The sequence below is a fragment of the Centropristis striata genome, chromosome 21 (genome assembly GCF_030273125.1).
Source record: "Centropristis striata isolate RG_2023a ecotype Rhode Island chromosome 21, C.striata_1.0, whole genome shotgun sequence".
Lineage (NCBI taxonomy): Eukaryota > Metazoa > Chordata > Actinopteri > Perciformes > Serranidae > Centropristis > Centropristis striata.
The window spans coordinates 20267130-20554086 of record NC_081537.1 but is presented as its reverse complement, the minus strand read 5'-3'; the positions used below and the strand labels follow the sequence as shown (position 1 = coordinate 20554086).

Sequence of the window (286957 nt, the reverse complement as noted above, 5' to 3'; positions counted from 1 at the left end):
GACCAGATGGGACAAAGAATGGAGAAGTTATAACAATCTCGTGTTTTATGGCGAGACGCCATATTTTGCCGCCATGCCACGCCCACATAGTGTGACAGGCGGTAAAGATTTATACAACTTTTGATCCCAAAGGCCTTGTAATGCTACTGACCAAGTTTGAAGTCAATGGGGTTAAATCTGTAGGAGGAGTTTGTTAAAGTATGCGGCGTGGAAATGGGGAAAATTCCATATTCGATCCAAGATGGCCGACTTCCTGTACGTTTTAGGATATGGCTTCCACTGACTTTTTGGTGCGTGTTGCCATGATACACGTTTGTACCAAATTTCGTGTGTCTACGACAAACCAGTGTGAGGATATGAAATTTAGGGGGCGCTAGTGAGTCATTTTGCCACGCCCATTCTCGCAAATACTAGAATACGTAAATTTCACGGGAGATCAAGTTATATTCCAAAAATGGTGAGTTTTGGGATATGTTAAAGGCCCCAAAAAGGCGATTCATTTGGACTAAAAATAATAATAATTCCTTCAATTTCAATAGGGTCCTCGCACCGTTAGTGCTCGGTCCCTAATAATAAAAAACGGACCAATTACAATAGGGTCCTTGCACCGTTAGTGCTCGGTCCCTAACTAGGACTGCAAGCAGTACTGAACGGGCCCTCGCAGAGTGGAGCCGTCGGGGGAGGAGCCGTCAGGGGAGGACACGTCAGGCGCGGCGCTGTGGGCCCAGTTCCTATGCGTACCAAATCGTGTGTCTCCTACTACTCAGCTCAAAGTAGGTGTAAAACATGTTACTTGCTGTAGCCAGCAGGGGGCGCTATGACTGTGTGTGACTATTGACCCGTGGGTGTGTCCCGGGCTGGACCCTAATCACGTGTGTTAAATTTGGGACAAATTGGACAATGCATGGTCAAGTTATACAGTCTCGTGTTAGATGGCGAGACGCCATAATTTGCCGCCATGCCACGCCCACATAGAGTGACTATCGGTAAAGATTTATACAACTTTTGATCCCAAAGGCCTTGTGATGGTACTGACCAAGTTTGAAGTCAATTGGATAAAATCTGTAGGAGGAGTTCGTTAAAGTATGCGACCTGGAAATGGCCAAAAACGATGACAAGTGCGATAGTCAATCCAAGATGGCGGACTTCCTGTTGGGTTTGAGGTATGGGTCCAAGAGGCTTTTTGGTGCGTCTCCACATGAAGCACGTGTGTACCAAATTTCGTGTCTCTACGTGAAACCTACTGCTGGGGCTAGGCATAAAAGTTGTTACTTCCTGTTGCCAGCGGGGGGCGCTATGACTGTGTGTCAATATTGACACGTGGATGTGTTTATGGCTGGACCCTTATCACGTGTGTGAAATTTGGGATGGATTGGACAATGTATGGTCAAGTTATGCAGTCTGGTGTTAGATGGCGAGACGCCATATTTTGCCGCCATGCCACGCCCACATTGTGTGACAGGCGGTAAAGATTTATACAACTTTTGATCCCAAAGCCCTTGTGATGGTACTGACCAAGTTTGGAGTAAATCGGATGAAATCTGTCGGAGGAGTTCGTTAAAGTATGCAACGTGGTCATTTTATGAAAGGGGGCGTGGATTAAGCATAAGGGGCGGGGCTTTATGAAATATTGTTATGTAGAAGTGTTAAGGGCTGGACTCTGATGACGCATGACAAGTTTGGACCAGATGGGACAAAGAATGGAGAAGTTATAACAATCTCGTGTTTTATGGCGCGACGCCATATTTTGCCGCCATGCCACGCCCACATTTTTGATCCCAAAGGCCTTTTGATGGTACTGACCAAGTTTGAAGTCAATTGGATAAAATCTGTAGGAGGAGTTCGTTAAAGTATGCGACCTGGAAATGGCGAAAAACGATGACTAGTGCAATATTCAATCCAAGATGGCCGACTTCCTGTACGCTTTCGAGTATGGGTTCTTGAGGCTTTTAGGTGCGTCTTCCCATGATACACGTATGTACCAAATTTTGTGTGTCTACGTGAAAAAAACCTATATTGTGAGGATGTTTTGAAAATTTCAAGGGGGCGCTAGTGAGTCATTTTGCAAGGTCCATTCCCGCGAATACCAGAATACGTAAATTTCAAATCTGATTTATGTATATTCCAAATTTGGTGACTTTTTGAATATGATAAAGTCCCCAAAAAGGCAATTCATTTGGGAGAAGAATAATAATAACTAGGACTGCGCGCAGTACTGAACGGGCCCTCGCAGAGTGGAGCCGTCGGGGGAGGGCACGTCGGGGGAGGGCACGTCGGACGCAGCGCTGTGGGCTCAGTCTCTATGCGTCCCAAATGGCATGTCTCCTACCACTGTGCTTGTGGTAGGTGTAAAACATGCTACTTGCTGTTGCCAGCAGGGGGCGCTATGACTGTGTCAATATTGACATGTGGGTGTGTTCCTGGCTGGACCCTAATCACGTGTGTGAAATTTGGGACAGATTGGACAATGTATGGAGAAGTTATACAGTCCCGTGTTTCATGGCGAGACGTCATAATTTGCCGCCATGCCACGCCCACATAGTGTGACCGTCGGTAAAGATTTATACAACATTTGATCCCCAAGGCCTTGTGATGGTACTGACCAAGTTTGAAGTCAATGGGATAAAATCTGTTGGGGGAGTTATGTAAAGTATGCAAGGTGGTCATGTGATGAAAAGGGGCGTGGATATAGCATAAGGGGCGGGGCTTTATGAAAAATTGTTATTTAGAAGTGTTAAGGGCTGGACTCTGATGAAGCATGACAAGTTTGGAGCAGATGGGACAAAGAATGGGAAAGTTATAACAATCTCGTGTTTTATGGCGAGACGCCATATTTTGCCGCCATGCCACGCCCACATAGTGTGACCGTCGGTAAAGCTTTATACAACTTTTGATCCCAAAGGCCTTGTGATGGTACTGACCAAGTTTGAAGTCAATTGGATACAATCTGTAGGAGGAGTTCGTTAAAGTATGCGACCTGGAAATGGCGAAAAACGATGACAAGTGCAATATTCAATCCAAAATGGCCGACTTCCTGTACGTTTGAGGGTATGGGTCCAAGAGGCTTTTTGGTGCGTCTCCACATGATTCATGTGTGTACCAAATTTCGTGTCTCTATGTGAAACCTACTGCAAGGGCTAAGTATAAAACAAGTTACTTGCTGTTGCCAGCAGGGGGCGCTATGACTGTGTGTCAATATTGACACATGGGTGTGTTCAGGGCTGGCCCCGCATCACGTGTGTTAAATTTGGGACAGATTGGACATTGTATGGTCAAGTTATACAATCTCGTGTGTTATGGCGAGACGCCATATTTTGCCGCCATGCCACGCCCACATAGTGTGACAGGCGGTAAAGATTAATACAACTTTTGATCCCAAAGGCCTTGTGATGGTACTGACCAAGTTTGAAGTCAATGGGATGAAATCTGTTGGAGGAGTTATGTAAAGTATGCAAGGTGGTCATGTGATGAAAGGGGGCGTGGATAAAAAATAAGGGGCGGGGCTTTATGAATTATTGTTATATAGAAGTGTTAAGGGCTGGACTCTGATGAAGCATGAGAAGTTTGAAACAGATGGGACAAAGAATGGGAAAGTTATAACAATCTCTTGTTTTATGGCGAGTCACCATATTTTGCCGCCATGCCACGCCCACATAGTGTGACCGTCTGTAAAGATTTATACAACTTTTGATCCCAAAGGCCTTGTGATGGTACTGACCAAGTTTGAAGTCAATTGGATAAAATCTGTAGGAGGAGTTCGTAAAAGTATGCGACCTGGAAATGGCGAAAAACGATGACAAGTGCAATATTCAATCCAAGATGGCCGACTTCCTGTACGTTTTCGGGTATGGGTTCTTGAGGCTTTTTGGTGCGTCTTCCCATGATACACATATGTACCAACTTTTGTGTGTCTACGTGAAAAAAACCTATATTGTGAGGATGTTTAGAAAATTTTGAGGGGGCGCTAGTGAGTCATTTTGCAAGGTCCATTCCCGCGAATACCAGAATACGTAAATTTCAAATCTTATTAATGTATATTCCAAATATGGCGAGTTTTTGAATATGATAAAGGCCTCAAATAAGCGATTTATTCCCCCTAAAAATAATAATAATAAACGGACCAATTTCAATAGGGTCCTCGCACCGTTAGTGCTCGGTCCCTAATAACTAGGACTGCACGCAGTACTGAACGGGCCCTCGCAGAGTGGAGCCGTCGGGGGAGGCGCCGTCAGGGGAGGGCACATTGGACGCGGCACTGTGTGCTCAGTCCTTATGCGTCCCAAATTGCGTGTCTCCTACCACTGTGCTTGTGGTAGGTGTAAAACATGTTACTTCCTGTAGCCAGCAGGGGGCGCTATGACTGTGTGTCACTATTGACCCGTGGGTATGTCCCGGGCTGGACCCTAATCACGTATGTGAAATTTGGGAAAGATTGGACAATGTATGGTCAAGTTATACAGTCTTGTGTGTTATGGCGAGACGCCATATTTTGCCGCCATGCCACGCCCACATAGTGTGACAGGCGATAAAGCTTTATACAACTTTTGATCCCAAAGGCCTTATGATGCTACTGACAAAGTTTGAAGTCAATCGGGTGAAATCTGTAGGAGGAGTTCGTTAAAGTATGCGGCATGGAAATGGGCAAAAACAACAGGAACCGCCATTTTCGATCCAAGATGGCCGACTTCCTGTACGTTTTAAGGTATGGGTTCTTGAGACTTTTTGGTGCGTCTTGCCATGATACATGTATGTACCAAATTTTGTGTCTCTACGACATTCCTGTGCGAGGGGCTGAATTTTCTTGACTTTCAAGGGGGCGCTGTTGAGTCATTTTGCCACGCCCATTCCCGCGACCACTAGAATATGTAAATTTCAGGTGAGATTTATGTATATTCCAAAAATGGGGAGTTTTTGAATATGATAAAGCCCCCAAAAAGGCGATTTACTTTTGTGAAAAAAAAGAATAATAATAAGAATAGACGGACCAATTACAATAGGGTCCTCGCACCTCGGTGCTCGGTCCCTAATAAAAAACGGACCAATTTCAATAGGGTCCTCGCACCGTTAGTGCTCGGTCCCTAATAATAAGAATAGACGGACCAATTACAATAGGGTCCTCGCACCTCGGTGCTCGGTCCCTAATAATAAAAAACGGACCAATTACAATAGGGTCCTTGCACCGTTAGTGCTCGGTCCCTAACTAGGACTGCAAGCAGTACTGAACGGGCCCTCGCAGAGTGGAGCCGTCGGGGGAGGACACAGGCCCAGTCCCTATGCGTACCAAATCGCGTGTCTCCTTCTACTCAGTAGAATATGTAAATTTCAGGTGAGATTTATGTATATTCCAAATATGATGAGTTTTTGAATATAATAAAGCCCCCAAAAAGCCGATTTTAATTCCAGAAAAATAATAATAATAGACGGACCAATTACAATAGGGTCCTTGCACCGTTAGTGCTCGGTCCCTAACTAGGACTGCAAGCAGTACTGAACGGGCCCTCGCAGAGTGGAGCCGTCGGGGGAGGAGCCGTCGGGGGAGGACACGTCAGGCGCGGCGCTGTGGGCCCAGTCCCTATGCGTACCAAATCGTGTGTCTCCTACTACTCAGCTCAAAGTAGGTGTAAAACATGTTACTTGCTGTAACCAGCAGGGGGTGCTATGACTGTGTGTCAATATAGACACGTGGGTGTGTTCCGGGCTGGACCCTAATCACGTGTGTGAAATTTGGGACAGATTGGACAATGTATGGTCAAGTTATAACAATCTCGTGTTTTATGGCGAGATGCCATATTTTGGCGGCATGCCACGCCCACATAGTGTGACCGTCGGTAAAGATTTATACAACTTTTGATCCCAAAGGCTTTGTGATGGTGCTGACCAAGTTTGAAGAGAATTGGATGAAATCTGTAGGAGGAGTTCGTTAAAGTATGTTACCTGGAAATGGCCAAAATCGATGACAAGTGCAATATTCAAACCAAGATGGCGGACTTCCTGTTGGGTTTGAGGTATGGGTCCAAGAGGCTTTTTGGTGCGTCTCCACATGAAACACGTGTGTACCAAATTTCGTGTCTCTACGTGAAACCTACTGCTGGGGCTAGGCGTAAAAGATGTTACTTGCTGTTGCCAGCAGGGGGCGCTATGACTGTGTGTCAATATTGACACGTGGGTGTGTTCCGGGCTGGACCCTAATCACGTGTGTGAAATTTGGGACAGATTGGACAATGTATGGTCAAGTTACCCAGTCTCGTGTGTTATGGCGAGATGCCATATTTTGCCGCCATGCCACGCCCACATAGTGTGACAAGTGATAAAGATTTATACAACTTTTGATCCCAAAGGCCTTGTGATGGTACTGACCACGTTTGAAGTCCATGGGGTGAAATCTGTCCGAGGAGTTATGTAAAGTATGCAACGTGGTCATTTTATGAAAGGGGGCGTGGATAAAGCATAAGGGGCGGGGCTTTATGAAATATTCTGATTTAGAAGTGTTAAGGGCTGGACTCTGATGAAGCATGAGAAGTTTGGACCAGATTGGACAAAGAATGGAAAAGTTATAACAATCTCGTGTTTTATGGCGAGACGCCATATTTTGCCGCCATGCCACGCCCACATAGTATGACCGTCGGGTAAGATTTATACAACTTTTGATCCCAAAGGCCTTGTGATGGTACTGAGCAAGTTTGAAGTAGATCGGGTAAAATCTGTAGGAGGAGTTCGTTAAAGTATGCGGCATGGAAATGGGCAAAAACAGCAGGAGACGCCATTTTCGATCCAAGATGGCCGACTTCCTGTACATTTTAGGGTATGGGTTCTTGAGACTTTTTGGTGCGTCTTGCCATGATACATGTATGTACCAAATTTCATGCCGATACGACATTCCTGTGCGAGGGGCTGAATTTTCTTGACTTTCAAGGGGGCGCTGTTGAGTCATTTTGCCACGCCCATTCCCGCGAATACCAGAATACGTAAATTTCTCGTGAGATTTATGTATATTCCAAATTTGGCGAGTTTTTGAATATGATAAAGCCCCCAAAAAGGCAATTCATTTGGGAGAAGGAGAAAAATAATAATAGACGGACCAATTACAATAGGGTCCTCGCACCGTTAGTGCTCGGTCCCTAATAATAAAAAACGGACCAATTTCAATAGGGTCCTCGCACCGTTAGTGCTCGGTCCCTAATTAGACTGGCTCTATTCAAAGGTGGAAAATGTGTTTAGCAAATTTTCATCTTGTCTGTTCTTGACAGATGCTACTTGTAACCTGTGTGCACCCGGCTATTAAGTTTGTTAGAAAACCTGAAAAAAACACCAAATAATTCCACATTTCTATGATCAGACTAAACAAACAAAATACAATATATTAATTAGCCAGGTTAGCTGTTTCCCTCTGCTTCCAGTGTTTGTGCTAAGCTAACTGTGTCTGTGAACTAGCTCCATCATTAACACTGAATGGTATCAATCTTCTCATCTAAAGTATTTCCCAAAATGTTTAACTTCCTTGAATGAACATTACTGAAACCTTTTTTTAGGATCTAAGCAGATAATTAGGTCACGGAATCTGATCTTTTTTTTAATGTTTTGGCTGCAATATCCTGCTTAAAATGCTGATTTATTTACTTTCCTACTTTGCATATGCAGTCCAATAATTCCAGCCATTAGTAACTTGGAAATCAAAGAGTCGAAGGCAGACAAACACTGATATGTGTAGAAATCAAACTGATGCTGGTGACAGAAACACACATAAAAACAACATTAAAGCCATGACAAGTGCGTGTGTGTGTGTGTGTGTGTGTGTGTATCTTTGAAACACTCATTCAGGTGTAAGACCAAGCACCAAGGGCTTCATTAAAAGATCCTTCCACACAAATGTATTTTAATATATGCACACCTCAGATGAATGTTAAATGTGTTGCATAAATTTCCCCCGCCTTGGTGAGCTAATGTATGAATGGACTGTGTGTGGACGTCCCTGTGTGGGTATTGTGAGATAGCGATCGGACGGCTCTGCTCAGACACACCAAAAACACACACACAGATCAAAGCTGTGCTCCGGCTGCAGTTCAGTAACCTCAGTGATGACAGAAATGATGTCGACTACAAGCACACACGCTTGTTTTTATACCCTACAGTAATATCTGTCGGGACATCACAGCAGTATGAGCAAAAATGTGACCTTGGTTCAGTTTAATGTGGAAATCTGGCGCCAGGGGAGCTGGGTAAATTCACTCAGAACTGTTTCTGTTTTCACTTAATAGCCTCTGTTTAATAATATTTTACATAATCTAAATAATAATGAGGAAAAGCTGCATAAAAATGTTGTGATAAATGCTAAATGCAGGTTGTTTCTGTTAATATTTCAGATTACAGTGATGAGTTTGCAAATGGATCTTTGATTTTTTTCCACCAGTTTGTTTCATTATGTAAATGGCACATTGGTCTCATTACTATTGCTCTATCGCCACCTAGTGGTGGATCACTGTCATCACCACATGGAGAGGCTTGTCTTTTGTACATTAGAAAAACTATTTCAGTTGAACTGGAACTCATTTAAACTGTCAGTCTGTATGGTTTGCATAACATGGATATCAATTATTCAGTCAATTTGTGATCAGTTTAACAGACTGATATAAACCGTATTTTGAGTGCATTCACAAAATAAAAGTGACTTAATTAAGTACACTCAATAAGATCATACTAAAATTGCTTAATTTCAATGTGCTGTTGAATAAAAGAATATAATCAAATTGTGGAAGGTGGCAAAATTATGTATTAAAATGTTCAGAAAACGTTTTGTGTAATTTTATTGTATAAACACTATACATACTACTGTTTCTGTAGTTGGTATAAAGCTAAAAATATTCCAAAAGTGTATTTTCTAAAATGCTTAACTCTTCATTTTCAAACCTAAAGCATCTATTTAAAACATACTTTATTATACATTAACATACGGAAGTCATACAAGTTTTCCGTGCATAGCTATGATGATGATTTTACGGACAGTCAATTTTTCTCTGACTCTTTGATGCAACAATGGATAAATATTGAATAGTTCAATATTATAAAGGTTTATATTACAATATTACCATGAAGTTACATAATTATTTACTGTATATTTAAATGATGAAGCTTAAAAAATGTTTGTATCACCTGAACCAAATTTTGCAGCCTATCATTCATTAGAAGGGCAAATTATGCTGAAGTTATGAAGCCTCACCTCTCTGTTAAAGCTTACAAATCAAACATAAACTGTTTTGCAACAATAAGTTACAAATGCCTCGAGCTAAGTCCTTAAAACAGCGACATCATGACAGTTGAATGCAGCACTTCACATCAACCAGCCGGACTATGAAAGCTTCCAACTTAGGGAACATTTTATTAAACTTTTTCACATATCTTTTACTGGATATTGGCAGACCTACACTGACACAGACTTTTAAATATATGTTCAACCACCTAAAATGTGGAAGACAATTCAGGACATCAACTTGATAAGTTTCATGTTCTGTTTATAGACACTTCACCTGTTGTTAAATCACTACACTGGCTTCCCGTGTCAAAGAACAGCTTTTAAAACCCTGTTACTAGTTTCTCTCTCTGACTCAGGTCATCTGGGACAAGTTTACCAAGGGGTCTGCATTCTTCATAATGAACAAGAAACTCTGAGATATATCTAAGTGTCCCGAAGGATTAAAACCAAGCAAGGTGAAGCTGCATTTAGTTTCTCTGCTCCTCACCTGTGGAACAACCTGTCGGCTCATTTAAATCAGGGCTGAAATCATTACTGTTTACTTCAGTTTTCTCATAAGTACAATAGTAATATTTTTAATAGCTTGTTTAGATTGTTTTTATCATCTTCTAGGGACACTTTTACTGTCTTAATATTATATTTGAATCCAGCTTTTCATGCTATTAGTGTCTGTATTTTTCATGTATTTGATGTCTTTAAGAGTTCTCGGTGCTATACAAATGAATTTGCCTTCCTTCCATTTACTATTTGTTGCTGTGCTTTCATAACAGGATTTTGAATTGTTGTTGTGGAGGAAAAAGGTCTGCAAAATGTTTTGTAGCCCGAGGGCCTAAAGAAATGTTTGGGTGCCTGGGGTCAGACAGCATTATTTTTTTATTTTAGAATATTTTATTTTTCAGTTTTCAATTCAACAAGATACACATGAAAACACAAACACACAACTCCAAACCCCTTCCCCAACCCACCCACAAACTGGAGAGAGAGAGAGGAGGATAAAAAATAAATAGATAAAAATTAATAAATAATGAAAACAATATCAATAATGATATAAAATTAATTAATTTAAAAAAAAAATAATTTTTAAAAACACAGTCGAGAGGCAAAGAAGTCAACAGTAAGCAATGACACAAAGGGCTTGCAAAAACTACAACCCGTCCACCATAGAAGCTGGCAATGTGTCCATAGATGCTAAATAGGGCTGCCACATCTCTGTAAAAGTATCATAGTCATTCCTGAGTGTGTATGTAATTTTTTCAAATGGAACACAGCTATTCATTTCTGAAACCCATCTTCCTATAGAAAGTTGGGAGTCAGATTTCCACGTGATGGCGATGCACTTCCTGGCAACGCACAAGGCAAGTAAGAGGAACCTCTTTTGAGCTTTTCTTAATCGTGCATCTATATTTTTGTAGTATCTCCTAATAAGCAGGTTTGAGGATCTTATTGGAGATGTAGTCCTAGGAGTTTTGTCATGATGTCAGAGAAATCATGCCAGAATGTGTTAAGTTTTGTGCATAACCAAGTGCAGTGTAGAAATGAACCCTCTTCTATACTAAATCTAAGGGTCAGACAGCATTGAAAATAGACGTTAGAATACCTTTTTGTCAAAAAATTAAATGGGTAAACTGCTGGATTATGCAGTTTAAGAAGGACACTGTTACCAGAAGGAGCCACATACATACACTACCGCTCAAAAGTTTGGGGTCACTTAGAAAATGTCTGTGTTGTTTTCCATGAAAAACAAACATGAGATGAATTACAAAATTAATCAAAAATATAGTAAAGATATTGATAAGGGTAGAAATTATGATTTTAACCTGATTAAATCTCCAACTTTACCTCGAGATACTCAACCAGCCTGAGGAAGGATCATTTTATTGCTTCTCAAATCAGCACAAAACAGTTTCAGCTGTGCTAACATAATACTCAGGTGTGTTAATGATCAATAAGCCTTTCAACACTATAAATATTGATTGAAACAAAGTGCCACTGGAACAAACAACAATATATAATAGATATTCCATAAGAAAATCAGCCGTTTCCAGCTTTAATAGTCATTTACCAAATTATCAATGTCTACACTGTAGGTCTGTTATTTTAAATTTAAAAAAATGTGCTTTTCTTTAAATAATAAGGACATTTCTAAATGACCCTAAACTTTTGAGCGGTAGTGTATATTTCATTTCCTTCTATTGTTTGGTGAAAATAACACCAGATAAATGAGAAAATGTGCTTTTTGTAATGTGGGTGAACGGATCCTTAAAGGCAGCATTTCAACAAGAAGACGACCCTTTTTTTGTTAAGACAGTAATTTATTTATTTATTGAGGCACTTGACACAAGCCATGGAATGTACAAATAAAATACAACAAATTTAAGGTATTTTTCACATTCTTGCATCTGTAAACATGGTAGAGATAATACATTCTGACAGTTAATTCACATTGTACCACTTCCCCCCCTCCCCCCTCACGACGGAGAGACGTGTGAGAAAAATATCAACACCTCGCTCAGAGTAGTGCACAGTATACGACAGCTACAAAACAGCAGTGGAGCTAAATACAAAACTATCACCGACTCTCCCAATAACAATGTATTTCAGAAACTCTTCATTCATGAAGTCTGTCGGGAGCAGATCAGCTGAAAAAGCAACATGCAGACAAGCATGTGCTCTCTTTTCACCTGAACTGCATCTATTCTTTTCACTTAATGTGTCAGAGGTAAGTCAACTGCGGATGAGGCATCTAAGTCTATTGAGCAGCACAAGAACACTTCTCTACTTCAGAAAACTGATCAGTAAATATACAAACACATTATATATTTTTAGCAGGCATGTGCACAGGCTGAATATGTCCATCTGCTCTGGCCTGTTATCTCTCTCTTGTGTAAACATTAATTTGTGTAATAACTTATTGACTCTCATTTGCAATCATAAAAATCATTTAGTTTATCTTGAACGTCTGTGTACATGCCTGCTTTGCAGAAACGTCTGAGGCCAAAACAAACACAAAATCTTTCAGGTGTGTGAAGGTGGATAAGGCTGCTGTCAGGCTACTGTTGGTTCATAAATACAGAATGAGGTTCCAATGTGAAAAAGCTACAGCTCAAGTTTCAAAAGCTTGTGGATGTGCGTGCACCCTGTTGTCCTCTTGTGGAGCTGCGCCTCAAAATAACTAAACATCCAACCTAAACAGCTGGCTCAGCTGGTGCTCACATCAGTAAGGGTTTAGTGTCAGTAAGGCCGTTAGTTAGAGGAAATGCATGTTTGGAGTGACACTAAACTGCCTGCTGGCCTGTTAGATGAAGGTTTGTGCCAAAATATGGTTGAATGCAACTTCATGACACACCACAATCAAGTCCTCAGTATTTTGCCTGGGGAATTTAGGGTTTTCAAAACCTGAAGAGGAGTTTATAATTATTTAATTCAAAATTAGAGACTGCCCTCCCTCCAAAAACAACCCCATATGTCCCCAATTGTACAGAAGCTTATATGTTTGTTGTTAGGTGGCGCCCTCTCGTGGTCATATTAATTATTACAGAAGCAGAGACGCAAGTGAGGTTATGGAGACTAAAACAAAACAGAACTACAAATTTGGGGTATAAAGAACAACAAAGTCCACTTAGAGTGGGCGGGACAGGTGATAGTTGGGTCAAACAGACAAAAGATGGTTGTTCATGTCCCCTAAACTCAACGTTTAAGTAAATTTACACATGCAGTTAAACTTCCATGCATAGCTACGTCAAGTTCTACGTCACATTTTTATATCATCTACGTAACTACTGTAACTAGCTTAAATACCTCATGTCTGGCAGCAGTTTTTTAGTGCCAAACTAGGTTTTTCCTTAGCTTAACTATGTAATATTTTTTCTAAACTTAACCAAGTAGTTTTGTCGCCAACGACTTAACCAAGTGATGAAAGTATTACAGCGTAAACCAAGTGGTAAAAAATGCATTTGAGGACGTGGGGCTGTCCTGCTAACACTCCTGTGGGTGATAATTTGTTGAAAATTACATACATACTCAGTTTTTCTCTACCAAAGTTATCTATGTCTCGCTGTTTGAAGAAGGCTTTGAAACCACCAAACGGCTGTAAACAAATACAATTTGAAGAAAATATAATTTAGACCAGTTTAATCATTAAACAATTTAGTACAAAAAACCTATATGAGGGCCTTTTTTGGTGGCTGGTCCAACATCACTACAGCAGGGATACTCATCTTGCTTTGTGGCTCAATAACTCATCTTTCATTGAAATTCTTCATTTTAAATAAACATAACTTCTTAACTAAATTAGCACAAGGCCTACATTGCAGATAAATCAAATTTTACTGCATTTAATAGCTGCAAATGCATTTTAGTTGTAAATGCTTTGGTTAATTAAACATGGCGGTTTAGGACTGTTATGAGGTTGCAAAATAAAGGCAAATTCATCTGATCATTTTCAATTAAATTGCCTGCTTTTATATGTTTGCTGTCCTTAATCATCGTCGCCAAAAGCAAATCCCGTGGCAGGTGCTGGGTGTTTCTAGGATTCGAGGACATTCAAGGCTCCTTCTCGTCTGGCACGGTTTCTTTTAATTAACAAGCTCTATTTTTATGCTTTTTATGCTCACTTGTTAGGCACATTATTTACATTCAAAGTGCAGGGAAAAAATCCCATTGTGAAAAAAAAATGCTTTCTATGTGAATAAGAAAATGAGTCACGTGGCACCGAGCCGTAAGTTGAGTATCACTGAGGAATGACTCTGTGTTGAAGAATATTTTGGAGAAACTGATTTGTTTTGAAACATACTGAGCATGGGCGGTGGAGAAGAGGATTATACTGCTGCAGACATAAAACTGGGTCCTTTCAGGCCTGCAGGCAGTTCTAGTTTGATGCTCCAAACATACAGTAAGTTTCCTTAAAGGAATTAAAACTTGGGCACAGTAAGTTGATGCTCAGTCTAAACCGTCATCTCCAGGGTGTCCCAGATTGACCGTTTTGTGTCATGTTGTTTGGTATTAATGTTGTGGCCTGGAGGTGAGAAAGTGGCCACATTTACGGAGGAATTTTACCCCTTCATGCTCCATATGAGATCTCTTATCTCTGTGAGAACATCGCAACAATCTGCCTGCTCAGAGACACTTGCAACACAGATTTTTTTTAAAACTTCTCTTCTTGTTTTTTAATACCTGTGTAAATGCGGCCGATTAGCCCGTCCCGTTGTGTGGAGTGAGGCTCTCCCAGGGGCAGATGATCTCTTTGGTTCCCACTCCTCCCCGAGAGGCAGCTCTGTTCTCTTCCTCCTCGTCCTCAGACTCTATGGGGTAAATCCGGCACTCTGGGGGAATATCCACTTTAATCTGGAAAAAACTGTGAAAAGGTTCAGGAAAGACTTGATGAGACATACGTCTGATTTCCATATTCTGTTCAAATACAGCACAGGCAGACAGTATTAGCTTTACTCCAGAGCTTTGGATTTGAAATGTAAAAAGGAGTGTGACGGTGGACTGATTTTCTCAACAGGATAACATCACAACCGTGCAAGACGCAGTTACAAAATTTTAAAGGTGTGCAGTTGAGATCAAAATAAAGGCTGAGGTCAAGGATGGCTGTGGTTCGAGCAGGGACACCGGCAGTAGGGGTAGAAAGTAAACTAGGGTAAACGTGTTTCTGACATGTAACTCCAATTTTCACTACTTTTTAGCTCCGTTTTTGGTCTCCTCCAACTTGTGAGACAAATATCTGGCTGTTTAGCTTCTAAAAGCTCCACTATGACCAGCAGCTAAATGCTAACTGTGCCTGTTTGTTGCTGAACATGTGGAGTTGTCAGAGCTTTTGCTCCAAAAGCAAGTTATTTCGGGCTGAAAAACCAAAACAACAAGCTGAAAGATGCTGAAAACTCCCGAATAATTATTGGACTGCAGTGAGGTTATAATTCTCTCTCAGAATTCTAAAATTCTGATGCAAGATGCAGCTATGAAACTTTAAAGGTGTGAAGTTAAGATCAAAATAAAGGCCAAGGTTGAGGATGGCTGTGTGTCAGTGGAGTTTTTCCTTCAAAAACAAAGTTTCAGGCTGTTAAACCAAAACAACGAGCTGAAAGATGCTAAAAAGATAACCGCATCTAATCCTAAAATTTTGTGGACTGCAGTGAGTTTATAATTCTCTATGAAACTTTAAATGTGTGAAGTTGAGATCAAATTAAAGGCCGAGGTTGAGGATGGCTGTGGTTCAAGCAGGGACACCAGAAGCAGAGGGTAGAAAGTAAAGAAATGTACTCCCCTGGCCCAATTTGGCGTCACAGCTGGTGTGATCTCATTACAAGATGCTCTCTAGCTCGAGGGTGTTTGCATTGATATTAAAAACAGACAGTGTCAAATATTTAGCCATTTTTAGTGGGCGGAAATTAATCAGATGAGTAGTTAAACCACACTATGCAGGATTTGTCGCTTACTGTTTGTAAACAGAACAGCAACACATTTTTTATTTTATTTTTACTTTTTCTGTAATGTAAAGCGTCTTTGAATGTTCAGAAAAGCGCTATATAAAACCAATGTGTTATTATTATTGTTATTATCATTCAAATGTTGCCCCTCCTCCCCAGTTCAACGGCGGTGAAAGTAAACCCCAGATTCAGTCTCGTTTTGGCTTTGTCTGCTTGGTGTTTCAGCTCGCTCTCTGTGTTTTTTGTGTTTTGTGTCTGCTTGTTGCCCAAAGGATGAGGCCCAGAAACATCCAAAACATCCGGCCCTCTGCCAGTATTTTCTATTTTCTGTTCAGACACCGCCACACACTTCTACTGGCTCATAAGGGCTGTGACTTCGGAGTCTATTCATTGTTTTTTGGGAAGATCCTGCGTATTATACCTTTTTAAAGAGTAGAATAAATGGTTTAATAAAGATTATCTGATTGCACAGTAGATGAAATTGCTGCTTTGGTCTGCATTGTGCCTCACACTCACTTGCCAATCCGTCTCGGTGGCGCCTGACTGGGTTGATCCGGGCTGATCGGCTGAATGCGGCTACTCGTCCCGGCAGCTGAGTGGCATTTGGGCGACAGGCTGGCGAACATGGTGGTGGGGGTGCAGCCGCGCTTCAGCAGGCGACGCAGCGACAGAGCCATGCGAGATTTGGACACATTTCCAGCTGCCGGAGTTCGAGCCGCCAGGTTCCCCTTGGCGTCTCCGTCAGCGGCCTCCGCTCGCCGCTCAGAGGCCGAGGTGCTGTCCAAGGCCACACTGATTGGGGAGGGACAAGGGGTGTGTGCCAGGAAGGGGAGAGAGGGCGAGGTGTTGGCAGTGGGGAAGTCACTGATGCCAGAGTAGACGGCGAGGTGGGGGACGGGAGTGGTGAAACGGCACAGCTGTGAAGGTCAAAGGGCAACAGACACAAGTCAGAGAGAAAAATGTGCATTTATGGAAAACTTTCAGCAGACGGCTCATTTTTAATTTTATACTTACTTGATATTAGAATAATCCTTTTAACCCTCCTGTTATGTTGTGGGTCAAATTTACCTTTTTCAAAGTCTAAAAATCTAATATATATATATATATATATATATATATATATATAGTTAAAAGTATTTTTTCATTAAAAGAAAAAAAAATTAAATGTAAAATTACATTATTTTTAAAATCAATGTCATGTAAAACCATTGTATTTTATATGTAGGTATTCCCAATTTACATAAAAAAAGGTTTTAACCTGCATTTATTATGAAAACGAGTGAATTATCCTCATTGAACCTTGATCTGTGAGAGATAGAGGACACCATTGCACTAAATATTGTTTGAAATGGTCAGTAATGGAATTATTAATGAAATATAAACATTGTTTATTGGGATTTTTAGTTACTGACACTTAGATAATTAAACACACCCCGGGTCAAACTGACCCATGAACATTATTGCTGTACCTGAGAAACGAACATAACAGGAGGGTTAATAAATGTAACTATTTGGGCTACATGATGATCAAACTACATGAAAACGGTGAATGAAATGACAACTCAAGACAGAAAACAGATAAACATGAGATGGTTTGTGGGTGTTTTATTAGAACACATACAGTACAACGCAGAACACTGTATGAGTGAAGATGGTCAGAACAACATGACAGACAACAATTACAGCTTGGATGGACAGAAATGTAACAGATGGTAACAAATGCCTCTTGTTATTGATCTCAAACTTGGGCGAAAAATAAATTAAAACCAAAGCTGTATGGGTTAAAAACCATGAGAGAAAAGTGGGAGAATGGTGGGTGAGAATACCCTTAAAAATAGTCTCATATTACATATATACAGATATACAGGTGTTGGTTCACAAGGTTAGAAGATAACTATGCAAAATAGCTTTAAATACACTGACCCTTGTGACTTAGAATAATATACAAAAGGAACTAAAGTTGCAAATGTGTTTCTGAACACCTGGTAAATGTAATAGTCTCTCTCTTTTGGTCTCCTCCAACTCCAGATTGAAATATCTGGCTCTTAAGCTTCTAAATGCTCCATAATGATCAGCAGTTAAATGCTGACAATTCCTGTTTGGTGCTGACATGTAGATTACAGTGGAGTTGTCAGAGCTTTTCTTTCGGGCTGTAAAACCAAAACAAAGAGCTGAAAGATGCTAAAAACTTCCTAAAATGTTCTCCATGGGTTCATCAGGACAAGAAGTGGTGGAAAAAGTATTCAGATTCCTTACTTAAGAAAAAGTATTAATACCACACTGTGCAATTACTCCACTACAAAAAGTCCTGCATTCAACTTAATGAAGTAAAAGTAACAAAGTATCAGCATCAAATGTACTTAAAGTATCAAAAGTAAAAGTACTTGTTATGCTGAATGACCCCACTCAGATTGTTTTTATATATTCCAAATATATTATTGGATTAATATTATGATGCATTTATGTAATCAGCATTTAATTTGATCAAGATATTTCTCATTTTAACTACTTAATATACTGTTATGAGGTTTGTTTGTTTTTTTAAATTAGTCAAAACGCTTTTTTCGCTTTTTTATGTTAAATCTCGATGTGAAAAGTAACTAAAGCTGTCAGCTAAATGTAGAGGAGTAAAAAGTCCAATATTTGCCTCTAAATGTAGTGGAGTAGAAGTATAAAGTTACATAAAATGAAAATACTCAAGTAAAGTACAAGTACCTCAAAATTGTACTTCAGTACAGTACTTGAGTAAATGTACTTAGTTACTTTCCACCACCGAGTACAAGCGACCCCTTTAACATTCAACGTTTGATCCATTGTAATTATTAACAAAATACTGATTATTGCAGCTTTATACTCATATTAAAATGTAAACATTATCATTAGGAAATAAACTACAAATAATTTTAATAAATATTCAAATAAAGTCACTAAACATGACGTGTTTATGTTCATTTTTTAGGCGGGGGAGGAGGGGGCGCCTCCTTGCCCTGCTTGCTGAGTTTGCTCATGACCTGTGTTATGTCAACATTGGCGGCCATCTTGGCCCTCTGCTCCCGCTCCATCTGCCGCAGGATGATGGGGCTGACGCTGGGCCGCCTCTTCCTCGCATTCTGCTCCAGCTGGGCGTCACTGCGAGGGAGAGGATGGAGAAACAGGAGGGAGATTGGAATTAAGGAAGGAAAGATGAGCAAAGAAGAGAAGAGGAGGGGAAGACAAGGTGGTAATTAAGTTTTGGAGAGTGATGGATGTGGCAGTTTCAGGGGCACTAATATAAGCGAGACAGATGAGACATAAACTTTGTTTCTCAGACCAATGTCACTCCTAAGTCATCGTTTGCAGTTTCTTTTCCTCATTAGACGAACTTGTTCTTTATCACTCTGGTGGCTGAGATACCAAATCAAAAGACTGACTTCTTCAAGGTTTTTCCCCCAATTAAAGCATAATAGATTAAAGCATTAAATCATCTGAAAAAGTGCCATTAATCAAATAAAAAGCTGTTAATTAAAAGCTGTCTTTACGTGAAGCGGTGCTCGTCAGGACAGATGGCCTTCTTCACCGTATCCTTGAACACTGGAGATTTCTGGTACCGGCCGTACGAGTCCTGCAACATTCACACAAATTCGTCATGAATGGAAGTGGTTTGTTGTGAGTACAAGCTTGTGGGAACAACTACTGCTGTGTTTACTGACCTTCTTCATGAGCATGTAGATGTGAGTCTGGGCTGCGTCCAGGACGTATCTGTGTGGGTGTTTCAAGCCTTTCACTGTGATTTCCATCGTCTTTCCGTCAATGTTGATCCAACGCGGTGCGCCACGAGCCAGGAATGTCCTGCAAAAAGTGGGAGAAACACACAAATTGTTAACATCAGTGGAAAGGACATTTACTCAAGGACTGCACCTAAGTTAAAGTACCTTTATTTTACTTAATCATGCCACTCCAATTAATTTCAGAGAGAATAAAAAACCATAAAAATCCTAAACACCGGGTCAGTAGTTTTTCAGTAATCCTGTTGACAAACAGACAAATTGCACCAATTAACAATCTCCTTATTGGAGGCATAAAAAGATTTCTAATAAGTATATCTGACTCATATTTCTGATGCAGACTAGCAAGGAGCACAACTAATCCACTAATCCTGCACCTCATCATCATCATCATCATCAATGAATGTTAAAAAATAGTAGAAACACTTCCAAAGTATCTCTTTGTCTCTGTGTTTTAAACTGTTGTTAAGATACATTCAGTTCATATTAAACAGAACAGTTTAATGTGAGGATTTGCTGATTTTCTATAAGAAAGCAGAAAATGGTTTGCTTAAAAATCACTGAAATGATTCAGCAAAATTTTCTTATTTTGGCTCTTCCGTTGGAAAAAATAACTTGCATTCTTTCTAATGGCCAGCAGGGGGCGACTTCTCTGGATTCAAAAAGAAGTCCATAATTTTTAACTTTGTTTGAGACTTTTCTCTGTCTTAGCAAATAATTTGAACAAGATCTGGCCTGCCCAATTAACTTCAGAGAGAATAGAAATCATAAAAATCGGGTCAGTAGTTTTTCGGTAATCCTGCTGACAAACAGACAAATTGCACCAAAAAACAACCTCCTTATTGGAGGTATAAAAATATTTTTAATAAGAAGTTTATCCAACTCATATTCCTGATGCAGACTAGCAAGGAGCACAACTAATCCGCTAATCCTGCACCTCACCATCATCAATGAATGTTAAGAAATAGTGAAACACTTCCAAACTATCTCTTTGTATCTGAACAACAATTCAAAACAAAGAGATATTCAGTTCTAACAGAGAAAACCGGCAAATCGTCACATTAAACTAAGGAAGCAGAAAATGTGTTTGCTTAAAAATCACTGAAATGGTTCAACACTTTCAAAAATAGTTTGTTTGACTAATAAACTAATTGTTTCTGCTTAAATTAGAATTCATCAGAGAAGAAAAGTCAATTCTACACAGAGAATAAATGAAGACATTACTTGTAGATATTCTCAGCTTTCTCTCTCATCGTGGCAGCTTCGCCCCACTTCAGATCTTCACATCCCTCCCAGAACGCCAAGTTCTCACCTAGGATGGTTCAGAAAAGAAAACATAGTTGCATCACTTTTCTCAGCCCATTATAAGGGTTGAAAAATGGACATTTTGTAACAAAAAATGAATCTAAAGTGCAGCAAGTTTGCAAAAATAAACCTTCCTGTTCCACTTATTTTTTATCATTAAATATAACTAAAATAATAAGCCTCTTACCGCTGAATTCTTTCTTCAGAAAGAGCCTGAAATCATCTCGTCCTCGAGGGTCTGACAGCAGCTCTGCGAAGCTGAACGTCCATCTCTCCACACGCATTTTAGTTGGTATTTCCACACTGTTTCCACAGACAAATATTAGTGCTGGTATTTAAAATCACACTCTAAAAACTATAGATTGCATATCATCCTCAGCTGACTCACTAGGGCATGTTCAAGGTCCAGTACGTGACGTCGTCAGTGAGCCAGGGGTTGCTGGGGAGACACTTGGAGAGGAAAGGGTCGTGGTTGTGATAGGTGGCACAGTACTTCACCAACCTGCCAGAACAGAGAGAAAAGGTTTACATTCTGTAAGGTTTGAAGGAAAGAGTGAGTCAAAGAGACTTTCATATCATAACGTACAAACAAATGTTCTCTATTTTTGTTCGTATCAACAATTTCTTCTTATTTTGTTAGTACCCATAATTCATTGATTCAACAAAGTTTTCTTGTTTTTGCTCTTCACTTGGGTAAAAGAACATTTTATGAGTGGTTGAGACCAATCTTACCCAAGAGGCAAACTCCTTGCCTTTAACAGTAAAGACAGTGGGGAAGTGCCTTAAACATGCACTCTTTTTATTGGCCAGCAGGGGGCGACTCCTCTGGTTGCAAAAAGAAGTCCAAAAATAGCATTTTTCAGAAGGACAAATCAGGAGAAAATTAACTTTGTTTGAGACTTGTCTCTAGCCGTGTTTCCATTAAAGTCAAAGCAAATTTTAAGTGAAATTTTGAAATGTTGCATTGAAGAAAATGCGAATAAGGGACGTTTTCATCAGCTGGTTTAGAGCGAATAAATAAAGCTGCATGGACATACTTTGATCAGAAGATGGCAGTGTAATTTTTTGCTGTAGGCTAATCAGTCAGTAAACGAAAGAAGGAGAAGTAGAGAAAAAATGACATCAAAAAGAGGTTGATATTAGGACAACTTGAGTCACACAAGAGAAAATGTCTTCAGGAATTAGATTCAACTGGGCAACTTATAATTGTTCTTTCATGTCAGAGAGAAAACAGCTCACGTCAGAACTTATTTGGAAAAATCGTTTCCATCTCCCATTTAGCGCATAAACTTTATTTTGAAAAAGCCAAAAATCACCTCAAGTGAGAATAAAAACTTTTATGCATTTTCTAAAGTTCTATCAAGTTTTTCCATCAAGCTTTTCTCATGCAAATCTTCAAGATGTGCAGAGAAATTTGTTGATGGAAACACGACTTCTGCCTCAGCAACTCACTCGACGACTCACAACATCTGACAACAAAAAACAAAAATCACGTGAGGCCAGGTAATGTTTGTAAAACTGTCAAAACCATCAAAACCATTGGTAGATGTATCTCATGTGAGCAAAAGAAAATAGAAATCACTGTGTATTTTCATGCTAACCATTTTCAAACGGATTTTAAGGATTTAATGGAGGGATGCACTAAATAAGTACTTATGAATCCAAATTAAACTTGCTCCTCACATGCCGATAACATAACAAGCTACTAAACCTGCAGTTACTGAATGTATATCATGACTTTCAGCTGCAGGTCCATCAGTGCAGATGCTATTTGGAGACGTGACGCAGTCAATCTAAAGTGAGTGGTTTGGTCAGAGACAGAAGTAGACTGGGAATATGATGGACTGTCTTACGCGCCAATGGACACCGATGACTTCACTCTGGGCCTCATGATGGACTGCTGGGTAAAGATCATCTACAGGGAGGCAGAAGAGAGATGACAGCTATAAAAATGTCAGGAAAACAGATCTGTCTCTGTGGATCAGTAACGGTTAACACAACTGTTGGTTTAGATGAAGCAGCATGATGGAAAAGTCAGAGAGAAGGGATATAAATGTGTAAAAATCTCACTCACAATTCTCTCGTAGTAGTCGGGTGTTGTGGCCTGGGGGAAGAGAATATATTAAATGTTGCATTACATGTCATATTACAGATAATCTACATAGACAAAGAGGGATATTGTGCTGCAGATGTTTGTGTGTTTGTACATGTGCAGCATTGTGAGGTTTAGACCTTTGAGAGTGGGAACATTTTGATAATTCTTACTTCATCAAAAGGCTTTTTTTTGATGGTTGAGGTAGATATATCGATATAAAAAATGTAGTTAAAGATATAGTTCAATTTTTATATATGTATGTATGTATGTATGTATATATATATATATATATATATATATATATATATATGTAGACAAAATCTAAGATTTTTTTGTTTGTTTAAATGTGCACTTTATGGAGCTTTGATTTTTTTTGTTAAAAGATACTCCTATTGTTATACAGTATTTATGTTCACTTAAATAAACGGTTTCAATGAAACTACTTGTGACATGTCATATCTGGCTTTGACTTTGACTGAACATTTGCTCTCACTTTGCAATAAAAATATCGGGATATATATCGTATATCGATATTCAGCCTAAATATATCAGGATATGACTTTTGGTCCATATTGCCCAGCCCGAGGTTGAGGCCTAGAGAGTGTACTCCACTTATTTAGCATAATCAAGGTTAGTGATAGGACACAGGGAATACACTGTGTATAGTATAAACATGGGGGATGTGCGTGTTCACAACCAGTTTAAAAGGCTGAATGCAATAAGAGAGCCATGGAAAAAGCCTGCAGGGGAGAAAGGAAGAAAAGAAAAGACAAGAAGATTAGCAAAAGATAAGTTAAGTGATTGAAACAGCAGACAGAGAAAGGAAAGACAAGCATCCATTTCTGAACCTGGATCCATGCATTAAAGCCTCTTATTGAATATAAGCTGATTGACAGGAATTATGTCCGTACAGGTCACACAGAGACTCACCTGTTACCTCGTCTGCATGAGGATCTACGAGTCGATCCAGCCCATAGTCCATGGCGCTCACTGTGCCGGGCTACACACACACACACACACACACACACACACAAACAAAAGAAAAACGATTCCTCAGTGTGTGTTTACCAAAGGACTCATTAATTAAAGCAGATGGCTGTTCTATAATGCTAATCACAGGCTGCTAATGTGTCACACTTCTCCCGACCATCTGAGACGACAAGAGGCCGGTCACGTGTTGTGAATTCACTGTTCGACATCACAAATAAAGCTTTAAGTAATTTGTTTGTTTCCCCGCAGACGATTCAAAAATGAATTAACTTGAAACCAAATTTAGCAGCAGGATGCGTCTGTCTCTGGGTTATGATATTATCTGAGATGGAAAGCTGACTGCTAAAGGATGAGCCAGAGTCTGCGTTGTTTTCTGTCCGTCAATTCGTTTTATAAAATATATATGCTTTTTAGAAATATGAAACATATTAACACGCTCTGAGCTAAAATAATAAACCTTAAGATGATGTAAAAAAGCAGGACCTGCATTACCCCCACTTGATATTTGCTTTAAGGGGCAGTTAAACGAGCTCAAACCCAGTGACACGAGGTGAACCCGAGTCTCTCAGAGAGCCTGGAGGTCCAGGGTTAGCCTCCCCGTCTGGTCACTTATTCAGCCTCATGAAACGGCTTACGGTGCCGCAACAGCGAGGTGCAAACCGCTGCACCACATTCTCCTACGCAGTGTGAAATATGAAATATTAATCATCCGTGCCCTTTTCCTCTGACTGGACATGTAATGGTAATGAGGCATCATGGGTGGAGATAATGAGATACCCTGGGAAGTAAGAGGTGGAGTGCAATTTATTTTCAGACGTCTCTGTCTGCTGGCAATCCACTGATATCTACATGAAGCTGCATCCTGTGTGTGTGGTACATGTCTGATAGCATCTGTGTGTGTGTGTGTGTGTGTGTGTGTGTGTGTGTGTGTGTGTGTTGGTGTGTGTGTGTGTTCACCGGAGGTCTGTGAACCACCCAGTAGGCTCTCTCCTGGCAGTCAAACACCACACGGTCCGGCTTCTTCCTCTCCTTGGCAGCCCTAAAAATTACACACAGAGACAGTTTAAGACTGAGTTTAAGTTTAAGATGACGGAGGTGTTACGATGCTCTGTGTTTAAGACTCACACACACCTACCTGTACTGTTCTTTAGCTTGCATCACTATGAAATCCCATTTATGATTCATCCACTTGTGGAGACGGTTATAGTGCTCCTGAGGATTTGAAATAGCATGTTGGTAAATGACGGCAGCTAAAAATGAATCACTCTCGTTAAGTCTCGTTCTCACCTGCTCATGCAGCTCCAGGATCCCTTTCTTACGGATGTTTCTTTTCGCCAGGTAGATTGCTACATTAATGACACAGGATGTGAGATAAAATGTGTCACACTGCAATGTATTGGGACAGATTTGTCTCAAAAATATTTGTGTGAACAGATTGACAGTCTGTGTGTAAATGTGCCATCTGTAAATATTAAACAACTTAAAAAAAAATGGAAACATTTGTGAATATAAAAAGGATCTGCAAATACACAATCAAATAAATAATAACAATAATAAAAACCACATATAAGTGAAATTAATTTTGCTCCAATTTCAACATAAATGCTCAGTTGGGAATTATTATTATTATTTTTTATTATTATTATTATTTTTTTTTATACATATCATTTTATAGATGTTTACCATTACAAAGAGTATGTAACAACAAAGTGCCCTTACAATCTCAGCAATACAAAAAAAAACCTAATCAATAAAAGGGATTAAAAAACACAAATAAAAAAACAAAACAATAATAGTAAAAAAACAACAACAGGGAACTCATTTTTCGTATTATTCTGACACCACGTGAATGCAGCATGAATGCTTTACATCACAACATTAACAAAAGTTAAAAAATAATTTGTGTATTTATTTTCTGTATTTGTGGAAGGTGTTGTAAATTGAAAAGTTTCACATATACTAACAAAATCTCAATCTGTTCACACAAATATATATATAATACAAATCAGTCTCTGTATCAGTCATGCTCACCATAATCTGTATCTTCAACAGGCCACTGCTGTGTGGGCCAGAAGTACGGTGTCTTGAAAGGACAAAAGTCAAAACATGTTAATGTGATTCCTTTGTTGGAGAAACTGTAAGAAATAATTCATCTTTGCAGATGAAACCAAAAGCAGACTAATGTGAGGTTTTACATCATAAAAAGAATAGCTACACTCTTCTCTCTGTGTTTGCTTTGTGTCTATCCTCTAAGTCTAAATCTTTTACCAGCAGAGCTTTTATATGCAGAAATTTGCAAACAGTGAAGCTTCATTTATCCTTCTTTTGTGTCATTTATGAAGAAAAACTGTCAAACATTGTGTTCCACCTTCTGAAATGTTCAAATTGTACAGCTTTTCTCTGTTTTACATCATCATAACAAAGATTAAACATCTTTGGTTTTTTTGGGAAGTTGGTTTGACTTTTTATATACTTAAGATCAAAATATTAATTCAATATAAAAGAGTCATTCATAATGAACATAATCATCAGTTGCAATCATAATTATCTCCTTAGAAGCTACTGTGTGCTAAAGGCAAGAAATGCAGCAGTTAGAAGAGCAAAGAGTCTCATTATAACGGCACTGGGGTCTTTAGATGGCGAGCTGCCTAATTATGAAGCCGGAGTGATACAGAGAATATCTGAAGCCAACTAATGTCGACTAATGTGGATTTTCATCAGCATTCAGCTTTGATTGACTCAGATCAAAATGCACATTGCATCAAAAATTCAGTCCTTGTGTCGAGTAAAAATTGCCCATTGATCAATCAAGCAATCAAACATGCAAAAATAAAATAATGGCCAAGGCAATGAAGCCCCCCCCAAAAAAAGATGGACTCCGTTTAACCCTCCCTGGCTGCACACAACACTAATTTATTCATTTATTTCCTATTATTTTCCTTATTATTTATTTATTTTTATTTGTATAATTATTTATTTATTTTTATTTTCCTATGTTTTCCTTCTTTATTATTATTATTATTATTATCAATAATAATAATAAGAAGAAGAAGAATTGTATTTTTATTTAAATTAATTTTATTTATCTTAATTGTGAGTTGTTCACTTTTAGCCTTCTTCTTTGCTGCCTTTGTTGGCACAAATCTACATTTTTTGCACATTATACCGCCACAAACTGTTGTTTAACTGTCGTGCATCCTCTTGTGATCACATGATACAAACAAAAAATGGGGACCCACTCAGAAAAGCATTACTCAGTAGCGATATAGCGGTCAAAAACTCTATGAGTCAACTTAAAGAATCAGATAAAAAGTGTCTGAGGATGATATCTTTGTTGTGTGTTTACCTGGAAGCGGTAGAGAGATGCATCTGGTTTGATCACTAAGCGTTTGTGGTCTTGTAGAGGGTAGATGTATCCTAACGCCACCAGCATAGAGCCAAAACTCCTCGCCTCTAAAGACAGCAGAAACATATATGTATATATATATATATATATATATATACTTTAATCTGACTCACTCTGTATTTCATTTCATGTGTATATGAACATCAGCTGCTTCATCTCTCACCTTGTGCGTCTATGTGGAATTTGTCCGCTAACCACGCAATGATGTCTTCACCTGAAGAGGACAGATGGAAACAAAGAGTTAAAAACATCCAGCAGCTCTGACATCAAGACACAGTGTGTGTGTGTGTGTGTGTGTGTGTGTGTGTGTGTGTGTGTGTGTGTGTGTGTGTGTGTGTGAACAGGAAGTAGGTGGGTTTCTAAATGCCAGACCCCTTATATACAACTAGTGAGTGAGTGGACCGGTGAGCCTCTTCAGCCTCTGCGGAGGAGGACGCACAGCAAGAAACAAGCAGAGGAAAGAAGAGGAGTAAAGAAAATAAGATGAGAAGATGTGAGGAGAGGCAAAAGAAAACGAGCAAAGGAAGGGAATGAGAAAAGGTGGAAAGAAAAGGAGCCAGGAGAAGAGAGGAGAGGAGGGAGGATAGAATATATAGAAAAGGAAAGGGAAGGAGAGACATGAGAAAAAGTAAGAAAGGGAGACTTAATGAGAAAAGGGGGAGAAAGGAAAAAGAACGGAAAGGAAAGGAAACGAATGAGGAAAGGAGGAAAGAAAACAAGAGGAAGGGGAAGGAAGGAAAGGAGGTAAGAGGAGAGGAGAGGAGGAAAGGAAAAAAGAAAGAAAGGAAGGAAGGAAGAAAGAAAGAAAGAAAGGAAGGAAGGAAGAAAGAAAGAAAGAAAGAAAGAAAGAAAGAAAGAAAGAAAGAAAGAAAGAAAGAAAGAAAGAAAGAAAGAAAGAAAGAAAGGAAGGAAGAGGAAAGGAGACAAGAGTAAGGGGAGAGGATGTTAGGAGAGGAGGAAAGTAAAAGAGGGGAGATAAGAGGATAGAAGATACAGAAAAAAAAGGAGATGCGAAAAAAGAAAGGGGAAGAGAGGAAAGAGGATGGGAGGAAGGCAAAGGAAAGGAAACAAGAGGAAAGGAGAGGGAAGGGAAGGAGACAAGGGGACAGAGGAGAGGAGAAGTTGTAAAGAGAGGAGGAAATGAATGGAGGGGAGATAAAAGAAAAGAAAAGAAAAGAAAAGGAAATGCGAAAAATGGGAGAAAAGGAGGACAAAGGAAAGTTATAATAATGAGGGGAGAGGAAAGTAATGGAAAGAGGACAGGAGGAGGGAGGAAACAAAAGAAGAGGAAAGAAATGTGAGGAGAGGAATGGAGAAACAATGGGAGACCGATCAGATCAGAAAGGAGAGGGAAAGAGGGAAAGAAAGATGAGATTACAAGAGAAGAAGATGAGATTTAGGATTCAAGATTTCTGCATTTTAACATCTGTAAGATGTTTTGGTTTTGGCTCCTCCACACTGCAGCTATAGAAGCTAAAACTAACAACAGAAAGGCATTAAAAACTGCTTATGCAATTGGAGACAGGAGAGGAAAAGAAAAAAGAAGAGGAGGTAAAGGAGAATCTGTTTGTGTTTCATTCAGCTGTTTTCAGCTGCCTGGATTCAAATGACGTAAAACTCGAGGTTTCCTTTCTCTTCCTCCTCCTCCTCCTCCTCCTCCTCACCAGCTCTCTGTTCTCTTGTTGCTTGCTCTTTTCCTCTCGCCCGCTCTACCATCATCATCATCATCCTCCTCCTCCTTCACCTCCTACTTTTCTCCCTCTCTCCCTGACTCGGAGAGACCGTGGGGGTTGTCATGGAGATTAAATCTGTAGCTCTCAAGTCTGAGCCCGGAGCCGCGGTATCCTCTAGTGAGGCTATGCAGGAGCAATCACTCAACAGCTGCTGAACAACAGCCAGAGTGTGTATGTGTGTGTGTGTGTGTGTGTGTGCGTACCAGTAATGGCGTGTGGTATCGTTGTGATAACCAGTCTCTGAGGCTGTGACTTCACTCCTGTTTTGGGGTCCTGCATCTCCAGCAGCACCTTCTCCGCCTGCAAAAAACAACAAAACATCATCAGTTTAACTTAATATATTTTTTTTTAAAAGGCAGGTGGAATGGGTTAAATATGATTATTTCATTATCAATTAATCTGTGTTTTTGTGTGTGTGTGTGTGTGTGTGTGTGTGTTTTTAATGAAGTAATCTATAAAATATCAGAATAATATCAATAATAATATCATTATTACAATTATTACATCACATTACCTCATATTTGTTCATTATTCTTGATTTTGTTTTGATATTTTAGAATAGCGAAATGGGAGAAAAATGGTGGACACATTTGTGTATTTATTTATCCAATCAGAGTTATGATTCCTTTGTTTACTAGGTGCAATATATTTTATTTTTTATTTTCAATTTGGCTATTATTCTTTTTATTTATTTTTACCGTTTTATTTATTTATTTATTTTTTAAGTCAGAATAGTGCATTGGGAGAAAAACAGTGAGGGGAAATTGTCTAAATGGATAAATAAATACACAGATTATTATGATTACTTTATTTACTGGGTGCATATTTTAACTTATTTTCAACCATCACATGACTTCATTTTTGTTCATTATTCTTATTTTTGTGTGTGTTTATTGCTTTTTTTTCTTTCCATACTCTTTTTTTTTTTTTTAATAATGAACTGGGAAAAAATGGTGGCGAAAAGTGTGTGTTTATTTATCCAATCAGAGTTATCATGATTACCTCGTTCACTGGGTGCAGTATATATATATATATTTTTTTTTTTTTTCAATTTGGCAAATTTGCCTGATTTATTGACCATCCCATGACCTCATTTTTTTTTGTTAGAAAAAATAAATAAATAAATAAAAAGAAATTAAGTCAGAATAGTGAATTGGGAGAAAAATGGTGGCCTTATATTTGCTCATTATTTGTGTTTCACATTTTACAAACAAGAATAATGAAGAAAAATGATTTTGCCATGTTATAAAACAGAGAAAAGCAGAAAAAACCCATATTTGAGAGGTTAAAACAGCATTTCCTGCCATTTTTGCATGTAAAATGACCTGATGATGAATTATTTACCAAAATGGTTGTCTAATTGATTATTATTCCATCAACAGAATAATAATTGCCGACTAATTGCTGCAGCTCTATCGAGGACATGATGGTTAGGATGATAATTATCATCATCTTCATTATGCACAACCGTGCTTTGCTTTTTTCCTGTTTAATAAAAGATTTTGGGGGAAAAGTGCATCTAATTGCATCTCGTAGATTGAAACCTCTGAGGCAGATTGTCCCACTGAGTTATCGAACCTCGATGTCAACACTTGTAATGAATTCTTCCCATCAGACACATGCTGCTAAATCATGCTGATTTAGTGACGCTTTCAACACAAATATTCCACAAACTACATCAGAATTAAGTCTGAATCTTAACGCTGCAGCTAAACCAGGGGAAAGGTGAGACGAGAGCTCTGTTTCATGGCCTGATCTTGTGGCTTTTGTTTGGCTTGTGTGGGAGGTTTTATGGTGAGTCACTGCCCTGTAAACAGTTTTTTTAGTTATCATATCATCAGTTGCCCCAGCTCAGGTGTAAACCGGAAAGCAAGAAATAATGCAGTACATTAATTCTGTTTGTGTGAAAGTGTGTGTGTGTGTGTGTGTGTGTGTGTGTGTGTGTGTGTGAGAGAGAGAGAGAGAGAGAGAGAGAGAGAGAGATTGTATGAATGATATATTGATTGTAATTCAATGATTGTAAATATTGCTTTCTTTTATTGTTATTAGTTTTTCTTTTCTTTTAAAATGAATAATAGAATTATAATAATTTATTGTAAATATTGCTTTCAATATTCCTTACTGTTATCTTTTTTTCTGATGCTTGCTTTGGCAATATATACAATGTTACGTCATGCCAATAAAGCCAATTGAATTGAATTGAATTAAATTGAATTGAATTGAATTGAGAAAGAGAGAGAGAGAGAGAGAGAGAGAGAGAGAGAGAGAGAGAGAGAGAGAGAGAGAGAGAGAGAGAGAGAGCGAGTATGCAGCTGACTCCAGGGCCTGTTTGAAGTGGCTTTGTGCTTTGAAGTCATCCTGGAGAGGCTCTGTGCCTCAGGCTGAGCTGGACCAAAGTGGGCTTTTATGGACCAACACAAAGTTCTCCAGGAAATGAGTTAGCATTCCCCTGGAGAGCAGGACACTGTGGGATCAATAGACTAGTAGGATATTTTTTTGCAAATGAAAAATGTTTTGCCTCAAATATTTCCAGCACAATTTCTCTAATACCAAATGCCATTTAACTGTGATCAGAAATATCCATCTGCAAATCTGAAATGTTGCCTTGAGCTCCACTCTCCCCACAGGACCAGGCTGTTGCTGACCAGTGCACAGTACCTGGATTAACTTGTCTTCCAGCGGCTGCTTGGTGTAGATGGAATCCCTGATACTGATCCAGGCTTAATGCTTATTAAACTGAATGACCTTATCACTGCGAAAAAGGTTGCAACAAAACACGCTCTAACATTTATTGTGACAGACAGAGAGCCCATTGAAACCAAGATGACATTTGTTTGTTGTTTTGATGTCTTTTCATTTTGTTGCATGTATTTCTGAGCGCTTGGTTCTTGCAAAATGTTGTTTTTTCACTAATTATGATCATTTGGGGAGCTAAAATTCAGATTTGCATGCATTATTGAAACATGGCATTTGTGTAATTTGTTTTTCTCTAGTAAAAATGGTACCTGTGAGCTTTTCTGCTTCAAAAAAAACATCTAACCTAAATAAATATACAGTAAAAACATCAGGAAACCAGGATTCCTCTGAGGACCTGTAGAGAATACAGATAGTTTTAGGGGCTAACGCAGTTTAGAAGCAGTCAGGGTTTATGAGGATACAGACCACAGTAGTCCAAGCATTGCGTTGGAGGATTCATCTAAGTGACCTATCTATAGGTGCGTCTGCAGGTATATTCTACAAGCCTGAGCAGTGTTGTGATGTAAAAAAAAAAGGGATACCCTACCTTCTTGAGACAAGCCATCCGTGGTCGATACCTCTGTCCATGATCCCGGAGAGTGTTTCTAATAGTCATTGTGTCTGATGATCACACACACACACACACACACACACGCACACACATATATTTACAGTGCCACTTTCGCCTGTGAGCCCTGTATCGTGTGGGGATGCTGCTGGAGGGGAAGTGCAATGATAGGCTGATGCTGCCTTCAAGTGTTCCCCATGAGCTCTTGCTTGGATGTTTGGAAATGGTAAAGATGCTGCTATTTTTCGCGTGAAAGTGGATCTTATGATTAAATTATCTTTAGTCACATCGAGTATGTTATAAAAACAAACCAAGATATATATAATATGAACATCATAATAACAGTGATGTAAAATTACGAAGAAAAGCCCAAAGTAATTCATATTTAACACTTTATTCAACAAATGTTGACAACTATTCTCTTAAAGTCACCTCATAAATGCCCCCAGACTCCACCCACTCTTTACTGATAAAAAAATTGAGGCTTTCCTGTCTATATTTCTAATATTATTGATAATTAGATGTGCGTTCAAGAACTAATAGTAATATTTCCAACAGCCTTTGAAGGCAGCATACCTAAAGAGAGAGGGGCATCAGCCAATCAGAGCGCGACATTTTTCTGGCAGTTACGCAATTGCAAACGTGACCCAACAGAGGGCGACATACCACCACTAGAGCCGTTAACAGTTAAGTCTAACTTTTTTTTTTTTTTTTTTATAAAGTTTAGTCAGAAAATGTTTTTTTATATTGTTAGTAAACACTTTTTTAACGCGTTTAAAAACAAATATGCGGGTTAGAAGCTGGGCATTTTGGTTGTAAACGGTGTAATTGCGCCGTTACGACCGTTAAGACTGATATTCCAACTTCCAACTGACATTTATGTATCAACCTCTTATAGCGTAAGGTAATTGTTTGTGTTTGTGACGACAAACGTGGCTGAGCGAAGGGTAAAATGGATGTTTAAGGCTAACTGTTAAGCATAAAGTGGCTGAATTCAAATTGTACTTAAAATCTCTAAAAAAAATTCTAACAGTAACAAAGGCACAAAAATTATATGATATCTTGAAAAATTTCCCCACTGAAACGAACAGTTAAAACTAATTCAAATCCCCCTTATTGAAAACAACATTTAGACTGTTTTATATGTATTTCATTTCTGTCTATTTATTTTTGTATTTATTTTATTTTATTTCAACTGCTCTGAATTTACAATATTGATGTTATTATTATATGTTACTTCAAAGTGTCATTAATGTTCATGACACATCCCATGTCATGTTTATGACACGCTCATGTCACTCTTATGTAGACACCTCCAAAATAAAGCGTTACCATATCTTGCTTAAGTCACAAAGGCATGTTAAAAAATAGTCTAAGTCACATTTTATTTTGACTTAGGCATAATAAATCCTCTTAAGTCACACACTTGACATAGGCCATTATATTAAAGTGGTTAAATCACATGATCTGATCAACTGAGGATGTAGGTGATTTTACCATAGGTGGCAATGAGGAGATGATTTAGATGATTTAAAAAAAAAAAAAAAAAAAATTGACAAAAAATGACTTAGAGGATTATTTTAACAGTGTGACGTTATGCAAGGTGTGTACTGTGAAAAACGTACCATAAATGTTTATTTTTGTCATTTTTAATAAAGCTTTGGGGAAAAAAGAAAGAAGAAAAAACAGTCAGCAGCACTACTTCCTGAGTTTAGGGAAGGGGCTTGGTCCCGTGCCCGCGCCCCGCGAACGCGCATCAAATTAGCATCGATGAAGTTTGTGCGAACATGGCGGATTTCCTGCCGACCAGGTCCGTGTTAAAAGTTTGTCTACCCGTCTGCCTGCTAAATAGCGGCGAGGTCGAACAGCTTCGAAAGTCCAAAGAGATCGACAGATGCATCTCCAGGGAGAAAACGTACGTGAAAAAGCTGGTAAAGATCCTGCTGCTGGGCGCTGGCGAGAGCGGCAAGTCGACTTTCCTCAAACAAATGCGGATCATCCACGGCCAGGACTTCGACCAGCAAGCCCGAGAGGACTTCAGAGCCACAATTTACAGCAATGTTATCAAAGGTAACCTCGCTGCAGACGGCAAGTACATTATGGGAAAGAGATAAGGCTTGTAGGCGCGTCAGAAAAGCGCTGCAAATGGATGGGAAAGTTTCCACATCTGGTCTGGGCTGGGTGAGAGGACATACATATAAACATCTACATCTGCTGTCGGCACACCCATACCAACCGTGTTACTACTGAGATCTGCCTCTTTTATCAGTTCATGACCGTGTATCCATAACATGTTTAGCGTTTTAAGTTTGGATCGCAGCCATAAACATGTCGCCAGTTTCAAATAGCCATCGGCAAGTTTTGTTGCTCAACAACTAACACAGGGATGTAGCTAATGGAGGGTAAACCCACCACCACCAGTGCGTTGTAAGGTGTTCCTGTTTGTCCACTCTTTGTATGTACATGGAGTACTCTAAATAACATGGATAACTTAGCCCTTTTTTAGGCAAAGAACCATATTTGGTAATTTGAGTGGACATCTATAAGTCAAGTCAATTTTATTTATATAGCACAAAATCACAGATTTGCCTCAAAGGGCTTTACAGACAGTACATGGAAGGACACCCTCTGTCCTAAGACCCTCGCAGCGGCCAGGGAAAAACTCCTCAAAAAACCCTTTTAACAGGGGAAAAAGAAGAAGAAACCTCAGGGAGAGACAGAGGAGAGATCCATCTCCCAGGACGGAAAGACTTGCAATAGATGTCGTTGTACAGGGCAGATGAACAGAGTAGATAGAGGTTGAGGGGGGAGAGGGAGGGAGGATAGAGAGATGGCTGAGAGGGAGACAGAGAGGAGCTAAAACAGGTCTCCTAGCTCTCCGTGAGCTCATAGAACCACATGGATTTTACGTCACAGATAGTGACACTGTGGCATCTGACCAATCAGTAAATCACACAAGATTCAAGCTTTACTTTATTGTCATTGTAGTAAAAAAGTATACAACTAAATGTAAGTGTGCTTCTCATATATAAGGTGCTTTAAAAAGACATTCAGACATTACACATATGTAATAAGTAGTCTTAATAGATAATAAATAGTTTAAAAGTTAAAGTGGTGATGGATGCAAATGATGTGTTATTGTCTATAAATATAATAATAATAATAATGACTCAGTTGACATCGATTTGCAATATAAAAATGAAACATTTTGCAAAAGGTCTTGTAATATCCTCCAATAACACTTCAAGGTTGACTTTTTTAATTTCCAGGAGTGACTATAAATAGTTAAAATACTATGCTATTTTGTGTAAACACAACAACTTAAAATGCAGTCAGATAATACCTTTTTGAACTCCAAAATGTAGAAATATGACATGTAATCTAAAATATTATAAGCTTCACTATATTTATTTGAACCATTTGCCAAATCTGGAGTGACTGTAACTGTGTCCACCTCCTTTACATATTCATTAGGGGTGCCACAATTCTCAAAATCAATTATTTGATTAGACTTTGAATTGAATCATAACCTTAAAACCCATTTTCGATTAAAATATCCTTTTCAGCACTTGCCATTGTTTGACCATTAAGTCTCGATTCATAAGGATCAAGAGATCATATGTTTTATGTTCTGTCAACTGTCATTAGGCCTCAGCAATATGGCCAGAAGTTCTATCTTTGTATAAGTAATTTCATTTTTCAATAACAGTATCTATCGCGCATGTTTTGTGGTAGTTCAATCAAAAAATAGTTTTTATGAAATAACTGCATGGAAAACCTAATATGATATACTCCATGTTGAAACAGCGCCCCTATGGCAACCATGTGCAAGGATCAGAACATAAAGTGTCGTCCAAATGCGTAAATATCACTGTAAAGCAGTTTGGCTGCTGGCTTCAGATATAAAATAATATATACGATAGATGAATTTGTATAATTTTAAAGATGTATCACAACGTCGATATTGGTACCCAGCCCCAATTGTCATTGTCATTAACATTTACAAGTGTGATATGAATACAATATTTTTTGGGGTATGTACCACACTAAAGCCATATGTTCAAGTTTAAGTAGTCTCCAGCCCTGCTTTTGATTTTAATAATTGAGATTTGTCATTTCAATCAAGTAGTTGCATTACAGAAGCAGTTTGAAGTGAATCACTGGAAACACTGCACGCTTTTTTGTGATCTAGGTTTTTGTTTATCTTGTGGTCAAAACCGCCTCAAAACCTTTTTTTACATCCTGCTTCATCACACTTGTCACACAAAACAGGTTTTTAGGATACCTGCTCATTTTGGTTAGCATGCAGTTCACGTGCTCCTCTAGTCTCTCTTCCACGTTTATTTACATGTGGCCTGTTAGTGTTTTAACCCACTACCGCTCCTTTCAAGGTGTTCGTGTGTTGGTGGATGCCCGGGAGAAGCTGCACATCCCATGGGGTGACCCAGACAACCAGAAGCATGGAGACAGCCTGATGGCGTTCGACACACGGTCGGCTAAGATGGCGAGCGGGCAGCTGGAGACGCCCGTCTTCCTGCGGTACCTGTCTGCAATCAAAGCTCTGTGGGCCGACTCGGGTATACAGAACGCCTATGATCGTCGCAGGGAGTTTCAGCTGGTAGGAGGATGTTCACACACTGACACAGCTTTACAGAAAGATAGTGGAGGCCCAGCTTTTGTACTTCATGTGGCTCTTGTACACAAGTCTTTTTCACCAAATCTCGTAAGAGTTTCTGGGTTTTTTACAAAAAGTCCAACTGCGAGAGTTGAAAGGCGGGGGAAATGGTGGTGGAAATAGAAAGTGAAACTGGTTTTCTTCTTAATTCATCCTCCCTTTCCTCTCTCTCCCTGTAATTCTAACTCTGGTTCTCTCTCTCTCTGTTGAGCGGTCAGACATGTGATTGACTCAGCTTCCTGTTTACACCTCTCCCCGCTCCTTATGTCTTGGCTGTCAGCATGCATGTTTTAACATACTTGACGTTTTTACCCCCAGAATAACATCTGTGGTCGCCAGTACGTCATTCATGTCTCCTCACTGGGACCTTCCTGTGGCTCGTTTTACTTTCACAACCTGCTGCGATTTAAGAGAAAACAAAAATCTGTTCAGTCGTATGTGAGCTTTCAGGTCATGTGAGAGAATAGGGGACACACTTCTCCATGTTGCTTTCAGTAATGAGACACAAGTAGAAAATTTACATTTTCCTCTCAGTTGCATAAGGCTGAACTTTTCTAAATGGCGTTTTGTTAACGGTCTCACACAGCTTGTTGGTGTGAGCTGGTTGTTTCAGACAGAAAAGGGGAATAAGAGTGATCAGAGCTGGAATGTTGATCTGTAGTTAAACTGCTTTATGCTTACAAACAGAGCTCTGGCTCTCACTCAGCATTATTGGTGCACAAACACTAAGACTGTCACACCTCACGTTACACAAGTACCAGAACACACACACACACACACACACACACACACACATCCATTCTGTTTGCATATAGGGCTGCAACTCAACATTTCTTCCTTTATTTTGGTGTATTAAATGTCAGATAAATGGCCCACAATTTCCCACAGAAGTTGACATTTTCAAATGAGATATACTATACTACTATATAACCGAATACAAAAATCTTCTCATAAAGATAATATTTATTAACATAACATTTTAGAAGCTTAAATTAGTTTGTTTTGTTATTTTTTTACTTTAAAAAAGACAAATGATTAATCGCTGTAATAGTTGCTTAAACTTTTCAGCAGTTGTTGCTCATTAAACACATACTGCTTCTAAATCTGTCATCAGGGATGATACTGACAATTTATATTAGTGTAGAAAACAAGTAACCAATTGCTCCAGTTACAGAAAAGTAAGAAAGATAATGGTAATCCATAATTTAGTATTTTATGAAGCACTAAAAGAAAGCGATTTTACCACATCACCTTAAGCTCTGGAAAATATTGTGATATTTTATAGATGAAGATTTTTTAGCTGATAAGAAAAATATGGCAGCCTTTTTTCTTAAACTCACAAATTTGCATAATTTGTTTGTTTTTTATCAATTCATTGAATAATTTTCATTTAATTGGGAATACACAACTATATAGATATACATATTATACAAAGCTGAAACAATTTGTCAGTTAATTTGTCAGTCAATAGAAGAGGCATCTCAACAGATAACTACAAAAATGTCAAACATTTCAAGGTTCTTGCTCCTCAAAAATAAGGATTTGCTGCTTTCCCTCTTCTTAAATTATAATACATTTAATAATTTGGTGGTTTTGAACAAAACGAGTCATTTGAAGACATCAGTTTGGTCTTTGGAAATATGGTTTGGACATTTTAAGCAATTTCGACTTTTTCCAGATCAAACAATTGAATGTTTACCAAAAAAAATGACCATCAGATAAATTGCTAATTAAAAATGATCATAAGCTGTAGCCCTTCCTCGCGTATGAAACTGTTATTGTGAATAAATCTAGAACCTGAGGGTATCTCTCTCATTCGCACAGTAACACATTAAAGCCTGCAGCAGCAGCTGAACAGTTGTTCTGTTGGGAGCCATTTAGATTTTCCCAGCTCGTTTGCAGCGAGTAATTTGTTTTCTGCCGGCAGATACTACCCATTGTGTTTTGACCATGCCCTTTTTAAGTATTTGCATCACAAATCACACGTGCCCTCGGGCTCGCTTGTTAATTATCATTAAAAACACATGTACAGACCGAAACCACACATGGATCCTCTCACTTTGTGTAGTACAAAGTTCACAGAGCTGGTCTTTAAAATCACCCATTAACATTTTACTCTCTTCTTACTTTAAATCACTGTAGCAACATATCTCTGAATATGAACTGTCATTTTGAAAATGTCATTTTGCTACAAATCAAATGACACACTGGCATTATTATGTAATCTTACGTTTCAGTTTTGCTTTTACAGCAGGTTCGTATAAACTGCAGGCGTTATCATGCTGTATAATGAACAGAAAGAGCTCGGGAGTGATTGCTCTTCTTGTTTCTCTTCTCCTTTTTATTATCACACTGATTTTCGACGATTTCAAAACAGCCACTCGTCCTCAGATTTGAGCACAGGCGAAGCTACAAATGTGGCCAGAATAAAAAAATAAGCTTCACAGAAAAGCTAACTCTTCTTTCTTTAGGTTTTAGTGCAGCACCACGCCATTCTACTCCTCCCTTGTGTAATCTTAGCCTTGCACACAATTCACACATGCGCACACACATGCGCACACACACACACACGAACACACACACACTGGTTTTTCAGGTCAGGTTACTTTTTTAAAAGATCAAAAGGTTAGTACAGAAGCTTACAGTGGGGGAAATATATCGGTGTGGAACTAACCCAGAAATACAACCTGAATATTCACTACTACTGATAAAATGTAAATTTTATAGCACAGGCGTTGGTGTCATTAATGGAAAATACATGCAAAACAATCCCCTGCAAAGGTGTGGCGTGTTAGAGTAGAGCCACTGTGGGTCACAGGAAGGTTGGTTAAGAATATCTGCTTTGCTTTTTGCAGGCAGTTTCTGGTTATGTTGAGCACAGGAGACTCACACACACACACACACACGCACAGATAAAGGAATGCATCTGAGTCCGGGCAGCCTCATGTCTGGGCTTGCACTAATTGCGCAGGAACAGCGTCAGATCGGTCTAGAAAAAACACCCCTACACACACACACACAGGCAGAGCGAGCCACACTTCTGTATACATCAAAGACACACTTACTAACACGTGTCTACTGCAATACAAAATGCTTTGCATCCTGCTTCAGCTACTCAGAGCAGACTCTCTGGCTGACACACTTTTTTGAAGGGAAAACAAACAGATTACCTGCATGTGTGTTTGTGTGTTTGTGTGTGCTTATAACTCATGTTCTGAGGGCTTTACACAGTTGCATTGTGTGGACTCAACTATCTTTTGGAGGTAAAATACAAGTTCCCATAAATCATTACATTTTTTTATTTGGTTTAAGAATGTTCCTGGTGAATTATTTCCCTGACATTTAAATGGAAATTTCAACTTGGACTTGTCTAAAAGTCTAAAAACACTCTACATCGAGCACAATGTATTGTATAAAGTTAAACTTTGTCTGAAATAATATTGTGTATATTATAAGGCCCAATTGAAATAGTTAATCACATTATTCAATAATTAATTGCTGCCAAAATCAATATCTTTATGTCACCACTGTCCGCTCCAGTCACCCGGATAGATCAGAGTGGAAAGCTGACACAACTGCAGGGAGCATGTGGGGCTACACAGCAGACAGCATGTGTCAATATTCAATTTAAATGCATACATTAATAGAATAATCATGTTTTCAAAAGACTCAAATAAGGATATCTGGTGCTGACTTGTGAGGGTAGCAATGTTTGAACGACCCGTCCACCAGTAACGCACGTCCCTACTTAGCTAGTTATGATCATTGTTAAGGTCAATCTCCAAGGAATTAATGAAAATCAATGTAATGTCCTCTAAACTGGTGAAAACATGACTGTGTGTGTGCTTTGCAGCTAAAGTGAGACTTAGCCCTGCCTCTACAACCGCAACATGTTATTGAATGCAATATAAGTAGTCAGTAAACGTGTATTTCATGCCCAGTTGTGCTGTTTATGATCAAAATGACAGAATCTAATAAATTGCGTCGAATTAACAGAAATTCCTCCTCTGTCCTGTCGCAGGGTGAGTCAGTGAAGTATTTCTTGGATAATCTGGATAAGCTTGGAGAGCCGGTAAGTTGTTTCTGCTTGCACTGATTGTTATAATCAGACCTGTACATGTTATAGTTAATATTGCAACATGTCTAGACAATTTAAGGTTCACTGATGAGCAACTATGGTGGCATTTTGACAAAGATGATGCTGACATTTTGGCAGAGAAACTTGTTATAGCTTGACAACTTTGCCACGAGGAAACCGGGAAATTTGGCAGTTCCTCAGTAGATGTTGCACCAGGGTGTCTCTAGGGTCTGAAAAGTGCTTAAAAAGCATTTAATTCAGTTTCCTCAAAAGGCTACACAAGCCTAACATTTAATTTACAAAAGTCTTCAACATTTCCTCTTTTCATTTCAGTTGTAAAAAGGTTGTGTATCCGATTGCAATCTGTAGGGAGTGATATTCACATATGTTTTTAAAAAATGCATTATTGCAACACCTGATTGAACATGTAGGAGATTATTTAATCCTTTTTTAGTCGGTCAGAACCATCTGACCTACAGCAAATACTGTTCTTGCTGCATCTATAGCAGCAGGAAGCTCATCAGCTCATGAGCAAGTTGTTTTTCACACTAAATTAAATTAAATAATATATTGGATAATCCATCTGCTTATCCGGTTCAAGGCCACATTTATTTAACTAATTATGCACTCAGAAATTATTGTCATGTACTGCTGAGAAATACTGACAAAATGGGAAATGATACACATACAGATAACTCTAATGATGCTGTACATTTACAGGTTTTATGATCTATTGAGGGGCCTTTCCATTGATTTTTGTTCTTCATAGAATGAAAAAAAAAAACTTTAAAACAAAAAGAAAGCATTTCCTTAAACCTTTTATTCTCTGCTGTGATTTCCTAAAAGCTCATAAATGTGTCATCAGATCATAAACCTATTGAAGTTGTTTCCTTACATCAAGCCTACATCAAATCTCCCTGGTGGGATGAAATATTGCCCCATATTGGGTCACAACAAGAAGATATGTAACCTGTATTAATGTAATTGTTTTCACAACTATCAACCTTTTATATTATTAAAAAAAAAAGTTTGCTCAAAAGTTAACCTATAAGCTTGCAAATTAAGTGCAAAACAGACTAACAAACTAAAATTTCAGCTGAAATGTGTGTTTCTTTACCTGGAAGCTCAGATTTTGGTTTCATCTTGCTGACAAATTCTATACATGATGTTCATTCATTCATTGAGTTTTCCCGTCGCTCCTCCAGGACTACCTTCCCACTCAACAGGACATCCTGCTGGCTCGTAAACCCACCAAGGGCATCCATGAGTATGACTTTGAGATCAAGAACGTTCCCTTCAAGATGGTGGACGTGGGCGGGCAGCGGTCAGAGCGGAGGCGCTGGTTCGAGTGTTTCGATTCCGTCACCTCCATCCTCTTTCTCGTCTCCTCCTCTGAATACGACCAGGTGAGAACACGCATCTCATTTCCCTTCAAACACAAGAAAAGCACACACACACACACACACACACACACACACACACACACTGTGGTAGCCTGATAAGTGGCTCATTAATCAGTTTGTTCTAGCAGATAATGTTGGTGACTTTTTGATAAGTCGTCATTGCTCTGTCTATATACAGACTCTTATTGTGTGGAGTTGTTGTGATTGATCTCATAGCATGTGTAAACTACCTCACTTTAAAAAAAAAATAAATTTAATTATTCTGTGCACATGTGCAGGTTGTGTTCTCATAGCAACTTTTTATTACAGAAATAAATCTGAAAAAGGCTCAGTGGCCATACGTTCAATTTAGTGTAGTATGTATCGTCATTACGGTAGAAGAGTATGACTGTATATTAAAAGTGGACGTAGTGCTTTCACCTGAACCTGGGCCCGATCCGAGTACACTTCAAAGTCCAGTTCGTTTCACCACTATAGCCCCTTTCAAACTGCCGTTTCAAGCCGCGATATTTCTGCCTCTGTGATGTTTCGCCTGCAATCTGAGCGTGCCAGAGGCGTGATGGTGGGACCAAGGGATCCCAGCGCCATACCACCTTCAGAGGTAGTAACAGAGGCGTTAAATTGGCGAGACTGTTGCGGGATCAGTGGGAGCCAGCAGGACAGAAAATATGTGACACACGTTATTTGTGCAACCAACACTGGGTAATAAGAAAGGAAGTGGACCTTTTCCTCAGAAACACACCTCTCACTTGAGTCCAACAGTAATAGAATCATGTTGAGCAACATGCAGAACAATTTTGCTGCATTTGTAGAATCTCTTCAGCGAGAAACAGCACGACATACAGCCGCAGCAGCAGTATGTGCACGTATAGAGAGCAGCAGGTTACACGGCACTACCGTCTACTCCCACTTCGTTCTGCAATGTGAATGGACGCCAATATTACGCCTTTTCGGAATCAGTATGAATGATTCTGGGCACAGTTGATGGATCTTTGGTCGTCCACATGACAAGGTGGTTGTGAGTGCAGTTCACATGGCGAGTTGAGCTTCAAAGGCATTTCTCAACACCTTTCTCGGATAGTTTGGACAGATACACATAAAGAAGGATCCATGTTTTAAAAAAGGCCAACAAGATCAGAAAAGATGTGCCATGTAGAATAAAAGGCTACTGAGCCAAAGGTGACACTATTTGCTCAGGTGCCATTATTTTCTGTCTGTAGTTGTTTATTTTTATTACTACTTTTCAAGATGTCTACTACAATGACAACAGTACTAGTAGAAGTAGTGGTAATTGTGCCTAATCCCACTATGTCTTTAACAGGTGCTGATGGAGGACAGGCTGACCAATCGGCTACGTGAATCACTCAACATCTTCGAGACCATCGTCAACAACCGCGTCTTCGTCAACGTTTCGATCATCCTCTTCCTCAACAAGACGGACCTGCTGGAGGAGAAGGTGAAGAGCGTTCCGCTCAAAGACTACTTTCCAGAGTACACCGGGCAGGAGCACAACCTGCCCGAAGTCCAGGCGTTCATGGTGGAGTGCTTCCGGGCCAAGAGACGCGACGCCACCCAGAAGCCCCTGTACAACCACTTCACCACGGCCATCAACACGGAGAACATCAGGCTGGTGTTCCGGGACGTCAAGGACACCATCCTCCACGACAACCTCAAACAGCTCATGCTCCAATGACCCCTGTCAACCTGTGAAAGTAGAGGACCTGAATGGGGACAAACCACCCCCTCGCACCAGACGAGGACTTGACGAGACCTTGAAGAAAAGACATCAGCGTTCTTCTTCAGCCGTTTTTATATTAGTTTTTACTCTCCTCTTTGAAGAGATGGCCTTCTTGTTAGTTCAGGGTTTGGTAGGGGAACGAGTCAGTAGGGCAGACTGTCTGGTAATAAAGAAAGACGAGCAGGCAGTTCGGATGTTTGATAACATCCGATCTTTGCTGCTTCGTCTTGAGACTCTCCTCTGGCCCGAGCGCTGCCTTACAACAAGACTCACAGCAGCTTTTCAACTCATAAGGTGCTGGTGCCTGGTGGTGGAAACCAACAGAACTTTTTACAAACCGGGCACACAGTCTCTACACCAGATACATAACTCTCCAAGCAACAAATACAGGAAGAACTTTGTTTAAACAACTCGTAAGCAAATTAGTTTGACGGTCAAAATGCACGAAGATCAGCCGTGCCAACATTGATTTGCCAGTCTGTGACCAAGCACTGAATTCATCCAATCCAAAATCACTCCATTATTCCTGTTGCACGCTCCAGTGCTGCTTTGTGAACGTGGTTTCAAAGCCCCTGTAGTTTTAAAGAAGGGTTTGCCAACTTGCCGATGATCTGGAGACTGCACAATTGTCCTTTTTTCTGATATTGCAGCACCGTTCTTCCCTCTTTTTTCGTCCCAGTCATCACTTTTTCTTGGACTTTTTCTTGGAAGATCCGCAGGTTAAAGGGCCGGCACAGAGCCGTTTCTAGCCGGGACAAGGACCAGATTAGTGATGGCGAAGGGCTCAGAACGTTTCAATATTTAATGGGGAAAATGGCTCCAGCACTGGCACCTTGTCTGTGGAAAAAAAATGCTAGAAAAGGCACAAGAGTAAGACTGAACCTACAATGGCTTTCTATATATTATGTAGACCTAATCACTGTTTTAATTCCTGCGTTTGTGCCTGTGCCTCTATAGAATTAAAGCCAATCTTAGCTGCCTTTCAACAGATAATTAGGCGTTTCCATGCAAGTTGTCCTTTCGTTTTTGGTGGTTTTAGAGGACAAAATTACGTTAATTGGCACATTAGGGCAGGTGTGCCAGCAAGTGAACATGCAGTCCACTGTTTTCTCAGGGTTGAATCAAAACCAGCGTCGATGCTGATGTCATTGTTGGTGAATAAATTAATCTCTATCTGGGTGGCAGACTCAAGTCGGGTCTCAGTACAGTTAGCGGGGTGGTGTTTGGGACTGTATCCGGGCTTTGACCCCTGAACTTTGACCCAGAATCCCCCTTCTTTCTCTGCCTTTGTTTAATCTCTGATTAGTTGCCTTGTAAAGGGACAGACCTCCCCTGTTTGCCTGAATAATGAATGTCTGTTAATAGATGTACAGAGATTTACTCTAGATTTAACTGAAAATACTGTAACCAACATTGTAATAGCAACTTGTAATTTCTTCAAAGTTCTCACCATCATGACCCGTTTAGAGTTCCCTTTTAAAAAAAATATTTTGAATTTGTTGAGAAAAATGTAGACAAAAAAAAGCTACTGGAGTTGAATACTTTTGTCAGCGGCTGTATTCTGTAGGGGGCCAATCTTTGTTAGAGGACAACTTCCAGGCACTGTTAAAATCTGTGTTTCTCTGCCAAATCAGCCCGTGCTTTCTTGGGACTGTTCACATCGACAGTCTAGTTTTTCTCCCAAAATAAAGCTCCCGTGAGCTTCAGTTTGCTTCCAGTTCTGGCTTTGTACATACTGTAATCTGTTGCCATGTAAATAATATTCAGGTTTATCTCCGTATATGTAAATGGTTGTAGAAATGGAGTTATTTTTTCCATTCCGAATGTGTTTCAAATCACTGCTTTTCCAATGAAGATTACTTTTTTTGATTTAGATGTATGTTTGTGTATTTTTTTCTTCTTGAAATTCATTCCTGTGCCAAGTCTCATGCCACTCTAACCCTATCAATAAAATACACTTTTCTAATGAGAGAAGGCTCCTTTTTCCCTTAATTTTACATATCATGGTTATTTAGCTTCCTCTTGATTAGCATTGACCCAAAAGGTAATGCTAATCAAAGTAATTAGCTTTTGTCTTTCCATGTCAAAAGTACATTTAAACTAAGCATTGTTTGGATACATTTAAAAAAAAAAAAAAATCCTCTTTGACTGTTTTGAACCCGATCTCTCTGTAATCTGTTCCTTTCAATAAAATACAAATCCATTTATTGTAAATGTAACTTGTTCTTTTCATCTTGGAGAGAACTATAAAAACATTTTATATATATATATATAACTTTGGGGGACACCTGAACAACTTGAGGAAGGCCATGAGATTTTTATTTTTGTCATAAAATATGCTTGTTTTAGCTTATATGCAGAAATAACGTTTTTTTTTTCCAGTCAGGGCAATGTATTTTATAGTTGTAATGTATTTTTCAACCTTCATCAATTGTTTGATTTAACAATAATTCCAATCACAATATTTTATTTTGCAACAATATATAGACGATAAATAAATTCACTAACTTTAAGGGGGATAATCAATATATAATGCAGAGTTTGGAGAATTTTAAGATTTCTTTCATTAATTTCTAAGGACCCTATAACTTGGAGCAACTAGTTATTTAATTTTTATTTCAGACATAACATGAATAAAAAATAAAAACACAAAATGAAAAAAAAAGTTAAAATGAAATGTCAAAACGAGTAGGATGAAATTTAACTTAATATTATTATACACAAATTAAACGTCCTTTATTTTTTTTAAACAGGTATTTCATTCTACAGCACTGCCAAGAATGTATTATTATTAGTAGTAGTAGTCGTAGTAGTGGTATTAATATTATTATTATGAATTAAATGCCTCAATCTGCCAAGTCATACAACTAAAACTACGTGGACAACTTAAGTACATATTTGACTGAAAAATAAAAGGTTTAATGGGGATTTTGTCTGACTAAACAAAAAAAAAAGCGGTTTGTTTGGGGATTTACGCGAAGCCGGAAGTAGTCAGGAGTGAATCATCTCAATTTAGCACGTAGCGAGTTGACGCACCACACCCACTGAACAGATCAGACAAGATCATACAGGTACCACACAGTCCCGTTATAACCCATCCCTTATGGTTGTATATATATTTATGTCCCTCACTAAATAAATAAATCATACAGTAATATTTTAAAGCTAATTTAACGATTTATTTTGTATGTTTTAGCAGTTTACACTCAGGCTCCTGACGCGCCACCTAAAGGGTCCTTCCCCCGAAACAGCAAGAGTTACGAACATGCTCACGACCATGAATGTAAAAATGTGTTTTCTAACTTTAAAGTGCTTAACAGTTGACACCACAGTATATTAATATGATAACTGACTTCACTTTACGTTTATTATTTTGACGCTGTTACGACTTTCCTGTTCTTACTTTGCGGGAAATTGTTCAACCTGATGCAAAATGAGCTCTGGTAAGTGTCAACAAAATTGTTTTGTCATTCAAAAAAGCAAACACCACGTGGTCCAATCACAACCAATGTAATATGCGTTTGTATTATTATTTATATTGGGATTTACTGCACCGCTGAGTGCTGAAATCGAGTAAAATGCAGTAGAATAAACTCTACTGTCAGTCTTCTCCTTCAGGGACAAGGTCAGCACAAACAGTACAGAAAACTTGCGTCATGCAATAAATAAACAATACTGTAAGTGTCTTTTTATCATACGTTTATACACATTTATACTTGACATGACTCTTTAAACTTGTACTCCACAACATTTTAGAGTGAAATATTATACTTTGTTTTTTTGGTCTAAATAAAAGCTATTTATTTAACTTTCCACAACTTCTAGAATCTATTTTTAAAGCTGCTATTACTTTTATTTGCCTTTTCCTGCTTATGTATTTTGTCCCCCTGTATTTTTATACATTGTGTTCGTATATTGTCTTTTTTTTCTACATGCATGGAGAGAAGCCATCCACAATGTCATTGTACTAAGATATTACAGATCCTCGTTATTGTTATAGATCAGTACCAAACAATACAACATATAATTAACAAATATATTCTATAGTATTTAGGGCTTAATTCAATTAATTAAATTGGCCTGTAAAATTCATATTGCAGGGTTCCTACAGGTGCTGAAAATCCTTGAAAACACTCTAAGTTGTTTATGTTATTAAATTGTTTGATTTAACAAATAAGGAAACAAATAAACCAAAAAATATTGGCATTATACATCAGCCATAGGCCAAATATCCACATCAGCCTTTGAAATATCGACTAATAGACAATATCAGACAATAAAGGCAATATAATATATATCTTTCTGATGTTTTTTGGACCAAACAGTTAGTTAATCAAGACACGGATTAGCAGCTTAATCAATAATGTAAGAAATTGGATTTATTTCTTTTCCAATATGAGGGTCAAAGGAAATAAGAGTGTTGTATTCTGTTCAGACTGTAAAGCCAGGGCTTCATATAAATAAAATGAAATAGAAATGAAAATGAAATGTATGAGTGCCACGCTGTCCTTGTTTTAACATACACTCTGTCGCTGTTTCTCCCTGCAGAGGTGTGCCCGTTCTGCGGGAAAACTTACAAAAGGTTAAAGAGTCACCTGCCACATTGTAAGGCAGCGGCGAGCTCCAAAACGCCTCCGACCAAACATGATGTCACGGTGAATCAGACAGCATCGTCTACTCAGCTGGACTCAACAGCAGAGTCCACAGACATGCTGACAAGTCTGCAATCAAATAAGAGTAAAAAGAAGTCAGCAGCATCACAGTCATTGTCCCCGAGTTCTGCATCACCTCCATCAACAGCGAAGAAGAACAAGAAGAAACTGTCAGAGCAAATCAAGACAGCCAGCATACCTACGGCCACCTCTAAGCCCAAAAAACAAAGTCTCCGCGCTTTGATAGAAGCTGCGAGGTCCGAACCGGTTTCTACGGGGTCACTGGAGGGAACAGGAACCGCCTCAGAGGAGCGGCTTTCAAGTTCAACTCCACTTGTAGCCGATCCTCTAACCTCCAGAACCACAGCCGAGACCAAAACGAATCCTGACAAAGACTCGGTCCAAGACAACGCCCATGCTGCCTTTCCGTCCGCCGACTCCAAACCCAAAGCTGCCACTAGAAAGAAGACGAAGAAAAGCATTCCCACAGCCAAAGATACCTCCAACTCTCTGCACTCTGAAGTTAATAAAAGTGGTGCAAGTTCTCGAGTGAAAGACAACTTCTGGGTGGACAGTGAGGGGGAAGTTGAGGATTTAAAGATGAAATCATTGAGTGGTCTCCAAACCAGGATTACACTCCAGGATGTTAAAGCCACGTTAGGCCGAGCTAAAGATGGACGTCAGTCCAAGAGGCCGAGCATCCTGAGCCAGATCCAAGCTGATCAAAAAATCAGTCCAGTTCCCCTCCCAGCAGATAGCAGCTTGGTAACTAAAACTCAACAGCCTACAGCGTTACAACCAGTCAGCAGAAACAGTTTAAAGTCAGCTTTAATCCCCCTGCAGCAGCTTGAAATTAGCTCGCCTGCAGCTCCCCTCCTCTCACCGTCCCAGGTGGGCAAAGCCGTCAGTGTGAACGAGGCTCTGAAGGAGACCAAACTCCTCACAATATCTCCATCACTCATTAAGTTTTCCAGGGCGGAGCCGCTGAGAGCTGATGGAGGGTTGAAGTCGCAGCTCGAGATTAGGAAAGAAAACACTGCTGATAATAAAGCTGCAGGTCAGTATCTGACACTTAGAAGTAGCTATTAAACGTCAAAATTTGTGTGTCACAAATGCAAAAGTTAGACAGATTCCGTTTATCTTTACTTACTCTTACTGACCAGTGGTGGAAGAAGTATTCACATCCCTTACTTAAGTAAAAGTACTAATACCACACTGTGAAATTACTCCACTAGAAGTGAAAGTCCTGCATTCAAAACTTACTTCAGTAAAAGTACAAAAGTATCAGCATCAAAATGTACTTTAAGTATCAAAAGTAAAAGTACTCGTAATGCAGAATGGACCCACTCAGATTGTTTTATATATTCCAAATATATTATGACATTATTTGTGTTGATGCATTTATGTAAGCAGCATTTTAATTTTGTAAAGGTAGGGCTCATTTTAACTACCTAATATACTTTTATGAGGTATCATTTAAAAACAAATGTCTAATCACTTTAAATTGATCATGTATTTTATATTAAATCTTGACCAAAAAAGTAACTAAAACTGAAGTGAAGTGGAGTAAAAAGTACAATATTTGCCTCAAAATGTAGTGAAATAGAAATATTAAGTTACATAAAATGGAAATACTGAAGTACAATTTTGAGGTATTTGCACTTTCCTTAAGTACAGTACTTTCCACCACTGTTACTTGCTGATTATGACAAATGGTAATTCAGGAGCAGTTCCTCTTTGCCTGAACATTTAAAGAAATATTTTGGGGTTTTTTAAGTGGATTGTATGAGGTACTTATACAGTAGATGGCTGTGAGTGTGGAGAAGAAGACAGAAGTGAAGCAATGCACTGCTGTGGACGGGGGCAGCTGCAAAAGATATTTCAGAATAAAAGGCCCAACTAATACAATCAGTTTTTTTAACATATCCTTTTCATTAGAGCTATAGACAACCCTTTCTGCAGGGAACTAAAGCCTTTATATTCATCTTTGCTTATCAAAACCACCAAAAAAACCCAGCAATTTTAACTTGAAGACCACAGGAGTTGCTGGTCTACCGCTGCCTCGATCGGTTCGTTGATTTGCATGATTGTGTGACCTTGGGGAACCCAAATCAAGTAGCAACATCTGGAGCTAAAAAAATAAGCAAACCTGGTAATGAATCCTCATTGACTCCCAACTTTACAGCAGAAATAAAGACGTTTACAGCTTGATACAAAACAAACGCTTAAAATGATAGATCAATAAAGGTGTGGCCACTTTGAGTGACAGGTGGCTCGCAGTTGCTTTCAGCCCGCCTCAGCTCACCTATGCTCAGTTGTTTGCCCACTTTTGGATTAGCCGGGAGTTGGAAGGAGTCAGCACCACTATGGATAACTACTTCCTTGTGTTGCCATGGCGGCGCGTGAGTGACAGCTAGTTACAAAAGCTTTGGGCTTTCTTCCCTCTTTTTAGAGTTTTTATTAGTATTCGTGTACTTTTGTTACTCCTTCATGTCACATCGACACTTTAAGCAATTATGCAGCTATGGATGTTCATATTGTTACATTCATAGTTTTCCTCTTGCTGTTTTTTTTTGTTTTTTTCATTTTTGCTGCTGTCAGACTCTACAACAGGTGCACCACCTGATCGTGGTGTAGCTTCTGTTCAGATCACCACCACACCTTTGTTAGCACTTATCATTACACTACTCACTCATGGCTTTTATATAATCCTGATCTGTATTTATATTTTTCAGTTTTCATTCAAACTACTACTATTTATATTCACACCTTTTGCTTCTGTTTTTGCTGCTGTGACAAGTGAATTTCCCCGTTGTGGGATCAATAAAATATAATATAATATAATATAATCTATGGATAACTACTTCATACAACCCAACTGCACAAAAACAACTATCCCTTTAAGAACTTCAGCGTCTTCCGTTTAATATGAAAAAGATTTCTGTAGAAATTCCTCAAAGTAATGTACTGAAAAAGCTACTACCTGCAAAACCTAGGTAGTGAGTGTGTATTTCAGTGCATGTGCATTGATTTTAATTTTATGGGCGTCATGATTTGTAGGTGCTGTGACTCAGCGCAGCCTTGGACAGGTGAAACTGAGGGAGTTACCTGAGTGGCTGGCCTGCAGAACCCCGAGCCATCCGAAACAAGTGGTGGAGATGGTGCAAAGCGGTGAATAACACTCATCTGTCTCTTTCTCAAACACATAAATAGAGAATATATGTCAGAAAACACACCAGTAAGCCCACTTTATGTATGTGTAAGCTATCAAACTTCTCATCTAACTCTCGGAAAGAAAGCAAATGTTGAACTGTCTCTCTTTCTGTGCTCCCGTCAGGCTGGCAGTGGTATTATAAGAGGTACATTGACGTGAGGAGAGGAGGTGTCGGTGGACTAGGCATGCTGTTAGCAGGATACTGCGTGCTCAGCTACATCTGGAGTTACCCTCATATCAGTAAGTGTGTGTAATACTCTCAGTGCTGCTTTATTTAGTGGGCTACAAACATGTACGTTAGGAGATGACTAAGCATGTGTAATATTTTTTTCCAGAGCGTGATCGCTGGAGGAAGTACCACTAATGTCAAGTGTGATTGTATGAGGAAACAGCAACTCCGACAAACTGTAAAGCATCTGTTCTGTCCACATCCAAACATGTCCACAGGATTTATGTCTGAGAAGTTTAAACTGTTTATTTCTTGTCAACAGGGTCGCTCTTCCTCTCAGATCAGTCTGTTTCCTGCTACGGGATTGGTGATCAAACAAGTTCAACAATTTGGAAAATATGCTTATTTGATCCATAAGACTCTTGGCATGAAGATCAGAAACGGGGACAAAATTTGATAAAAACCATCCACCTACCAGCAACTTTAAGGCTCATATATTACCACGTTCTTCTTATTTTTTCTGTTTTGTGCAGACAGTTTTATCAGGTCAATTTTGTTTTTTTCTGGGCCACTGTGATCAGTAACTTCCTGTGCTAATTAGTGCACTTTAAAGGTGCTGGTACACAAATTTTGTCACCATTTGACAGAACTAGAGTTGCTCGAGAGCCGAGGAGACGGGGTTCCTGACTCACAAAATGACGCTAAGAAAAACCACAAAAGGATGACAAATTAACGACAAAGTGAGAATAAAGGGAAACAAAATGACTGAAGGGGTGTAAGATTACCACAAAGACATGCCCAAAGACTTAAAAATAGATGCAAAGTGACACAAAACGACTTCAAGGAAACACAGAATGACTAAAAGTAGACTCTGAGTTTGGGCGTTTTGTTCCCATGTAGAGCGGATAAAAGTATTCAGATCTCTTACTTCATTAAAAGTAATAATACCAAAGTGTGAGTTACTTCACTAGAAGTAAGTCAAAAAAGTATCAAAATGTACTTAAAGTGTCAAAAGTAAAAGTATTTGTTCTGCAGAATGAACCCACTCAGACTGTTTTATAAACTACCACTCAAAAGTTTGGGGTCAGTTAGAAATGTCCTTATTTTTTAAAGAAAAGCACAAATTTTTAAAATTAAAATAACAGACCTACATTTTCTGGGTGACCCCAAACTTTTGAGCACTAGTGTATCTTCTAAATATATTATTGGATTAGTATTTTTGATGCATTTATGTTAGCAGCATATTTATTTTGTAAAGAAAGGGCTCATTTTAACTTCTTAATAAACTCTTATGAAGTTTAGTTTTAAAAAATATGTCTAATCACTTTAAATTAATCATGTTTTTATGTTAAAGCTCAACCTTAAAAGTAGCTGGCAGCTAAATGTAGTGGAGTAAAAAGGACAATATCTCCCTCTAAAAAGGTAGTAAAGTAGAAGTATAAAGTTACATAAAATGTAAATTAATGCACAGATTATGGTATTATACAGAATATGATTTTCTGCCCGAAAGTGAATGAACAAATTTCCCAAATTGTTGAACTATTTCTTAGAAAACTTGAAATTATGATACCAGCAGTTTTTATTCCCAACTGAAGTGAAATAATATATTTATCTCATCTATGGCTATATTATTTAATTAAATGTTGTCATGTTTTAGTTTGAGGACGTTATTAAATTTATTGGGATTTTATTTTGTGTTTTTGGTTAGATTCCCACTGGGCTCCACTAGGTGTCACTGTTGAGTTGTGTTCCTGAAACCAAAGAGGCAGGGCTGTCAAATGTTTGCTATGCGGAGTTTTCTTAGCTCCTTTGTGCAGAGGCATTGGTGCTGGGCTCCATGAAGGGATTAAAGGGAACCAACAGATTTTTAACTTGATTAAAAAAAAAAAAAACGCACTCTGGCAGCGGTGAGGTGGAGGAACATGAAATTCAAAATGTCCTGACTTCAGTATCCGTGAACAGATCCTATCTGTGTAGCAGGGGGTTACAAATCTGTTTTTCTTTCACAAACGCTCTCCCTGTCACATGATGTTATTATGCATGCTCAGGCCGTCAGAATAGTAATGCAGTGGACGCTGAAGGAGGTTTTCTCTGTAGCGAACCAGTTTGTTGTTGTATTCAAAATGAATTTATTATTGACTCTCTTTGCTGCTGTAGTGAACACACATTAGCTACAAATGAAGAAATTACAGTATTTTTGTAACGTTTTTGTTCTTGAACGCCTCTTCTTATCCAACACAATAAAAAATAATTTCCACCATCATGTTTTTGTTTTTTTTTTTTACATTCTTTTTTTTTCTCCATACAAAAATTATAAATATTTTGTGTTTCGCTTTTCATTTTTGTACAAAACAACAAACTATACAAATCAAGTGAGACAAAACAAAAAAACAGTGAAAATGGAGGCAGAAAGAAAATCATTTCTGCACTGAAAACAGGGAAGAAGAAAAAAAAAAAGCACAGTAAGTTCCCACCAGGCCCTCAGACACTGATATGCATCCAGATTACACGTTTCACTGCAGCACTGAACATGTCCCTGCTTTGTGCAAAACTTTCTCGTGGGTTTAAGTGCTATAGAGGCACAAAGTCTTGCAGCAACCACTTAAAGGAGCAAGTCTCACATGACCCTTTCATGTCATGAGAAATTTCCTCAGCGTGCACTGGTAGATATAAGAGGTCTATAAGGGTTGAGGCAGAGACACAGGAAGGCTGCGACGGCCACTGGCACTCAAACACACACAAAAAAAGAAGACAAATGTGTTGTCTATCACCGCGTATAAAAGGCCTTCAGTCTGCTCCTGGAGCCTAATGGCAAGCATATTTCACAGACACATTTATAGGAGAAAAGGTGACGCTATCCAGGATCAAGAAACACATTTAGACGAAGCTTTGGTCCTGTGCAGAAATCTTGCAGATTTGTTAAGATTTTAGATGGCCAAGAAGGTTGTCACAACACCAGAATTTTACATTTTGATACAGTGATAGTACAAAAAAAGGATGGATATCTTTTTTGATATCACAGCAAAAAAAAAAATAGTCCTAGGTACACAAAATAAAGTACAATTTTTCTTTTTCACTCTGTTTGTAATGAAAAAATCACAGAAAACATGACAATTGTTCCATCTGGGCAGAAAATCGGATTATACTGTTTTGATACTGTTGAATTTGAATATTGTATGTTTTTCAACAGCAAAAGTACTAAATTGCTGATACGATTAAAAACCTTAATGGCTAGTATTTCAGATTAACTCGTCATCATGATGAAACATCATAGTAAGTTTTCGTTTTTTGGCTTCAAAAAGCGAACTGTAAAGTCAACAGACGAAAGCATTTGTAGTGAAAAAGTCACTGAAACATGACAATTATTTCGTCTGTGCAGAAAATCTGTTTGGATACTATTATATGTGGAAATTGTATGATTTTAAACAAAAATACTAAAATATTGTTACGATTAAAAACCTTAATGGCCAATATTTCAGATGAGCTCTTCATCCTGATGAAATATCACAGTAAGTTTTAGTTTTTTGGCTTAAAAAAACTGAAACTGAAAACCCAATAGACGAAAGCAAAACCAAGCGGGAGCTTTAGGGGCACAGCTTCAGAGGAAAACACGACGGAGCTGCTGTCACCGGCACAGAGACAAAAAAGATCTGACGCTGATTCTGGACAAGGCCACACTTCTCTCCTATTTTTGAGTTTTGGTTGCGCTGCTGAGAGGGAAAAGGAAGAGAGGAAATGTGAGAAATGCTTGAAAAAAAGCCAAACAGTGGAGAGTGAGAGAAACATCCTGGGGGAGCGAGCGAACACGTGGGAATAAAGTCCAGAGAAAACAACTGAAGTACATGAAAACAGTCATATAACGGTGTGTATCTGCGCAGATTAACACACACTGATAGACGTGTTGAAGGTACTAAAGCATAGATATGATCCGTATATAATTATATGCAGAAGGCAGACAAACATACAATCAATGAACCTGTGGGATCATTTCAACCATCTTCACAGAGCCGGGGAACACATCACGACAAATGAAAAAACTCATTTTTTTTTAATGTAATTTCTAAATAAAAAATAAGAAAAAAATGAGGAAATACAAATCTAAATTAAAAAACGATACCATAACATTTTTCCTCAATCTGAGGACTAAGCTGCCCTTGACACAAACACACTGAAATGATAAAAAAGTGGTTGAGAACTAGTATTTTGTCCGGCTGTGTGTGTGTGTGTGTGTGTGTGTGTGTCGGGGCTTGCATACCTTTAAGGTACAAAAGAAATGCCAAAGAAAATGTGACTTAAGCATAATGAGAAGAAAACCATTGTTGAGTACAGTAACACTACTATATATGTGACTAGTTCGACTGGTTCCTAGTGTGATTAAGAGGTTATCCTTGTTGCAGGCAGCTGAAAGCAGACGAATAGATTTTGGTTTTGTTCCAAATATTCACATTCTGTTTAGCCGAGCTTACAAAGAGAGCCACACAGTTCCTGAAAAAAGCCACGGTACATTTAGTGCAATTTGTCTATGTGAATGTGTCCCTACTGGAGATCTACACCTCTGAACTGTGAGGCTACTGAACACATAGTAAAGCATGTGTGTGTGGGCACTGTGCAGGCAGGAACTGAGCAAACTGATATTTTTTGTTGAATCTCCTTCATGTAAACACTTCAAAATAATTAAAAAAAACCTAGATTTAGGCACAGAGTCGCCGCTTCGTCCCTCCTCCTCGTCCCTGTTTTTCAGCATAGGTTCTTAGGGGGAAATCAACTGGCACAAAATATTATGTGTGAAGAGAGGGACACTCTTACAGTCAAGCTGCTGAAATTTGCAGACCCTTTGAAAATAATGATGAAGTAAACAAAACAAGAACATTTTTCTGTCTGTGAGTACATTGCATTGCACACATTCCCGCATCTTTATAGGTCGTTTTAAGTGCCTGCCTTCACCTGGCACTTACGTGGAGTCTCAAACTCCACACATGCCTCAAAACCCCTCCCTGTTCCCCTTAAAAAAAAAATACATGCTACATGGCCAGAGATGGTAATCACAAAGATGAAAGAGCTGAAAGAAGAGTTAGCCTCTCTTCACACAGGGGGATACAACAAATATTACAAAAGGAGAGTTTGACAACACAGAGAAAAGAAACTAAACAAGAGGGATGATGTCAGTCTTAACATTCCAAGATGCTGTTGACTGCCGCCTCGAGGGCAGAGTCTGTGTCTGCGAGAGGGGGCGAGGTGAGCTGAGGGGGGTACTGGGGCTGGACCGGCTGGGAGGACACCTCGTAGTGCGTCTGTCCTCTCAGCGTCGCTGCTAAAGGTGAGGGGTTACCTTGGGGGAAACTGCTGCTTGGCCCGTAGTGTTGCTGAGATCTCTTCAGTTCCAGGACACTCTTGTTTTCTAAGAGTGGAGGGTGGAGTCTGTCTGCTACACCTGCTCCCTCAGCTCCACCCCCTCCCGGGTCTCCGTACCCGGGCTGGGAGTCTGTCCTGTACGGTGGCTCCGTGGAGCCTCTGTCTGTCGGGTTCCAGCTACAGCTGGATGCCGGCTGAGAGGGGAGGGGTTCTTTGAAAAGTTTGGACTTCATCCCACAACAGAACTCTTCCAAGAAGGCGTCTATGAAACAGGGAAAGAGAGGACGAGTTAAAGCTACAGTTGTACTTTTTATGTGTGATATTTAAATGTTACTATCACTATATCCTGACAGTTATACATGAGAATCTGTGGAGGAAAAAGCCTGTTCCTCTGCCTCCTCCTGGTGCTCCTAATGGCATGTACAAGAATCCAACCTGCCTTAACGACAATAGCAGATTTTTTCTCCCCTCTGATGTTGGTATCAGCCTAAAAAATCGGTCTATTTAACCCTTGTTTCTGCAAAAGTGCCGTAAAGAGCTCTACTGTCATTTCGCCTTAGGACGTTCATACTGATTGTGCAACGTCATAATATTGGCGTCCATTCACATTGCAAACCGGCATTGCAGAACGAAGTGGTGTGGAACAGAGCAATGTACAATGAGCAATGGCAACTTCGAATGCATTCAAAACAGTGAAGGCGAAGAACTGCCTGTTGTGTTGTTTCTCACTGGAGAGATTATCAGCAAAGTTGTTCTGAATTTTGCTGAACAGGATTCTATAACTGTCGGACTCAAGTTCCTTTCTTATTAGCTGGTGTTGATCGCACCAATAACGTACACAACAAATTTTCCCTCTTGCTGACTCGCCAATTTAACACCTCTGTTACAACCTATACCTTGGCGGTACAGAGCCAAAGTCACTTGGTCCGCCCATCACGCCTCTGGGGCAGAAACAGCATTCTTAAAGTGGCTATTGTCACACATTTTAGACGCTTATTGTAGTACTGTTTAGCTGGAAAATGTGAAGGTTTCTCAGGCCAGTGGATGGTGCTTGGTTCTGTCTTGACTGTTTGAAACATTGCGGCCATGTCACAAACTTTTTAATTTTGCATCTAAACAGAACACTAAAAAGAGGTGCTAGGAGTGCTAAACAGAGGTAGGAGGAGTGGGAAAACCATAGTTTTTTCACAGATTTTATAGGATATAGTGAGTTATATCAAAAATGACAAAAAGGCATTTAATAAAAGTTAAAAACTACTTCTGTGAGAATGTATTTGTTTGTTGTTTTTACCTGGATCCACTAGTACCATGCGTTTGTCGTGTGTCAGGTTGCTGCGCTCCTCTTGGTTGAAGGTCCTGTCGATCATCACCATTTCTGATGACGGACTGAAGCGCTGCAGGAAAGGGAGAGGCAACCTGTCAGTCCTGTTTATGACACAACATGAAACGGTTGTGTGTGAGTGTGCACATATTTCCTCACATGTATGCCTACCTCAGCCTCCACCATGAGCAGCCGTCTGTATTTGTTCACCATGGCGTGGGTCCTCTTGAGCACTTGAGTTGCAACTACTTCAAATTCTTCATCCACTGTAAAACATTAAAAAGTCATGCAAAACTGTATCTGGATACAGGTACTTATAATTCTGCGAACATAATATGACTTTCACAAACAAAATGCCACTTCAGGGCTGTAGTTCCCTGCCTTTTCTGCAGATTTAGAATAAAGTTAATAAATTAGAGGCTGTACCCTGTGAGAACTCCTCCTGGCTGGGTGGGGCCCCCTGAAATACGTGGTACGGGAGGAGTCTTTGTAGTGCATCGTCGACTGAATTGAATTGACGTCGATCAGATGTCTGAACTCCAGCGTGATCCTTCCTCAGCTGCTGTAAAATCCTATAGAGATGATAAGAAAAAGAGACATTTAAATGGCTGAATGACAAGTCCGAAAATACGACAACTTTTGACAAAATAACACTAATTTCTAACAGATTATTTTCTCACATTTCTCCTCTTGTAAGTGGCGGGAGGGCCGTTCTCTTCTGGGCACTGACCTATAAAGCAAAAGTATACTTAAGTCGTCATAATACCAGTAATGTCGAGCCAATCCACTTCAAATATACACCATATACATGAGTGCAAAACACATAGGGTGTAGGATGAGTGATATACCTGAGAGTTCAGCTTTGAATCTTGAGTCATGGCTAAAAGAGATCATAAAAGACAACCTCAGTAAGTGCGACAGGCTACATTTAAATACATCATATACTGACAAAAAAAAGAATAAGACTTTACCATGGATGGTGCTGAGCTGCACATGTTTGAGGGCAGGTGATGACGAGTTCTGAAAAATATAAATGAAAGTGATGAAAGTGTTTAGAAAACAGGTAAAAATCAATGAAACACCACCAGGAACTTGTGATTATACCTGTCTGTAGTCTTGTTCCTGCGTCACAGTACCAGCTAAAGGGGACAGAGAAGTGCAATTCTGAGTTTGAGTCACTAGGAGGCGCTGGACGGGGCTAGCCGACACTTGGCTTTGGCCACCGATCCCCGCTGTTGCCGGGCCAACCAGAGTCAGCCGCCCTGGAGCGCCAGACGTCTGCACAGGGGCCGCGTTCGCACAGGAAACTCCGGTCCATGTCTGAGTCACGCCCCCTCCGACCTGACTCCTACTGACTACTCCCTGATTCAAAATGAGCTGGCCTCCTGGCGGTGCCGTGAAGTTCTGCCCTGCGATAATCTGCACAGCATTCTGATTTGTAATCAGGGCATTTGAGTTGGGGTCAGCGGGGCCGTTGTGGAGGGTGTTGGTCGGGGTGAGAGCCAAAGAGCTGGGCAGCAGGAACTGTCCAGGTGGTATGTTTGTCTGGGCCTGCGCTTGTTGCTGCTCCAGGGGCGGCTGCACTACAATGGAGCCGTTGGCTGTGTACTGTCCCCCAGGAGAAGCCGTGTTAGCGTTAACTACACTGGCCATGGTGCTGGGGGTGGGCTGGAGACCAAGGCTGTAGACAGTCTGAGCCCCGGCTTGAAGGGGTTTAGGCTGGATAGGTCTGACAAGAGTCTGGGTCCCTCCCGGGCCTCTCTGGATGATGATGTTTTGAAGGGGGATGTTTTTAAAAGGTAAGCCGACTTGGCCTACCTGCCCTTGCGTAGGGGCAAACACTTGCCCCCCTGTTGCTGCCCCCGCTCCACCTACCGGCGCCCCCGGCCTCAGCACGAGCTGAGGAGTTCTCTCCAAGCTGCTGAGAGTCATAACGCCACCACCGGCCCCGAACGAGCCCAACACCTGGATGTGCTGGGCGGAGCCGTTGGGCAGCGGGGATACCCCCTGCAGGAACTGGCCTGTGGGGAACGCAGCTGTCGCCGTGGTTACTACACCCACTCCCCCTCCGTAACCCCCAGAGACCAGCTGGGATTGGAAGGGAACAGGAGCCTGCACCAGAGTGGGAGCTGGCTGGGAGTCGAGTAAGGCCTCCTGGGCCAACGTCTGCTCCGTGATGTCGGCCTCCATGAGAGACTTCTGTAGGATGTCAAAGGGCTGGTCCTCCCCGCCGAGATCCACCCCTCCGGGGGAGTTCCCGGACCCCAATTCATCCTCGATAAATGAAAGGCTGCTGGAGAGCTGGAGGCCTGCCCCTGTTGAATCCTCGCCGAATTCACCCATTGTAGAAGAGCCATCCTTGAGGCCGGAGTTGGAGCCAGCCTAAACGAAGCGTTTAGAGAAAGTGAGCAGGAAGTGGATAAAAGTGTTTGCACATGAACTGCATATAAAACAGCCTGTCTTATAGGTCTGTATTGTTCAACTTGGAACCTTTTTTTGTCCTCTCACAAAATAGCATCAAATAGTGTATTTTCCTCATTATTTATTTATTCATTCATTCTTTTGGTGTTCGCCAAAGGGATAATTTTCAACTGTTGTCCCTCAGGTTGAGGTAAAAATGATCATTAAACAAGAACACCTGAACAGAATAAAGGCAGCATCATGCAAAGTAGGACATGTAAAAAGGCAGACAACTATACAAAACAATGAAATCATATTACAGAAGACCTTTGGACCAAATCAATGGGTTCACAAATTCAGATATTTGTTCACCAGCAACCTTCCCTGGCTCTTAAGTGTTGAATATATTATCTCCACACAAAGTGAGTCACACTCCTCCAATTTTATTGTCAGTTTAGTTTTGTTGGATCAATAATCACACTCACCGTGTCACTAGCAAAGAAGGACCCATCTGACCCATAGGCTGCATTGGTTACATCATCCTCCTCAATCTGCAGAAGAAGAAGAGTTTAACAGAAGATCAGGGGATTCTTTAAGGTTTAGTAACTATTCAGACAAACTTGGAGAGGAATGAATGTAACCGCATGCTGAAAGAGTCACTCACAGACTTGCTGTTGCTGCCATGGAGATAGTCATTCAGTGCATCCACATCTCTGAAAAGGGTACAAAAGGAGACCTTAACATAAACTTATTTTCACTTGTGTGTGGTTTTAAAAAGTCATCAAGAGTAGAGTAAGAGAATAAGTCTCTCATGCATATGATTACTGACTTCCTGATTCACAAAAAGGTGTAAAAATAAGCTTGCAGAAACAGGAGGAACCCTGGTGATATTTCTCAACAATTAAATCAAATTAAGTGTGGCCATGTTGTGAATGGTAAACATTGGTGCATCCATTCATAAAGTGATGGTATTCCCATTAAATAAACAGTTTTATAGAGGGGTTTTTACCCTAAAATATCCAGAAGATGGCGATCGTCCTCATCATCCATGACACCTGAAAGAGTATGGAGGGATACCAGGATATAATGAATGGCTAGTTTGCATTTTAAATTAGGTAATTTATGCTTAGTAGCTTTATTAATCATTAGTGTAGTGTATGAGTTTTATCGTCACGTTAGTAGTAATGACATCTCACTCACAAATTTCCAGCAGGAACCATTGATTCAGTCATTTAACACCCTTTGTTTCCTGGGCTGCAGGGTGAGAAACTGCATTTAGTAAGATTACAAAATTAAACATGTGAGATACAGGCTGTGGGAGGGCTGGAGAGTGAGGTAAAAAGAATGAGATGGGTGTGTGAAATGGGGGAGTGGAGAGGAAGAGGGAGACATATGTTATTCAGTGTTGTTGTAGATCTGTATGCAAGTAATAGGCAGGATGGCCTTCATCCCCTCCTACAGATGTTTGTATCTGACACACAAACTCCCACCCATTACCCTCCTCTGCTGTCCCACATTGGCTGTCTGCACAGACTGAAAATGGCCATTCGAGTGTAAATAACTCCACCCTGCTTCCTTTATACCTTGAATGGTTGTTTTTGCAACATTGAAAGAAGTGTTGGCTTTATATTGTGTCAGCCAGCAAAGGTATGCAAGCTATCTTGGTGGTACATTTTTAAAACGGGAGACAAAGCTGAGCCCATGTGCACTAATTTGATCCAGCAGAGTAATGTATTGATTGTTTGGATGTCTATAAAGTTGTTTATTTGAATATAGTTGTTTTACCTCCTATTTAGGTAATGTGGAGCACATGGTGAGAGAGTATGTGTCAGAAAATGTATAAATTCCTTTAGTCGTTAGGTCAGAATTTGAATAAAATGGGTCCTTAAATGGTATGTTATGTTTTACTGCGTTTGATTAATGTGGAAATGTAGGCTGTGTTCCTGTGTAAGTGCAACTGCAATGCTACAAAATGGCTGTTACCATGCCATAGGCTGTCTTTACAACACAGCCACGTCCAGCCTCCATCTTTAGTTCAGGGAGAACAAAGAACGACAGGGCTGCTGTACTAAACAGGCTCTCTAAATTGACTCCATTTTGACTTTGAATCACCAAAGAAGCCTGCTAAATGGTCATAGAAGTGCAGAATATTGTGATTTATTTAAAAAACAAACAATAGTGACTACATTTTCTCTTCAGAGAGCGTTCTGCTACCACAGGCAGGGAGGCTTTGTCCTTTTAAAGTGGACACAATACTGCAAAAATGTGAGGGGAAGCAACGTCGACCTTTCCAAACAAATGCAAACCAAAACGATTAACACAGTGACGTTTTATTTCGCAAAAAGGCTGCAAATGGTGACTTTGTGTAAAAATAATTAACAAATCGCTCATTCTTGAATATAGAAAATATGACCGTTAAACCACCAACGTTTAACCGTCAATTCAAACGTTACCAGTTGAGAAGTACATAATATTCAAATAAAAATCCGACCGTTGGCGTTAGCTGCATTTAAAAATACGACACAGCTGAAGTACCAGTACTGACGAAAAAATAGCGTTTTTAAGTAGCTCAAAAGCACCAAATTTGCAGTTTAATCTTGAATTAGATCAGGGTTGTCAAAATAAAGCAATGTTTCCCGACATGTTTGAACAGTTTGTGCAATTTTAGAGCTCAAATTCTGTCTCCGAAGTCCGCCCTAGCATGCAGACCAAGCTAGTCCCTGGTGCTGTCCTGCTACTGGAGCCCTATGGGTTACCGTCGTCGGTTTAGTAAGCCAGCTAATGTACAGCTTGCAAGTTTTATTTCCAAAAATAGACTGAATCGACAGAATGATAATCGCATTCAAGCAGCACAAAAACGCCCGTCGTCGTCCAGCCTGCTGACGTGATCTTTGTTTCTCTGTTGGGGAGGCTTTCATTTGTCCTCTATGTGGCTCATCTGCCAGCATGAAAAACGTCACATTTGTCTCGGTATACCGAACCGACGCGCTTCAACCGGGGGATTCTGTAGCAGCCCGTGTTCTGGTCGGGTAGCTCTCCGGACTGGACGCTCCGCGACATTTTAACGATAAACACCGGCCTTGTTCTGGTTAGCTAGCCGCGATGTCGACGACGCCTATTTTGAAAACGTCGGGTGTAACTGTGGAAAATGCCAGAGGACTCCACCGTGTCGAGCCATACATATTTATCCCGATTAGCACAACATAAAGACGACTCAAAGAGGCAACTCCTGTCTCACTCCTCTTGAAACCCAATATCTCCATTTGGCAACTTTTAATTTGCTCCCCCCTCCTTCTCCTCCTCCTCCTTCTCCCTCTCCCACTCATATATTTTTCTCACTGTCCCTGTTCTGTCTCGGATAGATTTTTCTCTCCGCTCAAACTCTCTTCCCTCCCTGAAGGAAGGGAGGAAGGAGGTTGTGTGTGTTTTTTCCTTGAAATTTTTATCACAAAATTATAATACACTCAAAGGGAAACTCACCGTCATGAAAAAGCAGTGCCTTGTCAACGGGGTTTCCTCGCCATCACCGCACGGGTTGTTGGGGTAGTGCACAGAACAAGGCAACCCAAATCACCAGTCCACAGCGGTGCCAAGCCGGTCCACAAGTTTCCATAGGAAATATATAAAAACAGCGACAAGCAAATAATAAATTAATATTTGTATACAGGAATATGAATTATAATAACATATTTAACTGTCCTGATGAATAGCAGATTTAACTGTTATTAGACTTAATCATTACCAACAGTAGAGGGCGGGCCTCTGATGTGTGTGCCACACCTTGACGTTACTCAGGTATGACCATATTGTATATAATGCGACCTACCTACCTACTAACACACGCGTTTTACTCAGAATTTAAAAAAAAAAAATAAATACAAAAAACTATTTGGTTTTTTGTTTTTGTTTGGGAGAGTTGGCTTAAATCCCAACTCTAAATTCCTTTTTATTAGGCCTATTTTATAAAAAATTACTATATTTTTGTCCCTTTTCCTCTACTATGCCACTAAAGACTGTATAGAAATACAATATTATATAGGAATTGTGACATATAGTACTAATATTATAATAAATAAAATGGCATGTTTATATAAGTATTATAATACGTGATAGAGCTTTAAAGGGTTATTAAGTGGATGTCAATGACAATATATTTTATATTAAAACTGAGGCTAAATATATGCTCTGAATTGTCTGAATGATTTACGTTTTACATAGTGTCCCAAATTATTATTATTATTATTAATATTATTATTGTCATTGTAATTATAATTATTATTTTTATTTTAAATAGATCTCAGGCGATAATTAAAAGTTAATGAGGGGGAGTTGGCTTCAATTCCACTTTTATAACCACAGATTTTCTAGAAATATAGTATTATACATTATATGAATTGTTACATTATAAAGGTATATTTAATAATATTGTAATAATTAAAAGTGCATGCCAAAGATATATTATTGTATGTTCAAACTAATAGACCTTTGTAACCTGTAGGCTGAGAAATAAAATATTGTAAATATTAAGAATTTTGACATTATATAGGACTTATATTGTAATAAATAGAATGGCATGTTTAAACAAGTTTTATTAAAAAGTAATTAGTAAGATTACTAAGTGCATGCCAAAGAAATATTTTCCTAAAAAAACATTTTAGATTTAAAGTGTCTGCTATCTAATAATGTGTTCCAGGTCTTAGCACATACTGTATCTATCTAACTGTATAAATATATATATATATATATATATATATATATATATATATATAACCATTGAATCAAGTAAATAATAATAATATTTTTATTTGTACATTTTTATTTTTTAAGTTACAGATACATCTTTCAGATTATTAAAAAAAAAAAAAAACATATTTGGGTTTTAATTGTCCGAATTATTTACTGCCATGACGTATCCGATCCGGTAGGTGGCGGTAAGCTTTTTTTTTTTTGGCTTACAAAATCCACGAAGAAGAAATCGTGACTTGTTTCTTCCGCAACAAACTGACAGTGCAACAACATGGATGCAATGGCTGAAGATAGCAATGAAAGTGGGTTTTCCGGCGAAAGCGGCGCAGTGAAGGTACAAGAGCGACTCGAGAAGCGGCACCAGGCGAGGAGAGAGGACGTGGAGCGGAGGAGGGAGGCCAAGGAGAGCCAGTCCGTCGCGGAGGAGAAAGGCCAGTATTTTTCCAACACTTTCAACTCAGAGAAGGCGTCCATCGAGGAGCTGCTGTCCAGCTGCTCCGGAGCGGACCGGGCTGTGGTCTCACAGAGGCTGGAGGAGGCCACGGCCAAGACGCTCCAGCTGCAGAAGTTTCTCAATGACAGCGTGTTGTTTCTGACGCAGTACGACCTGAGAAAAGCCCAGGCGGCTCTGCACAATCTACAAACCTCCCTCACTGAGGTCAGGGAGGAGGCTCTGCCCAAGAAGAAGTTCGCCTTTAGAAATCGCTCCAAAGCCTCAGATAAAGCCCCTGCACCAGACGCACCTGATGCTGCTACACCTGCAGAGTCTGACAGCACCCAGGTGGATGCAGCCTCAGAGCAGTGCGGCTTCTCCAACATGGACAGTGTGTCTCTGATGAAGACAGCAGAGGAGATCCACAAACAGGATGTGCTGCTGACTCACCTGACCAACTGCAAGGTCCGTCTCTTTGGGTCCCCCAGCACGCTGCACCTGAAACACATCGACAGCTGTGAGATCCTGTGTGGACCAGTGTCCAGTTCGGTTTTTGTGGATCACTGTAGGAACAGCACTCTGGCGGTCCCCTGTCAGCAGCTGCGGACCCACAACACCACGGACACACAGGTGTACCTGCACGTCACCAGCCGGGCCATCATAGAGGACTGTCGTGGAGTGAGCATCGCCCCATTCTCCTGGTCTTACCCCAACCTGGAGGAGGACTTTGCGGTGTCTGGCTTGGACCGGGACCGGGACCGGAACAACTGGAGCCAAGTGGATGACTTCAACTGGCTCGCTGCAGGAACTCCTTCCCCGAACTGGACTGTGATTCCAGAAGCAGACAGAAAAACCACCTGGGACCCCTAGAAAATAACATTTTTAAAAACTTTATTTGCCTGTTAATCAAACAATGAAGTGAATGTTTCCAGCCTAAATACACATGTCATTTCACAATTATAAGTTGCTTTCATGAAAGCAAATAACTGTCACTTTACTGTTCTATGGCAAATTCATCCACAAATTGTGCTGCACTGCTGCATCCTCCATAAAGCTGGGGGAAGGGGCAGTTTGTATGACAATGTTTCAGATGCACTTACTTAAATAAAGATTTAGTTGTTTCATCAGCCCAAATCACACTTGTATTCTTCTGTGCATGTTAATAGAACAAATTAAACTGAAGAGCTAAATGCAAAATTCAAAGAGAAAGATGACTTTACACAGAAGCAGCTCGACTCTGCAACAAACATGGATTGATGTGTTTGCAGTTTGCAGGATTTCTTTCAATCAGTCAAACTTTATTTGTATAGCACTTTTAATATAAAAGAAATGTAACACAAAGTGCTTCACATAAAAACGAAATAATAATAATAAAATAATATAAAAACAAGCAAACACCCTCTGCCCAACCCTAATTCCCCACCCTTGACCCTCCATCCCACCCATCCCATTATAAACAAAGCACAACAGAGGAAGCGCCGTCTCAGCATCCAGCAGTGAGGAAACACTGGAGGGAGGTTAGACAAAAGATAAGAGGTAAAATAAAATAAAAACAAAAGTAAATAATAATTACAATGAAAAGTTATAAAGCTAGGTAAAAAAAGATGAAAATTATTAAAAAGTAAAGCATGATAAAAAAATATAAATAGCAAATAAATAAAAGGGAAGATGTAACATTAAGATTCATGAACAGAAAAATATTTCAAAATAGTTCAAGTACTAGCCAAATTAAAAAGATAAGTTAAGTTTGCTCTTAAAAATATGTATTTAGTCCAATGTTAGTTTATTGTAGATTAGGGCTGCACAATTATTGAAATGGGAATGAACATATGGACAATATGGACGAGTGCAATATCCAAATCACAGGAAGGTGCAATATTTATTAAAGGCATAAAATTAATATATTAATAACTGGTCTGAAACCCTGAATTAAATTAAATTTTGTTGAGCTGCACAGATGTTTCAACAGACAAATCATTCACCTCCCACTTCAGAAAAAAAGTCTTGTTTTTCCATACCATCACACCATGAGAAATATAATATACATTTTCTACAAAAAAAAGATAATTACTTCTAATATTTTAAATCATATTGCAATATGAGACAAAATATTACAATTGTATATTTTTTTTCTAAATCGTGCAGCCCTTTTGTAGATGTATTAGTGTTCTTAGGGCTGCACCTAACAATTAATTTCATTATGGATTCATCTGATGTTTATGTGCTCAATTAATCAATCATCACGTCATATCTTCAAGTATATCTTCAAGTAAAGTAAAACAGAAAATCTCATTCTACATTTCAGAAACTTTTGCATTAAAAAATACTTTAAATATTAATTGACTATCAAAATAATTTGATTTTTTTTTTTTTTTTGTTGATTGACTAATGAGTTGACTATTGCAGTTCTAGTTGGCGTATGAGCTAATAAAGCAAAACATTGCAGAACAAAAATGCAAAATATTTCTATTAAGATTTATTTTTTCAACTAAAATGTACTGCACTCTTTGATAACATTTGTTAAAAGAAATATAAGGTATTGAAATAGTTTGAAGTCATGTTCATATGTTAATAAATTCATATTGGCTGACATACACTGTTGAGTTGCTTTGATTTTTTTTTTTTTTTTTGCAGTTTGTGGTGTTCTTGACTTGTGAAGCATTATACTGACAGGTGTTTCTGTTATTTGGTCCACCCCTTTTACATACATGAGGGTGGGCTGAATAAAAAAAGTGCACCTCGTAAATTAGCAACTATTTGTAGTTAGCTTAGGCTTCAACTGACAATAATTTTCTTTTCTTTTTTATTTATTTGCTAGTTATTTTTCTATTATTTTCTATTTCAAACGCAAAAACACAAATTAAATTGAAATTATTGTCCCATAAGACACAAAGAAATGCAGAAAATACTCTTTATTTAGAAGCTTGAAAAACGACCCGAATTCTAGTTAATCTGCTATCGAAATAGTTGCAGATGAATCCTCTGCTGACTCATTCATTGATTAACTGACTGATTGTTTCAGCAGGTTTTATTAACTCAAATCTTAAGATCATCCAGAAGCATAAGTCATTAATCGAGAAAGGAATATTTGCAAATAATATCAATCTCATTGTCCAACATTGGCGTTGCTCTCATTTCCAAACTCATTTCTGATTCATTCTCATTCTGACTCATTCGCACAGATTTCACCTCAGTTATGATCAGAGGCCGAATTTCCACATCAAAAAAAGTAGTTTAGTTGTCACTGGAACAAATATCGAAGCAGAACTGCTTTGCAAAACCGTTCTGCAAATGGAAAAGCTATTGTGGAAGAAATTCACATAAAAGTAGACCTTTTTAGACTAAGCTTCCTGCATTGAATTCAAAATGTAGAAATTGTTGTTCAAATGAATAGCCCAGCTGACTTATATGAGCCCTCCTGCAGTGGTGGTTTCACTTTAACGGTCTATTAAAGACAATCAGAAATTATAAAGGAAGGAAGTGTGAGTCAGGTGTTACAAAGCACCTTCACATTTTAAAGCACTTTTCTGTTTCCTTCTGGCTAGATTTCTGAAAGGAATGACCTGCACTATCATTAAAAACCTTTTAAAGCCTTTTAACCACCATAACTTTAAAGCACCCTCACACAATGGTTAAAAAAAAGAAAAAAAAAGAATCAGGCTCAGTTACAGTTGATTTGAATAAATGGGTTTAAATACAGAATGATTGATGAGACAATTATTAATTCAGAAAAACAGGGCAAATCATATCAGTGCCATAGTCTAATATTAATCATTCAAGCTTTTTAAAGTTTACAGGAATGGGACAGATGGATATGAGGCGTTGTATAGGCTATAATTCACTCTTTCCTCTCACATACACAAAAAATACCTCAGATACACAATTTTACCTCTCACGTTCACAATTACCTCTCACATACATAATTGTACCTCTTGTAATCTAATTATTGTGAATGTGAGAGGTATTTTTTGTGTATGTGAGAGGGAAGAATGAATTAAGGCCTGTACGGCTCCTCATAGATGGACAACCTGATTACATAAAGAATGAAAGGATTAAACAAACAAACAAACAAACAGTCGTGTTGCAGACTGCAGCGCTGCAGCTCTCATGTTCCGACACGGTGAAGTTTGAAGTGGAGGCCGTTCAGGGAAAGGCCTGGCGTTCGTCCATATCTGGCTCATGTTTGTGCCAAACGCAGCGTTGATTCTAACTGCCAAGATAGCAAGTGACAATAAGATAAAAGATAATTGAGAGCCTTTAATTGCATTTATCAGCTTGTAAGGGAAAGCTTTCCACAACTCATGCATATGTGTTTTATGCGTCCAATAAGTTCCCCAGTCCCACATTCAGTGATACTAGAGGGGCTGATGTGTGAGCTTTACAGCCCTTTTGTTTCTATGAATGGGTAACTGTGGCTTGACCCCATGACATCCGGTTTGAGTTGAACTTGTGGACCCCTACCTGTGAATGAGTATGTTCCATTATTAGCTCCACTTTCAGGTCCATGGTCTTTGTTGGGCCTCGGCTGATGGCTCTACAGCTCCTGCTGCGTTCGATCGAGGCAACCATCGTGACCACGTGAACGCTCAAACCAATTACGGCCCCTGGCAGCGGCTTACGATCAGGCTCATCTTGTGTAGAAGGATTTCTGATAATTGGATCAGGCTGCTTACAGGGGCTTAGCATGACGTACTGCAACTTTGAGTTTAATCATGAGGATCCTCGGCAATCCTCCACCTCTCTCTAGGAGAACGGACATCACGATTAGCCTCACCCGTTCGTTAAGGTGGAAAAACCGGTGAAAGTTGGCGGGAATAAACCCTTATGAATTTTAAAGTTTCTGTCACAATGGGAGAGGAGAAAGCTTTGAAGAAATAACACTGCACTGCTCCCGGGTCCTCCTGGGTTCTTCATCTCTGTTGTTTTGCTGTGGGATGGATTACAGGCTGAGCTGACTCTCCTGTCCTGTTGGACCAGCCAGAGGACACCCTGATCGCTCAGAGACCGGAGGGACAGCACGTTCAAGAACGTCTTGGAGCTCCTGCTGTTCTCGATCATTTGACTCTCTTCTTCTCGGGCAAGGACACATCCCCAGGTTGAACAATGGTTTTGATGTTGGTCAAGTTTGACCTGAAGAAGCGGGTGAAGCTCGCTCAGACGGTCTGGTTCATGTACTGGTTCGCCGTAATGGCCGGCGTGCTGGTTTTCAGCATGGGCCTGTTCTTTAAGATCGAGCTGCGAAAGCGCTCAGAACTTATGGACAACAACGAGAGCCACTTCTTGCCCAACGTGCTTATACTTATGGGTCTAATAGCCTGCGGCATCAACGCCTTTGGAGGCAAAGTCTGCTACGACTCCCTGGACCCTACCAAGTTTGTAAAGTGGAAGCCCATGTTGAAGAGCTTCTTGATGCTCTGCGTGGTGTTCAACGCGCTGCTGATTGTGACGGCCCTGCTGTGTTTCGTGATGAGGATCCCCCTGCAGTTCACCCTGGCCGAGGGGCTGCGGAACGGCATGAAGTACTACAAGGACACGGACACACCGGGGCGCTGCTACATGAAGAGGACCCTGGACCTGATGCAGATGGAGTTTCGCTGCTGCGGAAACGACAACTTCAGAGATTGGTTTGAGATTCAATGGGTTAGCAACCGTTACCTGGACTTCAGCGCGAAGGAAGTGAAAGAGTAAGTGACGAATCTAAATCCTCTCATTAATGTGTGATGTGGCAGTGAGATGATATTTAAGTGGTCTACACAAAGTTCAGTATAAGTGGATTTGAGGGTGAAGGTAGGTCAGAGCAGGTTCATTATTCACTTTCATCTACTGAGGATTACAATTACAGAAATGGCGACAGTAACGAGGACGTGACATCGCCGTCCATTGGAGGGCGGAAAAGGTTACTAGGCAGTTTTATGAGGGAGGGACTTGAGGAGGTGATTAGGTACAGAAAAAGACACACAAGGTCAAAAAGGCACGAGAGGGATTAAAAGCTTGTTCCATTGTTCCAGTCCAGTGATATGTCCACTCTTTGTGACAAGCTGCTCATATCTGCACTGACTTTTTCATGAAGCAGTTCCAGTTACTTTCTGAGGACAACAGTGTGAAGAGGACAGTTGTGAGCATAGGTACACAGTTAGTGTTTAATCTCAAGGATTACAGCGTCCATGTCCTTCAGGAATCAGTGTCCTCTCCAATCAACAGAAGACGTGGCAGCGCTCCAGGGACAGTGCTGCATAAAACAATAAGTCAGTTTATACACAGGATTTCACATAATAATAGTAAATTATGTAGCAACTTTCATATCACAAAATGCAGCTCAAAGTGATTAATATTTATATGATAAGAAACAATTATAAGGATATCGAAAATATAAAAAGAGAAAAAAATAGCATGCAAGCAGGCAAAACTTTATTTATATAGCATAATTAATATCAAGTGGGATTACACAATGTGCTGCATAACAGTATGTAGATAGTGTAAAGATAAAACTTTAAACATAAGCAAATGCAATTAAAACACATAATAATAATAATTGTCTATTATTATTATTATACATGTGTTAAAACATAAAGAAATAGGATTAAAAAATAATTATTCAACAAAACAACAATAATAATAAGAAATTATACAGAGGGAAAATAATAATTTAAAAAAATTGAGACAAGTGAATTAAAACAAAAAAATTAAGATAACATTTTTTTTAACATTTAATCAATAAGAATGATGAGATAAGAAGAATTAAATCAAATGAAATAGAAATCAGGATATAAATAGGATACTATTAGTGGTTTTAAGATATAAAAACTGTAGAACAAGTATGAAAATATTAAAGACATATCAAATAATTTACAACAACATCATAAAAAAAAGGTTTGACCTGTTTCAACTTTCATCAGAAGTTTGGCTTATTTGTGATGGAAGTTTGTTGCAACAAAAGCTGCTTCAAAATCCTTTATTGTAAGTGATCTTTGGTGCATTGAGCCAGAGGGGGCCACAGGAAATGTTTTGAAACATACTTAGACACCTCATCCTCCAAGCTTCACTTCTGCCTGTACCGTTTTTTATCTAGGACGTTATTTTTTGTTATCGGTTTGTTGATATTCGTAGAAATCACTGATCCACATCGTACCTTCTCAGGTCTCACTGATCCGATCATACTTGTCTTTCCATTGACCTACTACCATCACTCAGAGCTGACAAGATTTGGGTCAAGCTCTTTAAGTGAAATTTACTTTCTTACCTCCACCAAGGCGGTTATTTTATCAGTTTGTTTGTCTGTTTTTCAGCAGGATCAGAAAAAACTACTGGCTCGATTTTCTTGAAACTTGTTGGAAGAGAAGACAGAGAGAGAGAGAAGACAAAATTATGGAGCGATACACAAATTATTATTATTTTTATAACTTCGCAATATATAATCTTGCGTTAGCAAGAATCTGTGCTCTCTGAGTGCATTTCTAGTTCACTGTAGTCTACATTTAGAGTTTTTATAACTGAATTTGTCTTTTTATTATGATGTCATTTTTAAATTTCTCCCTAAATTATCTGCAAATACAATTAAGACATCTTCTCTGTATTGGACATGCAAATACACCTTTTTTTCAGGCCCTAATTCTACTTTAATGTGCCAATGAGGTTGATGTAGGCCCACAAAATGGTAATGTTATCAATAAGCATAATCAGTTATCTTTTAATGCAGTGCTTTACTGCAAACTGACTAATGATTATTGGTTCTTGACTGACATTTGTTCGGCAGTAACTGTGTTGCTCAGGCTTAAAAGAACAACATTTAACACAATAAAAGCAATACAAACCATAAAATGAGCTCTGCAATAATGCTGTTTGCAAGACTGTGTCCTGTTGTATTGCATTTTTTTTTCAAACTATGGCCTCAAAATCAAGCTATTTGCAGTATTTGATTAAATTTGGCTTTAATCAGTAACTGAACAGATAAAATAAATAAACCCTCTGGTGTCATAGCAAGTTCAAGTGATTTCAGCCCACAAAATATAGTTCCTGAGCTTTAATCTCACCTCACTTTCACCCCTTGCCCATCCTAATGTGACACTTTTCTTCATCCTCTTAGCCGCATTGGGAGCAACGTGGACGGCCAGTATCTGATGGATGGAGTCCCGTTCAGCTGCTGTAACCCCAGCTCCCCCAGACCCTGCATCCAGGGCCAGATGACCAACAACTCTGCCCACTACAGCTACGACCACTACACAGAGGAGCTCAACGTGTGGAGGCGTGGCTGCCGTGACGCCCTGCTGTCCTACTACGGAGGGTTGATGAACACCATCGGAGCCCTGGTGGTGCTGGTCACTATGCTGGAGGTCAGAGCTGGCGATGCATCAACACAAATATTCATATCGATCACCAAAATAATGTCATCATGTTTCATTTATTGTGTTGGAGACAATCCTGTTGCACTTTAATGATGTTGGGGAAGAAACAGATGTGCATTTGTCAAACCAACCAGTTATTCTTCACCCCTTAAGTCTTTTCTGTTGTAAAACCAAAAAAAAATACTGTTTGAATGCACATATTATAAAGCATTAATCTCACATTGACAAACAAGTTTTCCAGAGCAGCATTCTTACTGTAAGCCTACCATTGGTGAAGCCAGAATTGCCCTTAACCTGCATTCTTTCTAATAGCCAGCAGGGGGCGACTCCACTGGTTGCAAAAATAAGTCAGATTGTATCAAAGTCTATGAGAAAATGACTCTACTTCTCACCTGATTTGTTACTTCATTATGCATTTTCCTGGTGAGTTTATGGTCCAAATCCTCAGTTTTAAGTCCTCTTCAATACAGCATGATGTTCATTTTGTAAATTATGATCCCATTTAGAGTAAAATGGATGATAAAGTTGGGTGTGATTTTGGGTGTGGCTACCTTGTTAACAAGTCGATACCGCAGCGAACTGTCAATCCGGATTTATGCTTAGAAATGCGCATTAATGGCACTGTGTACAGTTTAATAGCCTCTGAGTTGTTTTTAAGTGTTGGCCGTATTTTCTTTCTCATGAAAGTTAATTGTAACATTTTGGTTGCCAGTCTTAAAAGACACTCCAATATGGTCTCTGGCTGTCAACAAAGTGAGACGGTGACAGCCACAATGGCAGTGCTTCAAAATGGAACCAGTGGGCAAAATCATGGTGGCGTCATCCATTTCTTTTATTTAGTCTGTGATGGTAGTGGGTGTTTCTTTCCTTTAATGTCAACCAATCCATGTTTTCAAGCAGTATCTTTGAGAAAAGACCTTTAGGATGCAGACTAACTGGTTGGTTTGGTAAAAACATGTCTGTTTTTTCTTCCACACCCCCATAAAAATACCTATACCCTTTTCAATGTGACCATACAACACTCCCAGTGAAACTTTCCATTATCCACCAACTAACCATTACTTAAAAATGAAATGTGGCCCTTAAAGACGTATAATACACATACAAATACTCTGAACAACCTCACATTCTTCCTACATACTGAATATATCACAGAAAAGTTAATTATAAGTGTATATATGTTGGAGGTTTCAGGTTTCCTTTTGACTCAGAGTTTCAAGTTGTTGCTAAGTTTCATATTGGACCATGGTTGGTTTTTCAAACTATTTGTTGTGTATCAAACGCACACAATTTAAACTCAACTTTAATGTGATCACAGAGAAACTTTCCTCCTTCAGCACATGAAAGTAAAAAGCAGCCTCATACACCCAAAGAGAACTAACAATAAACATTTTTAAGTGGAGTTGGACTTTGATGATTCAATCAATTGTTCAGCTGTTTTCCAGTGAATGCACTCATGGTTCAGGAGTCAGGTGAGGACTTGGTGATGGTGATGGCGAGCAGTGAGGTGAATAAACATGTGAAGGCTTTGAGCCATTACGTCGTCCATCCAGCACCTCCTTCCTTTCCTCTCACACCAACCACACTTTCTGCCTCTCTTTCCTAAACAACTCTATCCTCTTTACCACTGTGAGGTTACCCTGCACCACCTTTGGCATGTACACACATGCAGCTTACCTGCAACATCTCACCTGTTACTTTTTACTGAGATGGTAATCCTCTAGCAGCCAAATGGCATCTCGCCTCTCCTCAACTCTCCCTTGAGCCTCCACTACAACATCTGCTGTTTTTGTTTTTGTTGTTGTTGTTGTTGTTGTTAAGGTCCAAGAATCTGGGCGCCATCGTGCAGAACATGTGCAGATAAATCTCTCTGTGATACTCAGCCAGTCCCTCCATCACCTCAGGCAGACAGACAGATAACACCTCTGTCCCAGAAATCCAGCAGACAAAACCCTTGCCCTAAAAACTTGGATGTAGGCTGGATTTAAGAGTAGTTATGCAAGAGTCTCCGCGCTGACACGCATAGTTGGTTCAGAGATGGAGTAATGGGTTAATCTAAGGGACGGGACGAGGACAGACCCACTTCCTGCAGCTCGAGCTCTCAATCTGATCTGAAGCCAAGTCTTAAATCACTTCTTAACGTTTCTAACGATAGAGTCGACCACCAGGCTGTAGATTACACCAAGAATTCTCTGGTAAATAGATTCATTTGATACATTTTTATTTCATCAACACTCAAACAATGCATATATCACACTAGAGCTGCAGTTGTGAGTTTTCTTTTTATTATTATTTATTTATTTTGTTCCTTTCATGAAGGTGGACAACAAAATGTGTACAGAGACACACTCTATACCTTCATGATTGGAAAGGAGCAGCAAGAAGAAAATATTTCTTATATGAGTCGACTAATTGATGGACATAAAAATTTGTGTCAATAATTTTTTGTAATTCTTAAGCAAAATGCGGTTTTCAGCCTCTCAAATATGGAGAATTCCTGCTTTTCTCTGTTTTATATCATATTAAAATGAATATATTTGTGTTTTGGACTAACAAAACAAGACATTTATAGACAATAATAGCATATTAATCAGTAGTTAATATAATTGTTTGCAGCCTTACACCTCACATACATTACAACATGGACAGAAACATCTACATATACATTATTATGTGATGTGTTTTTTTAAAATTAAAATGCATCAAAACAGAAATCCCATAACTTCTGTTTTCTTTGTCCTTTCGTTGATGTATGTACATTTTGTCATCTAAATATCTTAGAAATGATTTTTCTTCAGGTGATTTTGTTTTTTAAAATCAGTGCAATGTGACAAAAATATGAAAAGGTGGCAAAAAATTAAAGGATATTCAAAAAAGTTCACACTTCTAGAAAATAGTGAAAAAAAGTGTCATCAAATGTCCAACAGTCCAAAATCCAAACATATTAAATTTACTATAATGTAAGCATTAAATTATCACAATTAAGAAGCTGGAAGTAGAATATGTAATAATATATGTAATATATAAACGACTGAGTGATTAAAAAAAATTGTCAATTCATTTTCTGCAGTTCGATGTATTGACTAATCTTTGCATTATGTAATCTTTTCCTCATCAATTCAGAAGAACTGAGAATTTAAGCAAAAAAAACGGTTGCTTAATCTTTAACATGATTCTCTAACTGCAGAATTCTGAGGTAGTTATCTCATTCATTCTAAAAAACATAGCCATATTTTTTTCTCCGAAGGTAATAATCAAGTTAATTTAGAAAAAAGAAGAGCAGATTTTTTTTACCCATAAAATTGTTGATTCATTAATTCAGGAAAAAAAATGCAGAACTTTTTCCAAGACAACTTTTCTCAGAATTTGTTTCAGAAAAACAGGCAGTTTTATTTTCTCAAGTGAATGTATAACGCTTCCGTAGATAATAAACACTTATATCTACTTTTCCTTTACAAACGCTATTTTTTGTTTCTTATGTACAACATTTTATGAATTTTGACCTTTAACAACATAAACAAGTAAACACTTTGGTGGCTTCTGGAGTTTCTCCTTCTGCTTTTGTGCATTAAGACTCCAAAACATGTTTCCAGAGATCGTCCAGACCAGAAGATGATTCTTAGGGTTCAGTTTTATCTCATGTGTGTCCCTTTCTGTTGCAGGCTGCTGTGACCGTCGGCCTGCAGTACGTCAACAGCTCCCTGTCCACCCTTGCGAACCCCGAGGACCCGGAGAGCGAGAGCGAGGGCTGGATCCTGGAGAAGACGGTGAAGGAGACGTTCACTGACATCATGGCCAACATGAAGGCCATGGGCAAAGGCAGTAAGGTGGAGGAGGGGGGCGAGGCAGCGGTTGCCACGGTGAGCTGAGCTAACCCCTCCTGCAAAAACTGACACCACTCCCACCTGAAGAGGAGAGGAAGGGGACGTGTGAGATTACTATGTTTTTCTACCAACATTTATCATGTAGACACAACCACAAACAATTAATTCGAACTTGTTTTAAATGGACTCCTTTCAAACGGACTCCCATAAATAATTATAAACTGCATATTCATACATAGAGAGAGATAATGTGTAGGGTGAGTTGTGTTACGGTTTTTAAAAGTGGTTTTTCCCCCAACCAAGCAAACCCATCTCAGGCTCCAACTTTGCTCCACAACATACTTTTAAAAGAGATTTAAATGTGATATGTATTGATTAATGTCAGATGCTTTGCAATCACAGGTAAATGTTTAATTTGTCCGTTGTATTGATAGTTTGGCGGGGATGGTGGTTGCTATGCAATCCCCCCTCTCATGGAAGCCAGAGGTGCAGATGGAAGATATTGACAGCCCCAAAAAACACAGTGTTTTATTTTTGTTAACCTGTCTATAGTAGTTTGGCATGTAGCTGACACTTTATATAGACAAAAGAAACAAATTAATCCCCCACTTGGCTCTTTTTATACTCCAGTCCTCCAATGAAGACTGGATAAGCTCCTGAGATGGAGTAAAATTATGAATTGAGTGAATTGGTATGAAATATGCATGAATGTTGGTCGAAGAGTGAGGCATGGGAACTGGGATGTGAGCCCTGTAGAGAGGCAGGGCCGACTCCAAACCTGTGGAGGACGACTGAAATTGGCAGCTAAATGTTGGCTCCTGACCCCTGTACTGTAATCTCAGATCCTCCTTGGTGTTTCCCTTGTGCATTCAGTACCTGTATATTGACACACGTGTATGTATATTCTAACATCTGGGTTGCTGTCTTTGTACATAGTGTAGAAACGATGACAAAATTTAACTTTTTTAAAAAAATAATGTAATTATAAGCTAAATCTTTTATTTAAACCTATGTAAAGTTTTTCCATTTGTGTAGAAAGAAATTTACGCTGATTGTATAAACAAATAAAGGATTTTAGAGATGTGATTCGACAGGGAAATAAGAAATTGTCTTGACCTTGAGTTGCACAGATCAAGAGGCGGGGCGTGCTGTGAGTGCCGCAGGGTTCCTGATTAAGTCAATAGGATGAGGGCAATTATGGCATTACTGCTTTCACATGGACATCGGATGACTCTTCACATGTCAAATGAACGGAGGAAGGGGGGTTACACCAGCTGCATTTACAAACAAAATAGTGCATGTGACCTTTCAGGGTGAAATCTTCTCTGGAGTTTCATTGATTTCATGCATTTGTGCCTTGAATCGGCTCCAAAATGAGCTTCTGAGGATGCAGGTAACAAATCCCTTGATCCATTCATCCTATATGTTGATAAAAAGCAAGCATCGAGGTACTGTTTATCCCGAAACACAGTCCACTATCTGATCTGAAATCCACATATCTGTGAAATCAGAGGCAGTGTGGTTTAGTTTGAGCAGATGGGGGGGCTGTGAAGAGTCAGCAGGAACGGTAAAGAGGCCAACTCTGCGCGGTATTTTTGTTGGACCAAAGCACATAACCAGCGCTGAGTAGATAAGAGGCCTAATCGGCTTTAGATTAGCATGAGCCCCTCAGCCAGGTGAGCAGGTGATGTCCTGCTGCAGGACTCACGTCACGGAGACAGAGACAGAGATAGAAACGCAAACAGGAGAAAGTAGTGATCTGACTGGGGTGAAAATGTATTCAAACCCCTTACCATTTTTAGATGGATGAGGGTGGGAGATGGGATGTTCAGCGACAGATGGCAGGTCAACAGTAAATGCCACATAGAAGTGATGGACACCATCTGAAAGCTGGGAACCTGAAGATTAATTTCAGGTACAGCTCAGCACTGTGTCAAGTCGTTATAGTCTTAAATCTGGAAAATGACAAGTCATTGTGAAAGTGAAAGGGCTGAGAACATTATTATAGAGGTAATAGATGACTATTCCCGTTCTCAATTATGTTATAAAGTTATTGCAAGAATTTTGGAGTTTGATGCACAGACTAGGTGCCAAATTTTTAGATTTAATAGAAATATATATTTTTTTAAATCCCTCCAAAATACCACATTAACACACCAAGACTTGGGGGAACTGCATAGAAAAATTGGTGCTATGATTAAGTATCAATTACTTTTGACATTTTGGATATTTCTTAAAAAACAAACAAAAACAAACAAACAGAGAGCTCTGGACGTCACGTGACTTGTTTTAGACTTGTTTTTAATTTGGATAATGAGTCGAAAGAAGTGCTTGAACATTTAGAAAAGAACAGGTAATTTGAAGCAGATTTAGGATTTGTCACATTAAATTTAAACCGTTCACTATCTATTATTGGGAAACATCCAAACAGTCAGTGTCAGGAGGAGGAAAACAGTGGAGGATGTCCTGATGCCATGCAGAGGGTAAGTAGTATGAGTGGTGACACGGTGGTGGTAGAATATTTTTTAAAGCAATTGGACTGGTTATCGGGATAAAATATTGATGTAGGGGGGGCGACTAAATCCAGAAGGAGGTGTAATGCAACTTGATAGGGTGCCGACTGCGTTAAACCAAGAAGGATGCCATTTTGGCAGGAAAAGTGAGCAAAATAAATGACACTGGTGTTACCGTTTAACTGGGGACCATGTTAACTGACGACATTCAGCCAGCGGTTGAAAAGAGGAAGAAAATACATAGCTGCCCTCTTTGTTTATCTTTTCCTTACAGTGTCATCATTAATCTTTGATCTTTGTGGTCTTGTTTGAATATGCCTGTATGACACAGATGAGCTAATCAGCCGTTTTAAACATAAAAAGGTAAAAAACCAACAACAACACTGTTTTCAACAGTTGTCTTAACTATGTAAGCCACATCTGGCTGAAAGTCACCACTTAACTGGGTCACTAATAGAACCATAACACCTGTGATAATGTCAAGACGTCAGAGTTCACTGCGAACTTTTAGTCAAAGAACAATAATTGCAAAACTTGTTGGATAAAACATTAAGGAGCCCTATAATAGCCCCAGGGTGATTTTAACAAGTCCTGAAACAGCCAGAAGGGATATATTCCAGACCTATGTCACGGATTAACAAGTGACCATGTTATCTCGAGACTTTTAGCTAAATGTGATTGCTGAATAAGACAGCTGTTGTTTTACCTTTTTAAGTTCGGAAGCACTGAATAGCCTATCTGCAACCCCAAAGATCAAAGATTAAGTTTGACATTGTATTGTATTTGATTGTATTAAAAATAAATCTGAATTAAAGCTCAGCCTATGTACTTTCTTCCTGTTTTCGAGGGCTGGCTGAAAGTCGCCAGTTAACATGGTCACCAGTTAAATCATAACACCTGCAGTAACCAAACATCTACTATTAGCCGTTATCTGCTGTAAGTGAAGATGACGTGGCTATTAGCTGATCAACTTCCTCTCACCCTGCTTTGGAGAGTCTTCAAAATTCTGCAATAGCCTGGAGGGGTCTAGATGGACCAGATCTGGACTTGAAATGTGATTCAACTTTGGAGTCACCGACTAAAAATGGCTTCGTCCTCACTGAAAGGTATATTTAGTTAGCGTTAGCACTAGCATTGGGTAGTGTAGGCAGTGTAGGAACCACCTTAAACATGGAATTATACCTTTATAAAAAACAGCAGTTAACACTTTAATTTCTTTCAGTAATAATTTACAAAGCTTAACGGTTAAATGACAGCAGAAGCTATGACAGGGAAAGATGGCGTTGTGTGAGTAAATGTTATATTGTACTAACTTCACAGACTTTGTTTTACCTGATATAAAGTGGTGGCAACACGACCAGGATCCGCTGCTTTTGTCTTTCAATGGCTCTGTTTTGTTCTGTTTGCTTCTACCCTGTTTCATTAGCATTTTGCAGTCTTTCAAGATGTTTAAGCTGTTATTTTTATGTCAAAATAACTTTTACTGTGTGACAAAACATCCTCTCAACTACTATCAGAGCTACTTTTGCTTGATAGTAACACATCTGTAGCAGAAACAACCTTTTTAATACATAAGTAACAACAAAAAAAACCTTCATTCTATGCTCTTTCCAAACTGTCTCTCTCACAAAAATACTGTAGCTTCTCCCACAGAGCAAACAGCTGTTAACTGTCCTGTAAGAGACACAAACAAGCTGCAGACAGCATCCTGTGTGTCTTCTGTCTTCTGCTGCTCTCTGTTGGTGACTGCAGGTAACAAACTGAGATAAAACCTCACTGACTGTGTCTGAATCTAATCCATTAAAGATCTCCAGCAGTAATCTCACATGTAGTCAGGATCATACTGATCCATTTCCTTTCTATGACAGTCTGATATATGATTTCACCAGCTGTCCCACATATTTTCTTGCAGCAAACTTTTAACCTGAACTTCTGCTCAGTTGTGATTTATTTTGGCTTCATATTTTTTCATAACTTACAATTTCTCATTGACAAATGTGCTGACATGCATCACTTTGGGCCTGTCACTCTGACAGGTTTCAGTTACATTAAAAGTCCACAAGAGGGTGTCTTTCTACCAGTGATAATATACCAGAAGTGGCAACTCCAGTGCTGGAAAATGCTGGAAAATCTTAGAGATAAAGAGAGAATGCATTACTTCCTACTTCCTTTAAATTATGCTAATTAAAAGGAAATTTATTTAAAACAATTTCAATTAACTCTCTTTATATATAATGATATAAACACCTTAATTAGACCCATTTTACTGACATTAATAATGGTAAAAAAAACCTCACTTTCAGCAGTAAATTCCTCACTCCTTTTCTCCTTTTTGGAGAAAACAAAATAGCTGGGGATTATAATCATTTTCACCATTGATTGTTGAGTGATGTTAACTTTGTTGACTAATCATTGAATTGTTTAGGGTATAAATGTGGCCAGATTATCAGACATGCAGACATGCAAAAGGCCTCACCACATCTCTTAGGAGAAAGACACACAGACTTACTAGTTGTTTTAAGTTGTCTCTAGTTGTGTCTCCTCTTTGTAGTTGTTATGCATCTTGTGTTTTTGTGTCTCTTTGTGGTAGTTTTGTGTGTCTTTTTGTTTGCATCTTTTTGAGTTCATTCTGGTTCTCTTTGGGGTCATTTTGTGACTTTTTAGAGGTCATTTTGTACTCGTTTAGACACATGGACTTGATATTTGTTATTCCTCTTTTTGTAGTTTTGTGTCTTCTGTAGTTTTTAAGCATCTTCTTGTGGTTTTGTGTCCCTTTTATAGTCATTCTATGTCTCTTTGTGGTAATTTTGTAGTCATTTGGTGACTCTCTCAGGTCATTTTGTAGTCGTTTGGACACTTGGGCACCAAGACTTAGTATTTGTTTTTTCCTCTTTTTATTGTTTTATGTCTCTTTGTAGTTTTATGCATCTTATTGGTGTCTTTGTGGTAGTTTTGTGTGTCTTCTGTAGTCATTTGGTGTCTCTTTGAGGTTATTTTGTTGTTTTGTGTCTCTTTGAGGTAATTTTGTGTGTTTTTCCTTCGTAGATCATGTATATAAATATTGTTTTTTATTTGCTTTGTTTGTTGCTTGCTTGATTCTGTTTTTTGATGAGTAATAATCTTTTTATTTTATTTACTTAATTAGGGGAGTACTCTGAATAAGCCTTTCAGTATTATTTATTGTGTAGGGCTGCCTTCTTTGTGGAGAACCTCAATTTTACAGATCTGACAATTAAATTCCCTATTAAATTAATTGAATCAATTAGTTGACATAATCGTTAAAGTGTTAGTTGATTTAGGATTTCTTAAGGCGAGGACAGTCCTGTATAAGGTCTTTGTATCCGCATTCATGTGCAAATAAACATAACTAAACTAATTATGCTCAAAGGAGCTGCATGATGAGTATATGCAACATTTGAAGTATTTATTAATGATTTAAAGTGCTAATGAACAGGTGTGACATCTCTGTGGTGACATGCTCTAAATTTAACTGGGGTTACAGGTTGACCTTGAGGTTTCAGCCACAGGTCAGGGGCAGTACAACATATCTCACTCACTTCACTATGGGCTGAATAAATATGGCAGACAGAAAGAAAAGCAGAGGCAGAGGCAGAGAGAGAGAGAGAGAGGCCCGTGACTGGTAGATGTGTGGCCTGCTCAGAGGGGCATTGTTGGAGCTATGAGAGGACAATGCACTGCCCCCGCCCTGAATACTCGCCATACCAGCTGACCAGCCATTACCAACACTGCCGCTACCCCGTTACAATTCCTGCTGCTCACACACAGACACACACACACACAGACACACACACACACACACACAGACACACACATTACATCCCACCCATCCTCAATCATAAGTTTAGTCTTACAAGGCAAAACACACTGTGTGTATAACAGTGAACAGAGGAGAGAAACCAGGTGGGAGGCCACAGCGCCTGACAAAAGGCTTAAGTGAAGGCATGCATGGGCACACATGCTGTCTCGCCTCAATGTGTGTGTGAGTGTGTGTGTGTGTGTGTGTGTGTGTGTGTGTGTGTGTGCACATGTGTGTGATTTACAGCGAGTTAAGTTTAGCCACTAGCACCTATCTGTTCCTTCAGCAATAACATTTCTCTTGCAGCCACCCAGAGAGAAGCAACGCACACATCACACCTTCCTATTATTTCAGGATCCTTGACAAAAGTCCTCAAAGTGGAGGGTGTGAAATGAACAGGAGAGGGGGGTTTCATGTTGCATGAGAGGCAGCGAGTGGAAGAAGTATTCACAAAGTTTACTAATGTTTAAGTAGCAATACCACACTGTAAAATCACTCCATCACAAGCACAAGTCTTGTATTTTAATTCTAAATCAAAAGCACAAAACTATCAGCAAAATGTACCCAACGTGCCATGATTATTGATACATGAACATAAACTTCAGTGTGGTCAAGGTGATTATAACGGCTCCATATGCTGGCAGATAGTTTAATCTACTTAACAGTTAGTTGAATACTTGATAAGTCAATAAAAAGAAGATTAATCAGCAACTATTTTGCTAATCAATTAACAGCTTTTGTTGTTTTCAAGCAAAAAATGAGCTTTTCAAATGTAAAGATTTGCTGCACTCTCAGTTTTGTAAGATACCAAAAGATGGTAGAATCATCCAATATTTCAGAATAAAAGCACAAATGAGAGAAAAATTAATACAGATTTCTTTTTTTTTTTCTTTTTTTTTCATCTTTCCCCTCCCATTAGTTAAATTGCGAACCTTCAAATGTATCATGTGACACTTTGGAGGGGCCCTGACCCCTTAATTGCACTGATTTCATTAAAATTAGTTCCACTTAAAGTTGCTGCAGTACTATACTACTTGTACACTGATGCATAAATAATTTGATAATCTAATATATATCAATGTCATGGGCCTTTAACTTTTGATATTCTAGTATTATTTTGCACACAAAAAACATGATTAATGCATGATTAGAATGGAGGGGAGGATTGGGGTACATATTATGTGTGTATGTGTGCTGTTGCATTTGTTGATAAATAGCAATAATCGATACTTATGACTAAATGACAACTAATATACTCAAGTTTAGTTTTACAAATCTGGGCTCAAAATATTGAAAACTATAGCCAATACATTTTTCACTGGTTAAAGAAGTAAATTAAAAATAATTTGTATTCTTTTATGGACCCAAATTGATTGTAGTTACAGTAATTTACTGCAAAAAAGGTTCTCTAGTTGAACTACCTTTGAGCTACTGCAAAATTAAGTTACAATAACCTCTTACTGTAACTATCTTTACATTGACTAAGAACTACTAATACTACTAATCATAAGAATAATTTCCTTGTGTGGTCCAAAGTTGTTTGTAGTTTCAGTAGTAAACTACGCAGAAAATGGCAGATATTTTTCACAGGTAAAAAATAACAATGAGCATGATATTATAATAATCATACCGTTCCTTTTATAGTACATGGTAATTATTAAACTAAGTTAAAATGCCAGCCTACTTTGCACATGTTAAATGAATGAATAAATAAAAACAACAAGAATATGAATAAGTGACTCAACTACCCGCAAGCTACTGCAAAACGTAGATAAACTACTAGTTTAATTAACTTCACTACTCCACAACATTGGTAGAAGGTACAATATTACCTTTGAGTAAAAGACTAAAGTTGTGTTAAATGAAAATACTCAAGTAAAGTACCAGTACCTTGATATTGTACTTCAGTGCAGTTGTTGAGGGCACCTGGACACACACTTCACAGGACCAGTGATGGACAGTGACAGGTGTGCATACCTATGCAGAGCTGTTATATTGTTATACCGTGCGTGCGTGTTAAGCGCGTGAGAGAGAGGCGGGGGCTCTGAGGCCAGGGGCTGCTGAGGGGACGAGCACGAGCCTCCTCCCTCCCTCCCTGTGATAGCGGCGACGCGCGGCGCGCTCCTGACAGCCCACTCGTGCTGCTGCTATACTGTAATCATATGATAGGGAGTCGATCCCCGCTGCAGAATACCGACACACCGGGCCGGACACCAGCAGAGCAGCCGGGGCGGAGGACACCAGTTGATGGTAGATTTTTGAGCCTTTGAAGAAGTGCGTGGAGTCCGTTGAAGTGTCAAAAACAGCCAAACTCCCCCTATAAAGGAACTTTTTCAAACTCTGAAGAGAGTCGGAAAGAAGGGGGAACCGTGTGGAAGAAGACAGGGCGCACAGACGAAACGTTGACCGAAGGACAGTCGATTTAACCGGAGCTTTGAGATTTGAGGTTGAAGCAGCTATAACAAGAAGAGAGGCGGTCAGGCGGGTCGCGGCCGGTGGAAACCCCTGGGGTCCTCGCATCGCTGCTTCTCGGGGTGTTGTTTTTTTGTGAATTTCCCCACAAGTTTCTCAACCATCTAGGTCACTTTATCGTTAAAGCCATGGTCGGGGAGACAGAGGTGAAGGAGAGACCCAAGTCCAACCCGGACTACCTAATGCAGCTGATGAACGACAGGAAGGTGATGAGCTCCCTGCCCAACTTCAGCGGCATCTTTACGCATCTGGAGCGGCTGCTGGATGAGGGTAAGTCGGATTCTGGTTGGGTTTTTTTTAGCCCCCTTAACTGGAGACTTTAACCACTTGTCACACCAAATAGGAGGTTATCTTTTTCTTGGCTAGACACGTTGAGTTTAATGGTCATCATAAAAGTGAGCGTTATGGAGTCACTTTATTGAATAGTAATTAACAGCTTGAATTCCTCTGTGGCTCCTGGGAAACTAATGTCACCCCATCACACACTGAAAGATGCTCATGATAAATGATTAAACTTTGTATTCATGTTGATTTTTACTGAATTCCCTCATAGAGCTGTGGTTGTAAATTCAAAAATAAAAGTGTTAAAAAGGATGTGAGCTTTACCATAAGTCACATTTTAATTGGTTGAGAGCAGCAGATCTCCTGCACACACACACACACACACACACACACACACACACACACACATACACACATACACGGGCAGTTGGTGATGGGAACAAACAGACAGTTGTTAGTCTTTCCCAGTGACCTAATGCGCAGGCTTATGTGAATGCTGCAGCCCATCCCTGAGCAGGAACGAGAGCATGTCACTGTGTAAAATATTTGATTTGATACTGCTGCTAACATGCTGCCTGTACAACTAATCAATGCTCTTCACTTGTTGAACCTAAAATAAATAAATAATTAGTAAGCAGTTCAATATGACAACAAAAGATGTGCATCACGTCATTGCAACCTATGCTGTAAACCTGAGCCCAACTGATTTTATCGACCGATATTTGTCTATCATAGATATATCGGTATGTATTGGTATCAGTGTATATGTTCACCCATATGCACTGATATGAAAACTTTTTAATTTTTTTTTTTTTTAAAACAATGCAAATTGGGTAAGCTTTTTATTTGTATTTTAATCATTTTAAATTGACTGATACTGAACATACACTGATGTTTATTTAGTTATTTTTATTTTATTTTAATTTATGTTTTATTTAAATGTTCACCAATTGACTGATACTAAACATCCAGTATTTTAAGTCTTTTTTTTAATATTTTATTTTATTTCAGTGTTCAACAATGACTGATACCACACATACAGTACTAATACTATTTAGTGCTTTATTTTATTTTTTATTTAAATGGTCAACAGTTGACTGATAACAAACAAACAGCACTCTCTAGCTATTTATTTATTTATTTATTTTTGTTCTTTATTTAAATGTGTTAAATCGACTGATAATGAACATGAAGCATTATTTTGGTTTTTATTTAAAAAAAATTAATAGTCAGTAATTCTGCCAGCAAAAACATGCAGGGCTGATGTTTATTTAACTATTTATTTTTGCTTTTTTATATTCTTTCTTTTCTCTGTATTAATTTCTAGCATGGGTTGACAGTGTAAAACATTGTACGTATGATATTTAATAATGTTTAATATTCTTGAACAAAGTTATTTGCCTAGGAAGGCAGCCTTCTGAGTTCATCTACATAGTCATAATGGTAAAAAGTTCGTGCACAATCTACATAGAAAAGATTTTTATTCAAGCTCAAAAATTCACTAGAGTGGCTACCGTATCCGTAAGCTCTGAATGTTTAAAGTATCCCATATCGGTCGGGGTCAACTTTAAACTCTTAAAAAGTGGCGTCCTAATTTCAAAATGTCTTCTTTGAATGTCAGTTCCTACGAGCTACCAAGGCGTGTCGTTGCTGTTGTTGTTGCACATCAGGATCACTGACGTCCTGACTTTGTGCTCACTGACAAGTCTCATGACGCAGCAAGGTTGCTCTCATACAAGACGACCTCTACGGCCTGACAAATAGGTCATCTTAACATCTCTAGTCCTGTTCATGTTGAAGACTGACAGCCGAGCACATTCATCCCTCACCCATGATAATGTGACACCCTCTGTTAGAATGAAAGGCATTGTACCGTGCTCATTTTCAGCCTGGCTGTATCTTCTGCCTGAGTAATGTGGACAAGGCCAGAGCACCAGAAAGTTTGTGCGGGGTAATAAGAAAGCCTGCCAGTCACACAGAGTGCGTGTTTGTGGCATATTTGGAAACACTACGGTGGTGTCCGGTCTATATATAAACCAATGACAGGTTGAAGTGTTAAGATATGGCCTGCTACAGCTCCCCACTTTATCTCTCTCTCTTTCGGCTCTCTTGTTCTTCTTTCACTTCTCATTTTCTTCCCTGCTCTAACTGAAGTGTGACATAAGTCCTGCTTGGCTGTGCAGATTTGTTTGTGTCTGTTTTTAATTGTCACTTTTGGTCTGTAACAGGTCAGAATAGGTTATTAGAGGATCATCATTGTCACTGTAGCTGTGGCTGTAATTATAGCGTCCTACTGTAGTTATTATGGTCAGACTTATCACTCTCAGAGCAGGGAGACATGCCTGTCAGCCTGCTTAGGTCAGATGATATTTGTGCCTCGAGGCAGTTAGTCTGCCATGTGTGTGTGTGTGTGTGTGTGAGTGTGTGTGTGTGTGTGTGTGTGTGTGTGTGTGTGTGTGTGTGAGTGTGTGAGTGAGTTCAAGCTGGATGTCTGTTGCGTATGTGTTTGTGTAGCGCAGTAGTCAGTTATTATTGTGCTAGCGTGTCATTACAAAGGCATCAGAGGCTAGCATCGGTCATTGAGACAACACTAAACAAGCAGACAGGCAGACAAACATAGTCTGATTTATGATGATGCTTTTGCAGCAAACACAAGGTAAAAAATTGACCGTTTACATTATTTTTATGCAAAAAAAATGCCAACAATTCTGTTCTCCAGTATGCCTTTTCTGTGATTTATACAAGTGACACCCTCCAAGTCCTTTTAACCTACATTCTTTCTAATGGCCAGCAGGGGGTTGCAAAAATAAGTCTGATTGTATAGAAATCTATGAGAAAATAATCCTACTTCTCAATTGATTTATTACCTCAGTAAACATTTTCCTATTGAGTTTATAGTCTCAGTTGCTAGTTTCAAGTCTTCTTCAATACAGCATGATGTTCATTTTGTAACATAAGGTCCCATTAATAGTAAAATAGGCAGTAAAACAAGGCATGCTTTCGGGCGTGGCTACCTTGTGATTGAAATTTTTGTGTGTCGTCTTAGAACTTTGACCTTTCACAGTGTGTTTTCAGTTTACAATAGTTTATTGTAACATTTTGGTTGTCTAAAAGTGTCTTGTTCAGCATTTGATTGTACTAAAAGACACTCTAAGGAGTTGGCCACCTATAATTGTAACAGTATGATCCTGGCCAAAATAAAAATATAAATAATAATAAAAAATTGGGATTCATGGTATTATCCCAACTATAATCAAAATATGCTTTAAAACTCCGCAAGATACAGCAAATGAGAAGAAGTTTCTGTGAATTAAAACAAATTCTACTTGATTTTAACTGTTATTTGTGGGCTGTGGCCAGAATAATGCTATGCTGCCGGATAAACCAGAAACTGCTGCGGAAAAATCGGCTCTGACAAAAACAGACATTAATTGGATAGGAAGAGAGGGACCACACCGCACAGTGCTGGTGTTATAATGTTTGTGGCTATTCAAAAATAAATCAGGAAATCAATATAGGACTGTACTACTCAATCAAATTCACAAAATATTTTTTTTTTATTGTGATCATTCCACCCGGGGCTAATAACTTAGCTCCACCCTCTTGCCCAAATATAGTTACTTCAGGCCCCCCAAAAACAAAATGGTGACGCCCAAAATGCCAAACTCGAGGCTTTAAAGTGGTGGTCCACAAACCAATGAGTCACATCGTGGTGACCATGTCCACTTGTTATATACAATGTGTGGTTTAATATCGTTTTACCTGAACATGAGTTTTGGATTGGTGATCAGACAAAATAAGTCATTCGAAGCCGTTAAAAAGGACCGGTGTTTTTTCACTATTTTTTATTTGTTTTTCATGTTTTTGGGCATTTCATAGACCAGAAGGATATTGATTATTGTGGAAATGGTTTGAAAACAATGACTAGTTGCAGCCCTCTTGCTTGGTGTGTGGTTGTTGAGTAACTGCCCTGACCTGAGCTGGAACTTCATAAACACTGGTGGGAAGAGTAGGCCGCTGTGACCCTCATTGACATGTATGGTGTTTTTTTCTTTGTAGTATTTAGGAAAAAGGGGGGAGGGCAGTGTGTGTGTGTGTGTGTGTGTGTGTGTGTGTGTGTTAATCACTGTTGGAGAAAGAAATAGAAAGAGAGAAATCGTCAGGAACAGAGGAGGCCTGATTGCAAAGCATTCAGTGGTTAGATTCTACATTGTGGTGCAGAATGCTTGTGACTGCCTCACTGTCTGTCTGTCTGCCTGTCTCGCTGCTGTCACACTCAGAGCCTCCTGTAATTCTGGTGACAGTGAGTCATCGCGCCGAGAAACGGACGGTCCCGAGGAAACGTGACACTCGCGGTTGCTCATTGACACTTTCATGGATGTTAAATTTACTCCCTCTTTCTTGTCTGTGTCTCCCAGAAATCGGCAGGGTACGCAAGGACATGTACAATGACACGGTGAACGGCGGCATGTTTAACGGGCGGGACATGGAGGAGCTCCCCGAAGCTATCGGCCCCGTGGCTCAGCTGCAGGAGAAGCTCTATGTGCCTGTCAAAGAGTACCCTGACGTGAGTGGACACATCCCTGACCTTTGACCTTTGCAGAAGAGTTTCTGTTTACTTTGTCAGGTCACTTTATCTCCTCGTGGTTACAGAAGGGATGCCAGAGGGTCAGCAAGACTTTTATTAACAGCTTTACATTTTATCTAAAAGCCGATTTCATTCTGAGATCATCTCTGCTCACACCCAATGATGTAATCTACACTTAAAATAGATCAATAATGAACCTTGGCCAGTGTTTCCAATAGGATAATTTACAGTAATACTTTAAGATTTACATTTGTTTACTCAAAAAGCCAATATTCCCTCACTGCAACATGATTTCCAGCCATAAGTTTACAACATAAATATTTATAGGAGCTTAAAAGGGTGGATTAAGTCTTTTCCCCAAATAAAAAGACAAGTGCACCGCATTGAAGAGGGTGGTACCTCCCTGCTCCCGCCAAGTACAGTTAAGCACTTCAATATGAGTTATCCAGATTGAATGGCTCACATGATTTTCTCCACGCATCAGCTCGCCAATCACCGAATACAATGACAGGCTGTCCTCACTCACATGACAGAAGGCTAACAGGACACACACACACACACACACACACTGGAAAACGGTTGAGATCAAGGTTAAATTTAGAGAGAGCAGTTCCTCTATCTGGAAATGTGAGGGTCATCGTTGAGGAATATGTCGCAATGCAAGTGAACATTAGGTTAAACTTCATTGGAAAGTAGGAAGAGGCTGGACAAGTGAGAGACAAATGAGAGAGAGACAGAGGGATAGTGGCAAAGAAACACACACACACACACACACAGAGGGGCAGCTGTCTAGTTAATCACTCAGTCTTAGTGACAGATAAGGTTAAGAGAACGGCGCAGTCCTGTTATGCCACCAGCACCAGCCAGCACCCATATAATGAGCTATTTTTGTCTCTGTTAGTAACACATCACAGATGCACCAACACACACGCGCAGCACATGCAAACACACACACATTGTAAAACGACAGTCTGTGATGTGATATGTGTCTTGTCTCCCTTCAGGCCTGTTTTATTATCAATGTGTCTCCTTTGCTCTTTTGTGTAGTTTAACTTTGTAGGGAGGATCCTCGGCCCGCGTGGACTGACGGCCAAACAACTGGAGGCAGAGACTGGCTGCAAGATTATGGTGCGAGGAAAGGGCTCCATGAGAGACAAGAAGAAGGTATACTCGCCGAGAAATACGCTCACAAAAACACACACGTTCACTCCCGGAATAGTTGAGTTTGTAGGCTAAAAATATGAAGTCAGAGCAAGAAAAGAGTTAGCTTAGCTTAGCATAAAGACTGTAAACAAGGGGAAACAGCTAGCCTGGCTCCCTCCAAATGTAACAAAATCTTCAGAGTCCAGTCGTAAACGGAAACTCAAGGAGGTCACCCAGCCTTGAAAAAAATCTCACACATAACCCCCATTAAACCATGTATCGTCTTCACACTACAATTTTTATGCACATTAGGGGTGGGCGATATGGCCCTAAAAGAATATCACGATATTTCAGGATATTTTTGCGATAACGATATTCTTGACGATATTACCAAATACTTAAAAATATATAGAAAATATGATTTTTGTTAGTCTGTATAAATAAATAAAAATCTAAAATGTAGTTTGAAGTGCAAATCTCAACAGTTGCCAAATACAAAAAAATTTACTCTTGACTCTTGAGTATGAGAAAATAATAAAAATAACCATTTAGGGGTTCCGGGGGCATATTTTAATGACATTTTGTAAAGGATAATAAAGGTTCTTGTATGTTTTATTTAAGGCATCTTATTTTGACAGTCTTCTTGTAAGTTCTGTGGTGGATTCTGTTAAGACACTGTGCTTTTATTTTGAAAGCTGCATGTGTTTAGTGACAGAGAGTAAGTAGCTTTTTGTGATTAAAACAACTTTAATTCTTAGCTAATGTTAGCTCGTGGCTAACGAACGGCATAATGCAGCAGTGTGTTTGGAGGACAGCTCGGTATATTCAGTTGTGTAAGTGTCAACCTTATGCCACTACATCAAGAAGTAGGAATGTTGCCAATATCATGATATGCATTTTTTTAACCATAAAAAAATATACCGATATTATCATGAACGATACGATATGGCACACCCCTAATGCACATATAAACAAATGAGACATAAAGCTTCAAAGGAGCTGGTAGGCATATTTGGTTGCTTCAGACAGAGCCAGGTAGTCCTTAAACTGCAGTAACTCTGGCTATAGCTTCATATTGACTGTGCAGACATAATGAGAGAGGTGTCAATCTCTTTATCTATGCCAAATATAAGGCAACACCCAGCAGCTGCTTAGCTTAGCATAAAGACGGGAAACCGAAGTGAAAACAGCTAGCCTAGCTCTGTCTTGAGCTAATAAAATCTCTTGTGTATTTTTTACACCGCAGTTTTGGTGCAGACAAAAACAAACAAGCTATAATGTTGACTAGTGGGCTTTAGAGTTGCAAGTCAGTGGATTGTGTTCAGACACAGCAAAGCTAGCCGATGTCTCTTGGTTCCAGTCTTTATGCTTAGCTAAATTAAGATAATCTGTCTGCAGCTTCATATTAACTGTAGAGTGGTATAAAAGAATAAGTATTTCTAAGAAGACAACTTGCAGAAGCTTTGGTTAAGACGGTACTCTGTCAAACTGCTCATTATGTGTACTTCAATTACTGCCAAAGTTACATTCTCGATGTGCTTTGAATGTATCTGATTTTGAGATGCAAAACCACTCATCAACAACAAAACACTGAGGACATGATGTTCAGATGTGTTTTGCTAGGACTTGTAGCAGCTTTTGACGCACCTGCAGATTCAGAATGATACAATCAGAAATGTTAAATATTCATGATTTGCTTTGCAGCGGTGATGTGAAGTCAATGTAACTGAAACTTGCAAAAAAAAAACTGCTTTAGCTTGTGGTCCTTTCAGCAGCAAAATACCTTCTTTCTTTGCAAAGCATTTTGGTAAAATACAATCTACCAGATTATACCAGACACAAAACAACCATGTTACAAAAAGCTTAAATAGTCTTCATTACATTTCCCGACTCTATCTATCTATCTATCTATCTATCTATCTGCCTGTCTGTCTGTCTGTCCATCTATCCGTCCATCTATCCATCCATCCATCTATCTATCTTTATTCTCTCAAAATGAGTTTTGGGCTGTCAGTTTTTCTGTCCTGGTGTTTGGTCCATCTGTTCCTCCTTCCTCTCCCCTGGTGTCTGCTGTTGGACGGAGTCGGCTCAAGCTTTCCAAACGGCAGGTGGAGCAAGTCCAGCATTCCTCCCCCTCCCCTCTCTCTTTCTCTCTCTCTCTCTCTCTCTCTCTCTCTCTCTCTGTATCTCTCCCTCTCTCTCTCTCTCTCTCTCTCTCCCTCTCTCTCTCTCTCCAGAACATTCCCAACCCCGCACGCCCCTCAGAGAGGGAGAGAAACACACAGAGATAGAGAGGAAGGAAAACAGTGACACAGTGGGAGGCAGCGGGGAAGAAGGGAGAAAGATGTTGACTTTTGGTGTTTTTCAAAATGATACATCTCACTTGACAAAACATCCACAGAGGATACAATTCCCAGCACGCAATACTGACACAGAAGACTTCATCATTTCAGTCTCAACGAGGGCTCAAACCTAAAGTTGTTTTCAATAGAGTAAGATTCTTAAACTGATAGATCAGGCTATACAATGTAAAGCTGTACTTCAAGGAATTGCTCTACATTTTGGGAAAGATGTGTATTTGTTTTCCTTTTAAGAGTTAGACGAGAAGATTGATATGACGCTTTTATCATGAGATGCTTAGTTTAGCTTAGCATAAAGACTAGAATCAGGGGAAACAGCTGGCCTGGCTAGGAAGTCTCTGCATCCAGCCAAGAAATGGTTCCAGCTCAAAAAGGTCAGGTTATGCTCAAACAGAACGAGTTCATACAACATATTGTCCAACCGTGATGGAAATTAAAAGTGTTTACTGTTGGTCCAACGACCACATTCAAAGGCAGAGTGAAAAATGGGCTGTCAAAGAAAGAGGTGGCTTGTTTTTTAAATATGTGGATCATTCAGAAAGTCTCTCCTGGAAGACTTCATAGTGTTGTCCTTGTTTGTGCACATAAAAAGTGATGAAAATAGACTAGAGAGAGAATTTCAAACCTAGCTTAAATTCTCACCTCCACTAAGCTGGCCAACCAAAGCATGAAGTGGTTGTAAATGTCGAATTGTCGTTTTTTTCTAAAGTTACAGAAATGGTTGGACACAGCCACGCCTAATGAGTGATGTTGGAGAGGTGTTTGGGGGAGTGGCCCTTTAAAGCTTTTTGACCATCCGACACAGAGTTTTGGAGAAGCATCCTTAAAGCTAAACCTCACACAAAACACAACAGATTGAACAAAAAAATATAATTTGTTAACATTTGAGCTCTGGAGATGCTATTAGGTGGAACTTGTAAGCACTAGACAGAGCCAAACTCTATGTTAAGCTCAGCTCACCAGACGGAAAAGTGGTTTTGATCTTCTCATTTAACTCTCAGCAAGAAAGCAAAGTATTTTTTTTCCCCTAAAACAGCATATTGTTGCTTTGAGCTAATATTTACCATCGTCACAACTTACTTTAGCGAGTTGAAATGCTGGAGAAACAGAGCCGGAGTTCCTGGCATGCCTTCTTCCAAGGTGGATGGATAACAAATCTGAAGAGGTCATAAGCAACACTTCTAATGTATAGAATTTATTCTAAAACAACTGTGTTTGGGTTTGAAGTGCTAGAGCAAAAGTTTAGGATGACGAGTTGTGACAGTTGATCATCTGGGAACCATGAATGTCTCAATACAATTTCATCACAAGCCATTAAAAATAAAAAAAAAGATATTTTTGCCTGAACCGAAGTGATTGGGTGACCGAGTCCCAAAAGTAATAGTGGCTATAATATATCAATATATATAATATGATCATCTAAAATAGGGAAAAGCAGCTAATCCAGCGTGTGTTTGGTATCTTTGTAATTACTTTGGTGCACAAAGTTATACAAAACAGACAATTGCAAGCAAGTACCAATGTGCACCTGTTTCGACCTGCAACAAGGTCAATATTCAGTGTTTTTACTGAATATTGTTCTTCAGTCTTATTGAATCAAAATCAGAATTTCAATTAATTGACTTTCTATTCAGCACTTCATGTTTTGATGAGCTCTGAGTAAGAGAGAAAAAAAAGGAATAGATAAAAATCAAAGAATGGTATGATATTGGGGAGTGCCTTAAATAAAAAGCAACAATAAACTTGTGTAACCACTGAAGACCAACATGGTTGTTCTGTGATAACGCTTTCAAAGCTGCATCACATGACCTTGAGCCTTGAGCATGTTTGTGTGCAGTTTGACGCCGATCCAAAACCTGAGCCAAACAAGAAGAAAAGTGAAATCCTGTTGCCTCTGTGCCAGTAATGGACCGAGCTTGTGTGCTGCATTCAAACAGAGCTTTTAAAGATGTTGTTGTGTTTCAGGAGGAGATGAACCGAGGGAAGCCCAACTGGGAGCACCTCAGCGAGGACCTCCACGTCCTGATCACAGTGGAGGACACACACAACCGGGCCAAGATCAAACTCCAGCGGGCCATCAACGAGGTCAAGAAACTTCTCGTGCCAGCTGTGAGTATCAGTCCGAACTCCTTCAGTGTCACATATTATGGTCTGGACTGATGGAAAAACTGTGTGTGACTGGATGAGAGTTCACTGTGTTGGTATGCATGGAAGGGGGAAGGGGATTGTCAGTCCAAAAACTGTGTGTGTTTGTGTCTTTTTTGTGTTTTTGTGTGTGTGTGTGTGTGTGTGTGTGTGTGTGTCTCTGTGTGTATGAGAGAGTATGTGTAAGGGGTTAGGGTAATTAGGGAACACGCATAAAGGGGTTTCCATGGTAACCCCGGGTTGTTTGAAAGGCTGAGGGAATGAATGGAGAGTCTGTTCACTTGTTCTCCCCACTCCATCACTCCTTTCACTCGTTCACAACTCACTTCATTCCCAACTACTGGCTACAGTATTCCTTTTCCCCCCTGTTTTTTTTGTCGTTCACACAAGAGGACATTTTGATTGCGCTCCTCAACATTTCTCACATTCTCCAGCCCACCTACATCCCCCCTGCAGGCACACATGCCTGCACAAACGTGTGCACAAACATGATGACAAATATGAAACACACTGCACATACAGACACATGGGGGACTCTCAAAAAATTTGTCATGCAGGCACAATAGCACATATTTTAAAAATCACAAGGCTCCTTTCTTTTTTTGCCTCTGCATTATTTGCAACAATAGGAACACACTGAAAAGACCAGCAGGGGGACTTCTATTGCGGCAATCAGTCTTCACTTCCGCTCCTATCACAGCACGGTATCAGCCAATCCTTAAAGTTAAAGGATGTAAGAAGTGGTTCTAGGCAATCAGGAGCTGAACACCTGTTAATCTCTGTTTGTGAATGTGTGTGTGGAGGGTAAAGTTAATGACATGTGTTAGCTTAACCCAGCCGACCTTTCTCTCCAACTGCAAATCAGTCAAGCTTTTCACCGAGTTGTAACTGGAGCTAAGAAGTTAAATATGTCCTGTGTGATTTACATCAGCCACACTTCAGACAATTGCCGTGTTTCCAGTCGCTTATTTTTTTTGGACATTTTGAAGTATTGCAATGAATAGCTGAATGGAAATTCAAAATTCTATATATAAACTACTTAATCGCACAAAATAAGCTTTTTATGCTCTATGATGGTTTTTAGCCTGGCAACACCAGACTCATTCACAAATGCATATAAGTCTGGATCCTCTCAGTTCGTTTTCAAATTTCAACACCAAAATGCTGCAGAATTGACCTACAACCAATCAGAACAACGAAACACGTCATAGTGATTGGTCCATTTTTAAGCAGGAAAAACATGACAGCCTGGTCAACAACTTTCTCAAATTACAGCTAAACGGTCACAACAATGTGATTCTGAAAACATTTGAGGCAAGAAATCAGAATCTTGATTGATATTTGATATTGATATTTGAAGACTGGCAATTCGATTTTGTCATCTGTGCTTGACGTCATTCATCCTATCAAACCAAACAGTTCTGGCTCTGTCAGAGCCAGGTTGGCTGAAAGTCTGTCTGATTGGTAGAGTGACAAGAACAAATTAAACTTGAGCGTAGCCGGGGGCAGATTAGTCTGGTGTCCAGGCTAGCTGGTTTTTACATTTGCCGAAAAAAATGACTTGACTAATCAGCTGTTTCCAGCTGTTTTCTAGTGTCAAAACCCCAAAGTTTCACTATCAAAAATTTGATTAATTCGGTAACATATGGGAGAGCCACATGTTTAAATAATTTTACTCCCGTTCTAATTAGCTGAGGGCTAAGCCAGAAGTTAGACATCTTTTTCTAGTGTACTTCCCATTTTGGAATATCTATGATTTTGGACACGGAGATAAAACTTTTTTGGCTTCAACTTCAGCAACTTCATTCATTCATTCATTATCTATAACTGTTTATCCTAACGAGGGGTTCTGGGCTGCTGAAGCCAATCCCAGCTGACATTGGGTTGGAGGTAGGGTACACCCTGGACATGTCGCCAGATCACTGGACTACTGAGCAACTTTCATAGGAATTAACAGGGCCCTGCCTCCAACACTCGATCAAGGCTTCTTAACACTTCCATGGTGTTGGATGGCCAAGACGACTTGTTTTGTTTCTGGTTTACAACCACTGCTCGTTCTACTGTGTTTAATTGGGGATAACAACCATGTGTCGTCTAAAGCACCAACTTCTGACAAACTATGTTTATTCCATGCCAGTTGATGGAAACGCACCTTCATTAGTTTGTCTTTCTTGCAACATTTCAACAGTTTACTTACAATAGAAACTCAGCTAGTGTTATTGTTATAGAAAACAAGCGCAAACAAAGAAAAAAAACAGACTTTTCTCCGCCCTTGCATCATAATTGGTTTCAGCAAACTGTAACATTTGCTGACTTTTTGAACCAGACTCCCACAAAAGTTAATTCATTCACTGATCAGATGGCTGAATGACTGCCCTCGCTAAGTAAGCTGATTGTGCTTCTCTGCCCTGCTGTAGGCTGAGGGGGAGGACAACCTGAAGAAAATGCAGTTGATGGAGCTGGCCATTCTCAATGGGACCTACAGAGACGCCAATGTCAAGACGCGTAAGGATGACATCATAGTTAACATGTGGAGGAGGGTTGGTGGGTGACAGAGGAGGGGTCTCGGTACAGGAGTCTACTGTATATATGAACAATGCCTCTGTTTCTGCTGTTAAATAGACTGTTTGTCCTCTCTTCTTCTTCCCTGTCTATTGTACGTGTGTACACTCTGTGTGTGCCCGCGTGTGGGTGTGTGCATACTTGCATTATTGTATGTTCGTGTGTCGCACAGCCACCGCCGGTTTCCCTCTAGGGACCCCTCAGGCGCCTCGGATCATCACAGCCCAGACGCCCGTCCTGCCTCCCTCACTGCGCAACCCCGCCCCTGTCTCCACACCGACCATCATGCCTCTGATTCGTCAGATCCAGAGCTCCGCCCTCGTGCAGGGAGGCAATCCGCACCCAGCGCTGGTGCAGCAAGGGCCTGAATCTGGAATAATCTACACGCCGTACGAGTATCCCTACACACTCACGCCCTCCATATTGGAATACCCGATTGACTCGACTGGAGTATTAGGTATTTGGAAATCAAACGTTCGTTATTTCTTACATGGGCAATGGATGTATTATGAGAACTGGATAATGGACTCCAATGGAAGTCGCTCACCGAAAGAAATACACAAATATAAAACCTAGAAAAGGTCTAAAAATTCACAATACAAACGCTCATAATTGGCCTCGTTTACAGTTTTATGGACGTTTTATAATAGAAGTTTATGGGGAAAATGTTTTTCACTCGTTGTGGTCGAGACTTGAACCTGGCTTTGTCAAGTTTGAGTCTTGCTTTAAGTAAGGTAAGGACTGTGTGTTTATGTTCAGCTTAGCCACACGTAGAGGTAAAACAAAACGACGACTCGTTAACGTGCTTTTTAGTCAAATCAAATGCTCAACAAGAAATTTTTAGGCAACCAAAATGTTTACAGTTAACAGTCATGCAGTAAAAAACACAACGTGAAAGGGTCAAAGTTTCAGGTGTGCCGTTGATAAACTTTGCTACACCTCTATCCTGATGGTACCGACAACACAAGAAAACCACGCCCTAAAGCACACCTCGCTTTGTTATCTATTTTACTCTTCATGCTGTATTGTAGAGACCGTAAAACTAGACATTGAGACCATAAACTTGTATGGAAAATATTTACTGAGCAAATAAATCAAGAGATAAGTTGTCTGTTTTCTCATAGACTTCTGTACAAACAGACTACAACGTTTAAGAGGGTAGTTACTAGCCATGTTTCCATTAAAGTCGAAGTAAACTTGGAATGTCGTATTAAGTAAAATACGAATTGGGGACGTTTCCATCAACTGCTTTAGACCGAATAAACAAAGCTGCATAAATGTACTTTGTTCAGAAGATGGCAGTCTAATGTACTGCTGTAGGTTAAACAAAAAAGAGGTTGCTGATCTGAAAACTTTGGCCTAGACAAAATGGAGAGAAGTCTTTAGGAATTAAATTAAATTGAGCAACTTATAATTGTTCTTTCATGTCAGCTCGTCCTGACTGGCAGAGCGTAAACAGTCACTTGAGTTAAATGTTTCCATCTCCCGTTTAACGCAATAACTATTTTTCAAAAAGACAAAAAAAAAACGCCTCAAGCGAGCGTAAAAACTTTTATGCTTATTTTCGAGAGTTTTATCAGATTTTGGTGTTTCCATCAAGCTTTTGTAATGCGAATCTTCAAAATGTGCAAAGAAATTTGTTGATGGAAACACGACTTCTGTCTCAGAGCAAAGCTGATAAATTTCTTTACAAGATGCTTTAAAAAAAAAAAAAAGCTAAACTCAAAAGAAGCCCGAAGCTTTATTTATAACGACATGAACGCAACCGTTTTTCTGTTGCAGTACCGCCGTCGGCCACTGGGACAAATTGGCAGTCATATCCAGCTCTTGTAATACATCCCGATATATATATTGATAAATGCAGAAGCTCATTGGTGGGCTAACAGTCCCTTCTTCCTGTGTTTTTGCAGGTATGGCTTTCCCAACCAAAGGCTAAGCGATAGCAACTCTTCCTAGCACACACACGGACTGGCTTGCAGAGACCCCCCCTCCCCCCATCCCCTCCTTCCCTACATACTTGTCCCACAGAGCAAACACTCAAAGTTTGCTCATACGTTAGGATGACAGATTCCTCGACAGTCATTCTGTAGTCAAGTGTCCATTCCTGTTAATTTCCTCTTTGTATTAGCAGACTAGTGTTGTGGTGTGACAGCTACTTAACTTTTTTTAATAGTTCAGCTTCTGCTTGTAATTTTAACACATTTTTAGTGAAGCCATAGATATTTTAGCGCCGCTGTTTGTGATTTAATATAAAGCTTATTTTTAATCACAGAGCTATAGAGTGACTTTGCTTACAGCCGATGTTGAATCTACTAGTGAAGCTTAGTGAGAAATTAGTGGTTTGGATTAATATTTTCTTTAGAGAACAGAAGACCACAAAACAACAATAATTCTGTCTCTTATTAGATGTTTTGACTTATTTTCACCCTCAGCCTTGAACACTTGTAAATTCCTGGTTTCACTGATGTTGGTGCCAGTGGACTGTTTGATGTCTTTCTGATGAGTAACCTTCTGTGTTCTGTTTTGGCGATGTCAATGGCTGTTAGCAGGTGCCATGACCACTAAGGTACGACGCCACGACAAGAGAATCCATCCTTACCAAAGGGTAGTGACCCCAGACAGAGGTTAGTTAGCTCACCAGCCACTTTATGTGTATGTGTACGTGTATGTGTGAGTGTGTGTGCGTGCGTGCATGCAGACCAATGGACCAATTTCAGTTTACGTGCGTCTGTAATACGGCATGCCTAAATAAAAAAATGTATCAGGCGAAAAGGTCACACGCTGAAGCAGCTTCAGTGTAAAATGTGAAACGGTATTTGTTGCAGTGAAAGTGAAATAAGTGAGCAGATTGGGAGGAACCATGTGAGGGGTGACAGCTGCAGCGGTTATCTTTTACTTGCCTGGTAGATAAACTGGACGGCTTGCAGGCCGGGACCCTCTCAATTAGAATGGATCGCTCCGTTCATGTGACTCGGTCCTTGTGACTCTTTGGATTTGGAGTCCATCTCTCAGTAACTTCTTTTTTTGTTGTTGTTGTTGTTGTTGTTTTTATCCTCTCCACTACTACTTTTGACCCTACGAATAACTGTGGGAAGTTTTATTTATACCCATTCATTCCAGTAGATTTCCACAAATGTTTTTTTTTATTATTATTATAATTAATTAAATCCTGTGTTGTGCCCAATGACTATATGACACTTAAAGTTACAGTGATTGTCTTTCCTCAGAAGGTCATTCAATTCAATATGATCTTTGGTCTTTACTACTAAAACACAGCGTGTGATAACTACTGAGGTCTGTGTTACAAGCTCTTTTGTATATGAAATACTGTTGTTTGTGGTCTTATCAGTCGCCCACTGGACTTTATCATTGGGGCTGTTTACATCTTTCATATATTTCCTAGCCAGAGTGGTGCTGTTACCATGTATTTAGCTGCAAAATAAATTTGTATATAGGGATTTTAAAGTGCTTATATGAAGCTTATGGAACAAGATCGCTTTGGAAATACTTGTAGTATTTTTTTTTTTTTTTAGTTTGTAAATTTTTATTTTTACGATATGCTTTTTATAGATGAAGTGTCTCCATGTAAACTTCAAACTTTTATTCAAGGTGTGTAGCTACTACTGTTTTAGTCACCGCGGATTGTCGGTGGCAATGAAGGCAGTGTTTTGCTCTGTCTATTTAAGATGACGTGACCTTCTCAATTCACAGGCCTCGTGACTGTTTTATGCAATAGAAATGGACTAGCTAGCTACAATATATGTGTGTGTGTGTGTGAGCAGGTGGTGCTCTTGTTGTACACGATGGACAAAAAAACACTAAAAGGCAATAAAGATGACTATTGAAAAAAATCTCTAAAGAAAACCAAAGCCTCTAAATTCTTGTAGCTAGTCTGTCTATTGTTAAGTTGTTTCTCTAAAATCACCATCTCTTAACCTCTCATCGCTATCTCTTATGGTGCCTCTCTGCTTACTGTAGTCATTAAGTGCTCTTCTAATACTTCATAGCAAATAGATCAAACCATAATCAGTTAATCACAACTGTTAATCATCCAGATCTTACGCCTGCTGCTAAACAATAGCTCCACTTGTCAGTAAGCGAAAGTATTTCTGAGGCCCAGACACTTTTCCTTGGACATAAAGGTCACTCTCTCACCCACATGAAACCATGCTGTCTCCCTCTCTGTTCATGGTTTCACTGTCTGTCTGTGCTAGTCGTAGCCCAGCTAGCATGAGTAGTATCACTATAGCAGCGGTCACACGACAGGAGGGGCACCTCCTAAAAACCTAACCCTGCAAACACCTTCATGAGCACATGTGAGCATCGCTAACCAGCCATTCCTTATGTCACCACCCGGTGGTTGATGTGAGTCCTCCTGAATGGTTATGCCGGGCTCATGAAGGTGTTGTGCGGCTCTTCTGTAGCGCCCCTCATGCTGTGTGACTGCAGTAGATCTGCCTTGTTGTCATCCTGACGCCACTAGCTGACACTAATCTCTCTTCTATCTTTTTTTCTTTTTATGTCCCCTTTTATGTGCCCTTTTTGTTTCCTTTCCACGTCTGTCCGTCTCTGTCTGTCTAACTCTAGCTGCCACGGCAACTAACCCATGACCCCTTGACCTTCTGACCTTTCCGCCCACTGATGACCCACCCATCTCTGCCTGCTGGCGTGCTCATTGGCCCACGGCCCCGCCACTCCCCCAGCTCAGCCAACCAGACCAGCACATTGGGAACAACCCCGGCTGCTTCTGTCTAACCAGCCAACCAGACGACAGCGATCATGGGAATAAACCTCAGGACCCACCCATCACCAAGTCCTAACCTAAACTTTACCAAACGTGCCTTCCTTCCAAAAGTCCAAAGCCAGTCTGAGAATGTTCTATAACCAGTAGAATTCCCAATCTGTAACAGCTGTTGCCGTGCATAACCAGTAGACTGTACTGGTGAAGGGCTCCTAAACCAATCCCTGGCTGTGCCAACTGTCTCACTGAGCTGCCCTCAGTCCATGTGATGCAATAATAATAATGACTCTATTAATAACATGGTAACTACACTGATAATAATGGTACTTATCCGGCACAGAAACCTTTCATAAACACTAAAAACTAAACGAGATATGTTGATATTTTCAAGCATCTGTCTTCATCGGGCACCTCTTCTTAAAAAGGGAAACTTTGGTATTTTTCATACTGGACCCAGTTTTCCCACATTTTTGTGTTGAAGTGACTAATGGAGAACAGGTTTTGAAATTGGTCCAGTACTGAACGAGAGATGTACATCCACTAAAAGTGCCTGGAATTGCCACAGCTCCTATTGTGTCTGACAATAACATAAGGTCCGTTTCCATCCATCCATTTTCAATTTAGGCTTAAAAAAACCTGAGTGGGAAAGCAGAAAATTCAAAAACATCTTGAACTATCGCAAAAATGTTTTTATGCTTTGCTGAAGTGGAAAAGTTAGTGTGCCAATAAATGTAAAAAAAAAAACTGCAAAGTGCAATTGAAACAGATTTTTTGCGAATAAATGATGACGTACATAAAGCCTCCGCTCTGCTAAGGAAACGGAAAATAGCAACACATTAAAAGCTGCGGCCCCACATTGTCGAATATTCCCCGTTCACATCCTTTTTACACGGGCAAAGGGGCAACTGAAACATTTGCTCACAGCTGCAAAACTAATTTGCATTTTCGTTTCACGTTGTGTTCAACCATGGCTAACTTTGACCCGGGAAGTCGCAGCCTCACCCAAAACCCACATAGCAATGGTCACTCGCCATGTTCGACAGCAGCCTTAAACTGTCTGCTCATCACTCCTTACAGATCTGATGTAACCTCTTTGCATTAATAATTGGGTAAAAAATGGAATACCAAATTTCCAATCAAGTTTCTACTTTGTTTTTTTTACCATTTGAGATTCAACTGACACATTTCTAGTTACGTCATCTTGTCCACCCTCTTCTTCTGCAATGATTTAATGGATTTCCAACAGAAGAAACGGTGCGACCTACTGCCTATCTTGATCAACCAATTCCTAATAGTAATAATATAACCATAGAGGATGGAAACAAGCATTAATTTTTTTCGCTGATTTTCTCTAAATCTTTTCAAATTTGCGATACAAGGACGTTTGTTTGTTCTGAAATCTTGCTTGGTGACTTGTCAGACAGGTTGGAACTCCTACGAAAAGTAATGCACTGAATTGCGTAGCTATCTCACAAAATTTAGTCAGTTTATGTAGCATACAGACCAAGAAAACCCAGGACTTTAACACGGGAGAACGTTGTTCTGGGTCACTGATGTACAGTAACTACGTTCAGTAGTTCAGTAATTTTAAGCCGAACCCAGCTATTATTTCCTGACTCAACAAGTGATTTTGTTGCCCAAACATAAGTAGGTCAGTATCAAAACCGTACCAACATGTTTATAACAGCAACCGTTATTTTGTAGGATATCTTACATTTTCAATGTCATTGCTGAATATTTAGCAGATTTTGACAAAATCAAAGAGGCAACAAGAGCGAGAAGTAAAGAAAAATGGTCCTTTTCATGTTGTCAGACACTTATAATAACAATTGGAGAACTTTTTGTGGAAGTATATTAATGGCACACAATTACAAGAACAATTACATTGCAGCCTGCTTTGTTGCAGCGCTCCCGTCAAAGTCTTTATCAATAAAAGTAGCTGGCACTGGCTCCAAAAGTCAACCAGATTATGTCATACGCTGATTTGCATTTTGGTGACGCCATCGTGCATGATTTGTATGAAGCTTAGAGGCCGGCTCGGCACAAGAGAGGAGGTAAAGAGTCTGTGCTGCTGGCAGAAAAGCTGTGGACTCTTGAGAATCCTGCTTGGGAATGATTTACACAATAATATGTTTCTTTCTTTTTGAACAATGGTCTGAAAAGTCACTAAATCTAGTGATAAAATCAGCAAATTTGCAACACTGGCTCTCGCTTGATACTGTAGCAATTTCAAAAAGGTTTGTCCCCATGAATCACTTGGCCACAAGAACATGGGAACTTGGTCTCAAGGTTGAAAAAATCCTGAAGTTTCCTTTTCAATTTTCCACACATTCTTTAGAGGGATAAGTCTTTTCTGGGCCAGCATACATCAATTAATTTACGCATCATAATCAGTGTTAGAATGTCCACATATTACCATGTTTCCCCTTGAGATGTAACTCCAACATGTGGTTCCCATGATGAGTTTTAAATGTCACTAGCTTTTTTTACTCTGTGCCTCATTTCCTGTAAAAATGACACATTTCTCTCTTTAACACATTTGAATGAAGGGGGGAAAAAGGTAAAATGCCAGTTTAAAGCAACAGGTGCTCAGTGAGGAACAAAAACAAACTGGAAACTGAAATGCCAAAGTGTCTCTTGAGTTGTTTTTAATAGGTAAAGTATCCCAATACTGAGTGGATATATGCAGAATAAATGCCAAGTCTGTAAAGCACAGGAACACACACACACACAAAGGGAAGGTTGCATTTCTTCTGTCTGAATGGAAAGGACCTACACAACGATGCCTTTGCCTTTTTCACACTACAGTATTGTACGAGCTCGAACAACAGTGCCTTTATTTATTTGAGAGCGATGGAACAATGTTACACCTAAATCTTTTTTGCTGCGACATCTTTGGGGTTTGTGCCCAGCATCAAATTATGTCCTTTGGGTTTATGCAGATTAATTCTCATCATCTACATTTTATGGCTTTACATCCACAACCCTCCTCAAGTCAGATTTTAGTGCCAAAAAACACGTAAAAAAAGTGGCTCATTTGAATTGGAGGTGCAATGCAGCATTGAAGCAGCAGCTACATGTCTGAAATGTTTATGTATGAGGTTCGGATGCCTCGAGAGAACAGTGTTACCTTTTTTTTTTGTTTGTTTGTTTGTTTGTTTTGTTGGAAGTCGTCCATATCTATATTTCTGCATGTTATACACACAAACCAAGTGATGCCTTGACATAAAAAAAGAAAGAAATCATGGAGCCGTAACATCTGTAACAAGTTTATAATGTATTTTTATATTCTATTTTGTACGTGAAAATAACATTAAATGACCTTTTCAGATAAGAAGATCATGCCTTATTATGGAGAGTAATTTGATGAGCATTAACGATCCTTCATGTGTCACTATTGGTGATCACTGTCCTGATATACTGGAGTCTCTCATGTATTAACTTGAGCCTTTGAGATCAACGTTGCTTGCCCTCTGTGCCTTTTGTATACTCTGAGTGTGACAATTAACAGTGTAGTACCACATTAATCTACTCTTCAAGTGTAGGTTACTAACTGTTACCACTTCTGTGATTATTAACCACTTTAATTGTATCTGTCTCTGCTTTGGATTCCTTTAAAAACAATACATGTGTGTCTAAAAAAAAAGATGAAAAAGAAACGTATGTGATGAACTTTTAACTTTTAAAGTGAGCAGGAATAACTCTTTGTACACTATTAAACTCATAGTTGTTTAAACTAACAAACTTTGTTGCTTTTTCTCTGTAGCTCTTAATTATGCAAATCAGCTTCCTTTCTGCATACTAATCACCAAACACTCTAAGAAGAGGTGGTGGTGGGGAGGGTTGGGGGGGATCCTGCAGATACTCGAGACAAAATGCAGGGAAAAGGCCACAACATGTTTTTTCCACCACTTCTCCTTTTCTGCGCTCCGTCTCTTGTTCTCCGTGCACTCCTGCGATTTAAGTAGACACGTCGATGTGTGTAATAAGAGAGAACAAAACACACCCAGCTCACCATGGTTTCTCAGAGGCATGCACATGTATAACAGCAAAAAAAAGGAGAAGAAGAAGAAGGGGAGGAGGAGGAGGGGTTCAGGTTTGGAGATGGCTGGGGAATTAAAGGGAAATTGATTGTGCAAGCTCGCCCTCAAACATCTGCAGAGTAAATATTACACAGGATCACAGTCTGTCCCTGAAGCCTCTGAAAACACGCCGCTAAAACATGTGTCATGGTAGCTACATTTGTTTTAATAAGTCTCTCTTTCTCTTATTAATTCTTAAAGAGGGTTATTAGATAAATACATCTTCCCTTGACACTTAAAGTTCCATTTAAACTAAACACTCAAGGTTTCAGTGGTGGATTGTAACTAAGTATTTGAACTTTTTTGCAGTTTTTTCTCTTCATGCCGCTCTGAAAAAGTTGGGACGCTGTTTGAATAACAACAGAATGCATCAAAATCAAAATGAGTGCATATGTTGGCAGTATTTTCCCAGTTTGAGCATTAGATATCTTGTTTTTTATAATGTATTCAGTTGAATGTAGGCCTCAAAAGACTTGCAAATCACTGCATTCTGCTTTTATTATGTTTTTCACAGTGTTCCAACTGTTTTTGTAACAGGGCATGTACTTCTACTCCACTACAACCCCAGAGTGAAATATCCTGTGGTGGAGGAAGTATTCATCTCCTATACTAAAGTAAAAGTACTAATATCACACTTTGAAAATACTCTGTTACAAGTAGAACTGAAACTGTCACTTGAGTCAAAGTGTCAAAGTGTGAGTTTAGTCAGGGAAATGTGGTAAAGCTATTAAGAGCACTCAATATTATATATTATTAGAATATAATATTAGATTATATTACTAATGCATTCATGTAAAAAGCAGTATTTTATTGTTGTAGGATTATTTCCTCAATTAATCAGTTGATTGTTTGGTTCATAACATTTTTAAAAAACTCTTACAATATATATATATATATATATATATATATATATATATATATATATATATATATATATATATATATATATATATATATATATATATATATAATTAAAAGGAAAATCAAGAAGTCTTTGTGAAGCTGGAACTATGACATGTGTTTCTATTTAGAAAAATGCAGAAATGATTAAATACATTTAAAAAAAAAAAAACTCAAGTAAAATAGAAATAACTCAAAATTCTCAAAAAAAAAGTACTTGAATAAATGTGTTAGTTACATTCCACCTCTGGAAACATTGAATTTTTCTTCTTGTAAATTAATCTGACAGCTTTAGTACCTTTATAAATAAACATTACTGAATAGAAGCTGTTTATAAAATATGTTTTATTATAAATTATACTACATAAGAGAACAGCTGAAACATTTATCAGCTCATCAATTACTTGATATGAAATTAAGCAAATCAAATCAAGTTTACTGTCAAACATCTCTGTGCAAATCAGAATGACAGTTTCTTTTTTTTTTAATACATTTTTTATTGGTTTTATATTAAATAGAAATTACTTGTAGTAAGTTGAGAATTCAATAGAATGAGTTTCTTAATAACCAAGATCAATTAAAGTAAATTAAAGTAAATAAATAAAATAAAAATAATAAAGCAATAAAGCAATAAAACAGTAGCATAAAGTTGTAAAAATAAAACAAGTTGTAAAATAAATTAAATTAAATAATTATAAAATGCAATTATAGGAAAAAAGACCAAAAAAATACAGCCTCTAAAATGTGAAAGTTACCTGTTTTCTCTTTGTAATTATTAGATTTTTTTTTAAAATGTTCTTGCTGCTTTAAGAACTCTTAACCATTAAACTGCATTTTCTTACATATTTCTTTTTTTTTATTTTATTTTTTACCTAAGAAACATTATCAGTGCAGGATTTTGAACTGCGTATTTCCACAGTAAATTATTTGTACTTTTACTTGAGTAAAGGATCTGAATACTTCCTCCTCCGCTGAAGGTTTCACACGCAAATTCTTCTTTTTTTTTCTCCGTGGTGAATGCAGCAGTGGGTGGCTCATTCGTCCTCTCCCTGCCCTTCCTGCTTTCATTGTGGAGTTGAGGGGTGATATTGAACTTCAGGCTTGGAGTTGAGCCTGCTCTGCCGGCCGCAACCCCAACCCCCTGATCACAGAGAGAGAGAGAGAGAGAGAGAGAGAGAGAGAGAGAGAGAGAGGACATAATGTGACCACTGCTGACAATCCTCTGGACAGGAAGAGTGCAGATAGCAAAGAGAGAGAAGAGTGTATGTGGATATAAATGGGTGGGGGTGCATGTGGATGGGTGTGTACTCTTCTCTCTGTTTTTCCTGTTTTCACTCAAGTTTTGTGCTGTTTTTTCTCTCTCACAGTCTGGTGTGAACAGCAGGGGGATGTAACTAAGTACATTTAGTCAAGTACTGTACTTAAGCACAATTTTAAGGTACTTTAAACTCCTACATTACATTTTACAAGCAAATATTGTACTTTTTACTCCACTACACTTAACTGACAGCTTTTTTCAGGTCGAGCTTTAACATGATCAATTTAAAATGATTTAACCACATAAAAATAACATATTAAGCAGTCAAAATTAACCCTAACAACATTTAAATGCAGCTTATATAAATGCATTGTTGATAATAATTCAATAATTTATTTGGATCTAGACATTCTGCATAATGAGTACTTCTACTTTTAATACTAAGCTGCCAGCTTTAGCTACTTTTCATGTTGAGATTTAACATAAAAAAACATGATAATTAAACTACATGACAGTATATTAAGTTGTTAAAATTAACCCTTAAATGCTGTTTACATAAATACACCAATACAAATAATCTAATAATATATTTAGAATATATAAACAATCTGAGTCGGTGCATTCTGCATAACTAGTACTTCTACTTTGAACTACATTTTCTGGAACTTTTGCATTTTTACTGAAGTAAGTTTTGAATGCAGGACTTTTACTTGCAGTGGAGTAATTAGTACATTTACTTCAGTAAAGGATCTGAATACTTCTCCCACCCCTCAGTATGAAACACTCTTCAAGCATCTGGTAATGTATTCTGCAGTCAGCTCTTCAGCATTGCCAACACTGGGGCCCAGAGCTCCCAGCGCTTACAATCAAAGTGCGTGTGTGTATGTGAGAGAGAGAGAGAGATAAAGGGAGAGGAAAAGACAGGTTGATTTACATTACTATGTATGCACAGCATTCTCCACATAATGAACCGCTCCAGATTCCCTCTGCTCGGTAAATATTTGATGACCAAGCGAGCGGCGGAATGATTTTTAGCTGAAGAAGAAGAAGAAGAAGAAGAAGAAGAAGAAGAAGAAGAAGAAGAAGAAGAAGAGTGCTATAAGCTGATCAAAAAAGTTGTATTTCAAACCCTTCTCTCTCCCTCTTGTCCTCTTCTTCCCATGTAAATAAGGCCAACTCCCCCTAACTCCACACACCCCTCTGAGGCAGTTTAAAGACCCAACACTGTCTCCTTGTCTCCTAGACTACCAGCATACACTGGGGTCCTGTCGTGGCCTCTCTGTCTTTTGTGTTTGGGAGCTCAGAGAGACAGAAAGAAAGAGAAAGAGAGAGAGATTGAGAGAGGGGAGAGAGGGTAGAGAGAAAGAGGAAGAGAGGAAATGAAGGATGAAAACAAGGCCCAAAAAAAAGGATAACAAAGATGACATCACAGCTATTTTATGCCACAACTGAAAATTTGGTTTGCAGCCCGACAATGATGATGATGATGATGATGATGATTAGCCAGAGGCACAAAATGGGTGGCAGCTTAGTCTGAGAGTGTGTGAGCAGAGAGAGAGAGAGAGAGAGAGAGAGAGAGAGAGAGAGAGAGGCCCAGGGCTGAATGGAGCATTGTGGGAAAGACAGTGGGCACACTGGGCAGTAACACAGAGAACACTAACTCACAGATCATGCCAGAGAGTCTGAAAACACCCACACTGGGCGACAATGGCAAACTTCATCGCTCCACTTGGCCTCGTCTGAATACACACATACAATGGCAGAATCCAAATAAGATGCTCTGTTATTCGTGAAATTCAACACACTAAATTCCTTCAGTGCCTCTGTCCCTTTGACCGGCAGCAGATGGCCGGGGCTGCGCAGCATAAAATGTGCACGCAGGGACGTGCACGGATATTTTGAGGGTCTGAACCCCGCTGCGTTTTTAAATTGTTTTATTAGCTCTGACTGCAGGTGCTCTCATACATATGAACATGCATGCAGTATGGGGACAAAATACTGCATCATAACATAATGTGTAAATGTTTCACAGAGGATGTTGGGGTCAGAAAATGTCTTAAAATTTTGTAAAATTGGTCAGAAAAGCCAGAAAAACATGTTGTTTTACAAACCGTAAAATGCAACCGGATGCAGGAGGCAATTTATTCTCATTAAGGGTTCAAATTATTTCCAAAGAAATCTTTTGCAGTGCTGGACAGTGTTGGATGTCCTACGAAATTTCACACATCTCGATCCCTTTTTTAAACACAGTTAATGCTGAATAGTGGTTTCAATTTATTAAACTTTAGGACAGTGCTCGTGTTTGTCATAAAATTAACTAAATAATTTAATTGTGGGGAATCTAACCATGTATAACATGTCCATTTTTCACAAAAACATTAGGCATTTATTTCTGTTACCAACTTAAATAGGTCACTGATGGACCTCAAGAGGATTCATTAAGGTTAGGCATCAAAACCACTTCCCTAAAGTTGGGAAATAAGAACATGGTTAGGCTTTAAAAAAAACACAAAGCAAGATCTGGGGGCAGAAAGTTGGTTTGCAAACTGTAAAATATGACCGGATGCAGGAGACAACCATAGAGATAACGTATTCTCATTAAGGGTTCAAATTATTTACCATGAAATCTTTTGCAGTGTTGATTTGTTGGAAGTCTTACAAGGTTTCATACGTCACAATTGGCATTTAAAAATTTGGCATTTTGTGTAAAATGTATGTTTTTCCTCAACCCTTTCATGCAGAATAAAGTTATATCCATCTTTTATTTTCAGGACAACCAGTGCTGTCAGAATATGAGTTCTGCAGTAATGTTGTTGCATGAATGTAAAGAAAGTTATATAACCCAGAAGACAAAAGGGGAAAAAACTTAATTTTACAGAAATGTGTTCCAGCCACACAGAAAAATTAAAAAATGATCCGTCTCTGTTTCTGTATTCAGATAGAAGTGAGCTTTATCTATACCAGAAGTCTCTTTAAATCTGCCAAATGTTGTATTTTCTAACCTAATATTCACTGGTAGTGCTGTTTGTGTGCCTTCAAAGCAACAAATTGATTCAATATGGGCATATAATTAATGTATCCATGTTCTTGTCTGGCTGACAAACAGACGTGTCAATCACGCCTTTTTTCCCACGAATAACAACAAGCAGCTTTGGATAGAAAAAACATCTGTTTTAATAACAGATTCAGATTCAGGGACATCCCCGCTAGAAATAAGACAGTATAAGTATTGGAATGCACCCCAAGTCTGAATACTGAATTTAAATACTTGAATCCTCTCGTCTCTGCGTCCCAAAGAGGCGTGCTAATCAAAAAATAAATAAAAGTTTGGAGGATGTGTTGGTTTAATTCGGTCCAACTTTTTTATGCAACCTCAACAGCAAAAAAAAGAAAACGTTTTTCTTTCCTCCAGAGGGGCAGCTCGGCCAAAAGAGGACAAATGGGCTGTTGCTCGGGCAACTTTAGCCCAGGCTTGTGCACGTCCCCGTGTGCACGTACATGTGCATGTGTGTGTGTGGTCTTGGCTTCCTGTTGCATCACGGGTGAGCACCCTGTCGGCCTGAGAGGTGGGAAATCTTGCATTTAAAGACCGGATAGGAGTCATATTTAATCAGTCAAGCACTTTTTCAAGCACTTTCAAGGGCATTTTAAAGCTTTTCCAGCACCTTACAGCTGTGGTGAAAAACATGTATGCACAGTTTATACAGTATAATGATTACTGCACTTTTAGTCACTTTAAATTACACTTTTAAAGTTTCATATTTAAAAAAGTTTGTCATAGTAGTCATCCTCGCAGGTGAGGAAGTACTTGGGTACTTTATTTGAGTAAAAGTTGAAATAAAATGGTCTAAAAGTAAGCTGTTACAGTTACAGCTGTTACTGTTACAGTTTTTAAAAATCCTGTATTCAAAGTGATACTCAAGTAAAAGTACAGAAGTATTATCTGCAAAATATACTGATACTTCAAGTATCAAAAGTAAAAGTACTCATTAAGCAGATATCCAGGTTTATTTTTCCACTAATAAATACACGTAAGTGCATTGAAATGTTGTAGTTTATCACTGTGAAGCCAGTTTTGTGTACAGTGCTAAGTGGATAAGTAGTTTTATAATCACATAAGCATATCAATTAAATTATTTTATAATATATTATAATTTCATGCAGTTTCAAGCACTTTATTTTGAATAAAAAGCACTTGAAAAGCTTGAAAACAGATATTGAAATTGATTTCCAGTACTGGTGGGAACTAGTCTTTGTTTAAACTGGCTCTCTACTTCAAGTGATGCAAGCATTCAGACAAATCCAACTTGAATTTGTTGTCGCTGAGAACAACTTTTAACTTAATTAGTCTGCTAAATGAGGTCTGATGAGAGAGAGGACTGAGGAGGAGCAGAACCAACAGGTTTGTGTCTGTTTTACTGTCAGCTCTCTGCCGCCCCCCTGTGGATATTCAGAGGAACTACACTGTTGTACAAGAAGATAAACAAAAAAACCTGTAACAGGTGAGCAGCAAAAAACCCTCATGTCAGAGCTGGAATGACTAGTTGTTTGACAGAAAATTAAAAAAAAACCCAAAACCAGCACTTTTCTGTTGATACTTTAACTGCATTTGGCTGTCAGTACTTTAACTTTGACTTTTGACTATGACCTCAATGTATAAAATGAGCTGCTGTGACCTGTAAGATAATCACAGCCTCATGACAACCACAAACCTAGAGACCTAGAGCATTCAGAGGATGTATACTGCCCTACAAAGCCTAACTGCAGTAACTACGCAAAGGGTAAAACTGAGAAAAACTGCTTTAAAGTTTTTTAAAGTTTTTAACTGGTCAGCTAAATGGGTTATAAGTAAGTAAGTGATATGAGACTTATTTCTACATGTATTGAAGATGTAATTTTTATGCTCAAAAATCATAATTTTTTTTACCTTTGACCCCAACACTATAGTTACTCGAATTTTTATATCATTATTCCTCTGAATTAAAGCAAAATTGAAAAACTTTTTTCTACATTGCATGGTCGGATTTGGTCACAGGTGGAAAACATGCAACTGGTCAGTGTAACTGTGGGGAGAAGAAGACAGTAGAACATGTGATAACAGCGTGTCCTGAGTATAAAGGGTGAGGGAAAGGATGAAAGTAGAGATGCAGAAGGCAGCTTTAAGAGTAGAAAATTTCAAGAATATAATTGAAGGTGGGAAATCTAGAGAAGGGAGGAGAATCCTTCTGAGATTTCTTGCCACAATTGGACTAATTCAAAGAATATAACTGAAGGAAAGTATGAAATACGTTAAGTCCAGCAGATGGCGGTAAGGATACCAACTGCCAATAAACACCAAAGAAGAAGAAGAATTTGGTCACAGGTGCGATGACGTAACATCCGGCAGAATCAGCGTGCTGCTGGAGGTCAGCCGTGAGACGAGGCTAGCTTGGTAGTTTTCAACGAGAATCCTGTGTTATTACTCTCTAAACTCACTTTGGTTTGAGCGTAAACATTGACAGGACAACCACTAGCGGTGTCAGTCAGTTGAGCATCTCGTAGCTGATCCGTTTAGTCTTAAAACCTTGAGTATTTGCGACATCGCTAGCCACCGTTAGCCACCGCGGTTCGGCTAACAGCTCCTCACCGGCTCCAGATCTCCAGGTGACCCCTCGGACAATCAGCAGCCATGGACAACAACTCTCAAGGATCAGGGGGGATGAAAGGAGGTCTCGGGGGTCTCTTTGGAGGAGGTGCACCTGAATACTCCAACACAGAGCTCGCCGGTGTTCCCTGTAAGTGTTTTCACATAGTAGTTAGCATAAACAGGTAACAGCTGTCTTGTTAACCAGCATCAAAGCCTGTTAAACATCGATTAAATGTATATTTATTAATATACAAATGTTGGTTGTGTAAGAGGTGAGCTCATAGATCTGTTTTAATGTGTCTTCAGTGACTGGAATGAGTCCTCTGTCCCCTTATCTCAACGTTGACCCTCGTTACCTGGTCCAGGTAAGCTACAGCTAAAGCAGTATTAACACTCTGAACCCCAACAAGCAGTTTCAGTTTTACATTTTACCCACTGTGGCCTTGTATGTCACTGCAATATATAAGCCCATTATCGCTATGGAATTCGCACAATCATGACTAGAAGTTGCAACAACTCATATGTATTTCTTGCAGTATAACATAGCTACAATGCCAAAAGGGTAATAAATGTGTGTTTTTTGTGTGACTAACAACTGTTGATGTTGTGTTTCAGGACACAGATGAGTTCATTTTACCCACAGGCGCAAATAAAACAAGAGGGAGGTTTGAGTTGGCTTTCTTTACCATCGGAGGATCCTGCATTACTGGTAAGAGATCATAATTCATTCATAATTTGACAGAAGTATGTGGTCACTAAGGTTTCTGTTTGTTTGGCTTGTGGCTGTTTTTTCATGGTTTAAACTCGGCCCCTTGGTTTAAACTAGATCAGTGATTCCCAAATGTTTTCCTCGACAGACCACATTTCTGTCATTGAGTAAACTGACGACCCCTGACTACGTATTTTATGTGTACTTTATGTTGAAGTACAGAACAGCTGATAAACTGTAGAATTAACCCAAAACACAACTGCAAGAATTTTGTGTAAAATGAGCGATTTGAAGGATGTTAGAGATGACTCAGCTTTTCTTGTGTCTTTGTTTGGACTGCAGGAGCTGCATTTGGAGCTCTAAATGGTCTCAGAATGAGCCTGAAGGAGACTCGAGGCATGGGATGGACCAAACCTCGTAACGTACAGTGAGTATGGAGACAGAGTTCAGTTTTCAGCTGTTTTATTCATATTATAACACCTGGATCAATCGACCTTAACCTGACCTCCAAATGTTTGCTTTGTCTCCCCAGAATTATCAACATGGTGACCAGGCAGGGTGCTTCATGGGCCAACACTCTGGGGTCTGTTGGTAAGATTGTATTATAATGTTATATAATTAAATTCAGATTGCAACATGTTGGGAAGCTTTATTTAAGTTTGTGTTCAGGCATTTTAATGTTTAAGTTTCTGTCTTTTGAATGATTGACTCTTGTGTTATTCAGATGTGTTATTGGCTGTTTACTTTTGCTGCCTACTGTAAAACTTGTGTTTTTTCCTTGCCATTGCAGCTTTGTTATATAGTGTGTTCGGCGTGGCGATAGAGAAGGCCAGAGGAGCAGAAGACGACATCAACACAGTGGCTGCTGGGACGTTAACTGGGATGCTCTTTAAATCAGGCAGTAGGTGTCTTTTCTGCTTGTATGTCTGCAATTAATGTGTCGTGTCACTGACTTTAACCTAAAATTATTTACAGGTGAGTTTTAATGAGAGCAAGATAACAGGATCATAACATTTATCGTCTCCACTTAAATTCTTTCTGTTGAAATATTGAGGTCTATGTTCTTAAAATTAATTATGGCTTTAATCTCACTAAATGATCCCAGCATGCAAAATTTTTTAATACTTTTCGACAGCTTTGAATGAGTTTCTATTTATTTATTAAGCTGAGAGTTTTTATTTATTGGTTAATTTATTAAACTGGTGCCCTTTAAAACTTGCCAGAGTTGTAAGTTAAGTCTTAACTCTTTGCAGCAGTCGAATTTTGAAAGATATTAATTTTACAGCAATATAAACAGAGCTGCAAATCCTCACACTTGAAAACCTGAAACTGTTTGCGACTGTTTGGCATTTTTGTCTTAAAAAGCCTTATACCTACCATACAGGAGAAGACTTTGAAAAGACATTTAAAAACTAAAGTATGACACCCTCTCACATCTAAGGACAATGTGAGTTTTGAAATAAAGACTATCTGATTTTGCTAAGACTATTTGTCACTATTTGCAAGACTAAAACTAGATCCCCTTTGAGACCTGTCTTGCTCCTGGTGGAAACTATTACACCAAACTCCCTTTGAGAAGTATGACAATAACAATTCCTCATGTGTCTGTAAAAACGCATTACTCTAGAAACACCAGATAAAATGCATAATATGTCCACAACGTTATTGTCAATTGGGTATCAATAAAATTCATAAATACATTTTATTTGCATACATCTTTTTATTTTTATTTACTGTTTTTTGCTCCAACTTGCTACCAGCCTCTGTTGGAGATCTGATATTTTGACTGTGGAAATGAGAGAACTGTTTTAAAAAAATACAATTTCTCACTAAAAGAAGCGCTTTTTGGTGATAAAATTTCTGTCAATGCATTGTATTGATAAATTGCACAATATTAAGGTTTTGTTGTAAAAACGATGGCACTTTCACAACCTCTATATTTGTCTCTATTGTTCACTGTAAATACTTTGTAGGAATGTTGCATACTACAGTAAATGTGCAGAAAGTTAATGGAAAGCACCCATTTTTGAGTTGATATATTGGCTTATACTATGAGATTTAAGTCAGTTGAGGCCTAACCACGTGGTTCTTTGGGTAAATTAGAAGAATTATTTTCTGAAGTTGCTGTTGTACAGAAGTTTCTTTTAAGAAGTTTATGTTCACACACAGCTTAGTCACTCACTCCGTTGCTGCCGTGTGTTTGCAGGTGGTCTGAAGGGTGCAGCCCGAGGAGGTCTGGCTGGTTTGGCCTTGTCCAGTGCCTACGCTCTCTACAACAACTGGGACCACCTCACCGGCTCCTCGTCATCCTCCAGGCTGTACTGAACTCTCTCCCACACACACACACACACACACACACATCTGCTTCTTCTACTACATTCGGGCCAAATATCTCCCTGGGACACACAGCCTTTAACCACAGCGCTAAGAGGAATTAGACTCTGGTCAAATGCAGTGTGCTCTTCAGGGACGTGTGGGTTGGTCCCAGTTTCCTCTCCAGTCTGGGGAATTAAAAAATGTGTTTGAAGAAGAAGATTGGACTAAATTCCTTTGGGAATCCAGACGTAGACCGTCCTACAACACCACTGTCTTCTGGTGTCCTCGGAGGTGTTCCTGTCACTGATCTGATCAGTCACGAGAACCCTGAGATTGTTTTATCTGTTCTGTCATTGTCTATGGGGAGACTTAAGTCTTCTTTGATGCTAGTTTTGAAATCAAGTTCGGAACCCATGATGTTTGGGTTAAACGAGCAAATCCGTAAGATGACATCTGGTGTGTGCTGTTCACCAGATGAACTGTACTGATTCTGGACTGGAAGAATCTTCTGCAGCAGAAGAGCAAAGAGATTTTCATCTACAAACACAGAACTAAGCCTTGTGGTCAGTTCTACTCTTGTATTTATTGAAACGTGTCTGTAAAAAAGCTGTTTGTGTCTCCATCAAACCAGATGTATCAAAAACTCTATTAAAACAATGGGAAACGATTTTGCTTTTAACCAATTTTATTGCATAAATGTGGATGTAAAAGGTGATGAGTAGTGTAAACTATGCAGTGCTCTGCCACGACTACTGCAGAGTACTGCAGAGTGTAGACTGCAAATTAAGTTATAAAACAACAATTTCACATTCAGAACATGTATTTACATCGTGAAGTGGTTTGTTGGATGAACTGTTGCTGTGAGACTTTTAGAAAAAAAAACGTCAGACATGAAGACAGAGCAGAGCTTATGTTTGCTGTCGGCGCTGAGTCAGGCGTCCGCTCAGTGCAGGAAGAAGTCCCTGATGCGTGTTGCCTCGATCCAGGGGATGTAGGCGACGGTGCGGGTGAAAACGCTGGGCTTGTTCTCCACGGTGCAGCCGATCGGGCCGAAGCTTACCACGCCATGCACCTCCCAGCGGTCCTGGCCCTGCTGGCACAGCAGAGGACCACCAGAGTCACCCTGAGAGAAGGAGAAAGAGAGAGAGACAGGTGGTAAGGAGGTGTTTTTAATTTTTTAAAGGGGATGTACAGTCATGGAAAAAATTAATTGACCAAGCTTGTTTTCTTCAATTTATTCATTTTAGTGCCTGGTACAACTAAAGGTACATTTGTTTGGAAATAAAATCTGCTGGAATCAATGAATGAGTCAGCAGAGGATTCATCTGCAGCTATTTAATATCAGATTAATTAGACTTTGGGTTGTTTTTCAAGCTTCTCAATAAAGAGGGTTTTTGTCTTATGAGACACTCATTTAAATTTAATTTGTTTTTGACTGTTGAACAGATAAAACAAGCTTCATAACTATGTCATTATGGGCTATTTTCCGACAGTTTATCCAACCCAACCATTAAAAAAATAGAAAATAATAGAAAAATAATTAGCAAATTCATTTTTAAAAAAGAATGTTAGTTCAATCCTTAGATTTATGAGGTGCACTGTTTTTATTTAGCCCACTCTATTTTGATAACCAAAATCATTATCAAGAAAACCATGGAAAATGTCTAGATATCAGCTCTTAAATTATACTCTTATCAGCTATTTTTTCTTGTTTTTTTATTATATTTGTCCAAGCAAATGTACCTTTAGTTGTACCAGGCATTAAAATGAACAAGAAATTGAAGAAAAGGGGTGGTCTAACAATTTTTTCCGCGACTATCATGCTCATTTTCAGGTTATCTTTTGGGTTTCTAGTAAAAAAAATGAACAAATTGGGCCTCATGGTAGAACCACTCCTACAAACCGATTAGTGGCTTCTACAAGTTATTTAGGAGAACTTGCCAGATTTGCAATTTTTCTCATATTTTTAATTTTCTCTTTTACACAAGCACAATGTGTTTAAGTGGTTCAGACCTGTTGTAGGATGTATATGCAGTTTTTCACTATTAGATTATTTCATTACTTTGAAGCAATTTTTACTAAGTAAGAGAAAGTTGAAGTCTGGGTAAATTAAAATCAGATTTGTATAAAATTATATTTTACAAGACAGAAAATATTAGCTGACTACATGTTAACTATATATGACTGAAAATTGGAGTTAGACCATTAAAGTGTTTTTCTCCATTTCTGTGTTCAGGATTTTTTGGGCATGTCTAAAATTGCTTGATGACGCAATGGAGCTTCCTTGGTGATTTTTTTTCTAATTCAAATTTGGCTGTGTGTTAAATAACACTTTTTCTGTGTTGTGGAAAACTCAGATCACATCTATTCTTGTTTGAGGCCCTAATTTTGTATTTTTCTCATACATATCTATGCGCTCTGTCTGAAACATTCACACCTGTCACTTTAAGACCATCTTCCAAAAAAAGCCCGGTCTGCTCTGAATGGCTTGTGAGAAAATTATAGTCCAACTTTTGTACGAGGAGTGTAGGCAGAGGAGAAGACATAGGGGTCAAATCAAACACATGTCCAGTTTAACTGGAGCTGTGATGTTGGAGGTTTACAGCAGATGGCGCCAGATATAAAAGGATGGTTCCCCTGTTCTATGATTGTGCACCACCTGTTTCACCAGGTGCAGACCAGACTTTACTGTGCATGTAAACCCTAATGATATGCTGTAATTTGACCCCATGTCTTCACCTCTTTCCACCCTCCTTGCCTCCTTTGGGTGGAGATACTAAGATGTGAGGTGGTGTAGTCTAATGTGCATGCATGTGACAGGAAGGGGAAATAAATCTGGATGTCTTGTTGAATCACATGATTTTGGATTAAGCCAGCCCACTAAGACACCCCAAATGTATGTGCATAAGCAATGAAAAGGCAAGTTTCTTTTAAATAATATGTCTCCTTTAAAGATACATTTTTGGGCGTTTTATGCCTTTATTTGGCAGTGACAGTGCAGCCAACAGGCTGTGGAAAATATACTGATCTGCAGACTTGCTGTTTACGCCCTTATCTATATTCTCTATTTAATATTTTGTAAATCTCAGTCCTACCTGGCACGCAGCAGGCGGGCCCTCCGTGTCCCTGAACCCGGCACAGATCATGGAGTCTCGGACACGGTCGCCCCAGAATTTCTTCTGCCGGCAGGTCTTGAAGTCGATGATGGGCAGGCGGGCTTGATTCAGGGCTTCTGCCAGAGACACGTTCTCTTTCCCGCCTGGAGGGAAAACAATTATACATATTATACTGGAACACAACGATTCAGCGTCTTTAAACCACGCTCTGCTCTGATTGGTTAATGTTTTCGTGTCTGTATCAGCAATTTGGTGTCTCTGCACCTTCATTGCAGCCAGGGAATAACTGTAAGGATTGGCAAAGTGTTTTGATGCTTTCACACAAACAATTATAAGTTGCCCAATTGAATCTAATTCCTGAAGACTTCTCTCCATTTTTTTCGTCCGATTAGAAACCTCTTTTTTGTTCTGCTTCTTCTCCTGTTTACTGATGGATTAGTCTATAGCAACACATTACACTGCCATCCTCTGGCCAAAGTATGTTACTGCAGCTTTGTTTATTCGCTCTATACCAGTTGATGGAAACGTCCCTAATTCGCATTTTCTTTCATGCAACATTTCAAAATTTCCCTTAAAAATTCGCTAGGACCTTAATGGAAACACTGCTACTGATAGTGGAAAAACACGATGGTTAAAACTGTGAAACAATTATTTTACTCCCCTAAAGAAAGGAAATAGCTGCAATACTGCTGCTTCTTTTTATTTTGAACTTTTTCCTTCTTTTTGCTCGTCTGTCTCTCTGTCTGATTCATTTCTGTTCACAGCATTTGGCTAAAGTTTAGTGAAGCATTTTCGTGATAATAAGGCTCTAGATTGTGTTCTTTTATTCCGATATTTGATCCAGTATCGCTCCTGCTCCACTCACCCCGGGTGTCTCCCCAGCCTGTGACCCAGCAGTAGTGTCCCGGATTGAGGCTGGTCTGCTTGCGCGGCAGGCAGGCGTAGCGGATGAAGTTTGAAGGGGCGATGTCCGTGGCTGCCTTCACCAGGGCGATGTCGTAGTCCAGCTCGCTGTGAGCCGGGTAGCGGAAGTTCTCGTGCCGGTAGATTCTCTTCACGGGGAAAATCCTCTCTGCTGTCTCCGAGCGCCTCAGCTGGTGCTTCCCCAGGACGATCCTCCAGCTGCCAGCATCCTCAGCTTTGCCCCTGAGAGGCAGAAGAAGCAGTTAGAGCAAAGTCTTTCACTCACACATCAACTAAATCTTATATTCTGTGTTTAAGCTTGCTGTCTTACTTCTGGAAGCAGTGAGCGGCAGTGAGGACCCAGTTCTTGTGGATCAGAGTTCCTCCACAGACGTGAATGAAGTGTTTACTGCCTCTGGGACGAACCTACGAGAGACGAGTGGACAGCCTCCTCAGTGATGTGACATTATTCGGAAAAACTTTATATAAATCACATACTTAAAGGTCCTGTGTGTAGGATTTGGTGGAATCTATTAGCAGAAATTGAATCTAATTTTCACAACTGTATATAAATCAGTGTAGAATCACTTCAACAGTCATTTTATTTACATTATTTCCGACTGAGCCCTTTGTTTCTACACAGTAGTGCTCAGTGTTGGAAGAAGTATTCAGATCCCTAACTTGAGTAAAAGTACTAATACCACACAAATATCTCCACTTCACTAGATCTTTAAGATATCACCTTGGGCTGAAGAATGGGCATATTTTTAAACTATATTCTGACATTTTATCAGAGTACATTTACTCAAGTACTGTACTTAAGTACAACTTTCAGGTACTTGTACTTTACTTGAGTATTTCCATTTTATGTAACTTGAAACTTCTACTTCACTACATTTTGAGGCAAATATTGTACTATTCTACATTCAGCTGCCAGCTTTAGTTACTTTTCAGGTTGAGATTTATTGTGAATGTCAGACGAGTGTGGTGTTATGTTTTCTGTTTATGCTTATTTACATATATATATATTTATATATGGTATTATAGAAGCTGTTTTATATTTATTATAACTGGCACTTTATGGGGATATTTCCACTCACCAAGTTTCGTTGAACATGTAAAATGACAATTAAGATATCCTACCTGTTCTGTTTTATTAAGATTAAGATTATAACATGAAAAACATGATCAATTTAAAGTGTTTAGACTTTTTTAATTAAACCTCATAACAGTATATTAAGTAGTTAAAATGAGCCCTACCTTGAGCAAATTAAAATGCTGCTTACATAAATGCATCAATACAAATAATCCAATAATATATTTAGAATATATAAAACAATCCGAGTGGGTCCAATGTGCATAATGATTACTTTTACTTTTAATACTTTAAGTACATTTTGATGCTGATACTTTTGTCCTTTTAGTGAAGTTGGTTTTGAATGCATTACTTTTACTTCTAGTGGAGTAATTCTGCAGTGTGGTATTAGTACTTTTACTGAAGTAAGGGATCAAAAACATAAACTAATAATAATAAAAATAACTGTTATTTGCAGCCCCAGAAGGAATAAGAAGTGTACTGGAGTTGGTGTGAAACATTTTCATGCATTTAATTCTCCCAATACTAGAAAATGTCAATTCAGAGGCAGATTTACCTGCAGAGAGACCTGCCAGGGCCAGGAGTGAGGTCTGGCCTCGTTCCCGGACACAATCCTCTCGGCCATGTTGGGCTTGAAGTGAGCCATGCCACAATCTTTAGGCCAGTCTAAGAGGAGGAAACTTAAAGTTAGAGAGCAGACAATCAAATCAAATGTTGGAGAATGTTCTAACAGGAGCCTTGGATGTGCGTGCGTGTGTGTGTGTGTGTTTGGCCCTCACCCAGGTGGAGGAGCTTGTGCTGTGGCTGTCGTCCCGGGGTGAGTGTGTATGCAGCTGCAGGCAGAGACGCCTTGCTCAACAGCAGCGGCAGCAGCAGAGACAGAAAGAGGAGCAGAGGAGGTCCAGGTACCGCCATCGTCTATCACAGAATCCCCGGCCGGCACACATCCCACGCTATTTATACCAGGCACACAGATGTACATGCACAGGTACACGTACAGTACACGCACACACAAACACACACATAACAGCAGGGACAATGAGCTGTGTCACAACAAAGGCCGAGCGCTGGATTGTTCTCCTGTAGAGTTTCCACTGCAGCTGAGAAAAAGGGGATTTCGGGGAGTCCCATCAGCACTTTCACATACATATAGTATGCTCACAGTACAGCAACATGCACGCAGCACAAAGACCGCACAGCACTGTACACAAACAAACATCACATCATGTCACATGACTTACTGTACAGCAGTGACACAGTGACCTGGACTTGACCTTTATATCTGATATCCCAAATCTCCACTATAGTTCATCCTGTGTAAACATGACTCAGTGGAAAAGATGTGTGTGTTTACCTGCCTAAAGGTGGCCCCTATAGATATTTAAACTTATTAGTGAAAACTTGTAAGTCCAATAAGTTTGGCCGATATGGGTAGTTGGTGGAAGACGTATTCAGATATCTTAAGTAAAAGTACTAATACAACACTGTCAAATTACTCCACTACAATTTAAAGTCCTGCATTAAAAAATACTCAAGTGAAAAGTACAAAGTATCAGCATCAAATGATCAGCATGATACTTAAAGTATCAAAAGTAAAAGTACTTGTGTAAAATGGACCCCATCCAGATAGTTTCATATATTCTAAATATATTATTAGATTATTGATGCCTTCATGCAAGCAGCGTTTTAATTTTCTCAAGGTAGGGCTTATTTTAACTACTTAATATGCATTTATGAGGTGTAAAAAAAACCCCACTTTAAACTAACCATGTTTTTCATGTTAGATTTTCTCAAGTCATAATTGAACTACTTAGTATGCTGTTATGTAAATTTATAATGTTTTTCATGTTAAATCTTGACCTGAAAAGTACCTTAAGCTGTCAGCTAAGTATCAAAAGTACTCGTTATGCAGAATGTCCCCTCTCGAATCCAAATCTATTATTGAATTATTATTTTATTTTTTTTGTGATCAATTTTTGATTGGTTTTTCCATTTAGTTTAAACCAAACAAACAAGCAGGTGTGGCAAGCACCAATTGGGCAATAATAGCATCAGTAACAAAGAAGATAAAATGAATTATTATTATTATTGATGCATTTATCAAGGTAAGGGTTAATTTTGACTACTTAATATGCTGTTATGTGGTTAAATCATTTTAAATTGATCATGTTTTTCATGTTAAATCTTAACCTGAAAACTAACTAAAGCTGGCAGCTAAATGTAGCAGGAGTAGAAGTATAAAATTACATAAATGGAAATACTCAAGTAAAGTAAAATAACCTCAAAATTGTAGTTAATTACATTTCTTGAATAAATGTACTTAGTTACATTCCACCTATGGATATGTTGCAGATAAATAAGAAATGGAAAAATTAGTGCTTTTTGCAGCATGTTTGCAGCATGACTCTAGAGAAAGCACTCCCCATTCACCACATATGGACACCTGGTCAGGAGCATCACGTTTTTAAGCGCAGTGAACTCTTTTAGAGTCGCTTTTGACTGTGAGGAGTTGAGTTTGTATAAAAGCTGTGAGGGAGGTGATTTGATTGGATGTAATTTGTGTGAATTTACCCTTTAAGACCAGAACATGATAATCTATACATGAAAAGCAACAGAGAGCCTTGTGCTCACTCCACACACGTCTGTGTAAATATGACAACAATCACTGCTGGAAGCCACTGGTGAGCTGAGCTCTGTTCCTGTGGTGAATGAGAGAGAATGTGCCCGCTCATCTGAATGGAGGCGCCTGAATGCTCAAACCTCACCGCTGTGGTTCACCAAGTTTACACACGACTCAACTTTCTGTATGTTTTCCACACTGAGCAAAGAGAGGGAGGGAGAGTGAAGCATGTTTTTGAGTTATTCTATAACAACATGCTGGAGCTGAGTCACCTCTTGTGAGAATATTTGGGACTAAATTCTGATGTGTGGCTCAGTTCTTAGCTGTGCCTTTATTTCTTTACCTGAAGATGATTTTTTAAGTTTGTTTTGTTTACGTTCAAGCACAGAAACAAGTAACTTTTGCTGTCAAATCAATGTGAAGTACAGTCATGGAAAAAAGTATTAGAACATTGTTTTCTTCAATTTGTTGTTCATTTTAATGCCTGGTACAACTAAAGGTACATTTGTTTGGACAAATATAATGATAACAACAAAAATAGCTCGTAAGAGTTTAATTTAAGAGCTGATATCTAGACATTTTCAATGGTTTTCTTGATAATAACCAAAATCAGTATCAAGAAAACCATGGGAAATGGCTAGATATCAGCTCTTAAATTAAACTCTTATGAGCTTTTTTTTGGTTATCATTAGATTTTACCAAACAAATGCACCTTTATTTTTACCAGGCACTAAAGTGAACAAGAAATTGAAGAAAACAAGGGTGGAATAATATTTTTTTCCATGACTGTATTTGTAGGTGACCATATATACTTTGTTGTCAAAATAATATAAAAATATCTGTCATATATATTTTTTTATATCGTTTCTATCACAGTATTGACAAACCAGCAGCCAGACTGCTTAAAGATGCTATTATGACAAAATTTGCACACTTAACGCTCTGATTCTGTCACGTGAAAGTGAAGCTGAATCAAGCTAAATAGTTGCTGTTTTTTGCAAACATGGAGCATAAAAACAAAAGGCTTTGCCGTGTAAATTATTTATTAATTTAATACCAAAAAACATGCTCCACTATGACGCATAAAATACTTTTGAGGTACTCTGAGGTCAATGCTGTACTATAGCCATTTATTTATTTTTTTCCCTTCCTGTTTTATTCGTATATGTTTAAACAATGTATATGTTCATTGTAAAATTTAAATTAAATACATACAGTGCTTAACAAATGTATTAAACCACCTGCCGTAAAAAAAGACAAAAAATAAATATTTTAGAAATCTTTCAAAAGCTTGTTTGAAACTAAAAATGTTGTTGTTATTTATTTGACAAATAACAAACTGAATTCACCTTTTTATACCCAGATTTGAGCAATTAAACCAAGCATTCAACCACTGAAACTATTTTTTATGTTCAGGAATGCAAGTAAATAACTATAATTTGACATCTTAAGCAAGAAATAATAATGTGCTTTACTATTTTTACAGGGTTTTTTTTGTAAAACAGTAAATTGCTAAATTCATGGATAACAATAATTATATTTTAGCATTAAAAATATAATTTGGGTTAAAGAGGGTAATTATCTCAAGTGTATTATATATACTCTTGAGATAATTGAGAAACAGTGTCACAGTAACCAAATAAGCTAATTAGAGGAACCTTATCAAAAATGTTGTTGTTGATATGTGTTTATGTTTAAAGAAAATAATAATAATTTGTTGTTATCGTTCTCACATTTCTATTAAAAATCCATCACCAGTCAGCTCAAGTAAAATAACTTAAAAACTGCAGTTATGATAATAAAACAAACATTTTTAGAGCAACAGAGATGCAAAGACAACATTTGGTTTTATTGAACATCTACATGAACAAATGTTTTACATCCTGGTCGTTAAACTCCTGACTGTCATGAATACTTTACTAGAGATGCATCTATGTTTCATTAAACGGCAAGAATGATGGTTTGTTTCCAGAGGTGGGGGGCACAATGAAGTTTGAAAATAGATAAATAATGTATTCTTTATAGTATCTTTACAAAAAGTAATTCCTTATTGCCCTTTTTTTAACTGATGTCTTATTCAACATATTCTTTAAAGTCATATATATTTTTAGGAGAATACATGTAAATAAAAGATGGATAAAGACATAACTGCAGTGAAATACAAGTAAAATGTAAAAAGAGCACAAAAAATGAAACAGCATGGGGTTCACAGGGTTATTATTTCCTTCTTTCTTTGTTAATTTTTCATATATTTTATTATTATTATTCCCTGTTTTCCAACAGCGCCCAACACATTTCTGATTCATAATTCAATATACATATATCTCTTCACTCATCTGTATTATGGGACTGGACAGTAAGGGAAATATTAATAAGAAAATCAAACTGAAGCAGTTAAGGTAAGGAGACGTGACCCTCCACCTCCAGTGGAAATGATGCCCTTATGACACAGATCCTAATGAGCGGAGGACTTCCTAACGTTGAATTTCCACTTTTTTATGACAAAAATCTACTAAAAAAAGTCTCGACAACAGCAGAAAAACAACATGAAAGTGAGAGCCACTCCAAAAGTCTCTCTGACCGTCATTCAGAGTTTCTGTGCAAATTGAGGACTTGATGAGCTTATTAAAGCCACTTTAATTATCTCCAGGATCAGTTATCGGGCTTTCTGGAGCCTCCGCACCACGCCGGCCTCCACGGCGACCTGATCACACTCCTCTTGCGGCTGTGCCCGCTTCCGTGAGATGGTGATTTTGGATGTGTGGCTCCCTCCTCTCGGTACACTTCGTCGTCTTCTGTTGCATTGGCTCTCTCTGCTCTGCTTATTCTCCGAACAGCTTCTACTGGCTGCTCCTTCTTGTCTCCTTCCTCCACCACCTCCCTCCTCCCTCCATCTGTGTCCGGTGTCCCCGTCTCGCTCTCGCCCTCCCCTGTACAGGGCGATGAAATAATCATCACGGGTGGATGAATCTCCGGGGCCATGGCCTTCACCACATTCGATATGAGAGGAGGCATCGGTGCTCTCTTCTTCTTCGAGGGACGTTTCGGGAGGAGCGGGCTGTTCTGGAGCTCCAGGTGTTTCCGTATGGCCGTGCTCAGCACCTCGGGGTCCACCGTCGCTCCGTGGACCTCCCACGTCATCCCGTCCTCGTCCCACTGCACCTGCTTCATGCTGCTCCTCCTCCCCATCTGGTCTCTCTCCTCCCTCTGCAGGATCTTTATCTTCAGACACGGCTTCCTCTTCTCCGGATCCTGCAAAGTGGCAGAGTTGGCGTCCCACGCTGGGTCTCCTCCATGCTCCTCCTCCTCCTCCTCTTCCTTGCTGGTGCCTTGAAACATGCTGGACGATGGAGAGACCAGATTGGAGTTTGACCCAATTGAGGACTTAAGGTTCAGCCTCGATCCAGGCGGAGAGCCCAAGAAGGAGTGGGAGCCCATGTTGGAGAGGTTCCTCCTGAGGCCCCACGACGAGCCCATGGGAGAGGTCGCCTGCACCGCTGCGTCTACCAGTACCACCTGAGACGTCATTGTACCTTCCTCCCTGAAGACCTGAGACTTTGGGAAGTCTTCTCTGGCGTTGAAGTTGCACCTGCAGGCGACACCTAACAGTGAGTCGCTCAGGGAAGAAACTAAAGGTGTTGCCCAGCTTCTCCCTGTCGGAGAAAAGCTGCTCCCCGGCAGCTCAAATTGGCAAACTGAGCCTCCTCGTTCTGCTTCCGGTGCTGGAGAAATAGACGTCAGGCTTAACTTTTGCACCGGACTTCTCACTCCTTCAACCTCTGACAACTCTGCAGCTCCAGGACTCTCCAGCTCTTTCATCACCTCATCGACAAGGCATCCAGGATCTGACGACGCACCTCCTTCTGCTAAGCTAACAGACGACGGGATCGGGGACGGGAACGTAAAAGTAAACGAGTTATTCTCCAGGAAGCTCTCGTCCTCCGTGCCGGTGGGCTGGAGGAGAACGGTAGGGTTGGACGGCAAAGATGGGGAGGTGGTGAGAGCCTGCAGGGGAGACGGCAGGGGAGAGCGTGTGGGTGAGGACGCCAAGAGGTCTTCCAGCTGATGTAAGCTTGGTGTTAACGTGGAAGAAGAAGAAGTTGAAAGATCTTCAGGTGGGAAAGTCGGCGTCTGCAGCGGGGAAATTGATGGAGAAAGTGCGGCAGGTGGGGAGTTCGGTTTTGGCAAAGGAGAGCACGGGATTTCCTGTGTTAGACTCGAGGGGCGTGAGGTCCCACCTCTCCACACAACTGTGTCCGGAGTGCTGCTGCGGCTGTGCGTGCTGCAGCCGCTCCAGCGCTGCATGTTGGTGATCCAGCGCTCGCTGAGGGCGGACGGGCTGTGCATGTCCAGGTGCTGCACCGCGGCCGACAGCTGGTGGCTGTTGGTGGAGTTGATGTGCTGCCACATGTGAGGGTGCAGCTGCTGCAGCGTCACAGAGTTCTGGTCCGAGTGCGTGTTGGTGCTGGAGCTGCGTCTAAGGTCCATGCGCGTCCAGGTCGGGTCCCGCTTGTGCGGCGGGCCCGTGGCCATGACGACATCCATGGAGCTCTTAGAGAGAGAGAAGATGGGCGCCTCATCCTCGGCTTCACTGGAGTACGAGACGGACTGACTGACTGAGTAACACACTGACTGGTAGCTCTCAGACACGGGGCGGCCGGGCCTCGCCATGGCAACAGCACCAACCTGCGAAGAAAGACAGACACACCTCTGAGTGTTTGTTTTTTTGTCCTTAAACTTTCAATAACTCAAAAAAGTTCAACTTCCATGTATAAAATGACCCAGTTTCAGCCAAAAATGTTGGCGTACGTGACTGTAAACAAAGACGTTAATCAGCATTTCCTTTTTGTTCGGTAACTTAAAATTATGATGTTTATAGCTGCAACAAGCCCAGGAATTTGAAGCAGGAAATGGTAAATGGACTGCACTTATATAGCGCTTTACACTACAGACTGCGCTCATTCACCCATTCACCCATTCACACACACATTCATACTGGTGGCCAAGGCTATCCTACAGTGGTGCCACCTGCCACCATTGGGAATTCACTTACACACCGATGAACGCAGCATCGGGGGCCATTTGGGGTTCAGTATCTTGCCCAAGGACACTTCGACATGTAGGCTGCCATGGTCAGGGATCGAACCACCGACATTCCGATCAGTGGGTGACCGTTCTACCAACTGAGCCACAGCCGCCAGGTTGGGCTGTTCGGAAGAAGTTTTGTGCCCTGTTGTTGCTTATAGTCATGTCTAGAATAAATGCTTTTTTTGTTTCGTTTTATAATTCTGTTAGAATCAGTTCTGTTCAGTTTGCAACATCTTGCGAATGTCAGAAGTTTGAAGCAAATATTTTTTTATTTTATTTACAGATTTACAGATACAGATTTACAGAGAATAGAAGAGGGAGACAGAGGAGAAAACATGCAGCAAAGGGAAAGGACTTTAGTGGTATGTGCTCTACCAGTGAGCCACCAGGAGCGACTTGAAGCACCTTTTTAGCGACTGTAGGCACGTGTCACCATTAGAACTGGTTGCAGTGGTGCAGACGGTAATATTCAACATATTTTTGGGTAAAAAATTGATATATTGGTTGTTTGCAGGGGCGCACAATGCAAACATTTGTTCTGGCAGCGGTTTCTCTACAGATCTTCTGCACGGTGGATCCTGTAGCATCACAGCCTTTCACAGACTGACCTGTCAAACTTAAATGGGACTAATGTTGCATTTATGTGGTGTCTGAATAATGGGAAAAATGGTTTCCCTACTTGAAAATTTCAACTTGTTGGAGAAAGTTTGGTACATGACTTGTGAAGTTGACGTCATATTTTACAGAAACATGGCCAACAAAACTACATGTTGGGAAAATTCACATTTTCCCACTACATTAATTTTCTCACAATGAATTTGTAATATGGCATTAAGTTATAACCATTAGCTGCTGTCCATGTAGAGCGACCCAAATTAGTTAGAAATGTTATTTATTAACATTAACCCTAATTACAAGTCATGTAAAAAATATATATTTTAGTTGTTTTAGAGAATAAAGTTCCATCCGAGGAGCACATGAGTGCAGCACAAAGTGATTTAATCGTACAATTTTTTAAATGTTATTTATCCAAATGAATCAAATTCAGTTTGGGAAATGAGTCGAAAAAACGTATCCACTGATTTACAAACTTCTCTTTCACAATGTTAGTCTAATGGAAAAGTACTTTTGGTGCCTCATGGCATCATGTCATGGACTTAGAGGTTTTAATCCACAGTTTGTTCGCTTAGTCTCATTATTTGTTTGGGTCTTTTTGGAAACAGGATATAGAACTTTTTGTCTGGTGTCTTCCAGGAGAATCAGGAGACTCCAGAACTCACAGAATAACCCTGAAAAACTGCAAATTTAAGTTGTGCACTTTTGATTTTGAATACATTACAACAAACAAGGAGTCTAGCATGTTAATTAATGAGAACCAAGAAGGTACATTTTATTATATTTGAGCTGTGTTTCCATTCTTGGCTGCAGCTTCATGTGCAGCGTACAGACTGTGGTATCTCATCAAACTCTCAGTAAGAAAGCAAATGAGTGCTTTTCCCAAAATGTTGGCCCCATTCCTTTAATCTTTTATTTCTCTCTGCCTCTGAAACACACTCTCGGCCGAGTCAGTGCACGCACACACCCACACACACGTTCAAAGGCCCTCGCGGATTAGCCTAATAAGATTACACAATCCAGATTACTTGATTATTGAGACAAAATGTAGATTAATCCAGACAGTTTAAGAGAGCATTTGGCCTTAAATTGGCAGGAAGACAAAGAAGCAAAAGAGACAAAGAAAGATACGAGGGGACAGAAAAGATTATAAGAAGTAACAATAAACCTCTCTTTCTCATCTGCAAGCAGCATGTTGTGCTGAATTTTATTCTCCTGTGTGTTTATGATTTTAAAATCAGATATTAGCAGCTCTTCAGTCCCTCACTTAATGAAAAATAAATGCCACTCGGCTTGATTTAGTGGCATAAAAATTCATATTTATATTAAAACTTCCCATCAAACTGTCACATGCACCTCTCCTCTAAACTGACCTGGCAGAGTTTTAACCATAAACTTTTTAATGTACTTGAAGAATACACACCCACATAAAATGACAAATAAAAGTCTTACCTTTAGGTTCACAGCTTGTGTCCTGTTCTCAGTCCTGACACAGAGCAGGTCGCTCTAAATGGTGTCTCTCATTCCTCCCAGTCTTCCTCCTTCACTTCTTAAGAAATATCTATTTCTAGCTGCCCTGCCAGACTCAACACACACGGTTTTGACTTGTCCTCAGCTGGATCTCGTCCCCTGTCTCTTCTCTCACAGCTGGACCTCATGTGGAGGTGACATCAGTGTGGAAAATGAGGGTTTTTTTTGTCTTTTTGTCTTGTGTGATGTGCACATATGCGTGTGTAAAAGAGAGAGGGCCATTTCTCTGCCTTTAGCTCCGAGGATTAGCTGTCATCTCATTAGCTACTGTCCAATCTCTGCACAGCCCCAGTGTGTGTGTGTGCATGTGTGTGCACAGGGGGATAATGAGCATTGTGATCCTGAGATCAGTGGTCAGAGCCGTCATATCACATGGTTATTAGATACTGTCAGTGGTGGAAAAAGTATTCAGATCCCTTATTTAAGTAAAAGTACTAATACCACCCTTCAGAATTACTCCACTACAAGTAAAAGTCCTGCATTCAAAACTTACTTATGTAGGAGTACAAAAGTATCAGCATCAAAATATACTTAAAGTATCAAAAGTAAAAGTACTCGTTATGCAAAATGAACCCACTCAGATTGTTTTATATATTCTAAATATATTATTACATTATTTGTCTTGATGCATTTATGTAAGCAGTGTGTTCATTTTGTAAAGATGGGCTTATTTTAACTACTTAATTTAAGAAAATGTCTAATCACTTTAAAACAATCATGTTTTTTATGTTAAATTTCGACCTGAAAAGTAACTAAAGCTGTCGGCTAAATGTAGTGCAGTAAAAAGTACAATATTTGCCTCAAAATGTAGTGGAGTACAAGTAAAAAGTTACATAAAAGGGAAATACTCAAGTAAAGTACAAGAACCTCAAAGTTATACATAAGACCAATACTTGAGTAAATGTACTTAGTTACATTCCATGACTGGTTATTAGATACAACCCCAGTTCTAAAAAGTATACTGTGGAAAACATTAAAAAACAGGAAATTATTACTTTTTTGCATGCAATCACTGGCCACTTTATTAGGTACACCTGTCCAACTGCTCCTAATTGCAAATATCTAATCTACCAATCATACAGCAGCAACTCAATGCATTTCAAATAAAACAGCATAGTGTGCAGATGGCTGCCTAAATCAGCGGTTTGCTCCTTTAAAAATACAGCAGATAACAGCATGAAATGGTGAGAATCCTGCAGCTGTGTCGTCCTCTCTCTCTGCTCACATCCAGGACACACTTCACACACACTTTGCTGCAAAACAAGAGACTCAACAGTTGATACAAAGTCGCCTTAACCATGGCAGGTAAGCTGTAAACATTAGACCCAAACATTACTACTTTGGGGTTTATTTTCCATGTGAATGTTTGTTTGTTCAGACCGGGTGTTGCTGTTGGCTGTTGGTGTGTCTGTGGCTCTGCTGCTGCTGCTGCTGCTGGGTCTCCTGTTCTATCTGTGGAGGAGGGAGAAGAAGAAGAAGCAGAAAGGTCGGAGTCAGTACGAGGAGCTGCTCTCTACGGTTCCTTCAGTACCAGCGTCCTCCGCTCCAGTGATCCTGGTGTCTCAGGGCTCCTGGGCCATGTGAGTATAAAAAACTCAGATTTATTTATTGAGTTCTATGTTGAAAAGTGCAACAGTTAGACATATTTTCAAAGTTTATTTTTTGCTTTTTTGATTGTAGAGCCAACAGGAAATGAGATGAGAAAGAAAGGGAGTGTTTACATGCAATAAAAGGTCCCAGCTGGACTGTAACTAATAATGTTAAAAATACAGAGTCAGCATCTCAAACCTTTAACGTTACAGCTTTGAAATACATCAAAACTTTGGTGAAACAGACTTTGTTTATACCACACATTTCAGGGGTTTTATGAAAGTTAATAAGAAAAAGAAAGAAGCAAAGTTGAGTTTCATCAGGTCACATTATGTGATGAATCCAGATCTGGATTTCTTCATGGGACAAACATACAATCCCAGCAGGTGTTTCCAGACAAAAACAGGACTGAAGCAGTGATGAAACAGTGAAAAAGTCCTTTGCAACATGTTGACACTTGGAAAAAACTCTCTCATTGAACTCAACAGCATACATTTCTTAGAAACATTGAGGTTTATGGGACATGTAGTCTTGAGGAGAAATAATCACAATTAAGTTGATATTTAAAATCAGAAGCTGCAATTAATAACATTCTGTGTGTGTGTGTGTGTGTGTGTGTGTGTGTGTGTGTGTGTGTGTGTGTGTGTGTGTGTGTGTGTGTGTGTGTGTGTGTGTGTAAGGCCCAGTGAGATTCCTTTCACGTTGCCTCCTCGCTTTATGCCACAAAATCACGCTGAATTGAAGAACGAGGAGGAGAGAGAAGAAGAAGAGGAGGTGAGGATGGAGGCCCAGAGGGACATACTGGCTCATCGTGGGTCTCTCTCAGTCAGCAGTAAGTCTTCACTGACTGTTATTTGACAGCATGTTGAGGTTTAAAAAAAAATATGTATTGTAAGTTTATTTTTAGTTAGACACTGTAGATGAACAGGGTAACCTAATTGAACTAATAGATATCACCATGAAACCTCCCCAGTTGATTAGATACATTAACAGAAAAACGGGGGGGAAAAATCCATTATATATAATTTTTTCCGTCCTTTTCTTTTTTCCATTAATCTATTATGTTTTTTTCTCTTTTTACAACTTTAACATTACATTTTTATCACATTTTATTGTCATCATTTTAATTATTTTTTCTCTTTTTAATCTAATTCTTTAATCTATTTGTAAATATATGAAGTGTAACTTTTTTTTTCAATTACTAGACACTGTAGGTCAACAGGGTAAAATCATTTAACTAATAGATATCACCATGAAACCTCCCCAATATATATATATATATATATATATATGTATATATATATATATATATATATATATATATATATATATATATATATATATATAAAATAGATTTTTTTGTCTTTTTTCTAATATGTTTTATTATTATATTCTTTTCTTTTTATTTTTACAACTTTAACATACATTTTTATTGTCATCGTTTTAATGATTTTTCTCTTTTTAATCAAATTCTTTAAACTATTTTTTCCTGGCACTTGTGGCATTTGACATATTATTTATTGAGAACTTAATACTTAAGTACTTAATATTTTTCTGATAAATTACATAGTATGTTAGTATGTGTGTAGTATGTTAGTTTGTGCAACATTAACACCTGCACCTCCTCCGGCCTCCGTCAGGGCTGTTCCCGGTGGGCACGGTGCTGGCCGGCCTCTACTCCGTCCCTCCTCTGAACGAGGTGGTGGCTCCTCCTCCCGGCATGGCCACCCGTCTCTGCTTCTCTGTGGAGTACCGGCACAGCAGCGAGCAGCTCATGGTGTCCCTGCTCCGCCTCGGGAACCTCCCGCCCCGCTTTCACGGCAACGTCACGCTGGTGGAGCTCCGGCTTCTCCCCGACGACCGGAGGCCCCGCCAGGCCAAGGCCCGGGGCACGGGGCCCGACCCCGAGTTCAACGACTGCTTCGTGTTCCAGGTGAGAACACCAAAGTTCACACACAAGCTAGAAAAAAAAAGATGCAAACCACAGAGTCAAAATACAAACATATTTATGTTAATTTAACTTATAATTACCTCAGTACACATGCACAAGTTTATAGGATATATATTATAGGATATATATTAGGAGTTATGTTTGATATTTCAGTTTTTGCAATGTACATAATGTGTTTTTTGTTTGTGCACTGTTGTTGGGACGTGTACATTTTCCCTCAAAGATAAATAATAATAAAATTGGTGAAAAGTCCGACAGGAAAAGTTGCAAAAAGTTATTTTACAGATAATTTCTTTGAAAATATAGGTAATACACAGTAAATACATGTAATTTATTTTTACAAAAAAAAATAGAATAATAATATGACATTGTTACACAAGTGTTTTTCACTGTAATTTAACATTCAAGACCATTAAGTAATCAAATAATGCTGCAAAAAAACATTGTATTAATTATATGGTAAGGCCTAATATTTGTAATAAAAGTTATTTACCTTTTTTATGGCATTTGCACCAATGTAATCTCAATGTAAAAAAACAAACAAGAAAAACCCAGTAAAATAACACAGTAAATTTCTGGAAATTAACTTTTTTTATTTTAATTTTTACAGTGTATCCATCTGTCTCTCTCCATCTGTGTTTCCCTGCTCAGGTGTCAGGTGTGTGTGTGCCTCAGAGCACCCTGAGTGTGTGTGTGCTGAGTGTGGAGCAGGACGGGAAACGGCACGCGGTGGGCCGGGTGCTGTTTCCTCTGGAGGGGGAGCTCGGGCAGGCCGGCAGGGTGCTGTGGAGGGACCTGGAGACAGAGGACGACACGCAGGTACAACTGATGAGATGTAACTAAGTACATTTACTCAGGTACCTTTGTTGCCATTTAATGCAACTATATACTCTAATATAACGAATCACAGCATGGATTGTTGCTCCAAATGGTCTTGGTGTATTGATATAATATTCTGGAGGGTTTTTGACCATTTTTATCCATTCTCAATATAAAAAAAATATTTAATTAAGCAGCAAATGTGTGTAACAAATGTTATACTACTCCCCAACAGTGATTTTCACAATGTAGTATTCGTGCTTTTACTGATCTGAGTAAACAAAGACACAAACAAGACTTCTGCATGTGCAAAAACTTTGTCACAAAAGATGATAATTACTGTGATCTGTGTCAGTGTTCGGAGCTGGGTGACGTGCAGATTTCTCTCAGCTACAGTCCGTCTCTGCAGCGCCTCTCTGTGGTCGTTCCGAGGGCTCGAGGCCTGCAGCTGCTCACAGATGCAGGTATGACTTTGTGTTTTTCAGCTCGGGGGGGGGGAGCTTGTGTGGATGTGAGTCCATGTAAGCACCAGTCAGCTGATGTGCACAGGTAAATATGAGGCAAATCTAACAGAGTTTGAACCAAGTCAGTGACGTAACTGTGCAAATAGAGCTACATTTGTCAATATATGGGAAAAGAAAGGCAACTATTTTGATAATCAATTAATCGTTGTGTAATTTCTCAAGCAAAAATGGCAGAAAATGCTGTTTCCAGCCTCTCAAATATGGAGATTTCTGCTTATCCCAGTTTTATACCATATTAAAGTGACTATCTTTGTGTCGGGACGGACAAAACAAGACATTTAAAGACATTTTTCACTATTTATAATCCATTATTTTAATTGCATCTGTGTGTTTCCCAGGCGTGTGTGTCCAGGTGAGCTTGCAGATACACACTCAGGCGGTGAAGGTTAAACGCAGCTGTGTGGTGAAACGTGAAATCGACCCGTGTTTCGACCACAGGATGACCTTTAAACTGCGCTCGCAGCACCTGGACGAGGCCTGTCTGAGGTTTGAGCTGCAGCAGCCAAATGCCGTCCGCTCAGGTGAAGAAACCAGCGTATTAATGAGCTTGTTATCTCAAATGCCCTGGATGAACTGTGTATTCACTTTTATGTCTCCACTGTCCTGGCAGAGCCTCCGGTCCTGCTGGGAGTGCTGGTGTTGGGGCCCTTCATGTACGCCAGGGGCCCGCAGCTGCAGCACTGGATGGACATGGTGAACACGCCACAGGAGCCGGTCCAACTGTGGCACGCACTGGGCAGGGCCACTTAACACACACACACACACACACACACGTTGTGTTCTGTATATACACAAAGTTTGATGTGATAAAATCCACATATGCAAAAACCAAGCCAAGCTTAATAAGGGAACTAAATCTGAAAGTTGTGTAAATTATAAACAAGAAGAGGAACTTTTTTTTTTGCATTCTGGGTTTTTAATCTGTTTTTTACACACCAATTTGCGCCTCTTCTGCACCAATGTTGAAATTGTCATAGTGCTTCCTGCTTTAACTGTGTATGGTTGCTTAATTTACTTTCTGTTTTATTTTATTTGCAGCTTTACTTTTTTATACTTTTTAGTTCCTTTTGATGCTTGTTTACCTTTACCTGAGCAGGATGCTGACATGAACAGTCACATGCATGGACGGACTGGGACTAAAAAAAGGCCCTGGACTTTTTCCAAAATTTAGGTCACAAAATTTGTGTGTGTGTGTGTTTTGACATCTTCCCCTTTTTCTAGCATATTGGAAGTGACACCAATGAATGAATGGAAATAATTGGAATTTTGTCGTTATTTTCCAACGTTGACAGCCCCAAACACGTCAGGTTGGATGCACTAAATCATCATCATCATCATGGTGAAAACTCGACTTTTTTCTGATGAACCACAAAAGCCACAAAAAGCCTTTGACAGAATTTCCTATTGGTCATACACTGTCTCTGACCTTTCAACTTTCCTCACTAAAACAGCTTTTGTCACAGAGAGAAGAGCAGAGTTTTCTATCACTTGCTGCTTTTACAGCCAATATTTTGTTTGAGCACTTAGTCCATAAAAATGATTTATTACACAGACTTGAATTCCTGACACATATGCATATGCAACTAAACTTGTTAATCTGAGTGAAGTCAACAATGGAGAAAACTCAAATCTATTGCGTCATGTTGATTTGTTTTTTCAATTAAAAAATATGCAAAGGACTTCAAATGAGTAAAAACAGTGTGAGGATTTCATTACTTCTGCAGCTGTGAGTCATTTTCTGGTTTTCATCTACTGTATCTGAATAATTGTAATCATTCAAAACTTTAATATATGGGAAGCCATCTCCAAAACCCTTTGATTCTCAGAAGAGTTTGCCTCCTAAAGTTGAAATGAGCAGTGTGTTTAAAAGAGAAATGAGCTCTGTTGTAAGCGAGAGTTGAACACACAGTGACTCAGAGCTTGATAGCCCCTCCCTCTTCTCTCTGCTCTCAAACACAGCCAGCTCCACTCTGTCCGAGTGTTTCCTTGTTCCCTCCCCTTCAGATCTACAAGTTTGAAGATGGGCGTAACCAACATGGTGGTGACGTGCAGCAGCCACTCACTGCACACACACATGTTGTTCAGATCAGATCTCCAACTGGTTTCAGTTATGAGGAAGTGAAACTCAGAGAGTTGTTGTGACTGAGAGGTGAAATGGCGCAGAAAGGAGCTCAGCTCGATCGAGAGGTCTTCTCTTGTCCGATCTGTCTGGATCTACTGAAGGATCCGGTGACTACTTCATGTGGACACAGCTACTGTATGAACTGTATTAAAAGCTTCTGGGATGAAGAGGATAAGAAGGAAACCTACAGCTGTCCTCAGTGCAGACAGACGTTCACACCGAGGCCTGTCCTGCTGAAGAGCACCATGTTGGCAGTTTTAGTGGATGAGCTGAAGAAGACTGGACTCCCAGCTGCTGCTGCTGATCTCTGCTACGCTGGAGCTGAAGATGTGGCCTGTGATGTCTGCACTGGGAGAAAACTGAAAGCCCTCAAGTCCTGTCTCACCTGTCTGGTGTCTTACTGTAAGAAACACCTTCAACCTCATTATGACGCAGTTCTGTTATCAAAACACCAGCTGGTGGAGCCCTCCAAGAAGCTCCAGGAGAACGTCTGCTCTCGTCACGGTGAGGTGATGAAGATTTTCTGCCGTACCGATCAGACGCCCATCTGTTATCTCTGCTCAATGGACGAACATAAAGGCCACGACACGGTCTCAGCTGCAGCAGAACGGACGGAGAAGCAGAAAGAGCTCGAGGTGAGTCGACAAAACATCCAGCAGAGAATCCAGGACAGAGAGAAAGATGCGAAGCTGCTTCAACAGGAGGTGCAGAACATCAATCGCTCCGCTGATAAAACAGTGGAGGACAGCGAGAAGATCTTCAGCGAGCTGATCCGTCTGTTGGAGAAACGAAGCTCCGAGGTGAAGCAGCAGGTCAGATCCCAGCAGGACGCCGAAGTGAGTCGAGTCAAAGAGCTTCAGGAGAAACTGCAGCAGGAGATCGTTGAGCTGAAGAAGAAAGACGCTGAGCTGAAGAAACTCTCACACACAGAGGATCACAACCAGTTTCTGCACAGCTACCCCTCACTGTCAGCACTCAGTGAGTCTACATCCAGCATCGATAACCGTCCTCTGCGCTACTTTGAGGACGTGACAGCGGCTGTGTCAGAAGTCAGAGACAAACTACAGGACGTCCTGAGAGAGGAATGGACAAAGCTCTCACTGACTGTGACTGAAGTGGATGTTTTACTGTCAGATTCACCAGCAGAGCCCAGGACCAGAGCTGGATTCTTAAAATATTCATGTGAGATCACACTGGATCCAAACACAGCAAACACAGAGCTGTTATTATCTGAGGGGGACAGAAAAGCAACAGCAGTGAGGAATCAACAGTCCTATCCAAGTCACCCAGACAGATTCACTGGATGGTGTCAGGTCCTGAGCAGAGAGAGTCTGACTGGACGTTGTTACTGGGAGGTGGAGTGGAGAGTGAGAGGACTTGATGTAGCAGTTTCATACAAGAATATCAGCAAAGTGGGGGTGTCGAATGACAGAATATTTGGACGCAATGACAAATCTTGGTCATTAGAATGCTACAACAACAATTATACATTTTGGTACAACAATATCAAAACGCCCGTCTCAGGTCCTTGGTCCTCCAGAGTCGGAGTGTACCTGGATCACAGAGCAGGTATTCTGTCCTTCTACAGCGTCTCTGAAACCATGACCCTGCTCCACAGGGTCCAGACCACATTCACTCAGCCTCTCTATGCTGGACTTCGGCCTCATTATTATGAAGACACTGCTGAGTTCTGTAAACTCAAATAACCAAAGCCATCAGTCTGGGACAGCAGGTTAAAATGTGTTTTATTCTTAAAGCTCCCATATTGTTAATCTTTGTGGTGTTTTATTTGAAGTTTTGACATCCAAAAGAAGATCTATTTGTGGTTTTACACAGGTTTAACCACAGGTAATGGTTTGCAGCCCTGGTGCATGATTTAGGAGTCAGTGTGTAAAGAGTCAGTCAGTGTGTAAAGAGTCAAACAGATGTCTGAATTTCTGGTATTTGAAATTAAAATTTGTGCAATAATACAGTCATGGAAAAAATGATTTAAAAATGTATTGTTCATCTTAATGCCTGGTACAATTAAAGGTATTTGTTTGGACAAATATAATGATAACAACAAAACAACAAAAGTAGCTCAAAATAGTATAATTTAAGAGCTGATATCTAGCCATTTCCTTGGTTTTCTTGATAATGATTTTGGTTATTATCAAGAAAACCATGGAAAATGGCTAGATGATTACCTTTTATTCTACATGCGTACATGCCTCATTTAAAACGTCATCAAAAATAAACCGTTTTGGAATAACTAAATCCAGTTAAAAACATTAAATTCTGCTCCCCAGAGACACTCTGAAGCCATGATTGATTCTGCTGAGACTAACGTCACATGACAAATATTCACTGAAAATCTGTTTACAGTGGTGAGAGGAGAGGACAGAAGAGATTGTAAAATGTTGGAGTTGTTCCCACGTATAGCCATGATTGTGCTGATTCATAGAGCTGCAGATTTTATATATATTTATAAGGCCACAGTAAGTGAAATGTAAATAGACGAAATCTTTATCAAATAAAAATCAGACTTCAGCAGCTCTTATCGTCACCCTGTTAAAATTTGAATAAATGAGTTAGGCGATTGCCTAACTCATTTATTCAAATTTTGCAGGAAACACAAAAAACTTCACCAAAAGTGTAACATATGACATTTATTGATCATTTCACTCAAAAAGGATGTAACAAAGGATGGCTATTGACATAGTAATAACACTGTGTGTAAATTGTGTAACTTAAGAGAAATAAATGACTTAGGCAATTTTTTTGAACGTGCCTTTGTGACTTAAGCAAGATATGGTAACACTTTATTTTGAAGGTGTCTACATAAGAATCACACAAGCCTGTCAGAAACATGACATGACAAGTATCATGAGCATTAATGTTACTTCAAAGCGTCATTAATGTTCATGACACATCCCATGTCATGTTTATGACACACTCATGTCACTCTTATGTAGACACCTTAGAGTAAAGTGTTCCCAATATTAGTGTCAACAATAAAACACTGATAAACTAAACTGATAACTAAACAATCTCCCTCCATTTCGTCTTTGCTGGGTTCTGATCTGATGCCTATGAATGTGGCAAATTGTCAAAGAAGTGATGATCTTAATGGGGTAAAATCACATAGGTGGCCGGCGTCATGAGGAGATGATTTAGGCACAAAAAATGATTTTGACAAAAAATGATTTTGGCGATTATTTTAAGTGTGACGATATTTTCAAAGTGTCCAGCAGGGGGCGGATTAGATTCAGCCTTTCCGTCAGTTCGCGCAGCCGCAGTTGGAGCCACCGGAAGTGATTGAGCGTTGACATCATGGACGTGTAGCTGAGTTTTGAGTTAATTTTGCTCATATCGGTGATTAAATCTGTTTCTAACATCATGAAGATAAACGAGAACACTTTGCTGGAGGGACACAGAGTCGTGTTGGTTCCCTACAACGCGGAGCACGTGCCCAGGTAATCCTGACGAGAGTCCGTCATCTTCAGTTATTAATTCAGTTTAATTATCATTTCTGCTTCAATATTTCATTTCATTTCTTCCTCTGCTCGCGTCTTCTCGTTAGCAGAGTGTTGTTATTACATAATGTTATTATATTTTGTTGTTATTTTACCGTCATGTGTAAAGGCGTCTGATTTTTGTTTTGATTTGGTTAATACATTTGAATGGTAGATGTGCTTTTTTAAGAGGCTAAAGTTAATTTATATTCAGTTTGATTAAAGTTTTCATTAATGTGCTGGAATTTTTCTTTTAATTTATCTTGAAAAATCATCGCACAATTACAGCAAAATGAAAACACACAATGACGTTAAGAAGTAAATAAACAACAGAGCACAGTTATAAACAGTTTCGTTTAAAAACATGGTTTTAAACAGACCTGTCGGTACAATTTTGATAGGTTTCAGTGTTTTATTTGTAAAAAAAAAAAAAAAAAAAAAAAAAAGTGTGCAGCAGAACAACTAAAAGCAGTTTCCGTTAATTTGGGGTTAAAAGGAAAGCTCAAGCATGGAGTGGATTAATGGCTATGAGACCAGTTTAATAAAAAAGTGATATTATGATGTTGCCACTAAGCTTTATAGATAAATCAAAACAATGGCTGTGACTTCTTATTATAAGTCTTACCTGCAGCACAGAAGCTGAATTAAGTTAAAATCAATCATAAATCATAAATAAACTGTATGTGTAAAGCTCCTTTCATTCAGGTTGGTGCAGTTCAAAGTGTTTCACAGATGATCGACGAGCAGATAACAAGTGAAGTTAAGACCATAGAGGATTTAAAAACTCGAGAGCAATGCACACATTTAATAGAAGTGACGAAAAATGTTTTTTTATGTGCCTGTTTCAGGTATCATGAGTGGATGAAGTCTCCTGAGCTGCAGCAGCTGACCGCCTCGGAGCCGCTGACTCTGGAGCAGGAGTACGACATGCAGCAGAGCTGGAGAGAAGACGATGACAGTAATGATATGTGCACACAGAAAATAACAATATCAGCTGTTAGAAGAGGCTCTTTATTGTTGGCATGTTTTAACCCTCTGAACCCTAAAGTATGTTTTCTTCAAAAGATCGCCAAAAATCCACCATTCATCGTAGAAAGAAACTGTAAAAACAGGCATGACAGTCAAGTTGTTTCAGGGTATTTTTTTTTTGCTCGTTTTACATTTTACTCACTGTGGCCTCGTATTACACTGTAATATATAAATCATGCAACTCTGGAATCAGCACAATCATGGCTAGAAGTGGGAACAACTAAAGAATAACACAGTTATAATGACATAAATCATTAAAAAAACAAAAAAAAACGCAAGTTTAGTTTCTCTGATAAATTCTTATAAAAAATTGAATATAATATAATGAATATATACACAACTTTACAAAAAAGTACCACAAAAAATGTGTATCCACATGCTATGCATGCATATACTTTATATTTTCCCAGCCTTTCCTGTCCTCTCCTCTCTGCTCTGTGTAAACAGATTTTCAGTGAATATTTGTCACGTTCGTCTCAGCAGAATCAATCTTGGCTTCACAGTGTCTCTGAGGAGCAGAATTTAATGTATTTAACAGGATCTAGTGATTCCAAACAGTTTATTTTTGGCGACCTTTTAAATGAGACATGTAGAATTAAGTGATTTTGACAGAAGTATCACAATTTTAAGCTTTGATCTGGGTTACTTTTTCGAACGGAAACATTCATTACCCTTGATCCGTTTAAGGACTGTCGGAAAGTTCAAATTTAAAAAAGTATTGCTGGGGTTCAGAGGGTTTAATTGAACATAGGAAGCTTTTCATCTTGAGTATTTAAGCACACAAAAAATAATAAATTAATAAACAGTAAGCTGCAACATGCTGTAATTATAAAATTATAAATATTACAGACTCCATTATTACCATTTTTTCTTTAAGTGTCCGCAAATTGGTCCAGATTTGGAAAAAATAGGAGGATGGACAGCCTTTCCTTAATATATATTTCAAATATACTTCCTGTCCATTCATGAACTGATTCAAGCCTTTTCCTAATGTACGTCTTTTTGCTTTCTGCTAAAGGTCAGTGTTCTTATCAAAGCTCTGCAGGTTTAAAGCAACAGTTAATGTTCAATAGCTTCCAAGATCAACATGTTTTACTCATAACTTTTGTAAATAACTAAAATTCCGAGTTCATGCACACGGGAAATGGTTCAACATTTACAACGAGAAAAGCTGTTTTATTGTTATTAATTAGCTTCTGTCTTTCCAGAGTGCACGTTCATCATCTTGGACAAGCAGCGCTGGGCGGACAGCAGCTCACACGAGGAGCAGTGCATGGTGGGAGATGTCAACATCTTCCTCACTGACCCCACAGACCCTTCTCTGGCGGAGCTGGAGATCATGATTGCAGGTGCTACATTTATCTCTCCATTTCAACACTGCAGCAGTTGTATTTTTCTTTTCCTGGTACTAACAAAGTTTGTTTTGAACAGAGTCCAGTCACCGAGGCAAGGGCATCGGGAAAGAGGTGACACGAATGATGATGAGCTACGGTGAGCATATCATATGAATAAAAAATGCTATGAAATGAGTCCTGAAATAGATAAATAAAGAATTTAGGCATTACTATATAAATAAATGTAAATGACTAAAGTAAGTAAAAGACTACTTTTATTTAGTTCAGGGGACTTTTCCTCTGCATATTTATTTCACAAGCATATTTTTTATTTTATTCAAGGATTTATTTCAAAGGAATATTTAGTTATGATTTTTTATTTATTTATACCATGATTTATTTCCTAGGCATATTTATTTATAATGTTTTTATTTATGTTTTTTTATTCATATTTAACTTTATTGATGACTTCATAGGCATATTTATTTATGATTTGTTTATTTTATTTTATTTTTTAATTTCTATTTATTTCCTAGGCAAATTCATTTATTTATTTCATAGGCATATTTATTATTTATTTGTTTTTTGATTTATGTTTGTTTTTATTTTTATTTTTCATTAATTTAAGGATTTATTTCATATGCATATTCATGATTTGTTTTAGGTTTAATATAAGTTTTATTTACTCATGGATTTATTTCATTTGCATATTTATTTAGGATGTATTTATTATTTAAATGTAAGTTTTTTTCTAATTTATGGATTTATTTCATCTGCATATTTTTTTAGGATTTTTTGTTTTATTGTTTGATTTATTTAAGGATTTATTTCATAGGCAATTATGATTTTTTTATTTTGTAATGTAAGTTTAATAAATAAACATGCCCAGGAAATAAATCCATAAATAAATCAATGTTTATTATTATTTATATTTACTTTAACTTTATATCGACTTGAATGGTGTTCCATAGTAACCAGTGTGCTGTCTTCCCCCAGGAGTCACCAGACTTGGGATCAAAAAGTTTGAAGTGAAAATTGGGCTGGGGAATGAAGTCAGCATCGCCATGTTCAAGAAACTCCACTTCCACGAGGTAAACACGAGCACGTGATTCATTGTGTGAGATTCTTTTCTTTTGTTTTGTAGCTGAATCTAACCATCACCCTCTTGTCTGTCGCAGTTGTCGGTGTGTAAAGTTTTCAAAGAGATGACCCTGGAGATGACGGTGGACGAGTCGGTGCGGACGAAGCTGCTGCACGACACGTCCGACATGAAGGAGCGAGACTACAGACAGACCTGCAGCAACAGACACGAGCTGCAGTCGCAAGTCTGAAAGATCCCAGCTGCTTTAAACTCTTTGGACATTTACACACATCTGCAGAGGTGGGAAGTTACGGTCCTAAGTATTTAAATTTTGGGATAGAAGTCAGCATTTCCACTGCTACATTTCAAAGGAAATTTTTTGCACCTTTTTAAGTTAATACATGTATTAATACAGCTGGACACTGTATACATTTTGATTTGTTGATGTTGTGTACACAAGAAATGCCCAGACGTGTAGTAGAATAGAAGAATTTCTGAGTTGTGAGCTTAATTCACAAACTCAACCAGACTGTCCAATTTACTTTCTACATGAGATCAATTTCTCGTATTTTATATCGTGTAACTCCAAAATACAAAGTGTTCAGGAACCCTTAAAAGAAAAAGCCTTGTTGTCCTTAATGGTATCCCTTCACACATTCACACATTTTACTGCTAATACTGTTAATATTTTATGTTGAGTAAAAGAATCTGACCATAAAACTTCTACTTGTGGAGTATTTTTTCAATATTTGTCTTGCAACATTTTTAAATGCATCTTCCACGATTGTAAAAAATTGAACAAACAAGCTGTAACGTGTAAGTTAGTGACAGTTCATGCTCGGTGCAAACATATACAGAACGCATCAAATCCAGAAGTCAGAGTGTACATTCATGGAAAAAAATTACTAGACCACCCCTTTTCTTCAGTTTTTTTGTTAATTTTAATGCCTGGTACAACTAAAGGTACATTTGTTTGGACAAATATAATGATAACAACAAAAATAGCTCAAAGTAGTTTAATTTAGTAGCTGATATCTAGCCGTTTTCTATGGTTTTCTTGATAATCATTTTAGTTATTATCAAGAAAACCATGGAAAATGTCTAGATATCAGCTCTGAAATTAAACTCTTATCTCCCCCTGTCTCCCTGTTACTGATTATGATGTCTCTTACTTCATTTACAAAAAGAAAGGTTTATCAGTCTGAACATATAAAGTTTTTGTGATTCACAAATGATCACAATCTACTAACTATCACCAAGTAAATACCTTTAAGAAGCACTTTTTTTTTCAAAATCTCAAACTATTTATTGAAATTTTAAGTTTCTTCTTCCACTTCCTCTGGCACACTTTCACACTAAAAGCAGTTTTAATGGCCTGCAGTTCTTAAAGTACAGTTAGTTGTTATATCAAGATTAATATATCAAATTTTCTCTGACACATCTGCAGCTTAGAGAGAGAAAAATAAAAAAATGAAGAATATAAACATCCGGTGGTTTTAAATATCTTTTTTTTCTTTCTAATGAAATGGTGAAACTTTGTTGGGGTCACATCACAGCAACCACAGTGTTTTGTAGCAGTATAACAACTGTAAAATTAATTTTAAAAATTAAAGGTGAAAGACACCTGTGCCTCTATAAATTTGCTTCCGTATAACTAACACAAATTTTTACTTTTTGGAAGTAAACTCCAAAACTTAAACTCTCAGAGGAGATAAAGAGTTGTGACTTGAATCAAAATTGTTAAACAACAAAAAGCATTTCATTTCCACTATGTAACTTTCTTTGTGCACAAAAAGCAGGATGCCTATTAAGAGAATAACACATTTTCTTATTTTAAGTGCAGAATAAATCATGTAGGAAAGAGAAGCATTTCCGTTTTCTGGCACACAACAAATAATGTCTGAGTCCTAATTGGAGTGAAACACATCTCTGGTACATTACAATAAACATATTTGTCTCATGTTCCACCTAATGAGCACATTAGTCGGCTGCATTTCTCATAATTTTCTCCTTCGAAACCGGAAAGCTGGCGGTTAAAATCAAATACCAACTGCAGGGGCGTCATTGAACATATTTAATTTTGCTGGCACACCATACTATGCCTTTTTATGATATTATATGCTGTTAAAGTTTATGACAAACTGTTCTTTTACATTTTATGAAATACTATACTTTGACTATTCAAATAACTTAATGCATACTTTAAAATCTGCATTGTGTTGCCAAGCATAAGATTAACTTTCTTGATATTAAATTCACTTATTTACTTTCTTGTTAGATAAGAAGTTAATACCACTCCAAATTTTATATATGAATAGCTTAGCATAAAGACTGAATCCAGGGGAGACAGGCAGCCTGGCTCTGTCTAAAGACAACAAAATCCACCAAATACCATTCAAAGCTCACTAATTACCTTGTATCTCTTTTGTTTAATCAACACAGGAAGTGAAGTGTAAAGACGAGCTTTTGACTGGGCTAGGCGAGCTGTTTCCAGTCTCAAAGCTAAGAAACGCAGACAGAAAGTGGATCAATCTTCTCATTTCTCAGTAAGAAAGTGAAAAAGGTTAATTTAAAAAATGACAAACTGACTGTAACTGGGGGCGAGACGTGAGTGGCACGTAAACGTTATATCCACACTGACTCCGTCTTCTGTTGCCTTAAGTGAAGCTTAAAAAAACGTATTAACTGCATCTAAATTGATTAATTAAGGCTCCCATCTGTCTGTCTGTCTGTCTGCAGACTGATGGCAGAAATGTAATGAAATACAGTAGTGAAGTAGTTTTCACGCTGCCTTTATGGGAAGAAATAAACAATGTTTGTATAGATTGATTGATTTTATTACCCCACCCACTGTAACGAGTGAGGGGAATCTGAGTGTAGTGAAACAGCATGGATGTGGTTAATAACTTTAAACCACATATACAGCAGGACATCTGTGTGATTTAAGCAGCTGTCTGTGCAGAAAACACTTCACTAAACGCGTCAAAAATAGACTTGACCCTTAAAAAAAACCCAACTCTCTTTTTGAGTGTATCAATCTGCATGATCTGATAAGTGCAAGTGCATGAACCCCTTTAACTGTCCTTCTGTCTACCTGTACCATAATTTAGACTGGTTGTCACATGTCAATAAACCAATCAGATCCTGTCTCCAAATACCAAACATGAACATTAAATGCCTGGTCAGAATAGTATTCTTGGGTTTTATTTCCCATGTTAAGTATTTGTGGCACCAAAACAATTAAAAAAAAAAAAAACGTAATATAATATGTGCTGTTTATTAATTACTTTGAAAAACGTTTTAGCCACTGTATCCATTTTGGATCCCATTTTTGAGTCCTGGCTTGAGGTGAATCCCATTCTCATGATGTTACAAAATCTGACACAGTGTTTAATATTTCTTGCAGTGCATAGCCATTTATTAATGCTGACATTGTTTGAGAGCATGGACAAAACTGTACAAGACCCACAGCAGCTTTGCAGCTTTTTGCATGAAGACAAATTAAAACGAGTTGCATTTTAAAAGTCACCAGTTAAACTGAAAGAACCGTAAAATAATTTACCAGTTGCCTTTTATTTCAATAGTAAAATTAGACATTTCAGACTTTGGACCGCCAGTTAAATATCAGCACTTGGTCCTTATTATACAGATGATTTAGGGTTTCTGACCTAGAGTGAAGTTAATTACTGTTACCAATGCACTCTTTATAAAAAGGACCATACTTGTGATACCCCCTAACAACAAAACATGTTCAGAGAACTTTTTTGTAAATTTTGCTGCTTGTTTTTGTACTTCTATGCAGCCGCTGGTTTCTATTTCGTCTGTGCAGTATTAAAAAAAAATGTAATTTTAAACTTAATCTTCAAACATGAACATAAAGTCTGGATAGATTTGTGTTGAAGATGTCTTGTTACAGTAATTTTCACTCAAACACAAATTTCTGCAGACCTGATGTTAACTTTGGCGATGGATTGCATACAGTAGGAGTTTATTTTTCAGACTGTAATGGAAATAAATGGAAAATGATGAAAAGATCTTAAATCTCAAACAAAACTAGGACTGCAAGCAGTACTGACGGGCCCTCGCAGTACACGCCTGTCGGGGCATGCTGCCGTCGGGGGCCAGTCTATACCACCCCTATTAATTTAATTGCCTTAAGTGTTATAGTGTGGCCACGGTACCAAATATGAAATTAGACTGCCACCACAGTGCCACCTAGGGGCCGATCAATAAAACCTTAAAGGGTTATCCTCAGGAGGGCATTGACAATAATTGTACCAAGTTTTGTATAATAATGCCCAAACTATCCCTTTAATCCTCATACAGTGTCTGAAGGAGGACTCTTAACTGATATGTATAAGTTAGAAGAGGCAGGTAGCAATGGTGGAAAGTAACTATGTACATTTACTCAAGTACTGGACTTAAAGTAGTGTGGTATTAGTACTTTTACTGAAGTAAAGGATCTGAATACTTCTTCCACCACTGTCCTTTTTACATCTTTACTTTTTCTTAAAAAACTTTTTTTCTATACTTTGTTTTTTTTTTTTTACTTTTCAGGTCGAGTACTGTGCATGCGCGGCCCTGCAGCGTAATGCGCATGCGCAGTAAACTGCGCAGTACTCGACCTGAAAAAGTAAAAAAAGAAGTGGTGGAAGAAGTATTCAGATCATTTACTTCAGTAAAAGTACTAATACCACACTGTGAAATGACTCCACTCCGCTCGTTTGAACTACCTAATAAACTTTTAAGTGGTTTAATTTATAAAAATGGGTAATAATTTTAAATGTATCATGTTTTTCATTTTCAATCTTGACCTGAAAAGTAACTAAAGCTGTCAGCTAAATGTAGAGGAGTAAAAAGTACAATATTTGCCTCAAAATGTAGTGGAGTAGAAGTATAAAGTTACATAAAATTTACATAAAAGTACCTCAAAATTTTACTTTAAGTCCTTATACATATCAGTTAAGAGTCCTCCTTCAGACACTGTATGAGGATTAAAGGGATAGTTTGTGCATTATTATACAAAACTTATATAAAACGTATAATTATTGTCAATGCCCTTGAGGATAACCCTTTAAGGTTTTATTGATCGGTGCTAGGTGGCAGTCTGATTTCATATTTGGTACCGTGGCCACATTATAACACTTAAGGCAATGAAATTCATAGGGGTGGTGTCGACTGGTTCCTGTAACGCACACACCCCGACGGCAGCATGCCCCGACAGGCATGTACTGCGAGGGCCTGTTCACTACTGCTTGCAGTCCTAGTTTATATTTGTGATGTTGACAGGATTTCTAGCTAAATGGGATGCACATTCAAAATGTTGGTATTGTCCTTTTAATAGAGTTTGTGCACTGGAAAGAGTTTACATTAGAGCCTGACTGACTCTAGATTTTTTTAATGATATTGCAAACATCAATGTTAGAGAAAATTCAGATTTTTTAAAGTGATAGTTTGGATTTTTTTTAAAAACAGGGTCATATGAGGTACTTCTCTATAGTCAGTGTGGGCGGCAGCAAAACATATTTAAGCTGCTCTAACGAAAAGTCTTTAAAGCCACCAGACTCCATTGACAAAAAACGTAATTTCACATCGCAGAACACAGGAGTTGCTGGTGCACCACTGCCTCAATCGGTTCGTTGGTTTGTGTTATTGTGTGACTTTGGTCCTCTAAAGTGTTAGTTCGTATTCACCAAAATGACACAATAACACAAACAAACTCAAGAATCAAGGCAGCTGTGCACCAGCAGCTGCTGTGTTCTGCGATGTAAAAGTATGTTTTTTTGCTAATGGAGTCTGGTGGCTTTGAAGCAAGCATAAGGGCTTCAGTTACCTGTTGTTACAGGCTGTCTGATGGCAAGATAAAGTGTTGAAAATATTCTAAATACAGTATGTGTACAATTTAACATTTTAATTTATGTCTGTTCTCCAAGCTGGAACCTCATGCAACTCCACCTTATAAAAATCCAAAATATCTCTTTAACACAAAATAGAGCTGAACTAATTAGTCAATTAATTGATTGAAAGAAAAATAATAAATAATATTTGTTAATCAATTAATTGTTACTGTGAGCAGGACATTTTGTTCTCAGGTAAGTAATGAAAACAGTTTCTAAATTGCTTCAAACAAATCTTTGGCGTTTTTGTACTGCTGTAAGTTAGCCTGATACCTGTGATGTGATGCATGCCAGATGTTGTGTTATAGCTGTGAGATTGAGCTGGTTTGACTGATGTGAGACTATTAAGATGGAGAAGGTGTGAGCTCTACATTCACACTGCACATGCTCAGACTGACACATCTAACACCAGCTCATGCACGACTCTGACTTGCAGTTAAACGTGACTCGACAAAAGAGTGCAGCACAGACAGGGCCACCTGACGCATCACTGAACATCTCTCAAATACACCCCACGCTGCATGTTATGCACCCAAACAAACCTGGTTAAAGTGCACAACGTGCTCAGGGAGACATTTAAGATGATGAGTTTTTTAAAAACAGGCTGTAGTACAAAGAGGGTACAAGAGCAACAACAATTCCATAGGAATTTAAGATGATTTTAGCACATCTGTCCACCCCCTTTGTCCATCTGTACGGACTCTCCACCTCCCAGCCCCACAGACAGGGTGAGGGGATGCAGGGCTGCCCCTCTTAATGAGATTCATGATTTCAGCATATTAAAAAACATCCCAGGATTCACAGGTGGGAGTGGAAAACCTCCAGCTCTGAAAGTTGATGCTTTAGCTTTTGGGTGTTTGCATGGAATCAAGAAACTCCTTTGCTGCAGATGACAGATTTTGTGCAAGCTGTCTGAGCACGGCCTCCTGCTCTTTGGCCCAGAGCAGCCCGTCGTCCATCGCAGCGTTGACCGGCACACACATGGCCTCTTTCTGCAGGTCGGTCAGCCGGCAGGCGCCAGCCACTCCGGCCAATCCCAGGAGCAGCAGGAGGAGGAGCTTGAACATCAGGCCGGTGAAAGAACGACGAGGTTTAGCTTTCGATTCCTCGACCACCTTTTTATCTGCTGAGATGAAATGAGAGGGGGTGACGTTAGAAACACTAAAACAAACCTGAGCTTTCAATACACTACACTTTTATGGTGTACTATAGTATTGTTTTCTTTTTTTTTAAAAATACTATACTATGACTTTTGTTATGTCAATTTTTATAGCGGCATACTATATTTTGGTGGGGTTCTTTTGGACAAACTAAAGTATTACCATGATTAATATGCCATTTTAAAGCCTTTTCAGGCATTTTTGGACAAACTAAAATGCCCTGAAAATAGTCTTATTATATTATTATACTCTGTTGGTACGTGTAGTGGTATAGATTGTCCCAAAATTATAGAAAATCAGCATATTGTGGGATTTCCAAAATTTGAGAAAAAAAATGTTCACATTTTAAAAACGCCTAAAAATGCTCTTAATTGGGCCAATTATAGTCTACTGATACGTATTTTAGTATAATTTCTTCAAAAATGACAGAAAAACACCAGCTTTTGAGTTGTGTGACGATCCCCTCATACTCTGTGTGCTGTAGTATGTTGTGTTTCTCTTCCTGTGTAGGAGGGCCACAGGTAATGCCACTCCTCCAGTCTGCAGAGTGCAAGAGGAGTGTCAGGAGGAGGAACAACACCTGAATCCAGTCATCATTATCACTGATGCAAAATAGAGGAGTTGAGGCCTCAGCTCCATCTCTCTGTCTCTCCTCCACAGCCACCACCTTTGTTTGGTTTAGTCAGTTTGGTTTAGTCTTGTTTGGTCGAGTTACTTTCATCTTAATCACCTCACCGCTGACCTACTGATTCACAAAAATTCGTTTTTTGTATTAAATAAATGTTTTGTTACTTATCATTTGAAAACATATGTGGTCTCCCTTGTTTTGTCTTGATTTTTTGTCAAAAATGGTCAAATTTCGAATGCCTAAAAATGCTAAAAATAAACCAATTATAGTCTTCTGATACATATTATAGTATAATTTTGTTGAAAAAAGACCGGAAAACACCAGATTTTGAGAAGTCCAAAAATTGAGAAAAAAACAAAGTAAAGCATGTCGATTTTTGTCAAAAATGGTCAATTTTAAAATACCCCAAAATGCTAAAAATAGTCTTAGTATACTCTGTTGGTAAGTGTAGTGGTATAGATTGTCCCAAAATGACAGAAAATCAAAATAATATGGGATGTCCAATAATTGAGGAAAAAAACTAAAAAGTCATACTATAACATGTTGATTTTTGTCAAAAATTGTCAAATTTTAAAATGCCCCAAAATGCTCTAAATTGACCAATTATAGTCTGATATTATGTATTACAGTATCATTTGTTCAAAAAGGACAGAAAAACACCAGATTTTGATATGTCCAATATTTGAGGGGGGAAAAAAAGTCATACTATAGCATGTCGATTTTTGTCAAAAATGGTCAAATTTTAAAATGCCCCAAAATGCTTAAAATAGTCTTATTATACTATGTTGGTACATGTTGTGGTATAGATTGTCCCAAAATGACAGAAAATCTACATATTATGTGATGTCCAATATTTGAGTAAAAAAAAAAAGTCATACATGCATGTCGATTTTTGTCAGAAATGGGCAAATTTTAAAATGCCCCAAAATGCTTTAAATGGACCAATTATAGTCTGATAATATGTATTATAGTATTATTTGTTCAAAAAAGACAGAAAAACACCAGATTTTGAGATGTTAAAAAAAAAAAAAGAGTCATACTATAGCATGTTGATTTTTGTGGAAAAACGATCAAATTTTAAAATGCTTAAAAATGCTCTAAATGGATCAATTATAGTCTGCTGTTACGAATTATAGTATTGTTTGTAAAAAAAGGCAGAAAAACACCAGATTTTGAGATGTCCAAAATTTGAGAGAAAAAAAAGTAATTACCTGCATCTTCCCATATGTCAAAGTGGTGAAAGACAATGAAATTCACATTTAAGAGATGCATCATCCAGACTTTTAGTCTCACCTGCTGCCTGTCCGTTCTTTTTCTTCTTGTCCTCGCCCTTCTTTTTCTGCTGTTCCCGTGCAGCTGCAGCCGCCATCTGAGCGTTGTACTCTTTCCTCCTCTTCTCCTTCTCTTCTGCCTTCTCCCGTTTACGAGCCTCCTTCTCTCTGGCCTCCCGCTCCCTCTGCTTCACCTCCCTCTTCCTCTCCAGCTCTAATGGAGGATGAAGAAAAATATTTTTAGAAGAGATAGTCAGACAGCGTCACACTTGTTTATTTTTGTTTCTTATTGCCAACCACCAGTGTACATAAAGTACTTTACGCTTACTCTACATCCACTTGCTACATCAGTAAAACACTGTTTATATATATTATTGCATACATATTTACAATCTTATATCACATAATAAAACTAGTAAAAGCAAAAGTACTTGTCTGAATTCTGCGAATGAGTCTTTAAGTGTATTTTGCTTCACTTAAGTAATTTAAGAATATATAAAGATATTATAAAGATAATAAAAGCAGGATTTTTACTTGTTCTGTAGTATTTCCACATTGATGAAGTTGCTTTACTTTTAAGGTATAATTAAGTAGATGATCTAACCACTAAATAATAATGTGTCACATACTTTCATCAAGAGTTTTGGACACGACGCCTTCATTTTTGCTGGGTATTTTTTTCATTTAAAACCTGGAGCTATCTGATCAAAGAGTATGAAAGCCAGTGGTCAGTATTGCACCAAAAAGGGTTTTGTGGTTTGATATTCAGCCAATCAACAGACACCTCCCTGGAAATTATTTTGAGGCTCAAATAAAAAGATTTCCCGACACAAACCTTTTTCTCTCAGAAGGCGTTTCTCTCGTGCACGATCAACCTCATCCTGAAGAAGTCTCATGTGCTGCAGCACCTGGTAGAAAATGTCCTTTAGTTAGAGATACTGAAGGCTTCGTGATTAATATTTTTAAACTTTTCAATCATTCATAGTTGTCTCTCTCACCTTGGAGGCACACTGTTTGCACTGCTTCTCATCCAGACAGTCTCCTGCAGCCTTGGCCAGGCCGGCCTCCAGCGGGTTATCCTTCAGATCCAACCACTTCAGACTCTGAGACACAGAGACAGAGAGTGAAATAAATACAGGTCACCAATTGAATCTTTACTCACCTACAGCATATCATTCTGTTACAGTGCTCTCACCACCAAAAACAAACTCAAGCTCAAACCTGCAAAACTAACCAGCAAAAAAACGAACTCCCAAAGTTTCCCAAATAAGCCTATTTCATTAAGTCTGACTCACTGCTGAAACGTATTTTAGTATAATTTGTTCAAAATGACAGAAAAACACTGTCAAAAATTTGAGGGGAAAAGGTCAAATTTTAAAATGCCCCAAAATGCTTAAAACAAACAGTCTTATTATACTCTGTTGGTAAGTGTAATGGTATAGATTGTCCCTAATGACAGAAAATCTACATATTATGGGATGTCCAATATTTGAGGAAAAATAAGTCATTCTACAGCATGTCCATTTTTGTCAAAAATTGTCAAATTTTAAAATGCCTAAAAATGCTCGAAACGGATCAATTATAGTCTATTGATACGTACGATAGTATAATTTGTTCAAAATGATAGAAAAACACCAGAATTTGAGATGTCCAAAATTTGAGAAATATTTTTTTTTTTTAAAAGTCATACTATAGCATATCGATTTTTGTCAAAAATGGTCAAATTTCAAAATGCCCCAAAAAGCTTAAAATAGTCTATTTCTATCTCATTTTGATTTGATTTTGATTCAATTTTAAATATCGGTATCAGAACTGATGCATCCCTTTAATTAACAGTAGTTTTTAAAATATACCAGTTTTTTATATATACTGCACCAAAATTTGTGCACCAGAGTTCAGTTCTCTGCAGGCGAGAACGCAATCCAAAGAAAAGAAAATAAGCGAATGTCTCCTGTGGTCTAATGACAAAGTAAAGGTCTGTGAGCAAGCGGTGCATTTGTCTTTTGTCTGACACCCACCCTGAGCTGAGAGAAGCTGACAGGCAGCACCGTCAGTTTGTTGTTGTACAGGTCCAGATGTTGAAGGCTGCTCAGGTTCCCCAGGTCATCTGGCAGACCGGTCAGCTGGTTTTTACTCAGGTCCACCTTCACCAGGTGGGTCAGGTTGCAGAACTCTGGCTACAGGAAAGAAATCAAACCAAAGAAGAAGAACTTAACATCTTCATACTCTAAAGTCTGTTAGTGATGTGACAACATTAGAAAACCTGGAGGTAAAGTTGAAGGTGAGGAGACTAAGCGCTCTGAAGAAGATCAGAAACATGTGGATATCAGTATCAGTCGAACAGATTCCTCTATAATGGTACTTCCTTACATAGTACATTCAAGTCACTTTTAATATTTATATTTACGTTATTCAGATAAAGAAAAAGAAAAAACCTGCGATTCACATTAAACTTCATTTAGGATGAAATCCCATAATTTAGGGTTATACATTTAGATAGGAACATTCATTTTGCAATAATTGAGACCATATTGGACTTTTTAACCAATTTATATCCAACATATTGAAAAAGCAATTTAAAACAGCCTCTCTCTTCTATTTATCCCATTAACAGGTACATTAAAAACGCCATGAAGTAAGAAGTAGTAGTTGCAAAAATGTCATGATTAAGCTAATAAATGTATCTTCTTAAAAAAAAAAATCAACTTTTCTTCTTTAAACTGTGAAAGTTAAATGATAAATCTTTTTTTTTTATTTCAATATTTTAAAATGTAATTTTATTCACTGTAATGCATAATTGCCAATGGGAAGACCTGTTAAAATCAACTATTTCTTTTACAAGCTAGGCGTGAATACAGCAGCATAAAAAGTTACAGACAACAACAATAACTTCAATAAAACATAGAAAATATACATGAATGTGTGAATAAATATTAAAATATCCAAACTCAGTGAAAATACCAACTGATTAATTTCTCCATTATATTTATAAGAGCTTTAGATTTAGGCAGAGACAAATTCTCTCAAGTCTTTTTGTAGTTGATTACCAGCAATGTGAGAAGTATATTTAGGCCAGAGGTTCCCCCTCTAGTGTCCATATGGTCATGATATACATATGAGTTGTTATTAAATAAATAAAATGTAATGTTTTTGTCCTGAGTTCATCTGGACACTGTTCAGACCTCTAAAGATCCTTAAAACTAAATGATCAGAAAAGGTAATGTTAGCTCAAAACACATGGACATAACCTGTAAAAAAGTACATTACTACATTCTAAAGGGGCCACAAGTCAAAAGACTTGGAAGACATACATCCAAGGGCTAAAATTGTGTATTTTAATGCAGCATGAATGTGTTTGTACTTACAGGAAGGGAGGTAATGTTGTTGCAAGACAAGTCCAAAACAGTTGCCTTGCTGAAAAAAGCCTGTTGGGATAAATCAGAATCAGAAACTTTATTGATCCCAGGGGGGAAATTGCTTTTTTTTGCTGCTCCATAAGAAATAAAAATAGAAATAAGTACATCTGTAAATAAAATAAAGACAAAAAAGCGAGCTACACTAAATATACAACAACAATATAAAATACAAATGATACAAGTCTCAAATAAATAGAGATTTGTATAGAAATAAGAATAGAAATAAAATCAAAGCAAGGGTCAGTTTAATATTGTCTCTAAATTTACATTTAATAACCAGGGTTTGGTAATCAGGATTACATGATCAGATTATAAAAATAAGTACATTTTTATTACCTCTATGGAATATGGCATTTTTAAGTTATTATTTCTCATGATAACCAATGCAGACTTTACAACCAGCACTGCTCCCAGAAGACCACACAAACCAGACATTGACAATAAACATATCACCATAAACACAGTTTTAACAATATTTCTATAATTTCATTTATATGTGCAATATTATTTTCCATATCCAACTGCTGACTCTGTCTACATTGTATATAATGTTCCTAAAGTTTTTTTTTTAAATTGTATTTTTGTTTTAATTGTTAATACTTTTTATATTCTACTTGTTTATATTGTAAATTGTTAATATATTAATATATTTTTACTTGTATATTTGCTTATATTTCTAGTTCACACTGCGGTTTACCATTTGTTGTTTGTTGCTATCCACTTGCTGCTGTAACATCCCATTTTGGGACTAATAAAGGAAACCTTAATCTTAATTTATTATAAGAGCATCTGACACACTGGCGTTTGATCAAAAAACGAAAAATCCTGCAAATAAAAAAACAGCATCTTACATTTGTTAAATTATTTGTTTTGTGATTTTAAATGTTTCAGGTTGTATAAAAATAAAAAAGGATATATGTGGAACTCAAAAGTTTTGCAGCTGCATCCATTTTTTTGGATAAGGTGCAAGATTTTCAGTGTGTGCTTTTGAATTGATCAAAATCTAAATCAGATATTTGCAAAACAATGGATTACGTAGCTAATGACACATATTGCCTTAAGTTTTTTTTTCAGAAACTGGCTATATTTCATAGTAATCTGACCCAACCCTGATATTAATAACAATTTTAAACGCGCAGCCACAGTGCAGCAGCCTGTTTAAAGTCACAGCACATTCATATGGCCCAGATAATTCTTAATTTTGCAACATTTTCACACACAAACTGAGACACAGACATGATGAGTAACTCACCAGCTCTCTGACTGGCACCTCGGTGAGGTTACACAGGCTCAGGTCCATTTCATTACCGCTGATTTTATCCTTCAGGTTCAACACTTTGCTGTTTTTACTCATTGTGGAGTCTGTGGGGAAGTTAACGTGGAGTTAATGTGAGGAATAAATACTGACAAGAGGGAATTTTGAGCACATTTTAACAGTTTGAACAGATACTTTTGACTAGCAGAGAGCAGGAAACCCCTCTAACGTTCACGTTTTACACCGTTTGCTCACCTGTTATGAAAGCGGTGACAAAGCTGTGTTGAAGTGTGACAAACAGAGAGAATATAACGACTGGTCCCAACTTCTAATAGTAAGGAAAGTTAGTGCAAAAGCTGTGAGACGTCGGCAGGTCTGTGGCTCTGGCAGCACTGACTGCCTCAATGAAAAATCCACGTCACGGATTGAACGACAGCGCGGTGACGTTGGAATGAACAGCGCCACCTGCAGCTCCGGAGGACACAACACAGCCTGCAGGACATGGAGCAACCCTCCTATAGCATATCGTCACCCTGTTAAAATAATCGCCTAACTCATTTTTTCAAGTTTTGCAGGAAACACAAAAAACTTCACCAAAAGTGTAACATATGACATTTATTGATCATTTAACTCAAACAGGATGTAACAAAGGATGGCTATTGGAATAGTAATAACACTGTGTGTAAATTATGTAACTTAAGAGAAATAAATTACTTTGGCAATTTTTTGAACATGCCGTTGTGACTTAAGCAAGATATGGTAACACTTCATTTTGAAGGTGTCTACATAAGAGTCATACAAGCCTGTCAGAAACATGACATGACAAGTAGCATGAGCATTAATGTTACTTCAAAGTGTCATTAATGTCATGTTTAAGTCACATTTTATTTTGACTTAGGCATAATAAATACGCTTAAATCACACACTTGACATAGGCCATTATCTTAAAGGGGTAAAATCACATGATCTGATCAACTGAGGATGTAGGCGATTTTACCATAGGTGGCCGGTGTCATGAGGAGATGATTTAGGCAAAAAAAACTATTTAGACAAAAAATAGCTTAGGCAATTATTTTAACAGTGTGACAATATATTTATTATTCAGCAGGGCTAATAATAATAATAATAACTAGGACTGCAAGCAGTACTGAATGGGCCCTCGCAGTACACGCGTGTCGGGGCATGCTGCCGTCGGGGTGTGTGCGTTACAGGGGCCAGTCTATACCACCCCTATGAATTTCATTGCCTTAAGTGTTATAGTGTGGCCACGGTACCAAATATGAAATTAAACTGCCATCACAGTGCCACCTAGGGGCCGATCAATAAAACTTTAAAGGGTTATCCTCAGGAGGGCATTGACAATAATTGTACCAAGTTTTGTATAATAATGCACAAACTCTCCCTTTAATCCTCATACAGTGTCTGAAGGAGGACTCTTAACTGATATGTATAAGTTAGAAGAGGCAGGTAGCAATGGTGGAAAGTAACTATTACATTTACTCAAGTACTGGACTTAAAGTACAATTTTGAGGTACTTTTATGTAGGTACTTTATATTTCTACTCCACTACATTTTGAGGCATATATTGTACTTTTTACTCCTCTACATTTAGTTGACAGCTTAAGTTACTTTTCAGGTCAAGATTTAAAATGTTTGGGTTTTTTTGTTTATTTATTTATTTTTTTTAATCTTTTTTAATTTTTTTATTTTTATTTTTTCATTTTTTTATTTTATTATTTATTTTATTTTTTTTAAATTTATTTTATTTTTTTTATTATTTTTTTTATTATTTTTTTATTATTTTTTAAATTATTTTTTAAATTATTTTTTAAATTATTTTTTAAATTAATTAAATTAAATTATTTTTTTGAGCGCTTCTGCGCATGTGCGGACTTTTAGCGCATGCGCAGAAGCGCCACGGGACCGCACATGCGCAGAAGCGCCAGGGGCCGCACATGCGCAGAAGCGCCACGGGGCCGCACATGCGCAGAAGAGCCACGGGGCCGCACATGCGCAGAAGAGCCACGGGGCCGCACATGCGCAGAAGCGCCACGGGGCCGCACATGCGCAGAAGCGCCACGGGACCGCACATGCGCAGAAGAGCCACGGGGCCGCACATGCGCAGAAGCACCACGGGGCCGCACATGCGCAGAAGCGCCACGGGGCTGCACATGCGCAGAAGCGTCACGGGGCCGCACATGCGCAGAAGCACCACGGGGCCGCACATGCGCAGAAGCGCCACGGAGCCGCACATGCGCAGAAGCGTCGAAAACCCGCGCATGCGCAGAAGCACAGGGGAAAAAATAATAAAAAAAATAATAATAATAAAAAATTTTTTTTAATTAATTAATTAATTTAAAAAAAATTAATTAAAAAATAAAAAAAATAAATAAATAAAAAATAAAAATAAATAAATAAATTTAAAAAATTTTAAAAAATGAAATCTTGACCTGTAAAGTAACTTAAGCTGTCAACTAAATGTAGAGGAGTAAAAAGTACAATATATGCCTCAAAATGTAGTGGAGTAGAAGTATAAAGCTACATAAAATGTACATAAAAGTACCTCAAAATTGTACTTTAAGTCCAGTACTTGAGTAAATGTACATAGTTACTTTCCACCATTGCTACCTGCCTCTTCTAACTTATACATATCAGTTAAGAGTCCTCCTTCAGACACTGTATGAGGATTAAAGGGATAGTTTGTGCATTATTATACAAAACTTGTGTTAGAATAATTTGAATATTCTACGTTGTTTAAAATGAAATGATTACTGTGTCTCTCTTTTTGTATTTGTTGTTTGTCTCCACGATCATCAAAGGTCACTATGCATGCGTAATTCACTAAACCTTGACAATATCTATCTCTGTGCATTTATATTAATCAGGCGATATGATTTTGATACAATGATTATGTTTGTGTGTTAATGTTGATTTAGAAACTGTGATTACTTTAATTACATATATTCCATTTGCTTAAACTGATTAAGATTCTATAATCACAAATAATATTATCGTCTGTTTTATATTTTTTAGACTTTAAAATAACAAGTAGACATTGAAGAATCTTTTGGCTCCTGTTATATCTCTGTAGAACATAACAAGGCAGAATGTTTGTCATAACAAGTTTGTTAGCAGGTCAGGGCACGGCCTTGTTCCAGGCAGCCAGATTGTTGCCCGGTGGCTTGACGTGTCCCTGTATTGATTAAGACTGGCGAAATCAGCGGATGAAGAAGGCCGCACTTCCTGCAAGAAATCTACCTTCATTATATAATAAACATTGTTAGTTTTGGAACTGGGGTTTTTTTTTTTCCAGGGGAAGAGACCTGGTTCAGACTTCATGACCTGTAACCAGTCTGTGTGTATCAGGGACAGTTAAAAAGTGAACCCAGAGCTCTGTAACTTCACATTTCTTGACGTATTGTAATAAACTTTTGTTAAACTGAGAACTTGGACGTCTCCTGCTCATCATTCCCCATCAACGACTGCGCAGAAATAATTGGTGAGGATTTTTTGTTGTTGGAATCAGATTATTCAATTTTCAGGGTTTCCTCATGCAATTTTTCTAACACTTGGTACAATTATTGTCAATGTCCTCCTGAGGATAACCCTTTAGGTTTTATTGATCGGGCCGAGGTGGCACTGTGGTGGCAGTTTAATTTCATATTTGGTACCGTGACCACACTATAACACTTAAGGCAAAGAAATTCATAGGGGTGGTGTAGACTGGCCCCTGTAATGCACACACCCCGACGGCAACCTCTCATTGAAAAATAAAAACTCAGTCAACCAAATAGTAAAGTGGTCTAGCAGACTGATTGGTGAGCCACAGCTCAACGTGGAGACCTTGTACACAAAACAATTAAAGCGCATTACTGGTTCAATTTTAAATGACAGTTCCCATCCATTGCACACAGAGTTTCAGCCCCTCCCCTCTGGGCGTAGGTTTACAATCCCTAGGTTTAGAACAAACAGACACAAAAACAGTTTTGTCCCTGCTGTGCTTTGCACAGGTGTTTATTTATTGTTGCTTTTATGTATGTATTTACTATTTCTATATATACATTTGAACCTTTATCTACGTTTTTATAGCCTAAACAAGTTTCATTTTATTTTGCTGTTTTATTTTGTTTATTTTTCTGTCTTCTTTTTTTTTTGCTATTCGTATTTTAGTTCACATCAATATCTAAGTATAGTCTGGACCTGTAAGAACTTTTAATCATTTTTTATTTTAATTTTTTTTAAATTGTATTTAACTTGCCATTTCTTAACTCCCACTGTCTTAAGTTGAATGATGTGTGATATGTGGCTCTTTTGTGTGTGTGTATCCTCATACACACACACAAAAGAGGCACATATCACACAAACTCTATACTGCAAACAAAATCTACCTCTGGATACAAATAAAGTAAATAGCATAGATAAAAAGATAAAAAAAAACATGATAATGATAATGAATTAAATGTTTTATTCTTTTTATTTTATTTCATTTTTTTAATTAAATTTATACATTTTTTTAATTTAATTTTTTTTTAATGTATTATTATTTTATTTTTTAAATTATTTTTTTCTTCGCTTCTGCGCATGTGCGGCCCCAGTGCACTTCTGCGCATGCGCGTCCTTGGTGCGCTTCTGCGCATGTGCGAAAGCCACGCATGCGCAGTAGTGCACTGGGGCCGCACATGCGCAGTGGCGCACTGGGGCCACACATGCGCAGTGGCGCACCGGGGTCGCACATGCGCAGTGGCGCACTGGGGCCGCACATGCGCAGTGGCAGACCGGGGCCGCACATGCGCAGTGGCGCTACGGGGCCGCACATGCGCAGTGGCGAACCGGGGCCGCACATGCGCAGTGGCACACCGGGGCCGCACATGCGCAGTAGAGCACCGGGGCCGCACATGCGCAGTAGTGCAGGGGAAAAAAAATAAAATAAAATAATATAAAAAAATATAATTAAAAAAATAAATGAAATTTAAAAAAATAAAAAAATAAAAAAATAAAAAAGTAAAAAGGACAGTGGTGGAAGAAGTATTCAGATCATTTACTTCAGTAAAAAGTACTAATACCACACTGTGAAATGACTCCACTCTGCTCATTTTAACTACCTAATAAACTTTTAAGTGGTTTAATTTATGAAAATGGGTAATAATTTTAAATGTATCATGTTTTTCATTTTAAATCTTGACCCGAAAAGTAATTAAAGCTGTCAGCTAAATTTAGGAGTAAAAAGTACAATATTTGCCTCAAAATGTAGTGGAGTAGAAGTATAATGTAACCCAGGTTACTAGGCATTAAACCAGTTCATCAGTCTATTGGTAAAATAAATAAATTCATATGTTTATGTGGCAGAAGGAATAAATAGGATTTAGGATTAAAATCTTAAATATGTCAATAAATAAATAAATAATATTATTTATATATAATATAATGTTTATTTCAATCTGTTTGAAAGAGTATTTCTATTTCATTTCAAGTGTGGTGAATATGCCTTTCTGAACGTGTACAAGATCCAGTGACATGAGGAGTTCACGTGATGTAGTGTAACCAATCAGGCGCTGTCAGGGCCTACGTGCTGCGGTGTTTTGGTTTTTCCTTTTTCTCTCTGCCGGACCGACGTGAAGGCGGCTGCATGCTACCTTTTTCCTGCACATGTTAACGTTTTTGACCAAGAGAGCAAGATATTCAGACTTCTTCATTAATACTTTTCGTTGCCGTGGAGAGCGAGATTCCCTCTTTTTATCAAGAAGACGAGAGAGCGTGAGTAATGTTAATTAGCAGCCCTGGCGCTAGTTTAGCGGCGCTAGCCACATTAGCTTCGCTAAATTCATTTTGTAAAAATATACAGTGCTGAACTCCTGTGTCCCTGTTTCTTATCAAGTGTAGCCTGGATTGATGAGAGTCCTGTGAAGCTGTATTGCCCTGTGAACCTGTGTTTTGCTGGAGATTGTGTGTGTGTCATAATTGAACCTCCGGTGAGTAAATTTCATTGATCTCACAGATAAACTAGGAGATGTGCATATGCTAGTAGTAATGTGGGATGAAGAAGCATTAATCTCACATATGTTTTATTTAAAGAAAAGTTTAATTAGTTTTGTTTAAATTTTAAAGTGGTAAATTGCATTTCCCTCGCTCACTATGTGTTTCTGTGAGTGAGTGGCGGTAAAGAAAAGGGTAAATGAGCAGAAAAGTGATGGCTCAGCCATTTTATTTCATGTTAGTGTTGAAAAATGCATTTAGTTAATTGATGAACAGTAAAATGGTTATAATGATAAATGAGAAGTAATATTGTGATATATAGGAATGTGTATATGTTTGTTTATATACAGAAGTATATTTTGTTATAAGAATATTATAGTAATCCTCTTTTTGGCCCTTATAGGCCGGGTCTTTTTCTTTTCATGGCATGATTCCTGGTTCCAAGACCTGTGTGGAAATTTCCTCTACTGAGATTCTTCTTATACTGTAAGGTGGAAGGAGACTCAGTTGAGGTGGCGAGCCAAACAAAACAAAAACAGAACTGTAACTTTGTCATTAACTTTGTGATTTTGGGGATTCAATTTTTGTGAACTGTTGTTGACACCTGAAGTGTTTATTGATACTCATCCATTTTTATTTCATTTAATATTTTTCTACCTTTTAAAAAGAGTTTCTTATTCAATACAAAAGAATACTACATAAAAACCTTAGCTGGTTGTTTGTGTGAATCATTTACTCTTACACTCAATGCAAAATTGCTAATACCCCCTTCTCCTAGAGCGAAACTAGACTTCTGATCTTCTGGTCCGTAAGAACATTGATACACTGATGAAAACATATCTGTACTACTTAGCCTTTACCACTAATAGTAGGAGCTGAGATTGGTTACAATAAAGTTACATAAAATGTACATAAAAGTACCTCAAAATTGTACTTTAAGTCCAGTACTTGAGTAAATGTACATAGTTACTTTCCACCATTGCTACCTGCCTCTTTTAACTTATACATATCAGTTAAGAGTCCTCCTTCAGACACTGTATGAGGATTAAAGGGATAGTTTGTGCATTAGTATACAAAACTTGGTACAATTATTGTCAATGCCCTCCTGAGGATAACCCTTTAAGGTTTTATTGATCGGCCCCTAGGTGGCACTGTGGTGGCAGTCTAATTTCATATTTGGTACCGTGGCCACACTATAACACTTGAAATGAAAGTGAAATTCATAGGGGTGGTATAGACTGGCCCCTGTAAAGCACACACCACAACCTCTCATTGAAAAATAAAAACTCCAACCAAATAGTAAAGTGGTCTAGCAGACTGATTGGTGAGCCACAGCTCAACGTGGAGACCTTGTACACAAAACAATTAAAGCGCATTACTGGTTCAATTTTAAATGACAGTTCCCATCCATTGCACACAGAGTTTCAGCTCCTCCCCTCTGGGCGTAGGTTTACAATCACTAGGTGTAGAACAAAAAGACACAAAAACAGTTTTGTTCCTGCTATGCTTTGCACAGGTGTTTATTTATTGTTGCTTTTATGTATGTATTTACTATTTCTATATGTACATTTTAACCTTTATATTCGTTTTTACAGCCTAAACAAGTTTTATTTTATTTTGCTGTTTTATTTTGTTTATTTTTCTGTCTTCTTTTTTTTTTTGCTATTCATATTTTAGTTCACATCAATATCTAAGTATAGTCTGGACCTGTAAGAACTTTTAAGAATTTTTAACTTAATTTTATTATTCTTAATTTTTTTATTTAACTTGCCATTTCTTAACTCCCACTGTCTTAAGTTGAATGATGTGTGATATGTGCCTCTTTTGTGTGTGTGTGTGTGTGTGTGTGTGTGTGTGTGTGTGTGTGTGTGTGTGAGGACTCTATACTGCAAACAAAATCTACCTCTGGGTACAAATAAAGTAAATATCATAGATAAAGAGATAAAAAACATGATAATGATAATCAATTTCATTGCCTTAAGTCTTATGGTCTGGGCAGAGTGCCAAATATTAAATTAGACTGCCACCAGAGCGCCACCTAGGGGCCGATCAATAAAACCCTTCAAGGGTTATCCTCAGGAGGGCATTGACAATAAGTATACCAAGTTTGGTGTTAATCTGACCAACCGATTTGGAGATATAAAATACTTCAATTTAAAGAGCGCCACCTAGTGGTCATCGGCCAAAATTTTGCACAGAGCCTCAGGGGCTCATAGGGAAGTAGTAACCTGAGTTTAATGTCATTCAGACACACCAATGTGGAAATATGCAACACTTCGTGTTTTGTGTTGATAATAGCGCCACCTGCAGGAAGTTGTTATTTAATAACTTGATTATTCTTTGGGTTATCAAAATTCTTTTAATAACTTTTTGTTATGAGGGTCCATAGATGCTGTGTGCAAAGTTTGGTGCAAAACGATGAAATTGCCTAGGAGGAGTTCGAAAAAGTAGGTTTACGACATTTCGCAAATTTGTGAAAAAAAATTCCAAGCGAAAATGGGCGTGGCCTATATCACGAGATTCAGCACAACTCAGTGAACGCGTGGATATAAGGTTTTTGAATGTGCGATAAAGTATGTGGGAGTTATTAGCCAAAACGCACTTTCCTTTATTATAGCGCCACCTTGTAGTGGAAATTCAGGATGACAATAGATTATAAAATATTTCGCCAGGTGTGACTTACATTTAAAGTTTCATGAGTTTTTGGGTATGTTCAGGCAGTGAAAAATGCGATCATTTGGGAAGAACAAAAAAATAATTCGAAATACAATAGGGACCTCGCAGGTCGTTGCCTGCTCGGGCCCTAATAATAATAATAATAATAATAATAATACTGACACATTTTATTTAGAAGGCACTCAAGGACATCTTACACAAAGAGAGAAAAAGAACAATAAAAATAAAATACACAAAAAATAAGAACAACTAGGACTGCAAGCAGTACTGAACGGGCCCTCGCAAACCTTAAAGGGTTATCCTCAGGAGGACTCTTAACTGATATGTATAAGTTAAAAGAGGCAGGTAGCAATGGTGGAAAGTAACTATGTACATTTACTCAAGTACTGGACTTAAAGTAAAATTTTGAGGTACTTTTATGTACATTTTATGTAACTTTATACTTCTACTCCACTACATTTTGAGACATATATTGTACTTTTTACTCCTCTACATTTAGCTGACAGCTTTAGTTACTTTTCAGGTCAAGATTGAAAATGAAAAACATGATACATTTAAAATGATTACCCATTTTTATAAATTAAACCACTTAAAAGTTCATTAGGTAGTTAAAATGAGCAGAGTGGAGTCATTTCACAGTGTGGTATTAGTACTTTTACTGAAGTAAAGGATCTGAATACTTCTTCCACCACTGTCCTTTTTACAAAAGAAGAAGTATTCAGATCCTTTACTTCAGTAAAAGTACTAATACCACACTGTGAAATGACTCCACTCCGCTCATTTTAACTACCTAATAAACTTTTAAGTGGTTTAATTTATAAAAATGGGTAATCATTTTAAATGTATCATGTTTTTCATTTTAAATCTTGACCTGAAAAGTAATTAAAGCTGTCAGCTAAATGTAGGAGTAAAAAGTACAATATAGCGCCACCTGCAGGAAGTTGTTATTTAATAACTTGAGTATTCTATCAAAATTCTTTTAATAACTTTTTGTTATGAGGGTCCATAGATGCTGTGTGCAAAGTTTGGTGTCGTGGCCTATATCATGGTATATGGTAAACATTCAGCACAACTCAGTGAACGCGTGGATATAAGAATTTTGAATGTGCGATAAAGTATGTGGGCGTTATTAGCCAAAACGCTCTTTCCTTTATTATAGCGCCACCTAGTGGTTGAAATTCGGGATGACAATAGATTATAAAATATTTCGCCAGGTGTGACTTATATTTAAAGTTTCATGAGTTTTGGGGTATGTTCAGGCAGTGAAAAATGCGATCGTTTGGGAAGAAGAAGAAAAAAAAACATTCGAAATACAATGGGGACCTCGCAGGTCGTTGCCTGCTCGGGCCCTAATTACAATAGATAATAGGTGGTACAGGGCAATTGGCATCAGAGGGAATAGGCAGTTTTAAACAGATGTGTTTTGAGTTGTGATTTGAAATGGGGTAGTGAGTCAATGACCCTACCAGCCTTTCTGTCAAAATAATTTTATACTACATTTCTTATTTATAACGTTGCTAAAAAATAAAACAATTTGCATCAACTACATCCTCTTAAAATCATGAAATTCTGTGCTCCTCAGCGACACTGTGAAGCCATGATTGATTCTGCTGAGACTAACGGTCATGGGACAATTATCCACTGAAAATCTGTTTACACAGAGCAGAGAGGAGAGGACAGGAGAGGTTGTAAAAATGTAAATAGTTTAATATGTATATGTGGAGACCTAGTTCTCCAATATTCATGACACTTGTGAAGAAAGACATATTCATCAGAGACATTGCAAGTTGCATTATTTATTTATTTTTTAATGATTTATGTCCTTATAACTGTGTTATTCTGCACAGAAGAAGTTTTTAAGTTGTTCCCACTTCTAGCCATGAGTGGTCCGATTCCATGGAGGTGCAAGACTCGCCGTCCTCATGACCACAACAGATACTTGCTGAGCGTCTGTTAGTCCAACCAAACATTGAACAAGACATTTAAAAAGCACCCAAATTGTTACAGCTAACTCTGATGAACTGAAAAACTGCTGTGAAAGGGTAAAAGTCCTAAGACAAAAACAAACAGAACGCTGTGGTAGCATCCTGTCAATCATAAGGTAGCTCTGCCCTCATACATAACCTGATCTATCGCCCATTTTACTTTAAATGAGACCATAATTTACAAAATGAACTCATGCTCATGAGGTTATACAGGTATATAGAGTGAGAAATATTCATCATTTTCCTCGTGATTTTCATACAAACAAACCTCTTTTTACAACCAGTAGGTCGCGCCCTACTGGCCAAGTTTTGGACACTTCTGCTTTGGTTTTACTTGTTAGACCTGCAGGCTGCTGCTTGCTGTGGTCACACAAATACCTTTATGAGGTGGGCATTGGCAGGCATGTGGTCCAGCACCACAAAATGTTTTTTAAATGTGTCAGTTTTTACGGTGCAGTGAATCTCCATTCTATTCCACCTAATGCATGTTGATAAAATCATGGTCTGCAGCATTCCAGAGTTGCTTATGGAAAGCTGTTAAAAGTTGTCTTTATATATATTCAGTTACTTTGGTACACATAGCTAAATTTACCCCACTGTGATACCCCCACAAATCTGAATAGGATCTTCATTTGATATCCATTTGACCATCATGACCCCCACCACTCAGAACTGTCTCCGATTGAGTTCCATCAATTTAGAAATTAATGCTTTTTCTATCTATATATAAACCATTATAACATTATGACTTTAGTGGTTTAAAATGTATCTGCAGTAATGATTAGTGGTCATTGAAAGACCATTATGAGATGGGTGTATAAATAACTCACACTAGCAATCTTAACATCAGCCTGGGCCAATCCTCATGGCCACAACAAACCTTTGTTGAAATACTTTTTGTATTTGCAACAGAAACATATCCTTAAGTTTTATTACTACACAAAAAACTGGATCCAAAAACATTTGAATAGTTAAAAACAGACTCAAGTTTCAAGACTTATATAATTTGAAATAGGAAACAGGACAATCAATTCATACATAGAATAACTTAGCACTCTTGGAGTGTTTGTTTCCTGTAGAAAATAAATTAGATAATTTTTTTGTTATACATTTTTGTTTTTTGTTTTTTACACTTGCATGCTTTACTTTTGTTTTAATGTATTCCTATTATGCTTCTGGTTAATTTATTGAACACAAGCATTATGTTTATTATATACTAAATGTACTAATTTCAGGCATATCAGTAGAATGTTATAACACAACCAGACTGGTGTTATAAGCTAATACAGCATACGTAGCATTGAATTAAACATGCAATGATGATGATGCAGGATAAGGGTCGCCTGTGTCATCAGACATAATGTTTTTGTGTCCTACATACAGGGAAATGTTTCTTACTGTAGGCTTCAATTTTGTATGATAATAAGTCTTGCTAGTGATGACAGAGGAAAATATACCTCAACCATATGACATTATGCAACACTATTATTCTTGATCATCATAGGAGAAATCATTCCAATGTAAAAACATGCAGAAAAAAAATACACTGGCAGCTGTAACATAGAAAATGAAGAAGACTTTGTTGATTCTTTTTGTCACTCTGGTCCAGTACTCGGGCTTCGCTTCCTCCTTCCTGCTGTTGAGGAGCACAGCCAGCATTTCTAGCACCTCCCTCAGCTCTTCTGCATGGGACTCCTCCTTCAGTTGGCTGATGCTACCCTGCAGAGTTGGTCGTTGATAGGCGCCATTACAAACCACATACCACTGCCACTTTCTACATTAAGCTTTCAGATTTTTGTATACAGGATATGCAGAGTGATGAGGGATTAAAAAGTTAGTTCACTCTGAAAACGTCTTTCCATTTCCCTTTGCACTGTTTATTTGTTTGTGATGTATGTGATGTCAAAATGGTGCAGATATTTGGCTTGTGTTTTGTCCAATTGCATGTTTTCTTGTTGTACTGAGCTATCTTAGCCATGGTAGTACTGGGGGGAAAGCAGACAATTCTGAGATGGAAATCTTGAAACCTTGAAGAGTAAAACCAAAGGCAGTGCCACTAAATTGACAAAACGTGTAAACTGCAATGTAATCCCAACCTTCTGCAGTTCAGTTGGAGTTCCATCTGAAGAAACATCACAGATGCACGCACAATGAGTCAATTTCTTCTCCCCTGGAAAGAAATATAAGACACAAAAGATCCAGTATGAGTTATGGACTTATACATGTGCATGCTTTGTAATATTCAGAAAGTAACAGGTGAGGATGTGGGCATTAGTGAAAATATAAGGGTAGCTTTTATACCTCTGCTATTATTGTCTTCGGATGCAGAGACTTTCTCCATCAGATACATCACCAAAATCGTCTCCAGGAGGCTCAGCATCATCAGAGCAAAAATCCCAATGCAGTAGAGGGCTGAAGGGAGAATGTAGCATCATAATTACATGTCAAGACTTTGATTTTCACTCTTTTTTTAATGAACCACAGAGCAGCATGTCTACAGGATTGGTCAGTCCACGTGGTTTGGTTCAGACTGAAATATCTTGAAACTATTGGATGCAAATGCACAGACATTTATGGTACCCACAGAATGAATCTCACTGACTTTAGTAATCCACTGACTTGTCCTTTTGTGTCACCAAGTGATAGACACTTGTGGTTTTTTGAGGGAAATTGGTTCACATGACTTGGTTCACACATACATGTCAGGTGAAATGAATTTACTTAAGTTAAACCAAATACGAATTGATTTTTTTGCATGACACGATTACAAACAAAGTCACCGTAAAGACATGAGTAGATCAGATCCTTCTGCATAGCATGGCCCTAAATTGAATTCAGACTTTTTACACATCAGCATAATGATGTATTTCTGCATATCTGATCTGTTAGTTGCAATTTCCTCACAGCAAAATCTATTTATTTTGGGTTCACATTGCTGCAGAAGCACTGTATCAGCAGGCATTCAGACGCAGTTCTTGGATCATGCTGCTATGACATGACGACATTTCGTTTTCTGACGTATCTGGGATTTCTATAACAGGCACAAAGCAACGATAGTGATTATTTTTGTGATGGTGGCGGGCGTTGTTTACACCATTGCATCCCACGAATAAAGATGAATAAACACAAATTATCCCAATGTGGTTCAGCAGGCAAACTTGTGTGAGTAATGCAAGGTGAATTTTCACTTCACGACGGCATTCCCATGTGCCCCAGTGCTACTGTTTTTTCCATTGCTAACAAGCAAATCATGGGGAATATGGTAAACATTCGTCTTCTAAACATGAGTGTGATAGTATGTTGTTGCTTGCTGATGTTAGCATTTAGCTCAAAACACCACTCTGCCTAAGTAAAACCTGGCTGTAGGCTCTTAGTCCTTTTTTTTTTTTTTTTTTACCTATAAGTGGAATCCTGTCTGAAGAGGAGGGCAGAATATCATTGAGAATAAGCTGCATCACAGTGACAGCGAGCAGCACAGTGACCTTGAAACTGAGCTTCTCGCCTCCGCTGTCTGAGATGAGGAAAGAGGCCAAGTCCAGCAAAAAGAAGAACAGGATGGGTAGTATGAAGTTGACGATGTAGAGAAGAGACCGCCTTTTCATTGTGATCTGTGAAATGGGATTAAAGTGTAAGATTATTGATTGTTATTGTTAAATTGTCCCAGTAAGCTAGGCTGTGCTGCAGTGAGTCAGCATGTACAACACATGGATGTTTAAAGACAACTGGATACAGAGTTAGAGGTGTGGCCCCTTCAATCTTATGGCAGTTGTTACTCAGATCTTCCACATCTAGGGGACCAGAGGGAGAGCAGGCACACTAGTGTTTCCTTCAAAGGGATAGTTCAGGGCTTTGGTGGTTTTACTCCACAAAACTACGCGTACATGTGTCCATTCCACCAAAAAAAAAGGCCATCGCACCATATGCTGTTATTCACTAGCTTTTTCATGAAACAAAATATTGCCAAGTAAAATTGGTTTCTGATATGCACGAGAATCAGTGTTTTATGGTGGAATGGATGCCCATTTAGTGTACACATAGTTTTGTGGAGTAAAACCTTGTTGTTTCGTGACCCTGCTTGTTTGTTGGAACAATCTATTCCGCTATCGGACTGGAGATCGGTAAGTAAGCTAATAGCTAAAAGCTCTGATCAACTATCTTGTTAACCTCGCCACCCAGCCGCTTGTTCTCATTCTCACTCACATAAACAGAGGAGGGAAAATAACTCTGGATTTGGCTGTTAGTGATTTTACAACTTTTAGGACCCAATGAAGTAAATAAGGGTGTTGATGTAAATAAGGGCGTTTATGTACCTCAAAAAATTATCTATCCAATTTATAGACATCACTTTACCAATGTTAGTCAATAGAAAAAGTCTCTGGGTGTGACAGTATGGCCAAATTGAATACATTTTTGTATATGCAGTGGAATACAGTTATACACAGTAATACTTACAGTGTAAATCATCACGTCTTGTTGGAAGTCAAACATGCTGACTGTTTTGTTAGTAACTGTCAGGTTGATGAACAGCCACTCGTACTGTGTCCGCATCACCTCGCGAGACCACTCTGTGGCCTGCGAGGAGTTGAGATGCCGAACAAGCTGTATTTCTGAGACTGAAAGATAAAAAGCAAACTCAGTTTTCCCAGCAGGTCAACCAAGATAAAAAAAAAAGTCTGCATTGGTGGTTCTAGACCATTTCAAATGAGGAGGCCATGCTGGGGCCACATGCTATTTTAGGGGTACTAAATTAGCTGTGATTTTAGTCTTAGATTACGCGTCACACCCAATTTGTGCAATCCCAGGACTGGTTAGGGATGCAGAAATATTAAAATATAGAATATATTGCCTCACACTGCATGGGGTTAGCATCTGTAAATAGGAGAGTCGTAGGTACCCGTAGAAGCATTTTTCATTCAGATATCTTAAAGTCAAATATCAGCAAATATGAAATGGTCAGAACCAATGGGTGCCTTGTTGTCTAGTTTCACATGATATCATCACTGTAGCTTTAAAATTGAGCTTTTAAAGCAATAATTCTGACCAAGATCTAAGGGGGCCAGAGGAGGGTCAGTGCTTAATATTACTGCACTGGCCGCCCATTGCCCACCATGAGAAGAGCCATTGGGTGTGTGGTGTTATCTCGTGTTGTGTGTTCAGGGGGCAATAAACTGTAAACATGCCACAGACTCACCAGAGTGTACGACAGACTTGAACGAGAGTTTACAGCTCTGAATGTCAAAGGGGAATTTGAAAATATGCATCCTGCAGGTGCTGACTAGCACTTGGTCGTCCTGAACATGGACTAAACCATTAGAGTCAATGGTGAGATGAGGACTTAGAGGGGCTTTGTCCTTTTCTGTCCTGAATGATAACAAAAAGAGATAGTGAGCAAACGCATGTACACACATTATATATAGCAATAGAAATTCATAATTTGATTGGAAACAACAGATGTTTATACAGTTGTTGCTGTCTCTAGTAATGTCTAGCAGCTGTTGTGTTATTTCTAAATGGTAATATGATTCCTTGTTAAAGCAATTACCTTAATTACTGTTGTGACTGGAGGAGTGACTATTTGTGAGTCTGAGTGCATGACCATACATTTACACTTACATTTCTTCAATAATTATATCTGGCTTCCACAAAATTTCAGCCGGAAGAGAAACCGTCTTAATACCACAAAAGTCATTTGGATTCCAGTAAATGTGTTCATTCTGCCATTTCTACAGTTGCACACAGGGGAGAAATCAGGAATATAATTATCAGAGAATAATAGAGAAAGTAAAGTCAGACAAGTCTTGTTAAAGCTGGGGAATGGCTTTTTTCGGCATGTGTCATTGGGCGAAAACAGGCAAACACATAATGACCTTTTAGCATATTGTAATCCAAGTGGTCTGACAGAAAACTAGACAGGCTATAGAAAATGAAGCTTGTGATAGGAGACTTTGGCCAATCACTGGTCATTACAAAGATAGGACTGACAGATTTGCTGTTCTACAAATACAAATGCATGCTCATCTCTTCAGATGGTAAAAGCCTGATTCAATGGAGGGAAAAGTTGCTTATTTCAGCACTTGCAACAAATGCCTAGATGGCAAAGCAACCCAAAATTTGAAAAAGAGGGTCGAAAAAAATAGTCTGACAATAAACACAATACACATGATATTATCAGTGAAGCATTTCAGATATAGCAAGAGAAAAAGTTGCTTGTATTTTAGAAAATAGTGGCCAATGGGTCATGGCTGGCTGCTGCTAATTCAAGTTCATGTTGATGTGGCTTGCCAGAACCTTGAATTACAGTATGTCACCTCAAAAGTCTATTCCCATATAATTGATCACAGTCATAATCTTGATAATTCTAGTCCTTTTTTTTTTTTTTGCATTTTCCTGAAAAATGCCTATCCCAGCTGTAAGAACAGATACGTCTTTGAATAGAGAAGACATTTCCCAACAGAGTACAGATGAAAATGAATTAAATAGTAATTTTTCTGAGAGACAACTCACTGTGAAAATCCAAACATATGGAACAAACGTCTGGTCAATCTCTCTCTACAAACAAGCAAAGTAGTATATGTGAAAATCTTTACAGCCAGAGATCATGGCAGCATAACCAACACAGTGAAAACTGTCATGAATCTTTGAACATTCAGTTACAATAGCTGTCAAATCCTACTCACCACATCTAGAATGGCATACAGAAGTACCTCCAGGGATACCTGTGTGGGGTGCGTGTAATCTTTTACAGGCCGGGTCATGGAGTACAGCTCATTATTTTTGGTCAAGTTCAGATAGTTTAAAACATCCTGATAACTGCATGTTGACTCCCCATCCACAGCTAAAAAAAACAAACACATTCACTATGAGAGAGGTAATCTTACACAAGATGAAATACAGAAACATCTAGATTTCACAAGTGAAGTTATAACTTCAGAACCCTAATTGGATGTCTGTATAAATGGCCACTGCTTATGAATTAAACTTATAAAGTTTATACATTTTTAATCAGTCTTTCAGAATCCATCCAAAGTAAATAGCTAGAAAATATCTGTAATATATCTGGTTCTTGTGGTCACAGATGGATATTGGCAGGCAAATGGAGAACCAGCTCACCTACTTGACCACAAAATGATTTTCTACAATTGCCCAAGTCTATTTCCAGTCTAGTCCATTTGAGATCCATCTGCTATACGACCAAATACAATTATCCCAGCAGCACTCAGAACTGTCTGAAAACCAGATTCCTGTAACAGTTAAAAAAGCTGCTGAAAAAAGAGTTATCTCAGAAATGTGCAATCATTTTTTCATCTTTAATAAAATAATAAGTGAAATTAGCTTAATTTTGAGTTAATTTGTTCAGCTTCTAAGATCAGGTTCTTTTTCCAATACAATGGAAGTTGATGGGATTTCTTTTGAGGCACAGCAAATAACATTTCAACAGCAACACCTCTATTAAAACTGTATCCCAGTTCTCTTGATTAGCCACAGACTTCTCTCTGAACAGTTGTCAGGTGTTATTTCGTTGGTAGAAATAATTTCCAATGGAAGCTGTTCACAATGAGGTCTGTGGATTATCCAGAGCAACAAGGATAGTGTGAGGATGAGAGAAACCTTACCTGTGTGGAGGAGCAGTAAGAGGAAGCCAGCAAGCATCATGAGTGCAGGATCAGTGAGAATTGGACGTCTGTGAGGGTTGTGTACAGTAAATGTACTGTTCAGAAATAGTCACCCACGCTGATCCTCACTCTGAAAGAGGGCTGGACAAACTGAATGACCAATCCGTTGTTTTGTTTTTTTAACAGTGAACCACCAAATGCAGGAAACACCAAGAATTGCTGATATCTACCACACTATGGGCTGATTGTTTTGTTGTCAAACCAAATGTACTTTACTGCTTGAATTTTCTGTTTCAAAGAATTAGGCTTGGTGACTGGATTTAAAAAAAACATTTTTCTTTTACTGAAATTGTAAAGGTGACTTGCCATTGTTCGAATGATCCACTGTTCTGAAAACTCCAACAACATCTCCCATCATACTGAAAGCCCATATGTCCCACAGGGCATTATTCAAAACAAGGTTTTAACATTGTTACATTTCAAGCATGTAAACCTGACTTCTTCTGCAGTCTCTATCATCTGTAGTGTGTCAAACAACACACACACAGAAATCCTTGGACTTCTGTCTTTGTCGGGACCCTTACTGATATAATATCCCCCAGCCCCTTACCCTAACCTTGACAAAAACAACTGAATTCCTAACCCCAATCATTGACCTACCCTTAACATTATATTAACCCCGAACGAAAAAACAAGTCATAAACCTCGTCGAGGCTTTTGAAGAAGGGAGGATCGGCTGAAATATCTTAATTTCCCAAAAATGTCCTCACTCTGTGGTTAAAGATATATGGTCCCCACTATTTAGGAAGTACTAATGTAACATTGTTACATTTCAGGCACAAGAGCCTGACTTTTCTCACATTTTCCCACACTCTGTACTGTGCGTAGTGTGTGCAATGATATTTCACGTTCTAAATGGCAAATTCACAAAGATTGGTTTGCGGCCACTGAAAGCACCATGACTTGCGTATCATTTGCAACTGCTGTTTGCCTCGTCGTAAGGACTGATTCATGAGGGGATATTGCTCTTTTGATATTGCAGCACAAATTCTCCATAATGTTCTGCAGCAAACTGCAGTTTGCCCCCTTTTTGCACATGATTGCAATTACCCAAGTGGTAAATTATAAATGCTCTAGAAGCTAACGTGTGGCTTGTGAAGGGTGAAACCCTAAATACACTCCCAAGCAGATGTGTGCAAGAGGTCAGGGCATCCATTAGAACAAGACTGGTCCTGACCAGCTGAATCGATTCAGGGTTGACTCGTGCTGTTTTTTTGTTTTATTTAATAGACAAGGTCAGCTCATTTAACTGCAGCAGTAATGGCAAGTGTGTCTTCAAAGACAACAGATAATGATGTTTGTATTTACACATGAGGTAAAACAGTGTAACTTCGTTGATTATTCAAATCTCCAGAGGCAGACCAGCTGATCGGTCAGGATCTAATATTTATCAATGTTCTGTGTTCACCACACACACACACACACACACACACACACACACACACACACACACACACACACACACAATCCACTTTCATGCAGTGACCTTTAGGGAACATGGGGGTTAAAAATAAATGTGTGGATACCTCTCTACAGGGTACCAAAAATAATGTAAGGACTCAAAAGTGGGTTTAGATGGCTATCAGAATTATTAACAATGGTTGTAAATAATAATTAATTATGGTAAAATATGGTATGACTTGATTTACTCAAAGCACCTCGAAATGGGGCACAGCTCCCATTCACCTAAATCAGTCTTATAAAGTTACTAAATCATCCATTTGGAACATTGATTTAAAATGTACCTTCTCATCTAATTACCATATTCATAAGTAGTAGTGGTTGGAGGAATTTGGAACGTCTTTCATAGAAGAGGTTGGCATCTCACTCACAACTGTACTTTGCCTCTCATGGGACACCAAAATATGTAGTCAACAAGGGGGGTTACAAATAAATATTGATTTACTTGATCACCTCAAGTCACCTTAAAATGGGGCACCACTCTGTAAAACAGAGAAAAGATAACAAATTTACCTAAATCAGTCTCAAATTTCAGTTTCAAATGATATTACTAAATACATATCACAACACACATCAGATCAGAAGCCATCAATGAAAGTTCAAGCAACTATCTTGCTTGTACTATCTGATCTAGCCCAGTATTTTACTACAGAGTCCATAGATTGGAAAGGGAAGCAGAAATCTTTTTGGTGAAGAATTAGTTCCTTGTTGGGTTTCAGTGTTTTCCAGAGAAATGTGTGACCTAATTTTGTGACCCTAGTCCTGTATGCAAGTATCTGCATTCATGTTTCCTCAATTATAAACTTTTATATTTTCAACCATCTGCATAATCCAAATCTATTTAAAAAAAATACTGAAACATACAAACTGACGGAAAAGGAAGAATAAGAACAAAGTTTTTCCCTTATTATTTATTTCAGGAGTATGAAGTCTGATATATACGATTTCAGAACCAGGTGACTTTTATTCTATAATGTGAATACATAATGTAGCTTAACTTGAGTTGTAGATTTACCATAGATGTGGAAAAAACATGAACAGGCAACATCAACTACATTGTATTTCCACAGAGATACATAGAGAGAGAACTTGATATGAATATTTAAAAAGCAACTCTTGCATTTAAAAAAAAAAAATCATCATTATGTGTATGATGGACTAATTAAGCACAATTGTGCATATTACATATCAGAGGCATATATAACTACAACTTTATAGTACAACCAGACTGGTCTAATGGGTTAATATCGACTATGTGTTATATGTCTGACCATGTGCAGAACATACAACACTACTGAAGGACTACGTATATCTAACCTTCCATGCAAAACCCCATTACAACCCCAATATTGTTGAGAATGCAGTCATCTCAGTTGAAAAAACTGTATTTGAACTGTCATCAGACAGAAAAAAAAGGCGACTCCTTGCTTATGTTCTGACACCATGGCAGTCTAATTGATCAACATAGTGTGAGCATAAAAGTTGTAAGTCCTGGCCCCGCATGAAGACTGACTAAGATGATTAATGACCATGCCTGTGGGTTCATGTAGTTGGTTTATAATGCTATAACCATGTCAAATGGAAAGATGTCTTAAACATGCTTTTTAAGCTTTAACACTACTTGTCTATTTAACTGTTCCATAATGAAAAGATAACAACTAAAAACACAATGGCCACTGTGACATAGGAAATGAAAAAAACTTTGTTGATTGTTTTAGCCACTCTGGTCCAGTAGCCGAGCTTTCCTGCTTCCTCCCTGCTGTTAAGGAGCTGAATCACCTCCTTCAGCTCATCTGAGACCTTCTCCAAGGCAACGGACTCCTCCGTCAGTTCACTGCTGTTACCCTGTAGAATACATTTAGTGAACAGCTGGAACATTAGACATTACAGTTTTTAGGTCCACTGTGATAACAAAAAAGAAGGTCGGTTTTTAATTTGGGTGAACTGAACCTTTAAAATGCAGCCTAATTCTAACCTCTTTGGTTGCTGACAGCAGTTCAGATGGAGGTTCATCAACAGACACATCACAGACACGAGCACAGTGAGTCCATTTCTTCAGCTCTGAAAGGACATGTGACACATTTGACAGTTTTAGCACAGAGGATGTAGTTGAGATCCAGAGTTTTGCAGGATTAATGTTTATTCTCACCTTTACAGCAGCAGCTGACTTTGCTCCGTTTATCTTCACAATCATCACTCTTTGGTCTTTGGTCTTCATCTGCCTCGTTGTCTTTCCCCATCAGATACATCACCAAAATAGTCTCAAAGAGGCTGATCATCATCAAACCAAACATCCCAATGCAGTAGACAGCTGAAGGGAGAAGGTGAAAGTATTAATGTGAACAAATAACAACACAGTGATTCATTATATGTGCTGTTTCTGCTAAAATGAAGTGCAATCTAATAAAGGCGACTGAGTTTCTTTACCAACAAGTGGAACGCTGTCTGAAGAGGAGGGCAGAATCTCATTGAGAATAAGCTGCATCACAGTTACAGCGAGCAGCACAGTGACCTTGAAGCTGAGCTTCTCTCCCCCAGTCTCTGAGATCAGGAAGGAGGCCAAGTCCAGACAGAAGAAGAACAGGACCGGGAGCAAGAAGTTGGCGATGTAGAGGACGGACCGCCTCTTCATGATGATCTGTGAAATGATGTTCAATGGTCAGGGGGTTATCTGAAAATATAGGTATTATATGTGCTGTAATGATCAACAATAAGGTTATCTGTCTAACAGATAAGGTATCTAACCTGCCCATGACTACAGTGGTGCAAATGGCACTAGATTCACTTACGTAGGTAAAAGTAGTGAAAAGAGAGGCTACAGTAGACTTTTGCTCAACAAAACCACCAGTAGCAGTAAAAGATACTTCAGTACATAAAGTAAAACCAGTTCCTTGGATGAAGAACAGAATCACTGGGAACCCTGCGTCAATAGATTTAGCGATTTATACATTTTCTGTTTAATTTACACAAGGAGGGAAAGAACAAAACAAAATTTTTTTCATTTTTATACTACCCCACTGAAAAAACCCAAATTATTCCTTTATATATCTGTTTAAAGAAACAAAGCAGTATTGGGTATATTCAAGGCAAATTACTTTTGCCTTCTGCAGTTAGCCTCCATGATTGGCAACTGGGACTAATCTCATTGCTACTTTGACAAACTCACTAGAAGCTACACCCACAATAATTTCTACAGTAGCACCAAAGATCCTGGATAGATGGATAAAATGTGCTAATAAATGACAGTTTGGCTAATGCTGTTCTTGTAAGACTCTGGTTAATGATAACATTATCCATGTTGCCAGATCTCACAAAAGTAAGTTACTGAAGCGTCTCGGGCAAAGTTCATTTTCTCATGATTTGTCCGTCTTAAAGATAAAATTTTTGCGTTAGGATGTTCAGAAGGCGTGTCCTGTGAAAACTGGGTCCAATATTTACTTTAGTAACAGTGGGACAAAAGACCTGGTCATAATCTGTGCTCATCATCGTCTTGTTACTAAACTGTCTCCGGTGGCGTCCCTGAGAATAAGGTTGATATGATCATGAGGCAGGCATCTGTCCAGTGCAGGAATTGGTCCAGGGCATGTAGTTTTTCTCAATCTTTGTTTTCTTAGTGCTCACAGTCTTTGTACCCAGGAGCTACTGCTTTGCACTTGTTGTCATAATTATTGTTTTTGCTTGCCCCAATCAGAATAGGGTCCATTTGCTGAATCAGTACCTATTAATCTGCACATTGTTGCTGCTGTCAGATATCTTTTGTGGAGTGATGGAACAATACTTCCCTCTATGATTAATCAAAAGAAAATATAAAATTACTTGTGACAAACAGAGGTGTTTAATTACTTTTTACTTGTGTATCCAGAAATACTTACAGTGTAAATCAATATTGTTCGTTCCATAGTTTTGTTATCAGTTTTTAGGTCGACAAACAGCCACTCTGACCCTGTCTGCATAATCTTCTTAGTCCTTTCTATGGTCCGATTGGTGTCACACATTTCAAGTGTCATCTCCTTGGCTGAGGTTGGATACAAATAAAACTGTTAGGTTTACTTGCAGGTTAACAAAAAAAGAATGAATGGTATGCGCTTTCAGGTGAAAGAAAACTCTAAAAGTTATTAAAGCACACACAGGAATTCAAACAGAAACAGACACGAGAACAATAAATGTATATGAATAAAACTTTTAAACACAACAAACTACTGACTCACCATAGTGTACGACAGACTTGAAAGTCAGGCTGCAACTCTGAACATCAAAAGGAAATTTGTAAACTTCCATCTTGCAGCTGCTGGTCACCACCATTTTGATCCTTTGATGGACTGCACCACTACAGTTAACCCAGACATAAGGACTTGGCAGGGTATTTTCCATATTTATCCTGTATGAGAAACATGAATGCTTTTAACTGAATTTAAAAAAAAAATCTATAAAAATGTAATAATCTATAATACTATTTGTCTGTCTGTCTGTCAAATTATTATAAAACTTACATCTCTTCAATTGTAAGATCTGGCGTCCACACTAATTTAGTAGAAAGAGGAATTCCAGAAATATCACAGGAGTCATCACAATTCCAGGTAAGGGAATCATCTTCCCATTCCTGGAGTGGAAAACAAAGACAAGAATCTATTTGAAGTAAAGAAATGTGTTCCATAGTGAGGTAGGAATTAACTAAATCATGAAGTGCTTTCTTCCTCAGAGAGAACTCACCGAATGAATCCAAAGGGAGGAAACAAATTTCTGGTCCTTCTCGTTCTAAGAGATAATAAATAGAGTGATTCATAAATGTTTGCAGTTTAAACACCAAAAATGAATCACTTGCTCCTTGGCCCGAGTACTAGCTTTCCAGCTGATACAATTTGAAATGACGATTGAAGTGATTTCGTAATCTCCTGTGACATCACAGACAAACAATAATTTGGAAAGAATATAACTTCCTCAACAGGAGATAATAATTGAAATTTATAAATTTAACCAATCACTTACCACATCAAGAATGGCACCGAAGTGAACATCCAGTTTTACTTCTGTGGGTGATCCATATCTATCAGGCCGAGCCATGGAGTTCTCAATGTTTTTGGTCAAGTTCAAGTATCTTAAAACATCCCGAGTACTGCAGTTATGTTTGTAAGATTTTCCATCTAGAGCAAAAATATCAGCACATTCATTATGAGATCAAAATCAGGAGATGTGATGATGTTCTCATTTTTTTCTGGAAAATTAGACCTTCAGAGAACATATGTCCAATTACAATTTATACAATTTATACAACTACAATTTATATTTATTTACAATAAATATACAATTAATCTCAGGTGTGAGTGGTTACTGCCCCAAGCTTCCCTGTTCGTTCTCTGACACAGTTCATTGCTAACAGCCATGTACCACCAAACATTATCAGTGATTTTGATACAAGTGTGGAAATGAAAGGAGTGACTGGATGTAAATTATTCACTCTCCCAAATAATTTAACATTAACGTGGGTTTATTTTGTAGTTGTTTTTATTTTATCAGTTTCAATTAAAACTCCAAATAATTTCAGAACATGTCGTTTTACCATTACAAAATAAATAAAAAAGGATATAGGAGATGTGATGATGTTCTCATTTTTTTCTGGAAAATTAGACCTTCAGAGAACCTATGTCCAAGTTATGTATTCTCAGATACTTCAATCATTGTATCCATTCATTGCCTCTGGAGTCGTCACGTTGATTTGATCATATTAAGCCATGCTAAAGTATATGTTGTCAAAATTGTATTCTAACTCCATCATCACGTCATCATTCTAATTAATTCCAATGCTGACGTTTACAAACAAACATATACATATAAACAACATAAGAAACTAATGAGATTAAAGCTGGCAATATAGTCCAAATCATCCATTTCAATATTAGTCAATTCATACCTAATATATAATGATATATATTAATACAGTGCTTAATAAATTTATTAGATCACCTGTAATTACTCTGCACTTTTGGAGTGTTTGTTACTTGTACGTACTTTGTCCATTGTCATGAGGAGGGTCTTTTGTCGCTGAGTGATTTGAGCCACTTCCACCTGACAGAAAACAATATGATTAAAAATTGCAGCAACAATGTTAAAAAGCTTTCTCAGAGCTCAATTTCGAAAACTTATTTTGTCTTGTTTAGTATTTGTTAGTAAAAATTGCTGATGAATACGTTCTTACTTATTTCTTTTGGGTAGAACTTATTTTGAGATAACAAGATTTTTACTTCTACCTCCAAAAAATGAACATGAATTGGATTTTGTGTGCTCAGAGCAATGTAAAGTAAATTGAAAAATTCAACAAACTCTTCCCAGGGACAGTGTCCCTAATTATCCACACATGTACCACACTGACCAGTTTTAAGAAAGAGACATTATATGAACTCAACCATTAATATTATTTTTTTTTCTATTTATATTTTACAAGTCTGATGACACTGTAAAAATTAAAGCAGAAATGATAAGGAAATCATATTTTGAAGTTCAGTACACCTGCATGTATCATACAGAATAGTTCCAGCTTACCTGTGAGGGAGAGCAGAAAGAGGAGAGCTGCCAGCATCATGACTGTGAGAGGTCTGCAAAGTCAACGAGCATCCATGTCCTCTCCGTGGTGTGCGGAAAGTGTGTTTGTAGCAGCAATAATATATAGCTGCCCTATACTGGAAGAGGGATGGGCAAGTTTTATTACCAACCTTTTAATGTCTTTTTTAAGTCTTCTTATAGAAACAGGCCTGATGCATCAATGCTCTCAGGAATTGTCAACATCTTCGACACTTAGCGGCCTGTGGTCAGATACATTTTGCTATCAAACCAAAAGCTTCTTACTTCTCCCTTCAACTAGTGTTACTTTTAATTGAATCAAGATAAGTGGTTAAATATAGGGCTGCATCTGAAAGGAAAGAACCTACAATTTATATTTATTTACAATAAATATACAATTAATCTCAGGTGTGAGTGGTTACTGCCCCAAGCTTCCCTGTTCCTTCTCTGACACAGTTCATTGCTAACAGCCATGTACCACCAAACATTATCAGTGATTTTGATACAAGTGTGGAAATGAAAGGAGTGACTGGATGTAAATTATTCACTCTCCCAAATAATTTAACATTAACGTGGGTTTATTTTGTAGTTGTTTTTATTTTATCAGTTTCAATTAAAACTCCAAATAATTTCAGAACATGTCGTTTTACCATTACAAAATAAATAAAAAAGGATATAACAGGTTAAACAATGAGTTTTAGAGGCGCTGGTAGATGGATTTGGTAACACTTTAGATTAAGGAACACATATTCAACATTAATTAGTTGCTTATTAGCAATGGTCACTGGTAGACTAACATTGGCACAAAGTGACCCACTGTGTAGAGTAATGATTGACATTACTATCTACCAATCTTCATCCAATCATCCAAAAGGAGCCATAATTCACTTCAAAGGTCTGGAGAAGGTGGCTATTTGCCGTTTCGATGGTTTCGTTCACTGATATATTGAGACTTATAAAATCCATACAAAGTAAAGCATATTAAGATCGGAACTCATATACAACAACTTCCTTACTTACTACTAATAAGCAATAATTCTGAGGTTATTGAGGAAAAACTCTTAGTTAATGGCTTACTGGTTGTATAATAAGGCCATGCAGAATAATGCATTAATAACGACTTAACAATGACTAATTAAGAGCCAACATGTTACTTTTTTGCATGCTTATAAGCAACTAATTGATGTTGAATATGTTCCCTAAGTGTTACCATGGATTTTGTTAGCTTTACACAGAACCAGACTAGTGCTTTCTTTCTGCTACGCTAATCATACAGTACAGTACAGTATGACAGTGATGTAAGTCTTCTTGTCTAACTCCTGACAAGAAGGCAAATAAGCATATCTGTTCCTTCATTTGAAATCAGTTCTGTGGATTTTTTGTGTGTATCTTTTCATGATCTTCATCGTGTGTGTGTGTGTGTGTGTGTGTGTGTGCTGCAGACTCACATCTCATAGATAAAGAGGTCTGGTCTCCAGAGCATTTTTCTAGGAGCTGAAATCTGAGTGATAACAAAATTGATCAGGGTCCCATGAGATGCGTTCATTGTTCTGCAGCTGCAATAAATTAAGAGTGAATTAGCAGAAATATAAGAGACACTAAATGCATGCACACACACATTTAAACACATTTGAAATAAAGCACAGAACAGCAGCTGACCAACCAGAACGTTAGCTGAGAGTCAAAAAATAATCCAAACTCATCATCGTTGCCCAGATGAAAAAAATAAAAGTTTGTGTTTTGTGAGAATTCACAAAGATTGGTTTGCAGCCACTGAAAGCACCATGACTTGCGTATCATTTGCAACTGCTGTTTGCCTCGTCGTAAGGACTGATTCACGAGGGGATATTGCTCTATTGATATTGCAGCACAAACCCCCCATAATGTTTTGCAGCAAACTGCAGTTTGCCCCCTTTTTGCACATGATTCCAATTACCTAAGTGGTAAATTATAAATGCTCTAGAAGCTAACGTGTGGCTTGTGAAGGGTGAAACCCTAAATACACTCCCAAGCAGATGTGTACAAGAGGTCTGCGCACCCATTAGAACAAAACAGGCCCTGACCAGCTGAATTGATTCAGGGTTGACTCGTGCTGTTTTTTTGTTTTATTTAATAGACAAGGTCAGCTCATTTAACTGCAGCAGTAATGGCAAGTGTGTTGTCGTGGCAATTTTGACCAATTGCACTAAGTTAATGGGTGAGCTGACCAAACACAAAGCACTCAATACTCTGTTCAGCAAGTTTTATTAGCACATTCGTATTCCATACACCGCACAATCCCAAATGGCTCTTTTACAGTACAACAAAGTCCCGTACACCGCTTGAGAACTGTATCACTGATCGTTAACCTAGTTACACCATGATTGAGTGAGAAGAGGACAACAATGCAACAGTAATTTTAATAGGTGGATGTGAGATAAACAAAATTCAGAAACAGTGAGAAAAAGCATGGTGATGTTTCAAAATAAAAAATGTAAACAATAAAGTTGAAAATGGTGTACAGGTGGTATAAGGTGTGTAGGGGTGTTACCATATCATCGTTTTTGGTACCTTATTGTGACCCCTGGACTCCCCCTCTCTGAGACTTGAGAGTGGGTCAGCAGGTGGCCGTTAGTCCATTCCTGAGCCTGCGGGTCAGCCTGCCAATGTCCTTGTTGTTGTGCATTTGGCCAGTCTCTTGCTAAGTAGACAGGCCGTTGTGCTTCATGAATCCTTGTCACCTTGTGACCTCTCCTGCTACCGCTGAACAGTCCACATATCAGGTGTAGTTTTCCCTGAACAACAGTCCTGAAGTCTCCGGTGTTAGGCCTGTAGTGTCCAACCAGCTGCAGCAAGGCCTTTGAGAACTCCTTGGATAGATCTGGAAGGTCAGGCATTGCTTGTCTCTCCTCTGGGCTCTCCTCTTGAGTCCATCTCCTTGTTTGAGGTGGGTAGCTGGTTCTGGCAGACCCATCACCTTTGGGTTCTCGTCAAGCTGGCTGTGATGTGGTGGTGGGGGTTCTCGGCCAGGAGTCATCACTCGTTGGATGGGGAGACAGTCCAAGGCTGGCTCCAGGCTTGTCTCTCTCTCTGGAACTGCTGCAACAACTCAGACAATATTAGAAGCTCTTTGTCTGGCCCTCGCCTCTGCCTCTATCACCCACAGCTCAAGTGCTTCCCAGTCAACTTCAACCTTCCTTAATTTCTTTGATTTCTCATAGTGCTCTTATCGAAATTTTAGGATTGCAAGTTAGTTAAGCTACTAGCTTGAGCTACTAGCCTGTTGGAAATCCCCATTTATCCCACAGATCAAGCTGATCACATGTCCACTCACCATATTTTTCAGACATAATTCTTCTTGGCCCAGCTAATGGGATTAGTTTTGTCTTTTTTCCCAGTGAACAACCCATTTTCTTTTTACTTAATTTAATCAATGTTAGGGTTTTCACTTAAAATGCAAGACAAAGGGAAGTTTTCAAGGCTTCACCCAAGGTGAGAAAAAAAACAATGGACAGTCAACACCTCCCTCCCCCTCTTTGTTAATGTAGTTAACATAATCAACACCTAATTTAAATTTAAAGAGGCATTCATCTAAAAAAAATAAAATAATCACACGGTGACTAGGAATGCATTTTTAGCTAAAATAATTACATTTAATTGAGTAGAACTGAGTATTGGCTCACCCGTGTCCGGTAAAATCATGCATTGAGTAGTTCCAGATCATTCAGCAGGCGCTCATACCTCTCACCCCCTCCGGCGTCCAACAGCCTGTTCCCAGGGGAAGGTACTGAGTTCCAGGATCCGATCCTCACCTGCAGAATAATCCTGGTCCAACTCAAGTGGTGATCCCGGACGAGCCCCCAAACTGTCGTGGCAATTTCAGCAACTGCACTAAGTTAGTGGGTGAGCTGGCCAAACACAAAGCATTCAATACTCTGTTCAGCAAGTTTTATTAGCATGTTCGTATTCTATACACCGCACAATCCCGTATGGCTCTTTTACAGTACAACAAAGTCCCGTACACCGCTCAACTTATATCTGTTTTAGTTCCCAGCATTGGTTCTTCAGTAAGCCTCAATGTGGCCCTATCTTCCTGTCCTATACATCACATCAGGACAGAGCCCACTGGTCTACATGTTCCCCTCTCTCATGGTGTTATCATTGTTAAGTTCACAGAGTCAGTTCCCACAATGCCTTATGTCTTGAATATCAAGTAGGTCGCCGCCTACCTCTTGTCCCACCATGCAGGAAACACCAAATTTCCTTCACAGTGTCTTCAAAGATAACAGATAATGCTGTGTGTATTTACACACGAGGTAAATCAGTGTAACTTTGTTTACTATTTAAATCTCCAGAGGCAGACCAGCTGATCAGTCAGGATCTAATATTAATCAATGTTCTGTGTTCACCACACACACACACACACACACACACACACACACACACACACACACACACACATACACACACAGTCCACTTTCATGCAGTGACCTTTAGGGAACATGGGGGTTTAAAATAAATGTGTGGATACCTCTCTACAGGGTACCAAAAATAATGTAAGGACTCAAAAGTGGGTTTAGATGGCTATCAGAATTATTAACAATGGTTGTAAATAATAATTAATTATGGTAACTATGGTATGACTTGATTTACTCAAATCACCTCGAAATGGGGCACAGCTCCCATTCACCTAAATCAGTCCAATAAAGTTACTAAATCATCCATTTGAAACATTGATTTAAAATGTACCTTCTCATCTAATTACCATATTCATAAGTAGTAGTGGTTGGAGGAATTTGGAACGTCTTTCATAGAAGAGGTTGGCATCTCACTCACAACTGTACTTTGCCTCTCATGGGACACCAAAATATGTAGTCAACAAGGGGGGTTACAAATAAATATTGATTTACTTGATCACTTCAAGTCACCTTAAAATGGGACACCACTCTGTAAAACAGAGAAAAAATAACACATTTACCTAGATTGTAAATGATGCCATAAAATATTATATTTCTTTCAACTCTAACCCGGATGTTGTTGTCCGCTGGGCGGGGTCAGCGCAAGGCGCTAAAAGTTAGAAAGCAGAGAGACTAGAGAGATGAATGAGCGTGAGAGAGATAGAGAAAGAGAGAGACACGAGTGAGAGAAAGAGCGGAGTTGCCGACATTCTACTGCTGGTCAACGGCGCACACGGTAAATAGTTTCTTTTGTTTTGTTTTAATCTCTAGATGAAACTGTACCGAGTGGTTTGTAGTGTGAAACGTTAATTTACATAACAATAGTTCGTTTTGCATTACATTGCTGTGTATGGCCAGCTAGCTTGCATTAGGCTGTTGACAATTTATATGCTAATTCTGCATTATTTGAGAAGTTTATTTTATAGTTCACCTCAGTAGCGTGATTGTGACATTTGGTTGGTTTTTATAAGCTAACAGAGTTAATTCTTATTTTATAAGTAATGTAGAGATAATAAGAGGGTTTGCTGTGGCCTGATTGTGTTGCATGTATTTTGAATGACTGGAAAATCTGCTATGCTATGTTATAAATATTCATTGAGATTTTTCATCTCCTCTGTTTTAGTTTTCACGGTGTTCAAGATGTCCATTTACATGTCCAAGAAAAATAAATGCACTATTAACATCAGTATGAAGCGTGGACTTAATGACTGACCAGGAAGTAGTTACAGTGAAAACGTGTCCTACTCTCCATCCTGCTGAGGTGCAACAACGTCTGCTACTACATCTGATCCAGAGCGCAGTACTGCTTCATCGCCTGCAGCCCGTGGACTTCAGGATCCAGAGCGCAGTACTGCTTCATCGCCTGCAGCCCGTGGACTTCAGGATCCAGAGCGCAGTACTGCTTCATCGCCTGCAGTCCGTGGACTTCAGGATCCAGAGCGCAGTACTGCTTCATCGCCTGCAGCCCGTGGACTTCAGGATCCAGAGCGCAGTACTGCTTCATCGCCTGCAGCCGTGGACTTCAGGACTCAGAGCGCAGTACTGCTTCATCGCCTGCAGCCCGTGGACTTCAGGATCCAGAGCGCAGTACTGCTTCATCACCTGCAGCCCGTGGACTTCAGGATCCAGAGCGCAGTACTGTTTCATCGCCTGCAGCCCGTTAGCTTTCAATGTGAAGTTTTACTGCCTTAAGGTGAGATCTCTCAATCTTAAAATTGCAGCCTCAGACAATTGATGGATAGTCCTATGATACATTAAAGAGACTCAAGTTTGAAGTATTTCCATAGAGCTCCATTTAAAGTGTCTTCTCTGAGATTTAAAATCTCCATTTTGAAGTGTCATCTTAGAGTGTTATGCTTTACACATTTGATGTTTTTGGTCATGGTGTTTATCATTTAGTTTCTGACTAAGTGGTTAATTTAAACAAAATATGTCATTTAGCAGTGACTCACACATTCAGGACGAACTAGTTAGACAGTCTGAACCTCTGCAGAATTACTTCCTAGAGAAGCCAAACAATCAGACTGACAATCCACATGAAAAGGTGGCAGACCCTGAGCTTAATCCTAGCGAGCAAGGTGCAGCTGCACCACAGGCAGATATAAGAAAGTCCTCACGTGAGAAACGTTTGACACCAAAGATGTTAGAATTGACAGAGCAGCAAATAGCTCAAAGAGAAAGGAAGTTCAACTCAGCGTATGAGAAATGGAAAGCGCATGTTAGAAGTGTCCGTGCAAATCTAAAATATGAATGCACTGATCATGACCTGTGTGAGATGATGGAATCTCTTGAACAGCTTGAGGCTATAGCCAAAGTAGAATATGACAATCTACGAGAAAAATCAACTCCCTCTCAGGAAATAAGACGAAAGGTCGATGCCTGCTCAGCGGTGACAGGAGATTTAACACAATTAATGAGAGTACGCCTGTCTGAAGTAGGAGAGGATTTTGATGTGGAAGCCGAAAAGCCAAGGCTGCGCTTGCTACTGGATAAGGACTATGCCAAATCCATATATGGATCCACAGGTTCCAGGTCATCTGTTGCTAGCAGCCCCAAACCTGCCTCAGAGACACCAAGCATAGCGGCCAAGAGAGCTGAGACGGCTGCCCAGCTAGCTGCAAGAAGGGTTGAATTTGAAAAGGAAAACCTCATCAATGCACAGCGTCAAGAATTAAAAAGACTTGAACAACAAAGGGATCTTGAAGCTATGGAAGCCAAACTTAGAGTGTATACTGAGGAAGAGGCTCGGGAAAATAGTCAAATATGCAGCCCTGCATACAGCAACATGATGGATCCTTGTTCCGCAGGCTCCTGTAAAGTAGGTCAAGAAGCTCCAAAAACTGAAACATCATTCCTGCAAGCTTTGAGTGACTCAGTTGTACTCACCCGACTCCCGGTTCCAGAACCTGGCGTATTCTCTGGCGATCCGTTAAGGTTCATACAGTGGAGCACTAGCTTCAAAGCCCTCATAGATCGACGCTGCCCCAATCCGGCCGACAAACTGTTCTACCTGCAAAAGTATGTTGCTGGAGAGGCGAGGTCAGTTCTGGAAGGTACCTTCTACAGAACAGATGAAGAGGCTTATCAGCAAGCATGGGAAAAATTGAATGCCAGATACGGCCACTCCTTTGTAGTACAACGCGCATACAGAGAGAAGCTCAATGGGTGGCCAAAGATCGCAGCAAAGGAGTATGTAAAGCTGAGAGAATTCAGTGACTTCCTGCAAGCATGTGACAGCGCCATGCCTCATGTCAAAGGTCTGCAGGTACTCAATGACTGCGAAGAGAATCAGAAGATGTTAGTCAAACTCCCCGAGTGGATAACTTCAAGGTGGAATCGCCATGTTACCGAGCAGCTGGACCAGGCCAAAGACTATCCCAGCTTTAAGGAGTTTGCTTCCTTCATCTCAAAAGAGGCACGTATAGCGTGCAATCCAATCTCCTCGCTGTATGCCCTGAAGCCTGCTGAAGAAAAGCAGACAAGAGAAACAAAGCGTCCAAAGGCAAACACCTTTGCCACCAATGTGCAGACCTCAAACACTTCAAGCGCCACAGTCAAATCCCATACTAATGATGAAGCCAAGCCAAAAGATTCCAACAAATTCAAGAAAGAGTACACAACAACACAGAACCCCGGTCCAGTGAAATGTATGTACTGTGAAGAAAATCATTCCATACATAAATGTCAAAAACTAATGGCAATCTCTGTGGAAGAAAAGCGAAAGTTTGTCAGAGACAAAAGCCTGTGCTTTGCGTGCCTTAGGAAAGGTCATAACTCAAAGGACTGTCAAAAGAAAGCCATGTGCAGCATATGTAAAAGGAGTCATCCCACCCCATTACATGAAGACCGTCCGTCTGTGGAGAAGTCACCTTCACAAAGAGCTCAGAACACGGAAGGAAGTGCTTCTGCGCTATCATGCAGTGTGAATGGAGGTGAGGATGGCAGCACATCAATGATTGTACCGGTATGGATTTCATCATCAACCACCAATGGAACAGAGACGCTAGCTTACGCTTTACTGGATACTCAGAGCAGTAAAACATTTGTAGATCAGGAGGTGTGTGAAAGGCTGCAAGCAGCAGGGGAGCCAGTGAAACTCAAGCTGTCTACCATGATGGGAAAAGACTCAACAATAAAAAGTCAGAGAGTCAGTGGACTTCAAGTTCGAGGTTATTTCTCAGAGACCACCATCAGCCTACCTCCTGCCTACTCCAGGGACTTCATTCCACTCGAACAAGCACACATTCCCACCTGTGAAACTGCCAATAAGTGGAATCACCTTGCAGCCATAGCCCATGAAATGCCCCCACTGATGAATTGTGGGGTCGGATTACTGATCGGGTACGACTGCTCCAGAGCATTAGCACCACGTCAAGTCATTATCGGAAGTGATAGTGAGCCTTACGCCATAAAAACTGACCTAGGCTGGAGTATTGTCGGGAGTGTGCCCCAGAGTGTGAACTCCAAGGATGTAACAGGACTGTGCCATCGCATATTCGCCAGAGAGTTGCCTCCTGTGACACCAGCTGCTGTGATTAGAGCACTTGAGTCTGACTTTGCAGACACCAATCCAGGAGAAAAGAGCATATCTCAGGAAGACATTCAGTTTCTCCAGATCCTGAAAGGAAGAATTCAGCAGAATGAACGTAACCACCTTGAGATGCCTTTGCCCTTCAAAGCACGTCCTTGTCTCCCAGACAATAAGAAGCTCGCCTTGGTTCGTCTGAGGCACCTGAAAAGGAAGTTGGACAGAGATCCTAAGTTCAAAAATGATTACGTGAACTTTATGGAAGGCGTCTTCAAAGATGGTGATGCGGAGGAGGCTGATAACGAACCTGAGCGAGGCAATGTGTGGTATATCCCACATCAGGGGGTCTATCACCCCAGAAAGCCGGAGAAGATCAGAGTAGTTTTTGATTGTTCTGCAAAGTACGAAGGCACTGCCTTGAATGATCATCTTCTCACCGGACCTGACCTTACCAACGGAATGACTGGGGTGCTATGTAGATTTCGCAAGCAGCCGACTGCTGTGATGTGTGACGTAGAAAAAATGTTCCACAGATTCCACGTCAGCAAGGAGGACCGAGACTATCTGCGGTTCTTATGGTGGAAAGGTGGAGACACGGAGTCTGAGCCCAAACAGTACCGCATGAGGGTTCACCTCTTTGGAGCGGCCTCCTCTCCAGGGTGCGCTAATTATGGCATGAAGTATCTCGCCAACCAAAATGAGAGAGAATACCCCTTAGCGGCAGACTTCATCAAAAAGAACTTTTATGTTGATGATGGCATCATAAGCCTCGAGTCTGTGGACACAGCCATCAAGCTGGTGGAAGAAGCCCAAGCTGTGTGTGCTAAAGGACAACTACGTCTTCACAAATTCATCTCCAACGATCGAGTGGTTTTGGAATCAGTCTGTGAGAGTGAACGAGCCAAAGGAGTGAAGGACGTAGATCTCAGTCACGACAATCTCCCAGTTCAGACAGTACTTGGAGTGCAATGGAACATAGAAAGGGACACCTTCTCCTTCAAGGTCTCACTGGACGAGAAACCAATGACACGGCGTGGGATTCTCTCAACTGTAGCCTCCGTGTACGATCCTTTGGGGTTCTTGGCCCCATTTCTCCTGTCAGGAAAGCAAGTGCTCCAGGAGATGTGCCAGAAAGGCGTCGGTTGGGATGAATTTCTTCCAGATGATTTGAAGCCAAGGTGGGAAAGCTGGGTCAATGACCTTAAGAACCTGGAAAAGATTCAGATCCCAAGATGTTATTCTCCTGAGAACTTTGGAAAGATCCTGAGAACAGAGCTACATCACTTCTCAGATGCCAGCACTCAAGGCTACGGTCAATGCACATACATCAGACTTGTGAGTGAAGACAAAGTACATTGTGCCCTGATAATGGGCAAGGCAAGGGTTGCACCCACAAAGGTAGTCACGATACCAAGACTCGAGTTAACTGCTGCAGTGATCTCTGCTGCTATGAGCAGTATGTTGAAGGAGGAATTAGAACTTAGGGTTGACAAAGAGTACTTTTGGACAGACTCGCAAGTTGTTCTGGGTTATGTCAACAATGAGGCTCGACGGTTCCATGTCTTCGTAGCAAACAGAGTTCAGAGAATACGCGAAACAACGGAGCCACAACAGTGGCATTACATCGACACAAACGAGAACCCTGCTGATCATGCCTCCAGAGGCCTCAAAGTATCAGAGCTGCTCAACTCAAATTGGTTCCAGGGACCCAAATTCCTATGGGAAAGAGAGCTTGATATCAAGCAAGGAACATCAGAGCTGCTGGTGGGAGACCCTGAGGTCAAGGCAGCACAGGTACTAAACACACTGGCTGAAAGGCAGGACAATTTCTTGGAGCGACTGTCGCGATTCTCAAAATGGACCACGGCTGTGAACGTTGTGGCACGTATTCACCGACTGGCTGAGAGATCTAAGAAGACAGAACCGTTAAATGTAGAGGAGAGAAGGAGAGCTTCACTTACTCTTGTCAAGCTTGTGCAGCAAGAAGCTTTCAACGAAGAGATGTTCATCCTGACCCAGGAATCTGGAAAGCTCTCACGCAATCACTCACTCTACCAGCTTGACCCAGAGCTCCACGATGGCATACTTAGAGTAGGAGGACGATTAAGGAAAGCATCCTCACCTTTCGATGTGAGACACCCTATAATCCTACCGAGCAATGGTGATGTGACACGCCTCATCCTCAGGTACTGTCATGAGAAGACACAGCACCAAGGAAGAGGGCAAACTCTGAATGAAGTCAGAGCCAATGGTTATTGGATCATTGGAGGAAGTAAAGCAGTCGCCGGTTATATAAGGCAGTGTGTCATTTGCAGAAAGGCTCGAAGACCCACAGAACAGCAAAGGATGGCAGATCTTCCAACAGATCGCATCGAGCCTTCACCGCCATTCTCATTCTGTGGAATGGATTGCTTTGGTCCCTTTCACACCAAACAGGGCCGCAAGGAACAGAAGCGATATGGTCTGCTCTTCACGTGTCTCTGCTCCAGAGCAGTACACATAGAGATACTGGAAGACATGACGACGGATGCTTTCATTAACGCCTTAAGATGTTTCATAGCCATCCGTGGAGCAGTGAGACAGATAAGATCTGATCATGGATCCAACTTTGTGGGCGCAAAGAATGAACTGGGAAGAGCCCTGAAAGAACTGGATGAAGAAAGAGTGGCTACATTTCTGGCAGATCGACAGTGTGACTTCTGCATGAATGTTCCAGACGCAAGTCACGTTGGAGGTGTCTGGGAGAGGCAGATACGCACAGTGAGGAGTGTGTTGAGTTCAGTCCTTGCACAGAGCGCCGGTAGACTGGACGATGCCTCTCTCAGGACATTCTTTTACGAGGCCATGTCCATCGTAAACAGCCGCCCTCTGACTGTGGACAGTATCAACAATCCAGCAAGCCTAGAACCACTGACACCAAATCATCTGCTCACAATGAAATCCTCTGTCCCACTGCCCCCACCAGGTAGATTCGTCAAAGAGGACTTATACGCTAGGAAAAGATGGAGGCGGGTGCAATATCTGTCAGAGCAGTTTTGGTGCAGATGGAAGAAAGAGTATTTAGCCGGGATTATTATCAGGCAGAAGTGGCATGATCCAAGACGGAATGTGCAAGTCAACGACATTGTCATCGTCCAAGAAGATGCTCCTCGCAATGAGTGGAAGCTTGCCAGGGTTCTGGACGTAAGCAAGGATGATGATGGGCTGGTCCGCAAAGCTACCATACAGATAGGCGAGCGGAAGCTAGGGGAAGGAGGTAAACGCCTCAGCAAGCCATCTGTCGTCGAACGCCCCATCCAAAAGTTAGTCGTTTTAGTAGAAAGCAGTAAGACTCCCGGTGTCTCGAATTAGGTGCTTTAATTTGACATGACATTGAAATTACCATTGATTTATTAAACTAGGGGTGTAGCACGCCTAATATTTGTACATTTAGGCCATGAATCAAAGGGTAATTTGGTGGGAGTGTAAATGATGCCATAAAATATTATATTTCTTTCAACTCTAACCCGGATGTTGTTGTCCGCTGGGCGGGGTCAGCGCAAGGCGCTAAAAGTTAGAAAGCAGAGAGACTAGAGAGATGAATGAGCGTGAGAGAGATAGAGAAAGAGAGAGACACGAGTGAGAGAAAGAGCGGAGTTGCCGACATTCTACTGCTGGTCAACGGCGCACACGGTAAATAGTTTCTTTTGTTTTGTTTTAATCTCTAGATGAAACTGTACCGAGTGGTTTGTAGTGTGAAACGTTAATTTACATAACAATAGTTCGTTTTGCATTACATTGCTGTGTATGGCCAGCTAGCTTGCATTAGGCTGTTGACAATTTATATGCTAATTCTGCATTATTTGAGAAGTTTATTTTATAGTTCACCTCAGTAGCGTGATTGTGACATTTGGTTGGTTTTTATAAGCTAACAGAGTTAATTCTTATTTTATAAGTAATGTAGAGATAATAAGAGGGTTTGCTGTGGCCTGATTGTGTTGCATGTATTTTGAATGACTGGAAAATCTGCTATGCTATGTTATAAATATTCATTGAGATTTTTCATCTCCTCTGTTTTAGTTTTCACGGTGTTCAAGATGTCCATTTACATGTCCAAGAAAAATAAATGCACTATTAACATCAGTATGAAGCGTGGACTTAATGACTGACCAGGAAGTAGTTACATAGATCAGTCTCAAATTTTCAATTTCAAATTGGTATACACCAACGCCCTTGGCTCCCTCATCCACTCGCATGGCTTCTCCTATCATAGCTATGCCGACGACACCCAGCTAATCTTCTCATTTCCCCAGTCTGAAACACGTGCAGCAGCACGTATCTCTGCATGTCTGGCCGACATCTCCCAGTGGATGTCCTCGCACCACCTCAAACTCAACCTGGGAAAGACTGAGCTACTCTACCTCCCAGGGAAGGGCTCTCCCACCACTGACCTCCACATCACTGTCCAGAACACAGTGGTTGCCTCCACAGAAACCGCCAAAAACCTTGGCGTAACTCTTGACAACCAACTGTCCCTCTCAACAAACATCACCGCCACTACCAGATCTTGCAGATTCTTGCTGCATAACATCAGGAGAATCCGCCCGTTTCTCACCCAGAAGGCAGCTCAGGTCCTGGTCCAGGCACTGGTCATCTCACGCCTGGACTACTGCAACTCCCTCATGGCAGGTCTGCCTGCCAAAGCCATCCCACCTCTACAACTCATCCAGAATGCAGCTGCTCGATTGGTCTTCAATCTTCCCAAATTTTCACACACAACACCCCTCCTCCGCTCCCTCCACTGGCTACCAGTGGCTGCGCGGATACGCTTCAAGACTCTAGCTCTGGTGTACTCTGCTGCTAACGGTTCAGGTCCTACTTACATCCAGGACCTTGTCAAACTCTACACTCCTGCCCGTCCTCTCCGCTCTGCATCAGCCAAACAGCTGGCGACTCCCACCTTGCGTGGGTCAACTCGCCTCAAAACCACTTCAAGACTTTTCTCTGTCTTGGCTCCCAAATGGTGGAACGAGCTCCCCACCGACATCAGGACCTCAGACAGCCTGTACATCTTCCGCCGCAGGCTGAAGACCTATCTCTTCCAACAATACCTCGGTTAAGTCATGGTCACCTAATAGATATATATATTTAAAAAAAAAAAAAAAAAAGTTCTTATTCTTTTCTCTTCTTTTCTTCTTTAACATATAGCACTCCTTAGCAATGACAGTTAGCTCTTAAAGTTATGTACTTACTCGATTCCTATGGTCTATGTCTAGTACCATCAGGTTGAATGCACTTATTGTAAGTCGCTTTGGACAAAAGCGTCTGCTAAATGACATGTAATGTAATGTAATGTATTACTAAATACATATCACAACACACATCAGATCAGAAGCCATCAATGAAAGTTGAAGCAACTATCTTGCTTGTACTAACTGATCTAGCCCAGTATTTTACTACAGAGTCCATAGATTGGAAGGGGAAGCAGAAATCTTTTTGGTGAAGAATTAGTTCCTTGTTGGGTTTCAATGTTTTCCAGAGAAATTTGTGACCTAATTTTGTGACCCTAGTCCTGTATGCAAGTATTTGCATTCATGTTTCCTCAATTATAAACTTTTATATTTTCAACCATCTGCATAATCCAAATCTATTTAAACAAATACTGAAACATACAAACTGACAGAAGTATGAAGTCTGATATACGATTTCAGAACCAGGTGACTTTTATTCTATAATGTGAATACATAATGTAGCTTAACTTGAGGTGTAGATTTACCATAGATGTGGAAAAAACATGAACAGGCAACATCAACTACATTGTATTTCCACAGAGATACACAGAGAGAGAACTTGATATGAATATTTAAAAAGCAACTCATGCATTTAAAAAAAATAAATCATTATGTGTATGATGGACTAATTAAGCACAATTGTGCATAATACATATCAGAGACATAATAACTACAACTTTATAATGCAACCAGACTGGTCTAATGGGTTAATATCGACTATGTCTTAGATGTCTGACCATGTGCAGAACATACAACACTACTGAAGGACTACGTATATCTAACCTTCCATGCAAAACCCCATTACAACCCCAATATTGTTGAGAATGCAGTCATCTCAGTTGAAAAAACTGTATTTGAATTGTCATCGGACAGAAAAAAAAGGCGACTCCTTGCTTATGTTCTGAAACCATGGCAGTCTAATTGATCCGTATAGTGTGAGCATAAAAGTTGTAAAAGTTGTAAGTCCTGGCCCCGCAGGAAGACTGACTAAGATGATTAATGACCATGCCTGTGGGTCCATGTAGCTGGTTTATAACAAGTAATTATAAACTCTCTGAAAATGTCTTATATAGAGAAACAATGGCTTTTTCTTTTCTTTTGTCCAGAATGATGGAACTGAACTACAGGTGTGAACCGACAGATCTGTTAAAGTCCATGTCAAATGGAAATATGTCTTAAACATGCTTTTTAAGTTTAACCACTACTTGTATGCTTCACTGTTCCATAATGAAAAGATAACAACTAAGAACACAACGGCCACTGTGACATAGGAAATGAAGAAAACTTTGTTGATTGTTTTAGCCACTCTGGTCCAGTAGCCGAGCTTTCCTGCTTCCTCCCTGCTGTTAAGGAGCTGAATCACCTCCTTCATCTCACCTGAGAGCTTCTCCAAGGCAACAGACTCCTCCGTCAGTTCTCTGCTGTTACCCTGTAGAATACATTTAGTGAACAGCCGGTACATTTGACATTACAGTTTTTAGGTCCACTGTGATAACAAAAAAGAAGGTCGGTTTTTAATTTGGGTGAACTGAACCTTTAAAATGCAGCCTAATTCTAACCTCTTTGGTTGCTGACAGCAGTTCAGATGGAGGTTCGTCAACAGACACATCACAAACATGAGCACAGTGAGTCCACTTCTTCAGCTCTGAAAGGACATGTTTGACACATTTGACAGTTTTAGCACAGAGGATGTAGAGTTGAGATCCAGAGTGTTTTGGGATTTATGTTTAATCTCACCTTTACAGCAGCAGCTGACTTTGCTCCGTTTATCTTCACAATCCTCACTCTTTGGTCTTTGGTCTTCATCTGCCTCGATGTCTTTCCCCATCAGATACATCACCAAAATAGTCTCAAAGAGGCTAATCATCATCAAACCAAACATCCCAATGCAGTAGACAGCTGAAGGGAGAAGGTGAAATTATTAATGTGAACAAATAACAACACAGTGATTCATTACTGTTTCTGCTAATATGAAGTACAGTCCAATAAAGGTAAAACTCTGAGTTTCTTTACCAACAAGTGGAACGCTGTCTGAAGAGGAGGGCAGAATCTCATTGAGAATAAGCTGCATCACAGTTACAGCGAGCAGCACAGTGACCTTGAAGCTGAGCTTCTCTCCCCCAGTCTCTGAGATCAGGAAGGAGGCCAAGTCCAGACACAAGAAGAACAGGACCGGCAGCAAGAAGTTGGCGACATAGAGGACAGACCGCCTCTTCATGGTGATCTGTTAAATTATATGTCAGGGTCAGGGTCAAAATAAATGAACGAGGAGGGGTACAGTCTGTGAATGAATGAATGAATGAATGAATGAATGTGAATGAATGATTTATTTCAAATATGCAACAACAATACAATAATAATGCATCAACAGGAGTCAGCCCTAGTGACTCCTGCACTGATAAGGCCGCCAAGCACTCTATAAAATTCCACAACATATTTGAAAAGGGGTGGGAAGAAGTAAAAACTTGTTCAATCCCACCCCACTTCTTTAAACAATATTAACAGGTCAGAAATCGAAACTCAAACTCAAAACTACCTGTGTCATACTAATGTGTCATTTTCATGATATCAATTCTATGTATCAACACTTGCATATCTGTACACCATACCGATTCACATAGATACACACAAGCGTACAAACAAACACTTGCATATCTGTACGCCATACCAGTACACATAGATGCACACAAACGTACCAATACATTTCCTGTATACCCATACACTTATACATAATCCTACACATACCCATGTTTCCTACTCACTGACACACTGAAAATGTCAGCCACTCCGACTGCCAGCACCACAGCAACTGTGGAGTCAGCCATGGCAGAAGGCCGAGCCACCACAGCACGCGACACCACCCTTAAGACCAATAGCTTACTGCTGATCACACACTTAACTTGTCATGTTAACAAGTAATGAGATGTCAAAGCCCTCCTTCATTACTGTAACTCTGGAAAGCCATGCTCTGTTTCATGCTTGGACATTGCTTGATCTCCATATTCAAACTGTTCCACAGCTTCACCCCACAAATTGAAATGCAAAAGCCTTTCCTGGTTGTCCGAATGCTGAACCTGTCAAAATTTAGTTTCCCCCTCAAATTATAACTAAGCTGTCTTTCATTAAATAATTTTTGAATATTATTTGGGAGTTTGTTGTTTTTTGCTTTGTACATTACCTGAGCAGTTTGAAACTTCACAATGTCAGAGAATTTCATTATTTTTGACTGTAGAAATAATGAATGAGTATTGTCCAAATATCGAACCTTATGAATGACACGAATCGCTTTCTTCTGCAGGATAGTTACTGGTGCTAATGAGGTTCTGTAGTTGTTCCCCCAGACCTCGACACAGTACATTAGATATGGCAAAACGAGTGCACAGTAAAGAGTGTGGAGTGATTTATGATCCAAAGCCTGCTTTGCTTTGTTTATTACTGCAATGCTCTTTGACAATTTGGTTTGTACATATTTTATGTGTGATTTCCAACTGATTACATCATCGATCATAACTCCAAGAAATTTTATTTCGTGTGCTCTTTCAATTTCCACCCCATCTATTTCAAACTTTACCTGCACATCTCTTTTGCCATATCCAAATAGCATAATTTTAGTCTTGGCCAGGTTTAGGGATAATTTGCTGTAATCAAACCAGTTTTTTAGTTTGATCATTTCCTCAGTAAGATCCTTCAGAAGCTCAGCGAGATCGTCTCCTGAGCAGAATATGTTTGTATCATCTGCAAACAGGACTAATTTCAGTAGCTTGGACACTTTGCATATATCATTAATGTACAGTATAAACAACTTTGGACCCAGTACTGACCATTGAGGTACGCCACAAGCAATGTCCAAGCATGATGAGCAGTAATCACCCAACTTCACAAACTGTTTTCTCCCGTTAAGATAACTTTTTATCCAATCTAGAACCATTCCTCTTACTCCGTACTTTTCCAGTTTGCAAATTAATATGTCATGGTTGATTGTGTTGAATGCTTTTTTTAAATCAATAAAAACTCCAATTGCCTGTTGTTTCTTGTCTATAGCCGTTGTGATTTCCTCTATTGATTCTATTATTGCTGATGATGTTGATCTGTTTGATCTAAATCCATATTGACTGTCAGAAAGTAGTTGATGCTTTTCTAAAAAACATCTAACCTGGAGTTGAAGAGTTTTTCAAGAATCTTGGAGAATTGCAGAAGTAAAGAGACAGGTCTGTAATTTGTGAAGTTGTGTTTGCTCCCAGCTTTGTATAATGGTATAACCTTAGCAGTCTTCATTCCATCCGGAAATGTCCCGGTTTGAAATGATAAAGTCAAAGTCAAAGTCAAAGTCAAATTTATTTATATAGCGCATTTACAGACGGCTGAGCCGCACCAAAGTGCTTCACATAAAAGTGCAAAAAGTGCATTAAAATACAGAATTGACAAAGGTAAAAAAGAGACTAAAACTAAACAAAACAAAACAAAAACAAAAACAAACAAAAACAACAACAAAAAACTTTAATTGTAGGCAAGAGAAAAGAGGTGGGTTTTTAAGTGAGATTTAAAGACATTCAGGGACTGCGCTGCACGGATGTGGAGGGGGAGGCAGTTCCAGAGTCTGGGGGCTGCTACTGAGAAGGCCCTGTCGCCTCTTGTTTTTAGTCTGGACCTGGGCACCTCCAACAGCAGCTGGTCAACTGACCGTAGAGCCTGGAGGGGGTGTGGTGGTGCAAAAGGTCAGACAGGTATGTAGGGGCCAGACCATGGAGGGATTTGTAGACAGTTAGAAGTAGTTTATAGTCAATGCGGTGACGGATGGGGAGCCAGTGGAGTGATGCGAGGACCGGGTTGATGTGATCATGTTTTTTAGTGCAGGTGAGGAGTCTGGCGGCTGAGTTTTGGACCAACTGCAGGCGGCGAAGCTGCAATTGATCCATACCGGTGTAGAGGGCGTTACAGTAGTCCAGTTGTGATGTGATGAAGGCATGGATAGTTTTCTCCAGGTCACTCTGAGGCAGGTAGGCTTTTGTCTTGGCTAGAGTTCTCAGGTGGAAAAAGCTTCTCCTTACCACTGCACTAACCTGCTGTTCAAACTTAAAAGCACTGTCAAAAATCACGCCAAGATTTTTGACAGAGGGCCGGATGTTGGAGGCTAGAGGGCCTAGGGCATCAGTGGAGAAGGCCGGAGAGGTTTTTCCAAAAATAATGATCTCCGTTTTGCTCTCATTAAGGTTGAGGAAGTTTGCACCCATCCATGATCTGATGTCAGCCAGACAATCAAGCAATGGCTGGAGTGCAGCCTGCCCATCAACCTTAAGAGGCAGATATAGCTGGACGTCGTCGGCAAAGCAGTGGAAGGAGATGTTATGTTTGATAAATTGAATAGATGAGTCAGCGGTTTTACAATTGCCGGTTAAACCAGTTTTACTAGAGCCATATCTATGTCTTGAAAATCAGTGGATCTTTTGTTTTTGCAGTTGTTCACAACGTCCTAAATTTCAGCATCGTCTACTGCCTTCAAGAACATTGAACTGGGATTTCTATCTACCAGTTTCCCCATCTTTTCTCCAGTTGTCCCTGGATCCGGAATTTTTTCTGCCAAATCTGGCCCCACATTGACAAAGAATTTATTAAAACTGTTAGCTACTTCTTCCATGTTATAGTTCACTTTGTCCTTATCAATAAAGTATTGCGGATACTTGTCAGAAGCAGAGTTCTTTCTTATAATACTGTTTTGTTTTTGTTTGTTTTTTAAAATATTTTTTATTGCATTTTCCAACATAGACAAAAACAACAAACAACACACTGTGGCCACAGAAAACAAATATCCAATTACTTATTACGTAATACAGACATTACAATGAAAATGCTCTGTCCCATTACAATTGACAGTGATGTAGGAAATACACATCCTGAAAAGAGAAGTGAAGAGTCGTTAAAAATAAAAAATAAAAAATAAAAAAAACAATTTTTCCAAAAATCTCAATTTCCATTTTGAGAGAAAGCTATTTTTTTGATAATTAAAAATAATATCAAGTGAATTAATGTCCTTCCTTATAACCTAAAAACATCAGTTAGCCAGTTTCCCTCATTGCCATCTATCATCCCTTTTAATACAATAGTTGTGAGTCGTTTACCAGCGTATTTAAAGAAGGGTGCCCAGATCTTTAAAAAGTCATCCATCTTATATTTAAATCTGTGTGTTAGATATTCCATTGGTATTAGGTCAAATATCACTTTGTGCCAACCCCCAATTGTTGGAGGTGCATTATCAATCCATCTGAGCAATATATTCTTTCGAGCAGCAAATGTGAGAATACTGAGCAGCCTTCTTTGATGAGTCCCTTTAATATGAGGACTGGGTAAACCGAGAAGCAGAACCTGTGGAACAGCACCAAGCTGGACATTAAAAATCAAATTAAGTTTGCTAACAATTTTTCCCCAGTACTCCTCAATATGGATACATGACCAGATACAGTGCCTATAGCTTCCCACCTCTACTTGACATTTGGAACACTTTTCAGTCAAACTTGAGTTCATCCTGTGTCTGAGCTGTGGGGTAATCTGCAAACGGTGTAACACTCTAAACTGATTTATAATACTGTTTAAAAGATTCCACATTCCTTTGATATTGTTTTTATTATCCTCCAGATTTTTTTATAATACTCTTTTTTTATTTGCCCTTATAATATGAGTTAGCTTATTTTTATATTTTTTGCATTTGTTTTCTGCTTCTACTGTTTTCAGTCTTATACATTCTCTATAGAGTGTGTTTTTCTTTTTGCAGGCATTTTGTAATCCCTTTGTGATCCAGGGACAACTGGTGTAATTCTTTTTTGCAATTCCACTCCTTTACAGAACAATTTTTATCATACAATGTCATAACAATCCTCATGAATGTGTCGTAAGCACTGTTTGAATCACCCTTTTCATAGACCACCTCCCATTGCAGCTCCCCCAAGTCGTTATTTCAATTCAACAATTCCTCTGTCCTTGTGCATTTGTACTGTTTTGGCCTATCTGTCCTGGTTATCTTATAATTACCCTTGTACACCACAAAAACTGTTAGGTGGTCAGTGATGTCCCTGATTAATAAACCACTCTCTGTTTTGTTTTCAATGTCATTTGTGAAAATGTTGTCAATTAGGGTGGCAGAATAGGAGATGATTCTACTGGGCCTGGTGATTTTGGGAAACAGGCTCACACTGTACATTGTATCAATAAAAGTATCAATGGCTGAGTAATTACTTGGATTTAGGATTTATATTAAAATTGGTGGATTTATATTAAACAAAAACAACTTTGTTGCATAACTTTGAGAACATAGAGTCAATCCAGTTCGTGAAGATTTCAATACTTGTCCCTGGGGTTCTGTAAATACAGCTTATTATGATGTTTTTTGTTTTCTCCATACAGATTTCTATTGTTATGCATTCCAGTACATTGTCCATTGTTACTGTCATTTCATCAACTATGTGAAATTGTAGAGCATTGATCACGAAAATCCCCACTCCTCCCCCTCCTTTATTTTGTCTGTTGATGTTAACCAGGTCATAGCCCTCTAGAGTATATTTGGTCTCCTCCCCCTCAGTGATCCAGGATTCAGATATAGCAATTACATGGAATGGATTGGCAAATGTATGTAAATAGTCCTTGATTGCATGGAAATTTTTGCTCAAATGCCTGCTGTTAAAGTGAATTATTGACAGTTTACCAGTACAGTCATTTTTTGCATTGAACTGCTCACTAGTGTAATAATGACAGTTCTCATTGAGGTTGAAGAAAAAGTTATTGTCCGGGTCTATATCATGATCAATATCCTGTGTTTGGTGATCTGTGTATTCAGAAGTTTTCAGCTATACATGCTCGTAATCACTAATCAAGTCAGATAAACGGGTAATGTCATCCTGGGATTGGTGTGAATTGACAGTAAGCATGTTGGAATGTAGAGTGTCAGTGTCTGGTGAGATGGACACTTTAGCGTGATGTGAGACGGATGCCATGTCAGTACTTGCCCAACTCCTCGCTGCTCCTGATGACCATCACTTTGGCCTCCTCTGGAGTATCGCCGTTGAGTTTGATGAACACTTTGCAATTCCTCGTCCAGGTTTGTTGAATCTTCTTGTTTTTTCTCAGATCGCGTGCTTCTTTGGCTATGTCGGCATTGCGTTTGACCAGGTGCTCGTTCATGTAAACATCCGTCCCCTTCAGCTTCTTCCACTCCATCAGCAGTGCGATTTTGTGCTTTCTGTTAGTGAATCTCAGGAAAACTCTCGGGGTGTCGGATCGCCGATCTCTGATCTCTGATCTCTGTTGTCGTTGATGCACTCCGTTTTGCGCTTTCTCAAGGGCAGCGGGTGACAAGCTTCTATGTGGTTGCAGTCGAGGTGGATGTCCTTAGCCTGTAGAAAGGCTACCACCTATTGCTCCGTAGAAGCCACATCTTCCTCCTCTGGCTCTGTCAGGGACCCGTTGTTAGTGGCCACTGCTCGTGCAAATGACCGGGGTCGGATGCGAAGCCCAGAGATGATAACATCATTGATCCGAGAATATTTACTCCAGATTTGTCATCCTGTCGTCCAGCTCTCTGATTTTCTCATCTCTGTTCTTGTTCTCTGTGTCGATGGCGGTCAACTTCTCGAGCAGTCTGTGAATCTCGATCTGCTTCTCCTTCACAGCAGCCACCTCATCTCTCAGAGCATCGATGACTTTCTTCAGTTCACCGTAGTCCACCTTGGGGGGCATAGCCGCTGGCGTTCGTAGCCTAAAAGGCAAGCTGCGTTGGCCGCTAGGCTAGCAGCGTTTAACCAGCCACGTTACCTGTGCGTCTCTATAATGAATAAAGATTATTGCTCAACAAAACCACCAATAGCTGTAAAATATACTTCAGTACCCAAAGTAAAAATATTCAAGTGCACTCCATTATTCATAGGGAAAAAAAGAACAGCGTCACTGGAAACCATGTATATTTATCTTTATCTGTAGATATAGGGATTTATAATTTTTTGTTTAATTCATGCAAGAAGGGACAAGTTGCACCCAAAGTAATTACTTGGAAGACAACAACAACAAAAGACAAAACAATGACAAACAGGATATATAAATACTTATATTATAAACTAATTTATATTTTATTTTGCCAACATTACAGAAATCTACCATTAAGGGTAAAATTAGTATTATGAAAATGAGTTGGCTAGGATGTTAAACCATTGTAACACAGTTTGGGTAACACCATCTGTTCTCACCAGACTTTTGCTGCAGATGCAAATGTTAAAATTTAAAATGAAAATACTTCAGTATAGAACTTGTACTGACTTGAGACAAACAGAGATGAAAATTTACTTTATACCTGTCTGTTTGGATGCAGAAATACTTACAGTGTAAACCAACATGCTTTGTTTGAAGCCAAAATTGTCAACAGTTTTATTGTTGGTTTTTATGTCGACAAACAGCCACTCTGACCCTGTCTGCATTATCTTCTTAGCCCAATCGTTGGTCCAACTGGCGTTAACCATCTCTTTAAGTTCAATAAATGTGTCTAAGGTGGGAGATACAATACAACTGTGAGGTGTCCTTAGAAGTTGACAAAACGCACTAAATAATATGTATATTCAAGTCATTAAAAAACACACAAAAATGTAAACAAAAACAGACATGGGAACATAATTTACAAAACTTTTAAACACAACAGGTTACAGACTCACCAGGGTGTATGACAGATTTGAAAGTCAAGTTGCAGCTCTGAAAATCGAAAGGAAATTTGTAAACTTCCATCCTGCAGGTGCTGGTCACCACCATTGTGATCCTCAATGTGACGTCACCGATAGATTCAACAAATACATAAGGACTCGTCCTTCTCTGTCCTGTATGAGAACAAACACAGATGCTTTTAACAGAATTTTACATCATTTTGTATCTTTTCTATTATACAACATAAAGTAACTTAATGTAAAATACAGTGAGTATATGCTATGAACTATGAACCATATCATATAACTGCATTATCTCTGGTTCACTCCTGGCGGAAGACATTTGGGGGGAAGATGTCCTAATTTCATATTTTTTCTTCTTTAAATATAAAAAATTGTTTCCAGATCTGTGTGAGCCCGCTTAAATCTGCTTGTTCCTACTTTGTGAACTCAAACTGGTTAAAATATTTGTCAACATTTCTTAATATTCTCTGTGAATTACAATGCAAATACCTTTATTTACTGTGGGTTTTTGCTTTTACAGTCTTAGTCGATCTCTTTTGACTGGTAGTGGCTAATGTGGCTAAATTAAGATAAATAGTGCTCAATAACTGAGATCACAGTCAATTTATTTCTTTACGACTTCACTACTTGTTACACTTCGCTTTAGGATTGACCATTTTTCAAGCCACAGTGGCTACTGTTTAGCAAAAGTTATGTATGCTCAATTTGCTAACTTCTGTACTTACATTGTTATTTTGAATACATTCACACTGACAAATATGACAAAATACAGTGCACTATGAGTTATGAGTACGGGGGGGGGGGGGGGGGGGGGCACTAATTTGATAAAAGGTAAAGGTTTCTATCTATTATGTGTGACACAAATAATAGATAGAAACATAGACACACATATATGCATATACATAAACTTACATCTCTTCAATTGTAAGATCTGGTGTCCACACTTCTTTAGTAGGAAGAAGAATGTCCTGAATACCACAGGACTTTGAAGTATCCCAAGAAAGGAATTCATCTTGCCACACCTAGAGAGGAAAAAAAAGAAGGCCAAAATGCATATGAAGTAAAAAAAAAAAAAAAAAAAGTGAGAGTGAGAGTGAGGGGTGGAATTAATTCAATCAAAAAGTGCTTTCTTCCTCAGAGAGAACTCACCAAATCAATCCAAAGGCAGGAAATAAATTTCTGGTCCTTCTCGTTCTAAGAGAAAAAATAAATATGGGAAAAAACATTTCCAGCCAGACATCCTGGAAAATGTATAAGATTCAAAACATACCATAAAAAACCTAGAACAGTCACACTGATGCATACAATTCTATTTGGCAAAAATGTGCATATGCACGCTATATAAAGCTGCATGTATGCTCCGTTTTGTTGTATAAATCTCAGTCATTGTGGAGCTGGATGGACGTGCACAAGCTTCATTTCCACACCAACAGTTCAACATGAATAAATATAGAAATATAGAAATATCCTTAAACTCCTGTTGCATGTCAACAGTTTTGACCTCTCCACCACTCAATAGGTCTGTCAGTGAGGAAATAAGAAATGCAGTTTCACTGACTGTGTCTCAGCAGTATGTTCCTCCAACAGAGCAGCCGTCATCACACACGGTTGTGGTTATTTGTAGCTTCCATACCACTAATTCATCACATTTTTATAGACCATAATCTTAGTTATACTCATCATCTTTAGGCTAATATCATAAGTCAAAAGGATTGAAATTGCAGATGCTTGACCAAGAGAGAATGAAAAGGAGAACAAATCAGGCAAGAGGTCAAATCATCTCTGACCAAAACTTCCCCAGGCATCAAATATTAAGGCATATTGTCAGGGAGAGAGAAGCACACCTGGTGCCATGCTTAGACTAAACATTGATAACATGTAGGAACAGTGTGACTTCATCAGTAAACTAGAGAAAAGGTCGATTATATTATGGCTATAATATGAAACTGCCACCACAAGGATGATCAATAATTCATAGACATTTTACCAAACACTGTACAGCCTGAGGGGGCTGCACGATGGTGTAGCGGTTAGCAATTTTGCCTCACAGCAAGAGGGTCACAGTTTCAAATCTGGCTTGCAGCTCTTCTGTGTGGAGTTTACATGTTCTCCCTGTGTCAGTGTGGGTTCTTTACGGGTTTAATTTGTGACTCTAAGTTGCCCATCGGAGTGAATGACATTTTGAATGGTTGTCTGTCTCTGTCTGTCAGTCCTGTGATAGGCTCCAGCCCTTGATAGCGGTTTATCAACGATTGATAATTTGAACACTATATGAATATAGCACAAATGCCCTATCTGGCAATGATAATGGAAGGGAAATATGATTTGGGGGTTCAGTGTGGTCCTCCTGCAGCTTGCTGCCTCTCTGCTAAGAGCTTCCTGGATCACATGAAGCCTCGTTAGGGCCCTTCAGCTTCTCCATAGGCTGTCCCAGTTGCCTTGGCAACATTAACAACAAAATGTTTTTATTCTTATCGTGCATCACAGTCATTTTCCAGTATTGTCTATATTGAACCATACTGTCCTTGTGTTTGTTGTCCTTCAGAGAAAACCAGGTGGTGTTTCTTCCTGTGACTAAGGTCTATATTTTTCCAAAATTGAATGTGTTCTTCCTTGGCCCATTCTACACCACTCAACTAAGTTTCATGTGTACTAATGTGAGGCATAACAAATCACAAATCATCTGCTCCTTGGCCCGAGGACTAGCTTTCCAGTGGATACAATGTGAATTTGTGATATCCTGTTATAAGTTTAAACAACCACTTACCACGTCGAGAATGGCATAGGGTATAACATCCAGTTCCACCACTGTGGGTGCTCCATGTCTACCAGGCTGAATCATGTTCAGTTTGTTCAAGTTCAAGTTCTTATAAACATCCCGATAAGTGCAGTTACCTTTGGAGGACAAAAACATCAACACATTTTTACGAGTGAATCTAAAAGGAAGGAAATAAAGAAATGTGATGCTTTCAATTTTCTGTTAAATCTGAGTTAAGTTTTCTCATTTACATCAATAACGTATCCATCCACTGCCTCGTGATTTGATGATTTTTAGCTGTGCTATTGACACAGTAAAGAAATTCAAGTTTGGTTCAGACATTCATGTGGGCCAAATGATTAACTGTAATGATTTTTGATTAAGAACTCCATCAACACATCATAATTTAAATGTATCCAATGCTGAACTTTATTAACAAATATATACATATTTACGATATATGAAAACTAATCTAACTGGTATAACAGCTATATTACCAGCTCTAATGAGCTGGTAATATAGCCAAAATATCTATTCCGATATATGCCATTTCATGCCTAATATATGACGATGTATATCACATATGGAATGTTTAAAAAAAAAAAAAATGTAGTCCATATGAATTAACCTCATGGTAAAGACTTTTTTTGAATACTCCATAACCTATGTTATCATAATATTGCCAGAATGCATTACTCAAAGAATTCATATATCGTATATTTGTTTGTTTGAGGCATTTGTTTGTTTGTGTTTGTTTCCTGTACGTACTTTGTTTAAGGCTGGAAGAGGACCTTGGTGGATCACAAGGAGGGTCTGTTGTTGCTGAGTAATTTGAGGCAATTCCATTTAACAGAAAAAGTTTCAATTGCAGTCGTGTAAATAAACTGAGAGAAAAAGCTCTCTCATAGCACAATTTTGAAATTGTATGTCTCTGAAATTCTGACATACTAAAACATGATTTTTGGAGGAAAAAAAAGTGTCAGTTAATAAAAATCGCAGAATTAATATTTTCTTATATTATTTCTTATATTCATATTTATAGTTAATGTGCACTTTATTAGTGTTTGTTTTGTGATTTGAGGCATTTCCGCCTAACAGAAAACATTTTTTTTTTTTTCAGTTAGTATTAGTGAGTAAAAATTGCTGAAGGAATATGTTTACTTAGTTCTGTTGGGTTTATACTATTTTTGAGAAAACAAGATTTTTGATTCCACCCTGAAACAATCAACATGAATTGGATGTTGTTTGTGGCACTCACAGCACTGTAGAGTGACCTTTATTTTTTTTTTTTAAATTCAACGATTCTCTTTCCAGGAACACTGTCCCTAATTATCCACACACGTACCACACAGCAAACAGTGTTTGGAAAGACATCATTCTTGGAGTATTATTATTTTCATTTGTTAAGCTGCTCTACAAACAAGACTCCTTTCACCTCCATTGAATTGGTGTGGCAACAGACAAAACCCTGAACAGATCTGTGTGGTGAGACATCATGAAGGTTTTTAGGAAAGAAAGCCACACTGTGTCAAGGATTCTATTGTTCAGGCTAAAGAGGAATATTCATACACATAATTACTCTGCACTTTTGGAATGTGTTTGTTTCTTGTACATACTCTGCTCAGGGCTGGAAGAGGACCTTGGTAAATCATGAGGAGTGTCTGTTGTTGCTGAGTGATTTGAGCCACTTCCACCTGACAGAAAACAATATGATTCAATTGCAGCAACGATGTTAAACAGCTTTCTCAGAGCACAATTTTGAAAACTTATTTTGTCTTGTACAGTATCAGTTAGTAAAAATTGCTGATGAATACGGTCTTAATTAGTTCTGTTAGGTATAACTAATTTTGAGATAACAAGATTTTTACTTCTACCCCAAAATAATGAACATGAATTGGATTTGGTGCAATCACAGCACTGTAAAGTAAATTTAAATATTCAACAATTCTCTTTTCAGGGACAGTGTCCCTAATTATCCACACATGTACCACACTGACCACTATAACTTTGTGAAGTGAACCATTAATATATATGTTTTTTTTCTTTTTCTTTTACAAGTCTGATGACACTCCTAAAAATTAAAGCAGAAATGATAAGGAAATATTTTTTAGAAGTTCAGTACACCTGCACGTATCATACAGAATAGTTCTAGCTTACCTGTGAGGGAAAGCAGAAAGAGGAGAGCTGCCAGCATCATGACTGTGAGAGGTCTGCAAGTCAACGAGCATCCATGTCCTCTCCTTGTTGTGTGGAAATGTTTGTGGCAGCAATAATATATAGCTGCCCTATACTGGAAGAGGGATGGGCAAGTTTTATTACCAACCCTTTAATGTTTTTTTCTCATTAGTCTCATTATACAAACAGGCCTTGTTGTAGAAAATCTTAGCTAATAGGAACTATTTAATGAGAAAGTATTAAAATTCAGATACAATTGTCAAGATACAAAAAACAAGTACTTGCGAGTCTGACTCAGGATTTCCTGCCCATCCCAATGGTGCACTGGGAATTCCTAAATCAGAGTCCCTTATCTTAACCAGCAGTACATCAGATAACAGGATGTACCGAACAGGTTGGGCTAATGAGCTTTTCCTGCTCAGAGAATCTGTGTGTTTGTTAAATCCCATGTGATGCAGCTTTAACAGCTATATGTCTGATATTTCAAAATATTCTAACATTCTTCCAATGAAAATTCCAATAAAAATACAAGTACGCCCAGGTGTGAGTAGTTTGAGGGGGAATTAGTGGCTGGTTCTACATTATTCAATCTCCCACAATATACATTGTATATGTATGTACGTATGTATATAATATGTATACATACATACATACATACATACATACATACATACATACATGCAAATAATAATAGCATTACCATGGGTTTATTTTGTAGCCATCAGTTTAAATTACATAAATAAATCTACAACTTCTCGTTTTATTATGACAAAATTGACAAACAGGATATAACAGGTTAAACTATGAGTTTTAGAGGTGTTTCTATTTTTTCTGCTAAGCTAACCAGCTCTCAAGTACAGTATGACAGTCTTTTTATCTAACTCCTGACAAGAAAGCAAATAAGCATATCTCTTCCTATTCATTTAAAATCAGTTCTATGGGTTTTTTGTGTGTATCTCCAGAGCATTTCTCTTGGGAAAGAAATGTGAGTGATTCACAAAATGTATCAGGGTGATCTCATGAGATGTGTTCATTGTTCCACATTTGTAGTAAAATAATTACCTGAAATACAGTAAATGAATGCAAAAACATTTGACATAAAAAACACAACAGCAGGTGACCAACCAGAATGTTAGCTGAGCGTCAAGAGTAAAAGAAAAAGTGACATATTTGTGTTTTCTAAATCTGGGAACACACACACACACACACACACACACACACTGTACTGACTGTACACCCTCAATTCACATTTAATTACATATGTGGTGTTTGGTTCGCTAACAACCTGTATTTTCCCACACTCTTAACTCTGTGCCACATGCCACTGCCACACACACACACACACACACACACACACACACAAGGTTTTAACACTTTTACATTTCGACCATGTGAACCTGAACCTGGCATTTTCCCGCCGTCTCAATCTCTAGCGTCAAACTACACACACATCCTTGTTCCTTGTCTAACTTCACTGACATAAAGCTTTCCCCAGCCCCTGACCCTAACCCTGACCATCACAACTAAATGCCCAATCAGGATTAAACAGCTAACATGGACGACGAGCGAGTGAAGAATGGACCCAGGACAATGGAGACATGGCAGGGGTACAAACAAAAACTGCAAGCCTTCAGGAGAGACCGGGATAAATGAGGTGATATAGCACTGTAAGGTGAAGATCTGACTGTTTCCAGGAAATATCCAGTAAATGAAAGTTGAGGTGAGGAAAATAAGACTTAATTTTTGTTAAAACTGCAGCGTTTTATAAGTATTTTTGGTTAAAAGTTTATATTCTCACAAGCTAAGGATGTCGGGGCAGCACTTGAAGCTGTTGTGGACTTATGGACAATGCTGATTTTGGCAGAGAGGGCCCCCTGCCCCCAGGGGACAGGGGACATCCCTCAGAGCAGACTGAACACCAGAGCTCAGATAAGGTCAATAACAGGACCTCACATAAGGAAGCTTGTTTATTATCTTGTTTGAAGATATTTTGGTTACACTTGTTATATATTGTTTAGTGTTCATTATTGTTTCTGTAGCAAAGAGGGGAAATGTGAAGGGAAGAATGGGAGAAAGACACAAGTCAGGAGAAATTAAACTAATGACAACATCCAAAAACTGCATTAAAGTAGCATCATATAATGTAAATGGCATACTCAACCCAATCAAAAGGAGTAAGATAATAAGTAAGATGAAAAACGAAGGAGTCAGGGTGATATTATTGCAGGAGACCCACCTAACAGAGAACACACAAAGCTTAAGAGGAATGGTTACAACCAAATGTTTTCTGCCTCCTACAATATAGGACACTGGAGAGGGGTGGCTATTTTAATTTCAGGGAAGTTTTCATTTCAAACAATTTCAGTGACTGGGGACAAAGAGGGTAGGTGTCATGGTTAAGGGGAAATTAGAAGGGGAGGTGGTAACTTTTCTTAACATCTATGCTCCACCAGGCTCAGATTGGAAGTTTTACAGACAGATGTTTGAATTGATGACAGAGGCAGAGGGTATTTTGATTTCTGGAGGTGATCTGAATCAGAGACTTAACTCACAGCTAGACTCCTCAGGAGGTGGAATACAAAAAAGTGCAATTACTAAAAAAATAAACGGTCTGATGTCTGAACTAGGGATTGTTTATGTCTGGAGGGATCTGAATCCCACAAGTAAAGATTTTACTTTTTACTCGTCACCACATAACATATATTCGAGGATCAATTATTTTTTGATGTATAATAAAGATAGACATAGGGTAGAAAAATGTGACATAGGTGTAATGGACCTATCTGACCACAGCCCTCTTTATTTAACAGTACATCTATCTAATGATAAAAAGACGACAATCTGGAGGTTAAATCCAAATATATTAAAAGGACACATGAAAGAAGAAATAGTGAAGGAACTTCAGACCTATATAGAGGATAATGATAACGGTGAGGTGTCCCCGTCTGTGTTGTGGGATGCATGTAAGGCTGTGATGAGAGGCAAGATAATAGCTAAATCAGCATATTTAAAAAAGACAAGACAGTTAAGACTTGACACACTAAAATCAGATCTAAAAAGGCTAGAAAGAGAGCATAAAGAAAAACTGGAAGAGCACATAAATCAGGAAATTAAAAAAAAGAAAGCGAGAGATTAATGAGATTTATATGCAGGAGATCAAAAAAAAAATTACTGTACATGAAACAAAGATATTATGAAGTGGGGGGTAAATCAGTAAAATTGTTGGCATGCAAACTGAAAAAACAGCAGGCAAAAAACAACATCTGCAGAATAAGGGACCTACATACAAGATCAACAGTGGAAAAAACAGAGGAAATTCAAAAGTGCTTTGAAACTCACTACAAAAATCTATATGCTCAACAATCAATTTTTAGGGAACTTCATCAACAGTTACAGAAGAACAGAATCAGGCTTTAACTGCAGAAATAACAGACGAGGAAATAAATAAGGCAATCTCAAATCTTAAGGCTGGCAAGTCGGGTCCACCACAGAATGGTATAGATCACTCAGGGCAAGATTAATCCCACTTCTGCCGAAGGCATTTAACTGGGTGTTGACTAAGGGAGAAATTCCTTATTCTTGGAGAGAGGCCATTATTTCTGTTATTCCGAAGGAGGGAAAGGATGAGAAGGAATGTTCCAGTTACAGACCTATCAGTGTCCTTAATCAAGATTACAGATTGTTTACAGCCATTTTAGCAAGATGTTTAGAAATAATTTTGCCAGAAATAATCCACTTAGATCAGACGGGTTTTATAAAACAAAGACAAACGCAGGACAATATTAGGCGCACCCTACATGTAATGCAACATGTAATCAGAAATCAAATAGAGACAGTAGTGGTGGGATTAGATGCGGAAAAAGCATTTGATTCTGTGGGGTGGGATTTCCTGTATCGTGTTTTGGAGCGATTTCGCTTCCACAAGACGTTTATTAAGGTTATAAAGGCCCTGTATAATAAACCGACAGCTAGAATCATGATCAATGGGAGTCTTTCAAAATGTATTGCATTAGAAAGTGGCTGTTGTCAGGGTTGCTCGGCGACTCCTCTTCTTTTTGGCATTTTTCTGGAACCCCTGAGCTATTGGGTAAAGCAAAATGAAAATATAGTAGGTATAGACATGGGGGGAGGGATACAAAAAATGGCTTTATTCACTGATGACGTATTAGGGGCGCATCAGTGACTGTTCATATTTTTAAGAGCAAACTGAAGACTTATCTTTTTAATTTGGCTTTTACCTGAAACATTTTAAGAGATTTTTCTGCTCATGCATCTTAGTGTTATAACATCTTCTCTTTTATTTATTTATTTGCTACTATTTATATATATTATCATGCTCTATTTCTTAATTATTTATTTATTGTTTTGTCTAGGAAGGGATGGATTTGAGCGACTTGAGTTGAATGAACTGAGTGCGGCCGGAGAAGTAGGATGTGAACCAGTCCAAGGGAGTGTGGGTGATGCCAATTGAAGAAATCCTGCTGAGGAGGGTGAGGAGGATGAGAATGGTGAGGAGTCCAGACTCAGATGCCATAAGGAGGTCATTGGTGATATTGATGAGTGCTGTTCAGTGCTATGGAGTGGGCGGAAACCGGACTAGAACTGTTCATAGAGATTATTGTGGGATAGGTGAGAGTGGAGCTGGGAGGTAACTCAAGATGAAGGGTAGATTGGAGATAGGGTGGAGGTTGTTGAAGTTGGATGGGTCGGCGCCAGGTTTTATCAGGGTTGGGGTAAAGGCAGCAGTTTTGAAGGGTTTAGGGACAGTTCCAGTGGTGAGAGAGGAGTGGAATATGGCAGAAATGAGGGGGGACCAGAGAAGGGAGGCAGGCTTTAACAAGTTGTGTGGGCAGGGGATCCAATTGACAGGTGGATGGCTTGGATCTCCGGATGAGTTCTGAGATTTCTGAGAGAGTGGGGAGCTGGAAAGAGGAGAGTGGGTGTGTGGGTGGGGAAAGGTCAGCTGAGGTGCTGAGGTGAGGCAGTGATCTGAGGTTCTGGTGGATGTTCTTGATTGGCTGTGGCTGGTAGAGCTTTCATCCAGTAACCGGAAGGTTGGTGGTTCGATCCCCGACCATGGCAGCCTACATGTCGAAGTATCCTTGAGCAAGATACTGAACCCCAAATTGCTCCTGATGCTGTGTTCATCAGTGTGTGAATGAACTCCCAATGATGGCAGGTGACACCAGTGTGCCCTGGTAGCCTCAGCCACCAGTATGAAATGGAACCATTTACCATTTTTTCTGTGAAAAAGGACATAATGGCATTGTAGGCAGTACAAGAATACAAAAAACACACACTTGTTACATTTCACATTCTGAACATTCAGGAGAGAATTCACAAAGATTGGATTGCGACCACTGATAGCACCATGAATTGCTGATAGCACCATCAACTGCTTTTGGCTGTCTTAAAAACTGATTTACAAAGAGATTGATCCACAAACCCAACCATAAAGTATTGCCTGTGCCTCAAGATCGCCCCCTTTTTTCACCTGATTGCAATAACCCAAGTGGCAAATTATGCTCTAGAGGCTAACATGTAGGTTGTGAGGAGTGAAGCCCTAAATACACTCCCAAGTGGATGTGTACAAGAGGTCTGCACCCCCATTGAAACGAGACAGGCCGTGACCAGGTGAATTGATTCAGGTTAGACTTGTGCTGTCTTTTTTTCTTTTTTTTTTAAGAGACAGGATGGGCTCATTTAACTGCAGCAGTAGTAACAAGTGTTTCTGCAGAGGTAAGAGCACATCTAAAAGAACAGTGTAAATGCCACAAGAGATGCTATCTGCTTAGCAGCACAGAGTTGCATTTCACCCAACAAGATATCTTCTTGAAGTGTGTAATACGATTAGGATCTGGTAACATGGCCAATCATTCATGTACTTTTATACTCACCAAATCATTTTGTGACCTCTGCCCTGTATGTAACTATCTCCATTCATGTTTCCTAATTTCTAAACTTGTCCCTTGTCACCAATCTGCACAATCCAAATCTATTTAAACAAGCTGTGCAACACACAAACTGACTTACAAAGAAAGGAAAACAAAGATTCTCTTTGTTATTTATTTTAGCAGTTTGAACTGGTGTACATTTTCAGAACCAAACTACTTTTGTTCTATAATATGAATACATAATGGAGCTTAATAGCAGATGGAGATTTACTGTAGATGTAAAAAAAAAAAAAAACAACAACAACCCCAAAACCATAAAAGACAACATGAAATAACTTAAACTACATATAATGTACATTTGAAATGTTGTATACATGCTTTGTATAATGGTTGAGCAAATGAAAGCACTGAAGGCATCGACTACATTGCATTTTCACAAAAGACAATTTAATATGAATATTTAAAAAGCTACTCTATTATTTTATAATATATATCATAATGCATATGATGGACTGATTAAAAACAATTGTGCATACTTATTATAGGCATATATTACTACAACTTTATAATAAAACCAGATAGGTCTAATGTAATAATATAGACTTTGTGTTAGATAGTCATGTGGTCATGTGTAGAGTATACAACACTACTGAAGGACTACATATATCTGAACTTCCATGCAGAAATGTTTTTTTTCCAATATTGTTAAGAATGTGGTCATCTCAATTGAATAAACTTCTTTGTATTGTCACCGAACAGAACAAAAAGAGGAGTCCGTGTCTCCATTCTGACACAGACACTATGGCAGCATAACTGATCTGTACAGTGTGAGCCTGAATATTTTAAGTCCTGGCCCTGCAGGAAGACTGATGAAAATGTTTAATGAAATTTAACACAATGCAGATAATTAATGACCATGCACAGATCATGCCCCGTTTAAGTTAGATAAAGTTCAAGATAGACAAATTCCCTTTGTTAAATGTTATTATCTTACATGTGGGTCCATGTCGTTGTTTTATAACAAGTCAGAATACACTCTCTGAAAATGTCTTATATAGAGAAACAATGGCTTTTTCTTTTCTTTTGTCCAGAATGATGGAGCTGAACTTCAGGTGTGAACACAGACTTCAAATCTGTTAAAGTCCATGTCAAATGGAAAGATGTCTTAAACATGCTTTTTAAGCTTTAATACTACTTGTGTGCTTCATTTTTCCATAATGAAAAGATAACAACTAAGAACACAACAGCTACTGTGACATAGGAAATGAAGAAAACTTTGTTGATTGTTTTAGCCACTCTGGTCCAGTAGCCGAGCTTTCCTGCTTCCTCCCTGCTGTTAAGGAGCTGAATCACCTCCTTCATCTCATCTGAGAGCTTCTCCAAGGCAACGGACTCCTCCGTCAGTTCTCTGCTGCTGCCCTGCAGAAGTCATTTAGTGAACAGCTGGAACATTAGACATTATAGTTTTTAGGTCCACTGTGATAACAAAAAAGAAGGTCCGTTTTTAGTTTCGGTGAACTGAACCTTTAAAATGCAGCCTAATTCTAACCTCTTTGGTTGCTGACAGCAGTTCAGATGGAGGTTCGTCAACAGACACATCACAGACATGAGCACAGTGAGTCAATTTCTTCAGCTCTGAAAGGACATGTTTGACACATTTGACAGTTTTAGCACAGAGGATGTAGAGTTGAGATCCAGAGTGTTTTGGGATTTATGTTTAATCTCACCTTTACAGCAGCAGCTGACTTTGCTCCGTTTATCTTCACAATCCTCACTCTTTGGTCTTTGGTCTTCATCTGCCTCGTTGTCTTTCCCCATCAGATACATCACCAAAATAGTCTCAAAGAGGCTGATCATCATCAAACCAAACATCCCAATGCAGTAGACAGCTGAAGGGAGAAGGTGAAATTATTAATGTGGAAAAATAGCAACACAGTGATTCATTATATGTGCTGTTAATATGAAGTACAGTCCAATAAAAGCAAGACTCTAAGTTTCTTTACCAACAAGTGGAACGCTGTCTGAAGTGGAGGGCAGAATCTCATTGAGAATAAGCTGCATCACAGTTATAGCGAGCAGCACAGTGACCTTGAAGCTGAGCTTCTCGCCGCTGCTGTCTGAGATCAGGAAGGAGGCCAAGTCCAGACAGAAGAAGAACAGGACCGGCAGCAAGAAGTTGGCGACATAGAGGACAGACCGCCTCTTCATGGTGATCTGTGAAATTATATGTCAGGGTCAGGGGGGCTATCTATGTTATAGGTATGTAATACACAACAAGATCAACAAAAAGGTAATCTGTCCCAACTTGCCCATGTCTACAGTGGTGCAAATGGCACTGGAATAATTTACATAGGTTAGACCCTCCAGAAAAACGCGGGCATAAATCCTTGATCTTGCGGGCTAAAATCCTGGATTTTGCGATTGAATATGCGTAGGGTGACCATATTTTGATTTCCAAAAAAGAGGACAATCGGCACGGCCTCGAGACACAAATTCAGACAGGCTTCTCGGAGGTTGATGAACATGCTTTATTATGCTTCAATGGTGCAAAATTAACTTCTGTAAGAAAATAAAATGAAATCTGTAAAAACTTTTAACAAAATAATAGCTCTCGTAGACTCTTTTCAAATAAATGAATAAATAATATGAAATAATGTTCTAAATATGAACTCTTCTGTTAGAAAATCTAGCTTCAACAATATATCTCTTAATAACTGCAATCACATAAATAATAGAAGAGTCTCACAAAGATACTAACATAACAAACAAAAAGGATCTATACTTTTCATCTTTAGTTGTCTTTGAGCTTTGAGATCTCCAGCATCTTTATTAGACACTGAGACATATGTGCCAGCATTGCACACGGTGCACTCCGCCTCCCACCTGTACCGACCGGGACGATACGTCGGAAATTTTTTTTGCAGTTCATCTGTGAAGCTGCACTTACGCTTCAGCATTTCCCGTGCAATGCTGCTCCGCTGTTCGATCTGCCCTCTGTCTGCTCTGCTCTCTGTCTCTCTCTGTGTGTGTGCGCGGCGCTGACCTGCCCACTAGGCAGCCTCTTGGTAATTACGTCTCGCAAAATTGTGTGCAAAGCGCCGGTCAATTTACGTGCACGTGTACTGGTCCTATGATTAACAGTGAACACCGGACATTTTCGTGAATTTATAAAACCCGGCCGGACGCCCAGGACAGGACGTAAAAAGTGGATATGTCCAGGCAAAAGAGGACGCTTGGTCACCCTAAATATGCGGGGTTTTTAAATGATTTTATGCAGTGAAATTGCGAGAAGTTGCGGAAACTTGCGAATTATGCGAAAAGTTGTGAATTATGCAAAGTTGCAAAATATGCTGCTACTGAATGAAAAAGAGCCATTTTAAAGACTTCCTATGATAAACAAGCATACTAGAACCAAGTTACTTCACAGAAGGTTTTAACAAAATAAAACATCCGGTATATTTTCTAAAAAAAGTACCTCAGGTTAACGGCGGATCGTATTTCACAACTTCAAGACGTGATGATGGGCGGGGACAGACCTGAAGTCAACAGGTAAGAGGTTTTCTCTTGTCTTTTCACCCCATTGACACCGCTCACTCCGGTGCTTGTTGTAAACAAACAGAGATCGCTAAGTGGACACCTCACATACACACTGTACTGCTACAGAGCTAACTGTAGCTAACTGCCGCTAACGAGGTCGGCCGGCGTGTTAACAAGTTAATAAGTCGGCAGACCACATTAGCGCTCGTTAAGATGGAGTCGCTGGATTTGTCTCCAGTTATTAATGAGGGTATGTTGATTCTCTTCCGGTTATATAATTTGATTACACGTGAATTCGCGAAATTCGCTGATGCACTGCTCTCTGTTGGAAGAGCATTTAATTGTTCTGCCTCTCACTTCACGCCACGGAACAGCGGTTGGGAATCACTGCCATAGACTCCTTCCATAGAATGTTTCCAATCCACATGTTCACGCTATGGTGTTGTTTTCCTTGTGTGTGTCGGCGGCAATGACGTCACAAGCCGCGAGCCGCATATGAATTACATCACCAGTTCATTTGGTTCATTTAGACTTTTTTTTCTCTTCCCAACTTTATGCAGAAAAGTGCGGGGATTGTGAAATCAAGCGAGTCCCACATATTTGCGCGGAAAATTCAATTATTGCGGTCAATATGCGGCCTTTTTGAAAAATATTGACTCGCGCATTAATCAGCTGTATTTGGCTGATTTTGCAATAAAATCAGCGATCGCAAAATCGCATTTTTCTGGAGGGCCTAATAGGTAAAATAAATGAACGAGAAGGGGTCTCTAAACCCCAGTCTCTATAATGAATAAAGATTATTGCTCAACGAAACCACCAATAGCTATAAAATATACTTCAGTATCCAAAGTAAAAATATTCAAGTGCACTCCATTATTCATTTGGAAAAAAAGAACAGTGTCACTGGAAACCATGGATATTTATCTTTATCTGTAGATATAGGGATTTATAATTTTTTGTTTAATTCATGCAAGAAGGGACAAGTTGCACCCAAAGTAAATACTTGCAAGACAACAACAACAACAAAAAGACAAAACAATGACAAACAGGATATATAAATACTTATTATATATACTAATTTATATTTTATTTTGCCAACATTACAGAAATATACCATTAAGGGTAATATTAGTATTATGAAAATTAGTTGGCTAGGATGTTAAACCATTGTAACACAGTTTGGGTAACACCATCTGTTCTCACCAGACTTTTGCTGCAGATGCAAATGTTAAAATTTAAAATGAAAATACTTCAGTATAGAACTTGTACTGACTTGAGACAAACAGAGATGAAAATTTACTTTATACCTGTTTGTTTGGATGCAGAAATACTTACAGTGTAAACCAACATGCTTTGTTTGAAGCCAAAATTGTCAACAGTTTTATTGTTGGTTTTTATGTCGACAAACAGCCACTCCGACTGGGTCCGCATTATGTTCTTAGTCCACATTTTGGTCCAACGGGCGTTAACCATCTCTTTAAGTTGTATATATGTGTCTAAGGTGGGAGATACAATACAACTGTGAGGTGTCCTTAGAGGTAGACAAAAAGCACTAAATAATATGTATATTCATCAAACACACACAAAAATGTAAACAAAAACAGACATGAGAACATAAATGTATATGAATTTACAAAATGTTTAAACACAACGGGTTACAGACTCACCAGGGTGTATGACAGATTTGAAAGACAAGTTGCAGCTCTGAAAATCAAAAGGAAATTTGTAAACTTCCATCTTGCAGGTGCTGGTCACCACCATTGTGATCCTAAATATGACTCGACCGCCAGATGTAATAAATACATAAGGACTCTGCATGGCCTTGTTCTTCTCTGTCCTGTATGAGAATAAACACAGATGCTTTTGATTGAATTTCAGATAATGTTTTATCTATTATACTATATAACAAAAACTTAATTTAAAATACACTGAAAGTATGCAATGAATAATGAGCCATATCATATAACTGCAGTATCTCTGGTTCACTGCTGGCTGAGGACATTAGGGGGAAGATGTCCTATCACATGTGTTTATTTTAACATATAGACGTATTTATATATATTTATACATTCACACTGACAGATATGACACAATACTATGAGGGGCCGTCAGGGGCATAATTCAGAATTACCATTCACACACAAATATAAAACAAAGCACATAGTAAAAACCTCACACACTTACAAGTGAAATGCTTTCACAAACACCACTGAAATGTTATGCTGTCTCACACACAACTGAAATGCTTTTATACATACAACTAAAATGTTGTGCTCTCACACACATTCTTGAAACGCTCTCATCAATACTACTGAGATTTCAGTGTAAAAGGAAGGCGTTTCAGTGTAACCGGAAGGCTGCTCGTAAGAGGACGTGTAACGGCTCTGAGGCGCACATGTCGTCCCAGGAGCTCTTCGGTCATTTAACAGAAGCTGCTGAGTTACTGAACAACATTTTGGCATCGGCAGATACAATTCGAACATTGTCGAATGCAACAAAAGGGCAACACAGGTTGCCTCAAGTGCCAACACAGTGGAGAGTCGACTGATGTCGATCTTCCCATCTCTGGCCGCAGCAGCCGCAACAGCCACCACAGCCAGCTGCTGGTCCGGTTCGGACTTCCGTGCTGGCAAGGAAGTCCGGGCAGGCTCAGCAGAGCTTAATACCACAGCACGGAAGTCGGGACCGGCTCAGCCGGAAAAAAGACACAGAGAATAAAAGTAAAAATCAAATAAAAGCTCCAGGCTTTTCAGGGGAAATTGCCACAAGCTGAGGTTGTGGATGCTGAAGACGATACTGCCGGAAGTCCGAACCGGACCAGCAGCTGGTTATAGTGGCTGTTGCAGCTGCTGCTGCCGCGAGATGGGAAAAGTGACATCATTGGACTCTCCACTGTGTCAGCACCTGAGGCCATCTGTGACTGTTGCCTTTTTGTTGCATTAGACAATGTTCGAATTGTCTCTGCCGATGCCAAAATGTAGTTCAGTAATGCAGCAGCTTCTGTTAAATGACCGGAGAGCTCCTGGGATGACATGTGCGCTCCAAAGCCTTTCCACTTCCTCTTCTGAGCCCCCTTCCTTTTACACTGAAATCTCAGTAGTATTTATGAGAGCACACACATAATGTGTGTGAGAGCAAACCATTGTATTTGTATATGAGCATTCCAGTTGTATGTATAACAGCATTCCAGTTGTATGTATAAAAGCATTGTGTGTGTGTGTGTGTGTGTGTGTGTGTGTGTGTGTGTGTTGTCTTGGTATCTGTAACATTATTTTTGATGATGTTTAAGGCTTGTATGATTGAATCTTGGTGAATACAGAAAAGCAGTTGGAACTGCCTTGTCTAACACCTACACTGGGATTTCTTACTACACTATTGCTGGATATGTTACACATAGCGGAAGAGGAGGGGCCACCAACCTACTACAAACTATAAAAATGGCGTGACAGGAAAATTGCAGCAGTTGCATTTGAAATGGGGACACCAAACTACAAGTGCTTTTGGGTTTCTTGAAAGGTGCTATATGCATTTAAGTTATTATTATTATTATTATTATTATTATTATTATTATTATCACTATTGTTAAAAGTTATACATGTGTTTTTACCACTATACTGTTGTTAAAATTAGGTTAATCTATCAGTCTGAATTGAAATACTGCAGATACAGCGTAATGTCTCTGGCTGACTATCACCAACTGATCTAATGAGCTTCAAGTACATGCCAGCCTTGTTATACCCAGTGATTAATTAAAATTGATCATTTTATGTAAAACTTACATCTCTTCAATTGTAAGATCTGGTGTCCACACTTCTTTAGTAGGAAGAAGAATGGCATAAATATCACAGGACTTCGAAGTATCCCAAGAAAGGGATTTATCTTTCCACATCTAGAGAGGAGGAAGACCAAGAAGCAGTTGAACAAAACTAATGAGAAATGAGAGTGAGGTGAGAATTAATTAAATAAAAAAAATGCTTTCCTCCTCAGAAAGAACTCACCATATCAATCCAAAGGAAGGAAATACATTTCTGGTCCTTCTCGTTCTAAGAGAAAATAAATATGTGAAAATCTTTCCAGCCAGACATTCTGGAAAATGTTAAAAGACTGAAAATATAACATGAAACCTAGAACACACTGGGCACAGATGCATACAATTTTATGTGGCAAAAATGTGGATATGCATGCTACATAAAGCTGCATGTATGCTCCAATTTGTTGTAAAAATGTCAGTCATTGTGGAGCTGGATGGAAGTGCCCAAGCCTCATTTCCACACCCACAGTTCACCATGAATAAATATAGAAATATCCTTAAACTCCTCTTGCATGTTGCAAATTTTGACCACTCCACCACTCAATTGCCCACCACATTGTCCACCACACAAATGCCCTATCTGGCAATGATATTGGAAGTTAAATATAATTTGTGTATCCACCCTGTGACTAAGGTCTATATTTCTCCAACATTTAATGTGTTCTTCATTGGCCCATTCTACACCACTCCACTAAGCTTCATGTGTACTAATGTGAGGGAAAATTATAAAGTGCTTTATAAATGGCTACATGGTTGAGCTTTAAACACCAAAAACCAATCGTCTGCTCCTTGGCCCGAGCACTAGCTTTCCAGTCGATGCAATGTGATTCTGTGAAATCCTGTGACGTCACAGACAACAGAGAAAATTGGAGCCAATAAAACTTCCTCGACTGGAAATAATAATTGTAATTTAGAAGTTTAAACAACCACTTACCAAATCAATAATGACATAGATTAGAACATCCAGTTCTACCTCTGTGGGTGATCCATATCTACCAGGCTGAATCATGTTCAGTTTGTTCAACTTCAAGTTCTTATAAACATCCCGATAAGTGCAGTTACCTTTGGAGGACAAAAACATCAACACATTCTTTATGAGAGAATCTACTACTGAAAGGAAAGAAAAGAAAAGTGTGATGCTCTCAATTTTCCGTTCAATTAGACTTTCAGAGAACCAATGTTTGAGTTATTTTTTTTACAGATCAATCTTTGTATCCATCCACTGCCTCAGGGTTGTCATCATGTGGATTTGATGATTTTCAGCCATGCTAACAACACAGTGATATCGTCCAAATATGGTTCAGACATTCATGTGGTGCAAATGATGAATTGTAATAATTTACTCCATGTCATAATTTTGATTTGTCCAATACTTTGGTTTATAAACAAACATATGCATATAAACAATGTAAGAAACTGATGAGATTAAAGCTGGCAATATAACCAAAATCATAACGATAATATATATTTGTTTACAAAGATACGTATGTATATACATTTGTTTTTCGTGTACATACTTTGCTCAAAGCTGGAATTGGACCTCAGATGATCATCCAGAAGGTATGGTGGTGCTGAGTAATTTGAGGCACTTCCATCTAATAGAAAACAGTATGTTTCAATTGCAGTGTTGTTTAACTGTAAGTAAAAGCTCTGTCTGAGCACAGTTTTGAATTTTCATTACATTTATATATGTATTCCGACATACTAAAACATGGCATTTTTGAAAAAAATGAAAAATACTAACTTTTATTAAAATTCCAAAAGTCATATTTTCTTACTTAGTTCTGTTGGGTTTAAACTGATTTTGAGATTCTGTAATTAAGGCTACAGGAATAAATGTTCATTCAATTAATAACTGCACTTTTGCAGTGTTTGTTTCTCGTACGTACTTTCCTCAAAGCTGGAATTGGATCTCAGAAGATCATCAAGGTCTGTTGGCGCTGAGTGATTTGAGGCACCTCCACCTGACAGAGAACAGAATGATTCAACTGCAGCAACGATGTTGAACTGTTAACAAAGGTTTCTCAGAGCACAATTTGTAAATCTTATTCTGTTGAGTATTTTGACGTCTGAAAACATGGTCTTAAAAAAAAATGTCAGTAAATAAAAATTGCTGAATGAACATTTTATTACTTAGTTCTGTTTGTTTTTAACTAATTTTAAGCAAGATTGTTGCCTCTCCCCTAAAATAATGATAAAATAAAGATTAATTGGATTTTGTTTGTGGTGCTCACAGCACTTTAGAGTGGGAAATTTAAAAATTCTTTCCAGGAACAGTGTCCCTAATTAACCACACACGTACCACACAGCAAACAGTGTTTGGAAACGGATAATGCTTGTTTCATTATTTTTAGTTACATTTTTTAATGCTGCGTCACAAACAAACCTCCATTCACTTTCATTGTACTGGGTAGCAACAGAAATTGCACACAGACAAAACCAGGACTATCTGTGTGACTAGACTTTTTTTTTTAAAGTTAAACATTTTTATTTTTGCTTCATCTTTCAGGAGCCTGGTGACACTGTTAGAAACTAGGCCTAAATGGTGTTTGATTAAAATACCAAGTAGCAGAAATTATCTTGAAATCCTTTTTAGCCACACTCAGAGCATTTCTAATATACACCTGCACGTATCATACAGAATTGTTCCAGCTTACCTGTGAGGGAGAGCAGAAAGAGGAGAGCTGCCAGCATCATGACTGTGAGAGGTCTGCAAGTCAACGAGCATCCGTGTCCTCTCCGTGTTGTGCGGAAAGTGTGTTTGTAGCAGCAATAATATATAGCTGCCCTATACTGGAAGAGGGATGGGCAAGTTTTATTACCAACCTTTTAATGTCTCTTTTAAGTCTTCTTATAGAAACAGGCCTAATGCATCAATGTTCTCAGGAATTGTCAACATCTTCAACACTTACCGGCCTGTGGTCAGATACATTTTGCTATCAAACCAAAAGCTTCTTACTTCTTCCTTCAATTACTGTGGCTGTTTACTTTATCAAGTTAAGTGCTTCGATATAGGAGCTGCATCTGAAAGGGAAGAACCTACAATTTACATTTATTTACAATAAATATACAATTAATCTCAGGTGTGAGTGGTTACTGCCCCAAGCTTCCCTGTTCCTTCTCTGACACAGTTCATTTCTAACAGCCATATACCACCAAACAAAACATTATCAGTGATTTTGATATAAGTGTGGAAATGAAAAAAGTGACTGGATGTATATTATTCACTCTCCCAAATAATTTGGTATCCAGAGTATTTGGGGATTTATGTTTAATCTCACCTTTAGAACAGCTGCAGAAGCTGACTTTGCTCCGTTTATCTTCACAATCCTCACTCTCCCAAATAATTTGACATTAACGTGGGTTTATTTTGTTGCCATCAGTTTCAATTAAAACTCCAAATAATTCCACAACATGTTGTTTTACCATTACAAAATAAATAAAAAGGATATAACAGGTTAAACAATGAGTTTTAGAGGCGCTGGTAGATGGATTTTGTTAGCATTACATAGAAACCAGACCAGTGCTTTCTTCCTGCTAAGCTAACCAGCTCTCAAGTACAGTGTGTGTGTGTGTGTGAGTGTGTGTGTGTGCTGCAGACTCACATCTCATAGATAAAGAGGTCTGGTCTCCAGAGCATTTCTCTAGGAGCTGAAATCTGAGTGATAACAAAATTGATCAGGGTCCCATGAGATGCGTTCATTGTTCTGCAGCTGCAATAAATTAAGAGTGAATTAGCAGAAATATAAGAGACACTAAATGAATGCACACACACATTTAAACACATTTGAAATAAAGCACAGAACAGCAGCTGACCAACCAGAACGTTAGCTGAGAGTCAAAAAATAATCCAAATTCATCATCGTTGCCCAGATGAAAGTAATAAAAGTTTGTGTTTTGTGAGAATTCACAAAGATTGGTTTGCGGCCACTGAAAGCACCATGACTTGCGTATCATTTGCAACTGCTGTTTGCCTCGTCGTAAGGACTGATTCACGAGGGGATATTGCTCTATTGATATTGCAGCACAAACCCCCCATAATGTTTTGCAGCAAACTGCAGTTTGCCCCCTTTTTGCACATGATTCCAATTACCTAAGTGGTAAATTATAAATGCTCTAGAAGCTAACGTGTGGCTTGTGAAGGGTGAAACCCTAAATACACTCCCAAGCAGATGTGTACAAGAGGTCTGCGCACCCATTAGAACAAAACAGGCCCTGACCAGCTGAATTGATTCAGGGTTGACTCGTGCTGTTTTTTTGTTTTATTTAATAGACAAGGTCAGCTCATTTAACTGCAGCAGTAATGGCAAGTGTGTCTTCAAAGACAACAGATAATGCTGTGTGTATTTACACATGAGGTAAAACAGTGTAACTTCGTTTACTATTTAAATCTCCAGAGGCAGACCAGCTGATCGGTCAGGATCTAATATTTATCAATGTTCTGTGTTCACCACACACACACACACACACACACACACACACACACAATCCACTATCATGCAGTGACCTTTAGGGAACATGGGGGTTAAAAAATGTGTCTCTCTACAGGGTACCAAAAATAATGTAAGGACTCAAAAGTGGGTTTAGATGGCTATCAGAATTATTAACAATGGTTGTAAATAATTATTAATTATGGTAAAATATGGTATGACTTGATTTACTGAAATCACCTCGAAATACTAAATAGAATACTCATGGATACTAAATCATCCATTTGAAACATTGATTTAAAATGTACCTTCTCATCTAATTACCATATTCATAAGTAGTAGTGGTTGGAGGAATTTGGAACGTCTTTCATAGAAGAGGTTGGCATCTCACTCACAACTGTACTTTGCCTCTCATGGGACACCAAAATATGTAGTCAACAAGGGGGGTTACAAATAAATATTGATTTACTTGATCACCTCAAGTCACCTTAAAATGGGACACCACTCTGTAAAACAGAGAAAAGATAACAAATTTACCTAAATCAGTCTCAAATTTTCAATTTCAAATGGTATTACTAAATACATATCACAACACACATCAGATCAGAAGCCATCAATGAAAGTTCAAGCAACTATCTTGCTTGTACTATCTGATCTAGCCCAGTATTTTACTACAGAGTCCATAGATTGGAAGGGGAAGCAGAAATCTTTTTGGTGAAGAATTAGTTCCTTGTTGGGTTTCAGTGTTTTCCAGAGAAATTTGTGACCTCATTTTGTGACCCTAGTCCTGTATGCAAGTATTTGCATTCATGTTTCCTCAATTATAAACTTTTATATTTTCAACCATCTGCATAATCCAAATCTATTTAAACAAATACTGAAACATACAAACTGACGGAAAAGTTAGAATAACAACAAAGTTTTTCCTTATTATTTATTTTAGGAGTATGAAGTCTGATATACGTTTTCAGAACCAGGTGACTTTTATTCTATAATGTGAATACATAATGTAGCTTAACTTGAGGTGTAGATTTACCATAGATGTGGAAAAAACATGAACAGGCAACATCAACTACATTGTATTTCCACAGAGATACACAGAGAGAGAACTTGATATGAATATTTAAAAAGCAACTCATGCATTTAAAAAAAATAAATCATTATGTGTATGATGGACTAATTAAGCACAATTGTGCATAACACATATCAGAGGCATATATAACTACAACTTTATAGTACAACCAGACTGGTCTAATGGGTTAATATCGACTATGTGTTATATGTCTGACCATGTGCAGAACATACAACACTACTGAAGGACTACGTATATCTAACCTTCCATGCAAAACCCCATTACAACCCCAATATTGTTGAGAATGCAGTCATCTCAGTTGAAAAAACTGTATTTGAATTGTCATCGGACAGAAAAAAAAGGCGACTCCTTGCTTATGTTCTGAAACCATGGCAGTCTAATTGATCCGTATAGTGTGAGCATAAAAGTTGTAAAAGTTGTAAGTCCTGGCCCCGCAGGAAGACTGACTAAGATGATTAATGACCATGCCTGTGGGTCCATGTAGCTGGTTTATAACAAGTAATTATAAACTCTCTGAAAATGTCTTATATAGAGAAACAATGGCTTTTTCTTTTCTTTTGTCCAGAATGATGGAACTGAACTACAGGTGTGAACCGACAGATCTGTTAAAGTCCATGTCAAATGGAAATATGTCTTAAACATGCTTTTTAAGTTTAACCACTACTTGTATGCTTCACTGTTCCATAATGAAAAGATAACAACTAAGAACACAACGGCCACTGTGACATAGGAAATGAAGAAAACTTTGTTGATTGTTTTAGCCACTCTGGTCCAGTAGCCGAGCTTTCCTGCTTCCTCCCTGCTGTTAAGGAGCTGAATCACCTCCTTCATCTCACCTGAGAGCTTCTCCAAGGCAACAGACTCCTCCGTCAGTTCTCTGCTGTTACCCTGTAGAATACATTTAGTGAACAGCCGGTACATTTGACATTACAGTTTTTAGGTCCACTGTGATAACAAAAAAGAAGGTCGGTTTTTAATTTGGGTGAACTGAACCTTTAAAATGCAGCCTAATTCTAACCTCTTTGGTTGCTGACAGCAGTTCAGATGGAGGTTCGTCAACAGACACATCACAAACATGAGCACAGTGAGTCCATTTCTTCAGCTCTGAAAGGACATGTTTGACACATTTGACAGTTTTAGCACAGAGGATGTAGAGTTGAGATCCAGAGTGTTTTGGGATTTATGTTTAATCTCACCTTTACAGCAGCAGCTGACTTTGCTCCGTTTATCTTCACAATCCTCACTCTTTGGTCTTTGGTCTTCATCTGCCTCGATGTCTTTCCCCATCAGATACATCACCAAAATAGTCTCAAAGAGGCTAATCATCATCAAACCAAACATCCCAATGCAGTAGACAGCTGAAGGGAGAAGGTGAAATTATTAATGTGAACAAATAACAACACAGTGATTCATTACTGTTTCTGCTAATATGAAGTACAGTCCAATAAAGGTAAAACTCTGAGTTTCTTTACCAACAAGTGGAACGCTGTCTGAAGAGGAGGGCAGAATCTCATTGAGAATAAGCTGCATCACAGTTACAGCGAGCAGCACAGTGACCTTGAAGCTGAGCTTCTCTCCCCTGCTGTCTGAGATCAGGAAGGAGGCCAAGTCCAGACAGAAGAAGAACAGGACCGGCAGCAAGAAGTTGGCGACATAGAGGACAGACCGCCTCTTCATGGTGATCTGTTAAATTATATGTCAGGGTCAGGGTCAAAATAAATGAACGAGGAGGGGTACAGTCTGTGAATGAATGAATGAATGAATGTGAATGAATGATTTATTTCAAATATGCAACAACAATACAATAATAATGCATCAACAGGAGTCAGCCCTAGTGACTCCTGCACTGATAAGGCCGCCAAGCACTCTATAAAATTCCACAACATATTTGAAAAGGGGTGGGAAGAAGTAAAAACTTGTTCAATCCCACCCCACTTCTTTAAACAATATTAACAGGTCAGAAATCGAAACTCAAACTCAAAACTACCTGTGTCATACTAATGTGTCATTTTCATGATATCAATTCTATGTATCAACACTTGCATATCTGTACACCATACCGATTCACATAGATGCACACAAGCGTACAAACAAACACTTGCATATCTGTACGCCATACCAGTACACATAGATGCACACAAACGTACCAATACATTTCCTGTATACCCATACACTTATACATAATCCTACACATACCCATGTTTCCTACTCACTGACACACTGAAAATGTCAGCCACTCCGACTGCCAGCACCACAGCAACTGTGGAGTCAGCCATGGCAGAAGGCCGAGCCACCACAGCACGCGACACCACCCTTAAGACCAATAGCTTACTGCTGATCACACACTTAACTTGTCATGTTAACAAGTAATGAGATGTCAAAGCCCTCCTTCATTACTGTAACTCTGGAAAGCCATGCTCTGTTTCATGCTTGGACATTGCTTGATCTCCATATTCAAACTGTTCCACAGCTTCACCCCACAAATTGAAATGCAAAAGCCTTTCCTGGTTGTCCGAATGCTGAACCTGTCAAAATTTAGTTTCCCCCTCAAATTATAACTAAGCTGTCTTTCATTAAATAATTTTTGAATATTATTTGGGAGTTTGTTGTTTTTTGCTTTGTACATTACCTGAGCAGTTTGAAACTTCACAATGTCAGAGAATTTCATTATTTTTGACTGTAGAAATAATGAATGAGTATTGTCCAAATATCGAACCTTATGAATGACACGAATCGCTTTCTTCTGCAGGATAGTTACTGGTGCTAATGAGGTTCTGTAGTTGTTCCCCCAGACCTCGACACAGTACATTAGATATGGCAAAACGAGTGCACAGTAAAGAGTGTGGAGTGATTTATGATCCAAAGCCTGCTTTGCTTTGTTTATTACTGCAATGCTCTTTGACAATTTGGTTTGTACATATTTTATGTGTGATTTCCAACTGATTACATCATCGATCATAAGTCCAAGAAATTTTATTTCGTGTGCTCTTTCAATTTCCACCCCATCTATTTCAAACTTTACCTGCACATCTCTTTTGCCATATCCAAATAGCATAATTTTAGTCTTGGCCAGGTTTAGGGATAATTTGCTGTAATCAAACCAGTTTTTTAGTTTGATCATTTCCTCAGTAAGATCCTTCAGAAGCTCAGCGAGATCGTCTCCTGAGCAGAATATGTTTGTATCATCTGCAAACAGGACTAATTTCAGTAGCTTGGACACTTTGCATATATCATTAATGTACAGTATAAACAACTTTGGACCCAGTACTGACCATTGAGGTACGCCACAAGCAATGTCCAAGCATGATGAGCAGTAATCACCCAACTTCACAAACTGTTTTCTCCCGTTAAGATAACTTTTTATCCAATCTAGAACCATTCCTCTTACTCCGTACTTTTCCAGTTTGCAAATTAATATGTCATGGTTGATTGTGTTGAATGCTTTTTTTAAATCAATAAAAACTCCAATTGCCTGTTGTTTCTTGTCTATAGCCGTTGTGATTTCCTCTATTGATTCTATTATTGCTGATGATGTTGATCTGTTTGATCTAAATCCATATTGACTGTCAGAAAGTAGTTGATGCTTTTCTAAAAAAGCATCTAACCTGGAGTTGAAGAGTTTTTCAAGAATCTTGGAGAATTGCAGAAGTAAAGAGACAGGTCTGTAATTTGTGAAGTTGTGTTTGCTCCCAGCTTTGTATAATGGTATAACCTTAGCAGTCTTCATTCCATCCGGAAATGTCCCGGTTTGAAATGATAAAGTCAAAGTCAAAGTCAAAGTCAAATTTATTTATATAGCGCATTTACAGACGGCTGAGCCGCACCAAAGTGCTTCACATAAAAGTGCAAAAAGTGCATTAAAATACAGAATTGACAAAGGTAAAAAAGAGACTAAAACTAAACAAAACAAAACAAAAACAAAAACAACAACAAAAAACTTTAATTGTAGGCAAGAGAAAAGAGGTGGGTTTTTAAGTGAGATTTAAAGACATTCAGGGACTGCGCTGCACGGATGTGGAGGGGGAGGCAGTTCCAGAGTCTGGGGGCTGCTACTGAGAAGGCCCTGTCGCCTCTTGTTTTTAGTCTGGACCTGGGCACCTCCAACAGCAGCTGGTCAACTGACCGTAGAGCTCTGGAGGGGGTGTGGTGGTGCAAAAGGTCAGACAGGTATGTAGGGGCCAGACCATGGAGGGATTTGTAGACAGTTAGAAGTAGTTTATAGTCAATGCGGTGACGGATGGGGAGCCAGTGGAGTGATGCGAGGACCGGGTTGATGTGATCATGTTTTTTAGTGCAGGTGAGGAGTCTGGCGGCTGAGTTTTGGACCAACTGCAGGCGGCGAAGCTGCAATTGATCCATACCGGTGTAGAGGGCGTTACAGTAGTCCAGTTGTGATGTGATGAAGGCATGGATAGTTTTCTCCAGGTCACTCTGAGGCAGGTAGGCTTTTGTCTTGGCTAGAGTTCTCAGGTGGAAAAAGCTTCTCCTTACCACTGCACTAACCTGCTGTTCAAACTTAAAAGCACTGTCAAAAATCACGCCAAGATTTTTGACAGAGGGCCGGATGTTGGAGGCTAGAGGGCCTAGGGCATCAGTGGAGAAGGCCGGAGAGGTTTTTCCAAAAATAATGATCTCCGTTTTGCTCTCATTAAGGTTGAGGAAGTTTGCACCCATCCATGATCTGATGTCAGCCAGACAATCAAGCAATGGCTGGAGTGCAGCCTGCCCATCAACCTTAAGAGGCAGATATAGCTGGACGTCGTCGGCAAAGCAGTGGAAGGAGATGTTATGTTTGATAAATTGAATAGATGAGTCAGCGGTTTTACAATTGCCGGTTAAACCAGTTTTACTAGAGCCATATCTATGTCTTGAAAATCAGTGGATCTTTTGTTTTTGCAGTTGTTCACAACGTCCTAAATTTCAGCATCGTCTACTGCCTTCAAGAACATTGAACTGGGATTTCTATCTACCAGTTTCTCCATCTTTTCTCCAGTTGTCCCTGGATCCGGAATTTTTTCTGCCAAATCTGGCCCCACATTGACAAAGAATTTATTAAAACTGTTAGCTACTTCTTCCATGTTATAGTTCACTTTGTCCTTATCAATAAAGTATTGCGGATACTTGTCAGAAGCAGAGTTCTTTCTTATAATACTGTTTTGTTTTTGTTTTTTTTTTTAAATATTTTTTATTGCATTTTCCAACATAGACAAAAACAACAAACAACACACTGTGGCCACAGAAAACAAATATCCAATTACTTATTACGTAATACAGACATTACAATGAAAATGCTCTGTCCCATTACAATTGACAGTGATGTAGGAAATACACATCCTGAAAAGAGAAGTGAAGAGTCGTTAAAAATAAAAAATAAAAAATAAAAAAAACAATTTTTCCAAAAATCTCAATTTCCATTTTGAGAGAAAGCTATTTTTTTTGATAATTAAAAATAATATCAAGTGAATTAATGTCCTTCCTTATAACCTAAAAACATCAGTTAGCCAGTTTCCCTCATTGCCATCTATCATCCCTTTTAATACAATAGTTGTGAGTCGTTTACCAGCGTATTTAAAGAAGGGTGCCCAGATCTTTAAAAAGTCATCCATCTTATATTTAAATCTGTGTGTTAGATATTCCATTGGTATTAGGTCAAATATCACTTTGTGCCAACCCCCAATTGTTGGAGGTGCATTATCAATCCATCTGAGCAATATATTCTTTCGAGCAGCAAATGTGAGAATACTGAGCAGCCTTCTTTGATGAGTCCCTTTAATATGAGGACTGGGTAAACCGAGAAGCAGAACCTGTGGATCAGCACCAAGCTGGACATTAAAAATCAAATTAAGTTTGCTAACAATTTTTCCCCAGTACTCCTCAATATGATACATGACCAGATAGAGTGCCTATAGCTTCCCACCTCTACTTGACATTTGGAACACTTTTCAGTCAAACTTGAGTTCATCCTGTGTCTGAGCTGTGGGGTAATCTGCAAACAGTGTAACACTCTAAACTGATTTATAATACTGTTTAAAAGATTCCACATTCCTTTGATATTGTTTTTATTATCCTCCAGATTTTTTTTATAATACTCTTTTTTTATTTGCCCTTATAATATGAGTTAGCTTATTTTTATATTTTTTGCATTTGTTTTCTGCTTCTACTGTTTTCAGTCTTATAAATTCTCTATAGAGTGTGTTTTTCTTTTTGCAGGCATTTTGTAATCCCTTTGTGATCCAGGGACAACTGGTGTAATTCTTTTTGCAATTCCACTCCTTTACAGAACAATTTTTATCATACAATGTCATAACAATCCTCATGAATGTGTCGTAAGCACTGTTTGAATCACCCTTTTCATAGACCACCTCCCATTGCAGCTCCCCCAAGTCGTTATTTCAATTCAACAATTCCTCTGTCCTTGTGCATTTGTACTGTTTTGGCCTATCTGTCCTGGTTATCTTATAATTACCCTTGTACACCACAAAAACTGTTAGGTGGTCAGTGATGTCCCTGATTAATAAACCACTCTCTGTTTTGTTTTCAATGTCATTTGTGAAAATGTTGTCAATTAGGGTGGCAGAATAGGAGGTGATTCTACTGGGCCTGGTGATTTTGGGAAACAGGCTCACACTGTACATTGTATCAATAAAAGTATCAATGGCTGAGTAATTACTTGGATTTAGGATTTATATTAAAATTGGTGGATTTATATTAAACAAAAACAACTTTGTTGCATAACTTTGAGAACATAGAGTCAATCCAGTTCGTGAAGATTTCAATACTTGTCCCTGGGGTTCTGTAAATACAGCTTATTATGATGTTTTTTGTTTTCTCCATACAGATTTCTATTGTTATGCATTCCAGTACATTGTCCATTGTTACTGTCATTTCATCAACTATGTGAAATTGTAGAGCATTGATCACGAAAATCCCCACTCCTCCCCCTCCTTTATTTTGTCTGTTGATGTTAACCAGGTCATAGCCCTCTAGAGTATATTTGGTCTCCTCCCCCTCAGTGATCCAGGATTCAGATATAGCAATTACATGAAATGGATTGGCAAATGTATGTAAATAGTCCTTGATTGCATGGAAATTTTTGCTCAAATGCCTGCTGTTAAAGTGAATTATTGACAGTTTACCAGTACAGTCATTTTTTGCATTGAACTGCTCACTAGTGTAATAATGACAGTTCTCATTGAGGTTGAAGAAAAAGTTATTGTCCGGGTCTATATCATGATCAATATCCTGTGTTTGGTGATCTGTGTATTCAGAAGTTTTCAGCTATACATGCTCGTAATCACTAATCAAGTCAGATAAACGGGTAATGTCATCCTGGGATTGGTGTGAATTGACAGTAAGCATGTTGGAATGTAGAGTGTCAGTGTCTGGTGAGATGGACACTTTAGCGTGATGTGAGACAGATGCCATGTCAGTACTTGCCCAACTCCTCGCTGCTCCTGATGACCATCACTTTGGCCTCCTCTGGAGTATCGCCGTTGAGTTTGATGAACACTTTGCAATTCCTCGTCCAGGTTTGTTGAATCTTCTTGTTTTTTCTCAGATCGCGTGCTTCTTTGGCTATGTCGGCATTGCGTTTGACCAGGTGCTCGTTCATGTAAACATCCGTCCCCTTCAGCTTCTTCCACTCCTTCAGCAGTGCGATTTTGTGCTTTCTGTTAGTGAATCTCAGGAAAACTCTCGGGGTGTCGGATCGCTGATCTCTGATCTCTGATCTCTGTTGTCGTTGATGCACTCCGTTTTGCGCTTTCTCAAGGGCAGCGGGTGACAAGCTTCTATGTGGTTGCAGTCGAGGTGGATGTCCTTAGCCTGTAGAAAGGCTACCACCTATTGCTCCGTAGAAGCCACATCTTCCTCCTCTGGCTCTGTCAGGGACCCGTTGTTAGTGGCCACTGCTCGTGCAAATGACCGGGGTCGGATGCGAAGCCCAGAGATGATAACATCATTGATCCGAGAATATTTACTCCAGATTTGTCATCCTGTCGTCCAGCTCTCTGATTTTCTCATCTCTGTTCTTGTTCTCTGTGTCGATGGCGGTCAACTTCTCGAGCAGTCTGTGAATCTCGATCTGCTTCTCCTTCACAGCAGCCACCTCATCTCTCAGAGCATCGATGACTTTCTTCAGTTCACCGTAGTCCACCTTGGGGGGCATAGCCGCTGGCGTTCGTAGCCTAAAAGGCAAGCTGCGTTGGCCGCTAGGCTAGCAGCGTTTAACCAGCCACCAATAGCTGTAAAATATACTTCAGTACCCAAAGTAAAAATATTCAAGTGCACTCCATTATTCATTGGGAAAAAAAGAACAGCGTCACTGGAAACCATGGATATTTATCTTTATCTGTAGATATAGGGATTTATAATTTTTTGATTAATTCATGCAAGAAGGGACAAGTTGCACCCAAAGTAATTACTTGGAAGACAACAACAACAAAAGACAAAACAATGACAAACAGGATATATAAATACTTATATTATAAACTAATTTATATTTTATTTTGCCAACATTACAGAAATCTACCATTAAGGGTAAAATTAGTATTATGAAAATGAGTTGGCTAGGATGTTAAACCATTGTAACACAGTTTGGGTAACACCATCTGTTCTCACCAGACTTTTGCTGCAGTTGCAAATGTTAAAATTTAAAATGAAAATACTTCGGTATAGAACTTGTACTGACTTGAGACAAACAGAGATGAAAATTTACTTTATACCTGTCTGTTTGGATGCAGAAATACTTACAGTGTAAACCAACATGCTTTGTTTGAAGCCAAAATTGTCAACAGTTTTATTGTTGGTTTTTATGTCGACAAACAGCCACTCTGACCCTGTCTGCATTATCTTCTTAGCCCAATCGTTGGTCCAACTGGCGTTAACCATCTCTTTAAGTTCAATAAATGTGTCTAAGGTGGGAGATACAATACAACTGTGAGGTGTCCTTAGAAGTTGACAAAACGCACTAAATAATATGTATATTCAAGTCATTAAAAAACACACAAAAATGTAAACAAAAACAGACATGGGAACATAATTTAAAAAAACTTTTAAACACAACAGGTTACAGACTCACCAGGGTGTATGACAGATTTGAAAGTCAAGTTGCAACTCTGAAAATCGAAAGGAAATTTGTAAACTTCCATCCTGCAGGTGCTGGTCACCACCATTGTGATCCTCAATGTGACGTCACCGATAGATTCAACAAATACATAAGGACTCGGCAGGGCCTTGTCCTTCTCTGTCCTGTATGAGAACAAACACAGATGCTTTTAACAGAATTTTACATAATTTTGTATCTTTTCTATTATACAACATACAGTAACTTAATGTAAAATACAGTGAGTATATGCTATGAACTATGAACCATATCATATAACTGCATTATCTCTGGTTCACTCCTGGCGGAAGACATTTGGGGGGAAGATGTCCTAATTTCATATTTTTTCTTCTTTAAATATAAAAAATTGTTTCCAGATCTGTGTGAGCCCGCTTAAATCTGCTTGTTCCTACTTTGTGAACTCAAACTGGTTAAAATATTTGTCAACATTTCTTAATATTCTCTGTGAATTACAATGCAAATACCTTTATTTACTGTGGGTTTTTGCTTTTACAGTCTTATTCGATCTCTTTTGACTGGTAGTGGCTAATGTGGCTAAATTAAGATAAATAGTGCTCAATAACTGAGATCACAGTCAATTTATTTCTTTACGACTTCACTATTTGTTACACTTCGCTTTAGGATTGACCATTTTTCAATTGTAGCCACAGTGGCTACTGTTTAGCAAAAGTTATGTATGCTCAATTTGCTAACTTCTGTACTTACATTGTTATTTTGAATACATTCACACTGACAAATATGACGAAATACAGTGCACTATGAGTTATGAGTACGGGGGGGGGGGGCACTAATTTGATAAAAGGTAAAGGTTTCTATCTATTATGTGTGACACAAATAATAGATAGAAACATAGACACACAAATATACATGTACATAAACTTACATCTCTTCAATTGTAAGATCTGGTGTCCACACTTCTTTAGTAGGAAGAAGAATGTCCTGAATACCACAGGACTTTGAAGTATCCCAAGAAAGGGATTCATCTTGCCACACCTAGAGAGGAAAAAAAAGAAGGCCAAAATGCATATGAAGTAAAAAAAAAAAAAAAAAAAAGTGAGAGTGAGAGTGAGGGGTGGAATTAATTCAATCAAAAAGTGCTTTCTTCCTCAGAGAGAACTCACAATATCAATCCAAAGGCAGGAAATAAATTTCTGGTCCTTCTCGTTCTAAGAGAAAAAATAAATATGGGAAAAAAGATTTCCAGCCAGACATCCTGGAAAATGTATAAGATTCAAAACATACCATAAAAAACCTAGAACAGTCACACTGATGCATACAATTCTATTTGGCAAAAATGTGCATATGCACGCTATATAAAGCTGCATGTATGCTCCGTTTTGTTGTATAAATCTCAATCATTGTGGAGCTGGATGGACGTGCACAAGCTTCATTTCCACACCAACAGTTCACCATGAATAAATATAGAAATATAGAAATATCCTTAAACTCCTGTTGCATGTCAACAGTTTTGACCACTCCACCACTCAATAGGTCTGTCAGTGAGGAAATAAGAAATGCAGTTTCACTGACTGTGTCTCAGCAGTGTGTTCCTCCAACAGAGCAGCCGTCATCACACACAGTTGTGGTTATTTGTAGCTTCCATACCACTAATTCATCACATTTTTATAGACCATAATCTTAGTTATACTCATCATCTTTAGGCCAATATCATAAGTCGAAAGGATTAAAATTGCAGATGCTTGACCAAGAGAGAATGAAAAGGAGAACAAATCAGGCAAGAGGTCAAATCATCTCTGACCAAAACTTCCCCAGGCATCAAATATTAAGGCATATTGTCAGGGAGAGAGAAGCACACCTGGTGCCATGCTTAGACTAAACATTGATAACATGTAGGAACAGTGTGACTTCATCAGTAAACTAGAGAAACGGTCGATTATATTATGGCTATAATATGAAACTGCCACCACAAGGATGATCAATAATTCATAGACATTTTACCAAACACTGTACAGCCTGAGGGGGCTGCACGATGGTGTAGCGGTTAGCAATTTTGCCTCACAGCAAGAGGGTCACAGTTTCAAATCTGGCTTGCAGCTCTTCTGTGTGGAGTTTACATGTTCTCCCTGTGTCAGTGTGGGTTCTTTACGGGTTTAATTTGTGACTCTAAGTTGCCCATCGGAGTGAATGACATTTTGAATGGTTGTCTGTCTCTGTCTGTCAGTCCTGTGATAGGCTCCAGCCCTTGATAGCGGTTTATCAACGATTGATAATTTGAACACTATATGAATATAGCACAAATGCCCTATCTGGCAATGATAATGGAAGGGAAATATGATTTGGGGGTTCAGTGTGGTCCTCCTGCAGCTTGCTGCCTCTCTGCTAAGAGCTTCCTGGATCACATGAAGCCTCGTTAGGGCCCTTCAGCTTCTCCATAGGCTGTCCCAGTTGCCTTGGCAACATTAACAACAAAATGTTTTTATTCTTATCGTGCATCACAGTCATTTTCCAGTATTGTCTATATTGAACCATACTGTCCTTGTGTTTGTTGTCCTTCAGAGAAAACCAGGTGGTGTTTCTTCCTGTGACTAAGGTCTATATTTTTCCAAAATTGAATGTGTTCTTCCTTGGCCCATTCTACACCACTCAACTAAGTTTCATGTGTACTAATGTGAGGCATAACAAATCACAAATCATCTGCTCCTTGGCCCGAGGACTAGCTTTCCAGTGGATACAATGTGAATTTGTGATATCCTGTTATAAGTTTAAACAACCACTTACCACGTCGAGAATGGCATAGGGTATAACATCCAGTTCCACCACTGTGGGTGCTCCATGTCTACCAGGCTGAATCATGTTCAGTTTGTTCAAGTTCAAGTTCTTATAAACATCCCGATAAGTGCAGTTACCTTTGGAGGACAAAAACATCAACACATTTTTACGAGTGAATCTAAAAGGAAGGAAATAAAGAAATGTGATGCTTTCAATTTTCTGTTAAATCTGAGTTAAGTTTTCTCATTTACATCAATAACGTATCCATCCACTGCCTCGTGATTTGATGATTTTTAGCTGTGCTATTGACACAGTAAAGAAATTCAAGTTTGGTTCAGACATTCATGTGGGCCAAATGATTAACTGTAATGATTTTTGATTAAGAACTCCATCAACACATCATAATTTAAATGTATCCAATGCTGAACTTTATTAACAAATATATACATATTTACGATATATGAAAACTAATCTAACTGGTATAACAGCTATATTACCAGCTCTAATGAGCTGGTAATATAGCCAAAATATCTATTCCGATATATGCCATTTCATGCCTAATATATGACGATGTATATCACATATGTAATGTTTTAAAAAAAATATGTAGTCCATATGAATTAACCTCATGGTAAAGACTTTTTTTGAATACTCCATAACCTATGTTATCATAATATTGCCAGAATGCATTACTCAAAGAATTCATATATCGTATATTTGTTTGTTTGAGGCATTTGTTTGTTTGTGTTTGTTTCCTGTACGTACTTTGTTTAAGGCTGGAAGAGGACCTTGGTGGATCACGAGGAGGGTCTGTTGTTGCTGAGTAATTTGAGGCAATTCCATTTAACAGAAAAAGTTTCAATTGCAGTCGTGTAAATAAACTGAGAGAAAAAGCTCTCTCATAGCACAATTTTGAAATTCTATGTCTCTGAAATTCTGACATACTAAAACATGATTTTTGGAGGGGGAAAAAAGTGTCAGTTAATAAAAATCGCAGAATTAATATTTTCTTACTTCACTCTGGTGGGTTAAACTGGTTTTGAGATTCTTTAATTAAGGCTACAGGAATATTCATATTTATAGTTAATGTGCACTTTATTAGTGTTTGTTTTGTGATTTGAGGCATTTCCGCCTTACAGAAAACAATATGATTCAATTGCAGCAATTATGGTGCACTATTAGCAAAAGCTTTCTCAGAGCACAACTTGAAAATCTTATTTTGTCTTGTATAGGATCAGTTAGTATTAGTGAGTAAAAATTGCTGAAGGAATATGTTTACTTAGTTCTGTTGGGTTTAAACTATTTTTGAGATAACAAGATTTTTGATTCCACCCTGAAACAATCAACATGAATTGGATTGTGTTTGTGGCACTCACAGCACTGTAGAGTGACCTTTATTTTTTTTTTTAAATTAAACGATCTTTTCCAGGAACACTGTCCCTAATTATCCACACACGTACCACACAGCAAACAGTGTTTGGAAAGACATCATTCTTGGAGTATTATTATTTTCATTTGTTAAGCTGCTCTACAAACAAGACTCCTTTCACCTCCATTGAATTGGTGTGGCAACAGACAAAACCCTGAACAGATCTGTGTGGTGAGACATCATGAAGGTTTTAAAGAAAGATAACTTTTAAAGAGAGATAACTAAGAAAGAAAGCCACACCGTGGAGCATTGTCAAGGATTCTATTGTTCAGGCTAAAGAGGAATATTCATACACATAATTACTCTGCACTTTTGGAATGTGTTTGTTTCTTGTACATACTCTGCTCAGGGCTGGAAGAGGACCTTGGTAAATCATGAGGAGGGTCTGTTGTTGCTGAGTGATTTGAGCCACTTCCACCTGACAGAAAACAATATGATTCAATTGCAGCAACGATGTTAAACAGCTTTCTCAGAGCACAATTTTGAAAACTTATTTTGTCTTGTACAGTATCAGTTAGTAAAAATTGCTGATGAATACGGTCTTAATTAGTTCTGTTGGGTATAACTAATTTTGAGATAACAAGATTTTTACTTCTACCCCAAAATAATGAACATGAATTGGATTTGGTGCAATCACAGCACTGTAAAGTAAATTTAAATATTCAACAATTCTCTTTTCAGGGACAGTGTCCCTAATTATCCACACATGTACCACACTGACCACCTTAACATTGTGAAGTGAACCATTAATATATATGTTTTTTTTCTTTTTCTTTTACAAGTCTGATGACACTCCTAAAAATGAAAGCAGAAATGATAAGGAAATATTTTTTAGAAGTTCAGTACACCTGCATGTATCATACAGAATAGTTCCAGCTTACCTGTGGGGGAGAGCAGAAAGAGGAGAGCTGCCAGCATCATGACTGTGAGAGGTCTGCAAAGTCAACGAGCATCCATGTCCTCTCCTTGTTGTGTGGAAATGTTTGTGGCAGCAATAATATATAGCTGCCCTACACTGGAAGAGGGATGGGCAAGTTTTATTACCAACCCTTTAATGTTTTTTTCTCGTTAGTCTCATTATACAAACAGGCCTTGTTGTAGAAAATCTTAGCAAATAGGAACTATTTAATGAGAAAGTATTAAAATTCAGATACAATTGTCAAGATACAAAAAACAAGTACTGAGTCTGACTCAGGATTTCCTGCCCATCCCAATGGTGCACTGGGAATTCCTAAATCAGAGTCCCTTATCTTAACCAGCAGTACATCAGATAACAGGATGTACCGAACAGGTTGGGCTAATGAGCTTTTCCTGCTCAGAGAATCTGTGTGTTTGTTAAATCCCATGTGATGCAGCTTTAACAGCTATATGTCTGATATTTCAAAATATTCTAACATTCTTCCAATGAAAATTCCAATAAAAATACAAGTACGCCCAGGTGTGAGTAGTTTGAGGGGGAATTAGTGGCTGGTTCTACATTATTCAATCTCCCAAATATATACATTGTATATGTATGTACGTATGTATATAATATGTATACATACATACATACATACATACATACATACATACATACATACATACATACAAATAATAATAGCATTACCATGGGTTTATTTTGTAGCCATCAGTTTAAATTACATAAATAAATCTACAGCTTCTCGTTTTATTATGACAAAATTGACAAACAGGATATAACAGGTTAAACTATGAGTTTTAGAGGTGTTTCTATTTTTTCTGCTAAGCTAACCAGCTCTCCAGTACAGTATGACAGTCTTCTTATCTAACTCCTGACAAGAAAGCAAATAAGCATATCTCTTCCTATTCATTCAAAATCAGTTCTATGGGTTTTTTGTGTGTATCTCCAGAGCATTTCTCTTGGGAAAGAAATGTGAGTGATTCACAAAATGTATCAGGGTGATCTCATGAGATGTGTTCATTGTTCCACATTTGTAGTAAAATAATTACCTGAAATACAGTAAATGAATGCAAAAACATTTGAAATAAAAAAACACAACACACACACACACACACACACACACACACACACACACACACACACTGTACTGACTGTACACCCTCAATTCACATTTAATTACATATGTGGTGTTTTGTTCGCTAACAACCTGTATTTTCCCACACTCTTAACTCTGCCACATGCCACTGCCACACACACACACACACACACACACACACACACACACAGACACACACACACACACACACACACACACACACACACACACACACAGGTTTTAACACTTTTACATTTCGACCATGTGAACCTGAACCTGGCATTTTCCCGCCGTCTCAATCTGTTGCGTCAAACTACACACACATCCTTGTTCCTTGTCTAACTTCACTGACATAAAGCTTTCCCCAGCCCCTGACCCTAACCCTGACCATCACAACTAAATGCCCAATCAGGATTAAACAGCTAACATGGACGACGAGCCGAGTGAAGAATGGACCCAGGACAATGGAGACATGGCAGGGGTACAAACAAAAACTGCAAGCCTTCAGGAGAGAGAGACCGGGATAAATGAGGTTATATAGCACTGTAAGGTGAAGATCTGACTGTTTCCAGGAAATATCCAGGAAATGAAAGTTGAGGTGAGGAAAATAAGACTTAATTTTTGTTAAAACTGCAGCGTTAATAAGTATTTTTGGTTAAAAGTTTATATCCTCACAAGCTAAGGATGTCGGGGCAGCGCTTGAAGCTGTTGTGGACTTATGGACAATGCTGATTTTGGCAGAGAGGGCCCCCTGCCCCCAGGGGACAGGGGACATCCCTCAGAGCAGACTGAACACCAGAGCTCAGATAAGGTCAATAACAGGACCTCACATAAGGAAGCTCGTTTATTATCTTGTTTGAAGATATTTTGGTTACACTTTTTATATATTGTTTAGTGTTCATTATTGTTTCTGTAGCAAAGAGGGGAAATGTGAAGGGAAGAATGGGAGAAAGACACAAGTCAGGAGAAATTAAACTAATGACAACATCGAAAAACTGCATTAAAGTAGCATCATATAATGTAAATGGCATACTCAACCCAATCAAAAGGAGTAAGATAATAAGTATGATGAAAAAAGAAGGAGTCAGGGTGATATTATTGCAGGAGACCCACCTAACAGAGAACACACAAAGCTTAAGAGGAATGGTTACAACCAAATGTTTTCTGCCTCCTACAATATAGGACACTGGAGAGGGGTGGCTATTTTAATTTCAGGGAAGTTTTCATTTCAAACAATTTCAGTGACTGGGGACAAAGAGGGTAGGTGTCATGGTTAAGGGGAAATTAGAAGGGGAGGTGGTAACTTTTCTTAACATCTATGCTCCACCAGGCTCAGACTGGAAGTTTTACAGACAGATGTTTGAATTGATGACAGAGGCAGAGGGTATTTTGATTTCTGGAGGTGATCTGAATCAGAGACTTAACTCACAGCTAGACTCCTCAGGAGGTGGAATACAAAAAAGTGCAATTACTAAAAAAATAAACGGTCTGATGTCTGAACTAGGGATTGTTTATGTCTGGAGGGATCTGAATCCCACAAGTAAAGATTTTACTTTTTACTTGTCACCACATAACATATATTCGAGGATCAATTATTTTTTGATGTATAATAAAGATAGACATAGGATAGAAAAATGTGACATAGGTGTAATGGACCTATCTGACCACAGCCCTCTTTGTTTAACAGTACATCTATCTAATGAGAAAAAGACGACAATCTGGAGGTTAAATCCAAATATATTAAAAGGACACATGAAAGAAGAAATAGTGAAGGAACTTCAGACCTATATAGAGGATAATGATAACGGTGAGGTGTCCCCGTCTGTGTTGTGGGATGCATGTAAGGCCGTGATGAGAGGCAAGATAATAGCTAAATCAGCATATTTAAAAAAGACAAGACAGTTAAGACTTGACACACTAAAATCAGATCTAAAAAGGCTAGAAAGAGAGCATAAAGAAAAACTGGAAGAGCACATAAATCAGGAAATTAAAAAAAAGAAAGAGAGAGATTTATATGCAGGAGATCAAAAAAAATTACTGTACATGAAACAAAGATATTATGAAGTGGGGGGTAAATCAGTAAAATTGTTGGCATACAAACTGAAAAAACAGCAGGCAAAAAACAACATCTGCAGAATTAGGGACCCGCATACAAAACAGAGGAAATTCAAAAGTGCTTTGAAACTCACTACAAAAATCTATATGCTCAACAATCAATTTTTAGGGAACTTAAATTCATCAACAGTTACAGAAGAACAGAATCAGGCTTTAACTGCAGAAATAACAGACGAGGAAATAAATAAGGCAATCTCAAATCTTAAGGCTGGCAAGTCGGGTCCACCACAGAATGGTATAGATCACTCAGGGCAAGATTAATCCCACTTCTGCCGAAGGCATTTAACTGGGTGTTGACTAAGGGAGAAATTCCTTATTCTTGGAGAGAGGCCATTATTTCTGTTATTCCGAAGGAGGGAAAGGATGAGAAGGAATGTTCCAGTTACAGACCTTAATCAAGATTACAGATTGTTTACAGCCATTTTAGCAAGATGTTTAGAAAGAATTTTGCCAGAAATAATCCACTTAGATCAGACGGGTTTTATAAAACAAAGACAAACGCAGGACAATATTAGGCGCACCCTACATGTAATGCAACATGTAATCAAAAATCAAATAGAGACAGTAGTGGTGGGATTAGATGCGGAAAAAGCATTTGATTCTGTGGGGTGGGATTTCCTGTATAGTGTTTTGGAGCGATTTCGCTTCTACAAGACGTTTATTAAGGTTATAAAGGCCCTGTATAATAAACCGACAGCTAGAATCAGGATCAATGGGAGTCTTTCAAAATGTATTGCATTAGAAAAAGGCTGTCGTCAGGGTTGCTCGGCGAGTCCTCTTCTTTTTGCCATTTTTCTGGAACCCCTGAGCTATTGGGTAAAGCAAAATGAAAATATAGTAGGTATAGACATGGGGGGAGGGATACAAAAAATGGCTTTATTCACTGATGACGTATTAGGGGCGCATCAGAGACTGTTCATATTTTTAAGAGCAAACTGAAGACTTATCTTTTTGATTTGGCTTTTACCTGAACCATTTTAAGAGATTTTTCTGCTCATGCATCTTAGTGTTATAACATCTTCTCTTTTATTTATTTATTTGCTACTATTTATTAGTCTATTTATATATATTATCATGCTCTATTTCTTAATTATTTATTTATTGTTTTATCTTTTTTTTATCTAGTTTTTTATTGACTTAATTTTTTATTATTATTTTTTAATATTTTTTTACTTTCCATTATTATTGACTTTTACTTTTTTATTTTTTTAATTATATATATCTTTTTATCCTATTTTATTTTATTTTATTTTATCTTATCTTATCTTACTTTATTTTTTATCTAATTTATTTCTAACCTGCCTCCAGTGTTTCCTCACTGCTCCATGTTGAGATGGCGCTTCCTCAGTTCCTCAGTTTGTGCTTTGTTTTTGATAGGATGGGTGGGCTTAAGGTGGGTGGGGTGGAGGGTTGGGGATGGGCGGAGGGTGTTTGCTTGTTTCTATGCTTCGTTATCTTTTTATTATTATTATTTTCTCCTTTTTTATGTAAAGCGCTTTGTGTTGCATCTCTCTTGTATGAAAAGTGCTATACAAATAAAGTCTGATTGATTGATTGATTGATTGATTAATATATTTATCCAGCCCAAACACGGCCCTCCCTGAATTTAGGATAAAGGATATTGCTCTAATGATATTACAGCGCAAACCTGTATGTAAAAAGTTTTGCAGCTGACTCCAGATCACCCCCTTTTTGTTTTTTTGGGTAAATGATGCATGTACTTTTATTCTCACCAAATACCTTTGTGACCTCTGCCCTTCATGTAAGTATCTCCATTCATGCATCTGCATAATCCAAATCTTTATTTAAACAAGCTGCAGCTGTGCAACACACAAGCTGACTTACAAAGAAAGAAGAACAAAGTTTCTCTTTGCTATTTATTTCAGCAGTATGACGATATACATTTTAAGAACCAGATTAATTTTATTCTGTAATGTAAATATATAATGGAGCTTAACTGCAGATATTTGCTGTAGATGTTAAAAAACAACAACAACAACAACAACAACAACAACAAACAAACACATAAAGACAACATGAAATCACTTCAACTACATACAATGTAGACTTGAAATATAGTATACATGCTTAGTATAATGAATGAGCAAATTAAAGCACTGAAGGCATCAACTACATTGCATTTCCAAAGAAGATAACTTGATATGAATCTTTGAAAAGCTACTCTATTATTTTATAATATATTTCATAATGTATATGTAGGACTAAGTAAACACAATTGTGCATATTATAATGGCATATATTACTAGAACTTAATAATACAACCAGACTGGTCTAATGGATTAATATATGCTATGTGTTAGATAGTCATGTGATCATATGGAGAACATACAACATTACTAAAGGTCTACATATATCTGAACTTCCATGCAGAAATGTTTTTTTCCAATATTGTTGAGAATGTGGTCATCTCAGTTGAATATATTTCATTTGAATTGTCACCGGACAGAACAAAAAGGGGAGTCAGTGTCTCCATTCTGACACAGACACTATGGCAGCATAACTGATCTATACAGTGTGAGCATAAACGTTTTAAGTCCCTGCAGGAAGACTGATGAAAATGTTTAATGTAGTTTAAAACAATGTAGATTATTAATGACCATGCCCCGTTCAAGATGGATAAAATTTAAGATGGACAAACTCCCTTTCTTAAATTGAATCTATCTGAAAATGTCTTTTATAGAGAAACGATGGATTTTTCTTTTCTTTTGTCCAGAATGATGGAACTGAACTACAGGTGTGAACACAGACTATAGATGTGTTAAAGTCCATGTCAAATGGAAAGATGTTTTAAATATGTTTTTTTTTAAGTTTAACCACTACTTGTATGCTTCACTGTTCCATAATGAAAACATAACAACTAAGAACACACTGGCCACTGTGACATAGGAAATGAAGAAAACTTTGTTGATTGTTTTAGCCACTCTGGTCCAGTAGCCGAGCTTTCCTGCTTCCTCCCTGCTGTTAAGGAGCTGAATCACCTCCTTCAGCTCATCTGAGACCTTCTCCAAGGCAATGGACTCCTCCGTCAGTTCACTGCTGTTACCCTGTAGAATACATTTAGTGAACAGCTGATACATTTGACATTACAGTTTTTAGGTCCACTGTGATAACAAAAAAGAAAGTCGGTTTTTAATTTTGGTGAACTGAACCTTTAAAATGCAGCCTAATTCTAACCTCTTTGGTTGCTGACAGCAGTTCAGATGGAGGTTCGTCAACAGACACATCACAGACACGAGCACAGTGAGTCCACTTCTTCACCTCTGAAAGGACATGTTTGACACATTTGACAGTTTTAGGACAGAGGATGTAGAGCTGAGATACCGATTTTTGTAGTATATATGTGTAATATCACCTTTACAACAGCTGCTGACTTTGCTCCGTTTATCTTCACAATCCTCACTCTTTGGTATTTGGTCTTCATCTGCCTCGATGTCTTTCCCCATCAGATACATCACCAAAATAGTCTCAAAGAGGCTGATCATCATCAAACCAAATATCCCAATGCAGTAGACAGCTGAAGTGAGAAGGTGACATTATTAATGTGGACAATTAACAACACAGAGACTTAAGTTAGGTGATGTTCCAGCTCGGGTAACACCTATTCTCAAGAAACCCTCTCTCAACCCTGCTGAAGTCGAGAACTATCGTCCTGTCTCACTTCTTCCATTCTTATCCAAAACTATTGAACGGGAGGTCGCTAAGCAACTTTCAGAATTCCTCCTACAGAACAATCTTCTTGATCCAAATCAATCTGGTTTCAAAAGCGGTCACTCAACTGTAACTGCTCTGTTGTCTGTGACAGAAGCCTTAAAAGAAGCAAGAACAGCAGCAAAGTCCTAAATTCTCATTCTGCTTGACTTGTCAGCTGCTTTTGACACAGTTAACCATCGCATCATCCTCTCTCCTCTCTCTAAAATGGGCATCTCTGGCTTGGCTCTGTCCTGGTTTGATTCCTACCTGAAAGGACGCTCATTCAGTGTATCCTGGCATGGACAGTTGTCTACTTTGCATTGCCTCACCACAGGGGTTCCCCAGGGCTCAGTGCTGGGACCCCTGCTATTCGCTATCTACACCACCTCTCTGGGTCAGGTTATCCGCTCACATGGCTTTTCCTATCACTGCTATGCAGACGACACTCAGCTCTATCTGTCATTTCCTCCTGATGACCCATCGGTCTCTGAACGGGTCTCTGAGCCTCTCAGACATAACCACTTGGATGAAGGCACATCACCTCCAGCTGAACCTTTCAAAAAACTGAACTGCTGGTCCTCCCTGCTAAACTTACAATACACCACAACATCAACATCAAAATTGCCTCCCTGTGTCTTGCCCCCACCAAGGTGGTGCGAAACTTAGGGGTCATGATTGATGACCAACTCGCCTTTTCCAGTCATGTTGCCTCAGTTGCCCGGTCATGCCGCTTTGCACTTTACAACATCATAAAAATCAGACCTTACCTAACTCAACATGCCACTCAACTCTTGACACAAGCTGTCGTCATCTCAAAACTTGACTACTGTAATGCCCTCCTGACAGGCCTGCCAGCCTGCACAATAAAACCGATTCAGATGATCCAGAACACGGCAGCGCGCCTGGTCTACAACCAGCCAAAAAGGTCACATGTCACACCGCTGCTCATTGAGCTCCACTGGCTACTTGTTGCAGCCCGCATCAAATTCAAATTTCTAATGCTGGCCTACAAAGTTGTCTCCGGTACTGCTCCTACCTACCTGAACGCCCTGATTCAGACATATGCTACCTCACGACCGCTGCGCTCTTCCAATGAACGGTGCCTGGCTCTGCCCCCCGTTGGCCCAAGGCAATCTAGACTCTTTGCATTTCTTGTTCCCCGCTGGTGGAACACACTACCAGTTCCAACCAGAGCAGGGGCGTCCCTCTCTACCTTTAAAAAACTCCTGAAGACCCAGCTATTCAGAGAGCATCTTCTCTCCTAGCACCACACGATAATTCTACTCCTCAAAGAATTGTCACTAGCACTTATTGATGCACTAACAGCTCTTATTGCACTATACCTTGATTGGTTGCTTTTACTCTTCCTGTAAGTCGCTTTGGATAAAAGCGTCTGCTAAATGACTAAATGTAAATGTCATATGAAGTGCAGTCCAATAAAAAAAAAAACAAGTGTCTTTACCGATAAGTGGAATCCTGTCTGAAGAGGAGGGCAGAATCTCATTGAGAATAAGCTGCATCACAGTTACAGCGAGCAGCACAGTGACCTTGAAGCTGAGCTTCTCTCCCCTGCTGTCTGAGATCAGGAAGGAGGCCAAGTCCAGACAGAAGAAAAACATGACCGGCAGCAAGAAGTTGGCGACGTAGAGGACAGACCGCCTCTTCATGGTGATCTGTGAAATAATGTTCAAAGGTCAGGGGGTCTTTGTCAATGTCTAAACTAAAGAAAGTACATGTATTATATGTATTTAATACACAACAAGATCAGCAACAAGGTAATCAGTCCCAACCTGCCCATGTCTACAGTGGCACAAGAATAATTTACATAGGATAAAAGAGGTACTGTAGGGTAGATATAATATATCCAGATTATTGCTCAATAAAACCACCAGTATGATATACTTCAGTACCAAAAGTAAGAACAAGAATCCCTGTTACTGGAAACCATGAATGTTTAGATTTAGCGATTTTTCTATTTTCTGTAAAATTACGCAAAGGAGAAGGTACACATGCAATAAATACAACATGAAGACAGGATAAAAGGGTGAAATGAGGTGGATATGCCTTGAGTTTTTCAAGTCACTGGCTCCATTTTCATGACAGCTCTGTGACCTTGAATTTTGCTCTGTTCATCTATAAGGTCTTTTTGTCTGCAGTGCACACTGGATAGGCCTACAGCTGAGAGGACGGCTGACTTTTTAATTCAAATGAGGCAATGCATAGCCAGTTGCTGGTATTTTGGTGAAAAATTGGACAGGAAGATTGTGCAGACCACTTGTATACACAGTCTTTGAACCCAACAGCCAGTGCCTTGCATTTGTTGTCATACTTAGTGTCTTAGCTTGCCCAATCAGAATAGGGGCTGGGGCGTTCCCTGTGGCACACCTGGTAGAGCGCATACCACAGAGGCCCAGTCCTCGTGAGCGGGCGGTCCGGGTTCGAATCCGGCTCGGAGCCCTTTCCCGCATGTCTTCCCCTCTGTCTCCCCCTTTCACTCTCTGTACTGTCAATAAAAGCTACAAATGCCCAAAAAATATCTTAAAAAAAAAAAAAAGAATAGGGGCTGTAGGGACCACGTATGCCACAAGTGGATTTTGTTAATTTGTGGATTTAAACTGGTTTTCATCAAGAATGCAGATGTCTCCATCTCAGCCGTCATAATGGCAGCTGTTCCCTTTTCTATCAGCCTCTCAAAATTGAGTTTTCTTTGTTCTCCAAACAAAGGGATTTAAAACCCTGAATTCACACCCGGGGGTTCCAGCTCCAGAAGTGGATCTGCATGCACAAAAGGTGTGAGAACCTCATTGGCTCCAGAACCTCTGACACGACAAGAAGTCTAAAAGGGAAACAAAAGTGTCCTTCAAGCACTTCCTACCTTTCTTTTTCTCAACCTGGTGCACAAGAGGCTGTCTCTCTCTGCTGCAGTCTCCACAAAGGGACAGACCTTGCTCAAATGGAGCAGGCCTCCAGCATACAAGGCCCAAAAACCAAGCCATGGGCCTGTGCTGAGATATCTCTAACTGCTCTCCTCTGTCCTGACGTGGCCTAGATATAGCCACAATGAAATCTACATCAAGAATTTGTAGCCAACACCGTGAATAATTCTGGAAAATACAGCAACGCACCCAACAAGGAACCAGTTCTTCCAGCCGTTCCCTGCCTTCTTCACCAAAATGAATCCTGCTTCCCTGTTCCCTTCATGGACATTTTGTTAAACTACTGGGCTAGATAAGTTAGTAATGCAATGCACAAGTTTTCAACTTTAATTGATGTTTGGTTTAATGTGTGTTTGTTAAGTATTATTGTCCAAATATCTGTGCAAGTTGTTGTATAAGGCTGCCATTTTGATTTGGCGATCCTTTGTCTGCCCTGACCTAACCCTGGCCTGCCATCTTGAAACACACACACACACCTCTGTTTGAGGTATCTTTTCTCAGTTACTTTTCTCAGTAACTCCATTATCACGTCATCCTTTGAATTTGTCCAATACTTTGGTTTATAAGCAAACATATAAACAATATAAGAAACTAATGAGATATATGTCACATAAATATAATATATTTTTTAAATAATTTGCATTAGTCTATCTGAACTAAACACATGGTAAAGCCTATTTTTGAATACTCCATATTTTATGTTTACATATGACGAAAAATATTCTCATAACAGTTTCGCTGCTCTTTTTACTACAATACAAACAAATTAGAAAAATACATATTATAGAAATTTTTGTCACTTTAAGCTTGATGCTGTCAGCATTTAGCTCAAAGCCCTGCTGCGTCAGACAGAAGCACACACACACACACACACACACACACACACACACACACAAACACACACACACACACACACACACACACACACACACACACTGTAAATAGTCTGTTTCGATTAGACATTGTGTGTTGTTGCTTTACTTAGTTTTTTCAGAATAAATACCTTTTTGGAATACACATGCTGTCCCTTTAGTGTTGTACATGTATGAATGACATGCCAACCTCTTCTGTAAAAAGAACTCCAAATTCCTTCAACTATTACTAAATATAAATATGGTAATTTTATTATAATTTTTATGTTAATAGTGGGTGATTTGGCAATCTTTTCTCTGTTTTACAAAGTGGTGCCCCATTTTGAGGTGACTTGAGTAAATTAAGTCATATCATTCATATAATTAAGAATTATTTATAATAGTTAATAATTCTGATAGCCACTTTTGAACCGTGAAATGCATACAAGTGTTGCTCAGGTCGAGGCATATGAAACCCTTACAATTTTGAGTACCTTCATGTGAGGGATAGCACTATTGATGCCACTGTGCACGACAGGGCCATCATGTTGAATCACTAACATTTTTATTTGCATATTGTTGCTACTGTCAGATATCTTTTGTAGAGTGATGGAACAATACTTTCACTAGAAAATAGTAAGACTTACACAATGGAAATTCAGTAAAGAATTTGTACTTATTTGAAACATACAGGTGTTTGTATCCAGAAATACTTACAGTGTAAACCAATGTGCTTTGTTTGATGCCAAAATCCAAAGTTTGATTGCTGGTTGTAATGTTATCAAACAGCCACTCTGACTGGGCCCCCATAATCTTCTTAGAGGCATTTCTGGTCAAAGCGGTTTCAAAAAACTGTGTAATCTTCATATGCTTATCTGAGGTGTGAGATACAAATACAACTGTGAGGTTTCCTTAGAGGTTAACACAAAACAGTACTCAGATAAGAGAAAACTGTAAAAGTCATTAAAGCAAACACAGGAATTTAAACAGAAACAGACATGACACCATAAACAATGAATATAAATCCATAAAACTTTCCAACACAAAAAGATACAGGCTCACCACTGTGGATGATAGACTTGAAAGACAGGTTGCAACTCTGAACATCGAAAGGAAATTTGTAAACTTCCAACTTGCAGGAGCTGATCACCACCATTTTCGTCCTATGAATGATTCTTCCCTCAGAGGTAACCCAGACAAAAGGACTCAGCACTGCCTTGTCCTTCTGTGTCCTGTATGAGAACGAACACACAAACACTTTTAAGTGGATTTCACATAATGTTTCATCTATTATACTATACAACATAATTTAATTTAAAATACACTGCAAGTATGCAATGAATTATGAGGGGTGTGTGTGTGTGTGTGTGTGTGTTGGGGGGGGGGTGGATAGAACTCACATCTCTTCTATTGTAAGATCAGGCACCCACAATACTTTAGTGGGAAGATAAATTTCATGAATATCACAAAACTCTTTAGGATTCCAAGAAACATATTCATCTTTCCATATCTAGAGAGGAAAACAAAGACAAAAATGTATATATATAATATTTAAAATAAAGGAATGTGTTTCCATCAAGAGTGAGGTGGGAATTTATTAAATGAAAAAGTGCTTTCCTCCTCAGAGAGAACTCACCATATCAATCCAAAGGTAGGAGACAAATTTCTGGTCCTTCTCGTTCTATGAGGAAATAAATGCAGTGTTAATACGAGTGTCTACAAGTCTACAAACATCAGAGTTTTGAACAGGCACAAGCCTTACTTCCACACCCACAGTTCACCATAAGTAAATACAGAAATGCCCTGAAACTCCTCTTGCATGTCAAACTTTCTGACAACTCCTCCACTCAATAGGTCTGTCAGTGAGAAAGAAATACGACTCCAGTTTTGCCTCACAAATTAGGACAACGCTCGCACTTGGAAGCATCTTGAAGGTAAGCACAGAGGCAGGTGGTGCCATTTCTCCCCTAGCTCCTACCATGGAAATAGAGCTCATAATCAAGGCATCATGATGGGTGTCTAGAGGGGAATGCTTGAAGAGTGGGGCTGCATCTTCCTCCAGTCAGGGCATAGGGGGATGACATGACTACAGTAACAACATAGCATACACCAAAAACCTGCTGGATAAACTCCAGGAAAACGTCTGACCATTGGGGGCATACCGGTGGCACACCTGGTAGAGCACATACCACAGAGGCCCAGTCCAGCGTCCAGCGGGCGGCCCGGGTTCGAATCCGGCTCGGAGCCCTTTCCCGCATGTCTTCCCCATCTGTCTCCCCCTTTCACTCTCAATATCTCTACTGTGAATAAAGTTACAAAATGCCCAAAAAATATCTTTAAAAAAATGTCTGATCATTGTCCACAGGTTCCACATAATTTCCAGGCTAATACCAACTGTCAGTGGAGAGTTATATCAAAGGTCTTGGATAATGGTACAAAAACACAGATCAGGTGGAACAACTAAGGTAGGATACAGTTAGCGGCCTCTTGCAAATTAACAGTACCACTCTCCCAGGGAAGTTGAAGCTTTGGAGGTTTCAATTCAGTCTGCTGCTCTGACTCAAGTGGCCATTTACCATCTATGATTTCACATTATCTCATAGTAACAACCAACTGGAGAGACTAATGTACTAATGTGAGGTTAGATTATGAAGTTCTTCATAAATGGCTACATGGTTGTGCTTTTAACACCAAAAACGAATCACTTGCTCCTTGGCCCGGGGCCTAGCTTTGCAGGAGATGCAATATGATTTTGTGATATCCAGGGACGTCACAGTTCTTTGAACCAATATAACTTCCATGAAAGAAAATTATACATTTATAATAATTTATATATTTATAATAATAATCTATAATAATTTATAAATTCAAAAAGCAACTTACCACATCAACAATGGCTGAGAGTACTACAGACAGTCCTATTTCTGTGGGTGATTTATTATCACCAGGCCTAGTCATGGTGTTCTCATTCTGTTTGAGCAAGTTCAAGTGCTTTATAACAGCCCGAGGAGTGCAGTTACGTTTGAAGGACCTCCCATCTAGAGCAAAAACATCAACACATTCTCAATGAGAGGATATACTCAAGACCTTCAGACAACCTCTGTTTGAGGTATCTTTTCTCAGTTACTTTTCTCAGTAACTCTATCATCACGTCATAATTTGAATTTGTCCAATACTTTGCATTATAAGCAAACATATAAACAATATGAGAAACTAATGAGATATATGTCTCACACACACACACACACACACACACACACACATATATATATATATATATATATATATATATTTACTACAATAGAAACAAATCAGAAAAATACATATCATAGAAACTTTTGTCACCGTAAACATGATGCTGTCAGCATTTAGCTCAAAGCCCTGCTTCGCATCAGAGCAGCTTCATAGGCCTGTTAGCATGACTGTTGAATCCTCGTCTTAATCTTCAATTATTAAATATCAATCAGCTCACAAATATCTGCAGTAATATCATGCTGGGATTGTGGTCACACGAGATGGGTGTTGGCAGGCATATGGGCCAGCATTACTCAAAGTACTCGACTGCTATTTTTAAGGCAGACAGAAGAATATTCATACATATAATTACTTTGCATTTATGGAGTGTTTGTTTCTTGTACGTACTTTGCTGAGGCCTGGAATCAGGCGTCGGTAGATTATCTGGAGGTTCTGTTGTCACTGAGTAATTTGAGGCACTTCCATCTGGCAGAAAAGGGGATACAATTGCATCAGTGTAGTTAAACTGTAAGAATTTTGTGTCATATATTTTTTAGAACTTAAAAAAATCATATTTTCTTACTGGTGGGTTTAAACTGGTTTTGAGATGACATTATAAGTTTTCATACATATTATTACTGTGCACTGTGGAGTGTTTGTTTCTTGTACTTACTTCCTACAAAGCTGTAGTTGGACCTCAGCAGAGCATCAAGAAGGTCTGGTTGCACTGACAGATTTGAGGCAATTCCACCTGACAGAAAACAGCAAATTCAATTCCAGCAACAATGTTGAACTGTTAGCAAAAGCTTTCTTGGAGCACAATTTTGAATTTTGAATTTGATTTGAACCGACCTGCTAAAATAATGGCATTTGGAAACATTTTTAAATAGTATCAGTTATTGAAATTTCTAAACTAATACTTTCTTACTTAGTTCTGCTGGGTTTGAACTGGTTCTAAATTCTGTAATTAGGTTACGTGAATACATTTTTATACATTTAATTAATGTGCACTAGCAGTGTTTGTTTCTTCTACATACTTTCCTCAAAGCTGGAATTGGACTTCTGTTGATCACCAAGAAGTTCTGGTTGCACTGAGTAATTTGAGACACTTCCACCTGACAGAAAACAGTTGATGTTCAATTATTCAATTCCAGCAGCAGTATTAAACTGTTAGCAAAAGCTTTCTCGGAGCACAATTTGTAAATCTTATTTTGTCTTGTATAGTATCAGTTAATATCAGTGAGTAAAAAAGGCTGAAGGAAAATAATCAAGATGAATTGGATTGTGTTTGTGGTGCTCAAAAAACTGTTGAGTGACAATAAAAAAAAATCAAACGATTCATTTTCCAGGAACAGTGTCCCTAATTATCCACATATGTACCACACAGCAAACAGTGTTTGGAAAAAGATAATTCTGCAAATATTGTTTTTAGTTGAGTTTTTATGCTGCACCATGAACAAATCTCCTTCCTTTTTAGCCACACTCAGAGCATTTCTAATATACACCTGCACGTATCATACAGAATAGTTCCAGCTTACCTGTGAGGGAGAGCAGAAAGAGGAGAGCTGCCAGCATCATGACTGGGAGAGGTCTGCAAAGTCAACGAGCATCCATGTCCTCTCCTTGTTGTGCGGAAATGTTTGTAGCAGCAATAATATATAGCTGCCCTATACTGGAAGAGGGATGGGCACATTTTATTACCAACCCTTTAATGTTTTTTTTTCTTCTTATAGAAACAGGCCTAATGCAACAATGTTCTCAGGAATTGTCAACATCTTCGACACTTAGCGGCCTGTGGTCAGATACATTTTGCTATCAAACCAAAAGCTTCTTACTTCTCCCTTCAACTACTTTGGCTATTTACTTTATCAAGTTAAGTTGTTCAATATAGGAGCTGCATCTGAAAGGAAATAATCTACAATTTATATTTATTTACAATAAATATACAATTAATCTCAGGTGTGAGTGGTTACTGCCCCAAGCTTCCCTGTTCCTTCTCTGACACAGTTCCACAAGTGTGGAAATGAAAAAAGTGACTGGATGTATATTATTCACTCTCCCAAATATTTTAACATTAACATGGGTTTATTTTGTAGCCATCAGTTTCAATTAAAACTCCAAATAATTACACAACATGTTGTTTTACCATTACAAAATAAATAAAAAGGATATAACAGGTTAAACAATGAGTTTTAGAGGCGCTGGTAGATGGATTTTGTTAGCATTACATAGAAACCAGACCAGTGCTTTCTTCCTGCTAAGCTAACCAGCTCTCAAGTACAGTGTGTGTGTGTGTGTGTGTGTGCTGCAGACTCACATCTCATAGATAAAGAGGTCTGGTCTCCAGAGCATTTCTCTAGGAGCTGAAATCTGAGTGATTCCACAAAATTGATCAGGGTCCCATGAGATGCGTTCATTGTTCTGCAGCTGCAATAAATTAAGAGTGAATTACCAGAAAGATAAGAGACAGTAAATTAATGCAAACACATTTGAAATAAAACACAGAACAACAACTTACCAACCAGAATGTTAGCTGAGAGTCAAAAGTGCATGTAAATTGTCAAAATAATCCAAACTCATCATCGTTGCCCAGATGAAAGAAATAAAAGATTCTGTTTTCTCAATCTGGGAATAAAAATAAACACACACACACACACACACAGCCAAACTATCCTCTCTTCCGGGAAAAAGTCCTCACTCTGGTGGTTAAAACATATAGTCCTCACTATGTAGGAGGTACAAGAATACACAAACACACACTTGTTACCTTTGTTACATTTCAGGCACAGAGCCTGACTTTTCTTACATTTCCCCACACTCTGTACCGTGTGAAGTGTTTTACAAGAACCTGTGCAATGATATTTAAAATTCTGAACATTAAGGAGAGAATTCACGAAGATTAGATTGCGGCCACTGATAGCACCATGAATTGCTGATAGCACCATCAACTGCTTTTGGCTCTGTCTTAAAGACAAATTCACAAAGGACATTGCTCTAATAATGCTGTTGCACAAACCCAACCATAAAGTTTTGCCTGTGCCTCATGATCGGCCCCTTTTTGCACCTGATTGCAATTACCCAAGTGGCAAATTATAAATGCTCTAGAGCAGGGATGGGCAACTGGAGGCCAGGGGGCCACATACGGCCCACACCATCGCTTGAAGTGGCCCTCAAATCTTAAAAGTGCAGTGTAAAAATGTACAAAATTACTTCTTGCAATTAATGTTGGTCTGCCGTCTTGCACTGAAAAAAAAGAAAGAAATCACAGTCAGTGGTTATTTTTTATTTGCTTCAAACCTTTTGTATTCCTATTTATACTGTTATACATGCATTTGAGCATGAAATATGTTAAGTTACTGCACTGTAAACATATTTAAAATTGCAGTTTTATTATATTTGGTTAAGTGCACGGTCCTATATGTGGCCCTGTGGTAGTGTCGATGAAAAATTGTGGCCCCCTCCAGAATTTAAGTTGCCCATCCCTGCTCTAGAGGCTAACGTGTTGCTTGTGAGGGGTGAAGCCTAAGCAGATGTGTACAAGAGGTCTGCACCCCCATTGAAACAAGACAGACCATGACCAGGCGAGTTGATTCAGATTAGATTTGTGCTGTCTTTTCTTTTTTTCTTTTTTTTAAGAGACAGGATGGGCTCATTTAACTGCAGCAGTAGTAACAAGTGTTTCTGCAGAGGTAAGAGCACATCTAAAAGAACAGTGTAAATGCCACAGGAGATGCTATCTGCTTAGCAGCACAGAGTTGCATTTCACCAAGTGTGTAATACGATTAGGATCTGGTACCATGGCCAATCATCCATGTACTTTTATACTCACCAAATCATTTTGTGACCTCTGCCCTGTATGTAACTATCTCCATTCATGTTTCCTAATTCCTAAAGTTGTCCCTTGTCACCCATCTGCACAATCCAAATCTATTTAAACAAGCTGTGCAACACACAAACTGACTTACAAAGAAAGGAAAACAAAGATTCTCTTTGTTATTTATTTTAGCAGTATGAACTGGTGTACATTTTCAGAACCAAACTATTTTTGTTCTATAAGATGAATACATAATGGAGCTTAGCAGATGGAGATTTACTGTAGATTTAAAAAAAAAAAAAAAAAAAAAAAAACACAACCCCAAAACCATAAAAGACAACATGAAATAACTTAAACTACATATAATGTACATTTGAAATGTTGTATACATGCTTTGTATAATGGTTGAGCAAATGAAAGCACTGAAGGCATCGACTACATTGCATTTCCACAAAAGACAATTTAATATGAATATTTAAAAAGCTACTCTATTATTTTATAATATATTTCATAATGCATATGATGGACTAATTAAAAACAATTGTGCATACTACTTATCATAGGCATATATTACTACAACTTTATAATACAAGTCATGTGTAGAGTATACAACACTACTGAAGGACTACATATATCTGAAATTCTGTGCAGAAATGTTTTTTTCCAATATTGTTAAGAATGTGGTCATCTCAATTGAATAAACTTCTTATGGATATGAGGAGTCCGTGTCTCCATTCTGACACAGACACTATGGCAGCATAACTGATCTGTACAGTGTGAGCATGAATATTTTAAGTCCTGGCCCTGCAGGAAGACTGATGAAAATGTTTAATGAAATTTAACACAATGCAGATAATTAATGACCATGCACAGATCATGCCCCGTTTAAGTTAGATAAAGTTCAAGATAGACAAATTCCCTTTCTTAAATGTTATTATCTTACATGTGGGTCCATGTAGTTGTTTTATAACAAGTCAGAATACACTCTCTGAAAATGTCTTAAATAGAGAAACAATGGCTTTTTCTTTTCTTTTGTCCAGAATGATGGAGCTGAACTTCAGGTGTGAACACAGACTACAGATCTGTTAAAGTCCATGTCAAATGGAAAGATGTCTTAAACATGCTTTTTAAGTTTTAATACTACTTATGTGCTTCATTGTTCCATAATGAAAAGATAACAACTAAGAACACAACAGCTACTGTGACATAGGAAATGAAGAAAACTTTGTTGATTGTTTTAGCCACTCTGGTCCAGTAGCCAAGCTTTCCTGCTTCCTCCCTGCTGTTAAGGAGCTGAATCACCTCCTTCAGCTCACCTGAGAGCTTCTCCAAGGCAACGGACTCCTCCGTCAGTTCTCTGCTGCTGCCCTGCAGAAGTCATTTAGTGAACATTGGACACATTTGACATTACAGTTTTTAGGTCCACTGTGATAACAAAAAAGAAGGTCGGTTTTTAATTTGGGTGAACTGAACCTTTAAAATGCAGCCTAATTCTAACCTCTTTGGTTGCTGACAGCAGTTCAGATGGAGGTTCGTCAACAGACACATCACAGACATGAGCACAGTGGGTCCATTTCTTCACCTCTGAAAGGACATGTTTGACACATTTGACAGTTTTAGCACAGAGGATGTAGTTGAGATACAGAGTTTTTTGGGATTTATGTTTAATCTCACCTTTACAGCAGCAGCTGACTTTGCTCCGTTTATCTTCACAATCCTCACTCTTTGGTCTTTGGTCTTCATCTGCCTCGTTGTCTTTCCCCATCAGATACATCACCAAAATAGTCTCAAAGAGGCTGATCATCATCAAACCAAACATCCCAATGCAGTAGATAGCTGAAGGGAGAAGGTGAAATTATTAATGTGAACAAATAACAACACAGTGATTCATTATATGTGCTGTTAATATGAAGTACAGTCCAATAAAGGTAAGACTCTGAGTTTCTTTACCAACAAGTGGAACGCTGTCTGAAGAGGAGGGCAGAATCTCATTGAGAATAAGCTGCATCACAGTTACAGCGAGCAGCACAGTGACCTTGAAGCTGAGCTTCTCTCCCCCAGTCTCTGAGATCAGGAAGGAGGCCAAGTCCAGACAGAAGAAGAACAGGACCGGCAGCAAGAAGTTGGCGACATAGAGGACAGACCGCCTCTTCATGGTGATCTGTTAAATTATATGTCAGGGTCAGGGGGGCCATCTATGTTATAGGTATGTAATACACAACAAGATCAACAAAAAGGTAATCAGTCCCAACTTGCCCATGTCTACAGTGGTGCAAATGGCACTGGAATAATTTACATAGGTAAAATAAATGAACGAGGAGGGGTACAGTCTCTATAATGAATAAAGATTATTGCTCAACGAAACCACCAATAACTATAAAATATACTTCAGTACCCAAAGTAAAACTATTCAAGTGCACTCCATTATTCATTTGGAAAAAAAGAACAGTGTCACTGGAAACCATGTATATTTATCTTTATCTGTAGATATAGGGATTTATAATATTTTGTTTAATTCATGCAAGAAAGGACAAGTTGCACCCAAAGTAAATACTTGCAAGACAACAACAACAAAAAGACAAAACAATGACAAACAGGATATATAAATACTTATTATATATACTAATTTATATTTTATTTTGCCAACATTACAGAAATCTACCATTAAGGGTAAAATTAGTATTATGAAAATGAGTTGGCTAGGATGTTAAACCATTGTAACACAGTTTGGGTAACACCATCTGTTCTCACCAGACTTTTGCTGCAGATGCAAATGTTAAAATTTAAAATTAAAATACTTCAGTATTGAACTTGTACTGACTTGAGACAAACAGAGATGAAAATTTACTTTATACCTGTTTGTTTGGATGCAGAAATACTTACAGTGTAAACCAACATGCTTTGGTTGAAGCCAAAATTGTTGACAGTTTTATTGTTGGTTTTTATGTCGACAAACAGCCACTCCGACTGGGTCCGCATTATTTTCTTAGTCCACATTTTGGTCCAACTGACGTTAACCATCTCTTTAAGTTGTATAAATGTGTCTAAAGTGGGAGATACAATACAACTGTGAGGTGTCCTTAGAGGTAGACAAAAAGCACTAAATAATATGTATATTCAAACACACACAAAAATGTAAACAAAAACAGACATGAGAACATAAATGTATATGAATTTACAAAATGTTTAAACACAACGGGTTACAGACTCACCAGGGTGTATGACAGATTTGAAAGACAAGTTGCAGCTCTGAAAATCAAAAGGAAATTTGTAAACTTCCATCTTGCAGGTGCTGGTCACCACCATTGTGATCCTAAATATGACTCGACCGCCAGATGTAATAAATACATAAGGACTCGGCATGGCCTTGTCCTTCTCTGTCCTGTATGAGAATAAACACAGATGCTTTTGATTGAATTTCAGATAATGTTTTATCTATTATACTATTTAACAAAAACTTAATTTAAAATACACTGAAAGTATGCAATGAATAATGAGCCACATCATATAACTGCAGTATCTCTGGTTCACTGCTGGCTGGGGACATTAGGGGGAAGATGTCCTATCACATGTGTTTATTTTAACATATAGACGTATTTATATATATTTATACATTCACACTGACAGATATGACACAATACTATGAGGGGCCGTCAGGGACATAATTCAGAATTACCATTCACACACAATTATAAAACAAAGCACATAGTAAAAACCTCACACACCTACAAGTGAAATGCTTTCACAAACACCACTGAAATGTTATGCTGTCTCACACACAACTGAAATGCTTTTATACATACAACTAAAATGTTCTTAATGCTCTCACACACATTATTGAAACGCTCTCATAAATACTACTGAGATTTCAGTGTAAAAGGAAGGCGTTTCGGTGTAACCGGAAGGCTGCTCGTAACGGTGCGTTCAGACCGGACGCGTAGCGAATATTTCGCGCGACAAGATTACATACAAAGTCAATGCAAACACGCGAATAGACGCGAATTTGACGCGAATGTCGCGGCGCGAATGAAACAACGCGAATTCGCGTGAGTTCAATAAATTCAACTTTGGCGAAATATTCGCGTGACGCTGTGTCGGGACAGCCTATCAGCGTTGAGATTCTGGACGACAGTGTCCGAGATACATACATGAGAGAGAGGAGAAAAGAGGCAGGAAGGAGGAGTGGGTCGGCAGGAGGGACAGGAAAAAGGTGGAAGTACTCTGCGGTCCTCTCTCCGTGCTGAGTGCACCTCCGGATGATGTCACTCACCCAGACACGACGGCGTGTTTTCCGACGTATCTCGGACTTCCAGAGCAGGTACAGGGACGCTATGCTTGTCATGGTTGATGACAGAATGAAATGGAGGCAATTATTTGGCGCTAAATAGTCTCTTGGGCGAAAATTCGCGTCGCGTTACTCGCGCGAGTGACGCGAATTAAATTCAATTCTCACGCGTATCAACTCGCGCGAGTAACGCGACGCGAAAATTCGCTACGCGTCCGGTCTGAACACACGGTAAGAGGAAGTGTAACGGCTTTGAAGTGCACATGTCGTCCCAGGAGCTCTTCGGTCATTTAACAGAAGCTGCTGAGTTACTGAACAACATTTTGGCATCAGCAGATACAATTCGAACATTGTCGAATGCAACAAAAGGGCAACACAGGCTGCCTCAGGTGCCAACACAGTGGAGAGTCGACTGATGTCGATCTTACCATCTCTGGCCGCAGCAGCCGCAACAGCCACCACAGCCAGCTGCTGGTCCGGTTCGGACAAATAAAAGCTCCAGGCTTTTCAGGGGAAATTGCCACAAGCTGAGGTCGTGGCTGCTGAAGATGATACTGCCGGAAGTCCGAACCGGACCAGCAGCTGGCTATAGTGGCTGTTGCAGCTGCTGCTGCCGCGAGATGGGAAAAGTGACATCAATGGACTCTCCACCGTGTCAGCACCTGAGGCCATCTGTGACTGTTGCCTTTTTGTTGCATTAGACAATGTTCGAATTGTCTCTGCCGATGCCAAAATGTTGTTCAGTAATGCAGCAGCTTCTGTTAAATGACCGGAGAACTCCTGGGATGACATGTGCGCTCCAAAGCCTTTCCACTTCCTCTTCTGAGCCCCCTTCCTTTTACACTGAAACGCCTTCCTTTTACACTGAAATCTCAGTAGTATTTATGAGAGCACACACATAATGTGTGTGAGAGCACAACATTTTGGTTGTATGTATTAAAAGTATGTGTGTGTGTGTGTGTGTGTGACAGCATAACATTTCAGTGGTGTTTGTGAAAGCATTTCACTTGTAAATGTGTGAGGTTTTTACTGTAGTGTGTGAATGTGTTTTGTTTTATATATGTGTGTGTGTGTGTGTGTGTGTGTGTGTGTGTGTGTGTGTTTGATAATTGTCTTGGTGTCTGTAACATTATTTTTGATGATGTTTAAGGCTTGTATGATTGAATCTTGGTGAATACAGAAAAGCAGTTGGAACTGCCTTGGCTAACACCTACACTGGGATTTCTTACTACACTATTGCTGGATATGTTACACATAGCGGAAGGGGAGGGGCCACCAACCTACTACAAACTATAAAAATGGCGTGACAGGAAAACTGCAGCAGTTGCATTTGAAATGGGGACACCAAACTACAAGTGCTTTTGGGTTTCTTGAAAGGTGCTATATACATTTAAGTTATTATTATTATTATTATTATTATTATTATTATTATTATTATTAAAAGTTATACATGTGTTTTTACCACTATGCTGTTGTTAAAATTAGGTTAATCTATCTATCTCTGGCTGACTATCACCAACTGATCTAATGAGCTTCAAGTACATGCCAGCCTTGTTATACCCAGTGATTAATTAAAATTGATCATTTTATATAAAACTTACATCTCTTCAATTGTAAGATCTGGTGTCCACACTTCTTTAGTAGGAAGAAGAATGTCCTGAATACCACAGGACTTCGAAGTATCCCAAGAAAGGAATTCATCTTTCCACACCTAGAGAGGAGGAAGACCAAAAAGCAGTTGAACAAAAGAAATGAGAAATGAGAGTGAGGTGAGAATTAATTAAATAAAAAAAATGCTTTCCTCCTCAGAAAGAACTCACCATATCAATCCAAAGGCAGGAAATAAATTTCTGGTCCTTCTCGTTCTAAGACAAAATAAATATGTGTGAAAATCTTTCCAACCAGACATTCTGGAAAATGTTAAAAGACTGAAAGTATAACATGAAACCTAGAACACACTTGGGCCAGATGCATACAATTCTATGCATTTGCATGCTACATAAAGCTGCATGTATGCTCCAATTTGTTGTAAAAATGTCAGTCATTGTGGAGCTGGATGGAAGTGCCCAAGCCTCATTTCCACACCCACAGTTCACCATGAATAAATATAGAAATATCCTTAAACTCCTCTTGCATGTTGCAAATTTTGACCACTCCACCACTCAATAGGTCTGTCAGTGAGGAAATAAGAAATGCAGTTTCACTGACTGTGTCTCAGCAGTGTGTTCCTCCAACAGAGCAGCCGACATTACGCACAGTTGTGGTTATTTGAAGCTTCCATACCACTAATTCATCACATTTCTGTAGACCATCATCTTAGTTATTGAGGTTTCAATAATTTCAACACTACATGAATATTGCACAAATGGCCTATCTGGCAATGATATTGGAAGTTAAATATAATTTGTGTATCCACTCTGTGACTAAGGTCTATATTTCTCCAACATTTTTTTTTTAAAGATAATTTTTTTGGCATTTTACTGCTTTATTAGATAGAGACAGATAGAAAGGGGGAGACAGAGGGGAAGACATGCAGCAAAGGGACCTCAGGCCGGATTTGAACCCGGGTCCGCTGCAGCAAGCACACGGCCTTCATGGTAAGCGCTCTACCAGTGTGAGCCACCGGGACGCCCCATTTCTCCAACATTTAATGTGTTCTTCATTGGCCCATTCTACACCACTCCACTAAGCTTCATGTGTACTAATGTGAGGGAAAATTATAAAGTGCTTTATAAATGGCTACATGGTTGAGCTTTAAACACCAAAAACTAATCATCTGCTCCTTGGCCCGAGCACTAGCTTTCCAGTAGATGCAATGTGATTCTGTGAAATCCTGTGACGTCACAGACAACAGAGAAAATTGGAGCCAATAAAACTTTCTTGACTGGAAATAATAATTGTAATTTAGAAGTTTAAACAACCACTTACCACATCAATAATGGCATAGATTAGAACATCCAGTTCTACCTCTGTGGGTGATCCATATCTACCAGGCCGAATCATGGTAGATTTGTTCAACTTCAAGTTCTTATAAAAGTCCCGATCAGTGCAGTTACCTTTGGAGGACAAAAACATCAACACATTCTTTATGAGAGAATCTACCATTAAAAGGAAAGAAAAGAAAAGAAAAGTGTGATGCTCTCAATTTTCCGTTCAATTAGACTTTCAGAGAACCAATGTTTGAGTTATTTTTTTACAGATCAATCTTTGTATCCATCCACTGCCTCAGGGTTGTCATCATGTGGATTTGATGATTTTCAGCCATGCTAACAACACAGTGATATCGTTCAAATATGGTTCAGACATTCATGTGGTGAAAATGATGAATTGTAATAATTTACTCCATGTCATAATTTTGATTTGTCCAATACTTTGGTTTACAAACAAACATATGCATATAAACAATGTAAGAAACTGATGAGATTAAAGCTGGCAATATAGCCAAAATCATAACGATAATATATATTTGTTTACATAGATACGTATGTATATACATTTGTTTTGTGTACATACTTTGCTCAAAGCTGGAATTGGACCTCAGATGATCATCCAGAAGGTATGGTGGTGCTGAGTAATTTGAGGCACTTCCATCTAATAGAAAACAGTATGTTTCAATTTCAGTGTTGTTTAACTGTAAGTAAAAGCTCTGTCTGAGCACAGTTTTGAATTTTCATTTCATTTATATATGTATTCCGACATACTAAAACATGGCTTTTTTGAAAAAAATGAAAAATGCTAACTTTTATTAAAATTCCAAAAGTCATATTTTCTTACTTAGTTCTGTTGGGCTTAAACTGATTTTGAGATTCTGTAATTAAGGCTACAGGAATAAATGTTCATTCAATTAATAACTGCACTTTTGCAGTGTTTGTTTCTTGTACGTACTTTCCTCAAAGCTGGAATTGGATCTCAGAAGATCATCAAGGTCTGTTGGCGCTGAGTGATTTGAGGCACCTCCACCTGACAGAGAACAGAATGATTCAACTGCAGCAACGATGTTGAACTGTTAACAAAGGTTTCTCAGAGCACAATTTGTAAATCTTATTTTGTTGAGTATTTTGACATCATAAAACATGGTATTAAAAAAATAAATAAAATAAAATATAAATAAATAATAAAAATAAATAAATATAAAAAATAAAAAAAATTGCTGAATGAACATTTTATTACTTAGTTCTGTTTGTTTTTAACTAATTTTAAGCAAGATTGTTGCCTCTCCCCTAAAATAATAATAAAATAAAGATTAATTGGATTTTGTTTGTGGTGCTCACAGCACTTTAGAGTGGGAAATTTAAAAAATTTTTCCAGGAACAGTGTCCCTAATTAACCACACACGTACCACACAGCAAACAGTGTTTGGAAACAGATCATGCTTGTTGTTTCATTATTTTTAGTTACTTTTTTTTATGCTGCGTCACAAACAAACCTCCATTCACTTTCATTGTACTGGGTCGCAACAGAAATTGCACACAGACAAAACCAGGACTATCTGTGTGACTAGACTTTTTTTTAAAAAGTTAAACATTTTTATTTTTGCTTCATCTTTCAGGAGCCTGGTGACACTGTTAGAAACTAGGCCTAAATGGTGTTTAATTAAAATACCAAGCAGCAGAAATGATCTTGAAATCCTTTTTAGCCACACTCAGAGCATTTCTAATATACACCTGCACGTATCATACAGAATAGTTCCAGCTTACCTGTGAGGGAGAGCAGAAAGAGGAGAGCTGCCAGCATCATGACTGGGAGAGGTCTGCAAGTCAACGAGCATCCGTGTCCTCTCCGTGGTGTGTGGAAATGTTAGTGGCAGCAATAATGTAACTGCCCTATACTGGAAGAGGGATGGGCAAATGTTGTTACCAACCCTTTATTTTTTTTTCTCATTGTACAAACAGGCCTAATGCATCAGTGCTCTCAGGAATTGAAAACGTCCTCGACACTTAGCCGCCTGTGGGCAGATACATTTAGCTATCAAACCAAAAGCTTCTTACTTCCTTCAACTACTGGTACTTTTTCATTTAATCAAATTAAGTGGTTCAATATTGGAGCTGCATCTGAAAAGAAGGACCTACAATTTATATTTATTTACAATAAATATACAAGTAATGTGAGTGGTTACTGCCCCAAGCTATCCTGTTCCTTATCAGACACAATTAATTTCTAACAGTCCTTAATAAACAAACATTATCAGCAATTACAATACAGTTGGAAAATGGAAGAAAATGGAAGGAGTGACTGTTTCTATATTGTTCAATCTCACAAAAAAATTAACATTACCATGGGTTTATTTTCAATTACATAAATAAATCTAGAACATGTCGTTTTACAACAACAAAATAAACCAACAGGATATAACAGGTTAACCAATGAGTTTTAGAGATGCTGGTAGATGGATTTTGTTAGTGTTGCACAGATTTAACATTTTAACATTGATACTACATTTTGAACATGTAAACCTAAACCTGGCATTTTCCCACAGTTTCTATCTGTAGTGTCAAACTACACACACACACACACACACACACACACACACACACGCACACACCCTTGTACTTCTAACGTTGTGAGGACCCTTACTGACATAATAGACCAAACACCAGCACCTTACACTAACCTTAACTACCACGACTAAATGCCTAACCCCAACCCTTACCCTAATCTATACCTTATTGCAACATTAAAACCAAGTAATAACCCTCACACAGGTTCTTGAACAAGTGAGGACCAGCCAAAATATCCTCACTTCTGGAAAAAAGTCCTCACTCTGATGGCTAAAAAACCCCACACACAAACACACACTTGTTACATTTGTTACATTTCCAGGCACAGAGCCTGACATTTCTCAAATTTTCCCACATTCTGAACTGTGTGAAGTGTGTCAGTGTTTTACAAGAACCTGAGCAATTATATTTCACATTCTGAACATTCAGGGGCAAATTTACAAAGACTGGATTGCAGCGGCTGAATGAATTGCTGATTGCACCATCAACTGCTGTCTGCACCATCTTAAAGACTGATTCAAAAAGGATATTGCTCGAATGATATTGCAGCACGAACCCACCCATAAAGTTTTGCCGGTGACTCCAGGTCGCCCCCTTTTTGCATGTGATTGCAATTACCCAAGTGGCAGATTATAAATGCTCTAGAAGCGAATGTGTTGGTTGTGAGGAGTGACGCCCTAAATACACTCCCAAGTGGATGTGTACAAGAGGTCTGCGCACCCATTGGAACAAGACAGGCTCTGAACACCTGTTTTTTTTTTTTTTAATAGACAGGGTCGACTCATTTAACTGCAACAGTAACAACACATGTTTTTTCATGAGGGTCAGACTGAGCCAGAGGTCTATTTGTTTATTTACCTTTTTTTCATTAATTTCTTTCTAATTTTATCTGATTTTTCCCCCTAATTTATTTCAACTGTGTGTGGCTAATAGCACTGGGAAATTAATTATTTCTCTACTTTGCATAGAAAGGGACGACTTTTGCACCAAATGTATGCAGATTACCCCCATTTAAATATGTGCAAAAAAACACAGGAACACCAAGACGCTACCTGCTTAGCAGCACAGTTAGAGGGGTGTTTCACCTGACACATAATCTATTTTATTTGTGTAACTGGATTGAGAACTGGTACTACAGCCAATGATCCATATATTTTTATACTCACTAAATCATTTTGTTGCCTCTGTACTGTATTATGTTATCTGCATTAATGTTTCCTCATTTATAAAGCTTTTCCTTTGACACCAATCTGCATAATCCAAATCTATTTAAACATTCTATTTCTTCTACTTTTGCTGGCTGAACAACACACAAACTGATTTCAAAGAAAGGAGAAAAAAGTTTCTTTATTTATTTCAGCAGTTTGAAGTCTGATATACATTTTCAAAAGCAGATTACTTTTATTCTACAATGTGAATACTTTATGCAGCTTAACTGCAGATGTAGATATACTGAAGATGTAGAAAAAAAACTGAAATTACTTAAACGATAAAAGAAAAAAAAATGTTTATGTCCTCAAATAATCATCACTTTAAATATAGTATATTTGCCTAGTATAATGGAAGAGCAAACAAAAGTACTGTAGGCAACAACTACATTGCATTTCCACAGAAGAGAATACAGTACCTGTGACAAGTTATAGAAATCTCTTTAACATATATGGTGGACTAATTAAACACAATTATGCATATTACATATCCAAGGCACATTTTACTAGAACTTTATTATACAACCAGACTGGTCTGATGGGTTAATATAGACTATGTCTTAGATGTCTGGCTGTGTGCAGAACATACAACACTACTGAAGGATTACATATATCTAACCTTCCATGCAGAACCAACCACGTTATGTACAAACTAATACATCCTCCCTCTCTCTCTCTCTCATTTTTTTGCCAATATTGTTGAGAATGCAGTCATCTCAGAAGACAACTTTATACAAATCGTTAACCTGTTACTGTTCAAAGACCTTTTTGGTGGTTGTGGTCAGGAGGGAGATAGCAGGTCAACAATAAATGCCACATAGAAAGCTGTGAACCTGAAGATTAGCAGCTCAGCACTGTGTTTCAAGTTGTTCTGGTCAAATATATCTAATTAAAATGACTTAATGAATTAATTATTTATTTATTGAAACCTATTATGGTGAGAAAAAAAATGTGGCGTATCATTCCGCTGGCGGGACATCAGAATAGTAACAGGTTTTAATAAACAAATTTCTTTTAAAAAATATTTCATGATGCATATGATTGACTAATTAAACACAATTGTGCATATTACATATCAAAGGCATATATTACTAGAACTTTATAATACAACCAGACTGGTCTAATGGGTTAATATCGACTATGTCTTAGATGTCTGGCTGTGTGCAGAACATACAACACTACTGAAGGACGACTACATATATCTAACCTTCCATGCAGAACCAACCACGTTATGTACAAACTAATACATCCTCCCTCTCTCTCTCTCTCATTTTTTTGCTAATATTGTTGAGAATGCAGTCATCTCAGTTGAATAAACTTCATTTGAATCGTCATCGGACAAAGCAAAAAGGCGACTCCTTGCTTACATTCTGACACCATGGCAGCCTAATGAATCCGTAACGTGTCAGTATAAAAGTTGTAAGTCCTGGCCCTGCAGGAAGACTGACTAAAATGTGTATTGTAATTTAACACAATGTAGATTATTAATTACCATGCAAAGTGTTTGCCTTAAACCATGTAGTTGGTTTATAACAAGTCAGTAAAATGGCTTAAATTGAGCAACGGATGGATTTTTCTTTTCTTTGGTCTAGAACTATGGAACTGAACTACAGGTGTGAACACAGACTACATATCTGTTAAAGTCAATGTCAAATGGAAAAATGTTACTCATGTTTTTTAGCTTAAGGGCCACTCATCTATTTAATTTTTCCATAATGAAAACATAACAACTAAGAACACAAGGGCCACTGTAACATAGGAAATTAAGAAAACTTTGTTGATTGTTTTAGCCACTCTGGTCCAGTAGCCGAACTTTCCTGCTTCCTCCCTGCTGTTAAGGAGCTGAATCACCTCCTTCAGCTCATCTGAGACCTTCTCCAAGGCAACGGACTCCTCCGTCAGTTCACTGCTGCTGCCCTGCAGAAGTCATTTAGTGAACATTGGACACATTTGACATTTGACATAGTTTTTAGGTCCACTGTAATAACAAAAAAGAAGGTCGTTTTTTAATTTGGATGAACCGAACCTTTAAAATGGATGGAGGATCGTCAACAGACACATCACAAACATGAGCACAGTGAGTCCATTTCTTCAGCTCTGAAAGGACATGTTTGACACATTTGACAGTTGTAGCATAGAGAATGTAGAGTTTTTAGAGAGAGATTGAGAGTTTAATAGGATTAATGTTTAATCTCACCTTTTGAATAGCTGACTTTGCTCCGTTCATCTTCACAATCCTCACTCTTTGGTCTTTGGTCTTCATCTGCCTCGTTGTCTTTCCCCATCAGATACATCACCAAAATAGTCTCAAAGAGGCTGATCATCATCAAACCAAACATCCCAATGCAGTAGACAGCTGAAGGGAGAAGGTGAAATTATTAATGTGGAAAAATAGCAACACAATGACAAAATATATGTGCTCTTTCTGCTCATATGAAGTATAGTATAGACTCTCAGCTTCTTTACCAACAAGTGGAACCCTGTCTGAAGTGGTTGGCAGAATCTCATTTAGGATAAGCTGCATCACAGTTACAGCGAGCAGCACAGTGACTTTGAAGCTGAGCTTCTCTCCCCCAGTCTCTGAGATCAGAAAGGAGGCCAAGTCCAGACAGAAGAAGAACAAGATGGGCAGCAAAAAGTTGGCGACGTAGAGGACAGGCCGCCTCTTCATGCTGATCTGTGAAATAATGTTCATGGGTCAGGTGGTTTATCTTAACATTTGTCAAAGGCTAAACTACAGTAAGTACAGGTATTACAGGTATGTAATACACAACAAGATCAACAACAAGGTAATCTGTCCAAACCTGCCCATGTCTGCAGTGATGCAAAAGGCACTAGAATCATTTACGTATGAAAGAGGAAGGTTACAGTCTATATCATACATAAAGACTCCTGCTCAACAAAACCACCATTAGCAGTTAAATAAACTTCAGTACCCAATGACAGGATAAAATGATTAATAAAAGAAAGAAATGAGGCTGAATGTCTTAAGTTTTTGTGACAGAGGGCCGATAGTTCGCCAATTCGTTTGACCTTAAAATTCGCTCTGGTCACCTGTGTGGTCATTTTGTCTGCAGTGCACACAGGAAAGGCCTACAGCTGGGAAAAGCTGCAAGAGTTTTATTCAAAAAATGCAATGCAAAGCCATTTGATAGTATTTTGGTGAAAAACTGGGCAGGGAGAAGAGGTCTTTGAACCAGAAGCCTCATTTATAATCACTGAACAAAACAGGGAATGATATATTAGATTATGGATACATACTTCATACCAACTTTCTGCAAAAATCTGAATTATTCCTTTCTTTACCAATTTCAAGAATCAAAAGAGGTTTTTCAAGGTAAATTTCTCTCATCCTCAGCAGCTAGCCTCCATGGTTAGCCACAGGAACTAATTACCTTAACTGGCCTTTTGGCTAACTTACCAGAAGTTTCACTCAGTATTGATTATCTTCCCGTTCAAACATTTATGTATATATGTATGTATTTGTATGTGTGTATGTATGTATGTATGTATGTATGTATGTATGTATGTAGATTTCACTGAAGATTTATATATAACAACGGGTGTTAATTTCTTTCAAATAAGGACAGGCAAAAAGGAAAATAAATTGATAACAATAAATAATGCATAATAATGTCTACAGTATCATAAAAGATTCTGAATAGAGGGAAGATGGTGCATGAAAAGCCTTGACAATTACAATAACTGATATTAACTTCCTTCGACTACAGCTAATTTAGGAAATACTGTGAAAGTCAAGAATATTTAATTTATATTTTCTTTTGCTAACATTAGATAAATCTACCATTAAGAGAAAAATGTAGCATTGTGAAAATTAGTTGGCTAAGTTAAACAATTCTAACACAGTTTGGGTAACACCATCTGTTCTCACCAGACATTGGCTGATGCTAAAGCTAAAATATAAATGAAAATACTTCAGTAAAGTACTTGTACTTACTTGAGACAAACAGAGTATATTTATTTTATAACTGTGTGTTTGAATCCAGAAATACTTACAGTGTAAACCAACATGCTTTGGTTGAAGCCAAAATTGTTTTTATTTTTTATGTTGGTCTTTATGTCGTCAAACACCCACTCTGACCCGGTCTGCATTGTCTTCTTAGCCCACTCGTTGGTCCAATCGGCGTCATTCATCTCTTTAAGCTTGATATATTTGTCTAAGGTGGGAGATACAAATAAAACTGTGAGGTTTCCTTAGAGGTTGACAAAAACACTAAATAGTATGTGTATTCAGGTGACAGAAAACTATAAAAGTTAAAACACACACAGGAATTTAAACAAAAACAGAAATAAGAACATAAACAATGTATATGAATTTATAAAACTTTCAAACACAACAGGTTTCAGGCTCACCAGTATATATGACAGACTTGAAAGTCAAGTTGCAACTCTGAACATCAAAAGGAAATTTGTAAACTTCCATCATGCAGGTGCTGGTCAATACCATGATGTTCCTAAAGGTGATGTCACTATTATATTTAACCAAGAGATAAGGACTCGGCAGGGCCTTGTCCTTCTCTGTCCTGTATGAGAACAAACACACAGATGATTTTTACTGAATTTTGCACGTGTTTCATCTATTATACTACACAACAAAACTTAATGTAAAATACACTGAAACCACCAACTTATGATAAACTATAAAGAATGTCTGGAAAGGAAAACTGCAGCAGTTGCATTTGAAATGGGGACACCAAACTATAAACATCTTTGGGTTTAATGAAAGGTGCTATATACATTTATATTTCTCTGTCTGTGTGTGTGTGTGTGTGTGTGTGTGTGTGTGTGTGTGTGTGTGTGTGTGTATATAAAACTTACATCTCTTCAATTGTAAGATCTGGTGTCCACACGTCTTTAACAGGAAGATGAATGTCCCTTATACCACAGAACTCCCTAGGATCCCAAGAAAAGGATTCATCTTTCCATATCTAGAGAGGGAAAAAAAGACCAAAATGCATTAGAACAAAAGAAATGGGAAATGAGACTGAGGTGGGAATTAATTTAATGAAAAAGTGAACTCACCATATCAATCCAAAGGCAGGAAATAAATGTCTGCTCCTTCTCGTTCTAAGAGAAAATAAATAAGTGTGAAAATCTTTCCAGCCAGACATCCTGTAAAATGTTCTAAGACTCAAAACATAACATGGAACCTAGAACACACTGGGGCCAGATGCATACAATTCTGTAAAATTATAACTAAAACTGTGTAGCAAAAATGTGCATATGCATTCTCTACAAAGCTGCATGTTCTCCTGTTCAATTTTATAAAGGTCAATCATTGTGAGCTGGGCGGATGTGCACAAGCCTCATTTCCACATCCACAGTTCACCATGAATAAATAATAACTGTACTTAAACTTTTTGTCAAAAAAATCTGATGTGGCCAACTCTAGACCACTCCACCAAGTTTCATGAAAATCAGGCCAATAGTTTTTTTGTAATCCTGCTGACAGACAGACGGCACCACCTGCACCGAAAACTCAAATGTAAGGTAAATGCAATTGCTAAATGCATTTGTGTGAGAGAGAGAAATCCCCCTTTTGTGTCAGTTCACAACACTTCCTTATAATAGGCCACATGATGATGCTGATTAATGGCCCACCTGCCCTCTTAATTAGATATCCTGCTAATGAACAGACAACTTAAAACACCCTCTTCAGCAGACTGAATAATAATTACCTTTAAAAAACAATAATATAATAATAAACCATTGATCTCTTACAACATCTAGAGTTGAATAGAACAGAACCTCCAGGTTTACTGATGTGTACTAATGTGAGGTAAAATTATTAATATTATTGAGTGCTTCATAAATGGCTACATCTTTGCACTTTAAACACTAAAATCAAATCACTTGCTCCTTGGCCCAAGGCCTAGCTTTTAGGCTGATGCAAGGAAATAATAATTGCAATTTATGGGTTTAAACAGCCACTTACCACATCTAGAATGGCATATGGTATAACATCCAGTTCTACTTCTGTGGCTGATTTATTATCACCAGGCAGAATCATCAGGTTCTCATCTTTCTTGGTCAAGTTCTTAAAAACATCCCGAAAAGTGCATTTGGAGGGCTTCTCTATAAAGCAAAAACATCAACACATTCTCCATTAATAATTTACTCTCAAAGGAAGAAAATAAAGTACTTCAATCATTGTATCCATTCAAAAGTTGTTGATTTGATGATTTTTTTTTATGAACTAATTTTTCTTCTTACTCCATCATCACGTCATTATTTGAATTTGTCTAATACTTTGGTTTATAAACAAACATATACATATAAACAGTAGAAAAGAATAATGAGATTAAAGCTTGTAATGTAGCTCATTTCATACCTAATATATAATGATATATGTAATATATTTTTTGAATAATTTAGTCTATATGATAACTTGTGTCACGAATGATAAATATTGCCATAACACAGTTTTGCTGCTGTTTTTACTGCAAAACATGATAGACATTTTTGTTACGGTAAGCCTGATGATGTCAGCATTTAGCTAAGAGCCCTGCTGGGCATCAGAGCAGCTTCATAGGCCTGTTAGCATGACTGTGGACTCTAATTAATAATGATAGTTTTCATCTTCAATCATTAAATCAATTAATCAATTAGCTCACAAATATCTGCAGTAATATTATGCTGGGATTGTGGTCACACAAGATGGCAGCATTACTCAAAGTACTCGACCGCTAAATGACATTTTAAATGTTGGCATTTGTATAGTCTACATATACATACATACAACAGGCCACTGTGTCAAAACTTCTATTATTAATGCTACAGAAGAATATTAATAGATTTAATCACTTTGGAGTGTTTGTTTCTTGTACGTACTTGTGTTAGAACTAGGATCGGACATCGGTAGATCAGGTTGCCCTGAGCCACTTTCACCTGACAGAAAAAATATATAATTAATTGCAACAGTGTTGTTAAACTGTAAGTAAAAGCTCTCTCAGAGCACAGTTTTGAAATATTATGTGTCCTAAAACATCCAAAAACATAGCATTTTGAAATAGAAAAATAAAAATCACTATTAGTTAGTAAAACATTTTTTTATATTTTCTTGAGATTCTGTAATTAAGACTACAGGAATAAATGTTCATACATATAATTACTGCGCACTTTTGGAGTGTTTGTTCCATGTACATACTTTCCTCAAAGCTGGAATTGGACCCCATAAGACCATCAAGAAGGACTGGTGGCGCCGAGTGATTTGAAGTACTTCCATCTGACAGAAAAAAGTAGGATTCAACTTCACCAGTGCCCTTAAACTTTACAGGTTTACAGGAATAAATGTTCATACATATAGATAATGTGCACTTTAGCAGTGTTTGTTTCCTGTACATACTTTCCTCAAGGCTGTAATT

General features: G+C 38.7%; 20 protein-coding genes and 1 long non-coding RNA gene across 32 annotated transcripts; 10 read left to right on the top strand and 11 right to left on the bottom strand.

Moving 5' to 3' along the window:
* Positions 1-11556: 11556 nt before the first annotated feature.
* Positions 11557-32426, bottom strand: LOC131959118 (regulator of G-protein signaling 9-like). 2 transcript variants are annotated; one of them, XM_059324224.1, is made up of 19 exons: positions 32252-32426; positions 29172-29268; positions 27399-27449; positions 27176-27282; positions 25861-25912; positions 25117-25175; positions 24965-25041; positions 24787-24868; positions 23777-23839; positions 22819-22848; positions 22598-22659; positions 21133-21246; positions 20932-21047; positions 20664-20751; positions 19365-19503; positions 19194-19276; positions 18687-18804; positions 16192-16592; positions 11557-14600 (listed from the first exon to the last, which is right to left on the bottom strand). In XM_059324224.1, the coding sequence occupies exons 1-19, from the start codon at positions 32318-32320 to the stop codon at positions 14438-14440; spliced, it is 1971 nt and encodes a 656-aa protein (XP_059180207.1). In that variant the 5' UTR covers positions 32321-32426; the 3' UTR covers positions 11557-14437. The 2 variants fall into 2 exon arrangements, with proteins under 2 accessions (XP_059180207.1, XP_059180208.1); XM_059324225.1 differs by lacking the exons at positions 11557-14600; positions 16192-16592 and having other exon boundaries at positions 16877-18804; positions 32252-32393.
* A 1595-nt stretch (positions 32427-34021) lies between these two features.
* Positions 34022-46136, top strand: LOC131959119 (guanine nucleotide-binding protein subunit alpha-13-like). Its single transcript, XM_059324226.1, has 5 exons — positions 34022-34342; positions 36664-36890; positions 40969-41019; positions 42231-42431; positions 43750-46136. Exons 1-5 carry the CDS (start codon positions 34060-34062, stop codon positions 44119-44121), a joined length of 1134 nt encoding a protein of 377 aa, XP_059180209.1. The 5' UTR covers positions 34022-34059; the 3' UTR covers positions 44122-46136.
* A 1000-nt stretch (positions 46137-47136) lies between these two features.
* si:dkey-21c1.4 (uncharacterized) lies at positions 47137-54477 on the top strand. 4 transcript variants are annotated; one of them, XM_059324509.1, is made up of 6 exons: positions 47137-47609; positions 48715-49875; positions 51879-51989; positions 52156-52272; positions 52368-52439; positions 52524-54477. In XM_059324509.1, the coding sequence occupies exons 1-5, from the start codon at positions 47600-47602 to the stop codon at positions 52394-52396; spliced, it is 1428 nt and encodes a 475-aa protein (XP_059180492.1). In that variant the 5' UTR covers positions 47137-47599; the 3' UTR covers positions 52397-52439; positions 52524-54477. The 4 variants fall into 4 exon arrangements, with proteins under 4 accessions (XP_059180492.1, XP_059180489.1, XP_059180490.1 ...); XM_059324507.1 differs by having other exon boundaries at positions 47177-47237; positions 47363-47609; positions 52368-54477; XM_059324508.1 differs by having other exon boundaries at positions 47260-47272; positions 47363-47609; positions 52368-54477.
* A 1631-nt stretch (positions 54478-56108) lies between these two features.
* bicral (BICRA like chromatin remodeling complex associated protein) lies at positions 56109-64897 on the bottom strand. Of its 3 annotated transcripts, none has more exons than XM_059324503.1 (13): positions 64755-64897; positions 62475-62528; positions 62284-62329; positions 61939-61987; positions 61760-61825; positions 59979-61256; positions 59846-59894; positions 59723-59754; positions 59555-59604; positions 59301-59446; positions 59034-59140; positions 58845-58947; positions 56109-57815 (listed from the first exon to the last, which is right to left on the bottom strand). In XM_059324503.1, the coding sequence occupies exons 3-13, from the start codon at positions 62322-62324 to the stop codon at positions 57370-57372; spliced, it is 2367 nt and encodes a 788-aa protein (XP_059180486.1). In that variant the 5' UTR covers positions 62325-62329; positions 62475-62528; positions 64755-64897; the 3' UTR covers positions 56109-57369. The 3 variants fall into 3 exon arrangements, with proteins under 3 accessions (XP_059180486.1, XP_059180487.1, XP_059180488.1); XM_059324504.1 differs by lacking the exon at positions 64755-64897 and adding an exon at positions 63258-64508; XM_059324505.1 differs by lacking the exon at positions 64755-64897 and having other exon boundaries at positions 59046-59140; positions 62475-64508.
* Positions 64898-66246: 1349 nt separating this feature from the next.
* tbcc (tubulin folding cofactor C) lies at positions 66247-67587 on the top strand. Its single transcript, XM_059324698.1, has one exon. It carries the CDS (start codon positions 66292-66294, stop codon positions 67321-67323), a length of 1032 nt encoding a protein of 343 aa, XP_059180681.1. The 5' UTR covers positions 66247-66291; the 3' UTR covers positions 67324-67587.
* A 3577-nt stretch (positions 67588-71164) lies between these two features.
* prph2a (peripherin 2a (retinal degeneration, slow)) lies at positions 71165-78664 on the top strand. Its single transcript, XM_059324978.1, has 3 exons — positions 71165-72137; positions 74537-74783; positions 78458-78664. Exons 1-3 carry the CDS (start codon positions 71557-71559, stop codon positions 78662-78664), a joined length of 1035 nt encoding a protein of 344 aa, XP_059180961.1. The 5' UTR covers positions 71165-71556.
* An 8359-nt stretch (positions 78665-87023) lies between these two features.
* On the top strand, positions 87024-108986 carry qki2 (QKI, KH domain containing, RNA binding 2). 3 transcript variants are annotated; one of them, XR_009389418.1, is made up of 8 exons: positions 87030-87691; positions 92122-92270; positions 93339-93455; positions 97760-97903; positions 100357-100444; positions 100674-100958; positions 102388-103125; positions 105089-108986. XR_009389418.1 is itself a non-coding variant. In XM_059324379.1 (7 exons), the coding sequence occupies exons 1-7, from the start codon at positions 87550-87552 to the stop codon at positions 102435-102437; spliced, it is 951 nt and encodes a 316-aa protein (XP_059180362.1). In that variant the 5' UTR covers positions 87024-87549; the 3' UTR covers positions 102438-104336. The 3 variants fall into 3 exon arrangements, 2 of the variants coding, with proteins under 2 accessions (XP_059180362.1, XP_059180361.1); XM_059324379.1 differs by lacking the exon at positions 105089-108986 and having other exon boundaries at positions 87024-87691; positions 102412-104336; XM_059324378.1 differs by lacking the exon at positions 105089-108986 and having other exon boundaries at positions 102388-104336.
* A 7874-nt stretch (positions 108987-116860) lies between these two features.
* Positions 116861-120800, top strand: timm23a (translocase of inner mitochondrial membrane 23 homolog a (yeast)). The gene is made up of 7 exons (XM_059324652.1): positions 116861-117256; positions 117415-117473; positions 117724-117817; positions 118160-118244; positions 118350-118408; positions 118608-118718; positions 120024-120800. Exons 1-7 carry the CDS (start codon positions 117151-117153, stop codon positions 120140-120142), a joined length of 633 nt encoding a protein of 210 aa, XP_059180635.1. The 5' UTR covers positions 116861-117150; the 3' UTR covers positions 120143-120800.
* Positions 120723-126163, bottom strand: zgc:112285 (uncharacterized protein LOC561476 homolog). Its single transcript, XM_059324651.1, has 6 exons — positions 126028-126163; positions 125805-125914; positions 124484-124578; positions 124115-124395; positions 123229-123392; positions 120723-121256 (listed from the first exon to the last, which is right to left on the bottom strand). The coding sequence occupies exons 1-6, from the start codon at positions 126161-126163 to the stop codon at positions 121077-121079; spliced, it is 966 nt and encodes a 321-aa protein (XP_059180634.1). The 3' UTR covers positions 120723-121076.
* On the top strand, positions 126007-140741 carry syt15 (synaptotagmin XV). Of its 2 annotated transcripts, XM_059324650.1 has the most exons (9): positions 126007-126153; positions 136333-136406; positions 136480-136681; positions 137372-137523; positions 138332-138624; positions 139294-139461; positions 139817-139925; positions 140324-140506; positions 140596-140741. In XM_059324650.1, the coding sequence occupies exons 2-9, from the start codon at positions 136400-136402 to the stop codon at positions 140733-140735; spliced, it is 1254 nt and encodes a 417-aa protein (XP_059180633.1). In that variant the 5' UTR covers positions 126007-126153; positions 136333-136399; the 3' UTR covers positions 140736-140741. The 2 variants fall into 2 exon arrangements, with proteins under 2 accessions (XP_059180633.1, XP_059180632.1); XM_059324649.1 differs by lacking the exon at positions 126007-126153 and having other exon boundaries at positions 135959-136681.
* A 1242-nt stretch (positions 140742-141983) lies between these two features.
* On the top strand, positions 141984-144053 carry LOC131959448 (tripartite motif-containing protein 16-like). Its single transcript, XM_059324648.1, has one exon. The coding sequence runs from the start codon at positions 142140-142142 to the stop codon at positions 143811-143813; it is 1674 nt and encodes a 557-aa protein (XP_059180631.1). The 5' UTR covers positions 141984-142139; the 3' UTR covers positions 143814-144053.
* A 1328-nt stretch (positions 144054-145381) lies between these two features.
* Positions 145382-149753, top strand: nat9 (N-acetyltransferase 9 (GCN5-related, putative)). The gene is made up of 6 exons (XM_059324713.1): positions 145382-145562; positions 146450-146559; positions 147839-147979; positions 148062-148121; positions 148961-149055; positions 149143-149753. Exons 1-6 carry the CDS (start codon positions 145486-145488, stop codon positions 149293-149295), a joined length of 636 nt encoding a protein of 211 aa, XP_059180696.1. The 5' UTR covers positions 145382-145485; the 3' UTR covers positions 149296-149753.
* Positions 149754-152434: 2681 nt separating this feature from the next.
* Positions 152435-163165, bottom strand: lrrc59 (leucine rich repeat containing 59). 2 transcript variants are annotated; one of them, XM_059325236.1, is made up of 8 exons: positions 162928-163165; positions 162670-162779; positions 161367-161426; positions 160020-160178; positions 159000-159104; positions 158837-158909; positions 158024-158215; positions 152435-156065 (listed from the first exon to the last, which is right to left on the bottom strand). In XM_059325236.1, the coding sequence occupies exons 2-8, from the start codon at positions 162769-162771 to the stop codon at positions 155785-155787; spliced, it is 972 nt and encodes a 323-aa protein (XP_059181219.1). In that variant the 5' UTR covers positions 162772-162779; positions 162928-163165; the 3' UTR covers positions 152435-155784. The 2 variants fall into 2 exon arrangements, with proteins under 2 accessions (XP_059181219.1, XP_059181218.1); XM_059325235.1 differs by having other exon boundaries at positions 152435-156068; positions 162928-163164.
* A 4518-nt stretch (positions 163166-167683) lies between these two features.
* Positions 167684-169361, top strand: LOC131959788 (uncharacterized). Of its 2 annotated transcripts, XR_009389532.1 has the most exons (3): positions 167684-168426; positions 168553-168641; positions 169049-169361. It is a non-coding gene; the product is annotated as an uncharacterized LOC131959788 (long non-coding RNA). The 2 variants fall into 2 exon arrangements; XR_009389531.1 differs by having other exon boundaries at positions 167684-168641.
* Positions 169362-172955: 3594 nt separating this feature from the next.
* Positions 172956-180956, bottom strand: LOC131959990 (5-hydroxytryptamine receptor 3A-like). The gene is made up of 11 exons (XM_059325200.1): positions 180920-180956; positions 179980-180141; positions 179811-179851; positions 178920-179029; positions 178498-178667; positions 177759-177919; positions 176704-176914; positions 175608-175718; positions 175403-175476; positions 174906-175025; positions 172956-172970 (listed from the first exon to the last, which is right to left on the bottom strand). Exons 1-11 carry the CDS (start codon positions 180954-180956, stop codon positions 172956-172958), a joined length of 1212 nt encoding a protein of 403 aa, XP_059181183.1.
* Positions 180957-184069: 3113 nt separating this feature from the next.
* On the bottom strand, positions 184070-187559 carry LOC131958919 (5-hydroxytryptamine receptor 3A-like). Its single transcript, XM_059323991.1, has 9 exons — positions 187427-187559; positions 187151-187195; positions 186931-187040; positions 186649-186818; positions 186313-186455; positions 184868-185078; positions 184590-184751; positions 184416-184501; positions 184070-184285 (listed from the first exon to the last, which is right to left on the bottom strand). The coding sequence occupies exons 1-9, from the start codon at positions 187499-187501 to the stop codon at positions 184070-184072; spliced, it is 1218 nt and encodes a 405-aa protein (XP_059179974.1). The 5' UTR covers positions 187502-187559.
* A 16732-nt stretch (positions 187560-204291) lies between these two features.
* Positions 204292-217879, bottom strand: LOC131959989 (5-hydroxytryptamine receptor 3A-like). Its single transcript, XM_059325199.1, has 10 exons — positions 217840-217879; positions 215692-215819; positions 214074-214118; positions 213837-213946; positions 212916-213064; positions 212589-212749; positions 205243-205453; positions 204967-205128; positions 204789-204874; positions 204292-204658 (listed from the first exon to the last, which is right to left on the bottom strand). Exons 1-10 carry the CDS (start codon positions 217877-217879, stop codon positions 204431-204433), a joined length of 1320 nt encoding a protein of 439 aa, XP_059181182.1. The 3' UTR covers positions 204292-204430.
* Positions 217880-222226: 4347 nt separating this feature from the next.
* On the bottom strand, positions 222227-250826 carry LOC131959988 (5-hydroxytryptamine receptor 3A-like). Its single transcript, XM_059325198.1, has 15 exons — positions 250787-250826; positions 248486-248613; positions 246868-246912; positions 246630-246739; positions 245702-245871; positions 245374-245534; positions 238095-238305; positions 237819-237980; positions 237641-237726; positions 237349-237510; positions 225755-225971; positions 225457-225640; positions 225271-225391; positions 225003-225170; positions 222227-222379 (listed from the first exon to the last, which is right to left on the bottom strand). Exons 1-15 carry the CDS (start codon positions 250824-250826, stop codon positions 222227-222229), a joined length of 2118 nt encoding a protein of 705 aa, XP_059181181.1.
* A 5660-nt stretch (positions 250827-256486) lies between these two features.
* LOC131959986 (5-hydroxytryptamine receptor 3A-like) lies at positions 256487-266345 on the bottom strand. Its single transcript, XM_059325197.1, has 12 exons — positions 266306-266345; positions 265441-265518; positions 265176-265253; positions 264417-264571; positions 263170-263214; positions 262934-263043; positions 262596-262765; positions 262251-262408; positions 259209-259419; positions 257409-257570; positions 257231-257316; positions 256487-257100 (listed from the first exon to the last, which is right to left on the bottom strand). The coding sequence occupies exons 1-12, from the start codon at positions 266343-266345 to the stop codon at positions 256873-256875; spliced, it is 1521 nt and encodes a 506-aa protein (XP_059181180.1). The 3' UTR covers positions 256487-256872.
* Positions 266346-269721: 3376 nt separating this feature from the next.
* On the bottom strand, positions 269722-276847 carry LOC131959985 (5-hydroxytryptamine receptor 3A-like). The gene is made up of 11 exons (XM_059325196.1): positions 276752-276847; positions 276380-276457; positions 275795-275922; positions 274687-274731; positions 274468-274577; positions 271794-271963; positions 271465-271625; positions 270532-270742; positions 270256-270417; positions 270080-270165; positions 269722-269949 (listed from the first exon to the last, which is right to left on the bottom strand). The coding sequence occupies exons 3-11, from the start codon at positions 275867-275869 to the stop codon at positions 269722-269724; spliced, it is 1248 nt and encodes a 415-aa protein (XP_059181179.1). The 5' UTR covers positions 275870-275922; positions 276380-276457; positions 276752-276847.
* Positions 276848-280132: 3285 nt separating this feature from the next.
* Positions 280133-286449, bottom strand: LOC131959984 (5-hydroxytryptamine receptor 3A-like). The gene is made up of 11 exons (XM_059325195.1): positions 286425-286449; positions 285529-285668; positions 284616-284660; positions 284412-284521; positions 283947-284116; positions 283590-283750; positions 282039-282249; positions 281770-281928; positions 281599-281669; positions 281367-281489; positions 280133-280144 (listed from the first exon to the last, which is right to left on the bottom strand). The coding sequence occupies exons 1-11, from the start codon at positions 286447-286449 to the stop codon at positions 280133-280135; spliced, it is 1227 nt and encodes a 408-aa protein (XP_059181178.1).
* Positions 286450-286957: the final 508 nt, after the last annotated feature.

Coding starts and splice junctions, on each gene's coding strand:
- LOC131959986 (XM_059325197.1), bottom strand. CDS start 266,345: ATGATGCTGGCAGCTCTCCTCTTTCTGCTCTCCCTCACAG. Junction 259,420..262,250: donor AAAGCACATTGGTTTACACT/GTAAGTATTTCT, acceptor ATTATTTCACAG/ATCACCATGAAGAGGCGGTC. Junction 257,571..259,208: donor AGACAGGATTCCACTTATCG/GTAAAGACACTT, acceptor TTCTCACTTCAG/CTGTCTACTGCATTGGGATA.
- bicral (XM_059324503.1), bottom strand. CDS start 62,324: ATGGATGATGAGGACGATCGCCATCTTCTGGATATTTTAGG. Junction 58,948..59,033: donor AGGCTGAGGTAGGCATACAT/GTGAGGAAATAT, acceptor CCTTTCCTGCAG/CGCTTCAGTCCGTCATCAGA. Junction 57,816..58,844: donor CATGGTACTAGTGGATCCAG/GTAAAAACAACA, acceptor CCTGTTTCATAG/ACGCCTTCTTGGAAGAGTTC.
- lrrc59 (XM_059325235.1), bottom strand. CDS start 162,771: ATGAGTAAAAACAGCAAAGTGTTGAACCTGAAGGATAAAATCAGCGGT. Junction 158,910..158,999: donor GCAAACAGTGTGCCTCCAAG/GTGAGAGAGACA, acceptor ATTTTCTACCAG/GTGCTGCAGCACATGAGACT. Junction 158,216..158,836: donor ACGCCTTCTGAGAGAAAAAG/GTTTGTGTCGGG, acceptor ATCCTCCATTAG/AGCTGGAGAGGAAGAGGGAG.
- LOC131959118 (XM_059324224.1), bottom strand. CDS start 32,320: ATGACTATTAGAAACACTCTCCGGGATCATGGACAGAGGTATCGACCA. Junction 29,269..32,251: donor GGATGGCTTGTCTCAAGAAG/GTAGGGTATCCC, acceptor TGTTTTTTGCAG/GCGGAGAAGGTGCTGCTGGA. Junction 21,247..22,597: donor TCATCGGTGTCCATTGGCGC/GTAAGACAGTCC, acceptor CTGTTCTGGCAG/GTTGGTGAAGTACTGTGCCA.
- LOC131959985 (XM_059325196.1), bottom strand. CDS start 275,869: ATGATTCGGCCTGGTAGATATGGATCACCCACAGAGGTAGAACTGGAT. Junction 274,578..274,686: donor CCTGCCTTTGGATTGATATG/GTGAGTTCTTTC, acceptor CCTCCTCTCTAG/GTGTGGAAAGATGAATTCCT. Junction 271,626..271,793: donor CAAATCTGTCATACACCCTG/GTGAGTCTGTAA, acceptor CTCCCACTTTAG/ACACATTTATACAACTTAAA.
- LOC131959119 (XM_059324226.1), top strand. CDS start 34,060: ATGGCGGATTTCCTGCCGACCAGGTCCGTGTTAAAAGTTTGTCTACCC. Junction 36,891..40,968: donor GTCGCAGGGAGTTTCAGCTG/GTAGGAGGATGT, acceptor GTCCTGTCGCAG/GGTGAGTCAGTGAAGTATTT. Junction 41,020..42,230: donor TGGATAAGCTTGGAGAGCCG/GTAAGTTGTTTC, acceptor TCGCTCCTCCAG/GACTACCTTCCCACTCAACA.
- nat9 (XM_059324713.1), top strand. CDS start 145,486: ATGAAGATAAACGAGAACACTTTGCTGGAGGGACACAGAGTCGTGTTG. Junction 145,563..146,449: donor AACGCGGAGCACGTGCCCAG/GTAATCCTGACG, acceptor TGCCTGTTTCAG/GTATCATGAGTGGATGAAGT. Junction 148,122..148,960: donor ACGAATGATGATGAGCTACG/GTGAGCATATCA, acceptor GTCTTCCCCCAG/GAGTCACCAGACTTGGGATC.
- LOC131959448 (XM_059324648.1), top strand. CDS start 142,140: ATGGCGCAGAAAGGAGCTCAGCTCGATCGAGAGGTCTTCTCTTGTCCG.
- LOC131958919 (XM_059323991.1), bottom strand. CDS start 187,501: ATGGCTCGGCCTGATAGATATGGATCACCCACAGAAGTAAAACTGGAT. Junction 187,196..187,426: donor TCGGTGCCATTCTTGATGTG/GTAAGTGATTGG, acceptor ATTATCTCTTAG/AACGAGAAGGACCAGAAATT. Junction 187,041..187,150: donor CCTCCCTTTGGATTCATTCG/GTGAGTTCTCTC, acceptor TTTCCACTCCAG/GAATGGGAAGATGATTCCCT.
- LOC131959989 (XM_059325199.1), bottom strand. CDS start 217,879: ATGATGCTGGCAGCTCTCCTCTTTCTGCTTTCCCTCACAG. Junction 215,820..217,839: donor CTTTCTGCTTTCCCTCACAG/GTAAGCTAGAAC, acceptor TGTCCTCCAAAG/GTAACTGCACTTATCGGGAT. Junction 205,454..212,588: donor AAAGCATGTTGGTTTACACT/GTAAGTATTTCT, acceptor ATAATTTAACAG/ATCACCATGAAGAGGCGGTC.
- qki2 (XM_059324378.1), top strand. CDS start 87,550: ATGGTCGGGGAGACAGAGGTGAAGGAGAGACCCAAGTCCAACCCGGAC. Junction 93,456..97,759: donor CCATGAGAGACAAGAAGAAG/GTATACTCGCCG, acceptor GTTGTGTTTCAG/GAGGAGATGAACCGAGGGAA. Junction 100,959..102,387: donor TGACTCGACTGGAGTATTAG/GTATTTGGAAAT, acceptor GTGGGCTAACAG/TCCCTTCTTCCTGTGTTTTT.
- zgc:112285 (XM_059324651.1), bottom strand. CDS start 126,163: ATGGCGGTACCTGGACCTCCTCTGCTCCTCTTTCTGTCTCTGCTGCTG. Junction 124,579..125,804: donor CCTGGCAGGTCTCTCTGCAG/GTAAATCTGCCT, acceptor CGTCTCTCGTAG/GTTCGTCCCAGAGGCAGTAA. Junction 121,257..123,228: donor GCCCGCCTGCTGCGTGCCAG/GTAGGACTGAGA, acceptor TCCTTCTCTCAG/GGTGACTCTGGTGGTCCTCT.
- syt15 (XM_059324649.1), top strand. CDS start 136,464: ATGTTTGTTTGTTCAGACCGGGTGTTGCTGTTGGCTGTTGGTGTGTCT. Junction 139,462..139,816: donor AGACAGAGGACGACACGCAG/GTACAACTGATG, acceptor GATCTGTGTCAG/TGTTCGGAGCTGGGTGACGT. Junction 139,926..140,323: donor GCAGCTGCTCACAGATGCAG/GTATGACTTTGT, acceptor TGTGTTTCCCAG/GCGTGTGTGTCCAGGTGAGC.
- LOC131959984 (XM_059325195.1), bottom strand. CDS start 286,449: ATGTCCGATCCTAGTTCTAACACAA. Junction 281,929..282,038: donor AGACAGGGTTCCACTTGTTG/GTAAAGAAGCTG, acceptor TTCTCCCTTCAG/CTGTCTACTGCATTGGGATG. Junction 281,490..281,598: donor ATCCTCCATCCATTTTAAAG/GTTCGGTTCATC, acceptor TGACTTCTGCAG/GGCAGCAGCAGTGAACTGAC.
- timm23a (XM_059324652.1), top strand. CDS start 117,151: ATGGACAACAACTCTCAAGGATCAGGGGGGATGAAAGGAGGTCTCGGG. Junction 117,818..118,159: donor CGGAGGATCCTGCATTACTG/GTAAGAGATCAT, acceptor TTTGGACTGCAG/GAGCTGCATTTGGAGCTCTA. Junction 118,245..118,349: donor ACCAAACCTCGTAACGTACA/GTGAGTATGGAG, acceptor TTGTCTCCCCAG/AATTATCAACATGGTGACCA.
- tbcc (XM_059324698.1), top strand. CDS start 66,292: ATGGATGCAATGGCTGAAGATAGCAATGAAAGTGGGTTTTCCGGCGAA.
- LOC131959988 (XM_059325198.1), bottom strand. CDS start 250,826: ATGATGCTGGCAGCTCTCCTCTTTCTGCTCTCCCCCACAG. Junction 246,913..248,485: donor CCTATGCCATTCTCGACGTG/GTAAGTGGTTGT, acceptor TTTTTCTCTTAG/AACGAGAAGGACCAGAAATT. Junction 237,511..237,640: donor TGCTGTCAGCAACCAAAGAG/GTTAGAATTAGG, acceptor TGTATTCTACAG/GGTAACAGCAGAGAACTGAC.
- LOC131959990 (XM_059325200.1), bottom strand. CDS start 180,956: ATGCTTGCTGGCTTCCTCTTACTGCTCCTCCACACAG. Junction 178,668..178,919: donor GATATAATTATTGAAGAAAT/GTAAGTGTAAAT, acceptor GTTATCATTCAG/GACAGAAAAGGACAAAGCCC. Junction 175,026..175,402: donor CTCCAACTGAACTGCAGAAG/GTTGGGATTACA, acceptor CCAACTCTGCAG/GGTAGCATCAGCCAACTGAA.
- prph2a (XM_059324978.1), top strand. CDS start 71,557: ATGGTTTTGATGTTGGTCAAGTTTGACCTGAAGAAGCGGGTGAAGCTC. Junction 72,138..74,536: donor AGCGCGAAGGAAGTGAAAGA/GTAAGTGACGAA, acceptor TCATCCTCTTAG/CCGCATTGGGAGCAACGTGG. Junction 74,784..78,457: donor TGCTGGTCACTATGCTGGAG/GTCAGAGCTGGC, acceptor TTTCTGTTGCAG/GCTGCTGTGACCGTCGGCCT.
- si:dkey-21c1.4 (XM_059324509.1), top strand. Junction 49,876..51,878: donor TGCTGATAATAAAGCTGCAG/GTCAGTATCTGA, acceptor CATGATTTGTAG/GTGCTGTGACTCAGCGCAGC. Junction 51,990..52,155: donor GGTGGAGATGGTGCAAAGCG/GTGAATAACACT, acceptor TGCTCCCGTCAG/GCTGGCAGTGGTATTATAAG.